This window comes from Lepidochelys olivacea (assembly GCF_965140295.1).
Source record: "Lepidochelys olivacea isolate rLepOli2 genome assembly, chromosome: 6".
Classification (NCBI taxonomy): domain Eukaryota; kingdom Metazoa; phylum Chordata; order Testudines; family Cheloniidae; genus Lepidochelys; species Lepidochelys olivacea.
This window is the reverse complement of record NC_140416.1, coordinates 6,616,596-6,859,233: the sequence shown is the minus strand read 5'-3', so window position 1 is coordinate 6,859,233 and position 242,638 is coordinate 6,616,596. Positions and strand designations below refer to the sequence as shown.

The window sequence follows — 242,638 nt, the reverse complement described above, 5'->3', positions numbered from 1 at the left end:
AAAGCATTACTGGGCACCCCAGGTTACAGGGCAGGTAGTGACACTAACCCCCATCCCCACCCCCACCCCCATCTGGATTACATCCTGGATTGTTTACATAAATAACAATGTGTGAATTCTTTGCAGAAAAGGACATCCCGGAACATGAGCACGAAGCGCTGCTTAACCTCCCCAATTTTAATCCACAGAAAATAAGGTTCCAGTATAAGGTCTGGCTTTAGCTGCTTCTGGGAACTTTTAGTGCCCAGATAATTAGAGCAATCATAGGAGAAGTTGCAGCCCCCCTTATAAGCCAATATTTAAGGAATAATTCATTCCCCGCCAGCCAATCATGGATTCCTATCCGTGATCCAGTAATCCTCATGGAATGGTATGATAAAAATACTAGCCAACTCTTAAGTCTTAGGAAATACCAGTATGTATGCCTGGGAAGGGAAAGTGGGACTTAAGGTTCACCTTATAAACACCACAGGAATACCAAACTACTGGGAAATAGGGGTTAAAATAGAAGGTCCCTATGGGGCTACCACCTGGAGTTCCAGCTACCCACAGTTACCGTACCAGTGGGATGAGCCTGTTAAGACAGGAACAATATTAACAGTGATTGTGGGATACTGTCCAATACCCCGTAGTAAATTGAACCTATGGTTCCCGGACACATGAACCAGAACCAGGACCAGAGACTATGCATTCGAAAGAGGTACCCCAATTAAGATAAAGAAACCAAAATTGTTTGTGACTCAAAGCGACCCAGTAAAAGTTTTGTTAAACCCACTATTAGTAAAAATAAAAATTGGTATGGATTGGACTCAGTTGAACGTGTCTAAATTGGAACCCAAATGTTCACTCTATTCCCTTCCTATTATAACGGCCTGGATAAAAACATATCAACACTCCAATGGCCAAGCAAAAGGAGAGGTAGTAGACACCATATTAGGAGGAGGTGGATTTGGAGCAGGAATTATGAATATTATAGACCTGGAGGTAATTAAGAATAAATTGAGGTTTTTGTCACAACTGCAAGATAGTCTCATTCACAAGCAGGCAGATACTACTGTGGATTTGGTACAAATAGGTCTGGGAAACCTGAAAGCATGTACCAATTTCAGTTTTCCATCTTTTTCAATACAGTATACCAATGGGCTAAGGCGGTCCACTGTGGATAAGGGCCTTTACATTTTGATTCCAATGAGTGGTCCCTTTTTTCCATTTTAAGGTACAGGATTGGTCCCCTGTTTTCCACAGGGCTGCCTTTAGTGGGCCTTTGTTTCTGAATTTTGTTGTTCATGTGTTCGATGGCCTGATTAACCCTATACTAGAGGGTGTTTTTATCTTCTTGTAACTGTTTGAGCCATTGAAAGTCATAGAGTCATAGAATATCAGGGTTGGAAGGGACCTCAGGAGGTCATCTAGTCCAACCCCCTGCTCAAAGCAGGACCAATCCCCAATTTTTGCCCCAGATCCCTAAATGGCCCCCTCAAGGATTGAACTCACAACACTGGGTTTAGCAGGCCAATGCTCAAACCACTGAGCTATCCCTCCCCCCAAACCACGGAGCTATCCCTCCCCCCATGAAAAGTAATCATGAAAGTAATCATGCTGGGTTATATTAGAGCTCTCTTCTTGACCCTGTACCAGGTAACTAGGATCAATCATTAGGCGCATTGGATGTCCAAACAGGATTTGGAAGGGTTGAATTTTTGTCTTTAGTCTATTACTGCTGCAGATGGCAGCCAAAATCAGAGGCAGTTTATCCGGCCAGTCTTTCCCTGTGTGATTTAGTACCTTCTGGAGCGCTTCCTTAATAGTGAGGTTCATGTGCTCTGCTTGGCCTGAGGACTGAGGCCGGTATGGTATGTGGAGTTTTGTTTAATTCCCAAGGCTTGTATCGCTGTTTTAAAGATTTCTCATGTGGGGAACAGCTTGTGCTGGGAAGGAATACTGAGGAATTGGCTTCCGTGCCTTCACATTCCAATGGTTTTTAGCCCAACTCATGGGAAATTCCCCTATCCACTTATTGTCTGGCAGTCCCACAGCCGCCATAGCTTTACAGTCCCGCTTTCTTAATCCTTCTGAAATAACCTGCTCATTCACTGTCCCTCTCTCTTTTTTCCCCCGCAACGAGCCTCCTGCCAAATCAATTATCCGCTCTTCCTGTGGATCCACAACTACTTCCAAGATAGCTTCCTCAGTCATGCTGTGACACATCACTGTACCTGTTTACAATTGAGGTTGAGCTACTACCTATGGCAGATGTTCCAATAAGATTCCTTTTACTTCTTTGCTGTGAAATTGAAACAAAGGAATGATTTACCCTCTCTGCACATTCTCCTGCAGTGACTTAATTAAAAAGAACAGGAGGACTTGTGGCACCTTAGAGACTAACAAATTTATTTGAGCATAAGCTTTCGTGAGCTACAGCTCACTTCATCGGATGCATGCCGTGGAAAATACAGTGGGGAGCTTTATATACACAGAGAACATGAAACAATGGGTGTTAACGTACACACTGTAAGGAGAGTGATCACTTAAAATGAGCTATTACCAGCTGGAGAGTGGGGGGGGGAGAAAACCTTTTGTAGTGATAATCAGGGTGGGCCATTTCCAGCAGTTAACAAGAATGTCTGAGGAACAGTGTGTCGGGGGTGGGGAGGGAATAAACAAGGGGAAATAGTTTTACTTTGTGTAATGACCCATCCACTCCCAGTCTCTATTCAAGCCTAAGTTAATTGTATCCAGTTTGCAAATTAATTCCAATTCAGCAGTCTCTTGTTGGAGTCTGTTTTTTGAAGTCTTTTTGTTGTAATATTGCGACTTTTAGGTCTGTAATCGAGTGACCAGAGAGATTGAAGTGTTCTCTGACTGGTTTATGAATGTTATAATTCTTGACATCTGATTTGAGTCCATTTATTCTTTTACGTAGAGACTGTCCAGTTTGACCAATGTACGTGGCAGAGGGGCATTGCTGGCACATGATGGCATATATCACATTGGTGGATGTGCAGGTGAACGAGCCTCTTATAGTGTGGCTGATGTGATTAGGCCCTATGATGGTGTCCCCTGAATAGATATGTGGACACAGTTGGGGTGTGGGGGGGACTGGAGTCTGGGCTGGGGTCATGGGGGGTGCAGGGGTCAGGGCAGAGGGCTGGAGGTGTGTGAGGGGGGTGCAGGAGTCAGGGCTGGGGGGTGGGCTGGGGTCGTGGGGGTGCTCCCAGCCCCTTGCCCAGAGCGACTCACAGCAGGGGGCTGGAGGGGATATGCCCTGATTCCACCCCCTGTCCCCACGGCCCCGTCCTCCACCTCCTCCCCGGAGCCGCAAGCGTGCTGTGGCTCCACTTTCCCCCCTCCCTCGCAAGGGCTATCAGCTGATCGGTGGCAGGGAGGGAGAGGAGGAGGGGCAGGAACCCAGCGCGCTGCGGGAAGAGGCAGGGGAGGGAGAACTTGCCTGTCCTGCAGCAGCAGCTGGCAGGATCAAGCTTCTTCACCCTGCCCCCCCCGTGGGGAGGGCAGGCGGGGCGGCGCGTGGAGAAGAGCAGGCCGGGGCGGGTGGGATTTTTAATAGCATGCTGCTGCCTGCCGGGTCCCGGCCGCTGGCCCCGCTCAGCCCGCTGCCGGCCTGGGTTTGGCAGCGGGCTGAGCGGTGCCGGCAGCTGGGACCCGGCAGGTAGCAGCGTGCCATTAAAAATCGGCTTGCGTGCCGTCCCCTGCATTAGGGTGTGCCTGGGAACACCCCGTACGCACGCCTATGAATGGAAGCAAGGTTTGTGGTGTGACACCTCATGTTTGTTTCTTGAGAGCAGGGAAAGATCCCAGGTGCTCGTTCTTTAGCTCTGTTGCTCTAGCAGTGAAGCACTGACATCCAAAGCTGGGCTTCTAACCTGAATGTGCAGCAACCAGCCCCCGCTCCTGCCTGAGCAGCCATGTCCACTGGCGTCACAAGGAGGGGAACACCCCATGGGCGAGAGGTTTCAGAGGGGTAGCCATGTTAGTCTGTATCAGCAAAAACAACAAGGAGTCCTTGTGGCACCTTAGAGACTAACAAATTTATTTGAGCATAAGCTTTTGTTGGCTAAAATCCACTTCATCAGATGCATGGAGTGGAAAATACAGTAGCGGGTATAAATACACAGCACATGAAAAGATGGGAGTTGCCTTACCAAGTGGCAGGTCAGTGCTAACGAGCCAATTCAATTAAGGTGGAAGTGGCCTATTCTCAACAGTTGACAAGAAGGGGTGAATACCAAAGGAGGGAAAATCACTTTTGAAGTGCTAATGAGGCCAATGCAATCAATGTGGCCCATTTCAAACAGCTGACAAAAAGGTGTGAGTATCAGCAGAGGGAAATCAGTTTTTGTAGTGACCCAGCCAGTCTTTATTCAGGCCTAATTTGATGGTGTCCAGTTTGCAAATTAATTCCAGATCTGTGGTTTCTCACTGAAGTCTGTTTTTGAAGTGTTTTTGTTGAAGAATTGCCACTTTTAAGTCTGTTATTGAGTGTCCAGGGAGATTGAAGTGCTCTCCTACTGGTTTTTGAATCTTACAATTCTTGATGTCTGATTAGTGTCCAAGGACTCCATGAGGGAGAGACACCCAACCCAGCCACCGCCGCCTCCCCAGGTGAAGCGCCAGCTGCTGCTTCCCGCTATGAGCGCCTGCTTCTCCCTCCTCTCCCGGGCTGGCTGCGGCCGGGGAAGATGGCGAGGGAGTTCTCCTGGCCTGGGTGTTTCTCTCGGGGCAGAACGCGGTTTTGCCATTTTTTTGCACTACTTTGCATAGGGCATATTTCATAGGGTTTTTTTTAATTGTTTCTGAGAATTGAGGATGACAGGGAATATGTAGTTGTTGCTTTACTTCTAAAGCTTTTAATAATTTTTAACTACTTTTTTTTTCTTTTTTTACAAAATATGGTCCATTATTTGAATTAATTACTTTTGGGGTTTCATATTTACTGAACACTTTTGGCGTTGGTCTTTGCAGTATGATTTCTGGTGGGAATTGCCTCCACCCATCCAGGAAAATAATTTACTATTACTAATAAATACGGATTCTCCCTTATCTACATAGGAGGTGACATTTTTCCAATTTTATTTGGATAATTGATCCAGCAGTACCATTGTTTCTTAAAAGTAAATGCAAAGCGGGCCCAAGAATCCGGATGCAACGGGATGGCAAAAAAACAATTTGCCAAATCTATGACAGAGACCCATTTAGGGGCCCCCTGTATTCTTGCGATCACTTGAGGCAAATCTGTTACTATTGGTGCCATGGCGGGGGTAGCTTTATTAATTTGTTTTAAATTCACTGTTAATTTGTAATCTTTTGAAGCTTTTAGTACTGGCCAAATTGGGCTATGGTATGCAGATTTTCCCTTTTTAATCACTCCCTGTTCCAGTGATTTGATTGTTTTCTTAATTCCTGCCTCTGCCTGCACAGGATATTTATATTGTCTCCGTGGTGGCGCTTTATTCCTCACGATTTTAACATGTGCTTTGATTTTACCACAGTCTGCTTTGTTCTTTGTCCAGACATTGGGACACTCTTTTACCCACGTATCTTGTTGATTTAGTGTAATTTCCTTCACTGCTTTTGCAGCACATATTCAGGAATGTACCCTGCTGTCGGGGTGTCTTCTGTCCAGTCCGGCACATGCCCCAGAACTCCGTTAAATTCAGAACCAACCGATTTCTCTTTAAAAAAGGAGTCCCTAATGTCACTGGCTCAGTCACCTGATCTATTGGAAGCATTTGTTCTTTACAACAAAAATTCCCCATTTTCTCTCTGGGTATAGCTATTTTTACTGAATGATACATTTTTTTCTGTCACTCCTTTCCCAATAGAGGAGGTTGCTGTAATGACTTCAGACACATATGGAGTCAAATTACAACTTCTGTTTACAATATTGACACCAGCCCCACTATCCAATAGGGAATTTTTGGGTCCATTATTTTCCACAATGACAGTTATCGTAGGTCTTCCTTTCGAGTCCATCTTAATTTAGTTATTGTCTCCCACTCTTGGGGACCCATTTCCAGTGGGAGCAACTTGTTATCAGGGCTTCCCTGGTAAGCAGAATTTTTTGAACCCTCAGCTTGCACAGCTGCAACTCTTTTCTGCTCCCTAGACATTTCCTCTTTCATCCTTTGCATTTTTTAATTAATTTATCCGTGTGTCTCCCATTCTACATATTCATATTTACTTCCTCAATTTCAAATACCTCCTTCTCCCCCCCCCAGTGCGCCGCATCCCCGCTGGGGTGGGAAAAGGCAGGGTGGGGCAGGGACTTTGGGGAAGGGGTGGAATTGGGGTGGGACAAGGGCAGTGCAGGGGTGGGAAGAGGCAGGCCAGGGGCCGAGGGGATCAAGCTCCCACTGGGCAGCGGGGAAGTCAGCGCCTTTGGCCCTGGGGTTTGTCACTAGTTGTATTTCTCCAGCCAATAACCCCAATGTTATTCTTCTTAACAACTAATTCCTGGGCAAATCCCCAGGCTTCATGTAATTTGCACTGGATAAAACTTCATGGGTCTTTGACCTGATTTTTTTTTCCTAACAGCATAATAAATCGCAGTACCAGCTGGTGTGCTTCTGGCTGCCTCTCCAAAGCATTTTTTGCTCTATCTACGGCCAGTCTAATCTCTCCAGTGGTAGCTTTCCTGATCAACCTGTAACATTTACCCATACTTAAATTTTCCGTTCCTCCTGACTCTGCCCACTGTACTAGCCATGTAGCTAGATTTTTTATATTTACTGGGCATAATGACTTTGTCATCAACTGTAAGTTGATGAACTTGCAGGAATTATTTCTGTTTGTTCTGAGGGTACCTCTCTGGCTGCATCTTTGACAGTTGATCTATGTTCTATTCCTGCTATGGACTTTCCTGACTTCGGCTTTTCCGGACAGTTTTTTATTTCTTTTCTCAATTTAGTATAAAGCCGCTCTCGAGGCCAATCAAGTTCCCTTTTCTCTTGATCCCCACATGCGTCCTCCAAATCCTCCAAACCAGATATCATTGGAATCCAAATCCAAATCTCTCCCTTTTCGACAAACAGCTGCAACCTGCAGCTCCGGTATTTTTACTTGCTTTTATAATGTTGCTATAGTTTTCTTGCACCAACTATGAGAAACGCTTGCAATTTCTGTTTCCTTCGTCAGTTTTTGAATTAATTGTTTCATCCCTACTGCTTATTTTTGTCTGCCTTAATTTTTTCCCGATCCACCATTTTCTTTTTTTATTCCCTATTTTGTTTTTCCATTTCTTCTAACTGAGTTTGCATTATCTGTGCCTGCCTCACTTCCCTCTCCAAATTTTTCTGGCAAGTTTTAAAATTCTCTTGTAATGTCTGGAACTCCGCACAGATTTCCCCCTTACATGTGATTGCCTGTTTTACAGCCTGCCACAACAGCCACACTCTGGCTGTTTGCCTTTTACTGGCATTAGGGTTGTACAACTGTCCATATTTCTCAAACATGTTTTCTGAAGTGTCAGCTGTTACATTGGGTTCAACCACACCTTCCATACAGAGGTGCATAGAGCTGTTAGTGTTCTTCCATTAACTGTTCTCCCCTGTTGGCGACGGATAGGGTTGCCAACCAACTTCCTAATTTCTGAAAACAGGACACTACAGCAGGAGCATTGGAATCCTGCCCCTGCCCCACCTCTTCCCCCTGAGGCCCTGCTCCACCTCTTCCCTTGATGCCCTGCCCCTTCTCCATCTCTTCCCATAGCCCCCCACTTGCTCCCCTCCTCCCCCCACTGCATTTCTCATCGCTCAGTCCTCTCCACCTCCCCCACCTCCCCAGCTGGGCTCCCTCTCCTTTGGGGAGGGGAGCTGCAGCTCCTGACACAGAGACTGTCTGCCCACGAGTTGCAGGTAGGAGGCCTCCCCGGCTGTGCAGATGCTGGCGCAGGTTGCTGACCTTTTCCCACCTACCCACACCCCCTCCCGCGGTAATCGTACTTTTGGTGTGTGGTCAGTACATCTGACAAGACACTGTACAGGTCCCCTTTTGACTGGACTTTGCAGTTGAAAATGGGACACCTGGCAACCACAGCCACGGACAACACAAATGAGTCAAATCATTGTACATGACTCTGTGATGAACTACTACCCAAGGGCAGGGCCATCCAGGTGTGGGAAGAGACTTTCCAGAGAGACTCTATTCTAACTTCCAGATGGACATTTCTGCAGACAGCTATGGAGTGGAAGTGACAGCTATGAAAAGACAGCTATGGAAAGAGCATGGAGTCATGCACAGCTGGACAAACGAGCACATGGCAGAGAGTCCAAGGAACGCAACTTGTGGAGGTAGGTTACTGACTGGATCTGGATCTTCAGTGCGTGACCCCACAGGTCTGACACCAACTGGGCAGCACAAAGTGTTTTACACAGGGATACCAGAGTTTTCCAAAGTTGCAAGAGGTTGCTGTGATGGAATACACCACTATTCACACCCTACACACTACTCTAATAATATTTGTACAAAATATGCCTTATAAGGTATAATTTCAATCTTGCTGGCCAGTATTATCATAGTGAAACGTATGCAGCAACTTTGTATATACAATTATGAACATAAGCTGAAATCACGACTGAAGTGTGTTTACCAGACACACCTGGGGAGTGAATAAAACTTTTTCAAAAACAAAGGAGAAGTTAGTGCCTCTAGCCATGGTGCCATCAAAGCTGATGGGCCATCAATTGTCAAGTCGCTGTTCTTTGAAAAGGAAGGTGGGCAGGAACAAAGAGATGCAAACAGCAGCATGAAACCCCTTTCCCACCAAAAAGTTCATGTCTCCCCACTCAGCTGAGGAGACCTTTATCTAGGAAAAAGAAAAGGAGTACTTGTGGCACCTTAGAGACTAACCAATTTATTTGAGCATGAGCTTTCGTGAGCTACAGCTCATGCCAATGAAGTGAGCTGTAGCTCACGAAAGCTCATGCTCAAATAAATTGGTTAGTCTCTAAGGTGCCACAAGTACTCCTTTTCTTTTTGCGAATACAGACTAACACGGCTGTTACTCTGAAACCTTTATCTAGGAGTCACTCTGAGAAAAATCCATTTCACAGGTGATTGAACTATAAAAGAAAGGGCCAAACACACCCCTTGTTATCTCTCCCTGTACATCTAAGAAAGAAAAGAAAAACAGCTCTTGGACCTCAGGAACTGATCCTGAGCTGACAACTTGGTCAGCAATGCTACTGGAAACCTGTCCTAAGGGTTTCCCTTTGAACTAAGTCTAATTTGTTCAGTTTAATACTAGGAAGTATTTTTATGTTTCTTTTTCTTGTAACCATTTCTCACTTTGATGTCTCATCACTTGTACTCACTTGAAATCTACCTTTGTGGTTAAATAAATTTGTTTTCTTCCTTAATTGAAACAAAGCCAGTGTTGTGATGTGTGGGGTGACAAACTGTTGCATATTGATCCCCTTAGCGGAGCAATGGACCTATTCTATCAGGACTGTCCAGGAGAGGGCTGGACAATTCAGGCCAAACATTTCTGGGGGGAAATCTGGGACTGTGTATGTATTGGGATCACCCTGCAGTAATAACCAAGGCTGTGAAAGCCAGAGTGTGAGCTGAGCGTGGCGGGCAGGCAGCAGCTACACACAGACACTCGGGGTACGACCGGAATGCTGGAGGCTGTTTGTGAGTGGGCCGGGTTGGGAGCCAGAGCAGCAAACCGTTACTGGGCCCCCCTGGTTATAGGGCAGCCGGTGACGCTGCCTTGCACTGGTCTGGATTACACTCTGGATTGTGATTGCCTCATTGGACAATGAGAGTGGACACAACTCATATCCTGGTTGGATGTTCCAAGATTTTGCCATGACCACGGGTCATTTCCTCATTGGTCCAAGCCAGTTTTGCCCAGCAGAGTGACCAGGCTGCGCCACCCAGCACAAACACGAGGAAGATCAGATCTAGGTGCAGATTTCAACTGAACAGCTCATGTTTATTTTGATGATGGACCCACCTCAGAACTCAAATCCAACACTCTTGTGAAGTGACTTGGGTTTGGAGCTGAAGTTTAGGAACTTGAATTTAGATCAAAGCTTCATAACTGACCCATTTTTGCTATTAGTGTTACCGAGTTGATAGTGTGACTTTCCAGTTCTTAGTTATTACTCATTATAATGTATTCCGACATTAAGGTCCCAATCCAGAAAAATCTTAAACTTATGCTCAACGATAAGCATGTAAGTAGTCGCACTGAAATCAATGGAACTGCTCAAAGTGCTTGGACTTAAGCACACTGAAGTACTCTGTCCTGTGAGGGCCTTAAGAAAAAAATGAAATAAAATATTGTCAGTTTCAGGGGACCTTCACTTATATTCCCCTCACCTTTCCATTTCCACAGGTTCCCGCTGCCTCCCCAGGCTCCTCACCCACCTCCCCATTGCCTTGGCCCTGCTGCCTTCCCACAGCCCTGGCAATCCCCTCTTAGCCTTCTGTGTTCCCCAGGCTCGTCATGCACATCCCCATCATCCTGGTTCCCTGCTCTCTCCCCCAGTCTACCCAGCCATCCCCCTGACCTCCAATGACTCCCCCAGGCTTCCCAGCCATCATCCCATTGTCCCTGGCCTGTCCAGCTTCCCGCGGGCTCCCTGAGTCCCTCTGCTAACCCCCCCTTCCTAAATTGCCCTGAGCTTCCTTCTGCAGTCAGCCAGGCACACCTTGCTTTTCTCACCAGCCTGGATTATCTCAGGGTGACCCTAATGCACTCCCAGTCCCAGATTTTCCCTCAGAAATGTATGTTCTGCCAAGTCCAACCCTACCGAGAGAGTCCAGAAATATTAAATTTGTTATTCCTTCAAAGAAATATATACAGCAGCTTATTTCCATAGACAAAGTTACTCTGACACTTTACTTAAACACACTGGGTTAGATGAAATGATGAATCAACTTTATTAATAACAAAGATAGATTTTGAGTACAAGCGAGGCATAACAGTCAGAAATGGTTACAAGAATAATAAAGATAAAACTCTGTCTAGTGCTCCAGCAGCCAGGGAGGATGCTGGCCTTGGGCTAACAGAGGTTAGGGGGTGCTGGGGTTAGGGGCAGCAGAGTCAGTGCTAGTGGTCAAGGCTGGGCTGGCAGGGCTCTATAGTGTCCCCTCTAGCTGGGTCTGGGTCCATGGGGTGCTGGGGGCCCCAGCAGTCTCTGCATCAGCCCCTGTAGCTGGAGCGGAGCTGGCAGAGCCCAGTAATATCCCCTGTGGCTGGGGCTGTGTCACACACAGAGTCCATCCCTTCTTTCCCCACTGTAGCTTTCACAATGAAGCACAGCAGGGTGAACTTTTGGAAGAACCAGCTGCCCTGGGCATCCGGAAGGCCCTTGATGTATTTGATCTTGGACCATTTGTTGTAGCCAGCCTAGTGTGCAGGGTCTGGCCTGATGGGCGGGGACCAGGGGTAGCCAGCTGGGGCGTGAGCACTGAGGCCAGAATGCAACATCTGTATGGGGCAGATGCCCTCCCAAGGGTGCTGGGCAGGGACATGGGTGTGAGCTCCTGAAACACACACACATTACACAGCTGGGTGAGAGCTCCGGTAACACACACACACAGAGCACAGCACAACCCTCTTGAAACACACACACACACACACATACAGCCATGTGAGAGCTCCTGGAACCACAGGGGCTAGAATTAGGGGTGCTATGCGTCATAGCACCCCTAATTGAAGTGGTTTCCAATACATACAGGGGTCACGGTTTGGTTCACTGGCTCTCAGCAGCCCCCCAATACAAACTGCTCCAGTCCCGCCCCTTGCCTGTATCGCGCACAGACACAGAGCGAGCGCTGCTCACACAGCCTGGGGTGTGATCTCCTGTGACACACGCACCAACACCGCACAGCCGAGCAACACACACGACACAGCCCGACCTTTGTCCTTCTGTCACACGCGCTGCCCCACTAGTTCCCCCTCCGCTCCCAGAGCCGGGAGAGAACCCAGGAGTCCGGGAGAGAACCCTAGCTCCCCACGGCACAGCCCAGGGGCGGGGACCGAGCTACCCCCTTACGGGCTCTGCCGCCCGGGGAACAGGTGCCGCGAGCGCCCCTAGCGGCCGGACTCGGGACCCAGGCGTCCGGGCGGGGCGGGGCCGGGCCGGAAGGTCTCTGCGCTGGGGCTTCCCCCGGCAGCTGAAGATGGCGGCGCAGGCGCGGGGCCCTTGAGTCGGGGGCGGGTGGGGAGCGTACCGGGTCCCAGCCCAGCCCGTGCGCAGGGAGGCGGCCCCGGGGAGGGAGGCACCAGCCGCGGGGCGGGAGGTCGCTGCCCGGGCGGAGGAAGCGGCCGGGGCCGGAGCCGAGCCCGGCGATGGCTGCAGCGGGGCCGGCGCAGGTAGGACGCGGGGCGGGGACTCCCCGGCCGGGCACTGGCTGGTCCCGGCTGGGGCCGAGGGGGGCCGGGACCGGGTCCCTCCCGCGCTAGTGACCCCGGGGCTGGGGGCTGCCGCAGCCGGAGCGCTGGGGCCGGGGAGCGGCGCTGGGGGCCCCGGGCCGGGCGGACACGCGGAGCCGGGCCGAGGAGCCCCGAGGCGGCCGAGCCGGGGGCGGGAGCGGGGCCGAGCCCAGGCCTGGGGCGGAGGCGGGGACTCCGGCCGGGGGAGGAGCCTGGTCCCTGCCCTGGGATTCGGGCCCCTCCCAGCGCCCCGCCCCAGAGCCCCGTGGGGAGCCGAGGGCGACTCCTGTCGCCGGCCAGCAGGGCCCGAGTCCCCGGGGGGCTGTGCGGGGGGGTCTCCCTGGCTCACAGCTGCTGGGCTGGGGGTTCCCCGGGAGCCGCTGCCCTCGAACCCGCGTCCCCTGCGGAGAGCCCGGGCTGGGGCTGGCGCGGAGGGTGCGGAGGGTGCTGAGTGTGTAACGCTTGTGCCAGCAGCTGCGGGTGGCGTTTGAGGAGGTGGCTCTGTATTTCACCCGGGAGGAGTGGGAGCTCTTATCCCGGCCAGAGAAGCAGCTGTACCGGGACCAGATGCTGAGGAATTACCGGGCCCTCGTTTCCTTGGGTAAGGACCGATTTCCCTTCATTTATTCACATCTGAAAAACATTTGGGTTCCCCATGTGGCACCCTGTCACTGAGTGGTGGCAAATGCCAGCCCCTTTCAGGTCAGCTCGCTGTTGGAGGAGAACTCAGGGCTACAGAGCCTGGGTCTAATCTTGGTGTAACTGGTTTATTTGAATTACCTGCCTCAGTCGTGGCACATCCCTGATGGTAGCAAAGAGCCCATGAGCAACCATCTCTTCCCAGAATCCCAGCCAGAGGTTGACGGCAGCAACTCTGCCTCAGGAGCTGATTCTAGTCAGACAAATAAGGCAGGGGGAAAACACTGCTGCTGCAACAGCTCCCCACCTCCCCCAAAAGAATGAACATCGTAAATTTAACAACTGTACAACTGAACAATGCAAAAGAACTGGAATGTCTGTGTAACGGTGACACCGGGTGACACCTGCCATGACACGTTGTGGCCGATTTGCCTTAATGACATGCCTGAAACGTTTCAACAGCTATAAGTTGGCAAGGAGCAAAGTTCCCTTCTTCCAAAGTCTTCCCCATGATCCATGTTTCAGGAGACAGTTGGGTAAGTGAAATAATGACCAGAAAGAAGGTGGTTGCAGATTTTCTATTCGCCCTGTCTCTTAATCTGAAACTAATGGGTGTTCACTGGTCTTTTTGTGGGTTAAAAGAAAACCATGTCACACGCTTGTCCTATGGAACGTAGTGCCACAAGATAGCATAGAGGCCAAGGTGTTAGCAGAATGGGATATCTCAAGGGAACATTTAAAGTTACCCCAGCAAGGCTTTAAACTAGGCCCCACTGCAAACTGAGAGGGTTGTAGATGTTGCCGATTCAGGGTACGAACTGAACTTGCCTGGTGGGAGACGGGAAGAAGGTTTATTGCTAAGGAAGGTTTATTTCTTTCTTCTGCTTTGGATCTCTTGAGCTTTCCTCTGAAGCAGCCTGTGAGAGTGATGTCCTGTTGTGCCAGGTGCTGCACAAACATATAAACGAGTCCCTGCCGCCAAAAATTTATTAGTAAAACTTTCCCCTAAACAGGCTCTTCAGGTTCCAAACCGGACTTAATCCACCGGATCGAGCTCGGGGAGGCAGAGCTCTGGATCCGGGATGCCAAGGGCTCCAGGGTACACTCTGGGCCTGAGAGCCCCTCCTCAGGTGAGTCCTAGGTGTCTGTCTAACCTGTTCTTAGAAACCTCCCATGGTGGAAATTCCACAACCTGCCAAGATCATTTTGTTCCAGTGCTTAACTACCCTCAGAGGTTGGAAGTTTTTCCAAATATCTAACCTCTATCTCTCTTGCTGCAATTGAAGCCCATAAAGTCTTGACCTATTCTCAGTCAATAAGGAGAACACTTTATCACCCTCCACTTTGTAACAACCTTTTATGTCCATGAGGACTGTTATCAGGGGTTCTCCCCTGCCCCCGCCCCCTTCTTCTGACTAAACAAACCCAGTTTTTTCACTTACTTCAGAAGTCATGTTTTCGAGACATGTAATCAGTATTGTTGTTCTCCTCTGACCCTCCCGAATTTGTCCACATACTTCCTGAAGTTTGGAGCCCAGAAGTGGACACAGTAGTGGACCTAGCCTGTCCTTGTTTTCCTCTGCTTTCCCGTGTATTTGTAAAATGCTTTGTTTTTTCCCTTTATAATGCTAGTTTAGTTTTGCTTTTGCCTTTCTAATTTTCCCCCTACATGCTTGTTTTGTTTTTTAAGACTCATTTTTGTAATTTGACCTGCTTTCCGTTTCTCGTACGACTCTTTTTTCAAGAGTCGCTACAGCTCCACCATGCCTCAGCTTCCCCAGCTGTTTAATGGAAAGGGCACTGGGGCTGTGAGCAATGTTCCCTCTCATTTTTTTCAATCCATCTGCAGAATAAATTTTATTATGTGCACCGAGGTCTGTGCGCCACCAATAGAAACAAAAAACCTCAATATAATATTTTTTAAAGTTACCATAGGGTAACACTAATTAAATTAAATTAAAGTAGAAGAGAAATAAAAATCATGAAATGCATAGACCAGTCAAAACCCTAAAGTAACACACTTAGGAAGCATAAAATTGCAGAGATGATATGTGCATTGCAGGAAGTACCAAGAAGTAGCAACAATATTACAACTCTGTGTTGGGAGGTGAGTGTGAAAGAGCCAGAGACTGTGTGGGTTTGTAGCACACAGAGTCAGTCTGTGTGCTGGGGAAGTTTCTGAGAGACGCTAGGTGCTGTCTCTAAGGCATTCACCGAAAGCTCTCCTGAGCCCTGTCTCCCCTGCCCTCGCTCTGAGGAGATGGGTACATGGACTGGTGGTGGGGAGGAGGGGAGATAGAGGGACTGTGTGAGCTGGCTGCTGGGGGGCAAACAAGCACCTGGGTAGAAAGACAAGCCTGTCTGGCCATACACCACAACACCTTCTAGGCTTCCTACACCTCAGAAAGTCATACCAAGGTAAGGGGCGCCCTAGAGATTTTTCAAATGGCTTTTCATGCCATTTCCATGAATGCATGGCATTTCATGTCCCCTGCAAAAGCATCCCAGAGTCACTGATCCTTGGCAGAGAAGGTGCTGTTCTCCCCAGGTTCCCACCCCACCCCCTCTCTGCCGCTTCACTTTGCATGTGACCTCTCAGACTGGAGAAACCTGTTCCCAGCGAGCAAGGAGAAACCTGGGAATGATGCCGGGTGGGTCAGTCACATAGGACTAGTGTAAGGTGACGCCATGCAGAGGTGCCATGGTGCAGAACAGATCTCTAGCACCTGCAGCACTTCGCTGTAATGCTCTAAAACTGCCCCGCGGGCCAGGTGGCTGCTGTGGGGGGAGTGGACACATTTAGGGGCCAGATTAAATCGACCTGTGGGCCATGACTTGGAGTACCCTGGTGTATGGGCTGGCTGTGAGAGAGAGGGTGGCGGTATGGCCTTTGTCCCATCCCCTCTCCTCCTGCTTTTTGTGGCATGAAAACTTTGTCGCTTACATTGCTTCAGTGTCAATGCTTAGCACAGCCCTCAGCCCTAACGTGTCTGTGACTGTCTCTAGACCGAAGGCTGGGTGGCAGCCATTCACCCCTTCCAGCTCAGCAGTGCCAGGGAGCGGGTTGTGACACAATACAGACATGTTTTCCAGGTTACATCACACAAACCCTGAGTGACTGGTCATCCCCTCAAAGCCCACACACAGACCCACACCCCCTACCTCTCAAAACCCTCACCTTCTTGAGGATTTTAGTTTAGTTTTAGTTTCACACACAGACTGAAACCTCAGGCCGAGAGTAAATGATTTCTTCAAAAGGAATTCCTAGAAAAAGACTCACGTCCCCCCCACCCCCAGAAATAAGCTACATTGTTCTAAACAGCTTTAAACTGGTCTCACTGCACCCACATGAAGGGATTGTAGCCCCTCAACTAAACTAGTTTCAAACTAATATAATTACAACAGCAAAAATGCTGAGGAACAGGCTTCATGCTATAAAACAGGAGAAAGTGAAGAACCAATACCACATAAATAAACCCCTCTGATTGAAATAAAGACACAATCAGTTTGAAAACAAAACCAGGCTCTGCTCTGACAGGTGCTGCCTGTATCCTGGGCAGGCTTCAATTTCAGCTTAAAACGAGACTCAAGACATGCCTAGCCCCTGTGGGAGCAGGCGCTGGGTGCTGCGGAAACACCATAGGGTAGAACCTATGCCTGGATTGGTGTACTACCCCGCCCCGCCCCCCATTTACAACACCTGCCCTCCTCCTTGCCTTGCCCAGGGGGAACTTGCTGCCCAAAGAAGCACTCTTCTCCCAGCACTGCAACCCTAACCCCAGCCTGGTGCAGAGGGGTATGTGTGGGGTAAAGCAGTGGTTCTCAACCAGGGGTCTGGGGACCCCTAGAGGGGCCTTGAGCAGGTTTCGGGGGGGCCTCCAAGCAGGGCCAGCATTAGACTTGCTGGGCTCAGGGTAAAAAGCTGAAGCCCCCCCCCCGACATGGGGCTGAAGCCCAGGTCCCCAAGCCCTGCCACTCAGGGCTGAAGCTGAAGCCTGAGCCATGTAGCTTCACGGGGGTCCCTGTAGCATGGGTGCCCTGCTTGCTACCACCTAACGCTGTCCCCGGCTTTGATATGCAGAAAACATATTATTGTGGCACAGGTGGGCTGTGGTGTTTTTATAGCATGTGGTGGGGGGTCTCAGAAAGAAAAAGGTTGAGAACCCCTGCGGTGAAGAACATGTGGGTGTCAAGACCATTCACTGAAATTTGACCTGCCTCCCTCCCCATCATGACTGTGGGCAAATCTGAGTGGAACTGTAACCCTGCAGGCCAGGTCTCAATGCCCAGACAGGAGCTGCCATTGCAGGGTGAGACGCCCATCCCAAAAACAGTCACAGACAAATGGGGCAATCGCTCCATCCGTGACATTTTCTGTCCTTGACAAACCTGCAGCCCTAAGCGTGAGCTAATGCCAGGAATGCCTCTGCTCTCTCCAGCAGGGCACGGGATCCCGGGAGGAACGCAGACACAGTCTGAATGTGGGGAGAGCACTGTTGGAACACAAGATCCCACATCCCACAGAGGGATCCATGCACAGGACGCAGTCCATCCCTGGGGTAAACTCAGCCAGAGACCAAATCTGATTACACACCAGAGACTCCCCATGGGCCGGTGTCCCCATCAGTGCATCGACTGCAGCAAGAGGTTCAGGAACCCCTTCGCACTGACCCAGCACCGGTGCATGCCCACCGGGGAGCGGCCGTATTGCTGCGCTGACTGTGGCAAGAGCTTTGCAAAGAGCTCAGCCCTGAAAACACACCAGCGCAGGCACACCGGGGAGCGGCCGTATCGCTGCACACACTGTGGCAAGAGCTTTGCAGAGAGCTCAAATCTGAGAATACATCAGCGCACACACACCGGGGAGCGGCCGCACCGCTGTGCTGACTGTGGCAAGGGCTTTGCACAGTTTGCCCACCTGAAAAGACACCGGCGCACGCACACTGGGGAACTGCCATACAACTGTACCATCTGCGGCAAGGGCTTTGCCCAGAGCTCAAGCCTGAGAACACATCAGTGCGCGCACACCGGGGAGCGGCCGTACTGCTGCTCTGACTGTGGCAAGACCTTTGCAGAGAGCTCAACGCTGAGAATACACCAGCGCACGCACACCGGGGAGCGGCCGTATCGCTGCACCGACTGCGGCAAGGGCTTTGCACATAGCTCAACTCTGAGAAAACACCAGCGCACGCACACCGGGGAGCAGCCTTACCACTGCAGTGACTGTGGCAAGAGCTTTGCAGAGAGCTCAAAGCTGAGAATACATCAGCGCACGCACACCGGGGAGCGGCCGTACCACTGCGCTGACTGTGGCAAGAGCTTTGCAGAGAGCTCAAAGCTGAGAGTACACCAGCGCACACACACTGGGGAGCGGCCGTACCGCTGTGCTGACTGTGGCAAGGGCTTTGCACAGTTTGCACACCTGCAAAGACACCAGCGCACGCACACTGGGGAACAGCCATACAACTGTACCGACTGCGGCAAGGGCTTTGCCCAGAGCTCAAGGCTGAGAACACACCAGCGCACGCACACCGGGGAGCGGCCGCACCGCTGCACCGACTGCGGTAAGGGCTTTGCACAGAGTTCAACCCTGAGAATACACCAGCGCACGCACACCGGGGAGCGGCCCTACCACTGTGACGATTGCAAGAAAAGCTTCAGCAATGCCAGTACGCTGACCAGACATCAGCGCACACACGCACCGGGGAGCAGCTCTACCGCTGTGCCAACTGGGGTAAGAGGTTCAGCAATGCCAACAAGTTGACCCAGCTTCAGCGCACGAACACCAGAGAGCAGCCGGACCACTGCGCTGTCTGCGGCAAGGGCTTTGCACACAGCTCAAACCTCTGAATACATCTGCGTGCACACACACCGGGGAACGGCCATTCCAGTGCACTGTCTGCAGAAAGCACTTTGCACAGAGTTAATACCTGAGAATACACCAGCGCATTCACAGCGGGGAGCGGCTGTCCAGGTGTGCTGACTGGGGCAAATGCTTTGCTCACTTGGGCAGCCTCACCTGGCACCAGTTGACTCGCCCTTCTGCCACCGCTAGGGCCCAAGGGGCTTCTGGCAGCTGGTGGGCCTGGCACAGTGCCAGCAGAATCAGACCAGGGAGTGGTCCTGTCCCCATGATGCCCAGCAGAGACTGTGTGGGGCAGAGAATGGGACTTGGCTGAGCAGTGTGGGGGAGAGGAGACAGGCAAGGAGATTTTAGAGCAGATGGTCACAACCTTCTCCATTTGGGACCCCCACCATCTAGGTGGGGTCCAGCCAGGTCTCTCTCTTTCTGTCAAACTCCCCCCAACACATATAGCTTTCAGGCAGCCAGGACAATCCCCCTTCCTTCCCCTGCATCCCTCCCCCAGAGCTACCTTGATTTCAGCCAGGGGGTGACTCTTGGGTGACATCTAGAGGTGGGATTTGCAGTCCTGTCTCAGCATGGATTGGTCCAAAGGGGGTGGGGGGGGCAGGACAGCGCGGTGTGTCAGATTGAAAGAAGACTCAGGAACTGCTCAAACCGTCTATTCTAAATAGAAATGTGATGAAGAAAAACTACGTGCCTAATGTGTAGCAAAGGTCTAACCAGTTGTTTCTTTGCTATTAAAGAAGTTGATGCATTCGAATGGTGTGTGGAGAAACCACTATGAAGTGTAAATCTTTAAGATAAACCAGTCCAAATGTCCTAAGGCCTTACTGACCATGAGGCCTGATAAACTGTGTGACTGGCGGGTGCACACAGAGAGTTTTGCATTACTCCTTGGGGAATTCTATGCCAAAAGAAAAATAAAAATTCTGCACACCATATTTTAAAATTCTGCTTATTTTTTTGTCAACATAACACAATAGAATCACACTAGTTTCAGTTATTTTGATAGTTTGAAATAAATTATCAGCACCTATGTTTGTAACACTACAAACAAAAAAGATTCAGGAAGTGATTTTTCACAGATTCCTTACTCGTCATTTTAACACAGAACTTTGAGTAATAATTCATTTAAACTGCAATATAGAAATGTATTTCCTGCACCCCTCAGAAGTAGTGCAAAGACTTGGGGGAGCCGGGGTAATGGAGAAGCTGAGGGAGAGGGAAGTAATTGCTGGGAAGGAGCCTGGAGTGAACTTCGAGAATTGTTGGGTGTTGGTGGGAGATGTACGCAAGAGGGGGTTTTGTGGGGGGAGGGGAAGAGTGATTGTTAGAGACTTGGGGAGCCTCCCATATGAAACCCTGGCTCACCCTTGGTCTCTCCCATTCAGTCAGGCACATCTGCCCTCTCTCCCCATGTGTCCCTGCATCCCCCCATCCCTGTGTATTCCTGCCCTCTTTTTTCCCCCATGTGTCCCTGCATCCCCACTTGCATTCCACCCCTGACTCAATGTTACCTCAATAGCTCCTGTGACCCTCCCAGGGACCCCTATATGCCCCATTTTGTCCATCTCCCCCATATTCCTTGCCTCCATACCTGACCCCATGGGCAGAGATCTGTGAAGTATCCTCTGACCCCCTCCCTCTGTGGCTGGCTGCTCCAGCTGTAAGCCAGCTGCCCTCTCTTCTGGTGTCACAGCAGCCCCAGAGGGGGGAAAAGGTGTAATTGCAGCGCTGCTCCATCAAAATCAATTATTCTGGGGTGAAAAATAATATGTGGAGAACATGAAGTTTGTGCTTTCACAGGTGGCACAGAATTCCTCCTTGAGTATCGCATATGAAGTGACATCACACATGTAATCACTGATGTGTAGGGAAAAATCAAGCCCTGGCACAGAGGTGCGTAGAGCCGTTAGTGTTCTTTCCTCAACTGTTCTCTCCTGTTAGCCATGCCCACAGACTACGCAAATGAGTCAAATCCCCGTATATGTTTCTGGGATGAACTACTCTCCAAGGACAGAGCCATCCAGGAGTGGAAAGAGACTTTCCATAGAGATTGTTCGAACTTCTAGATGGAAATTTCTGCTAGGGATGTAAATACTGTTTTAAAAGTTAACCGTTTAAGCAAGTAAAATACGTCATTTAAACAGTTAACTGTTTAAGCAGCTGGGGCCCATCTGATTGGGGCTGGGGCCGGGTCTGTCTGGATGGTGCTGTTCCAGCTGGGCAGCGCTGCTCTGGCCGGGTGCCGTGTCCGGGCCTGCTCCAGCTGGGTGGCACAGCTGGGCCCGCTCCAGCTGGCGCGGGGGTTAACAGTTAAGGCCGTTAACTGGTAAGACTATGCCTTACAGCTTGCATGCCTTCACATTTCCCAACTCATGGAAAATTCCCCTATCCACTTATTGTCTGGCAGTCCCACAGCCGCCATAGCCTTACAGTCCCGCTTTCTTAATCCTTCTGAAATAACCTGCTCATTCACAGTCCCTCTCTCTTTTTTCCCCCGCAACGAGCCTCCTGCCAAATCAATTATCCGCTTTTCCTGTGGATCCACAACTACTTCCAAGATAGCTTCCTCAGTCATGCTGTGACACATCACTGTACCTGTTTACAATTGAGGTTGAGCTACTACCTATGGCAGATGTTCCAATAAGATTCCTTTTACTTCTTTGCTGTGAAATTGAAACAAAGGAATGATTTACCCTCTCTGCACGTTCTCCTGCACGGACTTAATTAAAGTTTCCTCCACTCCTGTACTAATTAATGCCAGCAACCATTATATGTTTCCTTCTCTCCCCACTTCCCCCTCAGATCTACCAGTTACGTGGGGCTGTAATTTGGCCACTAACATCCAGTCCTGGGGACAGGGGTGTGATGGGTTCGGTCACAGAGACACCCTTGAGACTGCCACTTCATATGCTGGGATACCACTGAGAATAACCTCTCTGCCAGAACGGGCATCTCTCACCTCTGTCTTGCTGAGCTAGACGCTCCAGCTCCAGCACAGACCCAGAGTTAGGGCCACACCCCTCTGCAGTTCATACACTGAGATTCACTCAGCCCTGGAGCTTCTCAGTTAAAAGGGACTTGCCCCCAGCACCCAGTGCACTGCCTTTCTGGGAGCCTGACCCCAGATAAATCTGTTTTACTCTGTATAAAGCTTATACAGGGTAAACTCATTAGTATTTGCCCTCTGTATCACTGATAGAGAGATGTGCACAGATTGTTTGCTCCCCCCAGGTAACAATTACTGACACTGGGTTTATTAATAAACAAAAGTGATTTTATTAAGTATAAACAGTAGGATTTAAATGGTTTCAAGTAATAACAGACAGAACAAAGTACGTCACAAAGCAAAATAAAACAAAAAACACAAGGCTAAGCTTAATACACTAAGAAACTGGTTACAAATGCTAACTTCTCACCCTGGATGTTATTTCAGGTACAGTCTTTCTCAAGTCAGTTGCCTTTTCTGACTTGGGTCCAGCCTGTTCTCTCCCACCTATGTGGTTACAATCCTTTTGTTTCCAGGTGCTTTCAGGTATCTCTTTGGGGAGGTTTCAGAGTAACAGCCGTGTTAGTCTGTATTCGCAAAAAGAAAAGGAGGACTTGTGGCACCTTAGAGACTAACCAATTTATTAGAGCATAAGCTTTTGTGAGCTACAGCTCACTTCATCGGATGTCTTTGGGGAGGATAGGCCATCTCTTAAGCCAGCTGAAGACCCCCATTGTTTACTTCCCCTGCCTTATATAGAGTGTCCCTAAGGCAGGAAACCTTTGTTTGAAATCCCACCCCCCTCTGGAAAAGTATCAGCTTCAAGATGGATTTCAGTATCAGGTGATGGGGTCACATGTCTCTGTAAGACCCCAGTCTCCATTCTTCCTGGGTTAGCCCACACTACACAGGAAGGCTTGCAGGTAAACAAAGCCATTCACAACTCATTGTTTCTGAAGTACCCTTAATGGTCTCCACTTAATATGACTACATCCGTAGCACAAGTTTATACCTCTTTTTCCTAACTCCAGACATACAAATAATACGTGCAAAAAAATAGAATGAACAGGCTTAGTAGATTATAACCTTTCTAATGATATGTCACATGGGGCATTTAGCATAAAGCATACTTCAGTTATGTCAGGGGTCGGCAACCTTTCAGCCATGGTGTGCCAAGTCTTCATTGATTCACTTCAATTTAAGGTTTCGCGTGCCAGTCATACATTCTAATATTTCTTAGACGGTCTCTCTCTAGAAGGTCTATATATTATATAACTAAACTATTGTCGGATGTAAAGTAAACAAGGTTTTCAAAATGTTTAAGAAGCTTCATTTAAAATTGAATTAAAATTCTGATCTTACGCCGCTGGCCCACTCAGCCCGCTGCCGGCCTGGGGTTCTGTTCACCTAGGCCAGCAGCAGGCTGGAGCACCCACAGGGATAAATTAGCTGGTTCTCCACACCCACCTGCAGCCAAGCTCCCCGCTCTTTGCCTCCTTTTCCCTCCCACAATGCGCCGAGTCCCCACTGGGGTGGGAAAAGGAGGGGTGGGGCAGGGACTTCAGGGAAGGGGTGGAATTGGGGTGGGACAAGGGCAGTGTAGGGGTGGGAAGAGGCAGGCCAGGGGCCGAGGGGATCAAGCACCCACTGGGCAGCGGGGAAGTCAGCGCCTTTGGCCCTGGGGTTTGTCACTAGTTCATAGAATCATAGAATCATAGAATATCAGGGTTGGAAGGGACCCCAGAAGGTCATCTAGTCCAACCCCCTGCTCAAAGCAGGACCAATTCCCAGTTAAATCATCCCAACCAGGGCTTTGTCAAGCCTGACCTTAAAAACCTCTAAGGAAGGAGATTCTACCACCTCCCTAGGTAACGCATTCCAGTGTTTCACCACCCTCTTAGTGAAAAAGTTTTTCCTAATATCCAATCTAAACTTCCCCCACTGCAACTTGAGACCATTACTCCTCGTGCTGTCATCTGCTACCATTGAGAACAGTCTAGAGCCATCCTCTTTGGAACCCCCTTTCAGGTAGTTGAAAGCAGCTATCAAATCCCCCCTCATTCTTCTCTTCTGCAGGCTAAACAATCCCAGCTCCCTCAGCCTCTCCTCATAACTCATGTGTTCCAGTCCCCTAATAATTTTTGTTGCCCTTCGCTGGACTCTCTCCAATTTATCCACATCCTTCTTGAAGTGTGGGGCCCAAAACTGGACACAGTACTCCAGATGAGGCCTCACCAATGTCGAATAGAGGGGAACGATCACGTCCCTCGATCTGCTCGCTATGCCCCTACTTATACATCCCAAAATGCCATTGGCCTTCTTGGCAACAAGGGCACACTGCTGACTCATATCCAGCTTCTCGTCCAGTGTCACCCCTAGGTCCTTTTCCGCAGAACTGCTGCCTAGCCATTCGGTCCCTAGTCTGTAGCTGTGCATTGGGTTCTTCCGTCCTAAGTGCAGGACCCTGCACTTATCCTTATTGAACCTCATCAGATTCCTTTTGGCCCAATCTTCCAATTGGTCTAGGTCCTTCTGTATCCTATCCCTCCCCTCCAGCGTATCTACCACTCCTCCCAGTTTAGTTGTATTTCTCCAGCCAATAACCCCAATGTTATTCTTCTTAACAACTAATTCCTGGGCGAATCCCCAGGCTTCATGTAATTTGCACTGGATAAACCTTCATGGGTCTTTGACCTGTTTTTTTTCTTAACAGCATAATAAATTGCAGTACCAGCTGGTGTGCTTCTGGCTGCCTCTCCAAAGCATTTTTCACTCGATCTATGGCCTGTCTCATCTCTCCAGTGGTAGCTTTCCTGATCAACCTGTAGCATTTACTCATACTTAAATTTTCCGTTCCTCCTAACTCAGCCCACTGTACTAGCCATGTAGCTAGATTTTTTATATTTACTGGGCATAATGACTTTGTCATCAACTGTAAGTTGATGAACTTGCAGGAATTATTTCTGTTTGTTCTGAGGGTACCTCTCTGGCTGCATCTTTGACAGTTGATCTATGTTCTATTCCTGCTATGGACTTTCCTGACTTCGGCTTTTCTGAACAGTTTTTTATTTTTTTTCTCAATTTAGTATAAAGCCCCCCTCGAGGCCGATCAAGTTCCCTTTTCTCTTGACTCCCACATGCATCCTCCGAATCCTCTGTACCAGATATCGTTGGAATCCAAATCCAAATCTCTCCCTTTTCGACAAACAGTTGCAACCTGCAGCTCCCGTATTTTTACTTGCTTTTATAATGCTGCTATAGTTTTCTTGTACCAACTATGAGAAACACTTGCAATTTCTGTTTCCTTCGTCAGTTTTTGAATTAATTGTTTCATCCCTACTGCTTGATTTTTTAATTTATTTTCTTCCCGATCCACCATTTTCTTTTTTTATTCCCTATTTTGTTTTTCCATTTCTTCTAACTGAGTTTGCATTATCTGTGCCTGCCTCACTTCCCTCTCCAAATTTTTCTGGCAAGTTTTAAAATTCTCTTGTAATGTCTGGAACTCCGCACAAATTTCCCCCTTACATGCAATTACCTTTTTTACAGCCTGCCACAACAGCCACACTCTGGCTGTTTGCCTTTTACTGGCATTAGGGTTGTACAACTGTCCATATTTCTCAAACATGTTTTCTAAGATGTCACCTGTTACATCGGGTTCAACCACACCTCCCATCCAAGGGCATGTCCCAAATGTGATGTTCCCCTTTGGTGTTATCTGGACTGGTGATCTGCTAGGCCACTCCAATCCTTGACTCTGGGAGCCAGCCTTACCCTGCTCTGCATCTGCCCTGTCCCCGTGTCTCCCTGCACACACACCCCATCCCCATGTGCCCTGCACCCCCCCCCCTGCATTCAGCCTCTGGCTCAGTGTCACCCCCCTAGCTCCTGTGACCCCACCAGCAACCCTGGGTGCCCCATTCTGTCCATCCCCCTCCCCCATCCATTGCCTCCAGACCTGGCCCCACGGGCAGGGTGCAATGAAGAAAGCAGCCCCTAACCCCCTCCCTCCCTGTGACTGGCTGCTCCAGCCATAAGAGAGCAGCTCTCTGTTCTGGTATCACAGCAGCCCCTTGTGGGCAAAAGGGGCAATTACAGGGCTTCCCCGTCATAATACATTATTCTGCAATGGAAAGAAAGGTGGGTCACATGAATTCTGCGCTTGCGCAGTAGCACGGAATTCCTCCAGGAGTATCGCATGGGAAGCGTCAGTACTGATATTATCATTGAAGTGTAGGAAATAATCAAATGCTGGCACAGAGGTGCATAGAGCTGTTAGTGTTCTTCCATTAACTGTTCTCCCCTGTTGGCGACGGATAGGGTTGCCAACCAACTTTCTAATTTCTGAAAACAGGACACTACAGCAGGAGCATTGGAATCCTGCCCCTGCCCCACCTCTTCCCCCTGAGGCCCTGCTCCACCTCTTCCCTTGATGCCCTGCCCCTTCTCCATCTCTTCCCATAGCCCCCTGCTTGCTCACCTCCTCCCCCCACTGCATTTCTCATTGCTCAGTCCTCTCCACCTCCCCCACCTCCCCAGCTGGGCTCTTTCTACTTTGGGGAGGGGAGCTGCAGCTCCTGACACAGAGACTGTCTGCCCACGAGTTGCAGGTAGGAGGCCTCCCCGGCTGTGCAGATGCTGGCACAGGTTACTCACCCTTTTCCACCTACCCCCACCCCCTTCCTACGGTAATCAGACTTTTGGTGTGTGGTCGGTACATCTGACAAGACACTGTACAGGTCCGCTTTTGACTGGACTTTGCAGTTGAAAATGGGACACCTGGCAACCACAGCCATGGACCACACAAATGAGTCAAATCATTGTACATGACTCTGTGATGAACTACTACCCAAGGGCAGGGCCATCCAGGTGTGTGGCTTTCTACAAGCCATTACCCTATGATCCCACTGAGAGTTACCAAAAGCAACTACAGCATTTGCTCAAGAAACTTCCTGAAAAAGCACAAGATCAAATCCGCACAGATACACCCCTGGAACCCCGACCTGGGATATTCTATCTACTACCCAAGATCCATAAACCTGGAAATCCTGGGCGCCCCACCATCTCAGGCATTGGCACCCTGACAGCAGGATTGTCTGGCTATGTAGACTCCCTCCTCAGGCCCTACGCTACCAGCACTCCCAGCTACCTTCGAGATACCACTGACTTCCTGAGGAAACTTCAATCCATCGGTGATCTTCCTGATAACACCATCCTGGCCACTATGGATGTAGAAGCCCTCTACACCAACATTCCACACAAAGATGGACTACAAGCCGTCAAGAACACTATCCCCAATAATGTCACGGCTAACCTGGTGGCTGAACTTTGTGACTTTGTCCTTACCCATAACTATTTTACATTTGGGGACAATGTATACCTTCAGATCAGCGGCACTGCTATGGGTACCCGCACGGCCCCACAGTATGCCAACATTTTTATGGCTGATTTAGAACAACGCTTCCTCAGCTCTCGTCCCCTAAAGCCCCTACTCTACTTGCGCTATATTGATGACATCTTCATCATCTGGACCCATGGAAAAGAAGCCCTTGAGGAATTCCACCATGATTTCAACAATTTCCATCCCACCATCAACCTCAGCCTGGTCCAGTCCACACAAGAGATCCACTTCCTGGACACTACAGTGCTAATAAACAATGGTCACATAAACACCACCCTATACCAGAAACCTACTGACCGCTATTCCTACCTACATGCCTCCAGCTTTCACCCTGACCACACCACATGATCCATCGTCTACAGCCAAGCTCTGCGATACAATCGCATTTGCTCCAACCCCTCAGACAGAGACAAACACCTACAAGATCTCTGTCAAGCTTTCTTACAACTACAATACCCACCTGTGGAAGTGAAGAAACAGATTGATAGAGCCAGAAGAGTTCCCAGAAGTCACCTACTACAGGAAGAGGCCTAACAAAGAAAATAACAGAACGCCACTAGCCGTCACCTTCAGCCCCCAACTAAAACCCCTCCAACGCATTATTAAGGATCTACAACCTATCCTGAAGGATGACCCAACACTCTCACAAATCTTGGGAGACAGGCCAGTCCTTGCCTACAGACAGCCCCGCAACCTGAAGCAAATACTCACCAACAACCACATACCACAAAACAGAACCACTAACCCAGGAACCTATCCTTGCAACAAAGCCTGTTGCCAACTGTGCCCACATATCTATTCAGGGGACACCATCACAGGGCCTAATAACATCAGCCACACTATCAGAGGCTTGTTCACCTGCACATCCACCAATGTGATATATGCCATCATGTGCCAGCAATGCCCCTCTGCCATTTACATTGGTCGAACTGGACAGTCTCTACGTAAAAGAATAAATGGACACAAATCAGATGTCAAGAATTATAACATTCATAAACCAGTCAGAGAACACTTCAATCTCTCGGTCACGCAATCACAGACATGAAGGTCGCTATCTTACAACAAAAAAACTTCAAATCCAGACTCCAGCGAGAAACTGCTGAATTGGAATTCATTTGCAAATTGGATACTATTAATTTAGGCTTAAATAGAGACTGGGAGTGGTACGTCATTATGCAAGGTAGCCTATTTCCCCTTGTTTTTTCCTAACCCCCCCTTCCCCCCCAGACGTTCTGGTTAAACTTGGATTTAAACTTGGAGAGTGGTCAGTTTGGATGAGCTATTGCCAGCAGGAGAGTGAGTTTGTGTGTGTATGGGGGTGGGGGGATGTGAGAACCTGGATTTATGCAGGAAATAGCCCAGCTTGATTGTCATGCACATTGTGTAAAGAGTTGTCACTTTGGATGGGCTGTCACCAGCAGGAGAGTGAATTTGTGTGGGGGGGTGGAGGGTGAGAAAACCTGGATTTGTGCTGGAAATCACTTTAGATAAGCTATTACCAGCAGGACAGTGGGGTGGGAATAGGTATTGTTTCATATTCTCTGTGTATATATAAAGCCTGCTGCAGTTTCCACGATATGCATCTGAGGAAGTGAGCTGTAGCTCACGAAAGCTTATGCTCTAATAAATTGGTTAGTCTCTAAGGTGCCACAAGTCCTCCTTTTCTTTTTGTTTTTGAAGTGTTTTTGTTGAAGAATTGCCACTTTTAAGTCTGTTATTGAGTGTCCAGGGAGACTGAAGTGCTCTCCTACTGGTTTTTGAATGTTACAGTTCTTGATGTCTGATTTGTGTCCATTTATTCTTTTGTGTAGAGACTGTCTGATCTGGCCAGTGTACATGGCATAAGGGCATTGTTGGCACATGATGGCATATACCACATTGGTAGATGTGCAGGTGAACGACCTCCTGATTTTGCTTTTGCTGCAATCGTCACAGCAGTATGGCTGCTCCCCAGTGTGTGCTCGCTGGTGTATTCTCAGGTGTGCGATCTGTGCATAGCCCTTTCCACAGTCAGCACAGCGATACGGCCGCTCCCCGGTGTGTGTGCGCTGGTGTATTTTCAGGATCGAGGACCAGCTGAATCTTCTGCCACAGTCAGCACAGCAGTAGGGCTGCGCCCCGGTGTGCTGGGCCAGTGCGAAGGGGTTGCTGAACTTCTTGCCACAGTTGATGCAGTGATGGGGACACTGGCCCATGGGGAGTCTCTGGTATGTAACCAGGTCTGGTCTCTGGCTGAGTTTACCCCGGGGACGGACTGTGTCCTGTGCATGGAACTCTCTGTGGGCCGTGGGATTCTGCGTTCCTGCCGTGCTCTCTCGACATTCAGACTGTGTCCAGGGGGATCTCTAACCTTGGGAGTTTAATACAAGCCTGGAGTGGCAAGTATTAAGGTTTAAAATCCTTGCGGGCCCCCACCTTCTGCACTTGAAGTACCAGAGCAGGGAATCAGCCTTGACAGCAGGTTTTATTAAAAATCCTGGAGCAGTCACAGTAAATTTACAGACCTGTGATGTTACTAAAGTTACTGTAACGGCTCCGTAATTTCGGATACAAAATGCTGTAAATCTGCAGCCTGACTCAGGGTGTTTCTACCCTATGCTGTTTGTGCAGCACCTAGCGCCTGCTCCCACAGGGGCTAGGCATGTCTTGGGTCTTGGTTGAAGCTTGAATTGTAGCCTGCCCAGGATACAGGCAGCGCCTGGCACAGCAAGGCCTGGTTTTGTTTTCAAACTGATTTTGTCTTTATTTCAATCAGAGGGGTTTATTTATGTGGTATTGGTTCTTCACTTTCTCCTGTTTTATAGGATGAGGCCTGTTCCTCAGTATTTTTGCTGTTATAATTATATTGGTTTGAAACTAGTTTAGTTGAGGGGCTACAATCCCTTCATGTGGGTGCAGTGAGACCAGTTTAAAGCTGCTTAGAACAATGTAGCTTATTCCTGTGGGGGAGCGAGTCCTTTTCTAGGAATTCCTTTTGAAGAAATCATTTACTCTTGGCCTGAGGTTTCAGTCTTTGTGCGAAACTAAAACGAAACTAAAATCCTCAAGAAGGTGGGGGTTGCGGTGAGGGGGTGGGGGTTCGGGTGTGTCTGAAGGTTTGAGGGGATGTGTGATGTAACTGGAAAACATGTCTGTATTGTGTCACAACCCACTCCCTGGCACTGCTGAGCTGGAACGGGTGAATGGCTGCCACCCAGCCTTTGATCTACAGACAGTCACAGACACGTTAGGGCTGAGGGCTGTGCTAAGCATTGACACTGAAGCAATGTAAGTGACAACAATTTCATGCCTCAAAGAGCAGGAGGAGAGGGGATGGGACAAAGGCCATACTGACACCCAGGGCCGGTACAAGGATATTTTGCACCCTAGGCGAAACTTCCACCTTGCGCACTCCCTCCCCCCAGCGCTGCTTATAAACTTTCAAAAATGAATACTGCCTAATGTGGCATTGTTCATTAGAATTAACACACGTTTGGCTTGAAAATTTATTAATTTCATTATTTAGGCTCCATATTTAATGAAAATGAATAACCTGACAGCGTTGACATTGTTATTGTTTTCACTTTGTACAACATAGCATGGATCTTAAAATAAATCACATACTCTGTGACAGTGTATTGTGTATAATGTAACACATTATAATTTAGAATTTATTTTTCCACGCTTTCAGTTTAGCAAATTTAGAAACAAGTTCCTCCAAGTCAATGCTGTGAGCCATGTCATGTTCTATTGACAAGGTAGATAGCCCAAGTCTTTGTTTCAACATTGACATTCGCATGTATGTTTATATCAACTTGAGCTTCGATAAGCTTTGCTCACCACTGGCCACAGAAACTGGGAGAGTCAAGAGGATGCAAAGAGCAATAACTGTTGGGGAGACTGTCAGCTTATTTTTCCATATGAAGTTCAATACATCTTGCGGTGATGCACTCTTTTGGACTCGTCTTGCAATAGCTTGCAATTCATTGCACAAGTCAAAGGCATCAATATCTTTGGATTCACCATGTTGCAAAGCGTGCTCCAGATTCAAGCAATGTTCCATAATTTGCTTTGGTGTTGTATTTTGCAAACTGTAATCATATAGGAAGCCAAATACTGAACTAATTTGCTGCATCAATGTGAATCTTTCTTCAACCAAATGTATTTCTGTGTTGATGAGTGCAAAGTAAAAGTTCACTTTGAATTTTTCTTTCGGATTATAAATAGGTTCGTCATCTGCTTCATATGTGAATGGCTTCCTCTTTTTTCTAATACGGATTGGATCTGGTTCCAAAAGTGCCGGTACATCCAACTCCTCCACAAGTTCACCTGCATCTACCAATGTTTTCTCAAAGTCTGCGCCACTTCTGTGGCCCACAAGAAACTTCTTGGTTTCTCCAAGTTGATTAATGGCCTCACATATGTCGAATTCTTTCGCCTGAAGCTATTTGCTAGTCATGTTGATCTCAAACAATATGTCATACCACACAACAAGAAAAACTTGAAACTAGAAATGGCTTTTGCAAGATGCTTTGCATCAACTTGTGACGTATTGCCAGATGATCCTGTTAGTGTCATCATAGATCTCTATCAGAGCATCATAGATGTCACCAAGCTGATAGCGAAGAGGTTTCAAAGCATCGATTGGACTTTCCCATCTTGTTTCACTCCATGGTTTACCTGTGAGATTAGATACTTCCCAGTGACATGCAGAAGCTGAGAAATACACATAAACACGCTGAACTAAATCGAAGGCGGTTGCCTCCAAGCAACACTTTGCAGCATCATTAACAACCAAATTTGATGTGTCTGTATTCGCACTGTCAGTCTTGGTAGGACCATCCTGGGATGGATGGAGAGACTCAGCTAGGAAGTACTGCAGGTCCCTGCTTGCCCTACACTCCTCTCCCTCTCCAATACCGCATAGTTGGAGCCAATCAATTTGAAGCCAATAGTGCAGCTCTACATTTCCCTTTAGCCCTGATCTGTCTTTGGGGCACAGTGTCTCTCTGGCTTTGTCCCTCTCTCGACGCCTGGGTCCCGGTTTGCAGAAAGCCCCAGCCCAGGGCAGCTCCAACCGTTCTCCCGCTGACAGAGGCTGGGGCAGGGAGAGGGGCACCAGGGCAGCTCAGCTCTGCAGGCTGCCATCCTCTCCAGCCGCCCGTGCACGAGAGCAGCGCGGACCAGCAGGGGCCCGAGCTGTGGGGAAGCGCTTACCTTGGCCAACGCACCAGCATCCTCTTCCTCTGCCGTACTGCCATGTGAGGCTCTTCTGTTCTCAGGGGGTGGGGGTGGGGTGAATGCGCTCTCCATGCCCCCCGCTGGGGCTGAGCCAAGGCAGCCGCCCGTTTCCTTTGTAAGCCCTGCTGCCGCCAGGCTTGCTTTTTGGCACCCCCAAATCTTGGTGCCCTAAGCGGCCCCTAGTGGTTACACAGGCCCTGCCACTGCCCTCTCTCTCTCACCCAGCCCATACACCAGGGTACTCGAAGTTGTGGCCTGCAGGACAATTTCATCTGGCCCCCAAATGTGTCCACTCCCCCCACAGCAGCTGCCTGACATGTGGGGCAGTTTTAGAGCATTACAGTGAAACACTGCAAGTGACAGAGATCTGCTCTACAAAATGGTGTCACCTCGCACTCATTGTATGTGACTGGTCCTGCCTGAGTCATTCCCAGCTTTCTCCTTGCTCGCTGGGGACAGGTTGCTCCAGTTGGAGAGGTCATGTGTGAAGTGAACTGGCAGAGAGGGTTTGGGGTGGGAACCTGGAGAGGACAGCGCCTTCTCTGCCAAGGGCCAGTGACTCTGGGATACTCTCACAGGCTGTGAGGTTTTTGCCTCTTTGAGCTACGTCTGGATCCAGGTGCCCAGCACCACAGGACACCAGCACACACATGCCTTGAGTCAGGAGGGGCAGAGGCATGAAAACTCATTTGAAAAGTCTCTAGGGCACCCCTTCCTTGGTATGATTTTCTGAGGTGTGGGAAGCCTAGAAGGTGTTGTGGTCTATGGCCAGACAGGCTTGTCTTTCTACCCAGGTGCTTGTTTGATCCCCCAGCAGCCAGCTCACACAGTCTTTCCCTTTCTCTCCCCTCCTCCCCGCCAGCCCTCCAGTCCATGTACCCCATCTCCTCAGAGCGGGGGCAGGGGAGACAGGGCTCAGGAGAGATTTCAATGAATGTCTTGGATTCAGCTCCCAGCATCTCTCAGAAACTTCGCCAGCGGCCAGCACACAGACTGACTCTGTGTTACACACACACACACACACACACAGTGTCTCTGGCTCTTTCACACTCACCTCCAAACACATAGTTATAGTATTGTTGTTACTTCTTGGTACTTCCTACCATGCACATATATTCTCTGCAATTTTATTCTTTCTAAGTGTGTTATTTTAGTGTTTTGACTGGTCTATGCATTTCATGATTTTTATTTATCTTGCACTTAAATTTAATTCTTTAAGTAGTGAGTTCTAAAATGTCCTGGAGTAATTATCCCTATGATAACTTTTAGAAATACATATTATACGTAGGGTTTTTTGTTTCTACTGGTGGTGCACAGGCCTCAGTGCACGTAACATTTATTCTGGATGGAAGAAATAAGAGGGAACATTGCTCACAGCCCCAGTGCCCTTTCCATTAAACAGCTGGGGAAGCTGAGGCATGGTGAGGCTGTAGTGACTCACTTCTAGAACTGAAGCGAGATCTTCCGAATCCTACGGCACTGTCCTACCCACTAGATAAATGAGGCCCCAGAAGACTTCCCCCCACCATGGAGATCTCTCTGATTCCCTCAGCACCCCTCCAATCTCCCACCCCACCAATGACCCATATCGCAATTCCACCTCTCTTCCCATTTCATCACAGCCCCATCTCTGATCCATTTCTTTGTCATGGCTTGGAGGCCCCATCATATGTAGGTCTCATCCTAGGTAAGAGATTACCCATGCATAGGAGAAATAGGAAGTATTGTAAGAGGCCCCCCTGGCTTAATCAGGAGATTTTCAATGACCTGAAATTCAAAAAAGAGTTATACAAGAAGTGGAAAGTAGGTCAAATTAGAAAGACAACTATAAAAAAAAAACACAAGCATATAGGGACAAAATTAGAAAGGCCAAGGCAAAAAACAAAACAAAACTAGTGATATAAAGGGAAAAAACAAAGCATTTTACAAATACATGGAAAGGCAGAGGAAGACCAAGGACAGGCTAGGCCCATTACTAAATGAGGAGAGAAAGACAATAAGAGAAAACACAGCAATGGCCGAACTGGTAAATGCCTCTTTTGTTTCAGTTTTCACCAAAAAGTTAGCAGTGATCGGTCGACTAACATAGTGAACGTCAGTGTCAATTGGGTAGGATCTGAGCCTAGAACAGGAAAAGAAATAGTTATGAGTTACTTAGACAAGTTAGAGGTCTTCATCTCAGCAGGGCCTGATGAAATACATCCTAGATTACTTCAGGAACTGGCTGAAGAGATCTCTGAGACAATAGCAATCATCTCTCAGAATTCGTAAAGGATGGTAGAGAGACCCGAGGACTGGGCAAATATAATACCTAGCTATAGAAAGGGGAATAAGGACAAGCCAAGGAATTACAGACCAGTCAGCTTAACTTCTGTACCCGGAAAGATAATGGAGGAAGTAATGTAACATTCTATTTGTAAGCACCTAGAGGGAAATAAAGTAATAAGTAAGAGTCAACATGGATTTGTCAAGAACAAATTATGTGAAACCAATCTAATATCCTCTTTGACAGGTAACAAGCCTTGGGGATAGGGGAGAAGCAGTAGATGTCACATATCTTGACTTTAGTAAAGCTTTTGATACTGTCTTACATGACCGTCTCACGAACAAACTAGAGCAGTATGGGCTAGGCAAGGCTACTAAAAGGTGGTTGCACAACTGGTTGGAAAACTGTACTTCGAGTATTATTGTTCACAAACGAGCTGAAAGGGCATATCGAGTGGGATCGTGCAGGGATCTGTCCTGGGTCCAGTTCTATTCCGTATCTTCATAAATGATTTGGACAGTGGCACAGAGAATACCCTCATAATATTTACAAATGATTCCAAGAGGGGAGGGGTTGCAAGTGCTTTAAAAACAGGATTAAAATTCAAAAGGATTTCAACAAACTGGAGAAATGGTGTGAATAGAAAAGGAAGAAATTCTATAATACCATATTCAAAGTACTACATTTAAGTAGGAATAATCAATTACACAAATACAGAATGGGAAGTGACTGCCTAGGAAGGATTACTGCAGAAAAGGATCAGGTGATTATAGTGGATCACAAATTAACTATGAGTAGAACAGTGGAATACTACTGAAAAAAAAAAAGGAAATATCGTTCTGGGATGTATTAGCAGGAGAGTTTTAAGCAAAATACAGGAAGTAATTCTTCCACCCTATTCAGCACTCATAGGGCCTCAGCTGGAGTACTGTGTCCAGTTCTGGGCCCCACATTTCAGAAAGGATGAAGACCAATTGGGGAGAGCAACAACCATAGATTCATAGAACTGGAGGGGACCTTGAGAGGCCATCAAGTGCAGTCCCCTGCATTCACAGCAGAACCAGCACCATCTAAACATCCCTGACAGGTGTTTGTCAAACCTCCTCTGAAAAATCTCCAGTGATGGAGATTCCACAACCTCCCTAGGCAATTTCTTCCAGTGCCTAACCACCCTGACAGTTAGGAAGTTTTTCCTAATGTCCAACCTAAATCTCCCTTGCTGCAATTTATGTCCATTGCTGCTTCTCCTATCATCAGAGGTTAAGGAGAATAATACTGATTAAATGTCTAGAAAACAAGACATATGAAGAAAGTGAAAAAATTGGGTTTGTTTAGTCTAGAGAAGAGAAGGTGGTGGGGCAGGGGAGAACCCCTGATAACAGTCCTTGGGGACATCAAAGGTTGTTACAAAGTGGAGGGTGATAAATTGTTCTCCTTATCCACTGAGGACAGGAGAAGATTTAATGAGCTTCAATTGCAGCAAGGGAGATAGAGGTTAAAGATTAGGAAAAACTTCCGAACTCTGGGGATAGTTAAGACTGGAACAAAATTATCTAGGCAGGTTGTGGAATCCCCATCATTGGAGGTTTCTAAGAACAGATTAAACAGACACCTATCAAGGATGGACTAGGTAATACTTGTCTTGTCTCAGTGCAGGGGACTGGGCTATATGACCTACCTTGGTCTCTTCTAGTCCTACATGTCTATGATTTCTAGGATTCATAGATATCAAGGCCAGACAGGCTTATTGTGCCCATACAGCCTGGCTTCCTGCCTATCCCAGCCAGAGAAGCTCCCCCAGTCATTCCTGACTCTGGCCCAGTAACTCCTGGCTGAGTTAGAGCAGGGTTTTGAGAGAGAGACGCCCCATCTCCATTGACAGACTCCCAGTGAGGGAGAATACATTGCATGCTGACGGGAGCTTTCCCAGTGGTTCATTCCCCTCCTAGATAAACACTGGCCCCTAATTCCCAGCTTCAATTTGTCTCTCTTCAGCTCCCAGCTATTGGCTCTTGCTCTGCCTTTGCCTTCTACATGAAGGAGCGCTCCACTAGAAGGTGTGTAAATCAGAAGGGACTGGATTATGACGACTCACCTGAGGAGGGGCTCTCAGGCCCAGAGTGTACCCTGGAGCCCTCGACATCCCGGATCCAAAGCTCTGCCTCCCCTAGCTCAATCCAGTGGATTAAATCCGATTTAGAACCTGAAGAGTCTGTTTAGGAGGAAAGTTTTATTGCTAAAGTTTTGGGAGCAGGGACTCGTTTATATGTTCGTGCAGCCAAACACAACAGGGTCTGGATCTCAGTCAGGGTGTGTCTGCACAGCACCTAGCACAACAAGGCTCCAATCTCGGTCTCTGCTTCAGAGGAAAGCGCAAGAGATCCCAAGCAGGAGAATAAGGAAATAAACCTTCCTTAGAGATTTCTTCCCGTCTCTCACTCATACTCTGAATCAGCAACATCTACAACCCTTCTCACTTTGCAGTGGGGGCCGAGTTTAAAGCCTTGGTGAGGTAACTCTAGATCAGGGGTCAGCAACCTTTCAGAAGTGGTGTGCCCAGTCTTCATTTATTCACTTTAATTTAAGGTTTCGCGTGCCAATAATACATTTTAACGTTTTTTAGAAGGTCTCTCGCTATAAGTCTATATATTATATAACTAACTATTGTAAGTAAACAAGGTTTTCAAAATCTTTAAGAAGCTTCATTTAAAATGAAATTAAAATGCTGATCTTACACCGCTGGCCCGCTCTGCCCATTGCTGGCCTGGGGTTCCGTTCACCTAGGCCGGCAGCAGGCTGAGCAGGGCCTGTGGCCGGCACCCCAGCTGGCAAGGGGCTGGCAGCCAGAACCCCAGACTGGCAGTGGGCTGAACGGGGCCGGCGGCCGGGACCCCAGACTGGCAGCAGGCTGAGTGAGGCAGGCCCGCTGCCGCTTAGCCCGCTGTGGGTCTGGGGTTCCGTCCACCGGCTCCTGCCAGCCAGGGTCCTGGCTGCAGGCCCTGCTCAGCCCGCTGCCGGTCTGGAGTCCCGGCCCTGTCCACATAGAGTAGGTACCTACCTTCTCCCTGGTTTTATCCATTCTCTTCCTCTCTCTGCACTGAGATGAGGGTGGAAGTATGCTGAGAACAGGGCTGGGGGTGAAGGAGCAGACTGGGGTTGGGGTGTAGGGTCTGGCCAGGAGCTAGAATGAGGGAGGGGGCTCAGGGTTGGGGCAGGAGGTTTGGGTGTGGAGTGCTTACCTGGGCAGCTCCCATTTGGTGCGAGGGGTGCAGGTGGGAATGGGGGGGGGGGTGGTGCTCAGGGTGGGAGTGGGGGTGTGGGGGATGCAAGAGTCAGGGAATAGGGTGTGGTGGGGCTGGGTATGTGTGGGGGGTGCAGGAGTCAGGGCTGGGGGGTGTGTGAGGAGGGTGCAGGAGTCAGGACAGGGGGCTGGGTACGAGGGGAGGGTGCCGGAGTCAGGGCTGGGGTGTGTGGGGGGTGCAGGGGTGAGGGCATACTTCAGTAAACACATTTCAGTCATGATTTCAGCTTATGTTCATAATTGTATATACAAAGTTGCTGCATATGTTTCACCATGACAATACTGGCCAGCAAGATACTGGTTTGGAAATTATACCTTATGAGACATATTTTGTACAGAGATTATTCTAGTGGTGTGTAGGGTGTGAGTAGTGCTGTATTCTATCACAGTGACCTCTTGCAACTTTGGAAAACTCCGGTATCCCTGTGTAAAACACTTTGTGCTGTCCCAGCTGCTGTCAGACCTGTGGGTCATGCACTGAACATTTACTGGCGCAGATCCGGTCAGTAACCTGCCTCCACAAGCTACTTTCCGTGGGCTCTCTGCCGTATGCTCGTTTCTCCAGCTCTGCATGACTCCATGCTCTTTCCATCAGCACTCACAGCTGTCTGCAGAAATGTCCATCTGGAAGTTAGAACAGAGTCTCTAGGGAGAGATTCTTCCCACTCCTGGGTGGCCCTGTCCTTGGAGAGCAGTTCATCACAGAGTCACGTACAGTGACTTGACTCATTTGTGTGGTCCGCACGAGGGTTGCCAGGTGTCCCATTTTCAACTGCAAAGTCGAGTCAAAAGGGGACCTGTACAGCATCTTGTCAGATGAACTGACCACACACCAAAAGTCCGGTTACCGTGGGAGGGGGTGGGAGTAGGGGTAAGTGGGAGAGGATCATCAATCTTTGCCAGCCTCTGCACGGTCAGGGAGGCCTCCTACCTGCAACTGGTGGGCAGGCAGAATTCATGCGCCCCATGGTTTTTTCCATTGCAGAACAATTTATTTTGACGGGGAAGCCCTGTAATTGCACCTTTTCCCCACAAGGGGCTGCTGGGACACCAGAACAGAGAGCTGCTGGCTTAGGGCTGGAGCAGCCAGTCACAGGGAAGGAGGGGGTTAGGGGCTGCTTTCTTCACAGCCCCCTACCTGTGGGCCGAGGTCTGAAGGCAATGGATGGGGGGGATGGACAGAATGGGGCACCCAGGGGGTGACATTGAGCCAGAGGCTGAATACAAGGGGGGTGCAGGGCACATGGGGAGGGGTGCAGGGAGACACGGGGACGGGACAGAGCCTGACTGAATGTGAGAGACCGGGCTGAGCCACAGTCTCCATAGGCTCCCCAACTCTCTAACAATTACTGCCCTCCCCCACAAAAAACCCCCGTTCCATACTTCTCTCACCCACACCCAGTACCCTCCAGGTTCACTCCAGGCTCCTTCCCACCAATTACTTCCCTCTCCCTCAGCTCCTCCATTACCCCTGGCTCCCCCAGGCCTTTGCACTGCTTCCGAGGGGGGTGGGCGGGGGGGGGGGGGCCGCGGGAAATACATTTCTGTGTTGGAGTTTAAATGAATTATTACTCAAAGTTCTGCATTAATATGTCTAGTGAGGAATCTATTTGTGAAAAATCACTTCCTCAAACTTTCTTGTTGTCCGTATTGTTACATAGTTCCTAACAGGTATTTTTAAATAAATTACCAAAATAATTGAAATTAGCATGATTATAATGTGGTATTTTGACTCAGAAAATATGCAGAATTTTAAAATATTTTTTGCAGAATTTTTAGGCACAGAATTCCCCTCAGACTAATGGGAAACTCTCTCTGAGCACCTCCCAGTCACACTGTTCATCAGGCCTGATGGTCAGTTAGGCCCTAGAACACTTTGCTTCATTCATCTTAAAGATGTACACTTCTCACAGGCTTTTCTCTAGGACATCTGGAAGCATCAGCTTGTTTAATAGCATAGCAACACCTAGTTAAACAGACCTGAGATTCACTCAGCCCTGGGGCTTGTCAGTTAACAGGGACTTTCCCATCCCCCAGTGTACTGCCTTTCTGGGAGCCTGAACCCCAAATAAATCCATTTTACTCTGTATAAAGCTTATGCAGGGTAAACTCATAAGTTTTCGCCCTCTGTATCACTGAAAGAGATGCACAGCTGTTTGCCGCCCCCCCAGGTAACAATTACTTACACTGGGTTTATTAATAAACAAAAGTGATTTTATTAAGTATAAACAGTAGGATTTAAATGGTTTCAAGTAACAGACAGAACAAAGTAAGTCACAAAACAAAATACGCAAGGCTAAGCTTAATACACTAGGAAATCAGTTACAAATGATAACTTCTCAACCTAGATGTTATTCCAAGTGAAATCCTTCTCAGGTCAGTTGCCTTTTCTGACCTGGGTCCATCCTGTTCTCTCCCACCCCTGTGGTTACAATCCTTTTGTTTCCAGGCGGGGGGTGGGGGGTGGGAGGGTGTTGTCCTGGCTGCATCCCAGCTAGAGGTGTGTGTCTCAGAGACAGAGTGAGAGATCTGGCTGGATCCCAGTGAGATGGGGGAGGGGATGACCTGGCTGGATCCCACCTAGATACAGCGGGTCCCTAATGGAGTAGCCTGTGACCATCTGCTCTAAAATTCCCCCACCTGTCTGCTCTCCCCCACACCGCTCAGCCAAGTCCCCTTCCCTGCCCCACACAGTCTCTGCTGGGCATCACGGACACAGGACCACTCCCTGGTAGGTACCTGCAGGCGCTGTGCCAGGCTCACTGGCTGCCAGAAGCCCCTCAGGCCCTGGCACTGGTGTGAGTGACCGGGTGCCAGGTGAGGCTGCCCAACTGAGCAAAGCATTTGCCACAGTCAGCACAGCTGTGGGGCTGCTCCCCTGTGTACGTGCGCTGGTGGGCTCTCAGGCTTGAAATCTGTGAAAAGCCCTTCCCGCAGTCAGCACAGTGGTATGGCTGTTCCCTGCTATACACGCACTGATGCTTAGTCAGTGCACGGGCACTGCTGAAGCTCTTGCCGCAATCGTCACACCGCTACGGCCGCTCCCCGGTGTGCGTGCGCTGGTGTCTTCTCAGGTGTCCAAGCTGTATAAAGCTCTTGCCACAGTCAGGGCAATGGTGCGGCCGCTCCCTGGAGTGTTTGCGATGGGGCACTCTCAGGCTTGAGCTGCATGCGAAGTCCTTGCCGCAGTCGGCCCAGCAGTGCAGCCGCTCCCCCGTACGCGTGCGCTGGAGTGTTCTCAGCTTTGAGCTGTATGCAAAACCCTTGCCGCGGTCGGCACAGCGATGTGGCCGCTCCCCGGTGGGCATGCACCGGTGCTGTCTCAGTGCAGAGGGGCTGATAAACCTCTTGCTGCAGTCGGTGCAGCGGTGGGGATGCCGGCCCATGGGGAGTGTCTGGTGCGTAGCCAGGTCTGGTCTCTGACTGAGTCTACTCAGCATATTGATCCTCGTGTGGGCTGTGGGATCCTGCTCACCCTCTGTGCTCTCCCCACATTCACTCTGTCTCCTCGTTTCTCCCGGGATCCCGTGCCCTGCTGGAGAGAGCAGAGGCCATTCCGGTGTTAGCTCATCATTAGGGATGCAGGTTTGTCAAGGAAGGAAAAATGTCACGGACGGAGCGATTTCCCCATTTCTCAGTGACTGTTTTTGTGATGTGTACCTCTGCCTGCAATGGCGGCTCGTATCCCACAGGGCTAGACTCAACGCCTCGATCCGGATACCGAGACCTGGCCTGCGGGGTTACAGTGCCGCTCAGATTTGCCCCGCTCCCAGTCATGATGGTGGGGGAAAGGGCTAAACTTCAGTGAAGGGCGTTGCCACCCACATCCACTCTAGCCCACCCCGACCACTCTGCCCCGGGCTAGGTTTAGGCTTGCAGTGCTGCGGGGAGCATGCTTCTTTGGGCGGCAAGTGCCTCTGGGAAGGGCGAGGAGGGGGGCAGGTTTTATTAAAAATCTTCAAGCAGCCACAGTAAATTTTGTGACCTGTGACTTTCTAAATGTACTGAAACGGCTCTGTAATTTTTGACACACAATGCCGTGAAAATCTGCAGCCTGACTCATGTTGGTTCTACCCTATGTTGTTTGTGCAGCGCCTAGCGCCTGCTCCCACGTATGCCATGCGCCTCTTGGGTCTTGTTTTATGCATAAATTGCCCAAGATCCAGGCAGTGCCCTGACCCAGGACTAGGGCCCCTCGGTGCTCATGCAGTTGAAACAGGGTCCATGGTTTGTTTTCAATCTGATTTTGGTTTCATTTCAAACAGAGGTTTTTATTTACATGGTGCTGGTTCTTCACTTTCTCCTGTTTTATAGCACGAGGCCTGTTCCCCACTTTTTGTGCTGTTTTAACAATACTGGTTTCAATATAGTTCAGTTGAAGGGCTACAATCCCCTCTTGTGGATGCAGGTAGCTGCCTAGCACAACGTAGCTTATTCCACGGCTTGACGTTTGTTTCATTCTTTGTGCAAAACTAAAACTAAACTAAAATCCTCAAGAAGGTTGGGATTTTTTTTGGCGAGGGGAGGGTGGGGAGGGGGTTGAGTATATGACAAGTCACTCAGGGTTTGTGTGATGTAACCTCAAAAACATTTTATGTCTTGTTTTACAACCTGAACCGTGGCACTGCTGAGCTGGAAGGGGTGAATGGCTGCCACCCGGCAGGCCTTTAAGCTACAGACAGTCACAGACGTGTTCAGGCTGAGCTAAGCATTGACACTGAAGCAATGTAAGTGACAACGATTTCGTGCCACTGAGAGAGCAGGAGGAGAGGGGATGTGACAAAGGCCATCCCACCCCCTCTCCCTCACACCCAGCCCATACACCAGGATACTCCAAGTCATGGCCCACAGGACCATTTCCTCTGGCCCCCACGTGCCTCTGCTCCCGCAGCAGCAGCTGCCTGGAACCCGGGGCAGTTTTAGAGCATTACAGTGAAACGCTGCAAGTGCCTGAGACCTGCTCTACAAAATGGCGTCCTCTGCCTGGGCACGACCTCGCACTCTTCCTACATGACTGATCCTGCCCTGAGACAAGTTGGAGAGAGTCCAGCGGAGGGCAACGAAAATGATTACCGGAGCTGGGGCACATGACTTACGAGGAGAGGCAGAGGGAACTGGGCTTGTTTAGTCTGCAGAAGAGAAGAGTGAGGGGGGATTTGATAGCAGCCTTCAACTACCTGAAGGGGGGTTCCAAAGAGGATGGAGCTCGGCTGTTCTCAGTGGTGGCAGATGACAGAACCAGGAGCAGTGGTCTCAAGTGGCAGTGGGGGACGTCTAGGTTGGATATTAGGAAACACTATTTCACTAGGAGAGTGGGGAAGCACTGGAATGGGTTACCTAGGGAGGTGGTGGAATCTCCATCCATAAGAGTTTTTAGGGCCCAACTTGACAAAGCCCTGGCTGGGATGATTTAGTTGGGATTGGTTCTGCATTTAGCAGGGGTGTTGGACAAGATGACCTCCTGAGGTTTCTTCAAACCCTAATTTTCTATGATTTTATAAGTAATCAAACCTTCTATTTGTAAACACCTAGATGGAAATAAAGTAACAGGTAAGAGTCAACATGGACTTCTCAAGAACAAATTATAATCAAACTAACCTAATATCCTCCTTTGGCAAGAAACAAACCTTGTGGATGGGGAAGCAGTAGATGTCACATCTTGACTTTAGTAAGGCTTTTGATACTATCTTGCATGACCTTCCCATAAACAAACTAGAGAAATATAGCCTAGGGAAACCTACTATAAGGTGAGTCTGAGTGTGGTTTTCCAGCCACTTGTGCAGAGTTGTTATTATGGTTCACAATTGAGCTGAAAGGACATATCAAGTGGGATCCCACAGGGATCTGTCCTGGGTCCGGTTCAATTCCGTATCTTTATTCATTATTTGGACAATAGTGTGGAGCATTCACTCATGAAGTTTACAGATGATTCCAAGCTGGGAGGGGTGGCAAGCACTTTAGAGGACAGGATTACAATTCAAAAGAACCTTAACAAAATGGAGAAATGGTCAGAATTAAATAGGATGACATTCAGTGAGATCATATGCAAAGTACTACACTGAGGTAGGAATGATCACTTACACAAATAGAGAATGGGAAATGACTGCCAAGAAAGGATACTGCAGAAAACCATCTGGGGTTATACTGGATCACAAATTAAATGAGTCAAAAATAGAATACTGTTGCAAAAAAGCAAGTATCATTCTGGGATGTATTAACAGGAGTGTTGCAAGCAAGTTGTGAGAAGTAATTCTTCCACTTTTCTCAGCACTGATAAGGCCTCAACTGGAATACTCTGTCCTGTTCTGGGCATCACACTTCAAGAAGGATGTGGACAAATTGGGGAGGGTCACACAGGAGAGCAAGAAGAATGATTACATGTGTAGAAAAAAGGTTGCTACACTGAGTAGGGTGATAAATTGTTCTCCTTAACCACTGATGTAAGGATCAGGCCCTCTTCCTGTAGCCATATTATAAGGCCTGTAGCCATATTGTAAGGCCTAAAAGCCTATGGCCTTTGTCTACAGCCAGATTGAAAGAGCAGCAGCCATAAACTGAGTAGCAGAAAGTCACCTCCTCTTATTCTGTCTAAATTACATTAACACAATGTAATACTGGGCTGTTAAGGAGACCCAGTTCTAATGGCACCCACTGTCACCAGGTAAAGAAACAGATCTTAAGATGGTTACAGAAAACTTGGTTGGATGGCACTCTCTCTAACAAGAAACTACTTCTCAGTAGTTGGTAGCTGTGAAAGCCCCATTTCTTTATTGTTTTGTCATTATGGTCCCCACTACCCTATTGTTTGTCTGTATGATCTCTGTCTGGTTCTTTGATTGTTTCTGTCTACTGTATAATTAATTTTTCTAGGTATAAATCAATTAAGGTGCTGGGATATAATTGGTTAGAGAATTATGTTACAATATGTTAGGATTGGTTCGTAAAATTTTAGTGTAATGATTGGTTAAGATACAGCTAAGCAGGCCTCCAGTTTCACTATATAAACTGGGGTCCCAAAGGAAGTTCTTTGGAAACCAACTCCAGGACACAGCCCCAAGCTCAGAGCTGCCAGACCTCAACCCTCTGCCAATGACACTGTACAGAAACAGGAATCCCCCAGGTGGACCTGATCCTGACTGGCCATCAAGAAAAGTTCATCTGTCTTATTGGGAGTGGTGAGCATTTTATGCTTAGCATGTGCATTCTGTTTGTGGTGATTGGTAATAAATAGAGGTTAAGTAGGATATTGCTGTGTAAGGCTCTTTCACTGGTAAAAGATCCCGCAAACCCGCAGAGTGTAAGGTTACACCTGAGCACACGGAACGGGTAAGGGTGGGTACCTATAGACTGTGTGAGTGACAGAGAATTTTGTGTGGGTAACACTGAGGCCCGGACAAGAAGTAATGGGCTTAAATTGCAGCAAGGGAGATTTAGATTAGACATTCAGAAAAACTTCCCAACTCTGAGGTTAGTTAAACACCAGAACAAATTACCTAGGCAGGTTGTGGAATCTCCCGTCATTGGAGGTTACTAAGAACAGGTTAGACAGATACGAGACAGGGATGGTCTCTAGGTAACATTTAGCCCTGCCACAGTGCTAGGAACTGGACTTGATGACCTACCGAGGTCCCTTCTAGTCCTACATTTCTATGATTCATCGACATCAAGGCCAGACAAGCTCATTGCGACTATCCAGCCAGGCTTCCTGCCAAACTATCTACCCCAGTAACTCTTGGCTGAGTTAGAGCAGGGCTTTGTGAGGCAGATGCACCATCTCCACTGACAGACTCCCAGTGAGGGAGAATCCATTGCATTGTGAAGGGAGCTCTCCCAGACGCTCGTTCCCCTCCGAGATAAACACTGGCCCCTAATTCCCAGCCTCCATTGGTCTCCCTTCTGCTCCCAGACAGTGGAGCTCGCTCTGCCTTTGCCTTCTACATTAAGAAGTCCTCTCCTAGCAGGTGTGTAAATCAGAAGGGACTGGATTACTACGACTCACCTGAGGAGGGGCTCTCAGGCCCGGAGCTTTCCCTGGAGCCCTCGGCATCCCGGATCCAGAGCTCTCCCTCCCCTACCTCGATCCAGTGGATTAAGTCTGGTGTGGAACCTGAAGAGCCTGTTTGGGGGGAAAGAATCAGTTTTATTACTGAAGCGTTGGGGGCAGTGACTCGTTTATATGTTGGTGCAGCCCAGCACAACCAGGCCCCGATCTCGGTCAGGGTGTGTCTGCACAGCACCTAGCACGACGGGAGACTGCTCTCGGTCGCTGCTTCAGACGAGAGTGCAAGAGATCGCAGGCAGGAGAATAATGAAATAAACCTTCCCTAGAAGAAACAACAAGGAGTCCTGTGGCACCTTAAAGATTAAACAGACCTATCGTCCCCCTCTATTCGACATTGGTGAGGCCTCATCTGGAGTACTGTGTCCAGTTTTGGGCCCCGCACTACAAGAAGGATGTGGATAAATTGGAGAGAGTCCAGCGAAGGGCAACAAAAATGATTAGGGGTCTAGAACACATGACTTATGAGGAGAGGCTGAGGGAGCTGGGATTGTTTAGCCTGCAGAAGAGAAGAATGAGGGGGGATTTGATAGCTGCTTTCAACTACCTGAAGGGGGGTTCCAAAGAGGATGGCTCTAGACTGTTCTCAATGGTAGCAGATGACAGAACGAGGAGTAATGGTCTCAAGTTGCAGTGGGGGAGGTTTAGATTGGATATTAGGAAAAACTTTTTCACTAAGAGGGTGGTGAAACACTGGAATGCGTTACCTAGGGAGGTGGTAGAATCTCCTTCCTTAGAGGTTTTTAAGGTCAGGCTTGACAAAGCCCTGGCTGGGATGATTTAACTGGGAATTGGTCCTGCTTCGAGCAGGGGGTTGGACTAGATGACATTCAGGGGTCCCTTCCAACCCTGATATTCTATGATTCTATGACTCCTGGGTCCTCTCCTGGCTCTGGGAGGGGGGGCGGGGACTAGTGGGTACAAGAGGGCCCCGGCCAGGCTGTGCAGCGTGGGAGTGTCGCAGTAACACACGGGTCGGGCTGTGTCGTGTGTGTTGCTCGGCTGTGCGGTGTTGGTGCGTGTGTCACAGGAGATCACACCCCAGGCTGTGTGTGGTGGGTGTGTGAGCAGCGCTCGCCCTGTGTCTATCCGCGATACAGGCAAGGGGCGGGACTGGAGCAGTTTGTATTGCGGGGGGCTGCTGAGAGCCAGTGAACCAAACCGTAAGTCCTGTATGTATTGGAAACCACTTCAAACCAGGGGGTGTCATAGCACCCCTAATTCTAGCCCCTGTGGTTCCAGGAGCACTCACATGGCTGTAGTGTGTGTTTCAGAGTAACAGCCGTGTTAGTCTGTATTCGCAAAAAGAAAAGGAGTACTTGTGGCACCTTAGAGACTAACCAATTTATTTGAGCATAAGCTTTCGTGAGCTACAGCTCACTTCATCGTGTTTCCGGAGGGCTGTGTGTGTTACAAGAGCTCTCACCCAGCTGTGTAACGTGTGTGTTTCGGGAGCTCACACCCATATCCCTGCCCAGTGCCGGGGGAGGGCCGCTGCCCTATGCCATCTTCTGGCCTCAAGTGCTCATGCCCCAGCTGGCTACCCCTAGATCCCGCCCATTGGGCCGAGCCCTGCACACCACAGATGCCATCTACACCAGCTGCAACAAATGGTCCAAGGTTAAACACATCAAGCGCCTGCGGGACGCCCAGCGCAGCCGGGTCTTCCAAAAGTTCGCCAAGCTGTGCTTTGCCGTGAAAGCTACAGTGCGGAAAGAAGGGATGGATTCTGTGTGTGACACAGCCCCAGACAGAGGGGGCACTACAGAGCCCAGCCTTGACCACTACCACTGACCCTGTTGCCCCTAACCCCAGCACCCCCTAACCTCTGTGAGCCCAAGGCCAGCACCATCCCTGGCTGCTGGAGAAGAGGATGCTGGTCTGTGAAGTAATGTCTCTCCCAGTCTTATCCTTTCTCCACTGGATAGTTCCTCTGTCCCACAGCACCTCCCCTAAGGTGACTGGATCTCTTTTCCCCCCTCTCGCAACTGCTTCACATAAGAGGGGGGGAAGTCCAGTCCCTGTGGTTCATGCGGCCAGAGGTAACAGCTAACAGTGGCTGAAGTGGGGCAGGTGGCTTGGGGCAGGGAGGGTCAACATGTGCCTCAGGATACCTGGGTTCTATCCATGTCTCTTAGAGGGCAGGGGTGGCTGGGGGGTTATAGTAGTGGGGGCTGGGAGTTGGGACTGCCCTGGAATGGGATCCCAGCCGTGTCTTCCCCTCTCTGTGCTATTTCAAAGGAGGGACCCAACCCTGATCTGAACACCAACCGGGTCAGCATCATCAAGCAGTGCTGGAGCAAGAGCATGCCCAAATCATCCACTGAGATGGCCATCAAGGGAGGGGAACATAGCCGGGGCCTGCCAGCCCAGCTCATGGGGCAGAGGGGCTCATGGGCTGCAGCCTTGCTGCATTCTCTGGGCCAGGACAGGCTATGCGGAGGTGCGTTGGGAGCCTTGAATGAGGGAGCGAGGCTGGGCTTGTGGCTACAGGGCTGGGCTGGGCTACAGGATTCCTGGTTTCTATTGTTAACTCTGCCACTTGCTCCCTCTGTGGCAAATCACTTAGGTCAGTAGTTCTCAACTAGGGGTACCCCTGGGGGTACACCATCTCATCTAGATAGTAGCCTTGTTTTACAGCAGGCTACATAAAAAGCACTTCCAAAGTCAGTACAAACTAAACTTTCATACTGACAATGACTTGTTTATACCACTCTATATACTATACACTGGAATATAAGTACAATCCTTATAGTGCAATAGATTTAGTTTATAATTATATGACAAAAATGAGGAAGTCAGCATTTTCTCAATACTTGTGTGCTGGGACATTTTTGTATTTTTATGTCTGATTTTCTAAGCATATCGTTTTTAAGCGAGGTGAAACTTGGGCATACGCAAGAGAAATCAGAGTGCTGAAAGGGGTACAGTAGTCTGGAAAGGTTGAGAGTCACTGACTTAGGTTATAGGGAATAGGCAGACTGGATCAGACCAGAGGCCTGTCCACTCCAGTGTCCTGTTTCCAGCATCAGAGGCTGCGGAGGAGGTGTAAGAACCCCACAGTAACAAATTTGGGGATAATCTTCCTGTGCTAGGTCTCATCTTGGTCTGTAATGGTTACAGTCAGTTCAAGTCTTGGAGCAGGAAGTTTAATATCCCTGCCATGGTTGTATGCATTAACTATTCCAGCTCTGGAAGTTCTTGTGGTCCATAGAAATATCCAGTCCCTCTTTGAGTCTTGCTAAGTTCTTGCCCTCTGTAACATCATGTGACAGAGAATTCCACTGGATAATCACCCATTGTGTGAAAAAGTATTTCCTATCATCAGATTTGAATTTCCCACTCTTTATGTCACTGAACATTCTCTAGGTCTTGTGTTATGAATAGAGATCATTGGGAAATACAGTGTCCATCCCATGGGAAATTCTGACATTTCTAAATTTGTTTTGATTCTGAAGCAGATCAGAAATTGAAATTTCAAAATTTTTAGCGAAAGAAAATTTAAGAAAAATGTTGGAGTAACTTAATTTATGGAAATGAGCTGGTGTACATTATTCCCTTTAAAGGAATAACTAATTTAGTATTTCTGAACTGTCTGGGAGAGGGTTGGACATGACAGAACATACATTTCTGTGCGAAAATCTGTGTTGGGGTCACCCTGTGATAATCCAGGCTGGTGAGAAAAGCAAGGTATTGTTGGTTGACTGCAGAAGGAAGCTCAGGGCAATTCAGGAAGCAGGGCTTAGCAGAGGGGCTCAGGGAACCTGCAGGAAGCTGGACAGGCCAGGGGCAATGCAGGGATGGCTGGGGAGCCTGGGAGAGTCACTGGGGGCCAGAGGGGATGGCTGGGGAGACTGGGGGAGGCAGCAGGGAACCAGGATGATGGGGATGTGCATAGGGAGCCTGGGGAAGGCAGAATGCTAAGGGGGAGATTGCTGGGCTCTGTGTGGAGGCAGTGGGGCCAAGGCAATGGGGAGGTGGGTGGGGAGCCTGGGGGGGAAGCGGGGGCAGGGGGAAATGGGAAGATGAGGGGAATACAAGTGCAGTTCCCCTGAAACTGACAATATTTTATTTCATTTTTTCTTAAGGCCCTTACCTGCCAGAGTACTTCAGTGTGCTTAAGTCCATTGATTTCAGTGGGACTACTCACATGCTTATAATTAAGCATAAATTTAGGAGTTTGCTGGATTGGATAATGTCAAAATATATTATAATGAGTAATAATTAAGAACTGGAAAGTCACACTATTAAACTTTGTAACGTTAACAGCACAAGTGGGTCAGTTGTGAAGCTTTGATCCAAATTCAAGCTCCTAATCTTCAGATCCAAACCCAAGTCACTTCACAAGAGTGTTAGGATTTGGGTTCTGAAATGGACCACCATAAAAAGAAACCTGAGCTGTGAAGTTGAAATCTGCACCTAGATCTGACTTTCCTCATGTTTCTGAGCGGTCTGGATTCTGTGTCCTAGTTTGGGGTCCATCTCTAGTTAAAAGAGAACTGTAAAGAGAAAATGGAATTGTAGGCAAGCTCAGATAGGTGACTGGAACATCCCTGCTCTCTGGGCTGGGCATAGGAGACTGAGCACAGAAATCTGTTTTAATTTACTTTCCAAAAATTCTTTCAAACCCTTCTCCTCCTAGCACGATACCTGCTTTTCCAGCTTTGCTACTGATGCTCCATGTTCAGCATTCTGTGATACTATAGATACCAGAAGAGAGACATCATAGTCCTCAGGAGGGTTACCATGAGATTTCTGAGACTTGTGACGCCCAAGAGTGCCACGTTTTCTTTGTAAATCCAGCAGAGAGGGTGGATTCAAATGCAGAGGGGAAATAATTGTATATGGTTAAATTAGAACTGATTCCTGACATAATTATTGGGTGCTGATATTATCACAAGAGCCCCAAAAGATCACATCAAAGGTTTAGTTTGCAAATATCTCTGTTCTTCAAATTGATACAGTACATCAGTGCAACCCAGAGCTGCTTCATGTGTGCTATGGCATAGTTTCGTAAAACATGACTGTGACACTGCGCTCCGTATTCTTCATAGCATAACTGAGATGTATTTTATGCAAGATGGGTTATGTGAGGTCTCACTAGAAAGGTTATGATTACTGGATGATTATCCTATTTGTAACCATGTCTCATTTTGGTATCTGAAGTTAGGAATACTGATTATGAATCCATTACAAGTGGGTTTTCACCTGGGGAACGCCCACCAGACAATGCAATCAGTCTGGATGGGCTACGAGGAGAAACAATAGGTCTTTTAAGATTCCAATATCCCACCTTCCTGGAAAGCCTTCCTGTGGACCCAGCAAATAGACTTTGAGTTGTGGCTGCAGGGTCATGTGATCACAACGCCAGATACTGAACTACATGTCAAAATTAGTACTTTTCCACTGACTAGGGATGGACTCACACTGGAAAACAAGGGATTCCGGCCATATGTGAAACCTATTTAAGGCAGGGGAGTGACCTAATCAGTGTTTGTTTTTCACTGAATCCCCGCCCAAGATGTTTGCTGTGAACATTTAAGAAACAAACACATGGGCTGGGGGAGAGAAGAGCTGGAAAGCGTCTAGCCTGTGAAAGGAACATCTGAAGTTTTAAGTTGCAAGCAAGAGCAGCTTGCCTTCAAGATCCTCTGCAATCTGCCTAAAATAACATTTAGGGTGAGAAATTGATGCTTACAACCACTTTCTTTAGCATATTGAGTTTAGCTTGCGTGTTTGTTTTAGTTGATCGGTAATCTGTTTTGATCCGTTTGCTCTCTCTTATAATCACTAACATCGATCTTTTGTAGTTAATAAACTTGGTTTTGTTTTCACTAAAACCAGTTTCTGAAATTCATAACTGGGGGGCAAAAGCTGTGCATATCTTCCTCCACCCTGAGGAAAGGGGCGAATTTCATGAGCTTATGCTGTATAGTTCTCTATGCAGTGCAAGACAGTATAATTTTGGGTTTACACTCCAGAGGGGTTGTGATCATATGCTGGACAATCATAGGCGCCGATTTCCTCTCTGCCTGGTGGGTGTTTGACCCCTTGCCTCTGTACCGCCCTCACCCCACCCCCATTCCACCCCTTTCCCAAAGTCCCCACCCCACCCCGCCTTTTCTCACCCCAGCCCCGCCTCCCCTTCCCACCCTCTTCCCCCAAGTCCCCTGCCCTGCCTCTTCCTTGCCTCCTCCCCCGAGTGTGCCGTGTCCCCGTTCCTCCCCATCCCTCCCGGAAAATCCTAAGCGCCGCCAAACAGTTGTTAGGTGGTAGGGGGGAGAAGTGCTGGGAGGGAAGGGGAGGAGCAGGGACTTGGCCTGCTCGGGGTGGGAGAAGGAGGCGAGGACAGGGGAGCTTGGCTACCGGTGGGTGCGGAGCACCTGCTAATTTTTCCCCATGTGTGCTCCGGCCCCGGAGCACCCACGAAGTCGGCCCCTATGTGGGGAATTCCTTATTTGAAGCCTTCCCATGCAGAGCTGATTTCAGTGTCTGTGTCCTTCTGCAGTTGGTTGTGGCCCTACCTGTGTGCGCTGAAGAGGCTGGAGGGCCTGGCTCAGCAGGACAGGGTAAGGGAGCCCAGGCTGGTGGAGCAGGTGGGCTCAGTGGTTCCCCAGTACATCAGGTGGCACCCCGGGGGGGAGAAGGGGGGAACCCAACATGACATCAAAAGTAGGTCTAGGAATCAAAACTCCTTTGTCGCTTGAGTACCTGCCCTGACCCTGCAGCACACCACCAGAGCCTTTACATATTCCTCCCCGCACTGCCAGCCGTTACCAGTCACCTCTGCACATCAGACATTTTAGTCGCCCAGAGGGTGTTAACTCAGATATGAAGCAGTTCGCTTAACACAACCACGCTGTCAATTCATTAACCAGTGTGTAAATATGCAAAATGACTTTTTTTTTCTACATATCCGTTCGAGCTGGCGTGGAGGTGACTTCTCTGGCTCAGTTTCACCGTTGCAGTGGCTGGTTCTTGAGACGGAGAGGGAGTTCATTCAGGTGATTCACTCAAGGTGCTGTGACAGCCTGTTCTCTGGGTGGATTTCTCAGTGGACTTTAAAAAGCCAGAGTTAATAGGGTGCTTGTCAGCAACCCAACTAAAGTTCTTACCCAGCAGGCAGTATTCTCTATGGCCAGGCGATGCTGGTCCCACTCACGTCTCCTTCGTACAGACATTTTGACCTGAGGAAGCAATGTGCTGAACAAGATGGGACATTTTATACCATTTCTGCTGGATCGTACAGCTTGGTCACGCTGCTGGGCAAAGCTGGCCTGAGCCAATCAGGAAACAACCTGTACTCATGGCAGAATCTTGCAACATCCAACCAGGATATGAGTTGTGTCCATTCTCATTGTCCAATGAGACAATGAGGGTATCACAATCCAGAGTGTAATCCAGACATGCGGTGGGGAGGTGGGACAGTGTCACCGCCTGCCCTGTAACCTGGGGGGCCCAGTAATGCTTTGCTGCTGTCACTCCCAACCCAGACCACTCACAAACAGCCGCCAGCATTCCGGTCGCACCCCGAGTGTCTGTGTGTAGCTGCTGCCTGCCAGCCACGCTCAGCTCACACTCTGGCTTTCACAGCCTTGGTTATTACTGCAGGGTGATCCCAATACACACACTGTCCCAGATTTCCCCCCAAATATATGTAGCTTGTATTGTCCAGCCTTCTCCTGGACAGTCCTGATAGAATAGGTCCATTGCCCCTCTAAGGGGATCAATATACCTACATTTTTCCGCACCCCAAATGGAGTTGCCGACACAGTCCACTTCATTTCAATTAAAGAAGAAAAATGTATTTAATCACAAAGGTAGATTTCAAGTGATGAGGCATCAAAGTCAGAAATGGTTTCAAGAAAAAGAAAGATATAAACACTTCTCAGGACTAAAGTGAACAAACCAGACGTGGTGCAAAGTGAAGTCCTTTACCACAGGTTTCCAGTAGCATTGCTGACCAAGTTTTTAGTTCAGGATCAGTTCCTGAGGTCCAAGGGCTGCTTTTTTTTTTTGGGTCCTCTTAGGTGATAACAAGATGAACAGGAAAAATAACACGAGGTGTTTTTGCCCCTCTTTTTTATAGTTCAATCACCCTTTGAAATGCAGAATTTTCTCAGTGACCCCTAGATGTGGAGAGACATGAACTTTGGTGGAGAAGAGGTTTCATGCTGTTGTTGCTAAAATGCAGATCAGTTTGTTCCTGATTGCCTTCCTTTCCAAAGAATGGCTACTTGATGGGTGATGGCCCATCAGCTTTGATGACAACTCGGCTAACATCTCCTTTGTTTTTGAGAAACAGTTTTACCCGCTCCGGAGACGTGGCTGGTCAACACGCTTCAGTTGCAATTTCAGCTTCTGTTCATAGATTTTTATACAAAGTTGCTGCATACATTTCACTATGATCATGCTGGCCAGTGAGTTATTAGTTTTCAAATGATACCTACCTTGTAAGGCATAATTTGTACATAGATGATTATAGCAGTGTGTAGGGTTTGAATACAGGGGTACCATCCCAGAGACGTCTTGAGACTTTGGAAAACTCCAGTATCCCCGTGTAAAACCCTCTGTGCCGTCCCAGTTGGTGTGAGACCTGTGGGGTCATGGAGTGAACCTCAGCTCCAATCAGTAATCTACCTCCACAAGCTACTTTCCATGGGCTCCCTGCCCTGTGCACCTTTGGCCAGCTTTGCATGACTCCATGCTCCTTCCATCAGCACTCTGAGCTGTGTGCAGAAATTAGGGATGTAATTAGGGATGGAGCGGGCCCAGCTGCAGCACCAGCCCAAGTGGGCCCAGCCAGAGCCCCCCCCCGCACCAGCCAGATGGGCCCCAGCCGCGTAAATGGTTAACTGTTTAAATGACATATTTTAATCATTTAAATGGTTAACTTTTTAAACAGTATTTACACTCCTAACAGAAATTTCCATCTACAAATTCGAACAATCTCTATGGAAAGCAGTGTTGGTTTAGAGTTAGTGGGGCCCTGTGCTCAGCTTCATTTTTGGGGCCCCTCCTTGGGACCCAACCAAGAAAAAGAACATTCTCTCTTATCTCCCCCCCCCTTCATTCTTTTTTTCTTCTTCCTCCTCCTATAAGTCATAGGAAGTAAATGAAAATAAAGGGAGGTACCTTGATTGTTTTTGTAGTCTAATTTATTTTTCCACAGACCACTTGAAGATCATGGAGGGTCTCATCGGACCACTTCATGATCTTTCCAAATATTGTTTGTACCATTAGCTAATGATTGTAGAGTGCTTTGGCTAAGAGCTCTTTATTAAAAAAAATTTAAAAAACCGTTGGGGGTGTGGGGTCTGGCCAGGACTTAGGGTGTGGGAAGGGGGCTCAGGGCTGGGGCAGGAGGTTGGGGTGTGGAGCGCTGACTGGGGGCAGCTCCCGTTTGGTGCGAGGAGTGCAAGTGGGAATGTGTGTGTGTGTGTGCAGGAGCTCCCATTTGGTGCTGGGGATGGGGGGGGGTGCTGGAGACAGGGCATGGGGTTTGGGGGTGCTAGGTATGTGTGGGGGGTGCAGGAGTCAGGGAGGGCTGGGGGTTTGTGAGGGGGGTGCAAGAGTTAGGGCTGGGGTCGTGGGGGTGCTCCCAGCCCCCTGCCCTGAGCGGCTCACGGCAGAGGGCTGGGGGGGGGTATGTGTAGGGGGAGTGTGGGGGCCCCACCCTGTCCCAATTCCACCCCTTTCCCTAAGGCCCCTCCCCCACCTCTTCTCCGCCTGCTCCCCGAGCGTGCTGCAGCCCTACTCCTTCCCCTCCTTCCCAGAGCGACCTGAGGGCCAGCAAACAGCTGTTTGGCAGCAGGGGAAGCATTGGGAGGGTGGGGGAAGGGAAGAGGGAGAGGGAGGGGCAGGAACATGGCATGCTCTGGGGAGGAGGCGGGGAGGAGGGAGCTTGGCTGCTGGTGGGTGTGGAGCCTGCAGCAGGAGCCAGGAGGACCAAGCTTCCGCCCCCACAACTGCCCAGCCCTAGGGTACCCTGTTGTTGGGGGGCCCTGTGCCAGGGCACCCTCTGTTTCACTGCAAATCCGTCTCTGATGGAAAGTCTCTTTCCACTCCTGGGTGGCTCCTTGGAGAGTAGTTCATCCCAGAGACATATACAGGGATTTGACTCATTTGCGTAGTCTGTGGGCATGGCTAACATGAGTGAACAGCTGAGGAAAGAACACGAACAGCTCTACGCACCTCTGTGCCAGGGCTTGACACTTCCCTACACGTCAATGATTACATGTGTGACGTCACTTCACATGCGATACTCACGGAGGAATTCTGCACCACTGCGCAAGCACAAACTTCATGTGCCCCACAAGTTATTTTTCACCCCAGAATAATTGATTTTGATGGAGCAGCGCTGCAATTACACCTTTCCCCCCCTGGGGGCTGCTGTGACACCAGAAGAGAGGGCAGCTGGCTTACAGCTGGAGCAGCCAGCCACAGAGGGAGGGGGTCAGAGGATACTTCACAGTTCTCTGCCCATGGGCTCAGGTGTGGAGGCAAGGAGTATGGGGGAGATGGACAGAATGGGGCATACAGGGGTCCCTGGGCGGGGTGAGGGGGGGTCACAGGAGCTAGTGAGGTAACACTGAGGTAGGAGCAGAATGCAAGTGGGGGCGCAGGGACACATGGGAGTAAAAGAGGGGGCAGGGATACACGGGGGTGTGGGGAGGCAGGGACACACAGGGACAGCGGGCAGGTGTGCATGAATCAATGGGAGAGGCCAAGGGTGAGCCAGGGTTCCATACGGGAGGATTCCCCAGTCTCTATCAATCACTCTTCCCCTCTCCCAACAAATCCCCCTCTTCCATACTTCCCCCACCCACCCCCAACAACTCTCAAAATTCACTCCAGGCTCCTTCCCAGCAATTACTTCCCTCTCCCTCAGCTTCTCCATTACTCCTGGCTCCCCCAAGCCTTTGCACTGCTTCTGAGGGGTGCAGGAAATACATTTTGATAGTGTAGTTTAAATGAATTAATACTCAAAGTTCTGTGTTAAAGGGCCTAGTAAGGAATCTATTTGTGAAAAATCACTTCCTGAATCTTTTTTGTCATCTGTTGTTTGTACTGTTGCAAACATAGTTGCTGATAGGTAGTTTGAAATAAATTACCAAAATAATTGACACTAGTGTGATTATATTGTGTTATGTTTACAAATAAAATATGCAAAATTTTAAAATATGGTGTGCAGAATTTATTTATTTTTTTTTTTTGGCATAGAATTCCCCAAGGAGTAATGCAAAACTCTTTCTGTGCACCTGCCAGTCACACGGTTCATCAGGTCTCATGGTCAGTCAGGCCTTAGATCAGACATCAATCTATGCTGAGAAAGGACAGCAAATCCCAGCTCCAGATGTCACCTAAGAGTCACCCCTTGGCTAAAACAGAGGGAGCTGTGGGGGGAAGTTCCTGATTCAGTCCCATCTAGATGGAGGGAGGGGGAATTGTCCTGGCTGCCTCACAGCTATATGTGTTGTGGGGAGTTTGACAGGGAGACCCCTGGCTGGATCCCACCTAGATGCAGGGGGCCCCTAATGGAGTAGGTTGTGACCATCTACTCTAAAATCCCCCCACTTCTCTGCTCTTCCCCACGCTGCTTAGTCAAGTCCCCTTCCCTGCCCCACACAGTCTCTGCTGGGCATCATGGGGACAGGACCACGCCCTGGTCTGATTCTGCTGGCACTGTGCCAGGCCCGCCAGCTGCCAGAAGCCCCTTTGGCCCTGGTGGTGGCAGAAGGGCGAGTCAACTGGTGAGTCAACTGGTGCCAGGTGAGGTTGCCCAAGTGAGCAAAGAATTTGCGACAGTCAGCACACCTGGACAGCCGCTCCCCGCTGTGAATGCGTTGGTGTATTCTCAGGTATTAGCTCTGTGCAAAGTGCTTTCTGCAGACAGTGCATTGGAATGGCCGTTCCCCGGTGTGCACTGGTGCTGGGTCAGCTTGTTGGCATCGTTGAACTTCTTACCACAGTTGGCACAGCGGTGCAGCTGCTCCCCAGTGTGCGCGGGTGTGTGCGCTGATGTTTGGTCAGTGCACTGGCATTGGTAAAGCTTTTGCTGCAATCGTCGCAGCGGTACGGCCGCTCCCCGGTGTGCGTGCGCTGGTGTATTCTCAGGTGTGCGATCTGTGCATAGCCCTTTCCGCAGTCCGTGCAGCGGTACGGCCGTTCCCCTGTGTGCGCGCGCTGGTGTATTCTCAGCTTTGAGCTCTCTGCAAAGCTCTTGCCGCAGTCAGCGCAGTGGTGCGGCCGCTCCCCGGTGTGCGTTCGCTGGTGCATTCTCAGGGTTGAGCTCTGTGCAAAGTCCTTGCCGCAGTCGGTGCAGTGATGCGGCCGCTCCCCGGTGTGCAGACGCTGGTGTATTCTCAGCGTTGAGCTTGTCGCAAAGCTCCTCCCACAGTCGGTGCAGCAGTACGGCCGCTCCCCGGTGTGGGTGCGCTGGTGTGTTCTCAGGTGTGCGATCTGTGCATAGCCCTTTCCGCAGTCAGCGCAGCGGTACGGCCGCTCCCCGGTGTGTGCGCGCCGGTGTGTTCTCAGCTTTGAGCTCTCTGCAAAGCTCCTGCCACAATCAGCGCAGCGATGCGGCCGCTCCCCGCTGTGTGCGCGCTGGTGTCTTCTCAGGTGTGCAAGCTGCGCAAAGCCCTTGCCACAGTCAGCACAGCAATACGGCCGCTCCCCAGTGTGCGTGAGCTGGTGTCTGCTCAGATTTGAGCTCGATGCAAAGCCCTTGCCGCACTCAGCGCAGCGGTGCGGCCGCTCCCCGGTGTGCGTGTGCTGGTGTGATCTCAGATCCGAGACCTGTGCAAAGCCCTTGCCACACTCAGCACAGCGATACGGCCGCTCCCCAGTGTGCGTGCGCTGATGTACTCTCAGCTTTGAGCTGTGTGCAAAACTCTTGTTACAATCAGCACAGCGATGCGGCTGCTCCCTGATGTGCATGCGCTGATTCTGGGTCAGTGTGCTGGCGTTGCTGAGCCTCTGACCAGAGTTGGCGCAGCAATACGGCTGCTCCCCAGTGGGCATGCGCTGCTGCTGGGTCAGTGCGGAGGGGTTGCTGAACCTCTTGCCGCAGTCGATGCAGCGGTGGGGACACCGGCCCGTGGGGAGTCTCTGGCTGAGGCTACCCAGGAGATGAACTGTATCCAGCATACTGATCCCCGTGTGGACTGTGGGATCCTGCTCTCTTTCTGTGCTCTCCCCGCATTCAGACTGTCCCCTCATTTCTCCCGGGATCCCGTGCGCTGCTGGAGAGAGCAGAGGCCATTCTGGTGTTAGCTCATCATTAGGGATGCAGGTTTGCCAAGGAAGGAAAAATGTCACGGATGGAACAATTTCCCCATTTCCAGGTGACGGTTTTTGGGATTTGCACCTCTGCCTGCAATGGCAGTTCCTCTCCCACAAGGCTGGACCCAACACCTTGCTCCAGATATTGAGACCTGGCCTGCGGGGTTACAGTGCCACTCAGATTTGCCCCACACCCCAGTCATGATGGTAGGGGAAAGGACCAAACTTCAGTGAATGGCATTGCCACCCACATCCACTCCAGCCCACCCCAACTGTTAGGATACAGATACGCAGGCCTGCCTGTAAAGGCCTAGACTTTAAGAATTTAGGTCTATGTTTATCATTTAGCTAGTTATAGAGGTATAAAAGAAAGAATCTGTGTAATGGTCTTCTCTCACAAAAAACTTCAAAAACAGACTCCAACGAGAGACACTGAATTGGAATTAATTTGCAAACTAGACACCATTAAATTAGGCTTGAATAAAGACTGGGAGTGGATTGGTCATTACACAAACTAACACTATTTCCCCATGCTTATTTTCCCCCCTACTGTCACTCACACCTTCTTGTCAACTGTTGGAAATGGGCCATCCGGATTATCACAACAAAAGGTTTTTTTCTCCTGCTGACAATAGCTCACCTTAATTGATCACTCTGGTTATAGAGTGTATGGCAACACCCAGTGTTTCATGTTCTCTGTGTGTATATGTATCTTCCTACTGTATTTTCCACTGCATGCATCCGATGAAGTGGGTTTTAGCCCGTGAAAGCTTATGCTCAAATACATTTGTTAGTCTCTAAGATGCCACAAGTCCTCCTTGTTCTTTTTTCTCTCACTGTGACAGTCTGAGGCCCTGTTCTTAAGCTAAGGCCTTTGGCTACGCAGCAGAGGCAGCCATAAGCTGGGAAGCGACCAGTCACACCCTCACATTCCAAACTAGTCACATTGAAATAAGGTGCTATTGGGCTGTTAGGGATTATTAGCACAGGATTGTATTCCTTTCACCACCTGAGAAAGATGGTTAAAGAAAATTTAGTTTGATAGCATCCTGTCTGGCAAGAAATCACTTCTCAATGGTTGTGAAACCCTCATTTCTGTATGTTTTATCTTTAGGGCCCCACTTTTCTATTGTTAATCTGTCTGGTTCTTTAATTCTTTCTGTCTGCCGTATAATTAATTTTGCTAGGTGTAAGTTAATTAGGGTAGTGACATATAATTGGTTAGAAAATTATGTTACAATATGTTCGGATTGGTTAGATAGATTTCAGTAAAATGATTGGTTAAGGTATAGCTGAGAATATTACTATATAAATTAGGGGCAAAGAGGAAGTAAATTGGGATTCGAAAATAAGGAAGAAGGAACTTCTATTGAAGCTTGCTGGAAGTTCACCCCAGTAAACATCGAATTGTTTGCACCTTCGGACATTGTTGTTCTCTGTTCATGCAAGAAGGACCAGGGAAGTGAGAGGGTGAAGGAATAAGCTCTCTAACACCAACCATTCTGTCCCGGGCTAGGATTAGGCAGTGCTGCGGGGAGCATGCTTCTTTGGGTGGCAAGTGCCTCTGGGCAGGGCGAGGAGGGGGGTAGCTTTTATTAAAAATCTTCAAGCAGTCACAGTAAATTTTGTGACCTGTGACTTTAACTAAATGTATTCAAACTGCTCCGTAATTTTTGAGACAAAATGCTGTGAAAATCTGCGGCCTGACTCATGTTGGTTCTATCCTATGTTGTTTGTGCAGTGCCTAGCACCTGCTCCCATGTGTGCCATGCGCCTCTTGGGTCTTGTTTTATGCGTAAACTGCCCAGGATCCAGGCAGTGCCCTGACCCAGGACTAGGGCCCCTCGGTGCTCATGCAGTTGAAACAGGGTCCATGGTTTGTTTTCAAACTGATTTTGGTTTCATTTCAAACAGAGGTTTTTATTTACACGGTGCTGGTTCTTCACTTTCTCCTGTTTTATAGCACGAGGCCTGTTCCTCAGTGTTTGTGCTGTTTTAACAAGACTGGTTTCAATATAGTTCAGTTGAAGGGCTACAATCCCCTCCTGTGGACGCAGGTAGCTGCTTAGCACAACGTAGCTTATTCCTCGGCTTGACGTTTGTTTAATTCTTTGTGCAAAACTAAATCTAAACTAAAATACTTAAGAAGGGTGGGAATTTTTTTTTCGGGGGGGTGAGGGAAGGGGATTGAGGGGATGCCAAGTTACTCAGGGTTTGTGTGAGGTAACCTCAAAAAACATTTTTTGTCTTGTTTTACAACCTGATCCATGGCACTGCTGAGCTGGAAGGGGTGAATGACTGCTACCCGGCAGGCCTTTGAGCTACAGACAGTCACAGACCCCGTTCAGGCTGAGGACTGTGCTAAGCATGGACACTGAAGCAATGTAAGTGACAATGATTTTGTGCCACTGAGAGAGCAGGAGGAGAGGGGATGTGACAAAGGTCATTCCACCCCCCTCCCTCACACCCTGCCCATACACCAGGGTACTCCAAGTTGTGCCACTCAGGACGATTTCCTCTGGACCCCACGTGCGTCCGCGCCCCCAGCAGCAGCTGCCTGGAACCCGGGGCAGTTTTAGAGCATTACAGTGAAGCACTACAAGAGCCGGAGAGCTGCTCTACAAAATGGCGTCCTCCACCTAGGCATGACCTCGCACTCTTCCTACGTGATTGATCCTGTCTTGAGACAAACTGGAGAGCGTCTAGAGGAAGGCAATGAAAATGATCAGGGGGCTGGAGCACATGACTTACGAGGAGAGGCTGAGGGGACTGGGCTTGTTTATTCTGCAGAAGAGAAGAGTGAGGGGGATTTGATAGCAGCTTTCAACTACCTGAAGTGGGGTTCCAGAGAGGATGGAGCTCGGCTGTTCTCAGTGGTGGCAGATGACAGAACAAGGAGCAATGGTCTCAAGTTGCAGTGGGGGAGGTCTAGGTTGGATATTAGGAAACACTATTTCACTAGGAGGGTGGTGAAGCACTGGAATGGGTTACCTAGGGAGGTGGTAAAATCTCCATCCGTAGAGGTTTTTAAGGCCCGGCTTGACAAAGTTGGTTTAGTTGGTGTCGGTCCTGCTGTGAGCAGGGGATTGAACTAGATGACCTCCTGAGGTCTCTTCCAATCTGACTCACCTGGGGAGGGGCTCTCAGGCCCGGAGCTTTCCCTGGAGTCCTCGGCATCCCGGATCCAGAGCTCTGCCTCCCCTACCTCGATCCGGTGGATTAAGTCCGGTGTGGAACCTGAAGAGCCTGTTTGGGGGGGAAAGAATCAGTTTTATTACTGAAGCATTGGGGGCAGTGACTCAGTGATACGTTGGTGCAGCCCAGCACAACAAGGCCCCGATCTCGATCAGCGTATGGTTGTGCAGCACCTAGCACAACGGAACACTGCTCTCGGTCGCTGCTTCAGACGAAAGTGCAAGAGATCCCAGGCAGGAGAATAATGAAATAAACCTTCCCTAGAAGAAACAACAAGGAGTCCTGTGGCACCTTAAAGATTAACACATTTATTTGGGCATAAGCATAGTAACGTAACACACCCATCTTTGCATGTGTGTATATATATAGCTGCCCACTTAAGTTTCCACTTCGTGCATCTGATGAAATGGTTCCAGCCCACAATAGCTCATGCCCAAATAAATGTGTTAGTCTTTAAGTTGCCACAGGACTTCTCGTTGTTTTTGCTGAAACAGACTAACACAGCTACCCCACTGAAACTTCCTTAGAAGAGATTTCTTCCCGTCTCCCACCAGGCAAGTTCAGTTTGTACTCTGAAGCAGCAATGTCTATGATCCTTCTCCATATTTTGGGGGGGCTGAGTCATGGCAGGTGTCGACATGTGGTGCCATTACACAGACCTATCAATTCTTTTGCTAAGGATGCAGCATTGTTCAACTGTAAGGTTGTTAAATTTACTACGCTGTTCATTCTTTTGGAGAAGATGGGGAGCTGTTACAAGAAACAGGAGAGTTTTCTCCCTGCCTTATTTGTCTAACTAGAGTCAGTTCTTAAGGAAGAGTTGCTGCTCTCAGTGGCTGGGCTGGGATTCCTGGAAAAGGTTGTTGCACACGTGCTGTTTGCTACCACCGCTGTGTCAGGACTGAGGTACGTAATAAACAAGTTACGCAGAGATTAGCCCCAGGCTCTGTAGTCCTGAGTTGTCCTTCAACAGGAAGCCGGCCTGAAACGGGCTGATATTTACCACCATTTCGCTGCTGGGTAGCACATGGCAGCAGAGACCTTGAAGGAACCCGACATTTCACAGCTGTGACTAAGACGAAGCCCGTTTTTCAACTTAAAGGGCTCTTAAAATTGATTTCTTTACTCCACCCCCGACAAGGGGATTAGCACTGAAATTGGCCTTGCGGGGTCGAATTTGGGGTACTGTGGACGTAATTAGATGGTATTGGCCTCCGGGAGCTATCCCAGAGTGCTCCGTTGTGACCGCTCTGGACAGCACTCTCAACTCAGATGCACTGGCCAGGTAGACAGGAAAAGGCCCGCGAACTTTTGAATTTCAATTTCCTGTTTGGCCAGCGTGGCAAGCTGCAGGTGAGTGCAGAGCTCATCAGCAGAGGTTACCATGATGGAGTCCCAGAATTGCAAAAGAGCTCCAGCATGGACCGAACGGGAGGTACGGGATCTGATTGCTGTGTGGGGAGAGGAATCCATGCTATCAGAACTACGTTCCAGTTTTCGAAATACCAAAACATTTGTCAAAATCTCCCAGGGCATGAAGGATAGAGGCCATAACAGGGATGCGAAGCAGTGCCGCGTGAAACTTAAGGAGCTGAGGCAAGCCTACCAGAAAACCAGAGAGGCGAATGGCCACTCCGGGTCAGAGCCCCAAACATGCCGCTTCTATGATAAGCTGCATGCCATTTTAGGGGGTTCAGCCACCACTACCCCAGCCATGTTGTTTGACTCCTTCAATGGAGATGGAGGCAACAAGGAAGCAGGTTTTGGGGATGAGGAAGATGATAATGATGATGATGTTGTAGATAGCTCACAACAAGCAAGCAGAGAAACCGGTTTTCCTGACAGCCAGGAACTGTTTCTCAGCCTGGACCTGGAGCCAGTACCCCCGAACCCACCCAAGGCTGCCTCCTGGAACCGCCAGGCAGAGAAGGACCTCTGGTGAGTGTACCTTTTAAAAGAGTATACATGGTTTAAAAGCAAGCATGTGAAAGGATTACTTTGCCCTGGCATTCGCGGCTCTCCTGGATGTACTCCCAAAGCCTTTGCAAAAGGTTTCTGGGGAGGGCAGCCTTATTCCGTCCACCATGGTAGGACACTTTACCACACCAGGCCAGTAGCACGTACTTGGGAATCATTGTAGAACAAAGCATTGCAGTGTATGTTTGCTGGCGTTCAAATAACATCCGTTCTTTATCTCTCTGTGTTATCCTCAGGAGAGTGAAATCATTCATGGTCACCTGGTTGAGATAGGGTGCTTTTCTTAAGTGAACATTCAGAGGTGCCCGTTCCTGCTGGGCTGTTTGCCTTTGGCTGAACAGAAATGTTCCCTGCTCTTAGCCACGGGGAGGAGCTAGCCACGTGGTGGGGGGAGGCAAAATGCGACCTTGGAACGAAAGCACATGTACTATGTATGTAATATTAATAGCAAGGTTTACTGTGAAAGAGTGTACCCATTGTTCTATAAAATGTGTCTTTTTAAATACCACTGTCCCTTTTTTTTCCCTCCACCAGCTGCATGTATTTCAAGGATCACAGGATCTTCTCCTTCCCAGAGGCTAGTGAAGATTAGAACGTGAAAAAAAACGCACTCGCAATGAAATGTTCCCTGAGCTCATGCTGTCCTCCTACACTGACAGAGCACAGACGAATGCGTGGAGGCAGACGATGTCAGAGTGCAGGAAAGCACAAAATGACCGGGAGGAGAGGTGGCGGGCTGAAGAGAGGGCTGAAGCTGAAAGGTGGCGGCAGCATGATAAGAGGAGGCAGAATTCAATGCTGAGGCTGCTGGAGGATCAAACTAATATGCTCCAGCATATGGTTGAGCTGCCGGACAGGCAGCTGGAGCACAGACCGCCGCTATAGCTCCTGTGTAACCAACCACCCTCCTCCCCAAGTTCCATAGCCTCCTCACCCAGACGCCCAAAAACGCGGTGTGGGGGCCTCCAGCCACGCAGCCACTCCACCCCAGAGGATTGCCCAAGCAACAGAAGGCTGGCATTCAATAAGTTTTAAACTTTTAAAGTGCTGTGTGGCCTTGTCCTTCCCACCTCCACCACCCCTCCCGCTGCTTCTCTCCTCCACCACCCCTCCCGGGCTACCTTGGCAGATATGAATAAAGAATGCATGAATGTGAAGCAACAATGACTTTATTGCCTCTGCAAGTGGTGATCAAAGGGAGGAGGGGAGGGTGGTTAGCTTACAGGGACGTAGAGTGAACCAAGGGTTGGGGGGGTTTCATCAAGGAGAAACAAACAGAACTTTCACACCATAGCCTGGCCAGTCATGAAACTGGTTTTCAAAGCTTCCCTGATGCACACCGTGCCCTCCTGTGCTCTTCTAACCGCCCTGGTGTCTGGCCGCGCTTAACCAGCGGCCAGGAGATTTGCCTCAACCTCCCACCCCGCCATAAACATCTCCCCCTTACTCTCACAGATATTGTAGAGCGCACAGCAAGCAGTAATAACAGTGGGAATATTGGTTTCGCTGAGGTCTAACCGAGTCAGTAAACTGCACCAGCACACTTTTAAACGTCCAAATCCACATTCTGCACTTGCTCAGCCTGTAGTTGAACAACTCCTGACTACTGTCCAGGCTGCCTGTGTACGGCTTCATGAGCCATGGCATTAAGGGGTAGGCTGGGTCCCCAAGGATAACTATAGGCATTTCAACATCCCCAACAGTTATTTTCTGGTCTGGGAAGCAAGTCCCTTCCTGCAGCTTTTGAAACAGACCAGAGTTCCTGAAGGTGCAAGCATCATGTACCTTTCCTGGCCATCCCACGTTGATGTTGGTGGAATGTCCCTTGTGATCCACCAGTGCTTGCAGCACTATTGAAAGATACCCCTTGCGGTTTATGTACTCGGCGGCTTGGTGCTCCGGTGCCAAGATAGGGATATGGGTTCCGTCTATGGCCCCACCACACTTAGGGAATCCCATTGCAGCAAAGCCATCCACTATGACCTGCACATTTCCCAGGGTCACTACCCTTGATATCAGCAGATCTTTGATTATGTTGTCTACTTGCATCACAGCAACCCGCACAGTAGATTTGCCCACTCCAAAATTGATTCCCAGCTGACCGGTAGCTGTCTGGCGTTGCAAGCTTCCACAGGGTTATTGCCACTCGCTTCTCAACTGTGAGCGCTGCTCTCATCTTGGTATTCTTGAGCCTCAGGGCAGGGGAAAGCAAGTCACAAAGTTCCATGAAAGTGCCCTTACGCATGTGAAAGTTTCGCAGCCACTGGGAATCGTCCCAGATCTGCAACACTATGCGGTCCCACGAGTCTGTGCTTGTTTCCCGGGCCCAGAATCGGCGTTCCACGGCATGAACCTGCCCCATTAGCACCACGATGCCCACATTGTCAGGGCCCGTGCTTTGAGAGAAGTCTGTGTCCATGTCCTCATCACCGCGCTGACGTCGCCTACTCGCCCAGTTTCACTATGCCAGGTTCTGGTGCTGCATATACTGCTGCATAATGCGTGTGGTGTTTAATGTGCTCCTAATTGCCAAAGTGATCTGAGTGGGCTCCATGCTTGCCGTGGTATGGTGTCTGCACAGGTAACTCAGGAAAAAAGGCGCAAAATGATTGTCTGCCGTTGCTTTCATGGAGAGAAGGAGGGCCTGACGACATGTACCCAGAACCATCCGCGACAATGTTTTTTGCCCCATCAGGCACTGGGATCTCAATACAGAATTCCAATGGGCAGCGGAGACTACGGGAACTGTGGGATACCTCCCCACAGTGCAACACTCCGGAAGTCGACTCTAGCCTCGGTACTGTGGAAACACTCCGCCAAGTTAATGCACTTAGAGCATTTGTGTGGGGACACACACAATCAACTATATAAAAACGATGTCTAAAAAAACAACTTCTATATATTCGACCTAATTTCATAGCGTAGATATACCCTAAATGAAGGGAAATTGGTCCTTACCCAAGGAAACGAGGGCCCGGTAATTCCTCAGCATCTGGTCCCGGTAGAGCTGCTTCTCTGGCCGGGATAAGAGCTCCCATTCCTCCCGGGTGAAATACAGAGCCACCTCCTCAAACGCCACCCGCAGCTGCTGGCACAAGCGTTACACACTCAGCACCCTCCGCGCCAGCCCCAGCCCGGGCTCTCCGCAGGGGACGCGGGTTCGAGGGCAGCGGCTCCCGGGGAACCCCCAGCCCAGCAGCTGTGACCCAGGGAGACCCCCCCGCACAGCCCCCCGGGGACTCGGGCCCCGCTGGCCGGCGACAGGAGTCGCCCTCGGCTCCCCACGGGGCTCTGGGGCGGGGCGCTGGGAGGGGCCCGAATCCCAGGGCAGGGACCAGGCTCCTCCCCCGGCCGGAGTCCCCGCCTCCGCCCCAGGCCTGGGCTCGGCCCCGCTCCCGCCCCCGCCCCCGGCTCGGCCGCCTCGGGGCTCCTCGGCCCGGCTCCGCGTGTCCGCCCGGCCCGGGGCCCCCAGCGCCGCTCCCCGGCCCCAGCGCTCCGGCTGCGGCAGCCCCCAGCCCCGGGGTCACTAGCGCGGGAGGGACCCGGTCCCGGCCCCAGCCGGGACCAGCCAGTGCCCGGCCGGGGAGTCCCCGCCCCGCGTCCTACCTGCCCCGGCCCCGCTGCAGCCATCGCCGGGCTCGGCTCCGGCCCCGGCCGCTTCCTCCGCCCGGGCAGCGACCTCCCGCCCCGCGGCTGGTGCCTCGCTCCCCAGCGACCTGGGGCTGCAGCTGGGACCCGCCCTGCCCGGCTAGGACCCAGGTGTCCCGGCTGGCCCCGCCCCCCTCGCTGGGCGCTGTGGGACGCGCAGTCTCCAGCTGTGATTTGCTGCCCGCCCGCCCTGGCTGCAAGGGCCCGGCGCCTGCGCCGCTAGCTCCAGCAGCCCGGGGAGACCCCAGCGTGGTCGTGGGGAGCTGGGAGCGGGGCCCCGCTGTGCCGTGGGGAGCTGGCTGCGGGGGGCTGGGAGCCCGGGCTCCTGGGTCCTCTCCCGGCTCTGGGAGGGGGGCGGGGACTAGTGGGTACAAGAGGGCCCCGGCCAGGCTGTGCAGCGTGGGAGTGTCGCAGTAACACATGGGTCGGGCTGTGTCGTGTGTGTTGCTCGGCTGTGCGGTGTTGGTGCGTGTGTCACAGGAGATCACACCCCAGGCTGTGTGTGGTGGGTGTGTGAGCAGCGCTCGCCCTGTGTCTGTGCGCGATACAGGCAAGGGGCGGGACTGGAGCAGTTTGTATTGGGGGGCTGCTGAGAGCCAGTGAACCAAACCGTGACCCCTGTATGTATTGGAAACCACTTCAAACCAGGGGGTGTCATAGCACCCCTAATTCTAGCCCCTGTGGTTCCCGGAGCTCTCACATGGCTGTAGTGTGTGTGTTTCCGGAGCTCACGCCCATGTCCCTGCCCAGCACCATGGGGAGGGCAGCTGCCCCATACAGATGCTGTGTGTGACACAGCCCCAGCCAGAGGAGGCGCTACAGAGCCCAGCCTTGACCACTACCACTGACCCTGTTGCCCCTAACCCCAGCACCCCCTAACCTCTGTGAGCCCAAGGCCAGCACCATCCCTGGCTGGTGGAGAAGAGGATGCTGGTCCGTGGGGTAGTGTCTCTCCCATTCTTATACTTTCTCCACTGGACCTGTCCTCTGTCCCACAGGCCAGCATTATCGAGCAGTGCCGGAGCAAGAGCGTGCCCAAAGCATCCACTGTGATGGCCATCAAGGGAGGGGTACGTAGCTGGGTCCTACCAGCCCAGCTCAGGGTACAGAGGGGCTCATGGACTGCAGCCTTGCTCATTCTCTGGGCCAGGACAGGCCATGTGGAGGAGCTTCAGAGCCTTGAATGAGGGAGCGAGGCTGGGCTTGTGGCTACGGGGCTGGGCTGGGCTACAGGACTCCTGGTTTCTATTGCTAGCTCTGCCACTTGCTCCCTCTGTGACCTTGGGCAAATCACTTAGGTCAGTGGTTCTCAACCAGGAGTATCCTTGGGGGTACGCAGAAGTCTTCCAGGGGGTACACCATCTCATCTACATAGAGGCCTACTTTTACAACAGGCTACATAGAGAGCACTTGCAAAGTCAGTACAAACTAAACTTTCATACTGACAATGACTTGTTTATACCACTCTATATGCTATACACTGGAATATAAGTGCAATTTATAGTGCAGTTGGTTTAGTTTATAATTATATGACAAAAATGAGGAAGTCAGCATTTTCTCAGTACTTGTGTGCTGGGACATTTTTGTATTTTTATGTCTGATTTTCTAAGCATATCGTTTTTAAGTGAGGTGAAACTTGGGCATACGCAAGAGAAATCAGAGTGCTGAAAGGGGTACAGTACTCTGGGAAGGTTGAGAGCCTCTGACTTCGGTCATAGGAAGTAGGGACACTGGATCAGACCAGAGGCCTGTCCACTCCAGTGTCCTGTTTCCAGCATCAGAGGCTGCAGAGGAGGTGTAAGAACCCTGCAGTAACAGATTTGTGAATAATCATCCTGTGCTAGGTCTGATCTTGGTCTGTAATAGTTACAGTCAGCTCAAGTCTTGGAGCAGGCAAGTATCCCTTAATATCCCTGCCAGTGGTTGTATGCATTAACTATTCCAGCTTTGGAAGTTCTTGTGGTCCATAGAAATATCCAGTCCTTCTTTGAATCTTGCTAAGTTTTTGCCCTTTGTAACATCCTGTGGCAGTGAGTTCCACCGGATAATCATCCATTGTGTGAAAAAGTATTTCCTATCATCAGCTTTGAATTTCCCACCTTATACATCACTGAACATCCTCTACGTCTTGTGTTATGAATAGAGATGATTGGGAAATACAGTGTCCATCCTGTGGGAAATTCTGACACTTCTGAATTTTTAGTGGAAAGAAAATTTAAGAAAAGTGTGGGAGTAACTTAATTTATGGAAATGAGCTGGTGTACATTATTCCCTTTAAAGGAATAACTAATTTAGTATTTCTGGACTATCCGGGAGAGGGTTGGACGTGACAGAACATACATTTCTGAGGGAAAATCTGGGATTGGGAGTATGTTGGGGTCACTCTGCAATAATCCGGGCTGGAGAGAAAAGCAAGGTGTGGCTGGCTGACTGTAGAAGGAAGCTCAGGGCAGTTCAGGAAGAGGGGGTTAGCAGAGGGACTCGGGGAGCCCACGGGAAGCTGGACAGGCCAGGGGAGATCATGAAACAATACCTCCTCCCACCCCACTGTCCTGCTGGTAATAGCTTATCTAAAGTGATCATCAAGTTGGGCCATTTCCAGCACAAATGCAGGTTTTCTCACCCTCCACCCCCCCTACACACAAACTCACTCTCCTGCTGGTAGTAGCCCATCCAAAGTGACAACTCTCTTCACAATGTGCATGATAATCAAGGTGGGCCATTTCCTGCACAAATCCAGGTTCTCAGAAACTTCCTGAAAAAGCACAAGATCAAATCCGCACAGACACTCCCCTGGAATCCCGACCTGGGATATTCTATCTATTACCCAAGATCCATAAACCTGGAAATCCTGGGCGCCCCATCATCTCAGGCATTGGCACCGTGACAGCAGGATTGTCTGGCTATGTAGACTCCCTCCTCAGGCCCTACGCTACCAGCACTCCCAGCTACCTTCGAGACACCACTGACTTCCTGAGGAAACTTCAATCCATCGGTGATCTTCCTGATAACACCATCCTAGCCACTATGGATGTAGAAGCCCTCTACACCAACATTCCACACAAAGATGGACTACAAGCTGTCAAGAACACTATCCCCGATAATGTCACGGCTAACCTGGTGGCTGAACTTTGTGACTTTGTCCTTACCCATAACTATTTTACATTTGGGGACAATGTATACCTTCAGATCAGCGGCACTGCTATGGGTACCCGCATGGCCCCACAGTATGCCAACATTTTTATGGCTGATTTAGAACAAAGCTTCCTCAGCTCTCGTCCCCTAAAGCCCCTACTCTACTTGCGCTATATTGATGACATCTTCATCATCTGGACCCATGGAAAAGAAGCCCTTGAGGAATTCCACCATGATTTCAATAATTTCCATCCCACCATCAACCTCAGCCTGGTCCAGTCCACACAAGAGATCCACTTCCTGGACACTACAGTGCTAATAAACAATGGTCACATAAACACCACCCTATACCGGAAACCTACTGACCGCTATTCCTACCTACATGCCTCTAGCTTTCACCCTGACCACACCACACGATCCATCGTCTACAGCCAAGCTCTGTGATACAACCGCATTTGCTCCAACCCCTCAGACAGAGACAAACACCTACAAGATCTCTGTCAAGCTTTCTTACAACTACAATACCCACCTGCAGAAGTGAAGAAACAGATTGATAGAGCCAGAAGAGTTCCCAGAAGTTACCTACTACAGGACAGGCCTAACAAAGAAAATAACAGAACGCCACTAGCCGTCACCTTCAGCCCCCAACTAAAACCCCTCCAACGCATTATTAAGGATCTACAACCTATCCTGAAGGATGACCCAACACTCTCACAAATCTTGGGAGACAGGCCAGTCCTTGCCTACAGACAGCCCCGCAACCTGAAGCAAATACTCACCAACAACCACATACCACACAACAGAACCACTAACCCAGGAACTTATCCTTGCAGCAAAGCCCGTTGCCAAATGTGCCCACATATCTATTCAGGGAACACCATCACAGGGCCTAATAACATCAGCCACACTATCAGAGGCTCGTTCACCTGCACATCCACCAATGTGATATATGCCATCATGTGCCAGCAATGCCCCTCTGCCATTTACATTGGTCAAACTGGACAGTCTCTACGTAAAAGAATAAATGGACACAAATCAGATGTCAAGAATTATAACATTCATAAACCAGTCGGAGAACACTTCAATCTCTCTGGTCACGCAATCACAGACATGAAGGTCGCTATCTTAAAACAAAAAAACTTCAAATCCAGACTCCAGCGAGAAACTGCTGAATTGGAATTCATTTGCAAATTGGACACTATTAATTTAGGCTTAAATAGAGACTGGGAGTGGCTAAGTCATTATGCAAGGTAGCCTATTTCCCCTTGTTTTTTCCTACCCCCCCGCCCCAGATGTTCTGGTTAAGCTTGGATTTAAACTTGGAGAGTGGTCAGTTTGGATGAGCTATTGCCAGCAGGAGAGTGAGTTTGTGTGTGTGTGTGTGTGTGTCCCCCGGGGGGGGAGAAAGGGGGGGTGAGAGAGCCTGGATTTGTGCTGGACATGGCCCACCTTCATTACCATGCACATTTTAGGGAGAGTGGTCACTTTGGATGAGCTATTACCAGCAGGAGAGTGAGTTTGTGTGTGTATGGGGGTGGGGTGGGGGTGAGAAAACCTGGATTTGTGCTGGAAATGGCCCACCTTGATTATCATGCACATTGTAGAGAGAGTGGTCATTTTGGATGAGCTTTTACCAGCAGGAGAGTGAGTTTGTGTGTGTGGTTTTTGGAGGGGGGTGAGGGGGTGAGAGAACCTGGATTTGTGCAGGAAATGGCCCACCTTGATTATCATGCACATTGTGAAGAGAGTTGTCACTTTGGATGGGCTATTACCAGCAGGAGAGTGAGTTTGTGTGTAGCGGGGTGGAGGGTGAGAAAACCTGGATTTGTTCTGGAAATGGCCCAACTTGATGATCACTTTAGATAAGCTATTACCAGCAGGACAGTGGGGTGGGAGGAGGTATTGTTTCATGATCTCTGTGTGTATATAATATCTGCTGCAGTTTCCACGGTATGCATCCGATGAAGTGAGCTGTAGCTCAGGAAAGCTCATGCTCAAATAAATTGGTTAGTCTCTAAGGTGCCACAAGTCCTCCTTTTCTTTTCACTTCTTTGTTTTTAAGAGTTTTACTCACTCCGCAGGTGTGTCTGGTAAACACACTTCAGTCATGATTTCAGCTTATGTTCATAATTGTATATACAAAGTTGCTGCATACATTTCACCATGACAATACTGGCCAGCAAGATATTGGTTTGGAAATTATACCTTATAAGGCATATTTTGTACAAAGATTATTCTAGTAGTGTGTAGGGTGTGTATAGTGGTGTATTCCATCACAGCAACCTCTTACAACTTTGGAAAACTCCAGTATCCCTGTATAAAACATTTTGTGCTGTCCCAGCTGGTGTCAGAGCTGTGAGGTCATGCATTGAACATTTAAAGGCACAGATCTGGTTAGTAATCTACATCGACAAGCTACGTTCCATGGGCTGTCTGCTGTGTGCTCATCTGTCCAGCTGTGCATGACTCCACGCTCTTTCCATCAGCACCCATAGCTGTCTGCAGAAATGTCCATCTGGAAGTTAGAACAGAGTCTCTATGGAAAGTTTCTTCCCACATCTGGATGGCCCTGTCCTTGGATAATAGTTCATCACAGTCACATACAGTGGTTTGACTCATTTGTGTGTTCCGTGCTACAGATGCCAGGTGTCCTATTTTCAACTGCAAAGTCTAGTCAAAAGGGGACCAGTACAGCATCTTGTCAGATGTACTGAACACATACCAAAAGTCTGGTTGCTGTGGGAGGGGGGGAGGTAGGTGGGAGAGGGTCATCAATCTGTGCCAGCCTCTGCTCCTATCTGCAACTCGTGGGCAGACAGTCTCTGCGTCAGGGGCTGTAGCTCCCATCCTCGAAGGAGAGGGGGCCCAGCTTTGGAGATGGGGAAGTTCGAGAGGACTGAGCGACGAGAAATGCAGTGGGGGGGAGAGGAGTGAGTTGGGGGGCCGTGGGAAGAGATGGAGAAGGGGCGGAGCATCAAGGGAAGAGGCAGAGCAGGGGGCAGGGCCTCAGGGGGAATAGGTGGGGCAGGGTTGCAATGCTCCTGCTGTATTGTCCTGTTTTCAGAAATTAGAAAGTTAGCAACAGGTTTCAGAGTGGTAGCCGTGTTAGTCTGTATCAGCAAAAAGAACGAGGAGGACTTGTGGCACCTTAGAGACGAACAAATTGATTTGGGCATAAGCTTTCGTGGACTAAAACCCACTTCATCGGATGCATGCAGTGGAAAATACAGTAGGAAGATAGATATACACAGAGAACATGAAGCAATTGTTGTTGCCATACCCACTATAACGCTGGGATGTTGGTATGTATGTTAGCAACCTTATCCACAGCCAACAGGGGAGAACAGTTAATGAAAGAACACTAACAGCTCTACACACCTCTGTACCAGGGCTTGATTATTCCCTACGCTTCAATGATAATATCGGTACTGTCGCTTCCCATGCGATACTCACGAAGGAATTCCGTGCTACTGCGCAAGTGCAGAATTCATGCGCCCCATGGTTTTTCCCATTGCAGAATAATTTATTTTGACGGGGAAGCCCTGTAATTGCACCTTTTCCCCACAAGGAGCTGCTGGGACACCAGAACAGAGAGCTGCTGGCTTAGGGCTGGAGCAGCCAGTCACAGGGAAGGAGGGGGTTAGGGGCTGCTTTCTTCGCAGCCCCCTAGCTGTGGGCCGAGGTCTGAAGGCAATGGATGGGGGAGGGGGATGGACAGAATGGGGCACCCAGGGCTGCTGGTGGGGTCAGAGGAGCTAGGGGGGTGACACTGAGCTAGAGGCTGAATGCAAGGGGGGGGTGTGAGGTAAGATTCTGCTGACTGCTTTTTTGAAGCCACTGCCCTTCAGCCTGCCCTTTCTAGACGTTAAGATTTTGCTGACGGCTTTTTACAGGGGTTAAAAAGGGGAAAGGGGGCAAATCGGAGGAGGCGGGTGGTCAGGGTCCGAGTAGGGGGCGAAAATCAGCTGGTCTGGGGGGTCAAGCAGCTGGAGGCAGGGTTAGGAGAGGGACTGAGGGGCAAAATTGGGGGAGGGGAAGAAGGAGCCAGGGTTAAGCCCAGAGGTGAGGCGCTGCCAGAGGGCAAAACCCCGGCACAGGCAGGAGCAGAGGGGGTAACAGTTACCTTGGTGGACTGAGACACCAGTGTTTGCAAAAATGGGGGGGAGGGGGGGGGCAGAGGGGCTTTTTTATTTCCTCTCTCACAAACAGCACCTCTCAGCATGGGCTTCCCAGGGCTGGGTTCTTAAAGGCACAGGCATCCCACTGCCTCCTCACCGTAGCTCTCTTTGTCTGATGTAACCGACTGAGGTGCTGCAGGAGACTTAATTCAGTGAAATATTTTACATATACCCCCCTCAGAAACAAAGAATCCCTAATCAGTGTATCTGACTGCATAGAGTCTCCTAGCAGTTCACCAGTTTGTCTTCTCTGCTGCTGGGATTCCCTGAATTACTCTTAGGATTTCATCATTTAGCTTTGTTATTGTGCAGATGCATGTTATTGTGCTATTTAATTTATATTTTAACAGCAAATACTCATTGAAAATATATATAAATAAGTTCATGCTAGTAGTTTTAGGAATGACAGCTGTGTTTCTAGTGTTGCCCTTGCTGTTTTTTACTGTGATTTCTAATTTGAAATTTTTAATTCTAACTTTTTTTCCCTTATTTTTAGAGCAGAAGATTTATTCTGTTGGGTCATCTGAGTTCCCGTCTCACTAAATTTATGGACTGGTCTCAAAACTTTGTTTTCATTCAATCTACCAACGGTGATTGCATTTTGCAACTGTTATTTTGCCTCTCAATCCAGCCCTTAGTGTTCTTCCGCATGCCACTGCTTGTGTGTACAACTGGATTCTCAAATATTCAATAAAGGCCGATTACTATCTCCTATAACATCTTTCTCAAAGGCAAAAATATATTGTAATTTTTGCTGAACATTAGAACTGCCATAGTGGGTCAGACAAATAGTCCGTCTAGTCCCTTATCCTGTCTTCTGACAGCGGCCAGTGCTAGGTGCTTCTAAGGGATGAACAGACCAGGCAATCACTGAGTGAACCATCCCATTGTCTACTCCCAGCATCTGGCCGTCAGAGGACGGTTTAGGGACACGCAGAGCATGGAGCTGCATCCCTGATTATTTTGGCTAATAGCTAATGCACCTATCCTGAGGGACTGATCTAATTCTTTGTTGACCCCATTCATAGTTTTGGCCTTCAAAACATAATGAACACACATCTACAACCCCAGGATACCTTGACAACCACAAGAATTCTAAAAACACGAGTTATACACCCTGAAGTCAAGATATTTTAATAAATAAATGATATTTTGTTCTTATGCACCTCTTTGTTCCTGAGCCTTTAGGGTGCAGTATGGTCAGTTCCCAAAGCTGGAGCCTAAACACCTGAATGAATCTTAGTCTACCCTCATACTTTTCCTGGGCTTATTAAGAATATGAAATAAGAGAAATCTAAAGTATGACTTCAACCAATTCCCTTGCATACAGGTCAGTTGGCCCTTTGAATGGGTGGGAATTTATTTAATACGGCCATAACTGGCAACAAAGGAGGGATACCAGTATATCCTGACAGCCACAGACTATCTTACAAGATGGGTTGAAGCATTTCCACTTCGAAATACGTTGGCATCTGAGGTGCCAAAAAAAATGTATGAAATTATACAGCAACTTGGATGTCCACAGTGAATTGTGACAAATTTCAGTTACCAATCACCTGACGCGTCAGGTGATTAGGCTGAGGCCACAGGATCGTTAAGGGAGGAGATGACGGAACATACCAAGTGTCTAAGTTTTAAAGCTTTATTAATAAAATAACAGTGAAGAGTGGAGGGCGTACCCTACGTTACTCAGAGGAAGGAAGGAAGCATTAGTGCCCCAAGCCCTAACCCACTTTCATACTCACAGACAAACTACCTGAGGCTGGCCAAGCCTGGGTGTAACTTAAGAAGAAGAAGGGTGGACAGGAGTGCTGTCCTGGGCCCAGGTCGTCCAGGGTTCGCTGTAAATCTCCAAATTGCTTCAGCTCTCAGGAGGGTTTTTAAGTCCTGGGTTTCTTTGGGGTTGTTCTGTTCCGTGACCTCTGCTTTTGGTGCTTTTTGTACCAGTCCAAACTGGCTTTCTGTGGTCCCCTCTGCTTTCCCAAAACACACCAGCTAGACTTTGTTTTTCTCCGTGTTGGTCTTCGCTGTTTTGCTTGTTTTGGGCTGCCTCTACAGGTCTGTTTAATTGGATCCTCCGTTCTCACTGTGACCTCCTTAACGTTTCCAGAACATATGCGAAGCTCCGCTTTTCTCCCCCTGTTGTCTCGCCTGTGTTTTTAATCTCTGCAGCCTTGGTTCAGTTCACTTTTTCTTTATCTCATGGCTGGCTGGGGCTGGGTGAGATAACACACAGTTGTAGACTTTTTCTCACTGAACACCGTGGCCTTGGACTGGGGCCAGCATCTTATTTTCAGACTGAGCTAGCTGAAGCGTTGAGGTAACCCGTTCTCTGCTCTCTTCCTCCTTCCCCTTTTGGCCTCTCACAGCCTGCAAAGAAATCTTCCATTCCACACTCACACCTTTGACCCTTCCCAAAATACTCTGCGATACTTGAAACAGTGTTAGCACTATACAAGGCTAATTAGCCTCCCCCCAGGGACCCCCGGAGGGAGGGGGCCATTGGGTTGTGACAGTGACAGGTCGTGGGCCAGAATTCAATGATGGGGTAAATACTTTTTTCTAAGGTTGTTTTTGACTATGTCTTCAACCACACTTTCAGATCACAGAGAGCTGACAGTGAACATGGGCTTCATTGCCCTGGTGAGTTTTTCTTCATGGGCATTTTTGCTGACAAGTTTCTATGAACTCCCACTCAACTCTGGTAAGGATTACGGCTGGTCACCCCATCAGGGTTGCTATAACATTTTATTCTTTGGTCTCTTTTTACCCACCAAACCTGTCCAAAGGAAAGTTTATGGCCTAACTTTTTTTCTTTCAGTTTAACCTAGACATTTACAAAAAATTGGGACTACAGTGTAGTTTCACCAGCCCATACCACCCACGAACCACTGGATTGGCTGAAAACACAAACAAATCCATCAAAAGGTCATTTTGCGGCTGGGAAAATTACAGTATTAATAGCAAGGAGAATGCACTATGACAGAAGGTACAAACTGCTTCAAAATTTTAGTACATTGCAAGTCCACTTATCTTTTAGTTCAAGAAAAAGTAATCGTACCAATAAACTAGGATGGCCTCTTTACGCCTTTTGGATTGCGTACAATTTCTCTCCCCTCTCCCCCACCAAAGAATCCATCATGATTTGTTATAGAGCATTGCGGAAGTTGGTTGATGACACTAGGAATAATTGGGACGAATTTCTTGGTGACATTTTATTTTCTTTGTGATCAAAACCAAACACAACCACCAAAATGTCACCCTTTCGATTACTGTATGGCTTTGAAGCAACATTCCCAGACCAAGTCTCAGAAAATTACATGGTCGGTGTCTTTAAGAACCATCAGCTTTCAGGTGCATATGTTATTCTGTGATTGTTCATTTTACACACACAACTCCTTCTCCATTTGTTTACAAAGCCAACAGATTTTGAGGAACTTGAGGAACAATTCTACAACGAGTACACCAGAAATATGGAATCTAGACGTGCTGCTGACATTGAACTTGCTCTTACTAATATTTCTAAAGCTCATTAAAAGCAACAGATACAGTATGCCAAACTAAGACTCATAAACATGGGAAAACAACATTCGCGGTTGGGGAGAGTGTCATGTTACTGAATGCAAGAAGGAAAACAAGAAAGGGAGGGCCACTGCAACCTTCCTACTGTGGACCATACAAAGCCACTGCTGTAGAGGGTAAAAGAGTTAAATTAGAAACCATCTCAGAAAAACTTTTAGGATCTATGTACAGTATCTCCCACTGAAAACTATTTAAAGAGCCTCCAACATTAGCTGCTGAAAACAGATTGCAGGAAAACATGGAATTGGAGACTGCTGTGGATGACACTATGAAAAAAGTCACCTCAGAAGAGATAGGCGAAATGGGAAGTGATGTATCTTACAAGCCTCACAACAGTCAAGTGATAAAGGTGGAGGTCACAGACAGGGATGAAGAGGAGTGTTTTTTGGCAGAAATTGCAAGCAGTGATCCAATCCAAACTATGACCCCCCCCCCCAAAAAAAAAAAAAAAGGAAAATTATTTGCAAACAAGTTAATTTTGGGGAGTAATTGACAGTAATGAATAGATCAAGATTTCTATTTACAGTTTTGGTCACAATGTAACCATCATTTGACAACATTTTATTGATTTTTTTTCAGAGACCATGGAGGACTACTGCTTATACTGCAATTATGTGACTTGCAAAAAAAATAAAAATAAAATGAAGATGGCATGATGGTAAGAAACACAAAATGGGGTATGAGAGACATTCACCATATCTCCAATAAGATACTACCCCAGGAGCTTGCTGGAATCTACGCTCCCTTTGATCAGAAACCTTTCTCAGTCAAGACAACAGGACAAGTGCATCGCTGCCTGGGCCTACCTGTTGAGTTGATGAACTGTAATGGTCAGAGATCGCACCATCTGAAACCAGCATAGAAGTGTACTGAAGGCGAACCCTAAGGAAATTAAGATTTTAAATTATCCTCCACATGTCCCGTGTCCCACTACAATGAATTCGGGCAGGGTCGTTTGGAAGCTGAACACTCTACGCTTCCCTCCCACACCACTGTCAAGTTTTAGCAAATTAGGATCAGCAACTGCTAATGTTAGCAATTCACTACCTCTCCCTACTACAGGTAGCAAATTCATACAAGTAGCAGTTTCACACAGCCTACAGCATAAGAAACTGCTCTCCATAGGAATTAGCTACATCAGCCAGTTTTTAGCAAAGCAGGACCTGTCGCTGCTTCAGGTAGAAAATTCCTACGGAGAGCAGTTTCTTACACTGTAGGCTGTGTGAAACTGCTCTTTGCCGTAATTAGCAGTTTTTAACAAATTAGGACAAGTCAGCAAATAAGAACAACCTTATGTTCTTGGTGGTGATGGGGGACTTCAACTACCCAGACATCTGTTGGGAAAATAACACAGCAGGGCACAGATTATCCAACAAGTTTTTGGAATGTATTAGAGACAATGTTTTATTTCAGAAGGCTGAGAAAGCTACTAGGGGACAGGCTGTTCTAGATTTGATTTTGACAAATAGGGAGGAACTGGTTGAGAATTTGAAAGTGGAGGGCAGCTTGAGTGAAGGTGATCATGAAATGATAGAGTTCATGATTCTAGGGAATGATAGGAGGGAGAACAGCACAATAAAGACAATGGATTTCAAGAAGGCAGATTTTAGCAAACTCAGGGAGTTGGAAGATAAGATCCCATGGGAAGCAAGTCTAAAGGGAAAAGCAATTGAAGACTACTGACAGTTTTTCAAAGAGACATTATAAGGGCACAAGAGCAAGGTATACCACTGTGTAGGAAAGATAGAAAGTATGGCAAGAGACCATCCAGGAGATCTTCAATGATCTAAAAATCAAAAGAGTCCTACAAAAAGTGGAAATTAGGTCAAATTACAAAGGATTAATATAAACAAATAACACAAGTATGTAGGAACAAAATTAGAAAGGCCAAGTCACAAAACGAGATCAAACTAGCTAGAGACATAAAGGGTAACAAGAAAACATTCTGCAAATACATTAGAAGCAAGAGGAAGACCAAGGACAGGGTAGGCCCGTTACTCAATGGGGGGATAAACAATAACAGAAAATGTGGAAATGGCAGAGGTGCTTAATGACTTCGTTTCTGTTTTCTCCAAGCAGGTTGGTGGCGACTGGACGCCTAACATAGTGAATGCTAGTGAAAATGAGGTAGGACTAGAGGCAAAAATGGGAGAAAAACAAGTTAAAAATTACTTAGACAAATCAGATGTCTTCAAGTCATCAAGGCCTGATGAACTGTGACCTAGAATACTCAAGGAGCTGACTGAGGAGATATCTGAGCCATTAGCGATTACCTTTGAAAAGTAAAGGAAGACGGGAGAGATTCCAGAAGACTGGAAAAGGGCAAATATAGTGCCCATCTATAAAAAGGGAAATAACGACAACCTGTGGAATTACAGACCAGTCAACTTAACTTGTGTACCTGGAAAGATAATGAAGCAAATAATTAAGTAATCAATTTGCAAACATCTAGAAGATAATAAGGTGATAAATAACCATCAGCATGGATTTGTCAAGAACACGTAGTGTCAAACCAACCTGCTAGCTTTCTTTGACAGGGTAACAAGCCTTGTGGACATGGGGAAGTGGTCAACATGGTCTATCTTGCTGTTAGTAAAGTTTTTGATACTGTCTCTCATGACCTTCTCATAAACAAACTAGGGAAATACAACCTAGATAGAGCTACAATAAGGTGGGTGCAAAACTGGTTGGAAAACAGTTCCCAGAGAGTAGTTACCAGTGGTTCACAGTCACGCTGAAAGGGCATAACGAGTGAGGTTCTGCAGGGATCACTTCTGGATATGTTTCTATTCAAAATCTTAATCAATGATTTAGATAATGCCATAGAGAGTACACTTATAAAGTTTGCAGATGATACCAAGCTGGGAGGGGTTGCAAATACTTGGGAGGATAGGATGAAAATTCAAAATGATCTGGACAAACTGGAGAAATAGTCTGAAGTAAATAGGATGCAATTCAGAAAGGACAAATGCAAAGTACTCCACTTAGGAAGGGACAATCAGCTGCACACGTACAAAATAGAAAATGTTTCAGAGTAGCAGCCGTGTTCGTCTGTATCCGCAAAAAGAACAGGAGGACTTGTGGCACCTTCGAGACTAACCAATTTATTTGAGCATGAGCTTTCTTTGTTAGCCTCGAAGGTGCCACAAGTCCTCCTTTTCTTTTTGAAAACAGGAAATGATTTCCGAGGGAGGAGTACTGCGGAAAGGGACCTAGGGGTCACAGCACACTACCAGCTGAATATGAGTGAACACTGTAACGCTGCTGCAAAAAAAACTGAACATCCTTCTGGGATGTATTAGCCGGAGTGTTGTGAGCAAGACACCAGAAGTATTTTTTCCGCTCTACTCTGTGCTGATCAGGCCTCAACTGGAGTACTGTGAAGATTAAAAGTCTAGAAAACATGACCTATGAGGGAAGACTGAAACACGATAACAATTTTCAAGTATGTAAAAGGTTGTGACAAGGAAGAGGGAGAGGAATTGTTCTCCTTAACCTCTGAGGATAGGACAAGACGTAATGGGCTTAAATTCCAGCAAGGGAGATTTAGGTTGCTGCATCAAATAGCAGTTTCTTACAATCTACACCTATCAGTAACTGCTACACATAGAAAATAAGGATTTGTGGCACCTTAGAGACTAACCAATTCATTTGAGCACAAGCTTTCTACACATAGCACATTTCTAGGTGTAGCAATGTCACACAGGACAGTGCAAGAAGCTGCTACCTGGAGGCATCTGCTACCTCAGGGAGCTGGTTTATACCACAGCAGTTTCTTACAATCTGCTACGTGTCAGTAACTGCGGCCAGTCGCACATTCCCAGGGGGAGCAGTAACAGACACACCACACCGGAAGGTCCCTGCGCTGGGGTCTCCCTCGGCTGCTGGAGCAGGCGCGGGGTCCTTGCAGCCGCAGGGAGGCGGGCGGGAAGCGCAGCAGGGCTGGAGGGCTGCGGCCCCGGGGAGGCACCAGCCGCGGGCGGGAGGTCGCTGCCCGGGCGGAGGAAGCGGCCGGGGCCGGAGCCGAGCCCGGCGATGGCTGCAGCGGGGCCGGGGCAGGTAGGACGCGGGGCGGGGACTCCCCGGCCGGGCACTGGCTGGTCCCGGCTGGGGCCGAGGGGGGCCGGGACCGGGTCCCTCCCGCGCTAGTGACCCCGGGGCTGGGGGCTGCCGCAGCCGGAGCGCTGGGGCCGGGGAGCGGCGCTGGGGGCCCCGGGCCGGGCGGACACGCGGAGCCGGGCCGAGGAGCCCCGAGGCGGCCGAGCCGGGGGCGGGAGCGGGGCCGAGCCCAGGCCTGGGGCGGAGGCGGGGACTCCGGCCGGGGGAGGAGCCTGGTCCCTGCCCTGGGATTCGGGCCCCTCCCAGCGCCCCGCCCCAGAGCCCCGTGGGGAGCCGAGGGCGACTCCTGTCGCCGGCCAGCGGGGCCCGAGTCCCCGGGGGGCTGTGCGGGGGGGTCTCCCTGGGTCACAGCTGCTGGGCTGGGGGTTCCCCGGGAGCCGCTGCCCTCGAACCCGCGTCCCCTGCGGAGAGCCCGGGCTGGGGCTGGCGCGGAGGGTGCTGAGTGTGTAACGCTTGTGCCAGCAGCTGCGGGTGGCGTTTGAGGAGGTGGCTCTGTATTTCACCCGGGAGGAGTGGGAGCTCTTATCCCGGCCAGAGAAGCAGCTGTACCGGGACCAGATGCTGAGGAATTACTGGGCCCTTGTTTCCCTGGGTAAGGACCGATTTATCTCTACTCATAGCTGTGAAATGTCTGGGTTCCCTTGTTGTCTCACCTGCCATGTGCCCAAGCAGTTGCAGATGTCAGCCTCTTTCAGTTCGGCTTCCTGTTGAAGAAGAACTCAAGGCTGCAGAGCCTGGGGCTAGTCTTAGTGTACCTTGTTTACCTACCTCAGTCCTGGCACAGGGCTGGTTGCAAACAGCACATGAGCAAATAAGACTATTAAGGCAGGAAGAAAACAGCTCCCCACCTCCCCAGAAAGAATGAACATCATAATCTTAACCGTACATTTGAACAATTCTTGCACACTAAGCAAAAAAATGGTAGGTCTGTATAACAGTGACACCTGCCATGATTCAGCCCCAAAGCAAATTGAGAAGGGTCATAGATGTTACTGCTTCAGAGTACGAACTGAACTTGCCTGGCAGGAGACAGGACAAAATCTCCTCTATGGAAGTTTTATTTCTTTATTCTCCTGTTTGGGATCTCCTGTGCTTTCCTCTTAAGCAGTGTCCGAGATTGAGGCCTCGTCGCGCCCAGTGCTGCGCAGACAAACACTGACTGAGATCGGGGCCCTACTGTGCTTGGTTGCACCAACATATAAATGAGTCCCTACCCGCAAAACTTTAGTAATAAAACTGATTAATTCCCCCCAAACAGGCTATTCAGGTTCCACACCGGACTTAATCCACCAGATCGAGGTAGGGGAGGCAGAGCTCTGGATTCAGGATGTCGAGGACTCCAGGGAAAGCTCCGGGCCAGAGAGCCCATTCCGAGGTGAGTCGTAATAATCCAATCCCTTCTGATTTACGCACCTGCTAGTGGATTGCTCCTTAATCTAGAAGGCAAAGGCAGAGTGAAATCCACTGCCGAAGAACTGAAGGGGACAAATGGAGGCTGGGAATTAGGGGCCAGTATTTATTTTGGAGGGGAAGGAATTACTGGGCTGGAGTCAGGAATCACTGGGGGAGTTTCCCTGGCTGGGATAGGCAGGAAGCCAGGCTGGATGGGCACAATGAGCCTGTCTGGCCTTAATATCCGTGAATCCTAGAAATCACAGAAATGTAGGACTAGAAGGGACCTCAGTAGGTCATCTAGTCCAGTCCCCTCTACTGAGACAAGACTATGTATTATCTAGTCCATGACTGACAGGTGTTTGTCTAACCTGTTCTTAAAAGCCTCCCATGATGGAGATTCCACAATCATCATAGGTAATTTGTTCCAGTGCTTAACTACACTTAGAGTTTGGAAGTTTTTCCTAATATCTACCCTAAATCTACCCTGCTGCAATTTAAGCCCATTACTTCTTGTCCTGGCCTCAGTGGATAAGGAAAACAATTTATCACCCTCTACTTTGTAACAGCTTTTTATGTACTTGAAGACTCTTGTTAAGCCCCCCTCAGTCTTTCCTTCGCCAGACTAAACAAATCCAATTTTTCAGTTTTTCCTCGTAGGTCATGTTTTCTAGATCTTTAATCATTCTCATTGCTCTCCTCTGACCCCGTCCAGTTTGTCTACATCCTTTCTGAAGTGCGGGACCCAGAACTGGACACAGTAGTCCAGCTGACACCTTACCCGTGCTGAGAGGAGTAGAAGAATTACTTATCACATCTTGCTTGCAAAACTCCTGCTCATACATCCCAGAATATATACTTTTTTTCTTTTCAACAGTATTACATTGACTCATATTTAATTTGTGATCCACTATAACCCCAGATGGTTTTCTGCAGTACTCCTTCCTAAGCTGTCATTTCAATTCTGACCATTTCTCCAGTTTGTCAAGATCACTTTAAATTCTAATCCTGTCCTCTAACGTGCTTGCAGCCCCACCCAGCTTTGAATCGTCCATAAGAATATTAGGTTGGTTAGACATAATTTGTTCTTGACAAATCCATGCTGACTGTCAGGGGTCTCAAACTCTGCGCCCGCGAACCTCCCCAATGTGTCCTGCGAGGCTCCAGCAGTTTTGGGACAAGGTCTCTCCCTTGGCCCCACCTGCTGCCCCCAGGTGCTTCCCCCCAGTCCCCCAGGCGACTTACAATGGCCCCTCCCAGAGCCTGCATCCCTCCCCCGACCTCTGTCCCAGAGCCTGCACCCCTCCCCCTCCTCCTGTACACTCACCCCCTGCCCCAGCCCAGAGCCTGCACCCAGCACCCAAACTCCATCCCAGAGCCTGCACCCCAATCCCCTACCCCAGACCTCCTTCCCCGACCCAGACTCTCTCCCAGAGTCTTTGTGGGACAGGTTCTGGGCGGCATGAGTGACAGTACTGGCCCGCTGGGAGGATTTGAGGACTGGCACTGGCCCTAAGGTAAACCGAGTTTGAGACTCTGTTCTAGGTGCTCACAAATACAATGTTTGGTTACTTGTTCCGTTATCTTTCTGGGTCCTGAAGTTAAGCTGATTGGTCTATAATTCCCTGAGTTGTCCTTGTCCCCTTTCTGTAGCTAGGTACTATATTTGCCCTTTTCCACTCCTTGGTTCTCTCTACCATCCCCCACAAGTTCTCAGAAATCTCTTCATTCAGTTCCTTAAGTAGTATAGGATGTATTTACTTTTAACTTGTCTAAGTAATTCATAACTGTTTCCTTTCCTATTTTAGGCTTAGATCCTACCCCACTGACACTGGTGTTCACTATGTTAGTTGACTGATTACTGCTAACTTTTTCAGTGAAAACTGAAACAAAAGAGGCATTTAACAGTTCGGCCATTGCTGCTTTTTCTCTTATTGTCTCTCCCTCTTCATTTAGTTAAGGGCTTATCCTGTCCTTCGTCTTCCTCTTGCTTCCCATGTATTTATAAAATGCTTTCTTGTTCCCCTTTATATCCCTAGCTAGTTTAGTTTTGTTTTTTGCCTTGGCCTTTCTAATTTTGTCCCTACATGCTTGTGGGTGTTTTTTAAATATTCATCCTTTGTAACTTGACTTAGTTGCCACTTGTATGACTCTTTTTTGCGTTTCAGGTCATTGAAGATCTCCTGGTTACGCCAGGGAGTCTTATTATCATACTTCCTCTCTTTCCTACTCATTGGATATCTGTGACCTAAGATGGGACCTAAAAATGATGGGGCCTCAAAGCTGTGAAAGAGAAATGGATCGGAGATGGGGAGGTGTCAGGGTTCCTTCCCCACTCTGAACTCTGGGGTACAGATGTGGGGACCTGCATGAAAGACCCCCCTACGCTTATTCTTACCAGCTTAGGTTAAAACTTCCCCAAGACACAGATTCCTTTCTTGCCTTGGGATTGCTGCCACCACCAAGTGATTTAACAAACAATCAGGGAAAGGACCACTTGGAGTCCTATTCCTCCAAGCCTACACCCCCTTTCCTGGGGAAGGTTTGAGCATATATCCTCATCAATTGGCTACAGACCCAAACCCCTGGGTCTTAGAACAATGGGAAAAAATCAGTCAGGTTCTTAAAAAAGAAGGATTTTATTTAAAGAGAAAAAGGTAAAAGAATCACCTCTGTACTTAGGCTGGTAGTTAACCTTACAGAGTAGCAGAAAATTCAAAGGGCACAGAGGAACCCCCTCTAGCCTTAGTTTCAAAGTTACAGCAAAACAGGGACAAACCTCCCTCTATCAAAGGGAAAATTCACAAGTTGAGAAAACAAAGATAAACTAATATGCCTTGCCTGGCTGTTACTTACAAGTTTGAAATAAGAGAGACTTGTTCAGAAAGATTTGGAGAATATGGATTGATGTCCGGTCCCTCTTAGTCCCAAGAGCAAATGGCCACACAAACAAAGAACCCAAAACAAAACCTCCCCCCCCCCACCACATTTGAAAGTATCTTTTGTCCCCATTGGTTCCTTTGGCCAGGTGCTAACCAGGTTACATGAGCTTCTTAACCCCTTACAGGTAAGGAGGAATTTAGGCTACCCCTATGGTTATGACAGGAGGTGATGAAGTTGGAAGAGGGGTGGGATAGTGATATGGGACAATGTGGGGACAGGGAAGATTTGAGGGAAAGAGAGAGGTCTCCGTGGTGGGGGAGCATATGGGGGCTGCATTTACCTAGTGGGTAGGACATTGCAGTAGGATTCAAAAGATCTCACTTCAGTTCTAGAAGCGAGTCACTACAGCTCCACCATGCCTAAATAACCCCACCTGTGTAATGGAGAGGGCACTGGGGCTGTGAGGATAAAATCCATCTGTGTGTGTCAGTGGGTCTGGCACTGGGGGGTCAGACAAGCACCTGGCTAGAAAGACACGCCTGCTGGTCCATAGACCACAACACCACCTTCTAGGCTTTCCACATCTCAGAAAATCATACCAAGCCGGGGTGCCCTAGAGATTTTTCAAGTGTGTTTCATGCCGCTGCCCCTCCTGATTCAAGCTGGTGTCCTATGGCCCTTGACACCTGGATCTCGAAATAGTTCAGATAGGGACAAAAACCTGCTTGCAGCCTAGGAGAGCATCCCAGAGTCACTGGCCTTTGGCAGAGAAAGCGCTGTCCTCTCAAGGTTCCCGCCCCACCCCCTCTCTGCCACTTCACTTCGCACATGACATCTCAAACTGGAGAAACCTGTCCCTGGCGAGCAAGGAGAAAGCTGGGAATGATGCAGGGCAGGGCAGGATTAGTCATGTATGATAAGTGATGAGTGCGAGGTTACACCACGCGGAGGATGCCATTTTGTAGAGAAGGTCTCTGGCACTTCCAGCGCTTCACTGTAATGCTCAAAAACTGCCCCGCGTTCCAGGTAGCTGCTGCTGGGAGAGCGGACATATTTGGGAGCCAGACGAAATCGTCCTTCGGGCCACAGCTTGGAGTACCCTGGTGTATGGGCTGGGTGTGAGGGAGAGGGGGTGGAATGGCCTTTGTCACATCCCCTCTCCTCCTGCTCTCTCAGTGGTATGAAATCGTTGTCACTTACATTGCTTCAGTGTCAATGCTTAGCACAGCCCTCAGCCCGAACGCAGTCTGTGACTGTAGATCAAAGTCCTGCTGGGTAGCAGCCATTTACCCCTTCCAGCTCAGCAGTGTCACTGATTGGGTTGTAAAACAAGACATGGTTTTCAGATTACATAACACAAACCCTGAGTGACTTGTCATCCCCTCAACCCACTTCCCACCCCCAAAAAAACCCCTACCCTCTTGACGGTTTTAGTTTGCACAAAAAGTGAAACATCAGGCCGAGGGTAAATGATTTCTGTAGAAGGAATTCCTTGAAGAGGATTCACTCCCCCGCAAGAATAAACTGCGTAGTGTTATACTAATAAAAATGATACCAACAGGATCTTGTAAGAGGGACAAGGCAAATTGCCATGTTAATTGTAAATACAACAAAATATTCCTTTATGCAATTTCTATATAGATCCATTTTCCACTGAATGCATCCGATGAAGTGAGCTGTAGCTCACGAAAGCTTATGCTCAAATAAATTTGTTAGTCTTTAAGGTGCCACAAGTCCTCCTTTTCTTCACACACACAGACATTCTCACACAGGTTCTACATAAAGGTTGTTATAGTTACCAGCCTAGATGTTGCTCGTGCCAAGTCACTGGCCAGGTGGCCTGGACATGAGAGTGGAACCGAGTCGTTGTCAGATGTGCATCCGATGCTCCTGGAGGGTGGTTGTAGAACCGGACTCAAAGAACACAGTCCCTGGACCCAATTTTTAATAGATCTCTGGTTCAATACAAGTCTATGGAAGTTGCTTCATCATGCTGAATTTCCAATTGAGATGACCATCGATCAGCTCAATCAGCAACAGGTGGTACATCCACGATGGCTAGATGTTATCTTCTTGTTCTTCCTTGATGTGTTTTGGGTGGATTCTGGTTCGCCCTCTGGGGGTCATCCGGTTATCTCCACTTTGCATATTCTTTGGCCCATCAATATCAAGGTTTCAGAGTAACAGCCGTGTTAGTCTGTATTCGCAAAAAGAAAAGGAGTACTTGTGGCACCTTAGAGACTAACCAATTTATTTGAGCATGAGCTTTCGTGAGGTTGAAATTCTTAGGATTAGGCTGGCACCATTTACTAACCAATTACTAACCAACAACTAACTAACATTTACTAACCAATTATTTCCCTGCTTCAGGCTCTCAATTTGATGACTCATCATTCATTCTTTTACTTAACAACACAATCGATGATTCTTGATTCATTTAACAAGTTTTATCCCACTATCTATTTTTCCCTCTTCGGATACCAAGATTTACATAGGCATGACAAGGGCCCCCCCCCGCGGGGGAAGAGCATCGCAGTTTTAAAGAATAGCATTGTTTCTTCAAAGTTCTTATCACTATCCAGCACAGACTCTTTGTCTTGTACCGGCCTGAAATAATTAGCACTTTGGCCTTGCATTTGTTACGGAGTGAAATTCACCAGCATGGAACTGATGTTCATACCTTTTTACAATACCTATTGTCACGGAGTCCCTGGGTGATGCTCTGGAACTGCTCCCCATGAAGCCAGTCAGGACTCTGGGGAAGTCTCCTTTCTGTGAGCAGCCTGTCTTCAGAACACAAAGCTCACACAACTTCCACCTTCCTGGGTCTGACCTCGGAGCATTCAGCATCCTCTGCCCCTCCGTGTGCTTTCCACAGCAAGTCCGCTCAGGCGGGTCTCCTGGGGAAGCCAGAGGGTCCTGCACCCCAACTTCACAGTCAGATGGGACTCTCAGCCAGCCAGTAAAACAGAGGTTTATTAGACGACAGGAACATGGTCTAACACAGAGCTTGTAGGTGCAGAGAACTGGACCCCTCAGCTGGGTCCATTTTGGGGCCAGTGAGCTGGACAACCACGTCTGCACTTCACTTCATGTCCCAGCCAGCCCCAAACTGAAACTCTCTCCAGCCCCTCCTCCTCTGGGCTTTGTCCCTTTCCCAGGCCAGGAGGTCACCTGATTCCTTTGTTCTCCAACCCTTTAGCTCTCACCTTGCAGGGGGAAAGGGCCCAGGCCATCAGTTGCCAGGAAACAGGGTGTTGGCCATTGTCTGTGTCCAGACCCCTGCACACACCTGCCCTCTAGGACTCTGCAATAATCATACACCCTTACCCCACCACCTAGATACTTAAGAACTGCATAGGGGAAACTGAGGCACCCCCACACTATCCAGAAGAAACATCAAGAACAGTCTCACTTTGTCACACCTATATACTCTTTTGTCTATCTTTATTTCTACTGCTACATAATTATAATTCTATCCTACTTGTGTAACTTTGAGGGCGACCCAACAGTATCCCTCTTTTGACACTATAATAATACAGTCAATAGTGTCATTTTCTAGATAATCTTTTAGAGCGCATATATTGAGAGGCGAGCTGGGCTCATGGTTCTAGCCTCACATACATTCTTTTTATCCAACAATGCACTCCACACATCCCAATTAACGTGGATAGTTGTATTCCCTATGGTCTCACTTGTTTGTTCTAATCGCTAATAAGTATTTGTTCTAATAGTTAACTCTAGTGCTAACTCTTGCCAGTCAAGATCAAGGTGAATGGAGAACTCTGGTCGTCCTGCCTCCATTGTAAATTGAGATCTTTTTGGCTGTGGCAAATAGTAAGTATGATTTTTAGTGAAAATCGTGCTTACATTACATTTACATTCATCTACCGGTGGATTACTGGTCCTCCCATCCTCCCACTATACAATTTCCCATGAGGTAATACAAACGCATTGCCCATTATACAGTACCCTGGTTTCATTACTTAACTCATCCCATACACAGGATCCCATGGACATATCCTTACTGTGAGGTTCTGAGGCTTCAGGCAGGGATAAGCACACCCACTTTTGAGGTGTCCATTTGGTACATCCTCTAATATCCAATAGTTTTCCGTCCCCCCCAGCCCACTGGCTCGAGGTCCGAGGTAGCCAGTATGATCCCACATGCATTGTGGGGAGTGGGCTAACTTTCCATATCCGAGTCTCCTGTCCTTGTTGCTGTGCTACTTTAATCATAATTTCTCCGAGCAGCAGTTCTGGTTTTACATTACTGGACACATACTGCACCCATTCGTACCGATATGTGTCAAACAGTGATCTTCTTCCTTGTTTTAGTAGGTGTAGCAAGACCTTCGTATTCCCCGATATAACCCAGAACATTTCCTGTCCTAATGTGGAGAGTGCCATAATTTGCATCTCCGTACACCCCATGGCTATGCGGTTCTCTAGCTGTAATTGTTGTTTATGCAACATCCAGGTAGTGGCATTAAGCCATTGCCAAAGATTCCATCTAGCTTTTAGATTGCCAATGCCTGTTTGAACCAGGTCTACGTTTGCGTGAACTTGTTTCTGAATTAGGCTATCTTGTAGTTGGGACAGAGAGTTTAATTTATTCCTAATTACCTGAAGGTCTTCAGTATATATATATATTTAAACACACAACAGTGCTAACAACAAGACAAAACAGAACACAAAACACAATTTCTGTTATGACAGTAAATTCATGGTATTGGGTTGCTCTTCAGCTGGCATCAGCTTTTCCTGATTTTCTGAAAGAGAAAAAGAACGTGTTTCTACCCCTTTTGGGGTGGCAGATTATTGCTTAAAATATTTCTTTTACAAATACTCTTGCTGATTGCAGGCAAAACAGAGGAATTGCCCCCATATTTTCCTATGTTTGTTCTATAGGCAGGCCAGGTTTCAATGGCTTATATCTTTATGGGGAAATTATCCCACTGTTTAGTCATTAAATTCATGAGGTGGGATACCTCAGTTTTCCTTTGTATACAGCAGACCAAGTTTATAACGTTTTTCCTGCTGTGTTAAGCTTTAAGTTTATTTACAGGTAATAGCTGAGAAGCATCATTACCATAAGGAAAAGGAGTACTTGTGGCACCTTAGAGACTAACCAATTTATTTGCTCAATTTAATGCTCAAATAAATTGGTTAGTCTCTAAGGTGCCACAAGTACTCCTTTTCTTTTTGCGAATACAGACTAACACGGCTGTTATTCTGAAACCTGTCATCATTACCATATGACCTTAAAGGATTTTTCCAAAAATCATGCACACTATACATTGTTACAGGGGTACTTATTATCATTAGATTTATTAAAGTTATCTTGTTATCCCTTGGATTATTTATTTAGACAATTTGTTTGCTGACCAGGTGTGTCCTTTATCTGCAGCTCCTTTGTGCTGCTAGTTCTTTCCTTCCTTTATCATTTAGGTCATTTGCATTTTCACAGACGCTTCCTGCTTTTGGATTTAAAGCCATCAGCAGCTCAGAGACTCTATCTTAAAAGGGACACAATCAACTTTCACCAGAGTTTTGATTACTTTCAACTTCTACTTCCAAAACACACAGCAATCTGAAAAAGAAAACCCAACCTATTGTGGCTCCCTTTGGAGCCCTAATAGCATTTTAATTAAGTAGCATGGTATGTTTGCATTTCTTTTTACCCTTCTACAATATACCCTGCACATGTTCTGGGGCAAATGCACATTCCTTCCATAGTTTAACTTCTATAACAATATCCATATCCATTTTTACATAAGGTGTAACTATTTCTTTTGTGCTTACAGAGTTTTCATGTACCTTTATTCAAGTGAATCAGATTACACAGAGCCATTTTAAGACTCAGCGTTTCTAACATTGCTTCTTTTTGTTTTGTGCACCTCACGCCTGCTGTTGCTTCAGAGGGGCACTGTCTCTTTTAATTTCTTAGTTATTTATTTTTTTACTACACTCATGTGGTATTTTGTTACAAAAATAAACAAAAACCAACCAAACAAAAAGAATCCAGAATTTTTTTTCTATTCTCCTGATTTTGACTGCCCTGCTGCAGCCACAACTTAAAAACATTTTAAATTTTGCAAAGCATTGAGTTACCTTTTAAGGGTTAAATGCCAAATCCCGAAGCCAAACAACACTAATTACCTGTGTCTAGCAAAAAGGTCTGTCAGTTTTGCAACTTTGAATTAAAGAGTCAAATGGATTTTTAGTGGCATTATTTAAAACAAAACCAATTGGTCCTTAGAACTTTACATATTTACACACACACAGATACATACACATTTTCTTTTCCTTAACATCCCTTCCACACTGCTCTGTTTTTACATCTTACATTTCCTTTATATATTTGAGGCAGTTAAGTTCCAATAGAACCCTCTTATGTTCTTTTAGCAAATTTGACTAAATTGTCCAGTCAAATGATTTTAAATAGTTTATTTTTGCCTGGCTAATTTACAGACATTCCTTTGGAAAAGGGCCCATTTTTCCTTCAGAATGGCTGCAAAGAAACCAAGAATTATTTTTCTCTAACACTTTTCCTTTTTAACATTTTCACAAAGTTTAGCTGCTTAATTCCCTCCAGCTCTGCAGAGTTAACTTTTCACTCTCTTTTCTCTTTGTAATTATGCCTGGGGGTGCCGTGCATAGGACCTTCTCCCCCTTCACCTACTGTAATGGCTGCTACCTGTTTAGAGGCAAAGCCCAATTTTTGTCTCAGTCTCTTAATTAGTGACTCACAACGACTATGATTTGCAGGTGCTCTGCCCTGCTTCAAGGTTAATTTCTTTACCATACCTTGGAGCACATGATTCTCTCTTTCAATTTTCTCAGAGGCTTTAGCTTGGTCTGCCAGGAATCTTTCTCTCTTTTTGCATTCCTGGAGTGCCTCTCTCACTATTTTCAGCTGACTTTGGGTATCCAATTGTCTGCTCCCTTTTCCGTTTGTGCCTTTTCCTCTTTACGAGAAGACAAGCGGAGGGAAGAATCCTTACATGCCTCCCACAACAACCAAATTGCTGCTGCATCTCTTTTGGCAACACTAGAAGGTTTGTATATGAGGCTATACTGAGCCAATCTATCCTCTAGGTCCGAAATAGTGCAGACATCAGCTAGGGCTTGTTTAGTCCAAGGACTGTGCCCAAATTTTTGAAGGATTTGTTTAAAAGATGTAACTTCTTTTACAAAGGGGGTGGCTGGAGCTTCTGTTAATTCCATTCCTCCCTCTGTTATTGGCTTCCCCTGCCTTTCCTTAAACATTTTTACAAGCATACTTTTGTTTCCTTTTTGTTACCCCGATATTGTTCAGCGAGTTAGTGCTGGGCCTTTCGGCTCTTTATTACTCCTGATCTCGTTCAGCGAGTAATTTGGCTTGGATACCGTAATTGTAGCTTTACCAAAGTTTTCTGTTTTTCTCTGTGAGCTTCTACCTCCCGGAGGTCAGGGAGCTTAGGTACCAATCTCTTATAGAGCTCCTACCTCCCGGAGGTCAGGGAGCTTAGGTACCAACCTCCCGGAGCTCTATAAGAGATTGGTACCTAAGCTCCCTGACCTCTGGGAGGTAGGAACTCGCAGAGAAAAATAGAAAACTTTTTTAAAGCTACAATTACGGTATGCAGCTTTAGACCGGTCTCACTGCATCCACATGAGCTAGTTTCAAACCAATATGGTTAAAACCGCGCAAACACTGTGGAACAGGCCTCATGGTATAAAACAGGAGAATGTGAAGAACCAGCCACATGTAAATAGAAACCTCTGATTGAAATATAACCAAAGTCAATTTGAAACAAACCCCGGACCCTATTTGTTAGCACTTAGAGGCCCTGTTGTGCCAGGCACTGCCTGTATCCTGGGCAAGCTACAGTTTAATCATCAAAGAAAACCCAAGAGGTGCATGGCGCACGTGGGAGTGGGAGCAGGTACTAGGCTCTGCACAAACAACATAGGGTAGAACCACCCTGAGTCAGGCTGCAGATTTGTCATGGCATTTTGTATAAAAAAATTACAGAAAATTTAGTAAAAGTCACAGGTCACTAAACTTCCTGTGACTGCACCCTGATTTTTAAAAAAACCCTGCCCTCCTCCTCGCCGTGGGGCACGTGCCCAGCACTTCCCCCAGTGCTGAAAGCCTGACCGCAGCTTGGTGTAGAGGGGTTGCTGCGGGCTAGAGAGGATCTGGGTGGCAAGGCCATTCACTGTAGTTTAGCCTCCTTCCCCCACCATTGTCACTGGGGGCAGAGGCAAATCTGAGTGGCGCTGTAACCCCGCAGACCAGGTCTCAGTACCCAGAGAGAGGTGTTAGGTCCAACCCTGTGAGACAGGAGCCGCCATTGCAGGGTGAGGCACCCATCCAAAAAACAGTCACGGACAAATGGTGAAATCGCTCCATCTGTGACATTTTCCATCCTTGACAAACCTGTAGCCTTAACTGTGAGCTCTCTCCAGCAGGGCTCGGGATCCTGGTGGGGACGCGGACACAGTCTGAATGTGGGGAAAGTGCGGCAGGGAAGCAGGATTCCACATCCCACAGAGGGATCCATGCACAGACCGCAGTCCATCCCCGGGGTAAACTCAGCCAGAGACCAGACCTTGCTACACACCAGAGACTCCCCATGGGCCAGCGTCCCCACCACTGCACCGACTGCGCCAAGAGTTTCAGCAACCCGTCCGCACTGACCCAGCACCAGTGCACACACACTAGGGAGTCGCTGCACCGCTGCGCTGACTGCGGCAAGGCCTTTGCACGGCGCTCACACCTGAGAAGACACCAGCGCGCACACACTGGGGAGCGGCCGCATCGCTGTGCTGACTGCGGCAAGGCCTTTGCAGAGAGCTCAAAGCTGAGAAGACACCAGCGCACGCACACCAGGGAGCGGCCACATCACTGTGCTCACTGCAACAAGGGCTTTGCACAGAGCTCAGCCATGAGAATACACCAGCACACACACACTGGGGAGCGGCCGCACCGTTGTGCCCACTGTGGTAAGGGATTCTGCAGTGCCTCCACGCTGACAGTGCACCAGCGAACGCACACCGGGGAGTGGCCGCATCGCTGTGCTGACTGTGGGAAGGGCTTTGCATGGCACTCAGAGCTGAGAAGACACCAGCCCATGCACACTGGGGAGCGGCCGCATCGCTGTGCTGACTGCGGCAAGGCCTTTGCACTGAGCTCACAACTGAGAAGTCACCAGCGCACACACACCGGGGAGCGGCCGCATCGCTGTGCTGACTGCGGCAAGGGCTTTGTAGAGAGCTCAAAGCTGAGAATACACCAGCGCACACACACCGGGGAGCGGCCGTACCACTGTGCTGACTGCGGCAAGGGCTTTGCACAGAGCTCAGCCATGAGAAGACACCAACGCACACACACTGGGGAGCGGCCGCACCTTTGTGCCCAGTGTGGTAAGGGATTCCGCAGTGCTTCCACCCTGACACTGCACCAGCGAATGCACACCGGGGAGTGGCCGTACTGCTGTGCTGACTGCGGGAAGGGCTTTGCGGAGACATCAACCCTGAGAACACACCAGCGCACACACCGGGGAGCAGCCGAACCACTGTGATGATTCTGGTAAGAACGTGAAAAAAAACAATCCACCCACCCGGCACCAGTGCACGCACACTGGGGGGAGGACATTCCGACGGCTGCAGCAAGAGCTTTGCACGGGCCGCCTCCTTGCAATCACATTGGTTCATTCACAGCCGAGAGGAGCAGTACAGCTGTGCTGACTGGGGCAAGCACTTTGCTAGAGTGGCCAACCTCACTCGGTCACGCACACCGGTGCCCCTCTGCCACCGCCAGGGCCTGAGGGGCTTCTGGCAGCCTGTGGGCCTGATACAGCACCAGCAGATGCAGACCAGGGAGTGGTCCTGTCCCCATGATGCCCAGCAGAGAGACTGTGGAGGACAGGGAAGGGGACTTGGCTGAGCAGTGTGGGGAAGAGCAGACAGGTGGAGGGAATTTAGAGCAGATGATCACAGCCTACTGCATTAGGGAGCCCTCTCCCTCATGTAGGTGGGATCCAGACATGTGTCTCTTTCTGTCCCACACTCGCTCACTCACTTCACTGGAATGCAGCCAGGATAACCCCTTCTTCCTCCTCCCATCTAGATGGGACCCAGCCAGGAACTTCCCCCCACACCTAACTCTGTTCCAGCCAGCGGGTGTGTCATAACCATAAGGGTAGCCTAAAATTCCTCCTTACGTGTAAGGGGTTAAGAAGCTCAAATAACCTGGTTGGCACCTGACCAAAGGAACCAATGGGGACAAAATATACTTTCAAATCTGGGGGGGAGGTTTGTTTTTGGTTCTTTGTTTCTGTGGCTATTCTCTTTTAGGACTGAGAGGGGCCAGACAGAAATCCATCTTCTCCAACCCATCCTAATCCAAGTCTCCAATATTGCAACCAGTATAGGTAAACCAGGCAAGGCGGATTAGTTTATCTTTTGTTTTGCTTGTGAATTTTCCCTTTGTTAAGAGGGAGGTTTATTCCCGTTTTCTGTAACTTTAAGGTTTTGCCCACAGGGGAATCCTCTGTGTTTTGAATCTCAATACCCTGTAAAGTATTTTCCATCCTGATTTTACAGGGATGATTTTTCCTTTTTTTTTTTTTTTTTTAAATAAAATCTTTCTTTTAAGAACATGACTGATTTTTTCCATTGTTCCAAGACCCAGGGGTTTGGGTCTTCGATCATTTTGTAACCAATTGGTTAGGATATTATTCTCAAGCCTCCCCAGGAAAGGGGGTGTAAGGGCTTGGGGGGATTGCTGGGGGAAGAGGAACTCCAAGTGGTCCTTTTCCCTGGTTCTTTGTTAAATCACTTGGCGATGGCAGCATACCTCAGTCCAAGGACAAATAGAGATTTGTGCCTTGGGGAAGTTTTTAACCTAAGCTGCTAAGAATAAGCTTAGGGGGTCTTTCATGTGGGTTCCCGCTGCTGTATCCTAGAGTTCAGAGTGGGGAGGGAACCCTGACGGGGTGACTCTTGGGTGACATCTAGAGGTGGGATTTGCAGTCCTCTCTCAGCATGAATTGGGCTGAGGGGCAGGGCAGGACAGCCCAGTGTGTGTGATTGAAAGAAGACTCAGGAACTGCTCATGCCGTCTACTTTAAATAGAAATGTGATGAAGAAGAACTACGTCCCTAATGTGTAACAAAGGTCTGTCTAACCAGGTGTTTCTTTGCTATTAAAAAAGCTGATGCATTCACACGGCAGGTGGAGAAGCCAATGTGAAGTGCAACCAATCAAAGTGTTCTAGGACCTGACTGACCATGAGGCCTGATGAACTGTGTGACTGGCAGGTACACAGAAAGCGTTTCCCATTACTCTTGGGGGAATTCTGCACCTACAAATTCTGCAAACAATATTTTAAAATTCTACATATTTCATTTGTCAAAATAACACAATATAATCACACTAGTTTCAGTTATTTTGGTAATTTATTTCAAAATTCCTGTCGGCAAGTATGTCTGTAGCAATGCAGACAACGAAGATTCAGAAAGTGTATTTTGACAAATAGATTCTTTACTAGGCATATTAATACAGAACTTTTTGTAAGAATTCATGTAAACTATAATACAGAAACCTATTTCCTGTACCCCTCAGGAGTAGTAGAAAGGCTTGGGGAGTCAGGGGTAACAGAGGAGCTGAGGGAGAGGGAAGTAATTGCTGGAAGTAGCCTGGGAGTGAAGCAGGAGGGTTGTTGGGTGTGGGTGGGAGAAGTATGTAACAGATTTTTTTGTGGGGTGGGGGCGGGGATTGTTAGAGAGTTGCGGAGCCTCCCACACGCTTCCCTGGAGGACTCCCTAGCCTCTCCCATTCAGTTAGGCACATCTGTCCTGTCCCTGTGTGTTCCTGCACTCTCCTCCCCCCATCCCTGTGTGACCCTGCACCACCACTCAGCCACCCCTGCCCCCATGCACCCCCCTGTCCCTGTGTGGTCCTGCACCCCCACTCCCACTTAGACCCCCACCCCAGTCTTCCCACCCACCAGCCCTTCTGAACCCCAGCCTATGTGATCCCCGCAGCAGCCCTGTGTCCCCCCGCCCCATATTGCCTGCTTCCTCACCTGGCCCTGTGGGCGGGTTGCTGAGCTGGCTGCCCTCTGTTCTGGCACCATAACAGCTCCTGGTGGGAGAAAGGTGTAACTGCAGCGCCTTGCTGGCAAAATGTATTTTCTGCCAAGGAAGAAAAAATCTGCTGGGGACATGAATTCTGCGCCTGTGCAGTGGTGCATAATTTCCCCAACTCTTCCGTGCGTAATGTCTTGCCATGCCTTTAAATGAAAACACTGGGCTTCACACACCCCTTGGGACAGCATGAAAGAGTAACAGCCCCCCCACAACCTCCCCAATGTCACTGCCACACTGGGCAAGGAGTGATCTGACCACCCAGGAATGACCCAACTTTTAATGAGATGAAAGGAGGGGCCTGTTCCACAGTGTGTACTTATTGTATGACTGGTAGGGTTGCCACCTGTCCAGGTTTTGGCTTTTGTGTCTGGGTGCCATTTAGGGTTTCTGGGTGTCTGGTTTTTGGGATCTGGCAACCCTAAATCGTGCCCGAACCAAAAGTCCAGTTATGGGGTGGGAGGAGGCAGCAGTGCTGAGCGAAGAGAAAGGAGCTGAGGCAGGCGTACCAGAAGGCAAGGGAGGAAAACCATCACTCTGGTCCTGCACTGAAGACCTACCCCTTCTATCAGGAGCTGGATGCCACCCTTGGTGGTGACCTCACCTCCACCGCCAAGAGCCCTGTGGATACTTTGGCGGGGCTGCAGGCGGTGGACAGGGGGCTCAAGCCTGAGAACGAAGTCCTGGACAAAGGTCAAGTTGGAGAACATTGTGGAGTCGGTGGCAGGGTCATCCAGTGGCACGGCGAGTCAGGAATTCTCCACTCCGGAGGGGTCTAGCCGGTCTCAGCAATCTATTTGTGGCCCACATGACACGGAACAGGAGAACCGTAGTAAATGTTCATTTTGGAGCTCATGCTGCTCAGTTATATGAGGTAGACCTGTTCTTTCCTATGTATATTGTGGCAGTGGGTGAAGAGATAGAGAAATTAAAAAGAAAAAGAAAAAAAAACAAAACCCAAAAGCCTGCACACACAGCCTCAGTCACAAACCCCTCCCAGCCCCACTTCTCAAAACAAATAAGTATTCATTCAAGCCAACTTATAAACCACCATAAGCATACATTCAAATTAGTTTTATAGATGTCATCCACTCACATACACATTCATACTTGTTTTCAGCATTATTTTATACAGAATACGCACACAGCTTAGTTTAAAAGAAATCTAACGGTGTTCAATTGTTCAGTACACCCCACGTAGACAAAATGTAAGGCTAGTTTAAACTATTTTATGTTAAGAGTTGATTCCACTTTTTACCAGAGCTATAAATGTTGTTTTCTGACCTCTCTACACACATACAGACACATAACACTTTAACATCCACCCTTCCCTCCTCTTTCTCAAAACAATTTAGCATACATTCAAACCAAACTGCATATTATTTTATAGATAAACTACTTTAAGCATACGTTCAAGTTAGTTTTATTGACAGTTAAGTCTCACAGACCATCATACTTGTTTTCAGCAGTATTTTATACAAAACACACACAGCCTAATGTCAGGTAAATCTAACAATGTAAAGTTGAACAATACACCCATGTATGAGACAAAATGCAGAGCTGGTTATTGACTTATTTGGCACATTTAGCAAAATACTAAAAAAGAAATGAGAAAATCATGAAACACTTAGGCCTGGCAGAAGCTATAAAAAGCCCTAGAAACATCTGCATTTTGCCTCTTCCCTGCACTGATCTCTGGACTATGGACTTACAATAAAAGGAGCGTTCTAACCAATGGACTCGGGACCTTCCAATCTTTTGGATGCCATCAGAGACTTAACAAGCCAGCAGTTTATTCCATCACTGCTTCAAACTGGACACAAGCACTTTGCAATGTGTGTATGTATTTGATTCCTTTAACCATTTTTACCCTCACCTCTTTCTTTTCGCTTATACATAAACCTTTAGATATTAGATACCAAGGATTGGCAACAGCGATTATTGGGCAAGATCTGAGCTGTATATTAACCTGGGTATGTGGCTGGTCCTTTGGGATCAGAAGAACTCCTTGTTTGATGAAGTTGGTTTTCAGTAACCACTCATCATTAAGTCTAGTGTGTGGGTGATGAAACAAGGCCTGGGATACCTAAGGTGGCTGCATTTCTGACTATTAGCCACTGTGGTGAGACAGGAGTTTACTTTTGTTGCTGGTTTGGTATATCTTATGGAAGAATAACCAGCAATTTTGGCGTGTGTCTGCCCTATTTCTGAGCAGTTTGTCCTGAATCTGGTATTCTCCGGTGTGACCCACTGAGTGACACGAGCACATGAGATTATCCCCACATCTGCTACTGCAGGATTCTTACACCAACCTCTGCAGTCTCTGGTGCTGGAAACAGGACACTGGAGTGGACACGTCTGCTCTGATCCCATCTGGCAATTCCCTATGACCTAAGTGATTTTCCCAAGGTCACAGAGGCAGCAAGTGGCAGAGCTAAGAATAGACACCAGGAGTCCTGTAGCCCAGCCCAGCACCGTAGCCACAAGCCCAGCCTCGCTTCCTCATTCAAGGCTCCCAATGCCCCTCAGCATGGCCCAGAGAATGCAGTAAGGCTGCAGCTCATGAGCCCCTCTGCCCTGTGAGCTGGGCTCCTAGACCTGGCTCCGTACCCTTCCCTTGATAGCCGACTCAATGGCTGCTTTGGGCATGCTCTTGCTCCAGCACTGCTTGATGATGTTGGCCAGGTTGGTGTTGAGATCAGGGTTGGGTCTGCAGGAAGTGTCACAAGGGAGACATGGCTGGGATCCCATTCGAAGGCAGTCCAGGCTCCGAGCCCCGACTACTTTAACCCACCAGCCTCCACTCCTCTCCCAGAGCCATGGATATAACCCAGGCGTCCTGACTCTGAATATCCCCCTTGCAAAGCTGGGGATAGGACCTAGGAGTCCTGAGACCCCTGGTGACCCTCCCTGCCCCACACCACCTGCCTAACGCCCTTCCCCTTTTCAGCCACCATTAGCTGTTACCTTAGGCCGCTTGGACCACAGGGACTGCACTTCCCACCACTTATGCAGAACAGCTGCTAGAGTGGGGCAAAGACCCAGGCACCTTAGGGGAGGTGTTGTGGGACAGAGGAAAGGTCCAGTGGAGGAAGGATGGGAAGGGGAGACACTACCCCACAGACCAGCATCCTCTTCTCCAGCAGCCAGAGGGGATGTAGGCCTTGGGCTAACAGAGGTGCTGGGCTTAGGGGCACCAGGGTCAGTGCTACTGGTCAAGGCTGGGCTGGCAGGGCTCTGTAGCCACAGCCTCTGGCTGGAGCTGTGTCACATACAGGATCCATCCCTTCCGTCCCCCCCATACCTTTCTCAGCAAGCACAGCGGCATGGCGAGCTTCTGGAAGAGCCAGCTGCGGTGGGCTTCCCATGGGCCCTTGATAAGTTTGACCTTGGACCATTTGTTGTGGCCAGCGGGAGCAGTACATGAGGTGTGCAGGGCGGCGGGTGGGGCAGCCAGCCTGGGCACCAGCTCCTTCAGCACCACACAGACACACACACACACACACACATTACACAGATGGGTGATGGATCCTGTGACATACATGTCACACACACACTGCGCAGCCCTCCTGAAACACACATGTAGCACACAGTACAGCCAGGTGTGACTGAGCTCCTGTAACACACACAGACACACCGCTCCCGAAACCTACACGCACACACTACAGCCGGGGTGAACTCCAGTAAGATATGCACACTACACAGCCAGGGTGTGATCTGCAAAACCCTCACATCACACAGTCTTCCTGCAACACCCATACCTACACACCATACACAGCCTGGGGTGTGATCTCCTGTAACACACACACCAACAACACACCACCGAGCAACAAACACACCACACAGCCCGACCCGTCCCTTACTGTGACAGTGACACACTCCACAGCCGGGCCTCAGCCCTCTTGTACTCACTAGTCCCCGCTCCCCTCCCAGAGCAGGGAGAGAACCCAGGAGTCCGGGATCCCAGCCCCCACCCCAGGGGGCTGCCCAGTAACGGGCTCCTGCCGCCTGGGACCAGGTGCCGCGAGCGCCCCCGGCGGCCGGACTCGGGACCCAGGCGTCCGGCGGGGGGCGGGGCCGGAGGGTCCCTGCGCTGGGGCCTCCCCCGGCTGCTGGAGCTGGCGGCGCAGGCGCGGGCGGGGCCTTCCCGGCCCCCTGGGTCCCAGCCCGGCCCCTGCGCAGGGCGGGTCCCGGCTGCAGCTCCGGGGAGCGGGCGGGAGGCGGCCCCGGGGAGGGAGGAACCAGCCGCGGGCGGGAGGTCGCTGCCCGGGCGGAGGAAGCGGCCGGGGCCGGAGCCGAGCCCGGCGATGGCTGCAGCGGGGCCGGCGCAGGTAGGACGCGGGGCGGGGACTCCCCGGCCGGGCACTGGCTGGTCCCGGCTGGGGCCGAGGGGGGCCGGGACCGGGTCCCTCCCGCGCTAGTGACCCCGGGGCTGGGGGCTGCCGCAGCCGGAGCGCTGGGGCCGGGGAGCGGCGCTGGGGGCCCCGGGCCGGGCGGACACGCGGAGCCGGGCCGAGGAGCCCCGAGCCGGGGGCGGGGGCGGGGCCGAGCCCAGGCCTGGGGCGGAGGCGGGGACTCCGGCCGGGGGAGGAGCCTGGTCCCTGCCCTGGGATTCGGGCCCCTCCCAGCGCCCCGCCCCAGAGCCCCGTGGGGAGCCGAGGGCGACTCCTGTCGCCGGCCAGCGGGGCCCGAGTCCCCGGGGGGCTGTGCGGGGGCGTCTCCCTGGGTCACAGCTGCTGGGCTGGGGGTTCCCCGGGAGCCGCTGCCCTCGAACCCGCGTCCCCTGCGGAGAGCCCGGGCTGGGGCTGGCGCGGAGGGTGCTGAGTGTGTAACGCTTGTGCCAGCAGCTGCGGGTGGCGTTTGAGGAGGTGGCTCTGTATTTCACCCGGGAGGAGTGGGAGCTCTTATCCCGGCCAGAGAAGCAGCTGTACCGGGACCAGATGCTGAGGAATTACCGGGCCCTCGTTTCCTTGGGTAAGGACCGATTTCCCTTCATTTATTCACTGCAGTGGGCTACCTCATGCCTCAGCTGCCATGTGCCACCGAGTAGCCAAGTGGTGGCAAATGTCAGCCCCTTTCAGGTCGGTTTCTTGTTAAAGGAGAAATCAGGGCTACAGAGCCTCAGGGTAATGTTAATGTAACTGGTTTACTTGCATTATACCTCAGTCCTGGCACAGAAGTGGTTGTAACCACCTCTTCCAGGAATCCCAGCCCAGACACCGAGGGCAGGAACTCTACCTCAAGAACTGACTCTAGTTAGACAAATAAGGCAGAGAGAAAAGTCTCCTGCTGCTTGGAACAGCTCCCCACCAATGTTCCCTCTAAGATTTTACATCCATGTGTGGAATGAATTTTGTTCTGTGCACCATTATGGAGGTGATGTGTGGTGGGGGTGGGGCTGAGGGGTTCAGAGTGTGGGAGATGGCTCAGGGCTGGGGCTAAGGGTGGGGGGGGTTAGGACTCTGGCTGGGGGTGAGGGCTCTGGGGTGGGGCCGGGGATGAGGGGGTTCAGGGTGCAGGAGGGGTTTCAGGGCTGGCACAGCAGGTTGGCGTGCAGAGGGTGAGGGCTCTGGAGTGGGGCCGGGGATGAGGGGTTTGGGGTGCAGGCTGCCTAGGGCTGTGGCGGAGAGAGAGGACTCCCCCCAGCCCTCTCTTGCTGTAGCAGCCCAGGGCTGAGGGAGAGGCGCCTCTCCCTGGTTGCGGCAGCTCTGGGGCTGGGGCCAGGGGAGAAGCGCCTTTACCTGGCCGCGGCACCTCTCCAGTCCAGACCCCTGTGGCTGTGCACCTGTGCAACCCTTGATAGTCTGCTGCACGGCCGCACAGCTTAGTGGGAATTTAGCTCCCCACCTCACCAAAAAGAGGGAACATCATAAATTTAACAACTGCACAGTTGAACAATGCTGCATCCTAAGCAAAAGAACTAGTAGGTCTGCGTAATGGTGCCACCTGGTGCCACCTGCCGTGACTCAGCCCCCAAAGCAAATTGAGACGGGTCGTAGATGTTGCTGCTTCAGAGTACGAACTGAACTTGCCTGGCGGGAGACGGGAAGAAATCTCTAAGGAAGGTTTATTTCATTATTCTCCTGCTTGGGATTTCTTGCGCTTTCCTCCTAAGCAGCGTCCAAGACTGGGGCCTCATTGTGCCAGTTGCCATGCAGACGCACCCTGACCGAGATCAGGGTTCTGTTGTGCTGGGTTTCACAAACATATAAATAGAACAGGAGTACTTGTGGCACCTTAGAGACTAACAAATTTATTAGAGCATAAGCTTTCGTGGGCTACAGCCCACTTCATCAGATGCATAGAGTGGAACATATACACGTACAGATAAGTTGGAAGTTATCATACAAACTGTGAGAGGCTAATTAGTTAAGATGAGCTATTATCAGCAGGAGAAAAAAACTTTTGTATTGATAATCAAGATGGCCCATTTAGAAAGTTGACAAGAAGGTGTGAGGATACTTTTGCGTAGAGACTGTCCGGTTTGGCCAATGTACATGGCAGAGGGGCATTGCTGGCACATGATGGCATCTATCACATATCATATATCTACGCAAAAGAATAAATGGACACAAATCTGACATCAGGAATCATAACATTCAAAAACCAATAGGAGAACACTTCAACCTCTCTGGCCTCTCAGTAAAAGATTTAAGGGTGGCAATTTTGCAACAGAAAAGCTTCAAAAAACAGACTCCAATGAGAAACTGCTGAGCTTGAATTAATATGCAAATTAGATACCATTAACTTGGGTTTGAACAGAGACTAGGAGTGGCTGGGTCATTACACATATTGAATCTATTTCCTTAAGTTAAGTATCCTCACACCTTTTTATCAACTGTCTAAATGGGCCATCTTGATTATCACCACAAAAGTTTTTTTCTCCTGCTGATAATAGCTCATCTTAACTAATTAGCCTCTCTCAGTTTGTATGGTAACTTCCAACTTATTTGTATGTGTATCTATGTATCTCTCTTACTATATGTTCCATTCTATGCATCTGATGAAGTGAGCTGTAGCCCACGAAAGCTTATGCTCTAATAAATTTGTTAGTCTCTAAGGTGCCACAAGTACTCCTGTTCTTTTTGCGGACACAGACTAACACGGCTGCTACTCTGAAACATATAAATGAGTCCCTGCCCCCAGAACTGATTCTTTCTCCCCAAACAGGCTGTTCAGGTTCCACACCAGACTTAATCCACCGGATCGAGCTAGGGGAGGCAGAGCTCTGGATCCGGGATGCCGAGGACTCCAGGGAAAACTCAAGACCTGAAAGCCCCTCCTCAGGTGAGTCATCATTATCCAATCCCTTCTGATTTACCCAGCTGCTAGCGGAGGGATGCTTAATGTAGAAGGCAAAGGCAGAGCGAGATTGACTAGTGGGGAGCAAAAGGGAGACAAATTGAGGCTGGGAATTAGGAGCTATTGTTTATTTGGAAGGGGAAGGAACCATTGGGAGAGCTCCCCTCAGGACAAGATGGATTCTCCATTACTGGGAGTCTGTCAGTGGAGATGGGGCATCTCTTTCTCAAAGCCCTGCTCTAACTCAGCCAGGAGTTACTGGGCTGGAGGCAGGAATTGCTGGGGGAGATTCTTTGTCTGGGATAGGGAGGAAGCCAGGCTGGATGGGTACAATGAGCCTGTCTGGCCTTGATATCTATGAATCCTAGAAATCATAAAAATGTGGGACTGGACGGGACCTCTGTAGGTCATCTCATCCAGTCTCCTGCACTAACAGGACTAAGTATTTTCTAGACCATCCCTGACAGGCGTGTTTCTAACCTGTTCTTAAAAACCTCCAATGATGGAGATTCCACAGCCTCACTAGATAATTTTGTTCCAATGCTTAACTATCCTTAGAGTTTCAAAGTTTTTCCTAATGTCTAACCTAAATCCCCCTTGCTGCAGTTTAAGCCATTACATCTTGTCCTGGCCTCAGTGGATAAGGAGAACAATTTATCACCCACCTCTTTGTAACAATCTTTTACGTACTTGAAGACTTTTATCAAGTCCCCCACAGTTTTCTCTTCTCCAGACTAAACAAACCCAATTTTTTCAATCTTTTGTCATTGGTCGTCATGTTTTCTAGACCTTCTTGTTGATCTCGTCTGATACTTTCCAAGTTGTCCACATCCTTTCTGAAGTGTGGGCCCTAGAACTGGACACAATACTCCAGTTGAGGTCTTACCTGTGCTAAATAGAGTGGAAGAATTACTTCTCGCATCTTGCTTGCAACACTTGGAAAACCGCACTCTGAGAGTAGTTATTATGGTTCACAAATAAACTGAAAGAGTATCTCGAGTGGGATCCGGCAGGGATCTGTCCTGGGTCCAGCTCTGTTCCATATCTTCATAAATGATTTGGACAGTGGCACAGAGAATACACTCATAAAGTTTACAGACGAGTCTAAGATGGGAGTGGTAGCAAGTGCTTTAAAGGACAAGATTAGAATTCAAAAGGTTGTTGATAAACTGGAGAAATGGTGTTGCTCCATTATTTTTCCAGGTTTTGAAGTTAAGCTGACTGGTCTATAATTCCCTGAGTTGTCCTTATTCCCCTTTCTATAACTGGTTACTATATTTGCCCTCTTCCACTCCTTGGGTCTCTCTACCATCCTCAGCGATTATCTCTAAGAACATGTGAATGGCTCAGAGATCATTTCAGCCAGTTCCGTAAGTATTCTAGGATGTATTTCATCAGACCGTGCTTACTTGAAGACCTCTAACTTGTCTAAGTAATTCATAACTATTTCTTTTCCTATTTAGGCTCAGATCCTACCCCACTGACACTGGTGTTCACTATGTTAGCCGACCGATTACAGCTAACTTTTTTGGTGAAAACTGAAACAAAAGAGGCATTTAATGGCAGTTTGGCCACTGCTGCGTTTTTTCTTATTGTCTTTCCCTCCATTTAGTAAGGCTAGCCTGTCCTTGGTCTTCCTCTTGCTTCCCACGTATTTGTAAAAAGATTTCTTATTCCCTTTTATATCCCTAGCTAATTTAATTTGTTTTTTGCCTTGGCCTTTCTAATTTTGTCCCAACATGCTTGTGGGGTTTTGTTTTTTTGATATTAATCCTTTGTAACTTGACCTAGTTTCCATTTCTTGTATGACTGTTTTTTGAGTTTCAGGTCATTGAAGATCTGGTTAAGGCAGGGGGTCTTACTATCATACTTCCTATCTTTCCTACTCATTGGATATCTGTGACCTACGATGGGACCTAAAAATGATACAGCCCTAAAGCTGTGAAAGAGAAGTGGATTGGAGAGGGGGAGGTGATGAACTTGGAAAAGGGGTGGGATAGTGATATAGGACAATGTGGGGAGGTGGGAGATTTCAGGGGATGCTGTGGGAAAGAGAGAGGTCTCCGTGGTGGGAGGAGAATATGGGAGCTGCATTTACCAAGTGGGTAGGACATTGTAGTAGGATTTGAAAACATCTTGGTTCATTTCTAGAAGCGAGTCACCACAGCTCCCCCATGCCTCAACTTCCTCAAGTGTGTAATGGAAAAGGGATTGCGGCTCTGAGGATAAACTTCATCTGTGCGTATCAGCAGATCAGACACTGGCACTTGGGGGTCAGACAAGCACCTGGGTAGAAAGACACGCCTATTGGTCCATAGACCACAACACCTTCTTCTAGGCTTTGCACACCTCAGAAAATCATACCAAGGCAGGGGTGCCCTAGAGAGTTTTCAAATTGGTTTCATGCCTGAAAAATCTGATTCAAGCTTTGTGCGCTGGTGTCCTATGGCCCTGGGGCACCTGGATCCAGACATAGCTCAGAGAGGGGCAAAAACCTGCTCGCAGCCTGGGAGAGCATCCCCGAGTCACTGGCCCTTGGCAGAGAAGGTGCTGCCCTGTCAAGGTTCCCATCCCCCGCCCTCTCTGCCGCTTCACTTCGCACGTGACCTCTCAGACTGGAGAAACCTGCCCCCAGCGAGCAAGGAGAAAGCTGGGAATGACTCAGGGCAGGGCAGGATCCGTCATTACTTCCGCCAAAAAATTCAAAGTTCTGCGGACAATATTTTAAAATTCTGCATATTTTATTTGTCAAAATAACACAATATTATCACACCAGTTTCAATTATTTTTGGTCATTTATTTCAAAATACCTGTCAGCAAGTATGTCCGTAATAACAAAAAAGATTCAGGAAATGTTTTTTGACAAATAGATTCCTTACGAGGCGTGTTAAAACAGAACTCTGAGTAATAATTCATTTAAACTACAATACAGAGCCGTATTTCCCGCACCCCTCAGAAGCAGTGCAAAGGCTTGGGGGAGCCAGGGGTAACGGAGGAGCTGAGGGAGTGGGAAGTCATTGCTGAGAAGGAGCCTGGGTGTGAACTTGGAGGGTTGTTGTGTATGGGTGGGAAAAGTATGGAACAGGCTTTTGGGGTGGAGAGCGGGGTAGGGGGGCAGGGAGAGATTGTTAGGGAGCTTCCCCCATGCAAACCCTGACCAACCCCTAATCTCTCCCATTCAGTTAGGCACATCTGCCCCTATCACCATCTGTACCCCCACCCAGCCAGTCCCCTCTCCCTATGTAGCTCTGCAAACCTCCCCCATCACTGAGTGTCTCTGCACCTCCCTCTCCCCCGTGGCCCTGTGCCTCCACTCCCATTCAGCCCCTGCCCCAGTCTATCCTCCCCCACTAGCCCTTATGAGCCCCTGTCTGACCTGACCCTCCCCCACAGCCAGCCACTCCACAGTCCCTGTCTCCTGACTCCCTCACTGCAGGGAGCTGCAACTTTGTTCTATCACCACAGCACCCCTTGGTGGGCAAAAGGCGGAACTACAGCAACATTTTGGCAGAAGCTTTTTTCTGCATGAAAAATTAGAAATCTGCGGGGCTCATTAAACATCCATGCACGCAGTCGCACAGAATCCCCCCCCCCCCCCCCGAGTGGGTCATGTACCATGAGTGCGAGGTCATGCCACGCAGAGGACACCATTTTGTAGAGCAGGTCTCCGGCACTTGCAGCTTTTCTTTGTAATGCTCTAAAACTGCCCCGCGTTCCAGGCAGCTGCTGCTGGGGGAGCGGACATGTTTGGGGGCCAGACGAAAGGCTCCTGTGGGCCATGACTTGGAGTACCCTGGTGTATGGGCTGGGTGCGAGGGAGAGGGTGGCCTTTGTCACATAGAATATAGAATATCAGGGTTGGAAGGGACCTCAGGAGGTCATCTCCTCTCCTGCTCTCTCAGTGGCACAAAATCTTAGTCACTTACAATTGCTTCAGTGTCCATGCTTAGACACCCCTCAGCCTTAACACTGTCTGTAGATCAAAGGCCTGCTGTGTGGCAACCATTAATTCCTTCCAGGTCAGCAGTGTCTCTAGGTGATTTGTCATCTCCTCAACCCCTCCCCACCCCGAGGATTTTAGTTTAGTTTTAGTTTTGTGCAAAGAATGAAACATCAGGCCAAGGCTGAATGACTTCTTTAGAAGGAATTCATTGAAAGGGACAGACTCCCCTGCAGGAAGTTACCTTGTGCTAAACAGCTTTATACCGGTCTAACTGCATCTACATGAGGGGATTATAGCCCCTCAACTAGTTTCAAACCAGTATAAACTGCACAAACGCTGGGGAACAGGCCGTGTGCCATAAAACAGGAGATAGTGCAGAACCAGCAACATAAATAAAAACCTCTGATTTAAATAAAGCCAAAATCAGTGTGAAAACAAACCCTGGACCCTGTTTGTTAGCACTTAAAGCCCCTACTTCTGGATCAGGGCCCCTTTGTACAAGCTGCTGCCTGTTGTCTGGGCAAGCTACAATTTAAGCATAAAATGAGACCCAGTAGGTGCATGGCATATGTGGGAATAGGCACTGCATAAACAACATAGGGTAGAATCATAGAATATCAGGGTTGAAAGGGACCTCAGGAGATCATCTAGTCCAACCCCCTGCTCAAAGCAGGACCAATCCCTAATTTTTGCTCCAGATCCCTAAATGGCCCCCTCAAGGATTGAACTCACAAGCCTGGGTTTAGCAGGCTAATGCTCAAACCACTGAGCTATCCCTTCCACCCTGAGTCAGGCAGCAGATTTGTCATGGCATTTCATATAAAAAATTACAGAGCAGTTACAGTAAATTTAGTAAAAGTCACAGGTCATTAAACTTCCTGTGATGGTTCCATGATGTTTAACAAAATGTGCCCTCGTCCTCGCCCTGCCAAGGGGGTACTAACTGCCCAAAGAAGCACTTTTCTCCCCCCAGCACTGCAACCCTAACCCCAGCCTGGTGCAGAGGGGTAGGAGGAGGCTAGAGACGAAATGGGTGGCAAGGCCATTCACTGAAATTTGGCCCGCCTCACCCACCATTATGACTGTGGGCAGGGGAAAATCTGAGTGGCACTGTAACCCCGCAGGCCAGGTCTTAATGTCCAGAGCGAGGTGTTCAGTCCAGCCCTGTCAGATAGGAGCTGCCATTGCAGAGTGAGGCGCACATCCAAAAAATCAAGACAGAGAAATGGGGAAATCGCTCCATCCATGACATTTTCCATCCTTGACAAACCTGTATCCTTAACCATGAGCTAACACCGGGATTGTCTCTGCTCTCTCCAGCAGGGCACGAGAGCCTGGGAGGAATGAGGACATGGTCTGTCTTTGGCAGGAGCTTCAGCCAGTCCTCAGTCGTGAAAATACACCCGCATATGCACACCAGAGAGCGGCTGTACCACTGTGCTGACTGCGGAAAGGGCTTTGCACGGAGCTCAAACGTGAGAAGACACCAGCGCACACGCACTGGGGAGCGACCACACCACTGTGCTGACTGCAGCAAGGGCTTTGCAGAGAGCTCACTCCTGAGAACACACCACCGCACACGCACTGGGGAGCGTCCGCACTGCTGTGCTGACTGCAGCAAGGGCTTTGCAGAGAGGTCACACCTGAGAATACACCAGCGCACACACACGGGGGAGCGGCCGTACCACTGTGCTGACTGCGGAAAGGGCTTTGCGGAGAGCTCAAGCCTGAGAAGACACCAGCGCACGCACACTGGGGAGCGGCCGTACCGCTGTGCTGACTGTGGCAAGTGCTTTGCACAGAGCTCAATCCTGAGAAGACACCGACGCACACACACCGGGGAGCGGCCGTACCACTGTGCTGATTGCGGCAAGGGTTTTGCACAGAGTACAAGCCTGAGAAGACACCAGCGCACACACACTGGGGAGCGGCCGTACAGCTGTGCTGATTGCGGCAAGAGTTTTGCAGAGAGCTCAAACTTGAGAACACACCAACACACACATAGCGGGGAGCTGCTGCACTGCTGTGATGTTTGCGGCAAGAACTTCAGCAACACCAATGCACTGACCAAGCACCAGCGCACACACACAGGGGAGAGGCCTTTCCAATGCACTGACTGCAGCAAGAGCTTTGCAGAGAGCTCAAGCCTGAGACGACATCAGCGCACACACACCGGGGAGCGGCCGTACAACTGTGCTGACTGTGGCAAGTGGTTTGGTAGATTGGCCAACCTCAACCGGCACCAGGTCACTCACACTAACACCCCTCTGCCATCGCCAGGGCCTGAGGGGCTTCTTGCAGCCAGTGGGCCTGCCATGGCATCAGCAGATGTAGCCCAGTGAGTGGTCCTGTCCCCCTGATGACCAGCAGTGATTGCGTGGGGCAGGGAAGGGAACTTGGTTGAGCAGTGTGGGGAAGAGCAGACCAGTGGTAGTAATTTAGAGAAGATGGTCACAGCCTACTCCATTAGGGAACTCCCTCCTGCCCTCCATGTAGGTGGGATCCAACTACGTCTCTCTGTTCCACACACACTCATGCATCTAGAGGGGATGCAGCCCGGACAACCCCCTCCCCTCCACCCCTGCAGATGGGACCCCGCCAGGAACTTCTCCCCACATCTATCTCGGTTCCAACCAGTGTGACTCTTGGGTGACATCTAGAGGTGGGATTTGCAGTCCTGTGGGGCGGGGCAGAACGGCCTGGTCCATGTAATTGAAAGAAGACTCAGGACCTGCTCATGCCGTCTACTTTAAATAGAAATGTGATGAAGAAGAACTACGTCCCTAATGTGTAAGAAAGGTCTGTCTAACCAGATGTTTCTTTGCTATTAAAGAAGCTGATGGGTTCAGATGGCATGTGGAGAAGCCAATGTAAACAGTGTAAATCTTTAAGGTGAGCCAATGAAAATGTTCTAAGTCCTCACTGTCTGTAAGGCAACTGTGGCTCTCTCCCCGTGCATCAGGAGGCTGTGCAGTCCCAGCTGCGCTTGAGCTGTAGGAATTGGGATACCCACGGGCAGATTTCTCGAGGCTTGTGCGAAAAGGGCTGTGATCGGGGCACGCTACAGTGCAGAGCAAAGGTAAAGGAGCTGAGGCAGGGGGACCATAACGCGAGGGAGGCAGACTGTCGCTCAGGTGCTTCACCTAAGGCCTTCTGGTTCTATAAGGAGCTGGATGCTATCCTCAGTGGAAACCCCACCTCCACTGCCAAGAGCCGCATGGATACTTCAGAGGGCACAGAGGCAGCGGAAAGAGGACCTAACCCAGAGGCTGAAGTTACTGATGAAGAGGTGGAGTTAGATGAGGATGTGCAGCTCCTGGCAGGGTCATCCAGTAGGCCAGGCAGCCAGGAACTGTTCTCCACTCCAGAGCTGTCTAGCCAGACTCAGCAGTTGCTCTTCAGGGAGCAAGAAGCAGGAGATGAGATGCCTGGTAAGTGGCTGTGGCTTGTGTAGTGTGGAGGTGGGTTCAGGCTATAGAAATGTGGGAGGCTGGCTGTGTTTCTGTGAGCTGGACGATTCCCCGTGTAGCTAATTGGTACGGTGGAATTGGTACGGTGGTCGGGTGTTGATGCACGTCGAGATCTCACAGAAATCCTGCAGGGAGATCTCCAGGAAAGTATCCTGGAGGTACTTGCCAATCCTCTGCTGAAGGTTCTGTGGTAGAGCAGCTTTGTTCCTTCCCCCATTGTAGGAAACTTCCCGCGCCATTCGGCAATCACTTGTGCAGGGACCAAAGTGGCACACATGCGAGCAGCATATGGAGCAGGGCAGAAACCACAAGCGTGGAGTAGCTGTACCCTTTTCCCCTGCTTACCCTTAGCAGTGAGATGTCCGCTAGAACGACCCCCACCTGTAGAAAAGCGTGGGAGAATTTTAGAATTTGTTCCCTAGAATGCTGCACCACGATGCTTGCAAAGAGTGTGTGCTCTTTTCTCAGTGTGGAGTCAGTCCCCCGTCCCAACACTCCCCATGCTTTGGGTGTTCACAGAAATGTGTGCCTCGCTAGGGTCGGTGAGAAAGTGATGGCAATGTTGTAAAAGGTATATTTAATTGAAATGTTTTAACGTTGTGCATGAATTTAACAATCCTGCTTCTGTGCATTGTCCCCTGTGCTTCACCAGATGTGGCCTTCAGGAACACCTCACGCATGCTGGCCAAGCATCTCCGCCAGATAAAAAAGCGCCCAAGGTGCAGCAAAGAAGACATATTCTGGGAGGTCCGGCAGTGCTCTAATGCAGAAAAAAAGGGAACACAAGGAGTGCTGGGAAGCTGAATAGCAGGACAGAAAAGAGAATCACACATTTCTTAAGGACACAACTGAGTGGATGATTAAAATAATGGAGGAGCAAACACAGGTGCTGAAGTCCTTAATAATGCTGCAGACTGAGACCTTGCCTATGCTAGAGGGGAAATTCGATCTAAGCTACACAATTTGAGTTACATGAATAACGTAACTCAAATCAACATAGCTTAGATCTACTTACCACGGGGTCCACACTATGTGATATTGACGGGAGACGCTCTCCTGTCGACTCCTGCTACTCTTGGGCTGGTGGAGTACAGGAGTCAATGGGAGAGCGATCTGCGGTCGATTTAGCAGGTCTTCACTCAAGCCACTAAATCAACCGCCGATGCATTGATTGCCACTCGTGGATCCCCCGGGAAGTGTAGACAAGCCCCAAGCAGATCTGAATGTGCTGCAGTGGCAGAGGAGCACTGAACTCTTTCCCATGTCCCTGCCCCCTAAACTCTGCCCACAAATTCCTTTCCACTTTCTGGGACTTCTCAGTTTCCCCTTCACTCCACCCCCTCGGACAACTTTCACAATGACAGCTGGACCTACACACAGCTGTGAAAGTCTGCCCTTCCCTGGTTCCTCCTTTCCCGCCAAGCATCTGTGTGTTTGCGCGTGCTGTTCCTTGTGCAGTAAAAGCCAAGCTTTATAATGGTAAATCATCTTTATTTTTTCTTTCTACAAGGTAAGATTGCAGGCACTGCCAATACGTGCACAGGCATTTTAATCACTTTCTTACTGGATTATAAGGCCCCCATTTCCCCTAGGAAAACTACATGTAATGTAACATTGGAGTACCTCTGACAGAGGTATGTTACTGGTGCTCATTGTCCAAGTGCTGTCTCAAACCCTCCCTGATTCAAATAGCTCCCCTCTGGGCTCCTCTAACAGCCCTGGTATCTGGCTGCTCAAAATCAGCAGCCAAGTGGTCTGCCTCAGCACTCCAGCCCTGAGCAAACTTTTCACCCTTCGCTTCAGAGATTGTGCAACATACAGCATGTGGCTATGACCATGGGAATATTATCCTAAGTGAGCTCTAACCTGCTATAAAGGCATCGCCAGCGTGCCTTTAATCTGCCAAAGGCACATTCCACTGTTATCTGGCACCTACTGAGCCTGTTGTTGAACCGCTCCTTACTGCTATCCAGGTGTCCCATATAAGGTTTCATGAACCATGGCTGTAAGGGGTATGCAGGGTCCCCCGGGATCACTGTGGGCATTTCAACATCCCCCACTGTGATCTTCTGGTTAGGAAAGAAAGTCCCTGCCTGCAACTTTCTGTATAGGCTGGTGTTCTGAAGATGTGTGCGTCATGCATCTTCCCGGACCACCCCATGTTGATGTCAGTGAAACGCCCACGGTGATCCACAAGTACCTGCAACAGCATGGGGAAGTACCCCTTCCTATTGATGTACTCCGTTGCAAGGTGGTCTGGTGCCAAAATTGGAATATGTGTACTATTGCCCCTCCACAGTTTCAGAAACCCATTTTTGCAAAGCCGTCCACTATTTCATGCACATTTCCCAGAGTCATGGTCCTTCATAGCAGGCTGCGATTTATTGCCCTGCACACTTTCATTAATGCAGCCCCAATGGTTGACTTCCCCACTCCGAATTGATTCACGACTGACCGGTAGCAGTCTGGAGTCACCAGCTTCCACACACTGATTGTCACACGCTTCTCTACTGAGAGGGCAGTTCTCATTCTGGTGTCCTTGCGCTGCAGGGCTGGGGCGAGCTCCACACGTGGTTCCAGGAAGGTGGCTTTCCACATCTGAAATTTCTGTACCCACTGGTCATCATCCCACACCTGCATGACAATACGATCCCACCATTCAGTGCTTGTTTCCCGAGCCCAAAAGCGATGGCCTACCCTATACACCTGCTCTGTGAATGCCAAAAGCAAGCTAAAGTTGCTCCTATCCCTATCACACAGAATGTCGGGCACCTGCAAGACCTCCTCAGTTAGGAACTTCATGATTAACTGCACTGCCATCCGTGATGTCTTCATGACAGTTAGCAACATAGGAAAGCACTGCAGGATCCATCCCTTCTCACAAATATGCCAGGGTGCACAGCAAAGACGGGCCATTGCAAAAATGCCACGAAAGAAAGCCGGAAGCTCATAGAGTGCTGGGACAGAAAGCAATGCAGGCTTCTTGGCCTGAAAGTGGGGAGGCTGCCAGCCCCAGGGATGGAGTGGCAGGGGGTAGGAGGAACGCAGGCCCACCCACTCCACTGCATCCCAGCCCAAGGCCCTAACGGTGGTGGAGTGGTCTGCAACTGGGTCAGCGGGGAAATCTGGCTGCAACATGCTGGCCGGCTTGCAGTCAGTCACATAGCCGAACCCTATTCAGCTTCCCTGGGCTCCTTCCTACACTCCCAATCAGGGGGTACCTGGGTTCCAGGGTTGTCGCTCATCTTGCTGGGGTAAATGGCTAGTGGCTGCCCCAACAGCTCCTCAGTGGCAGCGCAGAAGGGCGGCAATATCACACCAGGCCAGCCTCACTTCTGGGCTGCTGCTGGTGGTGGGGCTGCCTTCAAAGCTGGATTCCCAGCTGCCAGCTACCGCTCCCCGGCCACCCAGCTCTGAAGGCAGAAGTGAGGGTGGAGATACTGAAAGCCCCCTACAATAGCCAGAGAGCATTGTGGGGGAGACCAGGCTTCAGGGCTGTGAATTTGGTAGGGACCTATTCATCATACATAAAGTCCTTGCAATCCCAAGGGACCAGCCACTTAGCCAGGTCAATATATAACTTAGATCCTACCCTAAAATCAGGCTGGTAGCCAGTCCTCTAGTATCTAATAACTACAGGTTCTTCTTCCAGGGATGTCCCTGTGGGGGCTCCACTCCAGGTGATTGTGCGCCCCTGCACCTCTAGCCAGAGAATTTCGACAGCAGTGCCCGGTGGGGTCGCATGTGTGCTCTTCCTGTCTCTGCCGGCAGGAGCCATTAACTAGCACTGTGCGATCAACCCCCCCCCTCAGTCCTTCTCACCCACGTCTAGTCTGAGTGGGAGCTCTGGCGGTGCATCTGCACAACTTAACATTTAGATATAGGTGTGATGTTGCACCCCATAATGCTTTATAGGAATCTGCTTATGAATGTCTATATGACATAACTGGAATATGTTTTATGCTACATATGCCATGTAACATATCTCTGTAAAGGGTACGATCTACTGACTATATTCATCCTATTTGTATGCATGGGTCATTTTTGTGTTCAAAGTTATGAATATTGGCTGTGTACTTGTTTGATTTTAAGTAGGCTCAGGGAAGCAGTTGGTCAGCTGCCTGAGAAAAGTCTCTTCTCAGTAAGTGCCCAATCAAAAAACACTTAAGCTAACAATGAACTTGGAGACGCCAATCCACATCTGAACCAAACTGTACCATAGAATCTCTATGGATAGTCATTCCATGCTTGAATAATAAGAAGATAGCAGTAGGGATATATTACAGACCACCTGACTAGGATGGTGATAAGTGACTGTGAAATGCTCAGGGAGATTAGAGAGGCTATAAAAATTAAAAAACTCATGAATAATGGGGGATTTCAACTATCCCCATATTGACTGGGTACATGTCACCTCAGGATGGGGTACAGAGACAGCTTCTTGACACCTTAAATGACTGCTTCTTGGAGTCCTGGAACCCACAAGGGGAGAGAGGCAATTCTTGATTTAGTCCTAAGTGGAACACAGGATCTGGTCCAAGAGGTGAATATAGCTGAACTGCTTGGTAATAGTGACCATAATATAATTAGATTTAACATCCCTGTGGCAGGGAAAACACCACAGCAGCCCAACACCATAGCATTTAATTTCAGAAATGGGACCTACACAAAAATGAGGAACTTAGTTAAACAGAAATTAAAAGGTATAGTGGCAAAAGTGAAATCCCTGCAAGCTGCATGGAACCTTTTGAAAGACACCATAATAGAGGCTCAACTTAAATATACACCCCAAATTAAAAAACATAGTAAGAGAACCGAAAAAGTCACAGTGGCTAAACAACAAAGTAAAGGAAGCAGTGAGAGGCAAAAAGGCATTCTTTAAAAAGTGGAAGTCAAATCCTATTGAGGAAAATAGAAAGGAGCATAACCTCTGGCAAATGAAGTGTAAAAATATAATTAGGAAGGACAAAAAAGAATGGGACGAACAGCAAGCAACAGACTCAAAAAGTAACAGCAAATTTAGTTTTTTACCTCAGCAGCAGGAAGCCTGCTAAACAACCAGTGGGGCCACTGGATGATCGAGATGCTAAAGGAGCACTCCAGGATGAGAAGACCATTGCGGAGAAACTAAGTGAATTCTTTGCATTAGTCTTCATGGCTGAGGATGTGAGGAAGATTCCCAAACCTGAGCCATTCTTTTTAGGTGACAAATCTTGAGGAACTGTCCCCAATTGAGGGGTCATTAGAGGAGGTTTTGGAACAAATTAATAAACTAAACAGTAATAAGTCACCAGGACAAGATGCCATTCACCCAAGAGTTCTGAAGGAAGTCAAATGTGAAATTGCAGGACCACTAACTGTCGTCTGTAACATATCATTTAAATCAACTCTGTACCAGATTACCTGTAGTCTGTACCAGTCTGTAGACCTGTAGTCTGTACCTGATGACCTATAGTGTAACCTATCATTTAAATCAGCTTCTGTACTAGATGATCGGAGGATAGTTAATGTGATGCCAATTTTTAAAAAGGGCTCCAGAGGTGATCCCGGCAATTACAGGCCCATAAGTCTGACTTCAGTACCAGGCAAACTGGTTGAAACTATAATAAAACCAGAATCATCAGACACATAGATGCATGGGCGCCAAGTCCATGGGTGCTCCAGGGCTGGAGCACCTACTGAGAAAAATTAGCGGGTGCTCAGCACCCACTGGCAGCCAAGCTCCCCCCGCCCCTCAGTGCCTCTCACCTGCCTGCGGGCCCCACTGACCAACTCCTCCCTCTTCCTCCCAGCACTTCCTACCCACTGCAAACAGCTGTTTTGCAGCATATAGGAAGCTCCGTGAGGGAGGGGGAGGAGCAGGGATGGGGCTTGCTCGGGGGAGGAGGTGGGGAAGATGTGGGAAGGGGGCGGGGCAGGGGCTTGGAGGAATGGGTGGAGTTGGGGCAGGGCCTGGGGCGGAGGGGAGGTCGAGCACCCACCGACTAGAGGGGAAGTCGGCGCATGTGCAAGGAGTCCAGGAGAGCTGGCTGTATTTTAAAGAAGATTTATTGAGGGCGCACGAACAAGTCATCCCGAAGTGCAGAAGGAATAGCAAATATGGCAGGTGGCCAGCTTGGCTTAACAGTGAAATCTTCCTTGAGCTTAAACTAAAAAAGGAAGCTTCCAAGAAGTGGAAATTTGGACAGATGACTAGGGAGGAGTATACAAATATTGCTCGAGCATGCAGGGGTGTAATCAGGAAGGCCAAAACACAACTGAAGTTTCAGCTAGCAAGGGATGTGAAGGGTATCAAGAAGGGTTTCTACAGGTATGTTAGCAACAAGAAGAAGGTCAGGGAAAGTGTGAGACCGTTACTGAATGGGGGAGGCAACCTAGTGACAGATGATGTGGAAAAAGCTGAAGTACTCAATGCTTTTTTTGCCTTGGTTTTCACAATCAAGATCAGCTCCCAGACTGCTGCACTGGGCAACACAGTATAGAGAGAATGTGAGCAGCCCTCAGTGGTGATGGACTATTTAGAAAAGCTGGACATGCACAAGTCCATGGGTCCAGATCTAATGGATCCAAGGATGCTGAGGGAGTTGGTTGATGTGATTGCAGAGCCATTGGCCATTATCTTTGAAAATTTGTGGCTATCGGTGGAGGTCCCAGACGATTGGAAAAAGGAAAATATAGTACCCATATTTAAAAAAGGGAAGAAAGCGAACCCAGGGAACTACAGACCGGTCAGCCTCACTTCAATCCCCAGCAGAATCAGGGAGCAGTTACTCAAGAAATCCATTCTGAAGCACTTGGAGGAGACGAAGGTGATCAGGAACAGTCAACATGGATTCACCACGGGCAATCATGCCTGACCAACCTGATTGTCTTCTATGATGAGAAAACTGGCTCTGTGGATATCAGGAAAGCAGCTGGATTCTCTAGGGACCAAAGGACAAAGAAGGGGTTTGTGGATAAATAGCCTGGTTTCAAACAGGCTCAGGGCCTTCATCCTGGTCCATCAAATGGACAGGACCCCTGACCCACGCAGAACCTCAGGCCTTAGGGGTGGGCTGGAAGGACTGGGTGCTAGTTCTGAGCTGAAACTCAGATGAGCTGATGACCACAAGGAACCCAACTGGGCAGGGGTTGCAAGGACTGCTTCTGCCAGAATCCATGGCAGGGTTGGGATAATCCTGGTCTTGATAGCACATGTGTAGGTTTTTTATTGTTTTTATGATGTTTTCTCTGTAATGCTTTGTACCTTAAGAAGAAAGCAGACTTGCTAGGAAATGCTGGGTGGTATTTTATACCAGTAGCACTGCACCTATTAATCACCTCTAAAGAGAAAGCCAGGAAGTGTCCTTGGGCAGCCTCTCCGTGCTGGGATAACAGTGAGGGAGGGAACGGTGCAACCTGCAAATACCCCGGTCAGAAGGGAGAGGGGTGAATGTCTTCAGCTGAGAGAGGGAACAACTGGGGAGCTGGAAGCCTGACAGTGGGGCCCACTGAGGGCAAATACAGGTGCAGTTGCTCTGAACTGACACCCAGAGCCCAGCCCCTGGCAGCCTCTCCCTGGTTGAGCAGAAGGACAAGGGGCCCCCAGGGTGGGTGTAACCAGGTAAGTGGTTCCTCCTCCTTCCCATCTGCCACCTGCTCTAGTCCTCCTGCCTCTCTCCGCTCCCTGTGTCCTACCCAGCCCCACCCCGTCTGTGCTTGTCCCCTGGGCTCCTGTCCCCTATATCCTAACACCACTGCCCTAGCCTTCCTATCCACATCTTCCCCACCTCCCGTGTCCTAGCCTATCTGACCCACTTGTCCAGCCCCATTCTACGGCAATCTGCCCCACAGTATCCTGCCCCCCCATACCATGGGCCTCCTTCTCTAACATCCTGCCCCCAATGTTCTATCCCCACTCACCATCTGCTCTTTGCCTACTGTTTCCCTAGCCCATCCCCTTTGCCCACAGTGTCCTAGTCCCCTCATCCCATTTCTCTCCCACTGTGTTCCAAACCCCACCCCATCAGTCCCTTGTGTCCTGACCCCGACCCCATCCCCACCCTGTGTCCATATGCCCTGTATTACACCCCCGTTATTCCACCCACGTATTTCATGCCCCTGCTTCCCCAGCTTCATGTCTGGGACCTCCCATCTCTGGCTTGATGCAGCTCCATGTACACCCTAAGGTGGCCTTCAGATTGACAGCCAGAGGGGTATGTTCTGGATGGGCTTTCAGATTGACACCCAGAGCCCAACTGGGGGGAGCAGATGTAGCTCCACGCCACAAGTTCCAGTATATGCTGCTCTTGGGGACAGATTCCCACTGCAGAGCTGCTGGCTCCTTGGGGTGAAATGGACTTGTAGGCTCTAAAGTTTTACATTGTTTTGGTTTTGAGTGTAGTTATGTAATAAAAAAAAATCTACATCTGTACATTACACTTTCACGATAAAGAGATTGCACTATGGTACTTGTCTGAGGTGTATTGAAAAGTACTATTTCTTTTATCAATTTTACAGTGCAAATATTTTTATTACAAATAAGTGGGCAACTATACACTTTGTAGTCTGTGTTGTAATAGAAATCAATATATTTGAAAATGTAGAAAAATATCCAAAATATTTAATAAATTTCAATTGGTATTCTATTGTTTAACAGTGCGATTAATTTATTAAATTTCAGTTACTTTTTTTTGAGTTAATCGCATGAGTTAACTGCGATTAATCAACAGCCCTCGAAATAAAGCATACATTTCTGATCGCAAAGGTAATTAACCATTTTGGAACAATTTACCAAGGGTCATGGTGGATTCTCAAGATGGGATGTTTTGTTAAAAGATCTGCTCTAAGAATCTCCACTCCTCCTCCCCCACAAATCCTTTCTATACTTCTCCAACCCGCACCCAACAGCCCTCCTGCTTCACTCCCAGGCTACTTCCAGCAATTACTTCCCTCTCCCTCAGCTCCTCTGTTTCCCCTGACTCCCCCAAGCCTTTGCACTGTTTCTGAGGGGTGCGGGAAATACGTTTTTGAATGGTAGTTTACATGAATTATTACTCAAAATTCTGGATTAATATGCCTAATAAGGAATCTATTTGTCAAAAACACTTCTTGAATCTTTTTTGTTGTCTGTATTGTTAGACATACTTGCTGACAGGTATTTTGAAATAAATTAACAAAATAATTGAAACTAGTGTGATTATTATGTTATTTTGAGAAATTAACTATGCACAAATTTAAAATATTGTTCGCAGAATTTTTACGCACCGAATTCCTCCAGGAGTAATGGGAAACTCTCTCTGTGCACCTGCCAGTCACACAGTTCATCAGGCCTCATGGTCAGTTAGGCCTTAGAACACTTTGATTGGTTCACCTTAAAGATTTACACTTCACACTGGCTTTTCCACATGCCATCCAAATGCATCAGCTTCTTTAATAGCAAAGAGACACCTAGTTAGACACAGGGTGCATAAAAATCAGTGATTTAAAAAAAAAAAAATCTGATTTTTTTGACAAAATGCTTTTTGAGGAAAAAACCTATCTAGAGATAGTTTTAATTAAGATACATTATAGCTCAAAGATATCTCATAATGGAATAGGGATTATAAATTCTAATTCTATAGAATGAGACAATATATTCATGTAATGTTTAAGAAAAGTTTTGTAAATGAGTTCCAATAGTTCATGGATTAGGGACCCAATCTTATGGGGTTCCAGGGGCTTCTGTATAGATTATTTAGGTTAATCTTTGTATCTACCCAATGGGACTCAGTGCTCAGTCTAGAAGATACCATCAGAGATGCTTAGTTTTGCAGTTCTCAAACTGTGGATTTGTGGCTCCAGAGATAACATGCTTGTTAACAGCAAAAATGTTTTTAAATAAATAATATATAGACGTGAGAAATAACAGACCTCAACTCTATTGTCCCTCTGCAAATTTGTGTACACAGAGTCAATCCCTTACCTCTCTCTAGAAGTGCAAAGTTTCAAAAAGTTCAATAAATAGAAGATTGTTGGGGGCGGAATAGATCTGGACAAGGAGAAGAAGTCTGGAGATAAATGTGAGAAGGGAGGTGTGACATTGCACTTCATCTGTTTATGTAAATAATGCTTATGAATGTGAATATGATGTAACTGGAATATGCTTTATGCAAAAGGTCTCTTGTAAGGTATCATTACAAAGCTTATAATCTACTGAGTGTGGTCATCCTATTTGTATGTATGTATCATTCTTGTATCTAAAATTAGAAATATGAAGTTAACTCTGAGGTCCTATTGTAATTATGCAAAGCGTGGGCTATTAATGGTGGTTTAGATGGCTCCCATTGACTAGGACAATTGGCTGTAAGTGGCTCTGTTTACCTGCAAGCCTTCCTGTGTTCATGAGATGGGTAATGAAGAATGAGGTCTCACAGGACATGTGACCTGGTCACATGATACTGGAATCCATCTTAAACCTGGTGCTTTTCCATTTAGAAGGAGGGGTGGGAACCCAGAGAGAAAAGGATTCCCACCTTGTACCAAAGATATAAAAGGGCATGGAACAGAACAAAGGGGTCCCCACTCGTGGAATCCCCTGCTTTTCATCTAAGATGCCTGCTGGAACTAACAAGGTCTGTAACAAGGGAAAGGCCTGGGCCCAGACTAGGAAGGAGTCTAGTCTGTGAAAGAAGCTTATTGGAACATCTCTAAGGGTTACATTTACCCGTATTCAGTTTCTTAATGTATTAGGCTTAGACTTGCCTGTTTTGTTATATTTTGCTTGGTAACTTACTTTGTTGTGTCTGTTATTACTTGGAACCACTTAAATCCTACTTTTTATACTTAATAAAATCACTTTTGTTTATTCATTAACATAGAGTAAGTGATTAATACCTGGGTGAGCAAACAGCTGTGCATATCTCTCTATCAGTGTTATAGAGGGCGGACAATTTGAGTTTACCCTGTATAAGCTTTATACACAGGAAAACAGATTTATTTGGGGTTTGGATCCCATTGGGAGCTGGGTATCTGGATGCTGGAAACTGGTTACCTACTGAGTAGTTTTCGGTTAAAGCCTGCAGCTTTGGGGGGGGGGTGGTTCAGATCCTGGGTCTGTGTTGCAGCAGGCTTGCATGTCTGGCTCAACAAGGCAGGGTTCTGGAGTCCCAAGCCATCAGGGAAAATGGGTTCAGAGGTAGTTTCAGCACATCAGGTGACAGTCCCAAGGGGGTCTCTGTGATCAAACCCATCACAGGAAGGGCAGGCAGTAGAAACAAAAGTGAAACTGTTTGAGCAACATATTCCAGAAGTCTTGAGGTCTTTCTGAGTGTAGCCTTCATTGATTTAAGATCTACCATACCATTCTCTCAATAGAAAGGAAAACCTATAATGGCAGCAGGTCATAAGAGACCCAGTTTGGGAATAAGAACCATACAAGAAATATGTGTTCGCTGATGATGTTTTAAAGAAAGTCACATTGATGGAACTGGTAGAAGTCACTTAAGCACTTGGATTCAGAGACTGTTGAAGTGATAATCTCACTTAAGAGGAGTAGCTTCTTCTGCCAGAGTAGAAAGAATATTTTCTTGCTTTGAAATAATTCATTCCAAATTGAGAAATCATTTGGGACCTGAAAAAGCAGGAAAGCTTGTTTTTCTTTTCCAGATTATGAACAAACAGGAAAATGAAGGTGAAGGCGACTGAGTTAGCTCCAGAAGCCAATATTTTAAGTTTCTCATGTTAACCTGGCTGACATCGTCGATTTAATTTTTTTTTAAAAATATTTAACTATTTTAGTTAAAAATAATTTTAACAAAAACAAACCTGATTTTAAAAAACTTGAATGTTTAACTAAATTCAAAAATTCATATGCTTGTTTTGTAAAAAATATTATACGTTTGCTGTTGAAGAAAAAAAATCCAGCATACATAACGTTGTTGATTTAGTTAAATAAAACTATTTAAATGTCTGTCTGGTGATGTTCTCCTCCTAACACAGCATGGCAAGAAAATCCTCCAAATATTAACGATTAACCTGTTGATTTGGAGATAGTTCACCTCCCCGTGACTTCATAAATGTCTGCTTCAATTATCTTTGGTAAATGAAATAACCAAACAATCATTCATTTTCTGATATAGCTGTAAAACTCATCTGAAAAGTTTTCAAAATAAATCACTTAAAAATGTATAGTGTGTAACCTTTTAAAAATGAAGCCTACATCTCTCTCTTAGTTGTGAAGAATATGTATTAAGGATATAACAACCAACAAGAATGCACTTTTAATCACGGATTTCTACATAAATAGAGTCTTCCTGACTCGTGATTTAAATCAAATCCACCCTGGTTAGACAGACCTTTGTAACACATTAAGTACATAGTTCTTCATCACATTTGTATTTAAAAAGATAGCAGGAGTAGTTCCTGCGTCATCTTTCAATCACATGCAGCCGGGCTGTTCCGCTCTCAGCCCAATCCATGCTGAGACAGGACTGCAAATCCCACCTCTAGATGTCACCCAAGAGTCACTCGCTGACTGGAACTGAGGTAGGTGTGTGGGGAATTTCCTGGCTGGGTCCCATCTAGAGGGGGGTGAGGGGTGTCCTGGCTGCATCCCAGCGTGATGCATGAGTGTGGGATAGAAAGAGAAAGGCCTGGCTGGATCCCACCTACAGGGAGTGGGGGTGGGGGTGGGGATGCTCCCAAATAGAGAAGGCCGTGACCATCTGCTCTAAATTCCCTCCACCTGTCTGCTCTTCCCCACATTGCTCAGCCAAGTCCCCTTCCCTGCCCCACACAGTGTCTCTGTCAGGCATCATGGGAACAGGACCACTCCCTGGTTCACACCTGCTGGCGCTGTGCCAGGCCCACTGGCTGCCAGAAGCCCTTTAGGCTGTGGCGTTGCCAGGGGGGCACTGCTGTGTGTGATTTGGTGCCGGATGAGATTGGCCAACCTAGCAAAGCGCTTGCCACAGTCAGCGCAGCAGTGCGGCCCCTCCACGGCGTGCGTGTGTTGATGGACTCTCAGGTTTGAAATCTGTACAAAGCCCTTGCCGCAGTCAGCACAGCGGTACGGCTGCTCCCCGGTGTGGGTGAGCTGGTGTCTTTTCAGGATTGAGCTCTGTATAAAGCCCTTGCCACAGTCAGCACAGCGGTGCGGCCGCTCCCCAGTGTGTGTGCGCTGGTGTCTTCTCAGGCTTGAGCTGCGTGCAAAGCCCTTGCCACAGTCAACACAGCGGTGCGGCCGCTCCCCAGTGTGCGTGCGTTGGTGTCTTCTCAGGCTTGAGCTCTGTACAAAGCCCTTGCCACAGTCAGCACAATGGTGTGGCCGCTCCCCAGTGTGTGTGCGCTGGTGTCTGCTGAGGCTTGAGCTGCATACAAACCCCTTGCCGCAGTCAACACAGCAGTGCGGCCGCTCCCCGGTGTGTCTGCGCTGATGGACCCTCAGGTGTGAAATCTGTGCAAAGGCCTTGCCGCAGTCAGCACAGTGATGTGGCCGCTCCCCGGTGTGTGTGAGCTGATGGACTCTCAGGTGTGAAATCTGTGCAAAGACCTTGCCGCAGTCAACACAGCAGTGTGGCCGCTCCCTGGTGTGTCTGCGCTGATGGACCCTCAGGTGTGAAATCTGTGCAAAGGCCTTGCCGCAGTTAGCACAGCGGTGCGGCCGCTCCCCGGTGTGCGTACGCTGATGGACTCTCAGGTTTGAAATCTGTACAAAGCCCTTGCCGCAGTCAGCGCAGCGATGCGGCCGCTCCCCGGTGTGCATGAGCTGGTGTCTACTGAGGCTTGAGCTCTGTGCAAAGCCCTTGCCGCAGTCAGAGCAGTGGTGCGGCCGCTCCCTGGTGTGCGTGCCCCGGTGTGTTCTCAGGATTGAGGACTGCCTGAAGCTCCTGCCACAGGCAGCGCTGTGGTACGGCCTCTCCCCGATATGCCAGCGCTGGTGCTGGGTCAGCGCGGACGGGTTGCTGAACCTCTTGCCGCAATTGATGCGGCGGTCAGGACGCTGGCTGATGGAGAGTCTCTGGTGTGTAGCCAGATCCGGTCTCTGGCTGAGTTTACCCCAGGGATGGACTGAGTCCTGTGCATGGATCCCCCTGTGTGATGTGGGATCCTGTGTTCCTGCCATGCTCTCCCCACATTCTGCCCATGCCCTCGTTCCTCCCAGGATCCCGTGCCCTGCTGGAGAGAGCAGAGGGAATCCTGGCGTTAGTGCACAGTAAAGTCTACTGGTTTGTCAAAGATGGGAAAATGTCACAGATGGAGCGATTTCCCCATTTCTCAGTGACTGTTTTTTGGATGGGTGCCTCTGCCTGCAATGGCGGCTCCTGTCCGACAGGGCTGGACCCAACACCTCGCTCTGGGAATTGAGACCTGGCCTGCGGGGTTACAGCGCCACTCAGATTTGCCCCCGCCCCCAGTCAGAATGGTGGGGGAAGCGAGCCAAACTTCAGTGAATGGCCTTGCCACCCAGATCTTCTCTAGCCCACACCAACCCCTCTGCACCAGGCTGGGGTTAGGGCTGCAGCACTAGGGGGAAGGTGCTTCTTTGGGCGGTTGGTGCTCCATGGGCAGGGCAAGGAGGAGGGCAGGTTATGTTAAAAATCATGGAGCTGTCACAGTAAATTTAGTGACCTGTGACTTTTACTAAATTTACTGTAACTGCTCTCTAATTTCTGATACGAAATGCTGACACAAATCTGCAGCCTAACTCAGGGTGGTTCTATCCTATGTTGTTTGTGCAACAGCCACCACCTGGGGGGAGGGATAGCTCACTAGTTTGAGCATTGGCCTGCTAAACCGAGGGTTGTGAGTTCAATCCTTGAGGGGGCCATTTGGGATCTGGGGCAAAAATTGGGGGTTGGTCCTGCTTTGAGCAGGGGGTTGGACTAGATGACCACCTGAGGTCCCTTCCAACCGTGGTATTCTATGATTCCCATGTGTGCCATGCATCTTGGGTCTCGTTTTGTGCTTAAATTGTAGCTTGCCCAGGATACAGGCAGCGCCTGGCACAACAAGGCCCTCAGCCAGAACTAGGGCCTCAAAGTGCTAACAAACAGGGTCTGGGTTTTGTTTTCACACTGATTTTGGTTTTATTTCCATTAGAGGTTTTTATTTACATGTTGGTGGTTCTGCACTGTCTCCTGTTTTATAGCATAAGGCCTGTTCCCCAGTGTTTGCGCTGTTTAAACTATATTGGTTTGAAACCAGCTACAATCCCCTCATGTGGACCCAGTGAGACCGGTATAAAGCCACTTAGAACAATGTAGCTTATTCCTGCAGGGGAGTGATTCCTTTTCAAGGAATTCCTCCTAAAGAAGTAATTTAGCTTCAGCCTCATGTTTCATTCTTTGTGCAAAACTAAAACCGAACTAAAATCCTTAAGAGGGTGGGGGTTTGATGGGATGACAAGTCACTCAGGGTTTGTGTGATATAACCTGAAAAACATGTTTGTCTCGTTTTACAACCCAATCAGTGACACTGCTGAGGTGGAAGGAGTGAATGGCTGCCACCCAGCCTTTGGTCTACAGACAGTCACAGACCATGTTAAGGCTGAGGGCTATGCTAAGCATTGACACTGAAGCAATGTACACAACAAAGATTTTGTGCCACTGAGAAAGCAGGAGAGGGGATGTGACAAAGACCATTCCACCCCCTCTCCCTCACACCCAGCCCGTACACCAGGGTACTCCAAGTCGTGCCCCACAGGACGATTTTGTCTGGGCACCTAAACGTGTTCATTCTCCCCCAGCAACAGCTGCCCGGAACACGGGGCAGTTTTAGGGCATTACAGCGAAACGCTGCAAGTTCCTGAGACCTACTCTACAAAATGGCGTCCTCTGCATAGCATGACCTGCGCTCTTCATACGTGACTGATCCTGCCCTGCCCTGAGTCATTCCCAGCTTTCTCCTTGCTCGCTGGGGGCAGGTTTCTCCAGTCTGAGAGCTCATGTGTGAAGTGAAATAGCAGAGAGGGGGTGGGGTGGGAACCTTGACAGGGCAGCACCTTCTCTGCCAAGGGCCAGTGACTCTGGGATGCTCTCCCAGGCTGCGAGAAGGTTTTTGCCTCTGGCTGAGTTATGTCTGGATCCAGATGTCCCAGGGCCATACAACACCAGCACAACAGCTTGAGTCAGGAGGGGCAGAGGCATGAAGCCCATTTGAAAAATCTCTAGGGTACCCCTGCCTTGGTATGATTTTCTGAGGTGTGGGAAGCCTAGAAGAAGGTGTTGTGGTCTATAGAACAACAGGCATGTCTTTCCAGCCAGGTGCTTGTCTGATCCCCAGTGCCAGATCCACTGACACACACACAGATGGATTTTATCCTTACAGCCTCAATGCCCTCTCCATTACACAGGTGGGGTAACTGAGGCATTGTGGAGCTGTAGCGATTCGCTTCTAGAACTGAATCAAGATCTTTTGAATCCTACTGCAATGTCCTACCCTCTAGGTAAATGCAGCCCTCATATGCTCCGTGGCCCTACCATGGAAACCTCAGCATCCCCTGAAATCTTCCCCCTCCCTACATTATCCCATATCACTATCCCACCCCTCTTTCAAGTTTATCATCTCCCCATCTCCGATCCATTTCTCTTTCACAGCTTTGAGGCCCCATAATGTTTATGTCCCATCATAGGTCAGAGATATCCAATGAGTAGGAAAGATGGGAAGTATGATAAGAGGACTCCCTGCCTTAACCAGGAGATTGCCAGTGACCTGAAACTCAAAAAAGAGTCATACAAGAAGTGGAAACTAAGTCAAATTATAAAGGATGAATATTAAAAAAAAAACCCCATAAGCATGTAGGAACAAAATTAGAAAGGCCGAGGCAAAAAAACAAAACTAAACTAACTAGGGATATAAAGGGCAACAAGAAAGCATTTTACAAATATATGGGAAGGAAAGGGAAGACCAAGGACAGGCTAGGCCCATTACTAAATGAGGAGGGAAAGACAATAAGAGAAAATGCAGCAATGGCCAAACTGTTAAATGCCTCTTTTGTTTCAGTTTTCACCAAAAAAGTTAGCTGTGATTGGTCGACTAACATAGTGAACATCAGAATCAATGGGGTAGGATCTGAGCCTAAAAGAGGAAAAGAAATAGTTATGAATTACTTAGACAAGTTAGAGGTCTTCAAGTAAGCACGGCCTGATGAAATACATCCTAGAATACTTAAGAACTGGCTGAAATGATCTCTGAGCCATTCACTTGTTCTTAGAGATAATCGCTGAGGATGGTAGAGAGACCCAAGGACTGGAAAAGGGCAAATATAGTAACCAGTTATAGAAAGGGGAATAAGGACAAGCCAAGGAATTACAGACCAGTCATCTTAACTTCAGTACCTGGAAAGATAATGGATAAGCAAACATTCTATTTGTAAGCACTTATTAGTTTATTTCCTTCTAGGTAACAGAAAACATGGATTTGTCAGGAACAAATTATGTCAAACCAACCTAATATCCTTCTTTGACAGGTAGTAAGACTCGTGGATAGGGGAGAAGCAGTACATGTCACAGCTCAACGTTAGTGAGACTTCTGATACGGTCTTACATGACCGTCTCGTGAACAAATTAGAGAAACACAGCCTAGGCAAATAAGGTGGGTGCACAACTCGTTAGAAAACTGTACTCAGAGAGTAGTTATTATAGCTCAAAAACGAGCTGAAAGGCATATCGAATGGGATCCCACTGGGATCGGTCCTATTCCGTATCTTCATAAATGATTTGGACAGTGGCACAGAGAATACACTCAAAGTTTATGGACGATGCCAAGCTGGGAGGGGTTGCAAGTGCTTTAGAGGACAGGATTAGAATTCAAAAGGATCTTGACAAACTGGAGAAATGGTTGGAATTAAATAGGATGAAATTCAATAAGACCATATGCAAAGTACTACACTTAAGTCGGAATAATAAATCACACAAATACAGAATGGGAAATGACTGCCTAGGAAAGAGTACTGCAGAAAACCATATGGAGTTATTGTGGATCACAAACTAAATATGAGCCAACAATGGAATTCTGTTGAAAAAAAAAAAAGCAAATATCATTCTGGGATGTATTAGCAGGAGTGTTACAAGCAAGATGTGAGAAGTAATTCTTCTACTCTGCTCAGCACTGGTAAGGCCTCAACCGGAGAATTGTGTCCAGTTCTGGGCCCCACACTTCAGAAAGGATGTGGACAAATTGGAGAGGGTCAGACAAAAGCAACAAGAATGATTAAAGGTCTAGAAAACATGACCCATAGGAAAGATTGAAAAAATTGTATTTGTTTAGTCTGGAGAAGAAAAGACTGTGTGGGCGGGGGGAGGGCGGCTGGTGGACACCTGATAACAGTCTTGAAGTACCTAAAAGGTTGTTAGAAAGATAAATTGTTCTCCTTATCCACTGAGGCCAGGACAAGAAGTAATGGGCTTAAATTGCAGGAAGGGAGATTTAGGTTAGACATTAGGAAAGACTTCCAAACTGAAAGGGTAGTTAAGCACTGGAAAAAATTACCTGGGGAGGTTGTGGAATCTCCATCATTGGAGGTTTCTAAGAACAGTTTACACAGACACCTGTCAGGGATGGACTTCATAATACTTAGTCGTGCCTCAGCGCAGGGGACTGGACTAGATGACCTACCGAGGTCCCGTCTAGTCCTACATTACTATGATATCTGTGATTCATTGATATCAAGGCCAGACAGACGCATTGAGAGCATCCAGCCTGGCTTCCTGCCTATCTGAGCCAGAGAATCTCCCCAAGCCATTCCTGACTCCATCCCAGTAACTTCTGGCTGAGTTAGAGCAGGGCTTGGAGAAAGAGATGCCCCATTTCCACTGACAGACTCACAGTAATGGAGAATCCACCCTCTCCAGAGGGAAGCTCTCCCAATGGATCATTCCTCTCCCAGATAAACAGTGGCCCCTAATTCCCAGCATCAATTTGTCTCGCTTCTGCTCCCAGCCAGTGGATCTCTTTCTGCCTTTGCCTTTTACATTAAGGAGCCCTCCACTAGCAGGTGTGTAAATCAGAAGGGTTTGGATTATTATGACTCACCTGAGGAGGGGCTCTCAGATCCCGAGCTTTCTTTAGAGTCCTCGACATCCTGAATCCAGAGCTCTGCCTCCCCTAGCTCAATCCGGTGGATTAAGTCCGGTGTGGAACCTGAATAGCCTGTTGCGGGGGAATGAATCAGTTTTATTACTAAAGTTTTGGGGGTAGGGACTCATTTATATATTGGTGCAGCCCAGCACAACAGGGCCCTGACCTCGATCAGTGTTTGTCTGCGCAGCACCTGGAACGATAAGGCCCCAATATCAGACGCTGCTTGAGAGGAAAGCGCAGGAGATCCCAAGCAGGAGAATAATGAAATAAGCCTTCCTTAGAAAAGATTTCTTCCCATCTCCCACCAGGCAAGTTCAGTTCACACTCTGAAGCAGCAACGTCTATGACCCTTCTCAATTTGCTGTGGGGGTTGAGTCATGGCAGGTGTCACCGTTACACAGACCTACCAGTTATTTTGCATAGGGTGCAAGATTTGTTCAGTTGTGCGGCTGTTAAACTTACGATGTTGATTCTTTTTTGGAGAGGTGGGGAGTTGCTACAGGAGGATTTTCTCCCTGCCTTATTTGTCTAACTAGAGTCAGTTCTTGAGACAGAGTTACTGCCATTGGTGTCTGGGCTGAGATTCCTGGAAGAGGTTGTTGCTCATGGGCTGTTTCCAACCACCTCTGTGCCAGGACTGAGGTACATAATGCAAGTAAACAGGTTACATTAACATTAGCCTGAGGCTCTGAAAGTTGCTGACATTTGCCACCACTTGGCTGCTGGGTGGCACATGGCAGCTGAGGTGTCAAGGGAACCCATTTCACAGCTATGAGTAAAGATAAATAGGTCCTTACCCAGGGAAATGAGGGCCTGGTTATTCCTCAGCATCTGGTCCCGGTACAGCAGCTTCTCTTGCTTAGATAAGAGCTCCCACTCCTCCCAGGTGAAATACAGAGCAACGTCCTCAAACGCCACCTGGAGCTGCTGTCAGAAGCATTACACACTCTGCACCTTCCGCTCCAGCCCCCCAAGCCTGGAGTCTCTGCAGGGGACGCGGTTTCTAGGGGAGTGACTCACAGGGATAACACCCAGCCCACCAGCTGTGAACGAGGGAGACTCCACCGCCCCACCCAGCTCCCCCAGGGACCTCAGGGCAGGGATTTCCCTAAGCCCCCCCTGAATTTCCCCAACACCCCCCCCCAATTACATGCAGTGTTGCCAGTTTAGTTGTTGGTTGGAAATCTGAATTGAAATTGAAACATTAATACACACTTTAAATGCATATACAGTGTATGAGAAAATACTTGTACCTGAGAAAGCATAATGGGTTTGAAAAGTATGAACCAAGACTAGCTTCCTCATACAGTTATTTATGACAATGTTGGCACATTTGTTTCAGCTATATTGGCCAACCTAATAATTTCAAATGATGGTTTGTAAGCAAGGTCTGAATGAGCTCTCCCCTGACAGCTAGTGATGACCCAGTTGGGTGGAAAAGCTTCAGGACCAGACTGTATATACATGAACTCACCTACTCTGCCTAGGTATCCAGGAAACAGAGCTGTGTTGCCCAAGGGATCAATTTTGGCAGGTGTTGGTTACAAATCACTTAAGAATTAACTGGTTTCAGAGTAGCAGCCATGTTAGTCTGTCTTCGCAAAAAGAAAAGGAGTACTTGTGGCACCTTAGAGACTAAAATTTATTTGAGGACGACCCATCACTCTTCTGCTGGTAATAGCTCACCTTAAGTGATCACTCTCCTTACAGTGTGTATGGTAACACGCATTGTTTCATGTTCTCTATGTATATAAATCTCCACACTGTATTTTCCACTGAATGCATCTGATGAAGTGAGCTGTAGCTCACAAAAGCTTATGCTCAAATAAATTTGTTGGTCTCTAATGTGCCACAAGTCCTCCTTTTATTTTTAAGTATTAACTGTGGAGGTTATGAAATGTTGTTATCTGTATTGTATGAGTAAAAGGCAGCAGAACTGTACTTAGCTTGACTGAATGAGGATGTGTCCCTCAGTGCTTAATTTGTGCCAGGGCTGAGCCCCGGCACCTCTAGGCTGGGCAGTTCATAGCTCTGGGACCTCTGGGCTTGTCACATCAGTTATTAAAGTAACAAACTTGCTTGAGCCCCAGCACCTCTTTCCTTACAAATTAAGCACTGGTCATCTTCAACTGAACTGCACTCCCTAAGCAGGAGGTTTGGATGCCATATCCTAGTGCACAGAGAGAGAGGGTGGGGCACAGGTGTTTTGCTCGGTGTAGGTGACAGGCATTATTTGACCTGCCCTCTCTCCTGTTTACAGAGAGAGTTGATTAGGCTTCATAAGTGACCACAAGAGCTAAAAACACTGATAATTAGGTCTAAGTGCTTAAACCTGCTGTGGGAGTGTTTCTGTGGAAGAGACGGCCCGGCCTGCACTAGCTGTGAGGTTCCCCCACTGAGAGCTGGGTGGAACCTGAAGAGACAGACTCACAGAGGTCACAGTGGCAGCAGAAGGTGACAGTGCAGGGCCATTGGGGATGGAGCGGTAGAGTGAACGGTGGAACGACAAACAGCGGCCAGGGCATTGGACTACGTTTTAGTGACTTTGCTACAGAATGCTAGATTTGTGACTGGGAAACTTATATAAATATATGTTTCGTAGTAGGCCAATATTTTAAAAATGCATTATTTCCCAAGGCCATTATCTCACATCATCGCTACCTGAAGAGGTCATTATCTCGGGGAATTTCTGTACTGAACTTCTACTATTATAATTATTTTTATGTAAGAAGGACATTATTGGGTCAGACCAATGGTCCATCTATCCCAATATCCTGTCTTCCAGCAGGAATTATTCCAGGTGCTTCCGAGGGAATGACGAGAACCGCATGCAGCGTTCAAGATGAGGGTGTACCATGGATTTATATAGTAAAAATGGAGGAGCTGGGTTTGCCAGACTGATCAGCTAAGCCAATACTGACAACCTATATGAAAAGGCTGCAGAACACCTGGCCTCTGGACTGTATGGACATGCAAAAAGCCTTATCAGCCCGCCACTGTCAAAGCCAATTTTAGAAGAACCGAATGCGGCTGTTAAGAATGCTGGAGACACAACTCAGTTTCTGTGAACCAACAGGGCTGTGGCATCCTACTTTCCACTTAAGCAAGAGATACCAGACGCTACAGAAACGGGAGGCCAATGTTCAGGGCATTGTCACTTGTTCATCCCGAAGTTGGACACTCGTTTGGAACAAGACCAGCAAATGCTCCCCATCTGTCTGCAAGAAACTCAGCTGACTGGCTAGTCGCATGTGGTGTAAGAGTGAAAGACTCAGCCGTTGAAAAAGTGAAGCCCTCTCTCAACCCACCGCTCCGGCCGCTGCAGCTGTGACCCAGGGAGACCCCCCCGCACAGGCCCCCGGGGACTCGGGGTAAAGGGGTGGCGCCTGGCTCCGCATGTCCGCCCGGCTTTGTGGGCGGGTCCCGGGGCCCCAAAGCCGCTCCCCGGCCCCAGCGCTCCGCCTGCTGCAGCCCCTGACCCCCGGCCCCTGCCTGGCCGCGCTGAGCCGCTCCCAGCCCCGGGGTCACTAGCGCGGGAGGGACCCGGTCCCGGCCCCCCTCGGCCCCAGCCGCGACCAGCCAGTGCCCGGCCGGGGAGTCCCCGCCCCGCGTCCTACCTGCGCCGGCCCCGCTGCAGCCATCGCCGGGCTCGGCTCCGGCCCCGGCCGCTTCCTCCGCCCGGGCAGCGACCTCCCGCCCCGGGTGTCCGGGAAGGCCCCGCTCCGCCGCAGCCCCGCGCCTGCGCCTCCCGCTCCAGCCGCCGGGGGAGGCCCCCACGCAGGGACCTTCCGGCCCCGCCCCGCGCCCCCCGTGCGGCCCGGCTGGGAGCATCTGCCGCGGGGCGGGGGAACGCGGGGCGGGGCCGGCCCGAGGCTGCTGGAGACGAGCCGCTGCCCTGGCCCAGGCCCCGGGGCAGGGGCATAAAGCGGCGGATACTTTGCAAACCGGGGTCCCAAGTCCAGGGGCCGGGACTCGCCCCTCGTGGATCGATCGCGGGCGGCTCGGAGGAGGCGCGGGCTGCGGCAGGGGAGAGATCCCCAGCAGGGGCAGCTGCGGTGGGAGTTCACTGGGGCCGCCCCGTGCCGCCCCTCCTGGAGTGCGGGGCCCACGGGGAAGGGCAAGAGCCTGGAGTAGAAGGGGGCCCGCGGCTTGTTCCTGGGCAGAAGGAGGGGGCAGAGGGGACGAAACCCAGGGAGGGCCCAAGGAAGTGTCACTTATGTGACAAAGTGATGCCCCATGTCTGGGGGATCCAGATCCCCGCCCTGAGCTGCCCAGGTGAAAGCCGCTGCCCCCCAGGCAGAGACTTCAGTGGTGGCAGCCCGAGCTCCAGTTAATTTTGGCAGGTCTGATCTCCTGGACCCAGACCAAGAGTTTATTAAAATAGGCCGAGGTCAACGGTAGCGTGTGCCAGGGCTGGGGAGACACTGGAGCACAGATGTCTCTAGTCAGGAAAAAGAAAAGGAGGACTTGTGGCACCTTAAAGACTAAACAATTTATTTGAACATAAGCTTTCGTGAGCTACAGCTCACTTCATCGGAAAGAGGTGATTAAAGAGGGTGATCTTCTAGGGGAGGAGGTAAAACTCCTGGTCTTGGGGCAGTTGAAAACCATGGAGCCTTTAGCTGACAGTGAATGAGAGTGGGAAGGTTTACGGGGTACTTTCAATGTGGGAGTTCTTAAGAATTTCTCAGCTGATGCATTGGTGGGAAATAAGATAATATGACCTGTATCAAAAGGGAGTATGTCTCTGAATTCCCAGAAGCAAACTCTGAGAATAGGGGCAGCTATTTTGTGAGAGTCCAGCGGAGGGCAACAAAAATGATTAGGGGGCTGAAGCACATGACTTATGAGGAGAGGTTGAGGGAACTGGGCTTATTTAGTCTGCAGAAGAGAAGAGTGAGGGGGGATTTGTTAGCAGCCTTCAACTACCTGAAGGGGGGTTCCAAAGAGGATGGAGCTCGGCTGTTCTCAGTGGTGGCAGACAACAGAACAAGAAGCAATGGTCTCAAGTTACAATGCGGGAGGTCTAGGTTGGATATTAGGAAGCCCTATTTCACTAGGAGGGTGGCAAAGCTCTGGAATGGGTTACCTAGGGAGGTGGTGAAATCTCCTCAACAGGAACATATGCATACAAGAGGGTGAGTGACTGGGATGTACCTGTCTATTTGCTTACCCTGGAGTGCCCCAAGAGGCCACATGGAGTGCCCCATTTCATCTCCTGGATGGGAGAAAAGTCACGGGGCCCCTGGATCTCACTGGAGAGTCCCTGCAGGGTGGCTCTGAGGCAGAGGGGGAGCTGATGGCTGAACTTGTGCAAAAGTTTGGGGAAGCTTTAAAGACTATGATGGACATAGTTCAGAAAATCCTCACAAAGAGCTAAGCTGCTCAGATAGCCTGGTGTAGTCGCAATGTGTGTGAATGATCAGTTGATGCAGGGGGCTTGGAGCTGGTGTTACTCCCTGTAGAAAGGTACAAAATGCAGAACCCAGGCAGGAAGGCTGTGGAAAGGGTTACCAATGTTACCTAGAATACGCAAAGGTCCTGCATCAAGGTTGCTCCACAGACTGGTGATAAGCAGGTTAAAAGCAGATGACAATGGAGAAGCCATTGTAAACATGCCATGCTGTGCAGAGGAGGATCCTCAGACTGCCCCTCTAACTGATTTGATGGCTGAACGCCATAGCAACACTTCTCTCCAGAGTGCTGAGGTATGTGAAGAGTTAACCCCAGCTGAAAACGCAGAGGTTATTACCCTCTTGGGTGGTCAGCCCTGAATGAGTCGAGCTGCTCCCTTTTATACCTAGTCTCCAGCCGGAGCATGACCAGCAGGGCCAAGTCGTGGCCTCCTTGGCCCAGAGAGTAGATTTAACCCTCACAGTATCAGTGTGGGGCAAGTGTGCCCCGTCACACACACACCCTTTTAAGAGGGTGTCCGGTGGTGGTCCCTCTTTTCCTTCCTCACTTCCCGCCTGGGAGCAAAAGTCCACATTTGCGTGTGCCCTACCTGGTCAATGGGCTACTTTGAAGTCATAGGGCTGGAGCAATAGGTACCACCTCATAATTCAAGCATTGGTATCTTTCATAGTGTTGAGCCACTGGAGTGATGAATAATCTGTGACAACCTGGAAGGGGTTCCCCAGCAGGTAGTATCTTAGTGCATTGACCAGCCACTTTACCACCAAGGCCTCCTTCTCTATGGTTGAATACCTCTGCTCCTGGGGAAACAACTTTTGGCTCAAAAAGAGGACTGGATGTTCTTCTCCCTTGATCTTCTGGAACAACACTGCTCCCAGCCCCACTTTGGATGCATCCGTCTGAAGTATAAAGGGTTTAGCGAAGTCTGGGTAAAATAGGACTGATGCCGTAGTCAGTCAGTCCTTTAGATCCTGGAAGGCTCTCTCACATTCTGCTGACCATTGGATCTTTCGGGGTTGGGAGCTCTTGGTTAGGTCTGACAAGGGTGCCGCGAGTGTTGCGAAATCCAGCACAAAGCAGCGGTAGTACCCTGCCAAGCCTAAGAATTAGCATACCTGTCTCTTTGTTGTTGGCATCAGGCAGTCCTGCAGAGCTTGTACCTTGTCCACAAGTGGATGCAGGGTCCGTCACCCCATGGTGTATCCCAGGTAAGTTACTTCCAATTGTCTGAGGTGACATTTAGCAGGGTTGGCCGTGAGTCCAGCTTCCCCCAGGGCTTATAGCATGGACTTGAGGTATCAGAGGTGTTCCTCTCACGTATGACTGTACACCACTATATCATCTATGTAGGCCACTTCATATTGGCGGTGGGGTTGCAACAGCTGGTCCATGAGTTGTTGGAATGTGGCAGCAGTCCCACGTAGACCAAAAGGCATGGTAACTAAGTGGTACAATCCAAATGGGGTAGGGAAGGCTGTCTTCTCATAGGAAGCCGGGGTCAAGGGAATTTACCAACACCCCTTTGTCAAGTCTAGCGTTGAGATGAAATTGCCATTACCCAGTCACTCGAGGAAATCGTCTACCCGTGGTATGGGATAAGCATAGAATCGTAAGATCGCATTCACTTTTTGAAAGTCTATGCAAAATTGTATGGTCCCATCTGGCTTTGGGACCAGCACAATGAAACTTCTCCACTCGCTCCGCAATTTTTCTATTACTCTCATGTCTAGCATAGTCTGGAGCTCATTTTGGACCACATCCCACATCTTCTTCGGTAGGGGTCGGTGGTTCTCACGGACCCTTTGACGTGGGTGGTGATGTGGTGACTTACCAGTCTAGGCTGCCCTGGGTGGGTCGATAACACAGTGGGGAAGGCCTGGACTAGTTGTTGCAGCTCCCTCTGTTGCCTTGGGTCCAGTTCTGCCCTGACCATGATGGGTGTTGACGGGGTCACTGGCCAAGAGACCTAGCTCCAGTTCTGGGGGATACAGGGTGATCAGCAGCCCTTCCTGAGTTTTCCACTCCTTCAGGAGGTTCACATGGTAAGTCCAGACTTCCTTCCTTCTTCCCAGTAGCCGTACTTTATAGTCCACTGGCCCTACCTGTCGGACCACATTGAAAGGGCCCTGCCATTTAGCAAGCAGCTTGGATTCGGCTGAAGGTAGCAGGAGCAGAACACTAGCCCTGGGTTCAAAAGAGCGCAGCCTCACCCCTCAGTTGTATTGGTGGGCTTGGGTCTGTTGCACTGGCAGTAGATTTGCCCACCTGAACACTCCCAACTTCTGGAGTTGTTCGCATAGTTAAAGTATGAAGGGAAGTTACCCCATGACCAAGGATCCCTGCTCTTCCCTGGTCTCCTTCAGGAGGTCAAGGATCCTCCATGGCTGTCTCCCATAAAGTAGCTTGAAAGGTGAGAAGCCTGTGGAGGCCTGGGGACGTCCCGTACAGCAAACAATAAGGTTGGTAGTAGCTTGTCCCAGTGTCACGGGTTGTCATCTATGAACTTCCTTAGCATGGATTTCAATGTCCTGTTAAACCTTTCCACCAAGCCATCTGTCTGCGGATGGTGTACGGAGGTCTTAAGTGCTCGGATATTCAACAACCAGCACAACTCCGACATCAGTTTGGACGAGACGTTGGTTCCTTGGTTGGTCAGAATCTCCCTGGGTATCCCCACGTGGGAGAAGATTTTTAGAAGCTCGGCTGCTATGGTAGGGGCTGAGCCATTCCATAACGGGACAGCTTCGGGATATCTAGTGTCGTGGAGTCCCTGGGCGATGCTCTGGAACTGCTCCCTACGAAGCCAGGCAGGACTCTGGTGAAGTCTTCTGTCTGTGAGCAGACTGTCTGCAGGGCAAAAAGCTCACACAGCTTCCACCTTCCTGGGTCTGACCTCGGAGCATTCAGCATCCTCTGCCCCTCCATGCGCTTCCCACAGCGAGTCCGCCCAGGCGGGGTCCTGGGGAAGCCAGAGGGTCCTGCACCCCAACTTCACAGTCAGACGTGACTCTTAGCCAGCCAGTAAAACAGAGTTTTATTAGATGACACAAATGTGGTCTAAAACAGAGCTTGTAGGTACAGAGAACAGGACCTCGCAGCCAGTCCATGGGGGGGAGGGGAGGTAGGAGTGAGCCAGACAACCACGTCTGCACTTCACTCCTCGTCCCCAGCCAGTCCCAAACTGAAACTCTCTCCAGCCCCTCCTCCTCTGGGCTTTGTCCCTTTCCCGGGCCAGGAGGTCACCTGATCTCTTTGTCTTCAACCCTTTAGTTATCACCTTGTAGGGGGGAAGGGCCAGGCCACCAGTTGCCAGGAAACAGGGTGTCGGCCATTCTCTGTGTCCAGACCCCTGTACACACCTGCCCTCTAGGGCTCTGCAATGATCATACACCCTTATCCCACCACCTAGATACTTAAGAACTGCATAGGGGAAACTGAGGCACCCCCACAATATTCAGAGAAAACATTAAGAACAGTCCCACTTCTTCACACCTAGTCATGTAATCCACCACCACCAGTATATACTGACACCCAGAACCACTTTTTCCCAAGTGTCCTACGAGATCTAGACCAATTCGTTCAAATGGCACCCCAACCCCAGGGAGTGGTATCAAGGGGGCCTTCGGTACCCTTTTTGGCCTGGTGCGTTGACACTGCAGGCAGGCCTTGCCACAGTTCCGTACCTCGTGGTGATGCCGAGCCAGAAGAACCACTGTGCCACCCACTGTAGGGTCTTCTCCCTGCCTAGGTGCCCTGCCCAGGGCACTGAGTAGGCTAATCGTAGCAGGCCTCTCCTGTACTTCCAAGGAACCAGCAACTGCCACAGCTCTTCTTGGCTCTGAGGCTCCCTGACCACGCAGTACAGGCCGTCCTCACATACCTCAGACCTGTGGCCTTTGTTGTTCAGCCTCACTGTCTGGGTCAGGTGCCATCCTCGTTCCCAGATGCAGCTTAGGGTCTGGTCCTCTTGCTGATCCCTCATAAAATCCCCTTCTGTGTCTAGCCAGTTGGGGTCAGTCAGTACTAATCTTGGGGTGAGTGAGTTTGTTTGGCTGTTTGTTTTTCTTTCTCTTTCAGGTTATTTCAGTTACAGAGTCAATTGGGATTGTGTGTCTGGGGACTGTTTCGAGTCTTTGTTCCCTGGATCATCCTTGATCATCTTTGATCAGCCTCAGTGAGCCTTGTGATCACCCTTCCGCTGTGTAATTAACGAGCTGGTAGAGCTGACCTAGGAGAGAAGGCCTTAACAGCCAGAGGCTAAGCGACCAAGGGGAGCTAGGGAACAGGAGACCGCGAACAAGGGAGTTTGTGGGAGGGAGACATAATATAATCGCTATGGTTAGGAAGGGCTGCATCACCAATGCCAACACTGCTCCCGTCTCCTCCACCTGCGCCTGTATCCAGACAGACAAGCTAACCATGGATGCCTCTGCCCAGATCCTGGTGTGGATTTGCAGATTTCCCACTCTCAGAAAGCCAGGCTGGGGGGACCATCCAGTGTGAAATGTGCCTGCTGGTGGAATCTCTCAGGAAGCAGATGGGAGAGCTACAGGAGGAGGTGGCTAGGCTGAGGAGCATCCGTGCCCACGAGGAATTCCTCAAGAGTAGTCATGTGGAGACATCCAAGGCTGAGGACACTATCCAGCTATAGAGGACTGCTGTCACACCACAGGGGGAGGAGGATATGGCTCTATCACAGGGAGGACACTGGTGTTAGAGGGCTTATTCCTTCGCCCGCTTACTTCCCTAGTCCTTCTCGCATGAACAGAGAGCAACAATACCCAAAGTCCAAAGGTGCAAACAATTCAATGTTTATTGGGGAGAACTTCCAGCAATTCCAATTTCCTTCCTTAGTGTCCCCCTTCCCAGCTCTGACACCACAGAGCCTTGCCTGTGTCCCTGTTTCCATTTCCTGTTCCCCCCGTTTAGCAAAACATAATTCCAATTCCCCCACTCCCGTTCCCTGTTCCCATTCCTCCCCCTTACTTCCTGACTGACTGCAGACTATATAGTAAAACTTGAGTTCTGTTTAGCTATACCTTAACCAATCATTTTACTGAAATGTAACTAACCAATCCTAACATTTTGTAACTTGATTATTTAACCAATTATATCCCACCACCTTAATTGGTTCACACCCAGCAAAATTAATTATACAGCAGACAGAAACAATCACAGAACCAGGCAGAGATTATACAAACAGACAAACAATAGCAAAGTGGGAACTATAATGACAAAACAATACAGAAGTGAGGATTTCACATCCCAGCTATTGATAAGTGAGTTCTTGCCAGACAGGATGCTATCAAACTAAGTTTCCTTTTACATCTTTTAGGCACTTCCCTTTCTCTGGAGGTGACAGGCACTATCAGGACAGGATTGTATTCCTAACAGCCCAATAGCACCTTCTTTCAATGTGACTAGTTTGGAATGTAAGGAGGTGACCATTCACTTCCCAGCTTATGGCTGCCTCTGCTGCTTAGCCAGAGGTCTTAGCCTAAGAACAGGGCCTCAGACTGTCACAGTGAGAAAAGGCCCTATACAGTCAGACAGTGATTTTGATTCTTTCTTTTGTACCTCTATAACTAGCTAAGTGGTAAGAATACATTTAAATTCTTAAAGTATAGGTCTTTGCAGCCAGACCTGAATATCTATATCCTAACAACTGGCTCCTGGTTACTTCTGGCAGTAGGCAGTGCTCCACCCCTACTCCCAACCAGGGCTGGATTACCCAATAGGCAGACTAAACACGTGCTTAGGGCACCAGCAAAGCAGGGGGCATCCAAAAAAATTAGATTTTTTTTGGAAAAAATTTGATATTTCAAAAAAAGCATCGAAGTAGTCATCATGGGAAAAATCAGAACCTTGTTAGACTTCCTTACGCTCCACTACACAGTCTTCCCCCATTTTTCTGTTCTCTTTTTATTACTTATCCCCACCTAAACCAGGGGGCGTCCTACTAACGTAGATCGAAATAGTGCGAGGAAATAAGATCCTGTCATGTATTGCAATAAATTTGTTTTATTATTGATATATTCTTCTGAGTTATACGTACTTGATTCTTTTTTTTTCCTTTTATATATATATATATAGTGTACATTATGTAATTTGTTTTTTTTTTTAGTTCAGATAACTGAGATAAGGGGCAGGATGAAACCTAACCAACTGAGTGGGCCATATCTCAAAATATGGGAATGCTGGCAAAGGTAACCCATCATACTTATCCAAGACAATATGTGATGAATTCATTGGTCTAATGAGTGACAAAGTTCGTTCAGCTATTGTGGATGAAATAAGTATTGATGGGTACTTCAGTTTACCTGTCGACTCTACACCTGATCTTTCACATATTGATCAACTGAGTATTGTACTAAGATATGTGTCTCCCACAGATGGAAAACCAGTTGAACAATTTATAACGTTCCTCAATTTGAAAAGCCACACTGGTGAAGAAATGGCAAATCAAGTACTGCATTATCTGTGCCAAGTTTGCAAAATAGATTTCTCAAAGTGCAGAGGTCAATCTTACGACAACGCTGCCAACATGTCAGGGCGTTATCAAGGAATGCAGAAGAAGCTTTTAGAACAGAACAAATGTGCCATATTCATACCATGTGCTGGACACTCTCTCAATCTTTTTGGCCGCAGTGCTGTTGATTGTTGTCCGGTGGCAGTAAGTTTTTTCTCAACAGTCCAGTTACTTTATACATTTTTCTCTGCCTCAACACACCGATGGGCAGTTCTTCAAACACATTTGGGCAATGATCGTGTGTTGAAATCTCTTTCTAATACTCGCTGGGAGGCACATGCCGTGGCAACAAGTGCAGTTCTGGAGTCCCACTCAAAGATTGTGGATGCATTAGAAAGTATAGCCGAAGACCAATCACAAAAGGGAGAAACTAGACGAGAGGCAGAAAACATTGCAAACAAGATGCAAGAACTAGAGTTTGTATTCATGTGGAATGAGATTTTACAACACTTTTACCACACAAGTCAAGCTCTCCAAGAAAAAGAATTGGATTTGAAAACATGTGCAGACCTCTGTCAATCATTAGCGGACCACTTACACACTTTGAGGAATGATTTCGAAAGATTTAAAAACATATCAAAAGATATCTTGCCTGATACTAACTACAAAGAAGCCCAGTCCCTCAAGCGAATCAGGAAAAAAACAAGCAAATGATAGCAGTGCAACAGAAACAGCATCAAATCCTAGAGACAAATTTCACGTATCTACTTACTACGCTATAATTGATACACTTGAAGCTCATATGAAAAGGAGAGGTGAAGTGTACAAAGAAGTATCAAGTAGATTTTCTTTTCTAAATGATATGGACTTATCTGACTAACAATATTCACAAGGTTCCCAAAAGCTAGTTGACTCATACCCTGTTGACTTGAACATGAATCTCTGTGGAGAAGTACGGCAGTTCCACAGTTATATGCGCGCAACGTTTAATGAAACAGGAAAAATGAAATTCAATCACATTGATCTTCATGACACAATACTGAAAGACGGAATACAATGTGTATTTCCAAATGTAGAGTTCTTACGACGTATTTTTCTAACATTGATAATTACTAACTGCTCCGCAGAATGCTCTTTTTCTCATCCGAAAAGAATAAAAAACCCTCAGAGAACAACAATGTGTCAGGACAGACTTGATTCACTTTCCCTATTGTGTATGGAAGCGGACATGCTTCATCAAGTTAGCTTCGATGAACTTATCCAGAATTTTGCAATCAGAAAATCTAGAAAGAAGCTATTTTAATTTCAGCATACATGTAAGTTTTGTGTCATTTTGAAAAATAAAATTTTATTTTACGGTATAGTATTATTTTTATTTTGAATTACATATGGGGGGGCACCATAATCTTTTCAGTGCTTAGGGCCTCTAACGGTCTTAATACGGCTCTGCTCCCAACCCACCCACCATGGTGATGGAAAACAGATATGCTGCCCTGGGAACGAGCAATGAGGAATCACCCCCAAAGGTGGAGGAGGAGAAGCCGTGTACCCCCAAGGCTGGGAGGATCACAGCCACCACTCCCAGGAGGTAACGTAGAGTAGTGGTGGTTGGTGCCCCTCTTCTGAGGGGGATGGAGGCATCCATCTATCACCCTGACATGGCATCCCGGGAGGTATGCTGCCCGCCAGGGGCCCATATCCGAAACGTTATGGAAAGATTGTCAAGGATCATCCGGCCCTCTGACTGCTATCCCATGCTACTCATCCATGTGGGCACTAATGATACTGTGAGGTATGACCCTCAGCAAATCAGAAGTGACTACAGGGCTCTGGGAGTATGGGTGAAAGAGTTCAGTGCACAGGTGGTGTTCTCTTCGATCCTTCTGGTCAAGGGTAGGGGCTCAGGCAGAGACAGGTGCATCCTGGAGGTGAATGCCTGGCTGTGAGGATGGTATCGCCAGGAGGGCTTCAGCTTCCTTGACCATGGGATACTGTTCCAGGAAGAAGGACTGCTAAGCAGAGATGGGGTCCACCTATCGAGGAAGGGGAAGAGCATATTTGGATACAGACTGGCTAACCTGGTGAGGTGGGCTTTAAACTAGGCCCTGGTCTACACTAGGACTTTAGGTCAAATTTAGCAGCATTAAATCGATGTAAACCTGCACCCGTCCACACGATGAAGCCCTTTATTTCGACTTAAAGGGCTCTTAAAATCGATTTCCTTACTCCACCCCTGACAAGTGGATTAGCGCTTAAATCGGCCTTGCCGGCTCGAATTTGGGGTACTGTGGACACAATTCAATGGTATTGGCCTCTGGGAGCTATCCCAGAGTGCTCCATTGTGACCGCTCTGGACAGCACTCTCAACTCAGATGCACTGGCCAGGTAGACAGGAAAAGAACCGCGAACTTTTGAATCTCATTTCCTGTTTGGCCAGCATGGCAAGCTGCAGGTGACCATGCAGAGCTCATCAGCAGAGGTGACCATGATGGAGTCCCAGAATCGCAAAAGAGCTCCAGCATGGACCGAACGGGAGGTACGGGATCTGATCGCTGTTTGGGGAGAGGAATCCGTGCTATCAGAACTCCGTTCCAGTTTTCGAAATGCCAAAACCTTTGTCAAAATTTCCCAGGGCATGAAGGACAGAGGCCATAACAGGGACCCGAAGCAGTGCTGCGTGAAACTGAAGGAGCTGAGGCAAGCCTACCAGAAAACCAGAGAGGCGAACGGCCGCTCCGGGTCAGAGCCCCAAACATGCCGCTTCTATGATGAGCTGCATGCCATTTCAGGGGGTTCAGCCACCACTACCCCAGCCGTGTTGTTTGACTCCTTCAATGGAGATGGAGGCAACACGGAAGCAGGTTTTGGGGACGAAGAAGATGATGATGATGATGAGGTTGTAGATAGCTCACAGCAAGCAAGCGGAGAAACCGGTTTTCCCGACAGCCAGGAACTGTTTCTCACCCTGGACCTGGAGCCAGTACCCCCCGAACCCACCCAAGGCTGCCTCCTGGACCCAGCAGGCGGAGAAGGGACCTCTGGTGAGTGTACCTTTTAAAATACTATACATGGTTTAAAAGCAAGCATGTGAAAGGATTACTTTGCCCTGGCATTCGCGGTTCTCCTGGATGTACTCCCAAAGCCTTTGCAAAAGGTTTCTGGGGAGGGCAGCCTTATTGCATCCTTCATGGTAGGACACTTTACCACTCCAGGCCAGTAACACGTACTCGGGAATCATTGTAGAACAAAGCATTGCAGTGTATGTTTGCTGGCATTCAAACAACATCTGTTTTTTATCTCTCTGTGTTATCCTCAGGAGAGTGAGATATAATTCATGGTCACCTGGTTGAAATAGAGTGCTTTTCTTCAGGGGACACTCAGAGGAGCCCATTCCTGCTGGGCTGTTTGCCTGTGGCTAAACAGAAATGTTCCCCGCTGTTAGCCACGGGGAGGGGGGAGGGTTGAGGGGGTAGCCACGCGGTGGGGGGAGGCAAAATGTGACCTTGTAACGAAAGCACATGTGCTATGTATGTAATGTTAACAGCAAGGTTTACCCTGAAACAGTGTAGCCACTGTTTTATAAAATGTGTCTTTTTAAATACCGCTGTCCCTTTTATTTCTCCACCAGCTGCATGTGTTTCAATGATCACAGGATCTTCTCCTTCCCAGAGGCTAGTGAAGCTTAGAAAGAAAAAAAAACGCACTCGCGATGAAATGTTCTCCGAGCTCATGCTGTCCTCCCATACTGACAGAGCACAGACGAATACGTGGAGGCAAATAATGTCAGAGTGCAGGAAAGCACAAAATGACCGGGAGGAGAGGTGGCGGGCTGAAGAGAGTAAGTGGCGGGCTGAAGAGAGGGCTGAAGCTCAAATGTGGCGGCAGCGTGATGAGAGGAGGCAGGATTCAATGCTGAGGCTGCTGGAGGACCAAACCAGTATGCTCCAGTGTATGGTTGAGCTGCAGCAAAGGCACCTGGAGCACAGACTGCCACTGCAGCCCCTCTGTAACCAACTGCCCTCCTCCCCAAGTTCCATAGCCTCCACACCCAGACGCCCAAGAACGCAGTGGGGGGGCCTCCGGCCAACCAGCCACTTCACCACAGAGGATTGCCCAAAAAAAAAGAAGGCTGTCATTCAATAAATTTTAAAGTTGTAAACTTTTAAAGTGCTCTGCTTAAAGTGCTGTGTGGCATTTTCCTTCCCTCCTCCAGCACCCCTCCTGGGCTAAATTGGTAGTCATCCCCCTATTTGTGTGATGAATGAATAAAGAATGCATGAATGTGAAGCAACAATGACCTTATTGCCTCTGCAAGCGGTGATTGAAGGGAGGAGGGGCGGGTGGTTAGCTTACAGGGAAGTAGAGTGAACCAAGGGGTGGGGGGTTTCATCAAGGAGAAACAAACAGAACTTTCACACCGTAGCCTGGCCAGTCATGAAACTGGTTTTCAAAGCTTCTCTGATGCGTACCGCGCCCTCCTGTGCTCTTCTAACCGCCCTGGTATCTGGCTGCGCGTAACCAGCAGCCAGGCGATTTGCCTCAACCTCCCACCCCATCATAAACATCTCCCCCTTACTCTCACAGATATTGTAGAGCACACAGCAAGCAGTAATAACAATGGGAATATTGGTTTCGCTGAGGTCTAAGCGAGTCAGTAAACTGCGCCAGCGCGCCTTTAAACGTCCAAATGCACATTCTACCACCATTCTGCACTTGCTCAGCCTGTAGTTGAACAGCTCCTGACTACTGTCCAGGCTGCCTGTGTACGGCTTCATGAGCCATGGCATTAAGGGGTAGGCTGGGTCCCCAAGGATACATATAGGCATTTCAACATCCCCAACAGTTATTTTCTGGTCTGGGAATAAAGTCCCTTCCTGCAGCTTTTGAAACAGACCAGAGTTCCTGAAGATGCGAGCATCATGCACCTTTCCCGGCCATCCCACGTTGATGTTGGTGAAATGTCCCTTGTGATCCACCAGTGCTTGCAGCACTATTGAAAGGTACCCCTTGCGGTTTATGTACTCGGCGGCTTGGTGCTCTGGTGCCAAGATAGGGATATGGGTTCCGCCTATGGCCTCACCACAGTTAGGGAATCCCATTGCAGCAAAGCCATCCACTATGACCTGCACATTTCCCAGGGTCACTACCCTTGATATCAGCAGATCTTTGATTGCGTGGGTTACTTGCATCACAGCAGCCCCCACAGTAGATTTGCCCACTCCAAATTGATTCCCAACTGACCGGTAGCTGTCTGGCGTTGCAAGCTTCCACAGGGCTATCGCCACTCGCTTCTCAACTGTGAGGGCTGCTCTCATCTTGGTATTCATGCGCCTCAGGGCAGGGGAAAGCAAGTCACAAAGTTCCATGAAAGTGCCCTTACGCATGCGAAAGTTTTGCAGCCGCTGAGAATCGTCCCAGACCTGCAACACTATGCGGTCCCACCAGTCTGTGCTTGTTTCCCGAGCCCAGAATCGGCGTTCCACAGCATGAACCTGCCCCATTAGCACCATGATGCATGCATTGGCAGGGCCCATGCTTTCAGAGAAATCTGTGTCAATGTCCTGATCACTCACGTGCCCGCGCTGACGTCGCCTCCTCGCCCGGTATCGCTTTGCCCGGTTCTGGTGCTGCATATACTGCTGGATAATGCGTGTGGTGTTTAATGTGCTCCTAATTGCCAAAGTGAGCTGAGCGGCCTCCATGCTTGCCTTGGTATGGCATCCGCACAGAAAAAAGGCGCAGAACGATTGTCTGCCGTTGCTCTGACGGAGGGAGGGGCGACTGATGACATGGCTTACAGGGTTGGCTTCAGGGAGCTAAAATCAACAAAGGGGGTGTCTTTACATCAAGGAGTATTTCAGGCAGGACTTCACGGAGAGTTCCAATAAGAAATGGTGCACCTAAGTTATTGTTCTTATTGGAACAAGGAGGTTAGCCTGGCCTCTGATTGATACATGGCTAGATTTACCTCGCTGCACCTTCTCTGTGAGTGACTGCAGTGTGACCTAGAGGAATGAGTCCCCTAGACGGGGAGGAAGAAAATGAGTACAAAACAAATCTTGTCTATTTCTTGTTTTGATCCACTCCATCTATCTTTTACATCTTTGGCTGGCAGCAGACGGTGCAGAAGGACTGCATGCCATCCACATCTCATGGCTGCTCGGCAGAAGATGGTACAGTACGACTACTACCCATCCTCATCTCTTGCCTGCCCGGCAGAAGATGGTACAGTACGACTACTAGCCATCCTCATCTCTTGCCTGCCCGGTAGAAGATGGTACAGTACGACTGCTAGCAATCCTCATCTCTTGCCTGCCCGGCAGAAGATGGTACAGTACGACTGCTAGCAATCCGTATCGCCTGCCTGCTCACCATAAGATGGTTCAATAGGACTGACTGCAGGACTAAAGAGAATGACCTGGTCAAGTCACTCCAAATTTAGTCCCTGCGCCCATGTCTGCCCAGGTCCTCCCAGCCGACGTGGCCAGGAGCACCTCGGACACGACGAGGACGGCTACCAGTCGTACTGCACCGTCTGCTGCCAGAAGGCAAGGGGTTGCTGCTACTGTGTAGCAAAGCCGTACCGCGTCTGCCAGCACCCAGGAGACATAGGGTGACGGTTACCTGAGCGGGCTCCATGCTTGCCGTGGTATGGCGTCTGCACAGGTAACTCAGGAAAAAAGGCGCGAAACGATTGTCTGCCCTTGCTTTCACGGAGGGAGGGAGGGAATGGGGGCCTGACGATACGTACCCAGAACCACCCGCGACAATGTTTTAGCCCCATCAGGCATTGGGATCTCAACCCAGAATTCCAATGGGCAGCGGAGACTGCGGGAACTGTGGGATAGCTATCCACAGTGCAATGCTCTGGAAGTCGACTCTAGCCTCGGTACTGTGGAAGCGCTCCGCTGAGTTAATGCACTTAGAGCATTTTCTGTGGGGACACACACACTCGAATATATAAAACCGATTTCTAAAAAACTGACTTCTATAAATTCGACCTTATTCCGTAGTGTAGACATACCCTGAGTTCAAAGGGGGTAGGTGACCAAAGCCCACAGGTAAGTCAAAAACATGGAGACCTGGGAGAAGGTTTGGAATTTGGGGGGCGCATGGGCTGTTATATCTGGGATAAGGGAAAGACAAGACAGAACTGGGGGTTGGGGGAAATCAAATCAATATCTTAGATGTCTTTATAGGAAGGGGAGAAGTATGGGGAATAATCAGGAAGAACTCGAAATGCTAGTAAATAAACACAACTATGACATAGTTGGCATCACAGAGACTTGGTGGGATAATACGCATGACTGGAAGATTGGTATAGAAGGGTACAGCTTGTTCAGGAAGGACAGACAGGGAAAAAAGGGAGAAGGTGTTGCCTTATATATTAAAAATGTATATACACTTGGACTGAGGTTGAGATGGAAATAGGAGACAGACTTGCTGAAAGACTCTGGGTAAGGAAAAAAGGGGTAAAAAACAAGGGTGATGTCATGGTAGGGGTCTACTACAGACCACCAAACCAGGAAGAAGAGGTGGCTGAGGCTTTTTTTAAACAACTAACAAAATTATCCAAACTCAGGACTTGGTGGTGATGGGGGACTTCAACTACCCAGACATCTGTTGGGAAAATAACACCACAGGGCACAGATTATCCAACAAGTTCTTGGAATGTATTGGAGACCATTTTTTTATTTCAGAAGGTTGAGAAAGCTACTAGGGGACAGGCTGTTCTAGATTTGATTTTGACAAATAGGGAGGAACTGGTTGAGAATTTGAAAGTGGAAGGGAGCTTGGGTGAAAATGATCATGAAATGATAGAGTTCATGATTCTAGGGAATGGTAGGAGAGAGAACAGCAAAATAAAGACAATGGATTTCAAGAAGGCAGACTTTAGCAAACTCAGGGAATTGGCAGGTAAGATCCCATGGGAAGCAAGTCTAAGGGGAAAAACAATTGAAGACAGTTGGCAGTTTTTCAAAGAGACATTATTACAGGCACAAGAGCAAACTATCCCACTGAATAGGAAAGATAGGAAGTATGGCAAGAGACCACCCTGGCTTAACCAGGAGATCTTCAACAATCTAAAAATAAAAAAAAAGTCCTACAAAAAGTGGAAACTAGGTCAAATTAGAAAGGATGAATATAAACAAATAACAAGTACTGTATGCAGGGACAAAATTAGAAAGACCAAGGCACAAAACGAGATCAAACTAGCTAGAGACATAAAGGGTAACAAGAAAACATTTTACAAATACATTAGAAGCAAGAGGAAGACCAAGGACAGGGTAGGTCCGTTACTCTATGAGGGGGGAAAAACAATAACAGAAAATGTGGAAATGGCAGAGGTGCTTAATGACTTTTTTTATTTGGTTTTCACCAAGAAGGTTGATGGTGATTGGACATCTAACAAAGTGAATGCCAGTGAAAATGAGGTAGGACCAAAGGCTAAAATAGGGAAAGAACAAGTTAAAAATTACTTAGACAAGTTAGATGTCTTCAAGTCACCAGGGCCTGATGAAATGCATCTTAGAATACTCAAGGAGATGACATTAGCGATTATCTTTGAAAAGTCATGGAAGACAGAAGAGATTCCAGAAGACTTGAAAAGGACAAATATCGTGCCCATCTATAAAAAGGGAAATAAGGACAACCTGGGGAACTACAGACCAGTCAGCTTAACTTCTGTACCCGGAAAGATAATGGAACAAATAATTAAGTAATCAATTTGCAAACATCTAGAATTTAATAAGGTGATAAGTAACAGTCAGCATAGATTTGTCAAGAACAAATCATGTCAAACCAACCTGATAGCTTTCTTTGACAGGGTAACAAGCCTTGTGGATAGGGCAGAAGCAGGTGACATGGTATATCTTGACCTTAATAAAGCTTTTGATACTGTCTCGCATGACCTCATAAACAAACTAGGGAAATGCAACCTAGATGGAGCTACTACAAGGTGACCTATGAGGGAAGATTGAAAAAATTGGGTTTGTTTAGTCTGGAGAAGAGAAGACTGAGAGGGGATGTGATAACATTTTCAAGTACCTAAAAGGTTGTTACAAGGCAGAGGGGGAAAAATTGTTGTTCTTAACCTCTGAGGATACCAATGGGCTTAAATTGCAGCAAGGGCTGTTTAGGTTGGACATTAGGAAAAACTTCCTAACTGTCAGGGTGGTTAAGCACTGGAATAAATTGCCTAGGGAGGTTGTGGAATCTGCATCATTGGAGATTTTTAAGAGCAGGTTAGACAAACACCTGTCAGGAATGGTCTAGATCAGATGTGGGCAAACTACAGCCCACGGGCCACATGCGGCCCGCGGGACCATCCTGCCCGGCCCGTGAGCTCCCTGCCGGGGAGGCTCCCCCCCGGCCCCTCCCCCGCTGTTCCCCCTACCCCGCAGACTCAGCACGCTGCACCGCCAGCACTTTGGGCGGCGCTCTCCTGCAGGGCAGCGCCTCTGGCTTCAGCTGGGCGGCGCGGCTCCGGACATGCTGCTCTGAGTGGCATGGTAAGGGGGCCGGGGCCGGGGGGGTTGGATATGGGGCAGGAGGTCCCAGGGGGCAGTCAGGGGACAGGGAGCAAGGGGCAGTTGAATAGGGCAGAGGTTCATGGGGGGGCAGGGGATGGGGAACAGAGGGGATTGGATAGGGGGTGGGGTCCCAGGGGGCCTGTCAGGGGGCAGGAGTGTGAATAGGGGTCGGGGCAGTCAGGACAGGGAGCAGGGAGGGTTGGATGGGTGGGGGGTTCTGAGGGGTGAAGGGTTCATGTTTAGCTATTCCACCTGGAAGCAGGCGGGGCACACCCTGACTGTTTCCTAGGAGCAATGCACACATTGCTCTATCCAAGGACAAGGGCTAGATATGAACCATGAGAACTTGATTGTTGGGACAGCAACTGTGGGAAGCTTTCTTAGCCTGGGCTCAAGGCCTGAGAACCAGGATTGTAGTAGATAAAGGATGGTAAATAAGTATATTAATCAACGTCATACATTCCTTTGTGTATCTTTTTGCGGTAGCAGTGTGTAATGCTTAGGGGGGAGAAATATAATAAAAGGAGAAGGTGGAAGGCGGGGGGGGCAGAACAGCCCATCTCAGCTGACCAGCCTGCTTGCTTGCATAAAGCTGTGTTCTGTCTCATCATTGAACCGCCACAGAGGGGGGCAGTCAAGGGGTGGGAAGTGGGAGAGGTTGGATGGGGGGCGGGGGCCAGGCTGTTTGGGGGGCACAGTCTTCCCTACCTGGCCCTCCATCCAGTTTTGCACCCCAATGTGGCCCTCAGGCCAAAAAGTTTGCCCATCTCTGTCCTAGATAATACTTACTCCTGCCATGAGTGCAGGGGTCTGGACTAGATGACTTCTCGAGGTCCCTTCCAGTCCTATAATTCTATTCTATAAAAGGGCAGCCCAACAGTACACCAGGTAGAAATCTGGTCAAAAAGGCTAAACAAGACAAAGTTAAAATGGTTCTGTTCTTCACAGTTTATACCATGGAAAGGGGATTTCGAGCAGTAACCTCTAATTGGCCCCACCAAGGGGGGCTTAGAAAACTGTGTATTTTGTCTCTCGGAGTTCTAAGAGAAGGCTGGCACCAGCAGAAGAACACCAGTGACCTGGGCACAATGATAAAGAAGCTGCTGGCCCAACTGTGTGTGTGTGTGTGTATTTTATGGTATATGTTATTTGTCTGGTACACAATCCTATTCGCACGCCTGTCGACATTCATGCAGTACATGTATGGAGAAATGATTTCTGGATGATGGTACAATGTTAGATTGATCCATCAGAATTCAATCACACCAGCTGTTGCTTGTGTGGGGAAAAGGGGTTTGCCCATTACTATAACATAACAGCTGGCGGGCGGTCACCAGAAGCCCCATCCCAATTTAGGTTGTCATTCGTGACTGGATACTCTAACACTGTGATGGGAAATTGTACAGGACCAAAAGTCACAATATATAATATTGACTGCCTTAAGCTCACACAGAAACAAGGGGTCAATCCTCTTGGGATCCCTATGTTCACCCCAAAATGTGGGATACTGAAGGTCCTGGGGTTTGCTTGGCAGCCAGGAGGGGACATTGATATTAGGATGTTAATGGGGCTTAATGAGCCTCACCTGCTTCAAATCTGGGAATCAAGGCCCAGCACACTGACTGTTCCCTCAGGGCAACAATTGCAAATACCAGGAAATGGTACGAATACATCTTGACCGGTGGCTATAGGTCCAGTGGGACCCCCAGAATGGATTAAAGAAAGCCAGGGCAGTGAATATACTAAAAAACAACCTAAAGTTCAATTACAATATCAGTGTCTAACTAATTTTCATAATATCCCTGCCCAAGTAGGTGAATATGAATTGCAAAACATCTCGGTAAAATTAAATTTTAAAATAATTGTCATCGAACCTAATATGCAAAAATCAAGAAGATACCCATTAGCTGGACCATATGGTAAAACTGGATCATAGGGAACAAGTTATTATATCACCAGTACGATCTCTAAAGGAAATTGAGCTGGACCTTACTGGGTTAAATGTGTCATACCTCAATGTGCCCCATATGTACAAACACTCCATAAGGGGGGCAGCATGGTTAAAATTAGGGTATATTGAAAAATCTATAAGGAAAAGAACCCCAAGGGGTGTATTGGAAACTGTTTTGCGTGGAACTGGATTAGGAGCTGGAGTACTGGATGCTACTAACATAGAGGTAATGGCAAACAAACTAAGTTATGTTACAGCTGAAATAAATACAAGAATTGGGAAAGCCCATCAGTGGATCATTGTCAAAATTAGGAATGAGGCAACAATTATTTTCTCAAATACTGCCAGTTTCACAACAGCAAGGTGAAAATAATTTGTTAGTTTTTGCAGGAATTATGGAATCGATACAAGAAAATGTGGCCTTAGCATTAGCCTGTACACAAGCCCAGGAAATAAGTCAGAAATTGGTCATTCAAATAATCCGGGAAGGCAGGCAAGGAAATCTGCCTTTGGAAAGCAAAAACGTTGTTGTGGGAAAATGTTACAGAAGGCCTGGTGGAAACTGGTAAATGTTACCCTAAATAAAGAGCAAATGGTTCCACAAGCATATGTAGTAACTGTACACCCCAGTCTAACTGTTGATATACATCCAGTTGTACGTGTGGGAATCCAGTGAACAAAAAAACTGGTTTTTTATTCCACTGCTCATCATTCCTGGGCATATAAAGAAAGCCAACAATGGAAAACCATTGACATGTTTCAATGTGTGGCCCATGAAAATTTGGGATATATGTGTGAAGGGTTCATGTTTAGCTATTCCACCTGGAAGCAGGCGGGGCACACCCTGACTGTTTCCTAGGAGCAATGCACACGTTGCTCTATCCAAGGACAAGGGCTAGATATGAACCCTGAGAACTTGATTGTTGGGACAGCAACTGTGGGAGGCTTTCTTAGCCTGGGCTCAAGGCCTGAGAACCAGGATTGTAGTAGATAAAGGATGGCAAATAAGTATATTAATCAACGTCATACATTCCTTTGTGTATCTTTTTGCGGTAGCAGTGTGTAATGCTTAGGGGGGAGAAATATAATAAAAGGAGAAGGTGGAAGGCGGGGGGGGGGGGGCAGAACAGCCCATCTCAGCTGACCAGCCTGCTTGCTTGCATAAAGCTGTGTTCTGTCTCATCATTGAACCGCCATAACTGGCGCCCAAACGTGGGGCCCTCAGCACTCACCTCGCCCGGCAAGGGTTTCAGACGCGTCACTCATCCGCTTCGTGGATCCCGGTGAGTATTTTTCATTGTGGTAAGTATGGGAAGCTCCCTCTCTGCTTTGCAAGTGCAACACCGCAATGAGCTGCAGTATTTGCTGCGTAAGGCTCAGCATGACTGCCCCGCTCGAGCACTTACTCTCCTGCTACAGGAGGTGCGTGCCCAATGCCCGTGGTATCCTGTAGCCGGAAGCCTTAAGCTAGTGGACTGGGAGCGATTGGGCCAGACATTGCGCGAAGAGCCTCGGGCGCCCGTGCAGGCTTTACATGCCTGGCACCTCTGTCGCGACGCGATACTGCGTGTCACCTCGGATAGGCCCTCTTTCACGAGGCTGGTGATCTCGCCACGCCCGTCGGCTCCTGTAGCCATCCCCGTTGCAGCTCTCCCCCCTTCTACTGATGCAACCCAGTGTGTCGCTTCGGAAAGACCCTCTCCCGTACCCACAGCCCCCCCTCTCCCTGCTTTGCCCCCAGTGTCTTCATTACCACCGCCTCCCTTGCCTTCGCCACCGGAGCCAGTGTGTGATCACCCTCCGTCCGTGGGGCCCCATGCTCCGGGGCCCCCCGGAGGGTCATCTGCATCTGCTCAGAAGCTTTCGCTGGTGCAACAAATGGTTCACGCAGCGAAAGCTCGATCAGATCTTACAGCGGAGGAGCTGGCTGATCTGGTCTCAGTTTGCCCAGTGACCTGGCAGAATAATGACCAGGGCAACCCCGTGGGCACCTGGACCACTTTGCTATACTCGGTGGTTAGAGAGGTAAAGAAAGCAATTCGTGAGTTTGGCCTGACTAGCACCTTTGTGCGTGGTCTCATTGAAGGGATAGGTACTGGGTACTCCCTAATCCCCGAGGATTGGAAAACGCTGCTGCGCATGATGTTATCACCCAGTCAGTATGTTATTTGGCTTAGTGAGTATCGGCAGATGGCAGAACGCCAAGCTCAGGTACATAGAGAGCACGGTATCATTTATGAGCATTTGGCAGGGGAGGGCCCGTTTGCTACTATTGAGATGCAGTCTCAACTCCCTCAGGCCGTCTTCCCCATTATTTCCACCTGTGCCCAGCATGCTTTCAAGAAGGTCCCGGATTCAGGCAAGCCTACCAAAAGCTTTGTCAGTATCCGTCAGGGTGCCTCAGAGTCCTTTTTGGATTTTACCAACAGATTGCAGGAGGCTATCCTCCGACAGGTGGATAACTCTGCGGCAGCTCACGAGCTCCTGTTAAAATTGGCAGTTGAAAATGCAAACGAGGATTGCCGCCGTGCTCTCCAGGCAGCGCAAGCCTCTGGTATTTTAGAGCTCTCAGACATGCTGCGGGCGTGCCAGAACATTGGCACACAAGCCCACAAGGCTGGAGTTCTGGCTGCCGCCCTGAGAAAAACTGAGAAGGAGGGGAAGCATTGTTACTGCTGTGGTAAGGAGGGTCATTTTCAGCGGCAGTGCCGCTCATCTAAGGCACCAGCCCGACCCTCAAAGAAGTGCCCCAAGTGTGGGAAAGGTTATCACTGGGCTAATCAGTGTCGTAGCGGGTCGGGAAACCGCGCGACGGGTCCCCCCCGAACCCAGAGCCAAACGGGGGTGTTTCCCACTCAGACAACCGCTCCTCTGCCTTAAAATCCGTAGACTCTATGAGGGCGGCGACTGCTGGAAGTGCAGGGCTTGATTTGATCATGCAGGAGGACACTGACTTTCGGCTGCCAGGGGAGGTCTGTGCCATACCTACAGAGGTGACGGGACCTCTCCCTGCCGGCTTTGTAGGTGTTGTTCTCCCTCGCTCACATGCTGGGAAACAGGGCTTTTTTGTCATTCCAGGGGTCATTGATGCTGATTACACTGGCATTATTAAGGTTCAGGTGTGGACTCATCTTCCACAGTCGCTCCCGCGTGGACGGTCAATTGCACAATTGATTTTAGTCCCCTATCAGGTGCCAGCTGCCGAGGATCGAACTCGGGGCGGAGGCGGCTTTGGATCGACGTTGTCTCACTCGCCGTCTCACAGCGCGTCTTCTCCCCTTGTTGCTCTGACAATGTCAGTCCGCCCCTCGAAACCTCAGTTAACACTTCTCTTAAATGATGTTCCTTTTACAGGGCTGGTGGACACTGGAGCTGACGTTACGGTGATTCGTGATCTGGAGTGGCCGGTTAGTTGGCCTACGGTTCCTTCTAAAGAATTGTGGGGGATCGGGGGTAGTAAACCTGGGCGCCACAGTTTGTCTTGGGTCACAGTCTCTAAAACGGGAGGCCGTACCCTTGCTACTATCCGCCCTTTTGTACTCCCTGTCCACCTCAATATTTGGGGCCGTGATTTACTTACAAAGTTAGACACCACCCTCGATATTAACATCTGATGGCCCAAAACCCTCCCTCACCCACCGTGCCCTCCGCATTACCCTTGGTATGGCAATCCTTAGAGCCCGTATGGATTGACCAGTGGCCCCTCCCTCTAGAAAAGCTAAAAGCGCTTCATTCACTTGTGCAACAGCATTTGCAAGCACAGCGACTGGAGAGCTCCACCAGTCCCTGGAACACCTCGGTGTTCGTTATTAAGAAAAAATCGGGTGCTTGGCGGCTGTTACATGATTTAAGGGAAATAAATAAACACATCCAACCTATGGGCCCCTTGCAATTTGGCTTACCAAATCCAAATTTAATTCCTCAAACCGATCAACTTTGTGTGTTAGATTTAAAAGATTGTTTTTTCACCATCCCCCTTTGCCCTCAAGATCGCGAAAAATTTGCATTTACGGTGCCACAATATAATAATCAGCAACCCTCTCAAAGGTATCAGTGGAAGGTCTTGCCCCAGGGAATGCAAAATAGTCCAACCTTGTGTCAGCTTTTTGTGGATCGGGCCCTTGCCCCTTTCCGTGCCTGGTACCCTTCGCTAAAGGTCTACCATTACATGGATGACATTTTGCTAAGTGGTCCCCGGGTCACGGCACAACAGCTTGAATCTTTATCTCAGATTCTCGGCCAAAATGGCCTGTTAGTGGCACCAGAAAAAATCCAACGCTCTTATCCCTACCACTACCTCAGATATAAGGTTTTACAAACCTATGCTGCTCCGGTTCGTCCGGAATTAATTCTACCTCAACCCCTAACCCTTGTTAAATTACAACAGATTTTGGGCCATTTAAATTGGATTCGGCCCTACTTTCGTCTCCCCACTTCAATGCTGCAGCCGTTGTTTGAGCTCCTACGTGGAGCCCGGGCACCGGGTGCAGTTATTGCCATCACTGAAAAGCATACTGCCTGCATTCGACAAATCAATGCAGCTTTGAGTCAGCAGTTTGTGGACAGACTCCCAGAGGTCCGTCCCTTACGATTGGTTCTTCTTGCCACCCCTCATACGCCAACTGCGGCTCTGTTTGTACCCTGTACAGACACAGCCGTCTCTATTATAGAATGGCTATACCTTTCATCCACCCCTCCTCGAAATATTTATCCGTATTTAGATGCCCTATCTGATCTTGTTCGTAAAGCCCGCCACCGTGCAGTGCAACTCACTGGCACTGATTTAGTTGCCATTGTGCTCCCCTTGTCCCGTACTGAATTTGACTCTTTGTGCCACACCTCCTTGGCCTGGCAGGTTGCTCTTTGTGATTATGTGGGAGAGATTTCTTACAATCCTCCAAAAGATCCTCGGTTGGTCATTACCCAAAAGGTGCCCCTAGTTGTTCATCGTCTTAGCCGCTCTCAACCCATTGTTTCTGCTGTCACTCTTTTTACTGATGGCTCTCCCCACCGAGGTGTAGTCACTTATCAGTTGAGTGACCCCCCTCGTTGGCATTCTCGTTTTACACTGCCTCAGCGTTCTGCACAGCGTTCAGAATTAGCTGCTGTTATTTTGGCCTTTCAACTTTTTGCTGATTGTCCCTTTAATTTAATTGTGGATACCCATTATGTTTATCAGGTAATTGATCATTTACCCCTTGCCCTCATTACCCCTCAGGTTGATGCAGACCTCCTCTGCCTGTTTTTGTCTTTGCAGCATCTTCTTGCCACTCATCATTTCCCTTACTTTGTTGCTCATATTCGCAGTCATAACCCTCTGCCTGGGCCACTCACTGAGGGCAATGCACGTGCCGATCGCGCGTTGCGTGGTCAGGTAAATTCCCTTTTTTCTGACCCCATTGAAAGCCATGCCTTTTTTCATCAGTCTGCCTCTGTTTTGGCCCGGCAGTTTCACATTCCTGCTGATCATGCACGTTCCATTGTTCGTTCCTGCCCCCACTGTGCTGCTGCTGCTCCTACTTTTTCTTATGCCGTTAACCCCCGAGGTACCGCAGCAAATCAGCTGTGGCAGATGGATGTTACTCATGTGCCACAATTTCGCCCCTATTCGTTTTTACATGTTTCCGTTGATACTTATTCAGGCTTCCTTTGGGCAACCCCACAACATGGGGAAGCCATTAACAAAGTTATTCACCATTTGCTGGCCTGCTTTTCTGTTATGGGTCGCCCCTGCCAAATTAAAACAGATAATGCCCCAGCCTACTGCTCTGCAGCCCTCTCCACCTTTTGTGCCCGCTGGGATGTCCGTCTTAAACACGGAATCCCTTATAATTCCACGGGCCAAGCCATTGTTGAACGTGCCAATCGCACACTCAAAACCTTGCTAGCTAAACAATTAAAACAAGGGGAGCTGTGTCTCCGAACCTTAGGAGACATTCAACAACAAATGCATATCCTCTTGTTTACTTTAAATAATTTAACACTGAATGCAGATCAGCAGACCCCTGCGGATCGGCATTTTCACAAATCTGAGGTACTGGAAAGACCGCGTGTCTTTTACCGTCAGCTGCCCGATCCACAGTGGCTGGGCCCAGTACCTCTAATCACTTGGGATCGGGGATATGCTGCTGTGTCTCTCCCTGCAGGACTGTTGTGGGTTCCAGCTCGGTGTGTGCGACCGGCACTTAAACAACATGGCATGGCACCAGGGGCTGACGAATCCCATACCAGAGTTTCAGCTGACTTTGGAGGAGACCGCGTTGCCCCCCGAGTCGACAACGACGGGACGGAAACGGAGGAGGCGTAGTGTCCCAAACCGGCCCGTGACATGGGGAGCAGTAAAAGCATTGGTCGCCGCGGCCCAACGAAGACTGTCAGCAGATCAACAGCCAGAGACTCCTGAGACTTTGTTTGTGGCGATTCTCGCCCAAATCACTGCTAATTCTGTGATGATTGTGTGCCTTTTGTGCCTGCTATTTCCTGTAGGGGTTGGCTCGGAAGCGCTTCCCCCGTTACGAGCCCGAATGACATATAACATATGGGAAAGATTGGCTTCAATAGCAAATGTTACCCACTTTTGTCTATCTAATTCTGTAGCAGCCGGAGATTTGTTAGGTACATGCCTTATTCCAGTATGTCATCACCCTGAGGAGATGGAGAATAAGACACTGTTCTCTGCTTATGCGAATCTTTCCTCCCAGTACTCTAGCATGGCTAATTGGGGCCCGGCCAACTATTCTCTGCCTCGCACGGCTATATCCCTCCACACACCGTACCCGGCCGGGGCTCACAATGTCACCTGTGCGCGTGTAGTTAACTGCACTAGTACAAAGGTGCCCTTGGGCTGTCGAAAAATTTCTCAACCCCTTTTAAATTGTTCCCATGCTGTTAATGTTTCATATAATTATGGCCATATCCTACCATCAGGATGGTTTTTTACTTGCGGTTCACGCACCTTTAATTATATTCCTGCAAATTTAAGTGATGGCACCCTTTGCTGTCTTAGTAGAATGACACTTATATTGCCTTTTGCTGGTCAAAATCGTAGTAAAAGAAGTGTACCCCTTTCAGATGATTGTATTGCAGATGTTGAGCTTTTTAGTCGTGCTGAGTATACTGCCTTAGCGGCCTCTATTGTTGGGGTCCCCGCGCTTGCTATGTATTCAGCCAGAACCTTAAATAACCTGGCATGCTTTGCAGCAAAGGCAATTAATACAACATCCCAGGCTATTGCCTTACTTAACACAGAACAACACGAATCAAGGGACGCAATTTTGGATAACAGAGCAGCCATTGATTTTCTGCTCCTAAAACACCATCTAGGCTGCTCCACATTTCAGCACATGTGTTGCTTTAATTTAACTGATAATAGTCGCTCCATAGAAACTAGACTGGCTGAATTGGCCAGTCTTACAACACACATACGCCAAGATCTGGGGTTTGAGGGTTTTTGGAATTGGCTTACAGGTTGGCTGCCCTCTCTAGAATGGCTGCGACAGCTTTTTGGTTATTCTGTGTTTGTAATCATTGGGCTTATTTTTTGCTGCTGCTGTGTACAATGTATTCCTTCCTTGTTAAGACTTTGTAAAATTTCACCCTGGAAAGCTCCCCAGGTTATGTCCTTGTCTGTCTGGGAGTTAAATAGCATGACAAAACAAATTGACGGCTACCATGAGATGGCCAAATATCATTAAATAAAAAACGGGGGGGATGAAGGGTTCATGTTTAGCTATTCCACCTGGAAGCAGGCGGGGCACACCCTGACTGTTTCCTAGGAGCAATGCACACATTGCTCTATCCAAGGACAAGGGCTAGATATGAACCCTGAGAACTTGATTGTTGGGACAGCAACTGTGGGAGGCTTTCTTAGCCTGGGCTCAAGGCCTGAGAACCAGGATTGTAGTAGATAAAGGATGGCAAATAAGTATATTAATCAACGTCATACATTCCTTTGTGTATCTTTTTGCGGTAGCAGTGTGTAATGCTTAGGGGGGAGAAATATAATAAAAGGAGAAGGTGGAAGGCGGGGGGGCAGAACAGCCCATCTCAGCTGACCAGCCTGCTTGCTTGCATAAAGCTGTGTTCTGTCTCATCATTGAACCGCCATATATGTGTGAGAATCAAAATTTACAAGAAAGTGATTAATATTTCTATGTTAAAGACAAAGGAACCCAAAAATGTATGTTTAATACATTCACTGAACAAAAGTCAGCTGTTGTGTATGCAGGAAAGGGATGTGTTTGTGTTAGAAGTCATTGTCCAATGGTAGTAGTAGACAATAAGGAATTGTATTTTGTGACTTATTTAGTAAATAGATGTTTTTGCAATATTACAAAGATTAAAAGTTGTGATTTTGAATACTGTGTACCTGTATGCACCATAAACTGCTTGAAGTTTAAACCACAATTGTATCACAATGTAATGACTTCTAACCTTAGGCATGAATATGACCATGATAAGAAAATTGTTAATCCATCCTATGTTACATACACATTTACAAGATATTGCACAGACAGGAGAACATATATGTATTGAAGTACAACATGATAATACAGAAATCACTCATGTACTGAAAACTATTACAGATGCAGGACATCACTCCTGGTGGGAAACACTATTAAGTTGGTCTTCACCTGCAATCGGCATGCTAAATATCATGGTTCACCCCATTGTGGTGATCATTGGCATCCAATTGGCTTTATTAGCAAGCTTTGGCTTGCTGGATGAAGAAAACTGTTTGAAGAATGCAGGAGCTGGCATGGAAAGTCAAATAAAGCCCTTGTTATTTATACCCAGGAGGCAAGCCCAAGCTCAGCAGGTCTGAGTACTGGACTCTTGTAGTAGTAATGACAGCTTTGGTAAAAGCATCATTAAGGAGGGGAATACACATGCTAAGCATACAATGCTATGCTCACCAATCCTGATCAGGCAGGTGGACTTTCCCTGTTGGCCAGGCAAGGTCAGTCTCGTCTGGATTCTGGTTGCTGCACGTCACGGTTGTGCCGAGGTTCTTAGCAGCTTTGTTCTTAAGCTGTGTCTTAGAGGTGAGTTCTTCTTCTTCTTCTGTTCTTTCTCTACTGATCTCCTTCTTGGACCCCAGTTTATATAGTGAGTTCTGCTTAGCTACCTTAATCAATCATTTTACTAAAATTTTACTAACCAATCCTAACATATTGTAACAAAATTATCTACCAAAAAAAATCATACCCCACCACCTTCATTGATTGACACCTAGCTAAATTAATTTTGTAACAGACAGAAACAATCAAAGAACCAGACAGAGATCATACAGACAAACAATTGATAAGTGATTACTTGCCAGACAGAATGCTATCAAACTAAGTTTTCTTTAACCATCTTAAGATGTTTCTTTATCTGGTGATGGTGGGTGCTATTAGGACAGGATCGCCTTCTTAACAGCCTGATATTACATTGTTTTAAGATAATTTAGATGAAATGTGAGGATGTGACTTCCTAATTCTTACCTAATGGCTGCTGCTCTCCTAATATGGCTGCAGACAAAGGTCTTAGGCCTTACAATATGACTACAGGAAAAGGCCTTATCCTTATGGGGGTATACATTTAATCTGAGCCTCTATTATAGTGTCTTTCAAAAGTTTCCATGCAGCTTGCAGGCATTTCACTTTCAGCACTGTACCTTTTAATTTCTGTTTAACTTTCTCATTTTTGTGTAGTTCCCATTTCTGAAATTAAATGATACCATGTTGGGCAGCTGTGGTGTTTTTACAGGGATGTTAAATCTAATTATGGTCACTATTACCAAGCAGTTCAGCTAGATTCACCTCTTGGACCAGATACCGTATTCCACTTAGAACTCAACCAAGAATTGCCTCTCCTCTGGTGGGTTCCAGGACTAGCTGCTCCAAGAAGCAGTTATTTAAGGTGTCAAGAAACTTTGTCTCTGCATCCCATCCTGAGGTGACATGTACATAGTCAATACGGGGATAGTTGAAATCCCCCATTATTATTGAGTTTTTTTATTTGTATAGCCTCTCTAATCTCCCTGAGCATTTCGCAGTCACTATCACCATCCTGGACAGGTGGTCAGCAGTATATCCCTACTGCTATATTCTTATTATTCAAGCATGGAATGCCTATCTATAGAGATTCTATGGTACAGTTTGGTTCCTTTAAGATTTTTACTTCATTTGACTCTGTTTTCTGTCACATATAGTGCCACTCCCCCCACCAACATGACCTGTTCTGTCCTTCAGATATAGTTTGTATCCTGGTATTACTGTATCCCATTGATTATCCTCATTCCACCAAGTTCCTGTGATGCCTATTATATCAATATCCTCATTTAGTACAAAAACAACAAGGAGTCCGGTGGCACCTTAAAGACTAACAGATTTATTTGAGCACAAGCTTTCATGGGTAAAAACCCCACTTCTTCAGATGCATACAAGGCACTCTAGTTCACCCATCTTATTATTAATACAAGTCACTCTTGTTCACCCATCTTATTATTTAGACTTCTAGCATTTTTATATAAGCGCTTTAAAAAATTGTCACTTTTCAGCTGTCTGCCATTACCTGATGTAACTGAATGGGATTCTCTTTCATTTGACTATTTCTTATCAGATCCTACCTGTATTTTATCTTCCATCCTCTCCTCCTTACTAGGACATAGAAAATCTCCATTAATAGATCTTCCCCTAAGGGATGTCTCTGTCCGAACCATGTGCTCCTCTGCACCTGTTGGCTTTCCCCAGCCCTTAGTTTAAAAGCTGCTCTCTGACCTTTTTAATTTTAAGTGTCAGCAATCTGGCACTTTCCATTTTGGTTTAGGTGGAGCCCATCCTTCCTGTATAGGTCCCTCCTGTGCCGTACCGGTGAGAGAAGTCTGTCAGAAGCCGAGGTAGGCAACCAGGGGCTGGGAGGGGTTTGAGTTTCCTAGGTCGGAGGCTAGGCAGAGAAACTTCTCTATAAGAATCTATTTGAGTTTAAGGTCCCTCGCTTTCCGGGCGCAGGTCTTAAGTTTGTGGCAATAGGGACACTTCTGTGATATGTGCACTTCCCCCAGAACAAAGAAAAAGAAAAGAGAGATTTCCCTATCCAACTGGTTAACGTATTTCCCAAACTATACTACTAATCCTATATCTGAAGGTAAGTCATACAGAGGTATTGCCAGAGCTCCCACTCAGACTAAGGGTGGTTGAGAATAGTAAAAATACAATTAGGAAGGCCAAAAAAGAATTTGAGGAACAGTTAGCCAAAGACTCAAAAAGTAATAGCAATTTTTTTTTAAGTCCATCAGAAGCAGGAAGCCGGCTAAACAACCCGTGGGGCCACTGGACGATCGAGGTGCAAAAGGAGCACTCAAGGACGATAAGGCCATTGCGGAGAAACTAAATTAATTCTTTGCATCGGTCTTCACAGCTGAAGATGTGAGGGAGATTCCCAAACCTGAGCCATTCTTTTTAAGGTGACAGATCTGAGGAACTGTCCCAGATTGAGGTATCACTAGAGGAGGTTTTGGAACAAACTGATAAATTAAACAGCAATAAGTCACCAGGACCAGATGGTATTCACCCAAGAGTTCTGAAGGAACTCAAATGTGAAATTGCAGAACTACTAGCTATGGTTTGTAACCTATCATTTAAATCAGCTTCTGTACCAGATGACTGGAGGATAACTAATGTGATGCCAATTTTTAAAAGGGCTCCAGAGGTGATCCTGGCAATTACAGGCCTGTAAGCCTGACTTCAGTACCGGGCAAACTGATTGAAACTATAATAAAGAACAATATTGTCAGACATATAGATGAACATAATTTGTTGAGGAAGAGTCAACATGGTTTTAGTAAAGGGAAACCATGCCTCACCAATCTACTAGAATTCTCTGAGGGGGTCAACAAGCATGTGGACCAAGGGGATCCAGTGGATATAGTGTACTTAGATTTTCAGAAAGCCTTCAACAAGGTCCCTCACCAAAGGCTCTTATGCAAAGTAAGCTGCCACGGGATAAGAGGGAAGGTGCTCTCATGGATTGGTAACTGGTTAAAAGATAGGAAACAAAAGGTAAGTATAAATGGTCAGTTTTCAGAATGGAGAAAGGTAAATAGTGGTGTCCCGCAGGGATCTGTTCTGGGACCAGTCCTATTCAACATATTCATAAATGATCTGGAAAAAGGGGTAAACAGTGAGATGTCAAAATTTGCAGATGATACAAAATTACTAAAGATAGTTAAGACCCAGGCAGACTGCAAAAAGCTACAAAAGGATCTCTCAAAACTGGATGACTGGGCAACAAAATGGCAGATGAAATTTAATGTTAATAAATGCAAAGTAAGGCACAGTGGAAAGCATAATCCCAACTATACATATAAAATGATGGGGTCTAAATTAGCTGTTACCACTCAAGAAAGAGATCTTGGAGTCACAGTGGATAGTTCTCTGAAGACGTCCACGTAGTGTGTAGCGTCAGTCAAAAAAGCGAACAAAATGCTGGGAATAATTAAGAAAGGGATAGAAAATAGGACAGAAAATATCATGTTGCCTCTATATAAATACATGGTACGCTCACATCTTGAATACTGTGTGCAGATGTGGTCGCCCCATCTCAAAAAAGATATATTGGCATTGGAATAGGTTCAGAAAAGGGCAAGAAAAATGATTAGGGGTATGGAACAGCTTCCGTATGAGGAGAGATTAATAAGACTGGGACTTTTCAGCTTGGAAAAGAGATGGCTAAGGGGAGATATGATTGAGGTCTATAAAATCATGACTGGTGTAGAGAAAGTTGATAAGGAAGTATTGTTTACAACTTCTCATAACACAAGAACTAGGGGTCACCAAATGAAATTAATAGGCAGCAGGTTCAAAACAAATAAAAGGAAGTATTTCTTCACACAACGCAAAGTCAACCTGTGGAACTCCTTGTTAGAGGATGTTGTGAAGGCCAAGACCATAACAGGGTTCAAAAAAGAACTAGATAAATTCATGGAGGAGGTCCATCAACGGCTATTAGCCAGGATGGGCAGGAATGGTGTCCCTAGCCTCCCTTTGCCAGATGCTGGGAATGAGCTACAGGGGATGGATCACTTGATGATTACCTGTTCTGTTCCCCTGAGGCACCTGGCACTGGCCACTGTTGGAAGACAGGATACTGGCCTAGATGGACCTTTGGTTTGACCCAGTAGGTCCATTCTTATGTTCTTATGTTATGTTCTTATGAGAAGGAACTGAAGAGGGATTGGTCACACAGCGGTAGTTAATGGCTCCTGCCAGCGCAAGACGGGGAGAGCACACGTGCGACCCCACCGGGCACTGCTGATGGAATTCTCCAACTAGAGGTGCAGGGGCGCACAATCACCTGAAGTGGACCGCCCACAGGGACATCCCTCGAAGAAGAACCTTTAGTTATTAGATACTAGAGGACCGGCTACCAGCCTGATTTTGGGGTAAGATCTGAGTGATATATTGACCTGTGGCTGGTTAAGTGGCTGGTCCCTTGGGATTGGAAGGATTTTATGTATGATGAATAGGGTGCTATCAAATTCACAGCCATGAAACCTCGTCTCCCCCATGAAATCTGGCTATTGTAGGGGGTTTGCATTATTGCCGCCCTTACTTCCGCGCTGCCTTCAGGGCTGGGTGGCTGGACTCCGGAGAGCGGCGGCTGCTGGCTGGGAATCCAGCTTTGAAGGCACTTCCGCCGCCAGCAGCAGTGTGGAAGTGAGGATGGCCTGGTGTGGTAGGGTAGTGGCCCAGACTGGAAGCAGCGTCCTGACTCCCCTTGGGCAGGGCTGGCGTGGAGAAGACACGGAGAAAGCTGCTGTGGCAGACCCTGGAAGAGCAGGGGGACAGAGAGCTGAGGAGATAAGTGAGCAGGCTGCAAGTGGCCCTGCTGGACAAGGGGATGAAGCACATTCCCTGTGAGAAGCTGGACATAGGGGACATAGCTATTAATGATGTGCTGATCAGGTACTGTGCCGAGCGATATGGGGTGGAGGTGGCCGTGAAGGTGCTGACAGACATGGACTGCAGAGACCTGACAGAGGGACTCAGCAGAGGCGGTACAGAATGAGCTCAAGAGAGATCAGACTCCCTAATAGGGGACCCATGTCACACACCCCAACCTGCCCTCTTATTTCTGTGCACAGCCCAGCCAAAGACACATCCCTCTCTCGCCATCAGGAGGAGTCAGCTCAGTTCCCCGAAGCTTGTCCCCTTCTGTCCTGTTCCTTCCAACCTCTCCCAGTCCTGCCTCTTCCCCACCCATGGCTCCTCAGTCCAGTCCCACTTGTCTACCCCAGCAAGTCCCAAGTTCTCCTTGCCCAGCCAGTCCCAGTTCCCCACAGCTCCTCATCTGATCGGTATCTCCCCTCTCCCACCACCAGTTCCTAGCCCGTTTCCTTGCCCAGCCAGTCCCTGTCTCACCCTGTCCAATCTTGGTGGGCCCTGTCCCCCTGGCACCCTCACCCAACAGGCTCCCACTCCCCTGTCCTTTCTGTCACTGGCCAAGTCATGGGTGGTCTGGCCTAATGGGTGGAGCAAGAGTCTGAACTCAGAAGAGACGGGTCCTGAAGCAGAGCCAAGGGTCGGAGCTGGGAGTTGAAAGCTATAGTCTAAGCCAAAGGGTAACTGGGGTCACAGCCAGGAGGCAGAGCCAAGGGTCGGAGCTGGGAGTTGAAAGCTATAGTCTAAGCCAAAGGGTAACTGGGGTCACAGCCAGGAGGCAGAGCCAAGGGTCGGAGCTGGGAGTTGAAAGCTATAGTCTAAGCCAAAGGGTAACTGGGGTCACAGCCAGGAGGCAGAGCCAAGGGGGAGAGCTGGGAGTTGAAAGCTATAGTCTAAGCCAAAGGGTAACTGGGGTCACAGCCAGGAGGCAGAGCCAAGGGTCGGAGCTGGGAGTCCAAAGACAGTACAGAGCTGGGACTGCAGACTGGGGCGGGAGCAGGAACTGGAATCGAGCTAGACACAGCAGACCAGAGACAGGACCCAGTGCAGCTGAGCCAAGGAGCTCACTGAGCAGCCAGCACTCTGCTGTTGCTGCTGGGCTTATCAACCAGGCTGCTGGCCCTGTGGCCAGTCCGACCCTGCGATCAATCAGGCAGCTCCAGGATAGAGCTGATGGGCCTGTTAGTTGCCAGGCAGTGAAGTTAGCTGGGGACCAGGCTGGTGGCTGCTCCTAGCTGGCCTGACTCCTGTGAGTTCCCCACTTTCAGGGGCACCTTCCAGGAGCCCTAGAACCAGGATTCTTGGGTCTGCTCTGGGAAAAGCACGCAGGAGGCCCAGGGCATGCACATGTTCCTTGGGATCCCATGAACGCACAGAACTCAATCTGTTTATTTTAACAAAGAGAAGGTAAGGGGTGACTTGCTTACAGTCTGTAAGTATCACATAGGGAACAAATATTTCATAATGGGCTCTTCTGTCTAGCTGACAAAAGTATAACATGATCCAAAAGCTCAAAGTTGAAGCAAGACAAATTCAGATTAGAAATCATAGAATCATAGAATATCAGGGTTGGAAGGGACCCCAGAAGGTCATCTAGTCCAACCCCCTGCTCAAAGCAGGACCAATTCCCAGTTAAATCATCCCAGCCAGGGCTTTGTCAAGCCTGACCTTAAAAACCTCTAAGGAAGGAGATTCTACCACCTCCCTAGGTAACGCATTCCAGTGTTTCACCACCCTCTTAGTGAAAAAGTTTTTCCTAATATCCAATCTAAACCTCCCCCACTGCAACTTGAGTAGGGCTATCAAGCAATTAAAAAAACTAATCACGCGATTAAAAAAACATCCACTCAGTGTGCAGCAGCAGTCAAAAAAACGAACAGAATGTTGGCACTCATTCAGAAAGGAATGAATACTAAGACAGGAAATATCATATAGCCTCTTGTGATGGGACGCACTTGCCCCACACTGATACTCTGGGGGTTAAATCTATTCTCTGGGCCGAGGAGTCCATGCCCCCTCGGGCGCTCTGGCTGGGGACTAGGTATAAAAGGGAGCAGCTCGGCACATTCAGGGCTGACCGCTGAAGAGGGAGAACACACCCTGCAAGCTCCAGCCTGGGAACTGTGGAAGCCCCGGATGGCAGAAGCCAGAGACGCTGAGACTCCAAAGAATGACCAAGGAGCGATGGAGCTGCTCGGAGCTGCACTGACCAAGGAGCCCAGAGACCCCGGGACCACTGCGTCAGGCACAGGGTAGGAAATAGCTCAGCGGGACTAGCTATCGTGCTGAGTGGGGTCAGCATGTCTCAAGTGGATTCCCTGCTGACCCAGTGGCAGGCATACTTACCACTGACAGGGCCCTGAGCTGGGACCCACTCCCTTGACAGGCCACTAGGCCACACAGCCCTACAGAAGGGGCAGTTATAGTGACTGACCATTGGGCCATGCAGCCCTGAGAGAGGGCAGCCCTACTGACTCTTGCTGCTAGGCCATACTGCCTTGCTGAGCCAGGCGGCCACACTGACTCCGAGCACTAGGCTATACACCATGGCCGAACCGGGAATCCATACTGACTCAGGTCATTAGGTCCCACAGCCCTGTGGGAAGGGGCCATCACCCTGACTCTGGCCATCGGGCCACACAACCTTGAGAGAGAAGGTGGCCATCACCCTGACTCTGGCCATTGGGCCACACAACCCTGAAAGGGGTAGTTGTAAAGACACAACCATGGGGAATTAATTACCCCACCCCAAAATGGGATGGGGTGCACTTGCCCCATGACACCTCTATATAATTCCACAGCATGACCACATCTTGAATACTGCTGTGACGGGTTGGATCACAGAAACCGCCTTGGGGCTGCCAACTGATGTGCCAAGATTACTTCTACCCCTGCTTTCCCTGCCCGCTCGGGTCTCCAACACTGACCCAAGGTCTGAACCATGTGCCCCAAAGCTGGAGGCTTAACTGAAAGCAACTTAAGAAGTGTTCCTGTCTTTAACACTCAGATGCTCAACTCCCAATGGGGTCCAAACCCCAAATAAATCCGTTTTACCCTCTCTAAAGCTTATACAGGGTAAACTCATAAATTGTTCGCCCTCTGTAACACTGATAGAGAGATATGCACAGCTGTTTGTCCCTCCAAGTATTAATACATACTCTGGGTTAATTAATAAGCAAAAAGTGATTGTATTGAATACAGAAAGTAGGATTTAAGTGGTTCCAGGTAGTAACAGACAGAACAAAGTGAATTACCAAGCAAAATAAAATAAAACACTCAAGTTTAAGTCTAATACAGTAATAAAACTAAATACAGATAAAATATCACCCTCAGAGATGTTTCAATAAGTTTCTTTCAGACTGGACGCCTTCCTAGTCTGGGCACAATCCTTTCCTCTGGTACGGCCCTTGTTCCAGCTCAGGCGGTAGCTAGGGGATTTCTCATGATGGCCACCCCCTTTGTTCTGTTCCACCGCCTTATATGGCTTTGGCACAAGGCGAGAATCTTTTGTCTCTCTGGGTCCCCCCACCCTTCTAAATAGAAAAGCACCAGGTTTAAGATGAATTTCAGTACCCGGTGACATGGTCACATTTCCTGTGAGACTCCAAGCCTTCATTCCTCCCAGCCTGCCTCACAGGAAGGCCTGCCTGCAAACAGCCATCCACAGTCAATTTTCCTGGCTGATGGGAGCCATCAAGATTCCAAACCACCATTAATTGCTCACACTTTGCATAATTACAATAGGCCCTCAGTTATATTTCATATTTCTAGTTTCAGATTCAAGAGTTATACATTTATACAAATAGGATGACGCTCAGTAGATTATAAACTTTGTAATGATACCTTACAAGAAACCTTTTGCATGAAGCATATTCCAGTTACATTATAGTCATACTCATTAGCATATTTTCATAAAATCCTGTAGAGTGCAATGTCACAACTGCATGCAGATGTGGTCACCCCATCTCAAAAAAAGATATATTGGAATTGGAAAAGGCACAGAAAAGGGCAACAAAAATGATTAGGGGTATGGAACAGCTTCCATATGAGGAGAGATTAATAAGATTGGGACTTTTCATCTTGGAAAAGAGATGACTAAGGGGAGATATAAGAATGGCCATACTGGGTCAGACCAAAGGTCCATCCAGCCCAGTATCCTGTCTACTGACAGTGGGCATTGCCAGGTGCCCCAGAGGGAGTGAACATAACAGGTAATGATCAAGTGATCTCTCTCCCGCCATCCATCTCCACCCTCTGACAAACAGAGGCTAGGGACACCATTCCTTACCCATCCTGGCTAATAGCAATTAATGGACTTAGCCTCCATGAATTTATCCAGTTGTCTTTTAAACCCTGTTGTAGTTCTAGCCTTCACAACCTCCTCAGGCAAGGAGTTCCACAGGTTGACTGTGTGCTGTGTGAATAAGAACTTCCTTTTATTTGTTTTAAACCTGCTACCCATTAATTTCATTTGGTGGCCCCTAGTTCTTATATTATGGGAACAATAACTTTTCCTTATTCACTTTCTCCACACCACTTACGATTTTATATACCTCTATCATATCCTCCCTTAGTCTCCTCTTTTCCAAGCTGAAAAGTCCTAGCCTCTTTAATCTCTCCTCATGCGGGATCTGTTCCAAACCCCTAATCATTTTAGTTGCCTTTTTCTGAACCTTTTCCAATTCCAGTATATCTTTTTTGAGATGGGGTGACCACATCTGCACACAGTATTCAAGATGTGAGCGTACCATGGATTTATATAGAGGCAACATGATATTTTCTGTCCTATTCTCTATCCCTTTCTTAATTATTCCCAGCATTCTGTTCGCTTTTTGACTGACGCTGCACACTGCATGAACATCTTTAGAGAACTATCCACGAAGATTCCAAGATCTTTCTCCTGATTTGTTGTAGCTAAATTAGCCCCCATCATATTGTATGTATAGTTGGGGTTATTTTTTCCAATGTGCATTACTTTACATTTATCTACATTAAATTTCATTTGCCATTTTGTTGCCCAGTCACTTAGTTTTGTGAGATCTTTTTGAAGTTCTTCACAGTCTGCTTTGGTCTTAACTATCTTCAGCAGTTTCGTATCATCTGCAAACTTTTTGCCCCCTCACTGTTTACCCCTTTCTCCAGATCATTTATGAATAAGTTGAATAGGACTGGTCCTAGGACTGACCCTTGGGGAACACCACTAGTTACTCCTCTCTATTCTGAAAATTTACCATTTATTCCTATCCTTTGTTCCCTGTCTTTTAACCAGTTCTCAATCTATGAAAGGAGCTTCCCTCTTATCCCATGGCAACTTAATTTACATAAGAGCCTTTGGTGAGGGACCCTGTCAAAGGCTTTCTGGAAATCTAAGGTCACTATGTCCACAGGATCCCTCTTTTCCACATGTTTGTTGACCCTTTCCAAGAACTCTAATAGATTAGTAAGACATGATCTCCCTTTACAGAAACCATGTTGACTTTTGCCCAACAATTTATGTTCTTCTATGTGTCTGACAATTTTCTTTTTATTATTGTTTCAACTAATTTGCCCAGTACTGACGTTAGACTTACCGGTCTGTAATTGCCGGGATCACCTCTAGAGCCCTTTTTAAATATTGGTGTTACATTAGCTATCTTCCAGTCATTGGGTACAGAAGCTGATTTAAAGGACAGGTTACAAACCATAGTTAATCATAGAATCATAGAATATCAAGGTTGGAAGGGACCTCAGGAGGTCATCTAGTCCAACCCCTGCTCAAAGCAGGACCAATCCCCAATTTTTGCCCCAGATCCCTAAATGGCCCCCTCAAGGATTGAACTCACAACCCTGGGTTTAGCAGGCCAATGCTCAAACCACTGAGCTATCCCTCCCCCCCCAGTTCCGCAATTTCACATTTGAGTTCTTTCAGAACTCTTGGGTGAATGCCAGTTGGTCTCGGTGACTTGTTACTTCAGTTTATCAATTAATTCCAAAACCTTCTCTAGTGACACTTCAATCTGTGACAATTCCTCAGATTTGTCACCTACAAAAGGGGATATGATAGAGGTCTAATCATAACTGGCATGGAGAAAGTAAATAAGTAAGTATTATTTGCTCCTCGAAACACAAGAACTCGGGGTCACCAAATGAAATTAAGTGGCAGCAGATTTAAAACAAACAAAAAGAAATATTTTAATATATAATATACAGCGCCTTTGCCCCATAAATGAAGTTACCCAGACGCTTTAACTTAAACACACTGGATTAGATGAAACAATAAATCAAGTTTATTAACAACAATGAGAGATTTTAAGTGAGTGCAATAAATGAGGCATAAGTCAGAAATGGTTACTAGAATAACAAAAAGATAAAATGTTGTCAAATGCCTACTTAACAAACTATACTAGATTCAGAGCAAAGTTTCTCACCATGTGCTTCCAGCAGCATTACTGACAATTTAGGTCACGATCCCTCCTCCAGAGTCCAAAGGTTGTTTCCTTAGTCTTCTCAGATGCAGAGAATGAGATGGGCAGGGAGAGAGACAAGAGGTGTATTCAGGTGTTTGCCCTTCCTTTTTATACATTCAGTTCCTCTTTGGAAAGCATTTGTAGCTGAGACCCAAGAGACAGAGGGTCTGGTGGACGAAGGAGATATTTCTTTGCTAAAATGCAGATCTTTGTCCCTGCCCCCTGTGTCCAATGATTTTAGTTTAGTATCCATTTATCGTGTGATGTTCTGATTAATCAATATTACATATATTCACTGTATGTTAATTAGAGTTGATCTGTAGGATTATGAAAGTATAAGATTCCTCAGTATTTAGAGGAAACATGTAGTAGGCATGAGTAAGACAAGCTGAAACGCAAAGCCTGTAGGCCAAGGTTTGCAAGACTCTACCTTTGCTATTTTGGGTCTCGGAGAGAAGAAATGACGGTGCAAGTCAATGACTGAGAAATAACCCAAAAGATGATGGGAAAAGAGTTACCAACTGGTAATATTGCAAAAGTATTGCTGGGAAGATTAAATTTAAAATATGAAATGCTGTAACAACAAACACTATCTCTAACGCGTGCCCTAACCACAGGACAAAGGTGGTACGTCAATATTGACAAGAACGTACCCAGTCGATAGAATTTGGGATCCCTTGTGTTTCCAGGAATCATAAACCAATAAGAAAGAGAGGGTTGACACTTTCATGTAAATGCGCAGAATGTAGGTATAGACAGACTCACAGTATAAAAAGGGGTGCCCAGAGCAGGAAAATTGGGCTTCTTATGGGAAACTCCAGCAGGAAGCACTCCGCTATTGATGGTCGATCCATGAGAGAACAAACTAACACCATCTAGGAGGATGTGAGTATGTCTGTAGGTATAATTAGTTCATTATTCTTATCGATAGGAATTGTATATGCTGTGACATTTATAGCTTTGTTGGTAACTTCAATAAAATTACTAAAAGATAGATGCTCTTGAAACCATAGGCAAATAACACATACAATTACATGTGTTCCTATGAACTCTAAATCTAGAACAGAGGTAACTCTGTTGAACTTGAGACTATAGCCGCCACAGCCAAACCCACTTAGATATGTGTAAAGTTAAATAGAATAAAAGGCCAAAGAATGGCCACTTGACAGGTAATGGCCCATCAGCTTTGTTGACATCCGGCTGGGGCACCAGCTTGCACATTATGTTTGATAAACTGGTATAGCCACTCCCCAGACTTATCTGAGAAACACACGTCAGTCATGCTGTCGGCTTATGCTCAGAACCATAGGCGCTGACTTCCCCTCTGCCTGGTGGGTGCTTGACACCCCACCACCCCAACCTTGGCCCCACTTCTGCCCTACACTTCCCGCCCCTGCACCGCCCTCGCTCCCACCCCCATTCCACCCCTTCCCCAAAGTCCCCGCCCCACCCTGCCTTTTCTCACCCAAGCCCTGCCCCCATTCCACCCCCTTCCCCCAAGTCCCCGCTCCTCCCCCTCCCTCCCAGTAAGTCCTAAGTGCTGCCAAACAGCTGTTAGGAGGAAGGCGGGAAGTGCTGGGAGGGAGGAAGGGGGAGGAGCAGGGATGTGGCATGCTGGTGGGGGAGGAGGTGGTGAGGAAAGGGTGGGGGCAGGGGGAGTTTGGCTGCCAGTAAGTGTGAAGCACCCGCTAATTTTTCTCCGTGGGTGCTCCACCGCCTGAGCACCCACAGTTAGCGCCTATGTTCAGAACTTTACCTATAGCGTTGCTACATGCATTTTACCGTGCTATCACTGACCAGCAAAGTATGAGATTTCAAATGATACCTCACAATTCATGCCTTGTACAAAGTATATCACTATAGATTAGGGTGTGACTACAGGGGTGTATTCCGTCACACCATTATGTATATATCAGACCCGGGGGATCCCTGTAATCCATATGCACCCCCTCTTTGCCAGTTGGTATCAAGAGGTTCCTGGGTCACACTGCCTCATTTATATTGATGCAGCAGGGTCAATCATGGGCTCACTTTTAGAGTCACCTCAGGGCCCTGTTGCCTGGACAGAGCATCTCCTGCTACGTTTTCTTTACCTCTAACATGTAAATTTCCATTTTATATTCTTGGAGAGTGATGCTCCAATGTACCAGTTTGGAGTCGGTACCTTTTGTTCTGTGTAGCCATACCAATGAAGAATGGTCTGACAGGAACCTCAATTTCCTGTTCAATAGCTAAGCCTGTAATGGGTTGATTGCCCACACAAGTGAGAACATTCTCTTTCTCTTACCTCTGTTCAGTGGGGTGTAGGTTTTTTACTCAGAAAAGTGATAGGATGCTGCTTGTTCCATTCCCCAGTTGCATTACTACAGCTCCCAGGCCTGCGCCAGATGTATCAGTGCACAGTTCAAACCCCTTATCAAAATCTGGACTGGCCAGAATGGACTTTCCTGACAATTTTCTTCACGTCACAAAAGCCTCTCGGACAGGCAGCTGTCCGCACCACTTTACTCGGGTTTGTCTTTTTACACAAGTCTGTGATAGCAACCACAAAGTAACTGGAACCATTTACAAATCTGCAGCAGTAGTTAGCCAAGCCTATAAAAGACTGGACTTGCTTTTTAGTATGGGCTACAAGCCCATGGATTCCACCCTCAAGGAATCTAGGCAAAATTGGCCGCCTCCTACCCAATGTCCCGGATAATGGACTGCGGCCGCTCCTGCTTAACACTTGGATGCTTTGACTGTGAGCCCTGCAGCTCTGAGTCGTTTCAGCACAATTCCCAAGAGGTTTTTATTGTCTGACCAGGAATTGCTGAAATTGTAAGATTGTCATTAGCGGCCTGTGCAAAGTCCAGCTACCTCATTCAGCACTTGCTTAACAAGCTCTGAAATGTGGCTCCTGCATTAACTAACCCCAAAAGTTAATGAACTCAAAGTCCCAAATGAGTAACAAACATGGACTTTTTCTGCACTTCACTGTCTAAGAGGATTGCTTTAGATCTAAGATGCTTGGGAACTTTGTTCCACCTAGACTGTCTAACATGCCATCAATCCTGGGCACAGGGTATGCATCCAGAACAGTGGCAGTGTTGTACTCCCTGTAATCAACCCAAACACCTCATGGTCCTGCCCTTTTGGGGGCCATGGCGACTGGAGAAGCCCAAGGACTGTCTGACTCTGTAACTATCCCCATGCCCACCATGCTTCTTAGTGCCTCACAAATTTGCTCCTGCATTTTTTCAATGGTCCGATATGCTCTGCTGTGGGCAGGTGTGGACCCACAGTGTTCAACTTATGAACCATTTGCTGAGTCACTCCTGGCCTGTTGGCAAATACCTGCTGGTGACTCTGCCACATGCTCATAACCTCTGCGTTTTCAGCTGGGGTTAACTCTTCACATACCTCAGCACTCTGGAGAGAAGTGTTGCTATGGCGTTCAGCCATCAAATCAGTTAGAGGGGCAGTCTGAGGATCCTCCTCTGCACAGCATGGCATGTTGACAATGGCTTCTCCATTGTCATCTGCTTTTAACCTGCTTATCAGGAGTAACCTTGATGTGGGACCTTTGTGCATTCTAGGTAACATTGGTAACCCTTTCCACAGCCTTCCTGCCTGGGTTCTGCATTTTGTACCTTTCTACAGGGAGTAACACCAGCTCCAAGCCCCCTGCATCAACTGATCGTTCACACACATTGCGACTACACCAGGCTATCTGAGCAGCTTAGCTCTTTGTGAGGATTTTCTGAACTATGTCCATCATAGTCTTTAAAGCTTCCCCAAACTTTTGCACAAGTTCAGCCATCAGCTCCCCCTCTGCCTCAGAGCCACCCTGCAGGGACTCTCCAGTGAGATCCAGGGGCCCCGTGACTTTTCTCCCATCCAGGAGATGAAATGGGGCACTCCATGTGGCCTCTTGGGGCACTCCAGGGTAAGCAAATAGACAGGGTAACATTACATCCCAGTCACTCACCCTCTTGTTTGCATATATTCCTGTTGAACATGGATTTTAGAGTCCTGTTGAACCCCTCAACTAAACTGCTAATCTCTACATGGTATGGGCCAAATTTCAATTGCTTTACCCTGCACGTCTCCCAGAACTCACAAAATAGCTGCCCCTCTTCTCAGAGTTTGCCTCTGGGAATTCAGAGACATATTCCCTTTTGATACAGGTTGTCACAATATTAACAGTTTTGGGCAGTGATATCTTATTTCCCACCAATGCATCAGCTGAGAAATTCTTAAGAATTCTCACACTGAAAGTAGCCCGTAAACCTTCCCACTCTCATTCACTGTCAGCTAAAGCAGTGGTTTTCAAACTGTGGGTCGCAACCCACTACTGGGTCGCAGAATGTGAGGCAGTGGGTCGTGGCGGCTCTGGACAGCTCCACTGACCGGGCCATTAAAAGTCCTGTCGGTGGTGCTGCCTGGCTAAGGCAGGCTAGTCCCTACCTGTTCTGACACCATGCTGTGCCCCGGAAGTGGCCAGCAGCAGGTCCAGCTCCTAGGCGGGGGATCCACCGGGCTCCGCACGCTGCCCCTGCCTTGAGCACCGGCTCTGTACTCTCATTGGCTGGCTCCTAGCTCATGGGAGCTGAGGCGCGGTGCATGCAGGCAAGAGTCGCGGAGAGCTGCTTGCACCTAGGAGCCGGACCTGCTGCTGGCCGCTTCTGGGCAGCCACCTGAGGTAAGCCTGTGCCCCAATCCCCTGCCCCAGCTTGAGCCCCTCCAAACCTAGAGTCCCTTCCTGTACCCCAACCCCCTAATCCCCAGCCCCATCCTAGAGCCTGCACCCCCAGCCAAGAGCTCTGACCCCCTCCCACACCTCTGCCCCAGCCCAGAGCCCCCACCCCCTCCCACATCCTGAACCCCTCATTCCTGGCCCCACCCTGCAGCTCTCACCCCTGCACCCCAGCCCTGTGCCCCTCCCACACCCCAAACCCCTCATCCCCAGCTCCGTTCGGTTGTGCGCATCAACAATTTTCTTCACCCAGGTTGCCAGAAAAAAAGTTTGAAAACCACTGAGCTAAAGGCTCCATGGTTTTCAGCTGCCCCAAAACCTGTTTTACCTCCTCCCCTAGGAGATCACCCTCTTTAGTCACCTCTTTCCTGACTAGAGACATCTGTGCTCCAAAAAGAAAAGGAGGACTTGTGGCACCTTAGAGACTAACCAATTCATTTGAGCATGAGCTTTCCTGAGCTACAGCTCACTTCAGTGTCTCCCCAGCCCTGGCACACGCTACCGTTGACCTCGGCCTATTTTAATAAACTCTTGGTCTGGGTCCAGGAGATCAGACCTGCCAAAATTAACTGGAGCTCGGGCTGCCACCACTGAAGTCTCTGCCTCGGGGGCAGCGGCTTTCACCTGGGCAGCTCAGGGCGGGGATCTGGATCCCCCAGACATGGGGCATCACTTTGTCACATAAGTGACACTTCCTTGGGCCCTCCCTGGGTTTCGTCCCCTCTGCCCCCTCCTTCTGCCCAGGAACAAGCCGCGGGCCCCCTTCTACTCCAGGCTCTTGCCCTTCCCCGTGGGCCCCGCACTCCAGGAGGGGCGGCCCCAGTGAACTCCCACCGCAGCTGCCCCTGCTGGGGATCTCTCCCCTGCCGCAGCCCGCGCCTCCTCCGAGCCGCCCGCGATCGATCCACGAGGGGCGAGTCCCGGCCCCTGGACTTGGGACCCCGGTTTGCAAAGTATCCGCCGCTTTATGCCCCTGCCCCGGGGCCTGGGCCAGGGCAGCGGCTCGTCTCCAGCAGCCTCGGGCCGGCCCCGCCCCGCGTTCCCCCGCCCCGCGGCAGATGCTCCCAGCCGGGCCGCACGGGGGGCGCGGGGCGGGGCCGGAAGGTCCCTGCGTGGGGGCCTCCCCCGGCGGCTGGAGCGGGAGGCGCAGGCGCGGGGCCGTTGGCGGCGGAGCGGGGCCTTCCCGGACACCCGGGGCGGGAGGTCGCTGCCCGGGCGGAGGAAGCGGCCGGGGCCGGAGCCGAGCCCGGCGATGGCTGCAGCGGGGCCGGGGCAGGTAGGACGCGGGGCGGGGACTCCCCGGCCGGGCACTGGCTGGTCCCGGCTGGGGCCGAGGGGGGCCGGGACCGGGTCCCTCCCGCGCTAGTGACCCCGGGGCTGGGGGCTGCCGCAGCCGGAGCGCTGGGGCCGGGGAGCGGCGCTGGGGGCCCCGGGCCGGGCGGACACGCGGAGCCGGGCCGAGGAGCCCCGAGGCGGCCGAGCCGGGGGCGGGGGCGGGAGCGGGGCCGAGCCCAGGCCTGGGGCGGAGGCGGGGACTCCGGCCGGGGGAGGAGCCTGGTCCCTGCCCTGGGATTCGGGCCCCTCCCAGCGCCCCGCCCCAGAGCCCCGTGGGGAGCCGAGGGCGACTCCTGTCGCCGGCCAGCGGGGCCTGAGTCCCCGGGGGGCTGTGCGGGGGCGTCTCCCTGGGTCACAGCTGCTGGGCTGGGGGTTCCCCGGGAGCCGCTGCCCTCGAACCCGCGTCCCCTGCGGAGAGCCCGGGCTGGGGCTGGCGCGGAGGGTGCTGAGTGTGTAACGCTTGTGCCAGCAGCTGCGGGTGGCGTTTGAGGAGGTCGCTCTGTATTTCACCCGGGAGGAGTGGGAGCTCTTATCCCGGCCAGAGAAGCAGCTGTACCGGGACCAGATGCTGAGGAATTACCGGGTCCTTGTTTCCTTGGGTAAGGATGAGATCCAGGCCCTGTTGTGCTGGGCTTCACCAATATATAAATGTGTCCCTGCTCCCAAAACTTTAGTACAAAACTGATTATTTCCCCCCCAAACAGGCTATTCAGGTTCCACACCCGACATAATCCACCAGATCGAGCTAGGGGAGCCAGAGCTCTGGACCTGGGATGCTGAGAACTCCCGGCAAAGCTCTGGGCCTGAGAGCCCCTCCTCAGGTGAGTCATAATAATCCAGTCCCTTCTGATTTACACTTCTGCTAGTGGAGAGCTCCTTAATGTAGAAAGCACAAGCAGAGCGAGATCCATTGGCTGGGAGCTAAAGGGGACAAATGGAGGCTGGGAATTAGGGGCCAATGTTTATCTGGGAGGGGAATGAACCATTGAGAGAGCTCCCTTAGGGACAGGTTCGATTCTCCATCACTGGGAGCCTGTCAGTGGAGATGGGGCGTCTCTTTCTCAAAGCTCTGCTGTAACTCAGCCAGCAGTTACTGGGCTGGAGGCAGGAATGGCTGGGGGAGATTCTCTTACTAGGATAGGCTGGAAGGGTACAATGAGCCTGTCTGGCCTTGACATTTATGAATCCTAGAAATATAGGATTAGAAGGGACTTCGGTAGGTCATCTAGTTCAGTCCCCTGCACCGAGGCGCATATCTACCGTATATACTCATTCATAAGCCAAATATTTTTGGTAAAAAAGTGACGCATCAAAGAGCGGGGGTCGGCTTATAAATGGGTCTACACCAAAATTTGAAGATTTTAAACTCTCTGGAATCGTCAAATTCAATATCTAATACATTGTCTTTTTGTTTACCTGGAGCGTCTGGAGGCATGGAGCCCCTCAGCTCCCTGTGGCCATGGTTCGCTGTTCCCAGCCATTGAGAACGGCGAACCGTGGCCACAGGGAGCTGAGGGGCTCCATGCCTGCAGACGCTCCAGGTAAACAAAACGTCCCAACCCACCAGCGGCTTATCCTGACAGGCTGGGAGCCAGAGTTTGCTGACCCATTTATTGATGTCAATAGTGCATCCTTTTAAAGTTGCAAAGCCTTTGTTTAGTGGACTAGATTGGCTTGAAAGGAATACTAAAAGAGCAGTGCTGCAGATCTGCATGACATTTGACCCATGCGTTCCACAAAATGCTAGGCCTTACAAGTCAATCAGAAAAGTACAATGAACAACAGTACTATAGCAGTGGTGTCTGTCCGCTACTGTGTAATTTGATCTCTTCATGCATTTCTACCAATGGAACTCATAAGTCTTGAGCCAATATGAAAATATAACATGCAGAATCGATGGAATCTCTAATAAAATTGAAATAGCCTGTTATCCCCACAGACATGCCAATCTACAGGGCTGCTTTGAAATAAACAAAGAACAATAATAATTTGACAGTGATAAAGCAGGTGACATTCCTATATAAAGTCCTACAAAATCTATAACTACAATAATAATAATCTATTTTCATACTAGTATTTAAAATGAACAACGGTGAAATCAAAAGAAAAAGGTCTGCTTATTACGCAGCATTCAAACTTAAAGTTGTTGAATATGCAGAAGCAAACAATAATTGTGCCGCTGCTCGTGAATTCTGTATCAATGAGAAGAAAGTAAGAGAATGGCGAAAAAATAAAACAACACTAAAAGACATGCCAAGAAGCAAGAAAAAATGTCCAACGAGGTGCGCTTCATTTCCTGAGCTGGAGAAAGATCTCAATAATTGGGTTGTTGAATGTCGACAAAATGGGTACATTGTCACTCGAACTGGAATTCGTCTGCGTGCACTGCAAATGTCAAAAGACGACAAATACAAGTCAGTAAAGCCATCAATGTTTGTCGCATCAGCAGGTTGGTGTACTCGCTTCATGAACCGTCATGGTCTCTGTCTTTGTCAGCGAACAAAGATAGCGCAAAAACTGCCGAGAGATCTAGAAGAAAAAATCGAATCTTTCCAAAGGTTTATTATAAAATATCGAAAGGAATATGCATTTGAACTGTCACAAATAGGAAATATGGACGAAACACCGATGACATTTGATCTCCCGAGCAACAGAACGGTAACTGGTGTTGGTGAAAAAACAGTTTTTAATTAAAACCACTGGCCATGAAAAAATCCATTTACAGTAGTTTTATCGTGTTTGGCAAATGGATCAAAACTCACTCCTGTTGTTATTTTTAGAAGAAAAATCTTGCCTAAAATCATGAAATTTCCTGCTGGTATCATCGTATGTGCACACGAAAAGGGATGGATGAATGAAAGTGGGACTATTGAATGGCTGGAAAAAGTGTGGAATAAGAGACCAGGAGCACTTTTCAAGAAACCTGCTATACTTGTCTGGGACATGTTCAGGGCACACAAGACGGATGAGGTGAAAAATGTGGCCAAAAATATGAAAACTACTTTGGCTGTAATACCTGAAGGCTTAACTTCAGTTCTACAACCGCTTGATGTCTGCCTGAACAAACCCTTTAAAGACAGGCTAAGCAAAATGTGGTCTGAATGGATGTGCTCAGGCATGGCAAAGTTGACAAAAGGCGGGAATCTTATGAAGCCCGAAATCAGTCTGGTCACCCAGTGGATCAAGGACGCATGGGTGTCCATTCCCTCTGCAATTATAGAAAAATCATTTAGGAAATGCTGTATCAGCAGTGCACTCGACGGGTCAGAAGATGATGCCATGTTTGATGATGACATGACAGAGGCTGATGATGAGAAGTAGTCTGAGTCTGAAGATGATACTGCCGACATCTACGATGACAATGCAGGTGCAGATGTGACTGAAGCTGAGTTTAATGAACTGTTTGGTGAATCAGAGGCTGATTCAGACTTCGAAGGATTTTAAGACTTTTTAAAGTCTCGTATTGTTCTAAGTTACTTGTTTTAAATATCCATTTACTGATTTTAAATATTGACTGTAATTTTGAAGGTGAGTACATATTTGTTCAGTTATTATTGTAACAACAGGTTTTTCGTTAGATTACATTAAAATAATTCTAGCAAAACTTTTGAGTGTTTCTTGTGATGCCAGCTTTTAAAATATAGCAGGGATTAGAAAACTTCGGCTCCTGGCCCATCAGGGTAAGCCGCTGGTGGGTCGGGGCGTTTTCTTTACTTGGAGCATCTGCAGGCACAGAGCCCCTCAGTTCCCTGTAGCTGCAGTTTGCCGTTCCCAGCCAATGGGAGCTGCGGGAAGTGGCGCCACTTTCCACAGCTCCCATTGGCTGGGAACGGCAAACCATGGCCACTGGGAGTTGAGGGGCTCCGTGCCTGTGAACGCTCCAGGTAAACAAAATGTCCAGGCCCGCCAGCGGCTTACCCTAACGGGCCAGGAGCCAAAGTTTGCCAACCCCTGAAATATAGGGTCGGCTTATGAACGGGTCATACAGTTTTTGCTATTTTTACCTATCCGTCTTGGGGGGGTTGGCTTATAAACGGACGGGCTAATGAACGAGTATATACAGTAGTCCATCCCTGACAGGTGTCTATCTAAACTGTTCTTAGAAACCTCCAAAGATGGAGATTCCACAACCTCCCCAGGTAATTTGTTCCAGTGCTTAATTACCCTTACAGTTTGGAAGTTTTTCCTAATATCTAACCTAAATCTCCCTTGCTGAAATTTAAGCCCATTACTTCTTGTGCTGGCCTTGGGAGAACAGTTTATCACCCTCCTGTTTGTAACAGTCTTCGAGAATGTAAAGGCTGTTATCAGGTCGTGCCCCCTGCCCCCCTCCCCCAGTCTTCTCTTCTCCAGACTAAACAAACCCAATTTTTTCAATCTTTTTCTCATGGGTCATGTTTTCTAGGTCTTTAATCATTCTTGTTGCTCTCCTCTGATCCTCTCCAGTTTGTCCATATCTTTTCTGAAGTGTGGGGTCCAGAACTGGATACAGTACTCCAGTTGAGGCTTTATCAGTGCTGAGTAGAGTGGAAGAATTACTTCTCGCATCTTGCTTGCAGCACTCCTGCTAATACATCCCAGAATAATATTTGCTTTTTTTCCCCAAAAAAACTATTCCATTGTTGACTCATATTTAGTTTGTGATCCACTATAACCCCAGATGGTTCTTGCAGTACTCCTTGCTAGGCAGTCATTTCCCATTCTGTATTTGTGTAATTGATTATTCCTACCTAAGTGTAGTACTTGGCATATGGTCTTATAGAATTTAATCCTATTTAATTCTAACCATTTCTCCAGTTTGTCAAGATCATTTTGAATTCTAATCCTGTGCTCTAATACGCTTGCAATACCTCCCATCTTTAAATTGTTTGTAAACTTTGACTGTATTCTCTATGCCGTTGCCAAATCATTTATGAAGATGTTGAATAGAACTGGACCCAGGCCAGATCCCTGTGGGATCCAGCTCATTTTGAACCATAACCACTACTCTCTGAGTGCGGTTTTCCAACCAGTTGTGCAGTTATAGTAGGCTTGTGTCAAGGTTCCTTCCCCACTCTGAACTCTAGGGTACAGATGTGAGGACCTGCATGAAAGACCCCCTAAGCTGTTATTTTTACCAACTTAGGTTAAAACCTTCCCCAAGGTACAAGCTTTGCCTTGTCCTTGAACACTATGCTGCCACCAACAAGCGTTTTAAACAAAGAACAGGGAAAGAGCCCACTTGGAGATGTCTTCCCCCAAAATATTCCCCCCACTCCCAACCCCTACACTCCCTTTCCTGGGGAAGGCTTGATAATAATCCTCACCAATTGGTACAGGTGAACACAGACCCAAACCCTTGGATCTTAAGAACAATGAAAAATCAATCAGGTTCTTAAAAGAAGAATTTTAATTAAAGAAAAGGTAAAAGAATCACCTCTGTAAAATCAGGATGGTAAATACCTTACAGGGTAATCAGATTCAAAACATAGAGAATCCCTCTAGGCAAAACCTTAAGTTACAAAAAGACACACAAACAGGAATACACATTCCTTCCAGCACAGCTTATTTTACAAGCCATTAAACAAAAGAAAATCTAACGCCTTTTCTAGCTAGATTACTTACTAACTTTACAGGAGTTGTAAGGCTTGCATTCCTGATCTGTACCTGGCAAAAGCATCACACAGACAGACCAACCCTTTGTTCCCCCCCCTCCAGATCTGAAAGAATCTTGTCCCCTCATTGGCCATTTTGGGTCAGGTGCCAGTGGGGTTACCGTAGCTTCTTAACCCTTTACAGGTGAAAGGATTTCGCCTCTGGCCAGGAGGGATTTTATAGCACTGTATACTGAAAGGTGGTTACCCTTCCCTTTATATTTATGGCAGTTTGTCTAAGCTATGTTTCTCTAGTTTGTTTATGAGAAGGTCATATAAGACAGTATCAAAAGCCTTACTAAAGTCAAGATGTGACATCTGCTGCTTCCGCCCTATCTACAAGGCTTGTTAACTGCCAGAAAAGGATGTTAGGTTGGTTTGATGTAATTTGTTCTTGACAAATCCATGCTGACTGTTACTTATTACTTTTACTCCTGGGGAGATTCTGCTTGACTGTGCGCCCGCAGAAAACAGCTCCCCCGCAGAATTCCTGTGCCTCCCTGCAGAAAATGGCAGGGAAGCCACGGTTTGGGAGGTGCGGGGGATGGGAATGTGACCATGTGTGCAGTTGTTTGGGGGGGATTGCTCCCCCCCAACAGAGGTGAGGCATGGGGGGGCACACAGGGTTTTGGGCCACTGCGCCTCCCCCCCAACTATTTTCTGCAAGCACAGAAGCTGCCCAGCTGAAGGAGGCTGCCTCTCAGCTCTGCTGACTCTGCAGCTGAATGTGGCCTCCTGGGTCTTATTGCCAGTCGTGCTCCCCTTCTGTGTACTGGGAACCTTCCTATTTTCTGTGCAAGAGTGAGTGCCCACGGTGAGGCTGGGTAAGGGTTGGGGGAGACGGAAAGGAGGGAACAGGGAGTGAGGGGGTGGGAAAGGAAGGTGGTGTAATAGCGCAGGGGGAGGGGAATGTGGGAGTGAGGGGAGGGGGATGGAGAAGAAAAAGGGGATGGAATTGTGGAGGGAAGCAGGAGCCTGGCATGTAGCGTCCCCTCAGCAGCAGCTGGGGCTTCCCTGTTAAGCAGGCCCATCAAACCCTCACCCTGACAAGCCCTACCCCTCTATATCTGGACCATTCTGACGAGCCACCCAGACCCCGCCTGCTGAGCCCCAACCATCTTCACCTGAATCTCCTCCAGAGTCCCATTGCCCCTGCACCCAGAACCCCACAACGAGTTCCTGTGCATCCAGATCTCACAGAAACCTCTGGCCCAACATCTGGATCTCCCCACATTAAGCCCTGCCACACTTGGATCCTGCTGAGCTGAGCCTGCCCACCGACACCTGGTTCACCTGGCGCAGAGTGGCAGGGTCCCATGGTGTTTGTGGGGCAGGCCCAGCCCTTGGACTGTGTCAAGGACAGGTGCAGCCTCACTGCTGAATCCCTGTACTGTGGGAGGTGAGGGCTTCAGAGTGATCTCCCACCTTAGTGCAGCCAGTGGCCTGTGTTCTCCACTGCCATGCTGGAGCCACATGTATTTATTGACTAAAAAAATTTGCTGAATTTTAAAATATTGTGCACATAATTTCTCATTTTTTTGGCGGAGAATTTTTAATTTTTTGGCACTGAATTCCCTCAGGAGTACACTTTATTTCCTTCTAGGTGCTTACAAGTAGAATGTTTGATTGTTTGCTCTGTTATGTTTCCAGGTACTGAACTTAAGCTGACTGGTCTATAATTCCCTGAGTTGTCCTTATCCCCTTTCTGTAGCTAGGTACTATATTTGCCCTTTTCCAGTCTTCAGGTTTCTCTACCATCCTCCACGAGTTCTCAGAGATCTCTTCTTCCATTTCCTTAATATTCTAGCATGTATTTCATCAGGCCCTGCTGACTTGAAGACATCTAACATGTCTAAATAATTCATAGCTATTTCTTTTCCTATTTTAGGCTCAGATCCTACCCCATTTCCACTGATGTTCACTATGTTAGTTGACCGATCACAGCTAACTTTTTTGGTGAAAACTGAAACAAAAGAGGCATTTAACAGTTCAGCCACTGCTGCGTTTTCTCTTATTGTCTTTCCCTCTTCATTTAGTAATAGGCCTAGCCTGTCCTTGGTCTTCCTCTTGTTTCCCATGTATTTGTGAAATGCTTTCTTGTTCCCCTTTATATGACTAGCTAGTTTAATGTTGTTTTTTGCCTTGGCCTTTCTAATTTTGTCCCTACATGCTTGTGGATTTGTTTTTTTAATATTCATCCTTTGTAATTTGACCTAGTTTCCACTTCTTGTATGACTTTTTTTTTGAGTTTCAGGTCATTGAAGATCTCCTGGTTAAGCCAGGGAGTCTTACTGTCATACTTCCTATCTTTCCTACTCATTGGATATCTGTGACCTAGGATGGGACCTAAAAATGATGGGGCCTCAAAGCCATGACAAAGAAATGGACTGGAGATGGGGCTGTGATGAACTTGGAAGAGGGGTAGGATAGTGATATGGGACAATGTGGGGTGGGAGATTTGAAGGGTGCTGAGGGAAAGAGTGATGTCTATAGAGGCATTTAGGGGCTGCATTTACCTAGTGCAGCAGTTCTCAAACTTTAGCAACCCGAGGACCCTCATTTTGATTTAAAATTCGTGGACCCCCAAGCCAGGTTCTAATTTTCCCTGGAGGTGTTCAACCCCTGCTACGCCCCAGGCCCCGCCCCCACCCCCACCCAACCTCTTCCCGCCCCCCACTCCACTCCTAACCTTCCTCTTTCTGCTCCCTCCCCTGAGCGCGCCCCATCCCCGCTACTCCACCTCCCTCCCAGCGCCTCCTGCTCGCTACTGAACAGCTGTTCCGGGGCATGCAGGAGACACTGGGAGGGAAGGGGAGGAGTTGATCAGAAGGGCCGGTGGGGGACATGACTTGCGGAACCCCAGGACCCCAATTGGAGAATGGCTGACCTAGAGGGTAGGACAGTGCAGTAGGATTCAAAAGATCTTGATTCAGTTCTAGAAGCGAATCACTACAGCTTCACCATGCCTCAGTTACCCCACCTGCGTAATGGAGAGGGCACTGGGACTGTGAGGATAAAATGCATCTGTGTGTGTCAGTAGATCTGGCACTGGGGGTCAGACGAACACCTGGCTAGAAAGACACGCCTGTTGTTCCATAGACCACATCACCTTCTTCTAGGCTTCCAACACCTCAAAAAATCATATCAAGGCAAGGGGTGCCCTAGAGATTTTTCAGATGGGTATCATGCTTCTGCCCCTCCTGACTCAAGCTGTTGTGCTGATGCTCTATGGCCCTGGGCACCTGGATACAGACACAGCTCAGCCAGGGGCAAAAACCTGCTCGCAGCCTGGGAGAGCACTGGCCCTTGGCAGAGAAGGCGCTGTCTTCTCAAGCTTCCCACCCCACCCTGCCTCTGCCACTTCACTTCACATGTGACCTCTCAACTGGAGAAACTTGTCCCTGGTGAGCAAGGAGAAAGCTGGGAATGACGCAGGGCAGGGCAGGATCAGGCACGTATGATGAGTGTGAGTTCATGCCACATAGAGGATGCCATTTTGTAGAGTAGGTCTCAGGCACTTGCTGCGTTTCACTGTAATGCTCTAAAACTGCCCCATGTTCCAGGCAGCTGCTGCTGGGGGGGGGGGAGCAGATCTGTTTGGGGGCCAGACAAAATCATCCTGTGGGCCAGGATTTGGGAGTACCCTGGTGTATGGACTGGATGCGAGGGAGAGGGGGTGGGATGGCCTTTGTCACCTCCCCTGCCCTACCGCTCTCTGTGACACAAAATCTTTGTCATTTACATAGCTTTAGTGTCCATGCTTAGCACAGCCCTCAGCCTTAACAAGGTTTGTGATGGTCTGTAGATCAAAGTTCCTGCTGTGTGGCAGCCATTAACCCCTTCCAGCTCAGCAGTGTCACTGATTGGGTTGTAAAACAATGCAAACATGTTTTTTTAGGTTACATCACACAAACCCTGAGTGACTTGTCATCCCCTCAAACCCCCACCCTCTTAAGGATTTTAGGTTTAGTTTAGATTTAGTTTGGCACAAAGAATGAAACATGAGGCCAAAGGTAAATGATTTCTTTAGAAGGAATTCCTTGAAAAAGACTCACTCCCCCGCAGGAATAAGCTACATTGTGCTAAGCAGCTTTATACCAGTCTCACTGCATCCACATGAGGGGATTGTAGCCCCTCAGCTAGTTTCAAACCAATATAGTTTAAACAGTGCAAACACTGGGGAACAGGACTCATGCTACAAAACAGGAGAAAGTGACTAATTAGCCACATGTAAATAAAAACTTGTGATTGAAATAAAACCAAAATTGGTGTGAAAAGAAACCCCAGACCCTGTTTGTTAGCACTTAGAGCCCCTAGTTCTGGATGAGGGCCCCATTGTGTCAAGTGCTGCCTGTATCCTGGGCAGGCTACAATTTAAGCCTAAAACAAGACCCAAGAAGTACATGGCGCACGTGGGAACAGGCGCTAGGCGCTGCACAGACACCATAGGGTATCATAGAATATCGGGGTTGGAAGAGACCTTGTGAGGTTATCTAGTCCAACCCCCTGCTCGAAGCAGGACCAATCCCCAATTTTTGCCCTGGTTCCCTAAATAGTCCCCTCAAGGATTGAACTCACAACCCTGGGTTTAGCAGGCCAATGCTCAGACCGCTGAGCTATCCCTCCCCCAGATGGGGGCTGTTTGTGATGGGTTACACTCAGAGCCCTCCTGCTTCTAGAGCATCCAAGAACCTCCCTGAGTCAGGCTGCAGATTTGTCACAGCATTTTGTATCAGAAATTATGGAGCAGTTACAGTAAATTTAGTAAAAGTCACAGGTCACATGTATTTTTAAAAAAACCTGCCCTCCTCCTGCCAAGGGGGCACAAACCGCCCAAAGAAGCACCTTCCCCCCAGCGCTGCAACCCTAACCCCAGCCTGGTAGAGGTGATCTGGGTGGCAAAGCCATTCACTGAAGTTTGGCCCGTTTCCCCCACCATCATGACTGGGGGCGGTGGCAAATCTGAGTGTGACTGTAACCCTGCAGGCCAGGTCTCAGTGCCCGGAGCGAGGTGTTGGGTCCAGCCCTGTGGGACAGGAGCTGCCATTGCAGGGTGAGGCACCCATCCCAAAAACAGTCTGACAAATGGGGAAATTGTTCCATCTGGGACATTTTTTCATAGCCTTAACTGTGAGCTAACACCAGGATTGTCTCTGCTCTCTCCAGCAGGACTCAGGATCCCGGGAGGAACGAGGACACAGTCTGAATGTGGGGAGAGCGCAGCAGGAAAGGATCCCACATCCCACAGAGGGATCTGTGCACAGGACACAGTCCATCCCCGGGGTAAACTCAGCCAGAGACTGGACCTGGCTGCACACCAGAGACTCCCCATGGGCCAGCGCCCCCACCGCTGCATCAATTGTGGCAAGAGGTTCAGCAACTCCTCCGCACTGACCCAGCACCAGCGAACACACGCGGGGGAGATGCATCGCTGCGCTGACTGTGGCAGGAGCTTCAGACAGTTCTCAATCCTGAGAATACACCGGCGTACGCACACCAAGGAGCGGCTCTACTGCTGCACTGACTGCGGCAAGGGCTTTGCACGGAGCTCAAACCTAAGAATACACCAGCGCACGCACACCGGGGAGCGGCCGTACCACTGTGGTGACTGCGGCAAGAACTTTGCAGAAAGCTCAACCCTGAGAAGACACCGGCGCATACACACTGGGGAGCGGCCCTACCATTGTGCTGACTGCGGCAAGAGCTTTGCACGGAACTCAAGCCTGAGAACACACCAGCGCACGCACAGCGGGGAGCGGTCATACCACTGTGCTGACTGCGGCAAGAGCTTTGCACGGAACTCAAGCCTGAGAACCCATCAGCGCGCACACACCGGGGAGTGGTCATACCACTGTGCTGACTGTGGTAAGGTATTCAGCAGTGCCAAGACGCTGACCCTTCACCAGCCCATGCACACCGGGGAGCGGCCACACCGCTGTGCTGACTGTGGCAAGGGCTTTGGACGGAGCTCACACCTGAGAACACACCAGCGCACACACACAGGAGAGCGGCCGCACCGCTGTGCTGACTGTGGCAAGGGCTTTGCACAGATTTCACACCTGAGAGTACATCAGCGCACACACACCGGGGAGCGGCCACATCGCTGTGCTGACTGTGGCAAGGGCTTTGCACAGATTGCACACCTGAGAGCACACCAACGCGCACACACTAAGGAGCGGCCGCACCACTGTGCTGACTGCAGCAAGGGCTTTGCAGAGAGCTCAAAGCTGAAAAGACAACAGCGCACACACACCGGGAAGCAGTCGCACCGCTGTGCTGACTGTGGCAAGGGCTTTGCAGAGAGCTCACACCTGAGAAGACACCAGCGCACACACACCGGGGAGCGGCCGCACCGCTGTGCTGACTGCGGGAAGGGCTTTGCACAGATTGCCCACCTGAGAGCACACCAGCGCACGCACACCGGGGAGCGGCCGCACCGCTGTGCTAACTGCGGCAAGGGCTTTGTACAGATTTCACACCTGAGAGTACATCAACGCACGCACACCGGGGAGCGGCCGCATCACTGTGCTGACTGTGGCAAGGGCTTTATACAGATTTCACACCTGAGAGTACATCAGTTCACGCACACCGGGGAGCGGCCGCATCACTGTGCTGACTGTGGCAAGGGCTTTGTACAGATTTCACACCTGAGAAGACACCAGTGCACACACCAGGGAGTGGCTGCACCACTGTGACGATTCTGGCAAGAACTTCAGCAAAACGAGTGCACTGACCAAGCACCAGTGCACTCACACTGAGGAAAGGCCGTTCCAATGCACTGACTGCGGCAAGAGCTTTACATGGGCCTCCTTGATATCACATTGGTGCATTCACAGCTGAGAGCAGCAGTACAGCTGTGCTGACTGGGGCAAGCGCTTTGCTTGATTGGCCAACCTCACCCGGCACCAGGTCCTCACACCAGTGCCCCTCTGCCACCGCCAGGGCCTGAGGGGCTTCTGGCAGCCCATGGGCCTGACACAGCACCAGCAGATGGAGACCAGGGAGTGGTCCTGTCCCCATGAGGCCAAGCAGAGACTGCCGGGGGCAGGGAAGGGGACTTGGTTGAGCAGCGTGGGGAAGAGTAGACAGGTAGAGGGAATTTAGAGCAGATGGTCACAGCCTTCTCCATTAGGGAGCTGTTCCCCCCCCATGTAGGTGGGATCCAGCCATGTCTCTCTCTGTCTCCGTCCCAACTCACTCACGCATCTAGCTGGGATGCAGCCAAGACTCTCACACACACACGACTCCCTCACGCATCTAGATGGGACTCAGCCAGGAACTTCCCCCCACACCTATCTGGGTGCCAGCCAACAGGTGACTCTTGGGTAACATCTAGAGTGGGATTTGCAGTCCTGTCTCAGTATGGATTGGGCTGAGGAGTGGGTCAGGACAGCCCGGTCTGTGTTATTGAAAGAAGACTCAGGAACTGCTCATGCTGTCTATTTTAAATAGAAATGTGATGAAGAACTACGTCCCTAATGTGTAACAAAGGTCTGTCTAACCAGGTGTTTCTTTGCTATTAAAGAAGTTGTTGCATTCGAGTTTCCCATTACTGCTGGGGGAATTCTGCACTTAGGAATACAGTGAACAATATTTTAAAATTCTGCATAATTTGTTTGTCAAAATAACACAGTATAATCACACTAGTTTCAATTATTTTGCTAATTTATTTCAAAATACTTGTCAGCAAGTATGTCTGTAACAATACAGACAGCAAAAAAGATTCCTTACTAGGCATATTAATACAGAACGTTGAGTAATAATTCATGTAAAATACAATATAGAAATGTATTTCCCGCACCCCTCAGAAGCGGTGCAAAGGCTTGGGGGAGTCGGGTAACGGAGGAGTGAGGGAGAGGGAAGTACTTGCTGGGAGGAGCCTGGGAGTGAACCAGGAAAGTTGGTGGGTGTGGGTGGCAGAAGTATAGAAAAGATTTTTTGAGGGGGTGGGGGATTCCTAGAGCAGATCATTTAACAAAACATCCCATCTTGAGAATCCACCAGGACCTTGGTAAATTGTTCCAAAATGGTTAATTACCTCACTGTCAGAAATGTACGGCTTATTTCCAGTCTGAATGTGTCTTGCTTCAACTTTCAGCTATTGGATCATGTTATACCAGTCAGTTAGACTGAAGATCCCATTATGAAATATGTGATACTTACAGACTATAAGCAAGTCACCCCTTACCTTCTCTTTGTTAAAGGAAACAGAGAGAGTTCTGTGCGTTCATGGGATCCCACGGAACATGGCCATGACCCGGGCCTTCTGCGTACTTTCTCAGGGCAGACCCCAAGAATCCTGGTTCTAGGGCTCCTGGAAGGTGCCCCTGAAAGTGGGCTACTCACAGGGGTCAGGTCAGCTAGGAGCAGCCACTGGCCTGCTCTCCAACTAACTTCGTTGCCTGGCAACTAGCAGGCCCAGCTGCCCTGGCCTGGAGCTGCCTGATTGAGCGCAGGGTCTGACTGGCCACAGGGCCAGCAGTCTGGTTTATAAGATCAGCAGCAATAACAGAGCACTGGCTGCTCAACATGCTCCTTGGCTGCAGTTGCGCTTGGTCCTGTCCCTGCTGTGTCGTGTCTAGTTCTGCTCCTGCCCCAGCCTGCTCCTGCTCTAAAGCCCCAGTCCCAGCTCCATGCTGGCTTTCGACTCCCAACTCTGATCCTTGGCTGTGACTCCAGTTACCCTTTGGCTTAGACTTTGGCTTCTAACTCCCAGCTCCAACCCTTGGCTCTGCCTCAGGACCTGTCCTTTCTGAGTTCAGACTCTTGCTCTGCCCATTAGGCCAGACCACCCACGACTCAGCCAGTGACAGAAAGGACAGGGGAGTGGGGGGCCAGGGGACAGGGCACACAGAGATTGGACAGGGTGAGACAGGGACTGGCTGGACAAGGAAACGGGCAAGGAACCAGTGGTGGGAGAGGGGAGATACCGATCAGATGAGGAGCTGTGGGGAACTAGGACTGGCTGGGCAAGGAGAACTTGGGACTCACTGGGGAAGACAAGTGGGACTGGACTGAGTAGCTGCGGGTCGGGAAGAGGCAGGACTAGGACAGGTTGGAGTGAATAGGACAGAAGGGGACAAATTTTGGGGAATTGAGCTGACTTCTCCTGATGGCAAGAGCTGGATTTATCCCTGGCTAGGCTGTGCACAGAAACAAGAGGGCAGGTCAGGGCCTGCAATGTGTGTTCCCCATTAGGGAGGTCTGATCTCTCTTGAGCTCATTCAGTACCGTCTCTGCGGTCAATGTCTGTCAGCACCTTCACGGCCACCTCCACTCCGTAGCGCTTGGCGCAGTACCTGATCAGCACATCATTAATAGCTGTGGCAGCCCGTATGTCTAGCTTCTTGCAGGGAATGAGCTTCACCCTCTTGTCAAGCAGGGCCACTTGCAGCCTGATCACTTATCTCCTCAGCTCTCTGTCCCCCTGCTCTTCCAGGGTCTGCCACAGCAGCTTTTCCCATGTTTTCTCCATGCTAGCCCTGCCCAAAGGGAGTCAGGATGCTGCTGTCAGTCTGCGCCGGAAGAGAATGGAAGTGATTTCAGCATCTGTCTCCTGTCCTGTCCTGTCCGAGGTCCCTTCGCCCCACCTCTTGTGTATTTCCTGTTCTTGTCACTTTCTTCTGCTCCCAGAGATTTCATTTTGATCTCTGTTACCAAGGGAAGTGGGTTCTCCATCTCCTGGTGTCTTCAAATCCAGACTGGATGCCTTTCTGGACCATGCTTCAGACAAATACATTATTGGGCTCAGTACAGGGGTAACTGGGTGAGATTCTCTGAGCTGTGTTACACAGGAGGGCAGACTAGATCATGTAATGGTCCCTTCTGGACTTAAAATCTATGAATGTAGTGTCACCGCGCCTAAAGTGGGTCACAACTGAGTACCATATTCAGGATAAACTGTATGAAACGGCAGATCCACCCCAAACTGGTGGTTATTCTATCATTAGAGTTTACCAAGTTGGTAACAAAATGAGCTTCTGTCTCACCATACTGGTTCACCAGTGGCCAAAAAATACAGTCCCCTTAGGAAATCCAGCCCTTGGCTCACCACCCAGACATCTGGTCTTTAAGATGAGAGGTCACTGAAAGACAGATTCATCATTAGGGCCCTATGGAATTGACGGTTCATTTTGGGAAATTTCACAGTCATCACATTTTAAAAATCTTGATTTTCACAGTTACAGATCTTTAAATCTTAAATTTTAGGGTGTTGTCACAAATCATGAATATGTATTTAAAAATATAAAAACATGTAAAGCCTTCAAGTCAGCACTTTTCAAACTGGGGAGCCCAACCCAAAAGAGGGTTGTAAGGCTATTGTGGGATGGGTGGGGGTGCTGTGGTATTACCACCCTTACTTCTGCGCTGCCTTCAGAGCCGGGCGGTGGGAGAGCGGTGGCTGCTGGGCGGGAGCCCAACTCTGAAGGCCGAGCCACCACCACCAGCAGCACAGAAGTAAGTGTGGCATGGTCTGGTATTGCCGCCCTTCTCCACTGCTGCAGGTGGCAATGGCATACCATGCCACCCTCACATCTGTGCTGCTGATGGCAACAGCACTGTCTTCAAAGCTGGGGTCTCAGCCAGCAGCCACCGCTCTCCCACTGCCCAGCTCTGAAGGCAGCACAGAAGTAGGGGTGGCAATACTGCAAACCCCCTACAATAGCCAGATTTAATGGGGGAGACCAGGTTTTGTGTTTGTGAATTTGGTAGGGCCTTATTCATCATACATAAAGTCCTTGCAATCCCAAGGGACCAGCCACTTAACCAGGTCAATATATCACTCAGATCTGGTAGCCAATCCTCTAGTATTTAATAACTACAGGTTCTTCTTCAAATGATGTCCCTGTGGGGGCTCCACTTCAGGTGATTGTGCGCCCCTGCACCTCTAGTCTAGCAGTGCCCGGTGGGGTCGCATGTGTGCTCTCCCCGTCTCGTGCCAGCAGGGGCCATTAACCAGCATTGTACGACCAACACTCCCCCCCACCCCCCAGTCCTTCTCAACCACCCTTAGTCTGAGTCTGAGCTCCAGCAATGCCTCTGCATGACTTACCTTTTGATATAGGATTAGCCGTGTAGTTTGGGAAATACATTAGTTAGATAGGAAAATATCTCTTTGCCCTTCCAATTACAAAACGATTCTTACAAGGTGTCCGGAATCTCTGTCCTGAACTCTGAATCCTAATACCTCTATAGGATCTTAACCTAGTACTTAGTTCTCTTACCGGACCTCCGTTTGAACCCTTGGCTACATGTCCACTCTTACATCTATCAGTGAAAGTGGTCGTCCTTGTTGCCATCACATCCGCAAAATGCGTAGGAGAACTTGGGGCCCTCATGTCATACCCCATGTACAGGATCTTCTTCAAGAACAAAGTCACTCTAAGACTGCATTCTAAATTTCTATCTAAAATACCCTTTTCATTCCAGCTCAATCAACCCATCCATCTTCCCGCATTCTTCCCTAAACCCCTTAAGACAGTGGTTCTCAACTCTTGTCCACCGCTTGGAGCGCCGGGCCCATTTATTTACCTGCTGTGTCCGCAGGTTTGGCCGATTGCGGTTCCCACTGGCCGCTGTTCACCGCTCCAGGCCAACGGGGGCTGCAGGAAGCAGCACGGGCCGAGGGATGTGCTGGCCACCCTTCCCGCAACATAAGTCAACAACTCAGTTCCCTTAAAGTAACATAGCCTCAGGCTTCTCACTAGTCACCCAAGTCAGATATGATGAGGATTAATGAAAACCTTATTCATCATATAAAAGAAAAGGTTCTGCCAATCCCAAAGGATCGGACACATCACCTGCCATGTTAATGAATGTTTCAGCTCTTACCCAAATACACGCTGACAGCCAGTTCTTATCAACTAAACTAAAATTTATAAAAAAAAGAAAAGAGTATGGTTAAAAGATCAGTATACACCCAGACATGAGTTCAATTCTTGAGGTTCAGATTCATGGCAGAGATGGTAAGCTTTGTAGCTGCAAAGAGTTCTTTCAGAATTTAGTATAGAGGTTATAGTTCAGTGTCCAGTATCACATTCAGGGTGTTCCAGTTTAGGACCACGATCTCAATCTTGCGACTCAAACTTCCCCTGATGAAGCTTAAGCAGATCTGAGATGACAGGATCGGGAATCAAGGATCTTTTATACAATTTTAGGCCTTCTGTGACAGGGCAGAGTCCCTTGGCTCACAAATAGGTCCACCACCAGTACTTAGCTACACGAATTAACATAAGGCAATTGCCTGTTTTTCCACCATTCACAGAGGATTTGCTATACATTTCAAAGAGAGATGAATACAGCAGTATCCTATGTTTAAAGTTCATTTAAATGTTAAGATGTTCTTTTGATCTCTGAATAAATAGAATACAGCATGGACAGGGACTGTCTGATTACATTGTTGACCTCTACCAGTATATATGTAAATACACAAAACCACAAATATTATCTCCCCATATGTTGAATTTGAGTCATTTATCCTGCAGGAGGCTTAACCCTTTCTGGTCATGCGTCCCAGACCCACTTTGGGGTCCCGACCCACAGTTTAAGAACTGCTGAGCTAGAGAGAGATCCTTAAGTCTAAAGAGGGTTGGGGTGGCAGTAAGCTATGAAATTGCTCCTCATGTTCTTGGTTCCTCATACATTCGGAGAAGCAGGACTTTGTTCATTCTTTGCAAATAAAATTGCATCAAAGAAATACCTGGCTTCCAGCAGCACATCCCCAGGGCCCCAAACTCAGACTAGTTGCTCAGGTCGAAAAGTGTCAATAATACTATGAAGCTATAAAAGCAATATAGTGCTTTAATAGTACATGTATTAAGAAATGAACTCTGAGGATGAGCACAAATAATTTAGTCACTTGACTCTGATGCTGACAGCACAACCACCCAGATATCTCAGGGCCTGGCTGAGATCAGTAAAAGGGAGAAAGGCAGCTGGCTGAAGCTTTTCTTGGGCAAGATAGAGATGATGTTGATTGGAAGAGAAAACAATGGGAAGAGCCAGTCACCACCATAGATAGCAGTTTCCATTAATGAAAGAGTCACTCCTCAAATAGTCATTTCAGAGCCTGGGATATCTTCTTGCACACTAAGATAACTACAGCTGCCAAAGACATCCTCTCTCACCTGGGGCTAGCAAGTAGGCAGCAACCCCTGCCTATTGGAGCATGACTTGAGCACAGTGACCTGTATCTGTGGGTAGGACTGCACTGCAGCTTGGAAGGGTAAATCCCAGGGCAGGTGTGAGGTGACAAGCAACCCAGCTCAGAAATCTCATCTTTAGGGAAGCTCCAGCTGGACGAGGAGACCACAGCCCACTTCCCCAGTAATGTCAGCAATGGAAAGGACATCCCCACCACATTCGACCTGTTAAACTGGCTCCCTACAGAATACTGGGTTCATGTCACCATATCAGTCCTCAGCTTTAAGGCCCTCCACAGAAACAGACCAAGCTATATGAAAACACCCTTAGGCACCAAGGGGCCAGAGGCAGTGTCAGTCTGTTCCCTTCCCACTTCAGGGAACACTGGTGAGGGAGACCTTTGGGCTTCCCACCAACATCACGCTGCACAAGGGCATTGCAGGGGAAGAGGGTGGAGGTGTGAGTGGGTGTGGCCAGCACACTGATATGTCCTAGCTTCTCTGCACCTCTGCAAAGTCCCTTAAAGGCCACTGTGGCAGGGGAACAACCTTTCCTGTGACAGGGTCCCCCGCAGCTGTTGGATCTGGACTATTCTCAGTGATAGCAGATGGATCTAGACTATTCTCAGTGATAGCAGATGACAGGACAAGGAGTAATGGTCTCAAGTTGCAGTGGGGGAGGTTTAGGTTGGATATTAGGAAAAACTTTTTCACTAGGAGGGTGGTGAAACACTGGAATGCGTTACCTAGGGAGGTGGTGGAATCCCCTTCCTTAGAAGTTTTTAAGGTCAGGCTTGACAAAGCCCTGGCTGGGATGATTTAGTTGGGATTGGTCCTGCTTTGGGCAGGGGGTTGGACTAGATGGCCTCCAGAGGTCCCTTCCAACTCTGTTATTCTATGATTCTATGAACTGGGCAGGCATAAGCTACTTGCTGTGGACTCATTTTGGGCAGTACTTCAGGTACATTGGCGATGGGCTAAGAACCTAGATAGATGGATAGCTGTTTTGTTACAGGGACACCGTCATCTTGAAAACAAGCCACACTTCTGTCTGAAACCTTTTCACTTCCGTTCTGAGTAAAATCCCCGTGATTTCGCTGACTGAAAGTGGTGACTCTAAGCACCGAGAGCACTTTGTGTACAGTCAGTTTCCTCCTGTTTTTGTGGGTCTTTCACATGGGACAGTAGAAGGGGAGAGGAAATATTTGAAACAATAGGACAATGTGATTGTAATCCCATCAAAATGCAGCACGTGAAACTACTTTAAACTCTTTTTTCTTTTTTAATGACTCGATCTCAAGCTTTGACAGAGACAGTCTCGCCTTCCAGCTGTAGGATTTTTTAGGAAGTCCAGGTGTCAGAGTGTAATTTCAGAGCAATTCCCATGTAAGTACGAAACCAAGGGGTAATAATATGGAATTCAACCATGACGTTAAATATCATTATTGCTAAGGAAGGTTATCAAAAACTATATTCCTACGGGTTTCAGAGTAACAGCCGTGTTAGTCTGTATTCGCAAAAAGAAAAGGAGTACTTGTGGCACCTTAGAGACTAACCAATTTATTAGAGCATAAGCTTTCGTGAGCTACAGCTCACTTCATCAGATGCATATCGTGGAAACTGCAGCAGACTTTATATATACACAGAGAATATGAACCAATACCTCCTCCCACCCCACTGTCCTGCTGGTAATAGCTTATCTAAAGTGATCATCAGGTGGGCCATTTCCAGCACAAATCCAGGTTTTCTCACCCTCCACCCCCCCACACAAATTCACTCTCCTGCTGGTGATAGCCCATCCAAAGTGACAACTCTTTACACAATGTGCATGACAATCAAGTTGGGCTATTTCCTGCACAAATCCAGGTTTTCTCACATCCCCCCCACCCCCATACACACACAAACTCACTCTCCTGCTGGTAATAGCTCATTTGGAGCTCCCTCCTGCCATCCCAGGCCAGACTCATCCCTACCCCCACCCCCGCACAGGCTAGAGAAGGAACAGAACTGAGAAGTCTGGACTTCTCCTGGGAAACCATTCCCCACTTCAAAGTCCCCAAGCATAGCAAGGCCAGAACCCCCTTGTTTCCCATTGATTTCCATGCTCAGCAGCTCACAAGGTCTGGCCCAGTTCAGAGACTCTCAGCCTGGGGAACAGTCTCCCATAAGGGAAGGGCTGTGGGCCCCATTGCTGGGACCTTTTCAAACACACTGGAGACTGCTCTGGAGAAGCCCCTCCCTGGTCTGAGAGCAAAGGGCTCCTGGGGGCTGTTTGCAAATCCAATCTCCTTTGGGAGAGATTCTCTCCCCCTCTTTCTGCCTCTCTCCAGACAGACAGGGAACACCACAGAGGAACCCTAGTGCCACTCACTTGCTCTTGGTGATGGAGCGATGGATGGAGGATGTTCAGTGTTGTCCCTTGCCCTTCTCATTCTCCAAGCCCAAGGCGGGCTGGAGAGGGTGGTGGTGACCTGAGGAGTTACCCTGCCTAACCACTGCTGCACACTCCCTCCCACAGCTGGCAATTACAACCAGGCCCTCATGTCCGCTCCCCCTGACTTTCAGAGGGAGTGTGCTCCGCTGGAGTGACTGGACCAGGGAATTGGGAGTCAGGACTCCTGAATTCCATTGCTGGGTTTCCTATTGGTTCCATTGCTGGTGGTTTTCCTTTTCCTGTGGGACTTTGGGCAAGTTGCTCCCCCGTCTATGGCTCTGTCCCCAGCAGTCAAATAGGAATTTAATACTTTCCCGCTATTGGAAAGTGCTGGGAGAATCCCCCAGCAAAAGCTGCTCTGACAGTGCTAAGCAGCATCTGACCATTACAGGTCGGAGCGCACTGCCCAGGAGGAGGAGTGTTTGGCTCTGGGGTTTCACTTCAGCCCAGTCTATAGAGAGGGGCCCAGCCATGGAGTTTGGCTCAAGAAGACCAATTCTCCAATTTGTTAAGGGCGTTTTCAATTCCAATCCTGTGCTTCAAAGTGGTTGGTGTCATTTGCAAATTTTAGAAGCATACTCTCCACTCCATTTTCCAAATCATTAATGAAAATATTGAATAGTACCGGACCTCGGACTAATCCCTGCCAGACCCACCAGGTGCACCCTCTCCGTTGGACAGCCAAACATGGAGAAGGGCTCTTGGAGTATGGGCTTTCAACCAGCTCTGCACCCACATTACACTAATTGCATCTCAACCACATTTCCCTCGTTTGCTTGTGAGAATGTCCTAAGGAACTGTGTCAAAAGCCTTAGTAACACCAAGATAGATCACATCTACTGTTTACCCACCTCCACTAGGCCCGTAACCCTGCCAAAGAAGGAAATAGGATTGGTTTGGAATGATTTGTTCTTGACAAATCCATGCTCGCTAGTCCTAAGAACCAAATTATCCTGTAGGTGCTGACAAACTGATTGTTTAAGAACATATTCCAGTATCTTTCCAGCTATGAGGCTAGCTAGTCTGTAAGTCCCAGGGTTCTTTGTTCCCCTTTCAAAGATAGGTCTTGTCTTGTTAATGGATGGGAAGATGTTCTTTTTGAGGGATCTCAGACGAGAACTGGGGCACAGCACCTGGTTTGTTAAGGCCACAAAAATGGAGGCAGGAACCTCTTTTCTCCTGCTGGCAAAGAACCCCAGGTACCTAAAAGACAGGGACTCACATCCCTGAATGGGCTTTAAACAAGGCAATGGTTACAAAATTTGGCCCCAGCCATTTCTTGTTTCCACGCACTAGACATTTTGGCAAACTTTAGAATTCCTTGGTGCTGAACACCGTGAAACTCCCCTCTCCCCTTCACAGAGGGCTTTAGCGCCCCTTCTCTCACTCGGGCTCACGACTGCCCAGAGTTCGAGAATATTCCCCGTTCCCATTGGAGAGATGGGGAGGAGCCTGGGGTACAGAGAAGGGAAGTGGCCGACCCAAGGGCCTACGCTGCCAGGGTGCTAGACGGGGGTGATTCTGGAGCGAGTTAAAGCCTGGGGAGGGGGCATCCTCCACCGAGAGGGGAAAGCCCAGGCTGGTCAGGGTGGCTGATCCCCCTCGCCCTCTGAGTGGGCACTTCGGGGTGGAGAAGAAGATTGACCAACTGCCAGAACTGCCACTTTGGAGGGTCCCACTCTCCCAGGTGGCAGGGGCTTATCCTGACACAATCCCAAAATTTGTCACTGTGGCAAAAATCCCCCTTTGCTAAAGAGAACAGGAAAAATGAAAAGGATCTGATTGTTCAGAAACCCCAAAACCAAACATCAAACTGGTGAATTTTCAACCTTTGCCATTTTATCCCTCCCCCCACCCCCCAGTGAAATGGTTCATCCCCTCAGGTGGGAGCTTTTATCCTGAGTCTGGGGATAAGTCTCCAACTCCCCCCCCCCCCACGCAGGTGAGAATGGTCCTTCCCCAGCCCAGAGTGGCAGTTGGTAATTAGGGGTGGGGGCGGGGTTGTGCAGTTTGAAAGTAGAGGGGGAATTGCCCAGAGTGGGACAGTCTGGGCCTGTATTGGCTCCATCCCACAATCCAAACCCCAGATGCCCTTTGCCCTTCACTGCGGCATTAACCCCTGGGAGCAGCAGCTGCAGGGGGCGAGAGGGGACGATGGGCTCAGGAGGATCAAACAGCTCCTGAATTTCTAACAGTCCCAGTGAATGTTCCCTGAGGGGCCACAACAGGCTGCACAGGGCTCAGATCCTGAGAGGTCCCTGCCCCCCACCCCCATATCCTGTGGGGCAGCCCCTGCTTCAGCCCCTAAGACGTCACTGCCACCCTGTATCCTGTGAGGCTCATCACACTCCACAGGGATCTATGAGATCACCCCCATTTCCTTTCCTTGCCCATCTTCACCATTTATGGCCAGGTAGCCCTACCCCATCTCTGTGGAGGGGCACCCCAGATGATGCGCCCAGGGGAGAGGAGCCTGTGACTGCAGATCAGGTTCCTAATAAATTATTCTGTCTGAGGAGTACGTAAAAAGGACCATAATGATAAGCTGACCCTGGAGCCCATGCTGATCACTCAGCAACTGTCATGTGAGCCCAGATACACACCAGGAGAGTCTGTCTGCTTCGGCAACTGCCAAAACTGGTTGAGGAGAGGGAAGGGGATAACACTTAAGGGGTGGGAATGAAGGTTGTCTCCACTGTATTGCAGGAGAATTTCAGCTTTCATTACAAAAGTTTCTAGCCCTCATGGTAGCAGAGAAAACCTTGAATACATGAAACCAGTGCACCTAACAGCTCAGAAACCTAAAGCACGTAAAAACCTCCAACTTCCATTTTCTTAGAACAGTCTCATGATTTTTAACCATTTGGGGGTGGCAAACAGTTTAGCTAACATGTACTGCTCAGGCAGGTTAGTCATAGTACAGCTCAGGTTCACCAGCAGGAGACAGAGGACAATAACTCCTGCTTTCTATCCCTATGCCCCAGCTAACAGGGATAATACTGACCCACCTCAGAGGGGCTGGCAGGGGTCACCACTGTCATGACTCAAGTTGGAATGAGTTGTGCTCTTGGTAGTGAAGGGCCCAGAATCAGTCCCCATGGATGCCCAGGGTGTCTGTATTGTGGCCATGGTTTGACTCACCTAGCATTACAGGCTGTTTAGCCCTGTGCATCTGCTCCTGGCCCTCTCTGGCACACAGCTCCAGAGAGAACAGAGGGTCTGAACCCCAAAGAATAAGCAATTGAATCAATGGATTTACTAAAGAATTATTGTGCCATACAGGTACATCATAAGGTCCTCTCATGGACTGGTAACTGGTTAAACACTGCTCTGCACTGACTTCCCTGACCAAGGGTCACCCAATGGCCCACTGCACCCCCAACTTAGCAGCTCCAGCTACTAAGAGAGCAAGACCCAGAGGCCTTCCTGCTCCTGGGACAGAGGAGTAGGTTGATGATCTACCCGGATGTGAGTGTTGGCCTTCCCCATGCCCATGGTCTATATTCCATTCAGGGCAGCACACAGGAACTGCGATTCCTATTCTGGATCTAGGGGTGGTTTCAGTTTGCTGGCAGGAGACTGTACATGAGCCCTTGCAGTTGCGGAGCGACCCAGGCACTAACACGGGCATGGACGTTTGAGGAACAGGGCAGAGGCCTGTGTGGGGCAAGGAGGGCAGGGATTTGGGAAGCAAGATCAGAGGATCCAACACTTTCTAATGTGGGACAGCATGATCCCCATTTCAAAGATAGAGAAAGTGAGGCACCAGGTGGGAGAGTGACCTGGCCAGGATCACGTGACCACTCAGTGACAGGGATGCAGTATAACCTGTTCCCTGCTCTCGTCACTGGACCCTGCTGCCCCTTCCAGCCATCCTCTCCCGCAGGCCATCCCCACCACTCTCCAATACCAGGCTGTTTCCATAATGGAAGAAGGCTTGTAACAGTTCACTCACCGATAGGTGCCCCTTCCTGGCAAGGCCTGGTGGCACAGCTTTCTTGCTGGGCTAGCACCCCCGCCGAGAGTTGCCAGGGCCCTCTCGCAGTTTTTTGGCAGGTGACTGGCAGTTTTTTGGCAGGTGACCGTCTTTTAGTCCTCTCCTTCCTGAGTCGCGTTCATCCCAAAGGAAAAGTCCAAAAATGTCTTTAACCGAAACAAGGTCCTCCATCCCTTCGGGGGCTCTTCATCAGCCTGACTTTGGCTCGGCCTGCCCATGTTGTCCTTGGTAGCCCTTTCTATGGCCTTGTACACCCCCTTCCTTCGAGACCATGGGAGAACCAGTCCTACCCTGGATTCTAGGTTCTGCCCCAAGGCCCGGTACCGAACAGCTGGGCCTGCTCCTGTACCTTTGCTGCGGTTTTCCCTGGCTTTCCCCTCAGGTGGAGCTCACTCTGTAATCCATTTGGCCTAGCTCCAGGCTTTATAACCCACAGGCCAAGCCCCCGTTATATACCCTCCTCCTTAGAAACTGGCCCACATGGGGGGCAAGTTCTGTTCTTGTCCAAGCTTCATCCCTCGTCATCTCGTCGCTGTCACCGGCTGCGCGCTTGTACAGCCTGTGCCCACAGTGTCTCCAGCTCCACTGCCAGCTCCCTCACCGGAATGAAGAGGCATCCTCCTCTTCTGCAGTATCCCAACGCTCTTCCTGCAGCCTCTCATTCTCATTAACCGCTGCTTGCAGAGCCCGTTCTGAAGCCCTTAGCGTCTTCTGTAGCCTTTTCGCTGCTGCAGCTGCAGACGCCAAAACCTTTTCCATCAGGTCTGGGAACCCACCATGGACTGCTCCCCCCTTGTGTTTGTCCCTACTCCAGTCAGCTTCATCTCTGGGCCAACCATTTCGTCCTTCACCTCCCTGCAGCACCTGACAAGGTGTGTTGGTGGAGGGTCTGCAAAGTCCATGGCCATTCCTGCCACCTCCACGTTACCTGCCTCATGTGGGTTTGTGTCAGAGGAACCTTCTCCTTTCTTTCTAACCTCTTGGGGCCCTGGCCCCTCCTTTTGCCACTCAGCAATTTCCTAAGCAGGCCGTGTCTTTTGCTTCTTTGCGGCCAGTACGGGAACCCAGTCCCACCCTGACATTGGTAGCAGCCCAGGGCCCTGTACCCAATAGCAAGGTCTGCTCCTTTCTCTTTGCTGCAGGTTTCCCTGGGCACGTCCTACCTCTCTTCTCAAGTTCCCTTGCTGCTCTGCTCTCCCTTGACCTCGTTCTCATTCCTGTTGATACCCCAGCTGGGCTGTGTCACCACTGAAGTCTGGCTCTTTAGGGGGAGGTACCTGGTGCCTCTCAGTTAGGGCTCATTCTGTAATCAGCTTGGCTAGGCCCCAGGCTCTGCAGCCCAGGGGAAAGCACCCTGTTACAGGCCTGCTCTGCCCACTCCTACTGTTATTGGCCTGGAGTCCTTGCTCCCCATTTCAGACCTGGTTTCCAGAGGGGCTGAGCACACACAGGCCCCACTACCTGGAACTGGAGTTTGCTTCTTCTGGTGACTTGGACATTCAGGCCCTTCATCATTCAAAGGCTGACAGGTGTGGTGAGGGGGCTGGAGAAACCCCACTGTTGAGTGGAAGGAAGTCAAAGAGTTGGGATACTGGGAGATGATGGGTTCATTTGCCCTGCTGCAGGAAGTGGAGTTGGAGACCGGAGATGCCATGTGAACAAGACTACCTGATGCTCTCTTCCTGCCCGAGGGGCTGGAGCCTCCTGCCAGAAATGCTCTCAGGAGTCCAGGTTCGAGGACATCTCTGGGGAGCCCCTTCCTAGGAACAAAACGAGGGTGGTACGATGATGAAGACGTCTCTGTCCCAGAGCTGGGAGTCAGGGACGTGGGAAGCTCCCAGCCAGGCTGTGCATTGGGGAAGCCATTTCTCCCCCAAGAGACCCACAGGCCCCAAGAAGTAAATGGCTCTTAGCTCTATGGGGGAGTGGGGTCTTCCATCTAAGCCTCTTTGAGAGCCAGTGTTGCTTGCTTGGATGGGATGAGGTGACCTGTCCCCACTGCTCCCTGACGTGGCTCAGCTACAGGATGCGCACATCAGGGAGGCTGTAACAGATCCCAGGGCCTGGAAGACAATTGGGAAGGAGGCTCCTATTCATTTCACACCCAGAGCCCCCATAGAAGGGCCAAGGGGAGAATAAAGGGCAGGAGGTGAAGCTAGCCCTGAGCCTCTGTCCCACCCCCACCTCCTCAAAAGTTTCCGAGCTTTCGTGGGGCTTGGGCTGTGGCCCTGACACAATGGCCTTTCCACACCCTATGGGGCAGGGAGAGCTTTGTTTGGGCGCAGGGGAAATGGGATGGGGGTAGACCAAGGAAAGGGGGGAGGGGAATGGGTGTGAGGAAAAGAGCTCCTGCCTCAGATGAAGGAATCTGGGGGGCAGAGGAAAGGACCCTGCTCCACAGAGAGGAGAGAGTTTCTGTGAGTGCCAGGGGGCTCCATTTCCCCTTCCACTCGCTCCCCATTTACAGGGAGTGTGAGGAGTTCAACCCACCACCGCTGGCACCTCTTGTTGGTCACTCCAGGAATAAGCTCTCAACCGCTGTGCAGTGCCCTTGACACGTGGTGTCTGGCCATCGTCTGCTCTGCTGCCCTGGGACCCGCGTTGCTGCCTGCTCAGCGGCATCCTCTTCGGCGCAGTACCGTTGTCTGCTTCAGGCCACTGCCCTCCAGCAGTGCCCACCACTCCAGTCTCACCCCCTTCCCGGGGGTGGGGATGTTAACAGCAGTCCTCCTGCTTGCACCTCCCTTGGTGGCCAACCACAACCCTTTAGTCTAGCCCCTCTGCTCAAGGTCTGGTTGCAGTCTGTCACAACCACTCTTCCACGGCCAGGTGCTGTACAAGGGGGAAAGGGGTGGACCGAGGCCTGCCCGCTCCTCCGGGTCCTGACCCAGGGACCCTCTAGCGGCAGCCTCCCTCTGCCCTTCTTCTCTCCCCTCTTGTCTGCCTAGTTTCCCTGGGCCACTTCACCTTTTGGCCCTATGCACCTTCTCGACCCTTTTTGGCATGGGCCGAGCCTGGCAGGTAACGGGCTGGAGCTCCATTCTGCTCCCCAAAGCCTGCCCAGCACTGCTCTGTCCAAGGTGCTGCTCCTTATACCAGGAGCCAGTCCTTCTCCCTTACTAGCCAGGGAGCGACCACCTTCGCCTCTGCTCGGCAGCCTTTATATAGGACCTAGCCTGGCCCTGATTGGCTGCCTCTTCCTCTGCTCTGATTGGCTTTCCTCAGGCCTTTACCGATTGGCTGCTGGCCTGCGCATCCTCTCTGGTCTGGTTCAGCCCTTCTTTCTCCAGGGGTGGGGCACTGCCAGAGCAGTACCTGCAGCAGAAGCAGGGAGCGGGAGTTGCTGGTGGCCTCAGAGGCAGAGCCCCTGCAGCGCCTCAGGTACCCGGCGCAAGTGCCGGATGACGCGGAGCTGGCGCATCACATTGGCCGTGACGCCCTCCTGCTGCAAGGGAACGAGGACCTGTCAGAGACTCAGACGCCCCCGCAGTATCAGGGGGAATTAAGGGCACCTGGAACCAGCAGCATTTCCACCCAGCACCCACCCACCTCTGAGAGATGGATTCCCCCTCCTGACCCCCAGAATGGAGTCTTCTTGTCCTTTCTAGTGACCTCCAGTGCCAGCTCCCCTTCTTGTAGAGTGAGCTCCTGCCACCTCCCCCTCAGTGCCCCTGACAGCTCTTCCACCTCCAATCCACAGCTCAAGTTCTCAGACCCCTCTCTTCCACCCCCACCCACGTTGGGCAGGCAGGGGGCTCTAGCAGAGGGGCAGGAGGGATTCTGACAGCAGTGAAGTGGGATGTGGGGAGGTTGAGACCTTTCCCCAAGTCATCCCAGCCACTAATGCTGAAGCCACAGGATGGCAGCCCTGGTGAATGGGGCAGATCAGCAGCCCCTGCTGACTGAATCCTCCCGTTCTCTCTAGAGCGGGTCCAGCCCTGCCAGCAGCAGGACAAGCTTCCCCCGCCCATGTGACTCAGAACAGCCTGGTCAGTCGCCATCACCCGTCAGTCCTTGGCCTCCCAGGCTGCCAATGATGGGAGCAACTCTGGGTGATGGCCCGGGAGACACGGACACTGAGCCACTGGGTGCAGCCCTGTGGGACAGGAGAGGCTCGCAGAGGGCACTTAGGGGGCTCTTCTGCCCTTCCCAAGAGAGACAGCACTGTGTCCCAAGAACATAAGTCCATGATGAGGTAATGCTGGTCATTAATTAGCCTTGCTAAAGCGCTGAGTTGGAGCTGCTCCGGGGACAAGCTGGCTCCCTCCTGCTCATGGAGGTGAATTCATCTCCCTTCCCAGTAGCACCTGCTCTCACTCTCATTCCCCGCCAGTCTCCTTGCTGTCAGGCCAGCGAATGGCCATAGGACGGGAATGAGGCCTGGGCCCCACCCCAATCTCCTGAGTCTAATGCAGCTGCTTACCTTGTCCCCCATCAGCTGCTGGGCTTCCCCCAGGAGGGAGTAGGTGAGGAGCAGCCCAGCCTGGCTGACACACAGTAGGGGGTCTTGGATGGCCAGCACTGCCGTCCGCAGGAAGAATCTTCTCTGCCCCTCTGAGAAGAACTTTCCGAAGACCTAAACAAACCGGATGTGAGGCTTCAGCAGATAGCCCAGAGCCAGGCTCCAAATCCTGGACTAGAATGGCATCTCCATCTAGTGGCTCCAGGAGGCAGCCACCCGCAGTGCCAGAGCTGTGTCATGCCCTGGCAGAGTGTCCTTACCTCCCCCACCCTGGCTGTGTTCTTGTAGCCCAGGAGCCTGCAGTCCTGGTGCCAGTCCCAGACCCACAGGTCTTTGGCCTCATGGACGGTCAGGCCTGGGAAAGAGAGACACACACACATTTGTTGTTCTGGTTGCAGTGCTTGTGTCCTTCCAATCCCATTGCTGGCTGCAGAGTTGGCAGAGTCCTCGCTGTGTGCCTGGCCTGACACAATTGCAGGGGGTGGTGTAGAAGACAGAAAGAGAGAGAGAGAGAGAGACTCATCCTCCAGCCGGGGTCAGTCTGAGAGAAATTGGCTGGGGTCCCAGTCTCACTCTTCTCTCAGGTGCCATTTCCCAGCTGGGTTCCTTACCCCTCTGGTGCAGCAGCAGCTGGTAGAGCCGGTAAACCCCCTCCCTGGCCTGCCAGGTGATGTCCTTGGCTGGGTAACCGATGAACAGAGCCAGCTGTGCCACTTGGTGACCCATCCTGGGGAATTTGGCTGAGTTCTAATGGAAGGGAGAGGGAGAGGGGATTCCATCAGCATTTTCCTGTCAGCTCCCAGTCCCCACCTGGGCCAGGACTCTCCTTCCCCTCAGCAGGAGATGCTAGAGCATAGGAGCTAGAGCTAGATCCTTAATTGTCTCTGCTCGCAAGGGAGCCTGGAGCACAGGGATGCAGGCAGGGCTCTACATGAGGATTTGCTTCCCCAGCTGCTCCAGGATGACAGGAAGGCATGAATCTGGAGCATGGTCCCCTTAAAAGCAAGAGTAGCCACTTAACCAGGACAAGAAGAACTTGACTCAAGCCAGGCTCATTCTCTGCTTTGACTCTGCCTCCCCAAGAGGTGCACTCCTAACCCACAGCCCCTGCAGCAGCAGATCCTACAGTCCGTTGGAGCCAGCCCACCTATGCCTGGAGTCAGGAAGCTGGGGTCAGAGGCCACTTACGTCGAACTCAGGGAGAGTGATGGTGGATCTGAGCAGGGTCGTGCTGCTCCTAATGGCCCTGGCTCTCTCTCGCGACACCCTGGACAAGATCCAGTAGTTAATGTGCTGTGGGGAAAGGAGGCAGCTCAGGATCAATGGGCAGGTGCATGTGTTGTGCTAATGAGCCCCTCCCCATTCCCAGGGGGCTGAGACATTGTATGAGGGGTGGAATAGCTGATTCATTGATTGTAGAGCTTTAGAAGGGGATTCTTGCCCCTAGGATGATGCTTGTAGGTCACAACTTGTCATTGTCTCTCTACATTGGGACAATGCTCAGTGTCGGGGCTGGTCCCATCCTCCCAGAACTCCTGATTCCTGAACAGCTCACCAGGAAGGAGACAGACTCCTCCCGCCTCCCTGGCTCTCAAGTCCTTGGTTGGGTGAAGGGACTGAGTATGAGCACAATTCCCCCAGGAATCTTGGGGCCCATCAGAGACAAGGGCTGATTCTCTGGGGTCCTCCTGTTTCTCTAGGAACGAGCTTGTGACTCTTCTCTGAGGACCATCTTCTGGATCTCACAGGAGGGGTTCAGACTCCCACTCCCCAAGCCAGCCAGGGGCCCCATGGTTAGTGCTCAACAGAACTAGGCAGAGCTCTGGCTTGAAGTCCCAGCTCCTTCCTCTTTTCTTCAAGGAGGAAGGGCCTGACACTGCATTGCACTGAGTGCCCTGACCAAGGACGGCCCACTGGGGGCCCAGCTAAGAGGACAGACTGGAAAAGGGATCTAAGAGTTACAGTAAAATTGCCCCCACCCCTCTCATCAGGCTCACCTCCAAGGTGTAGTGGAGCCTGTTGGTGTCTGGGGACTCTGCAAGCAGGTTCCCCAGCATGGCATCCAGGACGTCTGGCAAGACGCTATGCAGATCCTGCAAAGCAAGGGAGAGTCGTGGGTCAGAATTAGGGAAACTGCGGCTACACCTGCCACAGGATGGGAAGAGGGGGTCTCTGGGAAGCACTGGTGAGACCCCCAAACACATATCCTGGCCTCTCTCATTCACATCCCACTGCAGGCAATTCGCAAGGATTTGTGGCAGGATGACAGCTGGCTCTTCAACCCATGACTTAGCACGATCTACCTGGACTTGGGTGGTGTCCTTCTCTGTGCCCAGGGTGAAGACTGCATGCAGAGCAGCTCGAAGGAGGTGGGTCTCCAGCGCTGGCTCAAGGGCAGGTGTCATGGTGCTGGCAAGAGAGAGGAGCCGGTTTTAGACTGTGCAGTGCAGGGGTGGGACTGGCACCAACACGGACGAGAAGCTGCATGGAAATAGGTAGAGGCGGACGAGAACGGAAACTGAGGCACCAAGACGGGGACTGATAAGGCCAAGGTTTCCCAGACAGACAGTGGCAGGGCAGGAATGGTGCCTGTTCCCTGGACCCTGCTGCCCCTCCTGTATCTGATCCTGGGAGTCAGCCTCTCCCCAATGCCATTGCAATGTTACTGGAGGAAAAAGAACAGAGCAGCCAGGAAAGAGTGAACCTTCCCGCCACCTCTGCCAGAGGAGACACCCTTGGGACGTGACCTGGGAGTGGGAGGGGCAGTGACTCCCAGCCATGGGCCTGAGCAGCACCAGGGTTAGGGGAACCGCGCAAGAGGGTCTTGGTACCTGAGTTTGCCCATAGCAATCAGGGAGTTGGCCAGGACGGTGCCAGGTGGAGAGTCGTCAGGAAGCTCCTCAATGAGCTCCTGTGAGACCCAAAGAAGACAAAGGAGCGTGTGAGCTTTGGGCCCCATTGACACTTCCCAATTAGGAGATTACACAGCCAGTACCCCATGCAGCCAGGAGGATCCCCCCAGCTGCCTCCCGCTCCTCCGATTCCTGCCCACTATTTCTCCCATCTCCTCTCCCCAATCTTCAGCCCCAGCAATCCCTGCCCTCAGCTGCCCCTCCAGCACCAGCCATCCCCCAACCATCAGCCCGGGGAGACCCCTGCCCCTCCCATGTCTCTGTCCACCCTCCAGCTGCCGGGTGCCGTGTCTCACTCACCACAATCCTCTCCTCCACAGCCGCCTTGCAGCAGTGCGGCTCCAGTGTGTCCTGCCCTCTCTGCTGTGCAGCGAGACACGCGGGGTGGATGGCGTGCAGAAACAGGAGCTGTTGGGCCTCATCCTGCACCCACCAGGAGTGGGGTTAGAGGAGACAGAGCCAGTTAGCCAGGGACCTCCCTGCCCCAGCCACACCAGCTCCAGGACTTAGGCCTGAATGGGGGATAGTGGGGACCCACCCATTGTCCAAATCCCCCACGACTCCTACACCAGCAGGGTCAGGAACTGGGACAGTGCCTGTGGGGGAGGAGACCCTGGCTGGTGTGTGACAAACACCCTTATCTTGGGGGTCCAAGATCATGGAGGAGAAAGGTCCCCATTAGGGGTGGTGGCTCATGAGGGCCAAGACCCTCTGCAGGGGGTTGGGATGCTGGGAAGGAGTGGGACAATCTCGGTTCTAGCACAGCTGGGGGACATTTGTACCTTTTCTCGGCCCTGGAGCTGCTCTAGGATGTTTTTGAGAGCAGCTTCCTCTGTGACCACGTCCACCCAGTCCTCCTCCTCCTCGTCCTCTGAGTCCTTGGCGGTCCCTGCACCAGGGAGAGAAGGGGACAGGGTGACTCCTGCTGCCTCTTGGGGGAAGGACAGGGGCATGGTGGGGCAATGTGCCCCCTTCCCACCTCTGGGACCTAGGGAAGATCAGGCCCCACACTCCCCCCTCTCAGTGATGCCTTCAGCCCCCAACTTTTTCAGGAGCCCATAGCAAAGAGACCCCCCACACTGTCCTGGACTCCCTGGGAGGTGCCTCTCCACCTGCCCCCCGCCCAATGGAGCACCAAGGACCAAAGTGGCAGCATCTAGTGTCAGTGGGGTTCACGTGGCTCAGGCCAGACACCTGGGCTGGGGACCCACCCCCATAGCACTGGTCGAGGGCCTGGGCCCAGGGGGTTCACAGCCCCCTCCTCACCCCTCCCTGAGCCCAGCCTGGCTCCTCACCTGGAACAAAGCAGAAGCGTCCATTGGCCTCGCTGCTGCCCGAGTCCCAGGCGCTGCGGCTGTCCCATGGGGAGCGGGCCGAGCTCCTGGTGCTGGGACAGGGATCCTCCACCTCCTGCCCTAGGGAGGCTGGAAGGTCCTCAGGGACCGGGCAGGGTGATGCCTCCTGCTGGAAATCAGGGCTGGGCTCCTGGGGCCGCTGCTGCCCACACAACAAGCCCCAGAGCCACCCTGCCCGGTTCCACTCCTGGGCTGGGTCCTGCCTGCCCAGCCGCACCCTGGCCCAGCTCCATTTTGGCCTAGCCACTGCCTCTCCCACCTCGGCACCTGCGCCAGGAGCGGGTTTCCTCTGCCAGTAGGCTGGGCACTTCCACCTCCTGGTCCGGCTAAGGGCTCCTTCCCCACCAGCAGGGACGGAGGGGCCGCTCTGCTCCTGGGGAGGATGGCAGCTGCTTCGCTCAGGCTCTGGGGCCACCTGCAGAGCCTTCTTCCTGAACATCCTCAGGAGCCTGGCCATCCTGGAACCGAGCGGGGAGTAGGCGTGAGTCTGGGGTCAAGGCAGCCTCTCACGAACCAGCCTTTTTCGTCCCTCCCCATCTCTGCCCCAGCCAGAGCAGCTCGTACTCCCACCACAGGGGTGCAGGGAGTGCAAGCTACACAAACTGGCAGGAGTTTATCGCATGATCTGCTCCCAATGTTCCCCCTCGTCATCCCTGGTGCTGCAGTAACCGGGGAGTCTCATCCTTTTCGAGCACTGGGGTCAGTCACAAAGACCATCGGTCACTTTGGACAAGCAGCTCCCTCCTGCCATCCCAGGCCACGCTCCCCTGTCCAGGCTAGAGAAGGAACAGAACCCAGGAGTCCAGACTTCTCCTGGGAAACTATTGCCCACTTCAAAGTCCCCAGGCATAGCAAGGCCAGGGCCCCCTTGTTTCCCATTGATTTCCATGCTCAGCAGCTCACAAGGTCTGGCCCAGTTCAGAGACTCTCAACCTGGGGAACAGTCTCCCACAAGGGAAGGGCTGGGAGCCCCATTGCTGGGAGCTTTCCAAACACACTGGAGACGGCTCTGGAGAAGCCCCTCCCCGGTCTGAGAGTGAGGGGCTCCTGGGGGCTGTTTGCAAATCCAATCTCCTTTGGGAGAGATTCTCCCCCCCTCTTTCTGCTTCTCCCCAGATAGACAGGGAAAGCCAAAGAGGAACCCTAATGCCACTCACTTGCTCTCGGTGATGGAGTGATGGATGGAGGATGTTCAGTGTCGTCCCTCGCCCTTCTCCTCACCCTCCAAGCCCAAGGTGGCCTGGAGAGGGTGGTGGTGACCTGAGGAGTTACCCTGCCCAGCCACCAGACAGGGTGATGACACTGGGGGATCGACTGGCTGTGAAAACAAGAGTCTGTCTTATTGCCAAGGGACGGAGAAACTTGGCCAACAGCAGGGGGTACAGATCACTGCCGTAGTGCGCGGGTGACAGCGCCTCCAGGATCCTGACATCCCAGCACTTTACACACCTTCCTGAAGCCTCCCAAACCCTCTGGGCTGTCAGGATTGCGACCCCAACCCTACTGATGAGAAACAGGCCTGGGGAGGGGAAGCTACTGGCTCAGGGTCACACCAAGTGTCAGAGCTATGGATGGGACCCAGCAGTCCTTATTTCCAGGCCCCTTCGCTAACCACTGCTGCACACTCCCTCCCACAGCTGGCAATTACAGCCAGGCCCTCATGTCCGCTCCCCCTGACTTTCAGAGGGAGTGTGCTCCGCTGGAGTGACTGGACCAGGGAATTGGGAGTCAGGACTCCTGAATTCCATTGCTGGGTTTCCTATTGGTTCCATTGCTGGTTGTTTTCCTTTTCCTGTGGGACTTTGGGCAAGTTGCTCCCCTGTCTATGGCTCTGTCCCCAGCAGTCAAATAGGAATTTAATACTTTCCCGCTATTGGAAAGTGCTGGGAGAATCCCCCAGCAAAAGCTGCTCTGACAGTGCTAAGCAGCATCTGACCATTAGAGGTCAGAGCGCACTGCCCAGGAGGAGGAGTGTTTGGCTCTGGGGTTTCACTTCAGCCCAGTCTATAGAGAGGGGCCCAGCCAGGGAGTTTGGCTCAAGAAGACCAATTCTCCAATTTGTTAAGGGTGTTTTCAATTCCAATCCTGTGCTTCAAAGTGGTTGGTGTCATTTGCAAATTTTAGAAGCATACTCTCCACTCCATTTTCCAAATCATTAATGAAAATATTGAATCGTACCGGACCTCGGACTGATCCCTGCCGGACCCACTATGTTCATCCTCTCCATTGGACAGCCAAACATGGAGAAGGGCTCTTGGAATATGGGCTTTCAACCAGCTCTGCACCCACATTACACTAATTGCATCTAGACCACATTTCCTTCCTTTGCTTGTGAGAATGTCCTAAGGAACCGTGTCAAAAGCCTTAGTAACACCAAGATAGATCACATCTACTGTTTACCCACCTCTACCAGGCCCGTAACTCTGCCAAAGAAGGAAATAGGATTGGTTTGGAATGATTTGTTCTTGACAAATCCATGCTCGCTAGTCCTAAGAACCAAATTATCCTGTAGGTGCTGACAAACTGATTGTTTAATAATGTATTCCAGTATCTTTCCAGCTATGGAAGTGAGGCTAACTAGTCTGTAAGTTCCAGGGTTCTCTTTGTTGTTCCCCCTTTAAAGATAGGTCTTGTCTTGTTAATGGATGGGAAGATGTTCTTTTTCAGGGATCTCAGACGAGAACTGGGGCACAGCACCTGGTTTGTTAAGGCCACAAAAATGGAGGCAGGAACCTCTTCTCTCCTGCTGGCAAAGAACCCCAGGTACCTAAAAGACAGGGACTCACATCCCTGAATGGGCTTTAAAAAAGGCAGTGGTTACAAAATTTGGCCCCGAACATTTCTTGTTTCCACAGACTAGACATTTTAGCAAACTTTAGAATTCCTTGGTGCTAAACACCGTGAAACTCCCCTTTCCCCTTCACACAGGGCTTTAACGCCCTGTCATAACCATAAGGGTAGCCTCAAATTAAGAAGCTCAAATTACCTGGTTGGCACCTGACCAAAGGAACCAATGGGGACAAAAGTTACTTTCAAATCTGTGGGGGAGGGTTTGTTTTGGGTTCTTTGTTTCTGTGGCCGTTCTCTCTTGGGACTAAGAGGCTAATAAGGATCTTAGGGATAATGGTAGCATGACAAATGGGAATGAGGATATGGGAGGTAGATATTACCATATCTGAGGTAGAAGCAACACTCAAACAGCTTAATGGGACTAAATCGGGGGTCCCAGATAATTTTCATCCAAGAATATTAAAGGAATTGGCACATGAAATTGCAAGCTGTCAAGGTTCCTTCCCCACTCTTTGGTATAGATTTGGGGACCTGCATGAAAACCCCCTAAGCTTATTTTTACCAGCTTAGGTTAAAACTTCCCCATGGTACAAACTATTTTACCTTTTGCCCTTGGACTTTATTGCTGCCACCACCAAGCGTCTAACAGATATATAACAGGGAAAGAGCCCGCTTGGAAACGTCTTTCCCCACAAAATCCTCCCCAAACCCTACACCCTTGATAAAAATCATCACCAATTTGCATAGGTGAACACAGACCCAAGCCCTTGGATCTTAAGAACAATGAAAAAGCAATCACGTTCTTAAAAGAAGAATTTTAATAGAAGAAAAAATAAAAGAATCACCTCTGTAAAATCAGGATGGTAAATACCTTACAGGGTAATCAGATTCAAAACATAGAGAATCCCTCTAGGCAAAATCTTAAGTTACAAAAAGACACAAAAACAGGAATATCCATTCCATTCAGCACAGCTTATTTTCTCAGCCATTTAAACAAAACAGAATCTAACGCATATCTAGCTAGATTACTTACTAAGTTCTAAGACTCCATTCCTGTTCTGTCCCCGGCAAAAGCATCACACAGACCGCGAGAACCTTTGTTTCTCCTCCCCTCCAGCTTTGACAGTATCTTGTCTCCTCACTGGTCATTTTGGTCAGGTGCCAGCGAGGTTATCCTAGCTTCTTAACCCTTTACAGGTGAAAGGGTTTTTCCTCTGGCCAGGAGGGATTTTAAAGATGTTTACCCTTCCCTTTATATTTATGACACAAGCCCATTAGCAAGAATTTTTAATGAATCTGTAAACTCAGGGGTTGTACTGTATGATTGGAGAATTGCTAACATAGTTCCTATTTTTAAGAAAGAAAAAAGAAGTGATCCAGGTAACTACAGGCCTGTTAGTTTGACATCTGTAGTATGCAAGGTCTTGGAAAAAATTTTGAAAGAGAAAGTAGTTAAGGACATTGAGGTCAATGGTAAATGGGACAAAATACAACATGGTTTTACAAAAGGTAGATCATGCCAAACCAACCTGATCTCCTTCTTTGAGAAAGTAACAGATTTTTTAGACAAAGGAAACACAGTGGATCTAATTTACCTAGATTTCAGAAAGGCGTTCGATACCGTGCCACATGGGGAATTATTAGTTAAATTGGAAAAGATGGGGATCAATATGAAAATTGAAAGGTGGATAAGGAATTGGTTAAAGGAGATACTACAACGGGTCCTACTGAAAGGTGAACTGTCAGGCTGGAGGGAGGTTACCAGTGGAGTTCCTCAGGGATCGGTTTTGGGACCAATCTTTTTATTACTGACCTCAGCACAAAAAGTGGGAGTGTGCTAATAAAGTTTGAGGATGATACAAAGCTGGGAGGTATTGCCAATTTAGAGAAGGAACGGGATATCATACAGGAAGATCTGGATGACCTTGTAAGCCGGAGTAATAGTAATAGGATGAAATTTAATAGTGAGAAGTGTAAGGTCATGCATTTAGGGATTAATAACAAGAATTTTAGTTATAAACTGGGGACGCATCAATTAGAAGTAACGGAGGAAGAGAAAGACCTTGGAGTATTAGTTGACCACAGGATGACTATGAGTCGCCAATGTGATATGGCTGTGAAAAAAAGCTAATGTCGTCTTGGGATGCATCAGGAGAGGTATTTCCAGTAGAGATAAGGAGGTTTTAGTACCGTTATACAAGGCACTGGTGAGACCTCATCTGGAATACTGTGTGCAGTTCTGGTCTCCCACGTTTAAGAAGGATGAATTCAAACTGGAACAGGTACAGAGAAGGGCTACTAGGATGATCCGAGGAATGGAAAACCTGTCTTATGAAAGGAGACTCAAGGAGCCTGGCTTGTTTAGCCTAACCAAAAGAAGGTTGAGGGGAGATATGATTGCTCTCTATAAATATATCAGAGGGATAAATACCAGAGACGGAGAGGAATTATTTAAGCTCAGTACCAATGTGGACACAAGAACAAATAGATATAAACTGGCCATCGCGAAGTTTAGACTTGTAATTAGACAAAGGTTTCTAACCATCAGAGGAGTGAAGTTCTGGAATAGCCTTCCAAGGGAAGCAGTGGAGCAAAAGACTTATCTGGCTTCAAGATTAAACTCGATAAGTTTATGGAGGAGATGGTATGATGGGATAACATGATTTTGGCAATTAATTGATCTTTAACTATTCACGGTAAATAGGCCCAATGGCCTGTGATGGGATGTTAGATGGGGTGGGATCTGAGTTACTACAGAGAATTCTTTCCTGGGTATCTGGCTGGTGAATCTTGCCTACATTCTCAGGGTTCAGCTGATCACCATATTTGGGGTCGGGAAGGATTTCCTTCAGGGCAGATTGGAAGAGGCCCTGGAGGTTTTTCGCCTTCCTCTGTAGCATGGGGCACGGGTCACTTGCTGGAGGATTCTCTGCACCTGGAAGTCTTTAAACCATGATTTGAGGACTTCAATAGCTCAGACATAGATGAGAAGTTTATTGCAGGAGTGGGTGGGTGGGATTCTGTGGCCTGCATTGTGCAGGAGGTCAGACTAGATGATCATAATGGTCCCTTCTGACTTTAATATCTATGAGTCTATGCGAGGGGCCAGACAGAAATCCATCTTCTCCAACGCATCCTAATCCAAGTCTCCAATATTGCAACTAGTATAGGTAAGCCAGGCAAGGCGGATTAGTTTTTCTTTTGTTTTGCTTTTGAATTTTCCCTGTGCTAAGAGGGAGGTTTATTCCTGTTTTCTGTAACTTTAAGGTTTTGCCCACAGGGGAATCCTCTGTGTTTTGAATCTCAATACCCTGTAAAGTATTTTCCATCCTGATTTTACAGAGATGATTTTTACCTTTTTTTTTAATAAAAACTTTCTTTTAAGAACATAACTGATTTTTCCATTGTTCCAAGACCCAGGGGTTTGGGTCTTTGATCATTTTGTAACCAATTGGTTAGGATATTATTCTCAAGCCTCCTCAGGAAAGGGGTTGTAAGGGCTTGGGGGGATTGCTGGGGGAAGAAGAACTCCAAGTGGTCCTTTTCCCTGGTTCTTTGTTAAATCACTTGGTGGTTGCAGCATACCTCAGTCCAAGGACAAATAGAGATTTGTGCCTTGGGGAAGTTTTTAACCTAAGCTGGTAGAAATAAGCTTAGGGGGTCTCTCATGCAGGTCCCCACATCTGTACTCTAGAGTTCAGAGTGGAGAGGGAACTCTGACATGCCCCTTCTCTCACTCAGGCTCACGACTGCCCAGAGTTTGATAATTGTCCCTGTTCCCATTGGACAGATGGGGAGGAGCGTGGGGTACAGAGAAGGGAAGTGACCTACCCAAGGGCCTACACAGCAAGGCGGTGGCAGAGCCAGAAAGAGAAGTCACCAGTCCTGACTCCTGTTCTAACGGACCACAACCTCCCTCCCCGTCCCCCTCCCCCTCGGCAGGGATAGAGCCCAGGAATTGAGATGGTGGGGAAATTTCATTGAAACTGTTTCTGTCAGAAAATCCCATTCAGACTAAACCAGTTTGTTTCTTGAAATCATAACAAGTGGGATGAAAATTCTTTGCACAAATATTTTGTTGCAAAACAAATGCATTTCCTGTTTGTCACAGTGTGTTAAATTGTCTTGCCACACACAAAGAGGAGACACTTAGATCTCGAAAATTAGATAAGCTGCTTCAGTCTGAGCTAAGTAGTTGCTGCTCTTAACAATTTCAAAATAAAAAAATACCAATAAAATAGAATATTTCAGCTATTCTATGATGTCATAATCTGATCTGAGTAAACGTGATAGGACACCTCATATGCACTTCTCATAGTGACACTCTCCAATGGATCCCCATCCTCTATCCACCGTGAGGTAGGTAGGAGAGGATCATTATTATTCCTACTTGAAAGAGGGAGAAGCTAACGCTGAGAAAGGAGAATTGACTTGTCTTAGGTCACACAGCCAGTCAGTGGCAGAGTTGGGAATAGGACCCAAGAGCCCTGATTTTCAAACTAACCATCGGATCTTGAATTTCATACATTGAATGACCTGAATAAAGTGCTCTCCAATGAGCTCCAGACCAACAACAGGGCACAGGAATTATTCAGCAAGTATTTTAGGAGAACTGGAATGTTAGAGAGAATCATGAACTGCTCAGAGACAATTAATGCCAAAAAGCAGCAAAATTCGTCAAACATATGACTGGTTATGACTTACTTTCTTGGTCTTAAAAGAGAACAACAAGAACCTGAGACTACTCTCTGTCAATAACCCCCTGCTCAGGCAATCAGGGTAGAGACTGAGGACGGGAGGCTGAGGGTTCTCACCAGAGAGCCCAAAGGGTGGCCCAGGTCACTGGTGGGGATCAGTGCCTAAGCGCTATTTCAGCCCCACATTTTTGGGGGTCCTCCCACAGTGGGAGCTGCAGAGCTCTCCCCCATGACACACACACCTCCTGGTGTTGGGAGGGGAACAGGAGAAAGGACAAAAGAAGCAAGAGAAGAAGAGAAAGGAGGGAGGGATGGAGGAAAAGGTGAAACAAAAAGGACAAACCCTAATGTCCCCAGTGATTCTAAGGGACAAAATTCTAGGTGCGGAATAAAATTCTGCCTCCTTAAGCTCGTGTTTTCCACGCCTAGAATTCATCTCTCACCAGATGAATCAGACTGAGCAGGTTTCAAACCTCGAGGAGGCTCTTACCTTCTAAACAGGGACGTCTGTTTTCTACTCAAATCAGTAAAAGGAAAGGAGAAAACTCAAAAGAGGTTCCTCCTCGCGCTCACATACGTGAACCCTAATACTCTCTCAGTCCTCAAAGAGAGACCTCAAGAAGGAGACTTGCTGAAGCAAAGCCACACGGGTCTGTGAGGTTTCCCTGGCCCCTCGCCCCTGTCCTGCCTGGCTGATGTCAGCATCTCTCTGTGAGGTCACCACCTCCCCCCCACCTTGGGCCAATAGTCTGAGGTCCTGCAAAAGGCCTTTGTGATGTCACTGCCACACCCCTCCCTTGCTGTGCTAATGTCCTGCCGCTGGACAGGCACTTTGGAGGTTTGAGCTACTCCCTGTGGATCACCCCACTCAATGACTGTTCATTCTCGGAAGCAAGCTGGCTAGACAGTAAAACATCAGACGCTGCTCCCAGTGCTCCACTCAGTTTTTCCGAAATGAGGAGACTTTGTGGCCAGAAGAGACCATTAGAGCGTCTAATCTGACACCCTGCATGTCACAGGCCCCCTGTATGACACAATAGCTACTTTTTGGGCAAACACATTCTAGAAAGGATCTAGTCTTTGTTAGGATATAGATATTCAGGCCTGTCTGTAAAGGCCTATACTTTAAGAATTTAGGTATATGTTTATCATTTAGCTAGTTATAGAGGTATAAAAGAAAGAATCTGTGTAAGGGCCTTTTCTCACTGTGACAGTCTGAGGCCCTGTGCTTAGGCTAAGGCCTCTGGATAAGCAGCAGAGGCAGCCATAAGCTGGGAAGCGAATGGTCACATCCTTACATTCCAAACCAGTCATATTGAAATAAGGCAATCTGGGGCTCTTAGAAAGGTGATCCAATTTATCACCTTTAGAGAAAGGATGTAAAAGGAAGATGTAAAAGGAAATTTAGTTTGATAGTTTTCCGTTTGGTAAGAACTCACTTATCAATAGACCCAGCTGGGAAACCCTTATGTCTTCATAGATATAGTTGTGAAATCCTCACTTCTGTATTGTTTTGTCAGTATAGTTCCCACTTTGCTATTGTTTATTTGCATGGTCTCTGTCTGGTTCTGTGATTGTTTCTGTCTGCTGTATAATTAAATTTGCTGGGTGTAAACTAATTAAGGTGGTGGGATATAATTGGTTGGCTAATCATTTACAATATGTTAGGATTGGTTAGATAAATTTCATAAAATGATTGGTTAAGGTATAGCTGAGATTACTACTATATAAATTAGGGGCAAACAGGACGTAAGTTGGGATTCGAAAATAAGGAAAAAGGAACTTGGATTTAAGCTTGCTGGAAGTTCACCCCAGTAAACATTGAATTGTTTGCACCTTCAGACTTTCGGTATTGTTGCTCTCTGTTCATGTGAGAAGGACCAAGGAAGTGGGAGAGTGAAGGAATAAGCTCTCTAACAGTCTTCATTAAATGACATCAAGAGATGGCGAATCCACCACTTTCCTTGGTAGCTTGTTCCTGTGGTGAATCATCCTTACTGTTGAATATTTCTAGTAATTGCCATTTAAGGCTCCCAAAGAACTTTGCACTTGGGAATTAAGCCTCAACTCCTCCCCATTTTTCAGATGGAACAACTGAGGCACGAAGGAGCAGTGATGATTTGCCTAAGTCTCCAAGCGAGTCAGTGAAAGAACTGGGGAATAGAACCCAGGAGTCCTGCCTCCCAGCCCCCACTAGACAGACCTGTCCCTGTTCTGACCATGTCTACGGGGTCCCTCTGTGTATTATACACACAAAATCTCCAAAAGGCTCTCCCTAATAACCCTGGTCATGGAGCAGCCACGTGGGTTACACACTGAACAGTGCTTCACTCTCTGTATTTCCCTGCTATGTCAGACCAATCGTGAAGTCTGAACGTGCCCATACCTGAGGGATGCTGCACACGGTGGAATAGGAACTGGCCTGTGCTCCCAGACATGAACTCCTGCAGAGGGGGTGACACCGAATTCCCCACCCCAGTTCTTACCTATATGTTGGGGATTGGTTCTGCTTTGAGCAGGGGGCTGGACTAGATGACCTCCTGAGGTCCCTTCCAACCCTGATATTCTATGATTCTATGTCTCCTGGCTCCCCTCTGGGGCCTAAATGATCTCTGGCTTTACTTCTTCTGGTAGATCCTAGAACACAGGATCAGGGGTTAACATGACTCCAGTGGGGATTTCCCACAGGAGAGCTGTAGAGAAGAGGGAGCCCGAGCAGCTGTGGCTGTTTCCGTGGCCTGGTGGCCGCAGAGGGGACTCAGGGATCAGCTGGACTCTGCCCCACCATCTGTCATCCCCTGCAATATTCCCCAGGTGACCAAGATGCCCCAGGAGGTCAGTGAAAGGATTATGAAAGCTGAGTGTTTTCTTCTCAGTGGGCTGGAGAAGCAGCTCTGTGAGGGGGGGCACGGGCACTTGTGATCAGCTTTCAGGTGCCAGGAAGAGCGGTTCAGAGAGTTATGAACAATCCTTCCAAACTCTATCAGGGAAATCCTGTCTTTGCTAGTGCCTCCACCCCTTGCTCCCAAGGGCTCTGCAGACACCCTGGCTCTGCACAAGAGAGACAGCTCTTCCTAATAAATGCAGCCCACAGCCGGGATAAATGATCTACTACTGCAGCTGCCAGCCAAGGGGGAGTCGCCTTGAGCTCAAGTGGCAGAGGCTGGTCGTGTTGAGGCTGAGGGTTCCCACGTGCACAGCATATGGAAACAGCACCCCTTCTGCGCAGCCTGTGGCTATACTAACCCAAACATAGCAGGATTGATGTTTCCCCTAGAAAGGGGTGGCAGGATTTGGGTAGCAGGAGCAGCGTGTTGAATGGCAAAGGCAGGACAAGGTGTGGATGGATCCTAAGGTTGTAGATAAAAACCTCCCCTTGCCCTTTTGGAAATGCCAAGTTGGCTCAATGAAGCCCCAGCACAGCACTGCACCGAAAACAGTTTTCAGAGGAAAACACTAGGGCTCACATCCCGCCACCAGGAAATCTGGAATTCATTGTTATTGTTGTTATACAGATTAACGTGCTAAACCACCATGAAGGGAAAGGATGTGAGCCGGGTCACCATGGCTCCACGCTGTCTTTCTAGAAATAGGAACTTCCAGTCGCACCCCCAGCTCTAGCCCACTAGACTCCCCTCCCCTCCCAGAGCTGGGAATAAAACCCAGAAGTCCTGACTTTCCCCCACCCAACCCCCTGCTCTAGATCCTGGAATTGGGGGTGGGGAAGTTGCGATAGGAGTAAGTGAAATTAAGTCTATGGATGAAAAAGGAGTAAAAAAAAAGTTGTGTGCCTCCAGGGAGCAACTACTGAGACCCTCACTGATTACTGGGATTGATACAGTTTCTGACCCCTCTAGCCATTTCTGCTTCCCAACTCCACATCCCAACACACAGCCACATGGAGGTAACTTCCTGAACAATGTCCCAGTTGGATCTGGTACTGTGGTAAATGAAGGGGGACAGGTAGCTCCCTGTTATGGACACCCAGCCAGCCAGTTAGCTATAAAATCCCTCTTAGTAGCTGTTCTCCACTTGCTTTACCTGTAAAGGGTTAAAAAGTCTCACTGCGATGCATAGGGAAAAGGAAGTGAATTGGCACCTGACCAAAAGAGCCAATGGAAAGGCTGGAACTTTTTAAAATTGAGAAAAACACCCCCTTTGTCTCTGTCTGTCTGTTGTTCTCCCGGGAAGAGGGGGACCAAGCAGCGATGCTGTAAGAAGCTTGGGCCAGGTATGAAAAATCATCAGATCATACCTAGAAACTACTCATCTGAAACCTCAGATATGTAAATAGACCAGGAAATGTCTAGGAAGATGCGATTATGTTTCTCTCTTTTATTTCTTTATGGTTTGTGGATTCCTCTGTGCTAACCCTAGGTGCTCTTGGCACCTTTAAGTTGGAACTCAAATAAACTATTTTTGGTGCTTAATCCTTGTAATTTTTTTTTTTAAATCAAGCAATAGCTGAGTTTACAGATTTATTTTCTTTCCTTTATTTTAAAAATAAAATTTGCCTTTTTTAAGAATAGAATTAAATTTGTATGTCTTAAAAGGTTTGCGCACATGTTGTTTAATTAGCTGGTGGCAACAGCCAAATTCCTTTTTTATTTCTTTCTCAGCTCTTCCCCGGAGGGAGTGGGGGGGGAGGGGGGTGAAAGGGCTTGAGGGTACCGCCCAGGAAGGAGTTCCCAAGTGCGCCTTCCTGGTCTCTCAAAGGGGTTCTGCACTTGGGTGCTGACAGCATCTACCAATCCAAGGCCAAAGAAAAGCTGTAACATGGGGGTTTAATACAGAGGTGGGCAAACTATAGCCTGCAGGCCACATCCAGCCCGCGGGACCGTCCTGCCCGGCCCTTGAGCTCCCAGCCAGGGAGGCTAGCCCCCGGCCCCTCCCCCACTGTTCCCCCTCCCCCGCAGCCTCAGCTCGCCGTGCCACCAGTGCTCTGGGCGGCAGGGCTGCAAGCTCCTGCTGGGGAGCGTGGCTGCAAGAGCCGCCAGTGTAGTGTACTAAATTGCTCCCTGTAGGAATGCGCTACTTCCAGTGCTACTTACGGCTGCCAGTCCTGGTGCTCTGAGCGGCATGATCAGGGGACAGGGAGCAGTTGGATAGGCGTGGGAGTCCTGGGGACCTGTCGGGGGTGTGGATAGGGGCAGTTAGGGGTCAAGGAGCGGGGGGAGTTAGATGGGTCGGAGGTTCTGAGGGGGGTGGGAAGTATGAGGGGGCAGAGAGGGGGCAGGCTGTTTGGGGAGGCAAAGCCTTCCCTACCCGGCCCGCCATACAGTTTCAGAACCCCGATGTGGCCCTCGAGCCAAAAAGTTTGCCCACCCCTGGTTTAATAAAAGCCTGGAGTAGCAAGTATTAATTTTTAGAGTCCTTGCGGGGCCTCAACCTTCTGCACTTGAAGTGCCAGAGTGGGGAATCAGCCTTGACAGGTACAACACCCTTGCGAGAGCACAGTCCGTACCTTCTCTCTCGGACACAGCTCACACTGGTTCTCTCTCGAGGCATCTGTGGGAAGGAAGACAATGCTTCAGATGAGCACATACCACTGGCATTTCTCAGTGGGGAGAGTCTCCAGGCTGCATTACGACTGTTCCTGAAACTGATGCCCTCTCTCCAGCCATAGGAAAGGAGCAATCGGCAGCTACAGTACAAGCTGCCCCATGGCACCCCCCACGTCCCTTGGGGCTGGGATCCCAACTTATACAGCGTTTTCTAAGGCTATTCATTTAGGGGCTCTTGGTGGCAATGACTAGGACTGGAGTAGCTGAGAGCTTTCCACACAGCCAGCGCTCCTGCCTCGCTCCCTACAGCGCCCCCTGCTGGGAGAGGCTAGAGTAGCCAGGAACTCCCCTGCAGCCCGCACTTTAGCTCTGGTCCTGCTGCTGGGAGAGGCTGGGATTGGAGGAGCTGGGAGCTGCTTCCTTAGGCCTTAACCAACCTCTTAAACATTGCTCCCTGGATTTGTTATTATTCCTGCACCAGAGACAGGAGCTGGTGTTCAGACCATCTTTTATCTTCCCCTTGTCTCCCATATTCTCCCTCCACAGAGAGTGTATGACTAAGGACCAGGAGAAATATGGTCCCTCCTCTCTCTCCTTCCCTTGTACACTGCCTTGATGCCCTCCAAAGCCATCCTCTCCCCTTGCAGGATGTGTCCCAGAATGTTGCTCACCTTTTAGATGAGCAAAACATAACTTCCTGCCTGTCAATGAAAACACTGGGATTCCCACAAACCCCCTGTGGTCTGATTTTACCACCACTCTGTGTCACCTCTACTTGGTTTGCTCTGTTTTAGGGAACTTTTGCCAAAAAAAAAACAAGCAAGAAATATTTCCCTGGGGAGACAGCTGTCTGTGGGGAATAGGGAAATGTCACAGAGCCAGGAAGGAAAACCGTGGAGAACCAGGGGAAATGGGAGGCGAAAATGACAGTGTTGGTTGCATCTCATGGGTCATACAAGGGATGGGACTGCAATGAACTAGAACTGCCTTCATTACCGGTTCCCACTTCCTGGCTTTTCGAACCATTCCCAATAGTTAGGAGCCTCCGTATAAAAGGAGACATGGATATAATGGGATTCCCCAAGGAGCCGATCTCCCCTCCCTGACTCATGCCTTACCCGTCCTAGTTGCCTCCATGAGTCTCTGTGCCAGGGCAACCCTGTTCATGCCTCTCAGGATGTCCTGGGTCACCCGCAGAGCATGTTCCTGCCCACACTCATGGATCAGCTCCTCCATGACCTCCACAGGCTCTGCTGTCTCCAGTCTATTGCAGAGAACAGGGTTTGAGTCCTGCTCATGGTTGATCTCAGACACTTTGATCTGGAAGCTGTCAAGTTCCTTCTGTCCCATGCTGCCCCAGGTTTGCATCAGGAGATCACTGACTCTGAAGAGGGCTGATCTCCACTCCCAGGTTTGTCTGATGTAATCCCTCTGCATCTCAAAGTCTTGTCACCTGGGTTCTCTGGTTCTTGTTTCTCAGCATGCTCAGGGTTGCTTCTATAGCATAGCGCACCCCGTAGTGACTGATTATGTCCTCCATCATCTCTGCCAACCCTTCCCTATCCAGCTTATCCCCATGGATGCGGGGGTTGGTGATAGATGTGTTTCTCAGTTCAACTTCAGTCATTTTGAAGATCCTTGAAGATCCTAAGCTCCTCCTCTCCCAGGTTATCCAAGGTGCAGCGCAGAAGCTCCTTCACTCTGGAGATGGTCAGTAGATGCTCACTGCACTCTTTCCCATATGCCCCCAGTGTCTAAGCAAGTCCTTTTGCGCCGGCTTCTTGGTTCATGACTCTTGTCAAGGTTCCTTCCCCACCCTGAACACTAGGGTACAGATGTGGGGACCTGCATGAAAACCTCCTAAGCTTATTTTTACCAGCTTAGGTTAAAACTTCCCCATGGTACAAACTATTTTACTTTTTGCCCTTGGACTTTCGCTGCCACCACCAAACGTCTAACACCGGTTACTGGGAAAGAGTTCGTTTGGAAAAGTCTTTCCCCCCAAAATCCTCCCAAATCTTACCCCCCCCTTTCCTGGGGAAGGTTTGATAAAAATAGTCACCAATTTGCATAGGTGACCACAGACCCAAACCCTTGGATCTTAAGAACAATGAAAAAGCATTCAGTTTCTTAAAAGAAGAATTTTAATAGAAGAAAAAGTAAAAAGAATCACCTCTGTAAAATCAGGATGGTAAATAGCTTACAGGGTAATTAGATTCAAAATATAGAGAATCCCTCTAGGCAAAACCTTAAGTTACAAAAAGAGACAAAAACAGGAATCTACATTCCATTCAGCACAACTTATTTTCTCAGCCATTTAAAGAAAACAGAAACTAACGCATATCTAGCTAGATTACTTACTAAGTTCTAAGACTCCATTCCTGTTCTGTCCCTGGCAAAAGCATCACACAGACAGAGAGAGAGGCTTTGTTTCTCCCTCCCCCCAGTTTTTGAAAGTATCTTGTCTCTTCATTGGTCATTGTGGTCAGGTGCCAGCAAGGTTATCCTAACTTCTTAACCCTTTACAGGTGAAAGGGTTTTTCCTCCGGCCAGGAGGGACCCCAAAAAGGTGTCTACCCTTCCCTTCACACTCATGATGCCCCCCAAATCACAGATAGAGTGAAACGCTGGCTGGGATTTTTTCCTGGAGCTCTAGGAGAAAACAGAGTTAATAAGACACATGCACCTCTAAATATACTACAAAGTATATAAAGACTAACAATATTTTCCACATCTCAAGGATGATTTTAACCAGTTGATTCTGGGAAACTTTCACGGCAGAGTGCATCAGCCACTTTGTTAGAAGCTCCTGAGATGTGTTGGATGTCGAAATCAAAATCTTGGAGAGCTAAACTCCACCGAATAAGTTTTTTGTTATTTCCTGTGGCAGTATGAAGCCACTGTAGTGCAGCATGGTCGGTTTGCAGGTGGAAACCTCCTCCCCAAACGTATGGGTGTAGCTTTTCCAGAGCATAGACAATGGCGTAACATTCTTTTTCACTGACTTACCAGTTGCTTTCCCTCTCAGACAGCTTCTTGCTGAGAAACACTACAGGTTTGATCCAGTCCTTCCTGCATTGAAACTGCTCCCACACCACACTCGGACGCATCAGTGGTTACTAGGAATGGTTTGTCAAAGTCTGGGGCCCTTAGTACAGGGTCAGACATGAGTGTCGCTTTAAGCTGGTTAAAGGCCTGCTGACACTCTTCGGTCCACTGAACGGCATTTGGCTGTTTCTTTTTGGTTAGGTCTGTGAGTGGGGCGGCGATCTGGCTGTATTGTGGTACAAATTGCCTGTAATAACCGGCCAAGCCTAAGAAGGATTGAACTTGTTTCTTTGACTTTGGGACAGGCCACTTTTGGATACCATCCACTTTGGCCTGTAGGGGGTTGATAGTTCCTTGACCCACCTGGTGTCACTCTGTTTAGGCCTATTTGACACTTCTTAGCCTTAACAGTTAGTCCTGCCTCCCTTATGCACTCAAAGACTTTTTGTAGATGTTCTAGGTGTTCTGCCCAGGAATCCGAAAATATGGCCACATCAAGGTAGGCGACTGCATCGTCTCCTAATCCCGCTAGGAGACCATCTACAAGTCTTTGGAAGGTGGCGGGTGCATTCCGCAGCCCGAAAGGGAGTACATTAAATTCATACAGCCCGACATGGATGGTGAAGGCTGACCTTTCCTTGGCGGATTCATCAAGCGGTATCTGCCAGTACCCCTTGGTTAAGTCCAAGGTAGAGATGAACTGGGCCCGTCCCAGTTTCTCTAATAGTTCATCTGTGCGTGGCATTGGATAGTTGTCTGGGCGAGTTACAGCATTGAGCTTACGGTAGTCCACGCAAAAATGTATCTCCTCATCTGGTTTGGGAACTAGAACCACTGGAGATGCCCATGCACTGCCAGAGGGGCGGATTACCCCTATATGGAACATATCCTGGATCTCCCGTTCTATAGCAGTTTTAGCTTGAGGAGACACCCGGTAAGGTTGGACTTGGGTGAGCATTACCTGTGTCAATGGAGTGGTATGCCCGTTCAGTCAGTCCTGGGGTGGCTGAGAACGTCGGTGCATAGCTAGTGCACAGCTCCTGGATCTGTCGTTGCTGCATACACCCAAGGGTCATGGAGAGGTTCACCTCTTCTACGCCACCCTCACTTTTCCCTTCGTAGTAGACACCTTCAGGCCACTCAGCGTCATCTCCTCCCTGGGCTGTAAACTGACAAACCTTTAATTCTCTGGAATAAAGGGCTTTAGAGAATTAATATGGTATACCTTAGGCTTTCGGTTAGAGGTGGGGAATGCTATGAGATAATTAACAGCTCCCAGGTGCTCCTGGACCGTGAACGGCCCTTCCCACAACACTTCCATTTTATGGGCCTGGAGCGCCTTTAAGACCATGACCTGGTCCCCTACTTTGAAGGAACGCTCTCTGGCATGTTTATCATACCTGGCCTTTTGCTCTTTTTGAGCATCCTGTAGGTTTTCTTTAGCAAGGGGTAGAGAGGTTCAGAGGGTGTTTTGTAGGTTGGTTACAAAGTCAAGAATGTTAGTTCCTGGAGAAGGTATAAATCCCTCCCATTGCTGCTTCACCAACTGTAATGGCTCCTTAACCTTATGGCCATATACAAGTTCAAAAGGTGAAAACCCTAAACTGGGATGTGGTACAGCTCTGTAGGCAAAGAGCAACTGCTGCAACACTAGGTCCCAATCATTGGAGTGCTCATTTACATATCATGGCCCCCAAAGTTCCATTAAACTTCTCCACCATGCCATTTGTTTGATGGTGGTAAGGAGTGGCAACCAAGTGATTTACCCCATGAGCTTCCCAAAGGCTTTCCATAGTTCCTGCCAGGAAATTAGTTCCTGCATCTGGGAGGATGTCAGAGGGCCAACCTACCCTGTCAAAAATGTCTGCTAGTGCCTGGCACACACTTTTAGCCCTGGTGTTGCTTAGAGCTACTCTTCCGGCCATCGGGTGGCAAAATCCATGAAAGTCAGTATGTACTGCTTTCCTCTGGGTGTCTTTTTCGGAAAAGGACCCAGAATATGCACAGCTACTCACTGAAATGGAACTTCAATGATGGAGAGTGGCTGGAGAGGGGCTTTGACCTGGTCTTGGGGTTTTCCCACTTTTTGGCATACCTCACAAGACCGGACATAGGTAGAAACATCCTTGCCCATTCCCTCCCAGTGGAATGACCTCCCCAAACGGTCTTTGGTCCTGTTCACCCCAGCATGGCCACTAGGATGATCGTGGGCTAAGCTCAAGAGCTTAACCCAGTACTTAGTTAGAACTACCAACTGTCTCCGAGGATGCCAGTCTTCCTGGTGTTCACCAGAAAGAGTTTCCTTGTATAAAAGTCCTCTTTCTACAACAAACCTGGATCAATTAGAAGAGCTGAGAGGCGGTGGGTTGCTCCGTGCTGCCATCCAAGCTCTCTGGAGGCTTTCATCTGCTTCCTGTTCGGTCTGGAACTATTCCCTTGCTGCTGGAGACATCAGTTCCTCATTGGATTGTGGATTTATGCTTGGTCCCTCTGGAAGCGATGTAGGGGATGGGGCTGTTTCCGTTGATTGTGAACTGCTCTCCACTGGAGCACTATGTTAGGGTTCAGGCTCCGGCTGAGCCTCTTGTGTAGGGTTATCGGCTGCTGCCGGTTCAAGTTCGGTGGGGCCCTCTGGTGTTGGGGTTGCAAGTACTGGATTCAGTGCTGGCAATGGGTCTGGTGCTAGTTGTTCCACGGGTTCCGGTTCTGGGACTGGATCCACTACTGCTGTTGCAGACATTGGCCTGGTGTCCGGGTCCATCACCTCTGACCAGGTCCTGGTAGAAGTTTCCGGAACAGAGCTAGGCGTGACAGTTTGTTTAGCCTGGCTGCGGGTGACCATTCCCACCCTCTTGGTTAGCTTCACACGATTGGCCAAGTCTTCCCCCAAAAGCATGAGGATGGGATAATCATCATAGACTGCAAAAGTCCACGTTCCTGACCAGCCCTTGTACTGGACAGGCAACTTGGCTGTAGGCAAATTGAAAGAGTTTGACTTGAAGGGTTGAATCATCACTTGGATCTCTGGGTTGATTAAATTGGGGTCCACTAAGGAAGCATGGATAACTGACACTTGTGCTCCGGTGTCCCTCCACGTGGTGACCTTCTTCCCGCCCACACTCACTGTTTCCCTCCGCTCCAAGGGTATCTGGGAGGTATCTGGGCCTGAGGACCTCTAGTGTGATTCCGGTGCAATGAACTGTAATCTGTTGGGGTTCTTGGGGCAGTTGACCTTTACATGCTCCGGCTCGTTACATCCAACACATTGTCCAGCTGACAGGTCACTGGGGCAAGGTGGGTTGCTGGAGAACAGTGTGGCAGGACGATAAGGTGGCTGGAGGGTTCCTTGGGGGGTAGGTGGGGCCTTGGGGCCTCCACGCATTTGGCTCCAATCTCCCCCACCTCGTTTACTGATTTGGGCTTCCCATCTAGGATGTATCTTTCTATTTCCTCAGGAACACCCTCTAAGAACTGTTCCATTTGCATTAGGAAGGGCAAATCTTCTGAAGATTTAACACTTGCTCCTGATATCCAGGCATCCCAATGTTTCACAATGTGGTAGGCATGTTGGGTAAATGACACGTCTGGTTTCCACCGTAGGGCTCTGAACCGCCGATGAGAAGGCTCGGGTGTTTGCCCCATTCTGACTCTCGCCTTGGTTTTAAACAGTTCATACTTGTTCATGTGTTCCTTAGGCATTTCAGTCACCACCTCAGCTAAGGGTCCACTGAGCTGTGGCCTCAGCTCTACCATGTATTGGTCTGTAGAGATGCTGTACCCAAGGCAGGCCCTTTCGAAGTTTTCTAAGAAGACCTCGGTATCATCGCCTGCCTTGTAGGTGGGAAACTTTCTGGGATGGGAAGTGGTACCTGGAGGCGGATTGCTAGGGTTTGTTGGTATATTCTGCCGAGTCTTTGCCTTCTCCATCTGCAGTGCATGCTTCCTCTCTTTTTCCTTCTTCTCCAGTTCTTTGGCCCTTGCTTCCATAGCTCTCCTGTGGGCAGCCTCTTGGTTCTTTTCTACCTCCATAGCTCTCCTGTGGGCAGCCTCTTGGTTCTTTTCTGCCTCTTTCGCTGCCTCCATTTCTTTATCCTTTGCCTCCATTTCTCTCCTGTGGGCAGCTTCTAGGGCTTTTTCTGCCTCTTTCGCTGCCTCCAGTCTGGCTAACTCCAATTAGTATTGTGTCTTGGTTTCTGTCATCTTTGCCTCTCTGTTTTGAACTAACTTTACACCCGAGAGTTAGAAATAAACAAAAAAAAACCAAGAAACCTTGGCTTGTAAAATTTTGCTGTGCTGTAATGTACCACCTATATTCTCTGATAGTGATTGTCAGCCTACAGAAAAATCCCAAACAAAAACAAAAAACCCTAACACCTTTGTCTCCAGGCAAATAGATAGAAAACCCCTCTAGTTGCTCTTAGGAAAAAAACAACTTCAGGTCTGTGAAGACTTGTAAATTTCCCTGCAGGAGGTTAACTACCCTGCCTTTAGGTAGGGAAACTCCAGCTCACCAAAGACAATTCCCTTTTGTCTCTGCTCTGTCCCCAAAGCAGGAAAAAAACCTAACTGCTTTCAGCTTAAAACCTGCTTTTCAGCAGCCCAAAGAAAAAAAAATTTCTTTTCAAATCTGTGCTTCTGGTTCAAAAGAATCTCAAATTGATCTTAAATGATTTCAAGTTAATCCCACCGCTCTGCCACCATGTCAAGGTTCCCTCCCCACTCTGAACTCTAGGGTACAGATGTGGGGACCTGCATGAAAACCTCCCAAGCTTACTTTTACCAACTTAGGTTAAAACTTCCCCCATGGTACAAACTATTTTACCTTTTGCCCTTGTACTTTATCGCCGCCACCACCAAACGTCTAATGGATATATAACTGGGAAAGAGCCCGTTTGGAAACGTCTTTCCCCCCAAAATCGCCCCAAGCCCTACACCCCCTTTCCTGGGGAAGGTTTGATAAAAATCGTCACCAATTTGCATAGGCGAACACACACCCAAACCCTTGGATCTTAAGAACAATGAAAAAGCAATGAGATTCTTAAAAGAAGAATTTTAATAGAAGTAAAAGAATCACCTCTGTAAAATCAGGATGGTAAATACCTTACAGGGTAATTAGATTCAAAACAGAGAATCCCTCTAGGCAAAACCTTAAGTTACAAAAAGAGATAAAAAACAGGAATATCCATTCCATTCAGCACAACTTATTTTCTCAGCCATTTAAAGAAAACAGAATCTAACGCATATCTAGCTAGATTACTTACTAAGTTCTAAGACTCCATTCCTGTTCTGTCCCTGGCAAAAGCATCACACAGACAGAGAGAGAGGCTTTGTTTCTCCCTCCCCCCCGCTTTTGACAGTATTTTGTCTCCTCACTGGTCATTTTGGTCAGGTGCCAGCGAGGTTATCCTAGCTTCTTAACCCTTTTTTTGATGAAAGGGTTTTTCCTCTGGCCAGGCGAGATTTTAAAGGTGTTTACCCTTCCCTTGATATTTATGACGGGGCCATTTAGGGATCTGGGGCAAAAATTGGGGATTGGTCCTGCTTTGCGCAGGGAGCTGGACTAGACGACCTCCTGAGGTGCCTTCCAACCCTGATATTCTATTCTATGATTCTATTCTATTCTAAAAATGAGTGTGGGCTCTGCGGCCAGGGATGAGGGATTCAGAGGGTGGAACGGGGCTCAGGGCTGGGGCAGCTGTATGGCCACTCCCCTGTGTGCATGTGCTGGTGTAGTCTGAGGTTTGAGTTGTGTGCAAAGTCCTTGCTGCAGTAAGCACAGGCGTACGGCCGCTTCCCGGTGTGTGCGTGCGCTGATGGGTTCTCAGATGTGCGATCTGTGTAAACCCCTTGCCACAGTCAGCACAGCAATACGGCCGCTCCCCGGTGTGCGTGCGCTGGTGTATTTTCAGCTTTGAGCTCTCTGCAAAGGCCTTGCCGCAGTCAGAGCAGTAGTACGGCCGCTCCCTGGTGTGTGTGCGCTGATGGGTTCTCAGGTGTGCCATCTGTGCAAAGCCCTTGCCACAGTCAGTGCAGTGGTACGGCCGCTCCCCAGTGTGCGTGCGCTGATGGGTTCTCAGGTTTGCGATCTGTGCAAAGTCCTTGCCACAGTCAGTGCAGTGGTACGGCCGTTCCCCGGTGTGCGTGCGCTGGTGTATTCTCAGCTTTGAGCTCTCTGCAAAGCTCTTGCTGCAGTCGGCACAGTGGTATGGCCTCTTCCCTGTGTGCGTTCGCCGGTGGAGGGTCAGCATATTGGCACTGTTGAACCCCTTGTCGCAGTCGGTGCAGCGGTACGGCCGCTCCCCGGTGTGCGTGCGCTGGTGTGTTCTCAGGTGTGCGATTTGTGTAAAGCTCTTGCCACAGTCAGCGCAGTGGTATGGCCGCTCCCCGGTGTGCGTGCGCTGGTGTATTTTCAGCTTTGAGCTCTCTGCAAAGGCCTTGCCGCAGTCAGAGCAGCGGTACGGCCTCTCCCTGGTGTGTGCGCACTGGTGCTGGATGAGTCCGGAGGGTTTTCTGAACCTCTTGCCGCAGTCGATGCAGCGATGGCGACGCTGGCCCACGGGGAGTCTCTGGTGCGTAGCCAGGTCTGGTCTCTGACTGAGTTTACCCTGGCGATGGACTGTGTCCTGTGCATGGATCCCTCTGTGGGATGTGGAATCCTGCTTTCCTGCCGCACTCTCCCCACACTCAGACCATTTCCTCGTTCCGCCCGGGATCCCATGCCCTGTTGGAGAGAGCAGAGGCAATCCCAGTGTTAGCTCACGGTTAAGGCTACAAGTTTGTCAAGGATAGAAAATGTCACGGATAGAGCGATTTCTCCATTTGTCCATGACTGTTTTTTGGATGGGTGCCTTACCCTGCAATGATGGCTCCTGTCCCACAGGGATAGACCCAACGCCTTGCACTAGGCATTGAGACCTGGCCCGCGGGGTTACAGTGCCACTCAGATTTGCCCCCACTCACATTCATGATGGTTGGGGGGGGGGGGCAAACTTCAGTGAATGGCCTTGCCACCCAGATCTTCTCTAGCCCACACCAACCCCTCTGCACCAGGCTGTGGTCAGGGTTGCAGTGCTGAGGGGGAGGGTGCTTTTTGGGAGGCTAGTGCCCTCTGGGCAGGGCAGGTTTTATTAAAAATCCTGGAGCAGTCACAGTAAATGTAGTGACCTGTGATTTTACTAAGTTTACTTTAACTGCTCCATAATTTTTAATACAAAATTCCACGACAAATCTTCAACCTTAGTCACGGTGGTTCTACCCTACATTGTTTGTGCAGCACCTAGCACCTGCTCCCACGTGTACCATGCACCTCTTGGGTCTCATTTTATGCTTAAATTGTAGCCTGCCCAGGATACAGGCAGCGCCTGGCACAATGGGGCCCTGGTTTTGTTTTCAAACTTATTTTGTTTTTATTTTAACCAGAGGTGTTTATTTACCTGGTGCTGGTTCTTCACTTTCTCCTCTTATATAGCATGAGGCCTGTTTGCCAGTTTTTGTGCTGTTTTAACTACATTGGTTTGAAATTAGTTGAGGGGCTACAATTTCCTCATGTGGACGTACCGAGACTGGTTTAAAGCTGCTGAGAACAACGTAGCTTATTCCTGTGGGGGAGTGAGTCCTTTTCAAGGAATTCCTTTTAAAGAAGTCATTTAGCCTCCGCTTGATGTTTCATTCTTTGTGCAAAACTAAACTGTTTGTTTGTGACAGGGAAGCCTGGCTGTTTAAAAATAGCCAGAGCTTCGCGAACCAGCTGAGCGGCGGAGAACCAGCTGAGCAGCGGGGACAGCAGAGCAGCTCACAGTAGGAGTTTGCCTGGGAGTTCGCCTGGAGTGAGGCTTACGTCTTGCAAACTGCTCTGAGGAAGCTCGTAGTAGGAAGGTGATATGGAAGGGGGCGGGGGTTCAGCTGTTGTGACCTGCACTGGATGTGCCATGTTTGTCTTTCTTCCACAGGACAGAAGCGACTTTGTCTGTACAAAGTGCAAGCTGGTCTCCATATTGGAAGAGAAGATTGAAGGTCTGGAGCAACAGATAACAACCCTGCGTTGCATACGGGAAACTGAGGATTTCCTGGACAAAACTCAGGATAGGCTTCTAGGGGCACAAAGCTCTACAGATTTAGAGCAGGTTGCACAGAGGAGCCAAGAGGCCAGTGAAGAAGCTTGGCAACATGTGACCTCCAGAAGAGGTAAGCGGAATGTCCGGGTTCCAGCAACGCAGACACAGGTAACTAACCGCTTTCATGTTCTCTCCACAGGCATCGTTGCGGAGAGTGGACCAGATGATATGTCTGGGGCGAGAAAGCAGAAGGAGACTCCGCTGGTTGGAAGGCATGAGATGCGCTGTCCTGAGGTTGGGGGTTCCACGACCACCACTCCCAAGAGGAGAAGGCGGGTGGTGGTGGTCGGGGACTCTCTCCTCCGGGGGACTGAGTCATCTATCTGCCGCCCTGACCGGGAAAACCGAGAAGTCTGCTGCTTGCCAGGGGCTAAGATTCGCGATGTGACGGAGAGACTGCCGAGACTCATCAAGCCCTCGGATCGCTACCCCTTCCTGCTTCTCCACGTGGGCACCAATGATACTGCCAAGAATGACCTTGAGCGGATCACTGCGGACTATGTGGCTCTAGGAAGAAGGATAAAGGAGTTGGAGGCGCAAGTGGTGTTCTCGTCCATCCTCCCCGTGGAAGGAAAAGGCCTAGGTAGGGAGCGTCGAATCGTGGAAGTCAACGAATGGCTACGCAGGTGGTGTCGGAGAGAAGGCTTTGGTTTCTTTGACCATGGGATGGTGTTCCATGAAGGAGGAGTGCTGGGCAGAGACGGGCTCCATCTTACGAAGAGAGGGAAGAGCATCTTTGCCAGCAGGCTGGCTAACCTAGTGAGGAGGGCTTTAAACTAGGTTCACCGGGGGAAGGAGACCAAAGCCCTGAGGTAAGTGGGAAAGCGGGATACCGGGAGGAAGCACAGGCAGGAATGTCTGTGAGGGGAGGGCTCCTGCCTCAAACTGGGAATGAGGGGCGATCAACAGGTTATCTCAAGTGCTTATATACAAATGCACAAAGCCTTGGAAACAAGCAGGGAGAACTGGAGGTCCTGGTGATGTCAAGGAACTATGACGTGATCGGAACAACAGAGACTTGGTGGGATAACTCACATGACTGGAGTACTGTCATGGATGGTTATAAACTGTTCAGGAAGGACAGGCAGGGCAGAAAAGGTGGGGGAGTAGCACTGTATGTAAGGGAGCAGTATGACTGCTCAGAGCTCCGGTACGAAACTGCAGAAAAACCTGAGTGTCTCTGGATTAAGTTTAGAAGTGTGTGCAACAAGAGTGATGTAGTGGTGGGAGTCTGCTATAGACCACCGGACCAGGGGGATGAGGTGGATGAGGCTTTCTTCCGGCAGCTCACGGAAGCTA

General features: G+C 49.0%; 8 protein-coding genes and 2 long non-coding RNA genes across 15 annotated transcripts in view; 5 read left to right on the top strand and 5 right to left on the bottom strand.

Moving 5' to 3' along the window:
* The first annotated feature begins 11,910 nt into the window (after positions 1-11,910).
* Positions 11,911-19,850, top strand: LOC311522457 (uncharacterized protein). Of its 3 annotated transcripts, none has more exons than XM_084631814.1 (4): positions 11,911-12,346; positions 12,878-13,007; positions 14,059-14,175; positions 17,488-19,850. In XM_084631814.1, exons 1-4 carry the CDS (start codon positions 12,323-12,325, stop codon positions 18,807-18,809), a joined length of 1,593 nt encoding a protein of 530 aa, XP_084487940.1. In that variant the 5' UTR covers positions 11,911-12,322; the 3' UTR covers positions 18,810-19,850. The 3 variants fall into 3 exon arrangements, with proteins under 3 accessions (XP_084487940.1, XP_084487938.1, XP_084487939.1); XM_084631812.1 differs by having other exon boundaries at positions 11,934-12,346; positions 17,485-19,850; XM_084631813.1 differs by having other exon boundaries at positions 11,942-12,346; positions 12,881-13,007; positions 17,485-19,850.
* A 37,496-nt stretch (positions 19,851-57,346) lies between these two features.
* On the bottom strand, positions 57,347-140,245 carry LOC311522719 (uncharacterized protein; the record flags this gene model as incomplete). The annotated part of the gene is made up of 5 exons (XM_084632207.1): positions 57,347-59,394; positions 62,564-62,680; positions 67,565-67,691; positions 137,057-137,594; positions 140,172-140,245. The coding sequence occupies 5 exons, from the start codon at positions 140,243-140,245 to the stop codon at positions 58,088-58,090; spliced, it is 2,163 nt and encodes a 720-aa protein (XP_084488333.1). The 3' UTR covers positions 57,347-58,087.
* LOC311522468 (uncharacterized protein) lies at positions 82,992-98,129 on the top strand. 3 transcript variants are annotated; one of them, XM_084631841.1, is made up of 4 exons: positions 82,992-83,208; positions 83,731-83,860; positions 84,527-84,643; positions 96,001-98,129. In XM_084631841.1, exons 1-4 carry the CDS (start codon positions 83,185-83,187, stop codon positions 97,113-97,115), a joined length of 1,386 nt encoding a protein of 461 aa, XP_084487967.1. In that variant the 5' UTR covers positions 82,992-83,184; the 3' UTR covers positions 97,116-98,129. The 3 variants fall into 3 exon arrangements, with proteins under 3 accessions (XP_084487967.1, XP_084487968.1, XP_084487969.1); XM_084631842.1 differs by having other exon boundaries at positions 82,993-83,208; positions 83,734-83,860; XM_084631843.1 differs by having other exon boundaries at positions 82,993-83,208; positions 96,004-98,129.
* Positions 87,147-91,269, bottom strand: LOC311522495. Its single transcript, XR_014712139.1, has 3 exons — positions 90,224-91,269; positions 89,343-89,740; positions 87,147-88,855 (listed from the first exon to the last, which is right to left on the bottom strand). It is a non-coding gene; the product is annotated as an uncharacterized lncRNA (long non-coding RNA).
* On the top strand, positions 103,498-115,882 carry LOC311522475 (uncharacterized protein). Its single transcript, XM_084631856.1, has 5 exons — positions 103,498-104,014; positions 104,528-104,657; positions 106,854-106,970; positions 112,249-114,359; positions 115,051-115,882. The coding sequence occupies exons 1-4, from the start codon at positions 103,991-103,993 to the stop codon at positions 113,268-113,270; spliced, it is 1,293 nt and encodes a 430-aa protein (XP_084487982.1). The 5' UTR covers positions 103,498-103,990; the 3' UTR covers positions 113,271-114,359; positions 115,051-115,882.
* On the bottom strand, positions 126,615-134,497 carry LOC311522462 (uncharacterized protein). Its single transcript, XM_084631830.1, has 3 exons — positions 134,237-134,497; positions 133,392-133,508; positions 126,615-128,534 (listed from the first exon to the last, which is right to left on the bottom strand). The coding sequence occupies exons 1-3, from the start codon at positions 134,268-134,270 to the stop codon at positions 127,171-127,173; spliced, it is 1,515 nt and encodes a 504-aa protein (XP_084487956.1). The 5' UTR covers positions 134,271-134,497; the 3' UTR covers positions 126,615-127,170.
* Positions 140,246-157,950: 17,705 nt separating the features above from the next.
* Positions 157,951-164,883, top strand: LOC311522496. The gene is made up of 3 exons (XR_014712140.1): positions 157,951-158,090; positions 160,162-160,214; positions 162,954-164,883. It is a non-coding gene; the product is annotated as an uncharacterized lncRNA (long non-coding RNA).
* A 17,977-nt stretch (positions 164,884-182,860) lies between these two features.
* Positions 182,861-196,425, top strand: LOC311522447 (uncharacterized protein). 2 transcript variants are annotated; one of them, XM_084631786.1, is made up of 4 exons: positions 182,861-183,192; positions 183,721-183,850; positions 183,956-184,072; positions 194,051-196,425. In XM_084631786.1, the coding sequence occupies exons 1-4, from the start codon at positions 182,884-182,886 to the stop codon at positions 195,577-195,579; spliced, it is 2,085 nt and encodes a 694-aa protein (XP_084487912.1). In that variant the 5' UTR covers positions 182,861-182,883; the 3' UTR covers positions 195,580-196,425. The 2 variants fall into 2 exon arrangements, with proteins under 2 accessions (XP_084487912.1, XP_084487913.1); XM_084631787.1 differs by having other exon boundaries at positions 182,864-183,192; positions 183,724-183,850.
* A 14,528-nt stretch (positions 196,426-210,953) lies between these two features.
* On the bottom strand, positions 210,954-231,597 carry LOC311522718 (maestro heat-like repeat-containing protein family member 1). The gene is made up of 15 exons (XM_084632206.1): positions 231,296-231,597; positions 230,138-230,181; positions 229,725-229,801; positions 218,344-218,504; positions 217,454-217,644; positions 216,614-216,720; positions 216,132-216,254; positions 215,751-215,830; positions 215,223-215,328; positions 214,917-215,012; positions 214,108-214,212; positions 213,531-213,666; positions 213,180-213,382; positions 212,881-213,033; positions 210,954-211,902 (listed from the first exon to the last, which is right to left on the bottom strand). Exons 5-15 carry the CDS (start codon positions 217,641-217,643, stop codon positions 211,810-211,812), a joined length of 1,392 nt encoding a protein of 463 aa, XP_084488332.1. The 5' UTR covers position 217,644; positions 218,344-218,504; positions 229,725-229,801; positions 230,138-230,181; positions 231,296-231,597; the 3' UTR covers positions 210,954-211,809.
* A 6,710-nt stretch (positions 231,598-238,307) lies between these two features.
* LOC311522716 (uncharacterized protein) overlaps positions 238,308-242,638 on the bottom strand; it is a gene marked incomplete at its 5' end in the record, with an annotated part of 15,111 nt that continues 10,780 nt past the window's right edge. Inside the window, one exon of the mRNA XM_084632203.1 lies at positions 238,308-239,946. Within this exon, the coding sequence (XP_084488329.1) occupies positions 238,847-239,946 (1,100 nt within the window). The 3' untranslated portion in view covers positions 238,308-238,846. The remainder of the gene's footprint in view (positions 239,947-242,638) is intronic.

What these genes read in the sequence shown, in the direction of transcription:
- LOC311522447 (XM_084631786.1), top strand. Translation starts at nt 182,884, where the DNA reads ATGCCCCTGCCCCGGGGCCTGGGCCAGGGCAGCGGCTCGTCTCCAGCA. An exon ending in CTGCAGCGGGGCCGGGGCAG is followed by an intron (nt 183,193 to 183,720) that starts GTAGGACGCGGG and finishes CGCTTGTGCCAG; the next exon opens with CAGCTGCGGGTGGCGTTTGA. An exon ending in CCGGGTCCTTGTTTCCTTGG is followed by an intron (nt 183,851 to 183,955) that starts GTAAGGATGAGA and finishes CCCCCCAAACAG; the next exon opens with GCTATTCAGGTTCCACACCC.
- LOC311522718 (XM_084632206.1), bottom strand. Translation starts at nt 217,643, where the DNA reads ATGGCCAGGCTCCTGAGGATGTTCAGGAAGAAGGCTCTGCAGGTGGCC. An exon ending in AGGACACCACCCAAGTCCAG is followed by an intron (nt 215,013 to 215,222) that starts GTAGATCGTGCT and finishes CTTGCTTTGCAG; the next exon opens with GATCTGCATAGCGTCTTGCC. An exon ending in GCTGCTGCTGCACCAGAGGG is followed by an intron (nt 213,383 to 213,530) that starts GTAAGGAACCCA and finishes CAATTGTGTCAG; the next exon opens with GCCAGGCACACAGCGAGGAC.
- LOC311522468 (XM_084631841.1), top strand. Translation starts at nt 83,185, where the DNA reads ATGGCTGCAGCGGGGCCGGGGCAG. An exon ending in CTGCAGCGGGGCCGGGGCAG is followed by an intron (nt 83,209 to 83,730) that starts GTAGGACGCGGG and finishes CGCTTGTGCCAG; the next exon opens with CAGCTGCGGGTGGCGTTTGA. An exon ending in CTGGGCCCTTGTTTCCCTGG is followed by an intron (nt 83,861 to 84,526) that starts GTAAGGACCGAT and finishes CCCCCCAAACAG; the next exon opens with GCTATTCAGGTTCCACACCG.
- LOC311522475 (XM_084631856.1), top strand. Translation starts at nt 103,991, where the DNA reads ATGGCTGCAGCGGGGCCGGCGCAG. An exon ending in CCGGGCCCTCGTTTCCTTGG is followed by an intron (nt 104,658 to 106,853) that starts GTAAGGACCGAT and finishes CTCCCCAAACAG; the next exon opens with GCTGTTCAGGTTCCACACCA. An exon ending in ACCTGAAAGCCCCTCCTCAG is followed by an intron (nt 106,971 to 112,248) that starts GTGAGTCATCAT and finishes TGCTCTCTCCAG; the next exon opens with CAGGGCACGAGAGCCTGGGA.
- LOC311522457 (XM_084631812.1), top strand. Translation starts at nt 12,323, where the DNA reads ATGGCTGCAGCGGGGCCGGCGCAG. An exon ending in CCGGGCCCTCGTTTCCTTGG is followed by an intron (nt 13,008 to 14,058) that starts GTAAGGACCGAT and finishes TCCCCTAAACAG; the next exon opens with GCTCTTCAGGTTCCAAACCG. An exon ending in GCCTGAGAGCCCCTCCTCAG is followed by an intron (nt 14,176 to 17,484) that starts GTGAGTCCTAGG and finishes TGCTCTCTCCAG; the next exon opens with CAGGGCACGGGATCCCGGGA.
- LOC311522462 (XM_084631830.1), bottom strand. Translation starts at nt 134,270, where the DNA reads ATGCTGAGGAATAACCAGGCCCTCATTTCCCTGG. An exon ending in CCAGGCCCTCATTTCCCTGG is followed by an intron (nt 133,509 to 134,236) that starts GTAAGGACCTAT and finishes CCCCCGCAACAG; the next exon opens with GCTATTCAGGTTCCACACCG. An exon ending in ATCTGAGAGCCCCTCCTCAG is followed by an intron (nt 128,535 to 133,391) that starts GTGAGTCATAAT and finishes TGCTCTCTCCAG; the next exon opens with CAGGGCACGGGATCCTGGGA.